Source organism: Aquila chrysaetos, chromosome 8, assembly GCF_900496995.4.
Source record: "Aquila chrysaetos chrysaetos chromosome 8, bAquChr1.4, whole genome shotgun sequence".
Taxonomy (NCBI): Eukaryota; Metazoa; Chordata; class Aves; order Accipitriformes; family Accipitridae; genus Aquila; species Aquila chrysaetos.
The window spans coordinates 31699611-31959739 of NC_044011.1; the positions used below are offsets into that span (position 1 = coordinate 31699611).

Genomic DNA, 260129 nt, shown 5'->3' on the forward strand with positions numbered 1-260129 from the left:
GAGAATTAATTGCTCTGTTGATGTGAGCATTTCAATAAGAAATAATCACCACAAATAAAGAGATAAATGTGAAAAGCAAACTACAGCAAAATTCCTGCAGTAAAAGCAGCATGGCAGTATGTGTAAACTGAAAATGTAGGAATGAAGTCACAGCACAAGTCTTATCTGTACCACTATAAAAATGATTTTCACCAAAAAGCTGGTCTTTTGAGAACAGCAGAGTTCTGTTCACATAAAATGTTGTCCCTCTGAAAAAAATAGGTTGTAAGTAGACATATTTCCTCCAGAAATATGAATTTCAATTCTTTTTGTACTTATTTCTTCAAAAATAGAAGAATCACTGAAAAATAGAAGTGTCAAGTCCGCAGTTCAACAATTACACTAATTAAGTTTTCATTTTATTTAGATCAAATGTCAGACTGCTTGAATTTTTGCTTTACTAACATTTCCAGTTTTTGTTCTGACTTACAGGCAAGTTAGCCTTTAAGATAATGAACCTCTTACACAAGGAAAGATTGTCACCTACACTCTTAAAGGAGAAACAGAGATTAAGTATTACGACTTTATAGAGGTGTCAGCTGGTTCAAAACCTGTCAATAAGCACAAGATCCCCCCTCACATACACCTTTCCCCTATGTAATTGACCCAAAATCTGGAAAAAAAAAAAAAAAAATCAAATAAATATTCAGCTTAATAATTACACCTCATCATTTTCCCAGCCAGCAGTTTGTCAATATTAGCCCCTTATTAATAGTTAGTCCCACAAAAATCAAGATTATGAGAAAATTTGACTTTCTACTGATGTCATACTAATGAAGAAGGTAAGTACAATTTAAGGAAAAATAAAAATAAGAAAATCTCAACATCAAATTCCATCCACACACTTTTGCCCAGAAGATAGGGTTTGGCATCCTGTTGCCCAGTCATCCCTGATTTCATCGAATACTGTAAACACAGTCATCATGAAAATCTCCATTTCAAAACTCACCAGGTAGAGTACATATACACGTTAGGACACGATAGCACTCTTGAGGCTTTCAGTCCAAGATGTTTACAGGCTATAATGAAAACCAAAAGTTTCTTCCATTGCCCAAATCAATACACATTCCTTTAACCCACTGGCAAATAGGAGACTGAGGAGAGATTCACAGTGATTAATCAAATTTTTCCTGACAGTTTAATGGGATTCTAGGAGTGCCATATTAGCCAACAGAATACCAATACAGCTTTTCTTTCTGCCTTTTCACCAGTGAGAAGTTTGCATAAGTTTGGAGTTAAAACAGATACACAAACAATTCTAACACTACTGAATGGAAGTATACCTCTGCATTTTTAGACTGAATGGGAGTTTCAGCCCAGAAAAGAAACAGCAAACATTAGAACACCACCAACTCGATCTGAGTTAGTATGACTGCTGTGACATTATACTGCTTTCTCAGGAAGGGGAAAGAGCCATTTCTCTCAGGTTCCATTAATCTTCTTGGAAAGCCCAGTCTAGAGGTGACGAGGAGCAAAACAAATAACACTCAGCTATATGAAGCAGAACATCCAGCCCAAATCTGCTTGCTTAGAGACAGATGGCAAATACAGTCAGTGCTCTGAAACTACAGCTGTGTGTCTGAGATCTCTCAGATCTATGTGTGTGATCATTAAATATTTTCAGACTATCTAATAGAGCAGAGTCTCCTGGAGATTTGGGGTTCCAGATTTTTGTTTTCTTTACAGAGGACCACATTAAACTTAACCAGAACAAAGTCAAAAGAAAACAGTTCTCAAGCTTTTCTATTTAAAAGTGTTATGCACACACACGCACTCTGAGTGGGCTTAATTTTCTCCTGCAAGTGCAATTTGCTCACACTCTGTATGAGCAGGAACAGTTAGGAACAAATTACGGCAGGAAGGCAGAAGAGCTCTCACTGCACCTTTCCAGTCTGGACACCTGCCAAGTCTGCATCACCCTCTCCCTTCTCCATTTGCTCCAGAGGATAGCTTCGGCTTTTCTTGGTACCCAGGGACTCAGCACAAGAACACCTACATGCCTGCATGTTTAGAGAGCTCCATACAGAGTCTATGACTGTGTACCCAGTCTGTTGCATATACAGATATTGCTAGTCAGTTATCTATTTAGCCCAGTGCAGATACCAACATACTGTGTACAAGTGCAGAAAGTATACACTGGCAGGGCTCACACATCACAGTAACTGCACTGAGACTGAGAAAGCATTTATCTTGTGTTTGTTCAGTCGTAGAGGGGATCTCTCTCATGATCCTCCCTAAATATAATTTATTCTTCTCTCTTGACAACTTTTTTTTTAGATATTTGGCCCTTTCCCAACATAGGTGGCTTATTCAAAGTCCGATCAGCAATGCTGCACACTGTTCAGACTGGAGTGAAGGAAGAAGTTACCCAGTGACACACTGTGTACCTTCCATCGCTACCTCTTCCCAATACACATGAGCTCCTCGGTCCTAAAAGCCTGGCTAGCATTCAGTTCCCAAGGCTGGAGAACATCATCATAGTTCATTATTACAACTGGTATTACAACCAAGTCGGCAAGAACCTGACAATAAACCAGGCTCTGACTAAACATTCACTATTAATACTCATTAAATATCTCAGGAAGAAATTGCTCTCCAGGAAAAAGCTTTACTCTTTTGGGGTGGGAGGTATCTGTTTTGACAATGTTTAATACCAAAAAGTCCAAATGTCTTATTTCAGTATCCTCCTGACTTCTTATTTCAAGATATTTTTCAGTAAGTCAAAGCAAACTTTGGCTTTGCCTTTTAGTTGCACTACACAAAGCAAAATAACTTCATCTGAATAAATATTTGAGCACTTCTGAATCAATATTTTTACTGAAACATGTTTGGCAAGAGTTAAAAAAAAGTATTGATTTGGAAGAAGAGGGGGTTTGGGGTTTTTTTGTTTGTTTGTTTGGGTTTGGGAGGGGGTGGTTGGGTTTTTTGGGTTTTGTGTTTGGTTTGGTTTTTGGTTGTTTTTTTTAAAGAGTCCATATTGATCATTGAAATCCCATTTCCTGTATAGCTAAGTGTGCTTCCATTTCTTATTACTGGTTACACGTGTGAGGGTTTTTGTTTGTTTGTTTGTTTGCCTTTAAGTGCATAAAATCCTTCACGAAGGCTATTAAAGGTACGTTTTTAAAATGGCTTGAGACCCTAACTCACCTAAAAGACCACCACCAAAAACTTGCCTTAAAACATGGTCCGTATAAAACACTACAAACAAATGCAAATATGGAGGGAGGTTCTCCTGTTACCTGATTTGTGACCATGATTTATTCTCTGGAGTCAGAGTCATTCAGACTGTAAGCCAAGTTTTCCAGGTAGAAGCAGATCTGAAAACGAACAGTACAAAAAAAGTAGTTCAGTTTGATATCTGGACAACTGATTTGTCAGCCTGAAGAATCAAAGAAGAATTCACTTTCAAAGGACAATGACATTTAGCTGTGTGAAGTCCATTATAATCCTGCCATCTTCTAGACTGACAACCAAATAAACTGATATGTATATATACATGACCACAAACTGAAGAGGTCCTGAATCAGTGGGTACCACACAATTAAAGTCTTAGGCAACGAGTCCCTAGGAAGAGGTGTGTTTACTTCACAGAAACAGAACAAGTAGACTAGATTGCAAAGCGATTTTTCTTTCTGGCTACGATTGATAAAACTCATATGCATGCAAATGGAGGGAAAAGAACAACAACAACAACAAAAAGTTTGTGAAGCTGCATTAACCTGTTTATTTAGAAAGCTCATCTCCAGGTTCAGAGCAACACTTCATTAGATAGCTTTGTTCTACAGAATTTCTTGGCCATGTAAACTACAGACACCCTATCATAGTGGCTTGCAAAGTAAATCACTTGTATGTAAAGTTTATGCAAACAAGAAAACCAAAACAATCCCTCTCATTATTTTCTTCAACCAATTACATCAAATACAAAACAAACAAAGATATCACTTATGTGCAGAGAACACAGACCAATGCTGGTTTCACAGAGGAGTGACCAACTCCAGTAAATTAAATGCCCAGGGCTTCAGAGGCTTCATCTGGTCCTAATTTTCAAATTGGTAGTAAAATGATATTATTTTTTCACTTTCATTGTAGCTTGTTTTCATCTAGTTTATGTTCCAAGATGTCCTGTTTTTCAAGCTCTGATCTGTCACATTAAAAAAAAAATGGACTTGAAAAATGTACAATAGCCAATGTAGTGGCACTGCTAAGGCAGCTGAGCTCCTGCACTCTCAGCTGGCTGTAGGATCTCTCTTCCTTAAGCCAATAAAAGTTGGGAGTAGAAAGGTATGTAAGTTACACACAGTGGACTTGGCATAGGTGGAAAGCATACAACTGCTTTACCTTCCAGAAAGAGGGTAAAAGCACCACTTCCTCCTCCAATTCTCTGCAGGACCACACTCTCCTGCACTGCATTTTGGCCTCTCTGAGGTGTGCCTAACACTTATGAACTGCAGAGTGTCTTTATATCTATTCCAATACACTGCAGTCTACCAACAGAGCAGGAGAGGAAAGGAAAAGAGAAGAATGAAGTTGTCATCACCACCAAGTGTACCCTCTCAAACACAGCACATCATCCCTCACCTTCCCTAGCACCAGCAACCTACAGGAATCAATTCACTAAAAGCTTGTGGAGATGAGTCCATAATAGCAATTAACATACAGTTGCAGTACCTCTAATGTCATGTACAACATAAATCACGGTAATTTGCATGAGGACAGTTAGTCCTCTCATATAACCAAGAATGACAAGCCTTAGCCAACTTCCCAGACAAAACATTAATAGACAATATGGCTATATGTGCTTAGAATACAACTGTGGCACATGCTGAACTACAGCTGTAAAATGGAGTTTGATGTCAACTGCAAAACCTCCCCAAGAAGGATAAATATATGGTGATTAGGCTGTGCTGAGCTCCATGCTGCTTCAGGAACATTGTCATCAGTGCCAGAGGGAGATAGAGTTACACACTCACAGCACCATGCTTGACTGCAGCAGAGAAGTATTCCAAGGATCAATTTGTTACCCATAAAGTGAAACCACAGTTTTTACTGGTCCCATCCAGATTAAATTAGAACATTTCTAAAAGTTAATTTTGCAGATGTTTCCAAAACACCCTATCTCTGTGCAACAGGCCAGGCATGAGGACACTCATTTGGAAGACAGTATACCAACATTTCCCAAGACATCTAAACAATCTCTCCCAAACACCTGATTAATTGAATGATCTTTATTGAAACAGATGTACACAAACCATGTGCACATATATTTCATATGAAAGATTCCACTAAATCAAATAAACACTATTCTTCTCCAGCTTTCCCACCTCCCCCTTGAAATGAGAGAGTCTAATTTCACATCCTCTAGTCTGAAAAAATAAATAATTAAGAAAGCAGCTTGCAGCCCCTCAGTCAGACAGATTTCCCAGGGTAGGATTGTTCAGCCTCAGCACTCCCATCACAGCTTTGCCTCCCACCCTGTTTCTGACTTTAAATCCTGCTGCCAAAATATCTCTCACTGTCCCTCCATATATTCCTAGTTTTCTTTCTTCACTTGCAGGATCACATATCTGCAGCTCTCTCAAGACCCTGCAGGACCTTTCTTGGCTGGTGTAAATCAGAAGGAACCTTTCTTATCCAAGTAACAGCAATTCCAGCCTACAACAGCAGAGAATTTGGCCTTTCCCTCAGCCTTTCTATCCCCAAGTTCATTTAATGAGCCCATGCCTCTTTCCTTCTAGGAATTCAGTATCAGGACTCAGGTTTTCCTCATTCACCATAGATTTGACCCTGAACACACTGAAATTAACTGTGAAGTTTGCATCTGACTCAGTTTCCAAGAATTTTATTTTGGTTCGTTTACTCTGGCTACCTTTACACTCCTCATCAACAGACTATGATGGACACGATAAGCTCCACAGGAAGATGCTGGCACAACTGCCCTTCCTTGTAACTATCTATAACAGGTGCAATGAGACCAAAAAGAAAATAAAAGCCATGATACCTGGCACTAAAGGAGTCTTTCTACTGACTCTAAAAGGATCTCCATGTTTTAAGAAAGTTCTCTTTTTCACCTAAAGATACATCCTTCCCTTCACCTATCTCTATAGGGATTTTCAAGGGGACAACTTAAATTGAGGGAGTTGGGTGTTTACCAAGGACCCTTTAAAATACCAGTGGTTGCTACAGGTTGACTTAATCCTGTTTTGTCTCAGCTCCCACTGGTAAGACTTTGCTGTTCATTTTAATAGTAGCTAAAGAGGCAAATCAAAAAGGCTTTTACATCCCTGGTTTTGAATGCTGCACTTAGAAGGGAGGAGGAAAAATAGTCAGGGTAATGTTACTTGAATTTTCTCAAGAACTCACAACATAAAACTGTAAGAAAGAGTTGCCTCATCTTTAACAGTGCTATGGTTTAGTCATTTAGAAATACTTGCCTTAATTTTTTTTTTTTTTTTTTTTTTTTGCAAGGACTGTCCTGTACATTGACAGGTACATCTACTTAAAAATGTAAAGTTTTGTCTTTTAAAACAGAATGCAAGAACACCAGCTTTATTTGTACCTTATTCTTCCTCTTTTGCATACAATCAGATGGGTGAAAGAGGCGGGGGTGGGGAAGAATTCCACAACATAATCATTTGGCAACTTACATTATTTTCTTTCAAAGGGCATTACAATACACTTCTCTCACTTGGGGAACTTCAAGAGAAGATAATTATTCTTGTCTGCCTTGTAATATATATTAAAAATGTTCAAATGTGGCTTTCCAGGGAATTCTGCCAAATATTTTTAGGCACCAGACCCAGCTTTACTTAATTTTATATTGCCTTCTTAGTCTATTATAAAATACCCTTCCATGCAGTTTGAATTTGGTAAAAAGGCTGAAGCATACTCATTTATATTAGAAACATAAAAATGCTTCTTTCCGTGAAATAGAGATCTTTAACTCCTAACGTGACAGCCATTCAGATGTACAGTAATTAAAGTGTTTCTACACAGCTTAACGCACATCAGTGAGCTTTTACTGCCACAGAACCCAAACAGAAACAGAGAGTGAGGTTTTTTAGGAGACAACATACCAAGAACAGAAAATAGCTTTAAACATTTTTGTTTTACAAGCAGTTTATTAGTAGTATAACAGTAGCACCTTGAGACTCCAAAGAAGACCAGAGCCCTGCTGCACTAGGCATTATAAAAGCTTCAAAGATGCAAATCCTAAACCTTTAACTGCTGTCATCAACTACAGTAAGGTGTGGGATTACACTACTTTTTTTTTTTTTTTTTAAAAGCTATTTGAGGTAACAATCATCTCTTATTATTAGCAATAATATTTATTACAAGGGATAAAACAATGGCAGTGGGCAAACCAATCTGCTCCAAGGAGTTTACAGTCCAAGCAAACAAGAATGCCAAGCCTGCACACACAGACAGAGCTCATTATACAAGAGTAGAATATGTAGAGTTGGAAAAAGATAAGCTAAGTAACAGAGAGGGCGGGCTAAAACAGATGTGGAGTGAATTTGAAGAGGCTACGCCCACAGTACCACAAGGCAAATAAATAGTACAGAGCTGGCAGTCTCAGGACAAAGAGCAAGTGGGAAACAGAGAGGCACAGAGACTTGCTCTAAATAACACAGCAGAGCAACTAGAAGTGAAAAGCCTGACAACCAGATCATCACTTTAGCATCCACCCAGTGATTTCTGGTGTTTCACTTTTTAAAAATTCAAGTCTACCCTAATATAGCCTAGGGAGAAAGGCCAGGCAGCCCTCATCCTGAACTTCTAAGGAGTCAGGCATGATTTACACAGCAAGATCAGGATCAGGATAAAGCCCACAGTATTCCCATCAGTATGTTTTCTGGTTATTTCACCATCTTTCCCCCTCCCCCTTTTAAAAGACAGCATCAGAAACTGTAGATAATTAGCACAAAAGTCCATGTGAAATGTTGTATTTGTTTAAGTGTTTATTTTGGCTTCCTAAAATGGGCTGGAATCCAGCTCTTGTGCTCAGCCCCACCTTAGTTATATTTGTCCTGTTATACACAACAAACTTGGAGCCACATTTAAATATTAAACACTTTGAAATTATATTAATGCTATCTCTTTATCATTAATACACACATTAACTCCCTTCACAACTGACCCATAGGTTGATTGGTTGACCTAGTTTCTTTTAAAGGATATGTTTCACAAAGTAGCACAAGTTTTACTTTTCTTAGCTTTCCCTGATAATCAAAAGGAAGCCAGCCCAGGCTGCACATTGAAAACTGAAACAGCTAAGTGGACTCCTCCTACCTCCTCTCTTGTGTTTTCATCTTTTATGGTGGCAGGCTGGACTGTGCCAGACAAACTAAGATTTCTTATATTCCTCAGTTGCTTGGCTGTCCTTTCCCATAGATATTCCAACAGCAGATTAACGTCAAGGCATGCTGAGCCAAAACCATGAATCTCTGTGAAGATTTCAGTCAAGCAGGAATGCTGCTGTATAGTCTTCTTTTGCTGTCAAACCAAGAGAGTGCAACTGAACCTGGTCTCACATGCGTGAGTAAAGAGTAACTCTCACCAGCGTCAACTAACATGGGTGTACGGGAGGTCAAAATCAGGTCCCTTAAACAGTGTCTAAAGAAACACAGTTGCATAGGGAAGTGAAGTGTTCTGACTTTAGCATGCAGCTGCATGTGCCGTCCACACAATTTCAAAGCGCTGGACTTCACAGATACAAGGAAACAAACAACTGCTCCATTCCCAGCAAAGGCAAGGGCAGGAGATGCTGCCTCTCCAGTGCTCAAGTACCACACCTTTTCCCCACTACAAGCACACCCAGCAACTCAGTATGCAGCGTATGTAGTCAGAGGATGGACATAGTGCACAAACAAAACACCCAAACTCACAAGCCAGTGAAAAGCCTGCAGCACCATTTAGGGCCTTGCATTGCCAAGGTACCACACCTAGTGAATTGATTGGGTCAGGCCTGCAAGACACATGAAGCCTTGCATCCCTTAGAGCAGGATCAGCAGCCTGTGACACAAGGGTCCAAGCAGCCATCACTATTTTGGATAGCAGACCCAGGCACATCAGAGAGGAATTAGTGGTTCAGGTGAATGCTCCCACTCCCAACCAGGTGCAAACTCAGCGCGATCTGCTGCCTCTTGCAGAAATAAGACATTGTCATGTTCTTACCTCTCGGAGGGGCAGCAGCTCCCACTGGGTTTTTACCCTCATGCTTAGTCTCTAATATGGGAAGGAAAACACATTTCTCAGTCTCCTCAAAGCAATGATAATCCCTTGTTCAAACACCTCTGTAAGTCCTTCACAGACAGATGAGGGAACAGAGGGGAATCTTCCCTCCTTGTGACAGCCACAGATGAATAACACAAAGGGACAATAACTAAAAAGTGAAGACGGGCGAGTTAGACAAACACAGCAGGGCAGCATGCTCTTCTTAACACAGTTTCTTTCCTAGAGCACATGGGAATTAAGCACTCATTAAGCACCTGTTACACCCTTTTGCAACATAACCCCAAAATCTCCTTTAAAGTGAGCAAAAACTCTGTTAACATTTAAGCATTCTCATTAAGGCTATTTACCTGGAGTCATCTTGTACACCACACTAGCACAACCATGTAACAATACTTTGACCTCACCAGCCTGTACGTAGAGTCTTTACATATCTGCTCATGATGCTTACAACATCACTCTCGGGAGAAGGCAGATCCCATTAAGAAGTCAGGGACATGAGGAATCCTTGATTCCAGAAGGTCAGCCCAAGCCCAGCACCTGTACTGCAAGCAACCCAAGCTTCAGAGAAGGTACAGAAGACCAGCTCCTTGCAGTTAGAGACCAAGCTGATCTCAGCCTGCTGATAGCCACCACTTCAGGTCTACCCTAGTCTGCCTTTTTGCAACTGAGCCCTCCAGCCAGCACATAACCCATAACGCTACAACTTCTAGGTATCAACTTAAGTACAAACCACACAAGGGGCAGGAGGAAAAAAAAAAAAAAACACAACACAAGCCAAACAACACACAAAACCACAAAATAATTAATCCTCAGCAACTTCAGACACAATACATACACGCTCCCCATAGATCAGTGAAACTACAAGACATTTTCTATGTACACCAGCCACAGAAACTATAACCTCCCATAGATGCATCTTAACACAATTTAGTTCTTCAATAAAATATCAGGCTGAAGACTACTAACCTAGAACAGGTCTCTTTCCTGTGCCAAACTCATTCCTAAAACACAATCCAAACCTCCTCTTAGAGGAAAAACTCCAAGGACACTTTTCCAGTAGGGAAAAGCCAACTCCTTTGCAGGTGTGCCTCTTTAAACTGTTAGCCACTCCAGGTGTTGCCATTCTCCTCTGGCGGAGCACTTCTGCCACTCCCCAGTGGCTCCTGACAACTCTTTCTTTGCCAGTTTAGGGTTTAATTCAGCTCAGTGCATCCCTTGAAGACAGTGAACCAAAACTCCACATGTGGAGAAGTTCATGTGTATCCAAGTTAGGTCCATGTGCAAATCTATATTGCTCCTTGGAGTCTTCTACACAACTAGCAGTCCTTGTCACCTGTGCCGCTGTGGTGACAAAAACTGGTAGATTTTTGTGCTGCCTGCAGAAAACAGGTGCCAGCAGCTCCAAAACCATCACTGTGAGATGATGGACTCAACATTTTGATCATTACTTGAACTGACCAACTTCAGTCTTCAGCAATATATTTCTGTCTCCCATACTATTCCAGGAAAATAGAATCACCATCTGAGGGGAAATCACATGTACAACCATGACTATACAGATCTATAAGCCTAAATGAGAACAAATTCTAATTTTCTTCAGGAAAAAAGGCAAGCCCACCATTGAAGTAAAGGATGTAGCCCTGTCAGCTGATAAGAAACTGAGGGAAGAGATACAATGGTTTTTTCCAGTAGGAGACACTAGAATCCACTAGTAGCTAAACATGGCTGTCTGCATGATTGACAGAAAGATATGAATTATTTGTGTGATCAGGAAGGGGGAAAAGAACCTCCAAGCTGATATAGCTTGAACTATGGAATACTAGTGCTTGAGTAGGTCTGTAATCAGCTCACAAAAATGCATGAAAGAGTAAAATCTATAAATTCATTTCTATACAGTTGTGCAGGGGGTCTGCAAGATGGATCAAAGGTTGACAGTGGTTTGCTCTCCAAAACATTTGGAATACAGAGCTCCAAACAGTACAGCTTATGCTCTTCATCTATCAGCAGCTTATGTTTCAAAAAAAATAAATCCAAAAATTTAAATGCCAAACTACAAACTTCTCAGAAGACATTCTTAAAGAGCTAGAGGAGAATTGGATACCAATGTTTTGCAGTTAAAAGTGCTGGCACTTTATAAAGAGAAGCCTTTTGTTAGAGACAGGAAGTTTAGTTTATTGCCTGGTGTATACAGTTTGCCCACCACATTATTTTGGACTATTTTCATTCCTCACACAGTAAAGAGGAAATTCTAAGAACGTTTCATTGCTTTTCTTTGTTTGATGAACAGCAAAGGTTTGCAGTTTACTGACCACTGTATTGCTTTGCTACTTTTGACAAACAATTTCACTTCACATAGATCCTCTGGAGGATAAAACATTTGTTCTTTATGAAAATCAATTGTTTCTGCCCCATTCATTTTAAGTCCATCTCCCACCCTCATCTTTCTTTACTTCACAGAAAAAATTCCTAAATACAAAACTAGAAAAAAAAACATAAATTGACACTTTTTTTTTTCGTGAGCAAAACTTCAGGCTCAGAAACTACCAACAGGGACACTATGAAAACTTTTCTCCCCCTTGCAGTTTCCCCAGATCTTTTTCAGTAGGACATAATCTGAAGTGGAGTAATAACACCACAGCTACGGTACAGCACTATTACTTAATAGTAAGATTGCTCTTCTGAGGGGCATTCATCTTCATCAAAACAGATACTGCATCTTATCTACTGACTGTTATGATTCTGTTGTCTGCACAACATGATTCTATGCAGCTGAAATGATAAAGCAAAGAGCTAGAATATACGCCTGTCCATTTACTCTTTTACTTTTCATCGATTCACAATGTTATCCCAAATGTTTTTATACCATTCTTGCCTAACAGAAAAAAAAAGGATTCCTCATAAAAGGCTTGGTTTCTAAAAAATGCTGAGCATTTAAACATTTATTAGAAACAGTTTTAGTTCCTCATTAATCTGAAGATGAAATATTATTGATTTACAATGAGCAATACATCCGATATCCATCAGCAGTGTATAAAAAGTCTGAGAATTAAAAAATGGGTGATGCCTGTTTGGCTGCAGCTTGCTATGTCCTGCCAATGGCATAACCTGTCCAACTGGATGGGAAACAGTCCTGCTCTTTCTGTGTGTTCTGCATGCTTGACTGTGTATGTCCCACAGATCATATGCTAACCTACATTTATTTTTACATTACAGGATCAGCAAGTATATATTAGATCAAGGCTTTGGGGACTTTACATATTGCTTAACCTCAATCACCCAGGATCTTAGTCACTCCAGCGATGAGCATGGTAAAAATAGATAAATTACACAGATAGATTGACACAGAGACACATACACATCTGCTCACATAGACATATATATCCCTAGGGCCTGATGGAACAACTCCAGTTGAGCACAGTGAGCTTTGGATCAGGCCCAACGTTAGTATACGATACAGACTAACTGCCTCTGATCTTTGAAACCAGTTTTAAAAGGCTAATATAGGGGGTGAGCCTCCATTCTGTGACCCTGGTTTTCCACCAGTGTAACTCTATTGGCTTTAGTGGCATGTAAAACCAATGTAAATGAAGTGGAGAATTATGCTCACATTATGTTTTTTAAGTAGCTTATTAGCCTGCATATTACACCCTTTTTAGTGAGTTGGCAGCTGTGCAAAGGACTCCGAGGACCTAATTCACTGAAGCTGATACGACTCTTCCCACTGGCTTTGGGTCAGGGCCCTAAATTATTCCGAAAATTCTGGGGAGAGGATATTATAAAGTGGTACAGTAAAGGTAAAAGGGTGTTAATGAAAGTCCCTTGAGGAGGTCATGGTTTTTACTAGTTCGGAGGAGCTTTCCAGAAGTAAAAACGTTTAAAAAAAAAAAAAACATTTTAAAGTGTGCCAAATGTTCTCGAACATGACTTTTTCTTCCTTGTTACCATTAAAAAAAGAACCGAACCCAACCAAATTTCAGGATGGAAAAAAAAAAGCAGACATATTTTCCAGCTTAGATAGATTTGTTTACACCTTGTAACATGCAGTAAGTGTATGGGGTGGGGGCGGAAGGTAAAGGGCAGAGAGATAAGAGAAAGAAACCTGTCTGTGCCACCCCCATCTCCTTTGCTGCCTGCTTGGCCCTCGGGGTGAATTGCCTGCCAATGTTGCTTGATCTTAACTCTTCTCTCTCACTCCTTTTAAGGTTGCCTACCTCTTAGGTGTGCCAGAGTCACATCTCTCAGCCTTTAGGGCTGCACCTGCTTTTCCCCTCTCTGCTGCCATTGGCCATGCATGTCTCTTCTGGCGGACTCCTGTCACACCCGGCCCTACTGCCCGCCCCAACTTCCCACGCACACGCACTTAATGAGCAGGTAGAGTAATTGCTTTCATAACATTTTTCCCACAATGACATTTCTTAGTTTGCTCAGGCAGGATTTAGCATTATTGTGCCAGTTCCTCGAGTCCTGTCTCAGCCCAAGTTCCCTCAACACTGTTAATAACAAAAATGGATGCTTTGCCCAAGGAAGGACTACTGGACCCACAGCTATAAAGGCCTGGAAGCTACAGAGCTATCGAAGAATGGGTGCAAAACCCAGGTCCTCCACAACTTCCTGCCACCTCTTTGTCCCTCAGCTTTTGCAGAATAGAAATTAACAACAGAGATTTACCCTGCAAAAGAATTATGAAAGCAAATACATCAAAGACGTGGCGATGACCAATTCTCAGGTCTGCACAAGCACCTGAAACACAGCTAAAATACAGAAGAGCATTAACTAACAACTTTCTGAAATTATGCCTGTCCTTGGCCAGGACTTAAAACCAAATCCCTCAAAAGAAGATAGGCCAAGTTCCATTCATCTGATATGTCAGTATAAATGTGGAGGCCAAGGGGAAACTTCGGATTTCAAACAGGATATTCCCAGAGCCTGTAACCCATAAAATACTATCGTTATTGTCCAGATTTCTTTGCAATGGACCCTAAAGGTTCAATGATGTTGATTTGACTGTTCCCTTTCGGTATCGCGTCAGGGCCCTAAGTTACCATGAGAAACCTATGAAGGGCTTCTGAAGCATGAAGGGCTAAAGTATGACAAAAGAGTAATAATGAAGGTTTTATTATTGAAATGACAGTAGCTCCTGAAAACTCCAACAGAAGTCATGGTCCAAAAGAGGAGGCATCCACAGAGTAGGCAGATCCAAGTAGTTCTTGATCAAACTTGGAGAAGAAGAATGTAGGTGGGTTGAAGTTCATACAACAGATGAGAGAAAGTTAAAAATAAACCCCAAGTCTCACATATTACCGTGCTACATCCATTGTAATGCATGGTTTATCAGTCTGTTCACTGATATTTCTTGTGAGTATGTTTCTCTGATTTTTGTTCAGCAATACCCAAACAACAACTTTTCTTTTGACCATGGGTATGCTGCACAAAGAGGTGACAAGCAACATTCAGAGGCATACCTTGCCTGGACATTTTATGAGCTAATAGCAGCTAGTCAGCAGCGCAAGCAGCTCTCGGTAATACTTGGAATAAGGTAACCTAGAGCAGTAGACAAGCAAAAGTCCAGCTTGGGCTTGTGACCCTCACTGCTTTTCATATCTGAAATTAAAGCAAGCTCAAATGACTATATTTGCTAAAATTTTCCTCCTGAAAGCTGGACAAGTTTTCACTGAAAATATCCTCTTTTCGCAAACACTTTTAATTTTCCATTATTTTTTTCCATTAAATTTTTCCTATTACTTATTTTTTTATGACCTTAACTCCTGCATTAAAAAATGATATTCCAATAGACGCACATTATCTTTCTTTCAAAGGATTATGAGTATTAATCTACTACTCAGTTGTCATATCTCAGTGACTCACAATAACTTGCAAATGTTTAAAATTTTAACTGCATGATTTTGAACAGAGATGAAAAGAAGGAATAACTATGCAGAATTTTTTTTCCCCCAGAATATTTATTGCATTCACCAGAGGAAAATATTTTCAAAATTACAAGATCTAGTTCAGAAATGCCAAAATATTTCGTTTAGCCGTACTAATGAAAAAAATTAAGTAAGGAAATTTCAATGTACTTTCTTTTCAAAACACTACCTTTTGTTTCAAAATATCCTTAGAACAAAAAGAAAGTGCAGGGTAAATTCATACTGTAATCCAAAATATATATTCCATTTCATGCCAAAATATGGATGTAATTTGGGAGGTTCACATTTTCTTGAAAGACACAGAAAGTGTCTGCTTCAGTTCCTGCTCAATTAGATTATTTCCTCATAGTTTGGTTCGGTTAGCAAAGTACAAAGAAGAAAAGCATCTCCACCTCTACAAAAAATACCTCTTGTAACACATCATGACTATAAAATGACGTATCCCCAGAAAGTGATGATACCAAAGCAGGTACCTTATGATTTCAAGAGCTAAAGAGGGGCTTTGATTCCACCATGTATGATGTAGCAAAGGGAAGCAAATCTACCCTAATTTTACAGAAATGGGGTAGGCAGCTTTGGTGAGGATAAGCTATGCAGGATTCTACCTCTTTGCATAATCTTTAACATCTTTTCTTTGCAAGAGTACATGGTCACCATATGCATGGATCTTTTTCTATGGAAATCTCTTCAGAAAGGAAATCAAATCACAGAAGTATCATGCACAGAATCATGCATGACACAGTCTTCTCAGCCACTTCAGAAAAGTAGTAAGGAACACAGTTTACTGATAGCTGTGGACATTCTTGTGAGTGCAGTGAGAGAACTGCACACAAGAGACATGTTCTGACAGCACACACTTAAAGGGTATTCTTTCTTACATGGAGGTGATAAAAGTAAATTAATAGTTGCTTCTATCAATAACAGTCAATCCTTGTTTTATATCACCAATGCCATCTAAATCATTGATCATATGCCCATTTGTTAAATGAAGACACACTTATGGGTGGAGAATCTTCTCTCTTTGTTATTTTATTTCACTGAAAAAAACCCAATCCATTTAATATCAAAATACTTAACAAAACCCTCCACACTTCTCAAAATGATATGCTAAAAATAAGAAAAAAATTTGCTCTCAGAATGCAGAAACCTCAATTGTTATATTTTAAAGTTTTCTTGATGAATCTTCAGGAGTGCAAAACTCATGAGAGTTTTCATTAGGAAAAGAAAGTAGAATGTCTAAGAAATATTTCTTTATAACCATATACATTTGCAATTTCAGTATTCTCTGCAATAATTTTAGGTGAAATTTATCTTAATGAAGAAGTTCCTACACAAGCTTTTATACATCAACATTTGAGTCCTTCTTCTTCCAGATATATGTCACTCTTTGCATGAAAAAAAGCAAGGAATAACCATGCTTAGCTGTACTGGTAATGTACAAAGCAATTGGTGAATGAAAACCTTGTACTTCTGATTTGTTATTATTTTGAATCAACTGCTGCTATTACTCACTCATCCAATAATAACATTGCATCACAGGCTTAGTGAAGACAAGAGGAAGGAATTTATCATTGAAAAGGTGAGTCTGAAACACTGCCAGTTCTCACAGAATTTTCTTGACTTAATAATATACATACCATAACACCTCAACCATGCCACAGACAACTTTCCAAGTAACACAAACATCTAATCAGCATCACCAGATTCTGTGAGTTACATCAATGTGACTACTTGTATGAATGCAGATTACTCATATGAATAAGGGATTAAGACTTCAGTCAGCACAGTGTCTGGAGACCCTGTTGATGCAAGACACAATGTGGAAGTGAAGCCATTAAAAGTCAGCAGTGGGCTACGATTAGCACACAGGCATTTGAAGTATTATTGGGATGAGGGGGCAGTTAGGGTGGGAAGGAAACACATTGTCTCTAACACAGCTGTGTTTCAACTATGAAAACACTGGGGTTTCTTGAAAATGACCCCTGGACTATGCTGCTGCAGCAGGATGAGGTTTAATGCAGTGCAAAATTTTAACTGGCTATGATAATTACAAAGCAGGCCCAGAGGTCAGTAGTTAGGCTATTTTCACAAAAAAGAATTATGCATTTTTCTAGTGGATCCAAGGTTTGGCATCAGATTATTACTATTAAAATTATTATTAAGCTTGAACATACAGGCCAAACCCAAGACCCACTGTATTTCTGCCTGTGGGAATCCCTAGCATTTCTACAAGGGTTTTCAAACCAAATCAAAATGAAAAATTGGCTGAAAGAAATCTGTTGCAGAGCTATATACTGCATCTTTCAGTTCAGGACTGATGGAATGTTTCATTTTCATTTATTGAATCAGCCCAGATTTTTGTTTCAACATGCATTTCCCAGTGGTACTGCATTGTTTCACAGGTATGTGATTTAAGGGGTCTAATGCCCTCTTTGCTTCTAAATGATGCACTATCCTATCCTTAGCCCTGCTAAGAACTCCTTTCCCTTTAGGCAGTAAGTTCTGCAGGTAAAAGCATAGAATCATAGAATGATTTGGGTTGGAAGGGACCTTAAAGGTCATCTAGTTCCAAGCCCCCTGCCAAGGTCAGGGACACCTTCCACTAAACCAGGTTGCTCCAACCTGGCCTTGAACACTTCCAGGGACGGGGCATCCACAACCACACTGAGCAACCTGTTCCAGTGCCTCACCACCTTCACAGTGAAGAACTTAATTTTGTGCTCACTGTTGCTGTCCTACTAACTCCATCTTCCATCATAATAAGTGAAAAAGGATTCTGTAACAAACTCATCCTAAGACAAACAGAAGAAAGACTCTAGTTATCATAAAATTAAATCCTTAAATCCTGCTTAATCCTTGACCACAGACATATAATCAGAAAAGAATGTGGAATTTACATATTGACCAGCGTTGAAGCGAAATAACATCCTCTACTATTTTGTTTTTATTTTGAATGGAGTAACCTGGAGACATGCTAGTTCTTTTGTGACTGTATCAGAAGTGTATTGGGCACTGTGTAACATTCCCCACTGCTAGTCTTATCTAGCATCCACTTTGTTTCTGTTAGCTCATTCATTTCTCGCAGGGAACACCAAAGAAGTGGTACTTGAGCAGGATTCAGCAGCTGTGGAGTCTAAACTTGGGCCCATGTTCACGTTCACGGCCAATTACATTTTAAACTGAGACCCCGAGTGACCCAGTTTGCTTTCAGTGTTCTCAGTGGGTCTGCCAGGATATTTCCACTCTCCTACATTCATCTGAAATTCTGAAAAGGCTCTCAAAGTTTGAGGCACTGGCAGCAGTTGACCCCTGACTGTCCACTATGAGGGACAGGGCAGGTAGTAGCAGTGCAAGCCCTTTTTCCTATACAATGTTTTCTCCTCTGCTCATTGAGAGACACCAGCTCTCCCAGCCTATGTTACGTGCATGCCAGTGGGCCAGAACATGAGCAGTGAAGTGCTCTAGGTTATTCTCCATGAGGAGCAAGAGTCTGCTTCCCCCAGCACATTTCTAATTTTTTTGTTGTTATTAAAAATGAACAGTTCCAGGCCTGAAAGCCAAGCGGTTTACTCACTATACCATGTAATTCTCTTATTTCCTGACTAATATAATCCATAAGGGCAACAATTTGTTAGTTTTGCACTCAGTCGACCTTTTTTCCTTGTTTAGACTTATATTGCAGACATCATAAATTTTACATAACAAACAGTGACAGGACCTTTGCTTAACTTCAGATATTCTGGATAAAAGTGTGTCTCAGTGAGGAAATTTTCTCTTCATATTAAGAACTTGAGAAACATTTTTTTTCCTTCTGCAACATTAACCAATTTAAAAACAGAACAGACTAACCAACTTCCTGTTTGGTGATGACTATCCTTTTTATGATCTATAGTATTTTACACCATCTATTCTTCCTGCCTGCTGAAAACACCCTTTGCTTGGCAGACTGTGCATACACAGGCAAGAATTGTAAGTTTTGCCTGTATGGTGCTTGTTCTATCTTTAGCTGCTTGCCCATTAGGCAATTAGGGTAAACAGTAAACATTTGCAGCTTTGAACAAGCATCTGGGGGGTAGTCATTATAACCATCTGAACTACATCAAATTGATTGGCAATCAATTAACTTGAGGGAAAATTATCTAGCATAAAGTAGCTGAAGAGGAAGAGCTGAACTCCCCAATGGCCCGAAGTGGTATAGTAGTCAACAATCACAACCCTTCAGGAAAACAATGGGAATTAGACCTGCTCGGTCTGTTGAAGCCTATTCAGGACTGAACCTCTTATAGAACTGGGCCTTTAACATCTTTAAAAACCCTGTGACAATTTCAGATATTCTGATACAAACATTTTTTTAAAAGATGAGTCAGTTCTTCTGTTGAGAGAGTTGCTAATAACATAAAGACCACAGGTTTCTGAGTCATGCATATGCATATGCAATAATGTTCTTTACCGGAAACATAGCATTGATGTATGCAGATAAAGCTAGATATAGCTGCAGACAAATGATGGCATGTGATGGTATAAAGGCTTCATTGGCAAAGGTTTGAGAAAGCTGAGTTGCTTACAATTAGCAAATTATGCAAAATGTCCTCAAGGAGTGATGATGCTATATATTTCAGAAAAATTGCTATACACTTAATTCAGACCCCTACTTTTTTCTTAACCTCTGCCTTTTAAGCCAAGTGCATACTTAACAGATAAGCAAGGAAGTTCAAACTCTTCCTACCATAATCTCAGAGCTTGTTCCTAATCAATCACAATTCCTGAAAACTCCTCAAGTGACATCAGCAGATTGCTTTTTTTTTTTTCCTAATTAAAAGTAAATTTTGGAAATACTGGTACAATTTGGTGGCAAAAATAAGAAGAGATAATTCTATGAACAGCAAGTGCTCTTTGGATGAAAAGGAATTGAAGAGTGTGGAATTCTCCCTGAAGTCAGTTGCTGGAAAACCTAGTGTGCTCAGTGCTACTGAAAATCTCACAAATTTTCAATACTGAAAAATCAAACACTTGCCCAAAAGCTTTTTATAGACTTGCAGAGGATTAAGAATAATCACAGCTGTATTGTTAAGAGGGCTCTACTTAAATGCAATCAAATTGATTAGTTTATGTCTTAACCTCACCATCATTTTACCATCAGTTTTTATGTCGTGCAGATTCTAGATGCTGATAGGTCGTCTCAGTTCCCCATTTTTTCCATTACCAAGGTTTCATTATGCACGTTAAGCATGTTTCCATTTGCCTGAGGTACACCAGGGGCAGGGAAGCATTTTTCAAAGATAACTCATTTAATATTAAATGTCAAAATATTACTCACTTCTTTAGCAAGATCATGCAGCTGCAACCTGGAGAATTAATTTGGGATGGTGTCTCTGTGGAGTTCAGGGCGTTGGTCTAAGCATACCTTTTGCTAAACAAAAAGTCATTGACTTACCCAGATTTTAAAACATTGTATGGAACTAACTAAAGGGCAATAATGAACAGCTAAACATACAAAGGAAGTGTTTTTTAAGCTAGAAAAACTGTGATTAATTATGGATAAAACAACCAGGGGAACTTGTCATTACATAAAGTAATGAAATAAGTCTATTAGCATAATAACAAAAAAAGTGGAAATGACTGTAGGCTTTGTTTTGAAGATTATCACCATAGCATTTCCTTCTACACAAGCAATCAAGAACCCATTGAAGAAAAGAATCATGAATACCCCCTACTTTACAGACAGAAAATTGATGTAGGGGAAAAAAAGCAGGCTGACTGTTTATCAACACTTGCTTCCTGTGTTTCATTGGAGGCAATTCTTGATTTACATCCATGTAAATCAGGTTATAGACAGCCCTTAAATGACATGAGCAAGGATCTGTGTCAACAGAGTGAACTGTCACCTGATTCTCTCCATCTCAGCTCTGAGAATTTGTAACAGCACCTTTCTCTTCATGGGAAGACCAAAATTATACTCTGGACTCTAAGAAGAGGGGTTTCCCACTGCCTGCAAAGATAATTGTTTCAGGAGCAACAGACATTGTCCATCAGTGAACTGTGCATTTGTCAAAAGAATAAAAAACAGGATGATAGCTGATCAGTCCTTATGTGGACTTCATTGTTTATGTTGCTATTTGGGGTATAAGGCTTGAGTGTTGTGGGCTTTATTTCTAAGTTTTTCATTACGTATTTAGCCAATTCCTTTCTTCTATATAGTATCAAACTAGGAAACAAATCTTTGCGGGGGGGAGGGAGTCTGGACTCACACCCTTTTAGAGACCTTCTACACATAAAAGCTATTTCAGAGAGAAGGCAGAGAGTGAATTTAAAATAGAATAGCCACACTGGTGAACAAAACCATATGCAGATACTTTGATTGTGTATTAAGAATGTCCAAACTGGTTGTCAGTCAGAAGCAGTAATTCTGCTTCCAACATACATCCTTTCTTCTCTTGAAAACTTCCAAGAGTCTTTAAACACAAACTATCGAAGCTCTTCACAATGCAGTGTGTTAACACACATTTTGCAGTAAGCAAAACAGAGTCACCTTTACTGATTCACTCCAGCTCATTCATTACAGAAGCCATTTGAAACCCATTTTGTTAAAAAAACAAACAAAGAGGACAGAAATTAAGTTATCCCATGTTTCTTAAAAATAGCATTTGAATGTGATAATGGCCACCCTTTTGCTTATAAAACAAGACAAGGCTAAAGTAGTCTTTAAAATGATATGCCAATCCATAAGCCTAAGAACCATCATAGTCCCTCTGTTTGGTTCTGTTATGCAGAAAAACAATTAAAGTTAGCTAGTCTTATTTACAGGACCTAAAGTTTCTTCTTGAGATCCAAGACTTGCAGTATGGCCTTTTTAAATGCTCTTCTGTCAAGTCTTCCCTCTGTTCCCTGCAAGTGTCTTCTACCAGATCATCTTTCTTCTTGGCTTAGAGTGCCCTTTCTTTAACCAAACCCATGATTTCCTCCCAGGACCTCTATTTTGAAAATTGCTGCCTTTGAGCCATCAGGTAATTTTTGGTGCCCCAAACCAGCCTTCAACATGTTCTTTTGGGTTCCCGTGTATTTTTTTCTTTGACCCTCTGCCTGCAAAGGAAAATAAACACCTCAGGAACGCTCTTGAGGTTTGCTCTACAGCTCCCCTCTAGTGTTGGCTACAAGCCAGACTCTAGGTGGGGCCTTATAACCCCAGGATGAACTAAGATAAATCTGTAGCACTAGCAAGAAGAAGTTGGGAATGCAATACTTGCTTCTGTTTCAGAAAATGACAAGTAAAAATAAAAATGGCTTTCTTATGGCTATATGCATATCAAAACCTGAAGCTATACCTAGCAACTGCCTAGTACCAGTTGCTATAACTGGCACAGTCCTACACGTTAAGGTACTTAGCACAGTGATGCATACAATATAAATACATTGCTTTTCCTATAAAAATTATAACCTTTGGGGTGCACTTCATGGACATCATACATGTTGGCACAGCCACTAGCATACAAGAAATTAGTTTCCTGCTTCTGACAGGTCTTTGTTTTGTCCTTCACTGTGATTCGGCTTTCACAAATATTGCCATTAGATGCTCCAAGCCATAAAAGCTTTTTAACAAAACTGTTCAATTTCCAGAGAATCCTTTTCCCTAGTACGCAATAATGATAAAATACAGAGACTCCTCTAGTTCCTACATAAAGACTAGGAAAGGAAATTGAGCAGGGAAGAACTGCTCTTAACCAAGTAGAAGTATTTCCACACTCTCCTTTCCTCTGTCCAACTGGCAATGTTTTCATCTATGTCCTATCCACACAGATGCTTCTATAGGACCTGATGGCAAAGTCCCTTAAACTGAGACATATCTGTTTAAGTTCAGTAATAAAATTAACATAGTTTGGGGGCTCTCAAAGACAGACAGGTAGACACAATATTTGGTTTGAAGGGCTGGCTACAGAGCTGTGGGTATATAATCAGCCCAGCTTTCCAGGAAAAAGCTACATTTCCCAAAAGTCAACACAATCAAAACAGATTCTCACTTTGAACTGATTCAATACTTCTCTATACTGATCTTTCACATAGTGTTGCAGGTCATACAAGGAGTTGGGAAAACACAACTCCTTCCTAGTTCCAACACTGTTAGGCGGCTGCTCATGCTGGCACTGCTCTTCTAGCTGACAAGGAATATCACCACACCCTATAAAATGCATTACACAGTACAATGATTATGCATGTTAAAGAAAGAATCATTGCTGCAGGAAAAAATAAGCCTTAATTATAGGTGAGCAAGTAAATTCATAATGGGGTGTCTGCATTTAAACTTTCATATTTTATTTATTTCAAATTTTTAATGCATTTTCTCCTTAGGATTTAGAAATTTCTAAGTTTCTCTGACAAACACTTCTTTACAGTACTTCACCTTCAACATTCACTAGCTGTTAATGACCAAAATTACCTGGGATGATGTTTGTTTCCAGACTGAATAATTTAAGAACAGTTCAGCTGCCCCATAGGATTGACCCAATCTGCTTGGCATCATATGCTGTCTCTTAGAGTGGTCAGCGTCCTATCTTCCTGAGGAATTGATAAGGTCTCAGTTGCTGCAACAAGCAGTAATTTAATTCCCACAGAGGACTCATCCTTTTCTTTACAGTCAAGTATTGCCTTAAGCCTGGAAGGTCAGTATTCCCTCTCTAATGTTGTCATGATCAATTCTAATTCTAGAGATGCTTTTTGTCCATATAAATAAGCAATCTGCATTTAAGTTGAAAACTGTAAGTGTGGAATATTAAAATCAAATGGCCATATTGGTTGTATTTCTGTTCAATTTTTTTAGTTTAACATTTGCTCTTGATAATTATTTTTCCGGTAGACCCTGGGCACTAAAAATTGTCATAAACCAAATATAAATGAATTGTGGATACCCGTCAGCTGAAACTTAGTTTTGCACATGTAAACTAGTTTTTAAAGAATTTCTTTCCATCTTTCTTTTTTTTACAGATTGTCTAATAACACCATGTTTTTATTGTATTTATTTGGCTTTGTGATTGATACATTTCACTGTTTGGCACTTCATGGCAAATCAGTCTATTGTATTTTGACAAGGTGACTCCACTGAGAATTTAGACTTTAAACAATAGGATTTTATTCCAGCCACCATTTTATTAAATCAAGAATTAACATGACTCTTCAGCTTTCACCAATTCATTGCTGTACACACCTTCTTAAAGACTTTTGTTTGATTAACGAATACATGGTTTGGCCTGAAGTACTGTGATACTCTTATTGTGGTTTTTGACATGCCTTTTTTTTTTTCTGTTGTGTGTTACACAAGCCTCTTCTAATATAATGGTTATTGCAGTCACAAAGATTGATAACTTCAGATGATAAAACAGTTACTGGGGTAAAAGTACCAGCTTTACATTTTGTGTATCTTAATAAAAGATTCAGCATTCGAAGTACAAAATTACACTGCAAAAGCTAAACTCTCCTTGAAATTCCATTATATGTATCGCAGTTGTTTATTGCCCCACAAAAGTGTAGTGGAGGGATAAGTCTTTTTTGTAAAAGATTTAAGAAAATTCTGACACTTCCAATCCTTTTAATTAAAGCTCTGCTCTCATGACTCATTTATGTCACTTTGAAATGTAGACATATATCAAGCTAGGTTGTGGGTGTGCACTGATACTGTGATTTACTCTTAATTGCTGGCCAGACTTATCAGTTAAAAAAATTTAAAACACATGGGATTTTTATTTCTCCACCACAGACTAACAGGCAAAACTGAAATGGATTTAAGCCCTCTAGTTTGAGAGTTGTGTGGGATTTAGCCACACAGCTCTCATTGAAGTCAACAGAAGTTCAAATCCATGGGTGTAGTATGGCACCCTACCACATAACTCTCATAAAGCTGGAGGCTTCACATGTCTGTGGGGGTAAGATGGTGGGCAAAAATACCTTACCTAGTGGGAGTCACTGCCATTATGCTGACTTCAGTGGAGAATCTGAGCTGATCCTTGGCTAGCTACAACCCAGCAGGTAGAAAGGTTGGTGGGCCAATATCCAAATAGGGATTTCCCCCTGAAAGTATGGAGCAAGTAGAGCATATGCCACTTTGGAGTAATCCACTTCTTGTAGCTGTTCTCAAAACCAGGCCACCAATGACACACTGTGCCAGCTGTTATTTGTGAGTGGTCTTAAAGGGCAGTCTCACCTTGAGCTCATTGCTGTAATCAGTCTGCTGGTCACAAAGGTACAGACTGTAAGCCAAGCAGTCAATGCCACCCCTTGACGGCAGCAGCAATCAAAGATTCAGATGAATGTCTTCTAAGGTCATTAACATAATGCAAGCAAAACTCATGAATTGCTGAGACCATTTAGTGTGTCAGGTTGGCCATAACACCTATTATGGTTATGTCCTATAAAAGATGTCCTCCTTCTTTACATTTGAATACAACTCAAGGTGTTGCTCTTTAAAAGTCATGGATGGAAACGTGGGCCCATGGAAAAATATGGGAACATTGCCATGAAAGACTTCACCCCACATGTGGTTCTGGAGATACATACCTTCCTAAAACAAACGTTCCTAGAGGGCAAAGACATTTTGGACTTTCTAAAAGGCTTGCAGCAATGTTTCAACTTGTCCCAAGCACTATTGCCTTTTGCATATTTTCTCAGTTTTGAAGAGAGCTTGGGAAAGATTTCCAGGAACTGGTATGTAAAAACAGGCTCTGCCTCCTGCATTTCAGCATCTCCAGCAGCTCCTGCTGAGTTATCTGAGCACAGTTCTGGGCTCTGCCTCAAATCTGCTCTGTGACCTGGGGTAAAGTTGCTTACTCTCTCTCTTCCTCAGTTTTCCAATCTTAAAACACAGCTGATAAGGCTTCCTTTCTTCTGTGTCATGTCGTGTCTACAAAGACCATCAGCTTCAAGAGAGGGTCTCTGCTACAAGGGGGTGTTTGTTCTGTGCTTACAACACAGGGCTGAGATCCCACTAAAGGCTCTAGGGGTACTGGGCTGTAGGCCAAGATTCGGATAAGCTTGGCTTTTGGTTCAAACAAAGGTTCTCTCTCCTCACAGGCCATCACATTCATATATTTTGCCCTGTGGTGAAGTTAATGCTACATCTGTGATGTCACAGTTGTTTCCATGACAACACATTTATGACTTCAATGTAAAGTCAAATGGAAGGAGAAGCTCAGAGACATGAAGGAAAGCTCTTATTCAAATCAGAAACATCTGACACAATAACAGAGAAGAGAAACGGCCAAGAAGGTACATTTCTTTTATTGTTATACATGTTTGTGGTTTCTTCTTAAGTTTTCAACAATGTGTACTTCTTCTATCACATGTTTTAATAGCTACTCTTCCACTTACATTCCTTTAGTCAAAGCTGTTTTCTTTCTTATTTTAAATAAAAAAATAAATTTAATACCATTTGTTTAACTAGTTAATGAATGCCTTTGCCTTTTTTCAATTAGGTTTAATTTAATAGGAGTAAATTTGGACTTCAGTATAGTCTTCCTTCTGATGCCAAATATGAATGATACTATTTCTGAACAACAGGGGAACTGTTAAAACTGTGGCTTTCCATACTTAGCAGAATAGGCTTTCAAAGAAGAAAATAAAAAAAAACCACATCAAAGTTCTTTGAAACACAGATTTAAAAAAGAAGATGCAAGAAGGCAAAGATATTATGGAATAGAAATAAGTATTGGGCAGGGTAATGTAGAGACTCAAAAGCTTTTCATTCCATGTTTTTTCCTTTGTTAGCTGTTTGTTTTTTCCTTGAACAGCAACCTCCTCAAACACAGACATCTCTCCACGGAGGTGCCACCAAAGTACAGACTGCAAAGTGGCACTGATACGGCTCAGTGCTTGTCCAACGTGGGAACCTCCACAGCAGCTATCCCTTCTATAGTCTCAGTAACGAATTCCCAGGAGCATTTAAAGGTGGAGATGATGCCTAAAGGAAGCCTGTGAAGTTTACCGTCCATCCTTGCTAGCAAGTCTAAACACATAAATTAGTCAACTCAGAGACCCTGAGAGCCACACTAAAAATTAGGATGGATAGCAATGCTTATGTTACATGTTGCAGTTTGATTCACTGAAAGTACTTCATAATGGTTGCAAATAATAAAGCCATTAAAGCTTCAGTCAAAAATTTTTCAGGTAGCTACTGTGCAACCAAAACTGACTAAGTTTAGTATGTTATGTCTCTACTACACTGCTGGGTTCACAGATAGTTGATTGAATTAGTTAATTAAGATAAATAGTTAATTAAGGCTGGAATTTTCAAAGAAGCCACAGGAATTAGGTAACCAAATTCAATGAGATTTGGGTACTTAACTCCCTTAGACTCCTTTGAAAAGGCCAGCTATAAATGCTCACCTCTTTAGTTGCAATTATTTCTACTCACAGGATTATGAGTGCAGCTGTTTATAAATGCAGAAGCATAGCTGCAAAAGCAGACATGGCATGAGAACAGAGATCTGTCCATGCATAGCATAGTACATAAATGTATACAAGCAGTGGCCATGCATTTAAACTATACTTAAAGTAAAAATACCAGTAGAGTTAGTAATATCTCTGAAGCCAGTAAGAGCTTCTTAAGCTTACCTAATTAAAATCAATTAGATATATGTACTCAAATATACATGTGCACAAACTTGTAATATATATATAAACATATATACATATGCATATATAAAAGTATATGCATGTATATAAAAAGCCAGATGTGAACATGAGTGTAGACAGTTGTTTGGTGTTGTATGCGTTTTTTCTTTGCAAAACAGTAAATTGTAATAGTATTCGCTACTGGGAAAAGGGGTGGCTAAGCTGCTGTGGTAATGTCCATGATCTTATCAAAGTATATGAGGAAATGCCTTTCTTAACAGGTATATAATACAGGCAGTCTGGAGGTAACTTTTATTTAAGCAATACAGAAGGAAGCACTGTAGCAGAAGTATCATCTAGAACAGGAACCATGTGATGGATTAAGAAGTAAAAATAACAACCTACAAATACTATTAAAAAAACCCCTCCATTCAACAAAACCTGACACCGTGTCTTTGTACCTGACTGCAAGGCAAAAGGACAAAAACAACAGGTCTGTTTGATAAAGGCTCTGGGTGTTAATAACAAAAATATGGCACAGCCATCCAATTCATCCTTGGTGCTGGTTCCCACCAAAACCATTGGAGTTACCCAGGGGCACTCTGACATGAGCAGTTAAGCCTTGACCCTACTGAAGTGAATGACAAAATGTGGGACCCATGATTGCCTTCCCTGAACATAGTGCAGAGCTTTCACTGGCATGATTGCAGCCTCCCTCAAAGTGCACTGTCTTTACGGTTACTGCAAACAGTAAAGTCCATTCTGCCTAAATAAAACAAGTATTAGCTTCTTATACAGCAAAATGCTTTCAGACATGAGTAACCTTAGGCCTACAAATGCTATTGGGACTACTCACGTGCTCAGACATACACATGGGCTTAGGCACTTTGTTATGAAGGGAATCTCAAAAAGGAGGATGTATCCCAAGGCCAAAGAAGTGGGAATGAAGAGCATCCAGCCAAATCCTGTTCATTAGTGGGCAACATTTTTTTCTATTAAAAACTGCCAGGACTTCAATTCCATGTGTTCACAGCAAGAGTGCTGGCCCATAAACAAATCCAAAATATACAGAAGATCAATTTCTTCCAATAAGGAGGGTCAGTGACTTTCCGTTAGAGTGAGTCACTGAGTTCTCCAAACCCTTAAGGTGTAGTAGAGCAAATGAAAATTAGGTTAGCTGAGGAATGCAAACAGATACACAGAACACATAGACCTTTAGCTTCACTCCAACATCCATATGTGGCCATAAAATATAGCTTCTTAGATGTAAAATATAAGGATTTCCCTCTGCAACAAAGGCATAAAATATCTCACTCCCAAACAAGTATTTGAGCATATGAACATGATCTTTCACTTCATCTAGGACTACCCACCCAGTAAACCAAGCTGTATTCTTTCTGGGTGGCTCAGAGAATAGCATATTACAGTGGAAACACCCATTTATTTCATTTACTGCCATTTATAATATTTTCCACTATTTGCAGATAATGAATTCATCCACTTTTTGCCAAGATTATGCAGCCTGTTTTATAGCCAAAATTATCCAGAATCCTTCTAAAAATGTGTTACCCTTCATTTTCCATGATTGCTTAGTGGTTCTCTTGGAGCAGGACCAAGATCAACCGTATTAACAATGCACAGCAATAACTGAACTGTCATGCTCCTACTCTCCTAGCAGCAGGAAGAGTGCCATCAAGCTGGTCCCTAAAGTATGCACAATTCAAGAGCATAACTGTTCAGGTTAATTAAAGCCATTAGATGAGAAATGAGGAATTACTTTTGGAGTTCTTTCCTCTACACATTCTACAATGGTCTTCTCATAAAGGTAGATACATTTCAGATTATCTGATGTTTTCTTGGCGCCACTGACTCTTCAGTTCTCCAGGATAAATTGTATTTGTAGAATATAACACAACGGAGACCTACAATGTGCAACATGCCTGAACCCTGTGAAGGCTGACCCTGTAAAGACTGACACACATCTTTAACATTACACACCATGAGTAGCCCTTCTGGATTCAACGGGGCCACAGACAGCAGGTAATACAGGCACTCTGCGACCAAGCCCACGCATAGGGCACTGCGTAGCTGCACCAGACCACAAGCAAGGCAAGTGGAAAAGGGTGGAAAGGGGCAAGTTCTCTGTGAGATGATGTGTATTGGGTTAGTGCTGATTTCTTAGTAGACAACTTCCCGCTCCCTTCACTGGCTCGGCTGTGCTGGCATGCTATGGAGGGTGGAGCTGCAGCACCATTCACTCCCTGCTCTGCAAGAGGGAAGAGGAGAAACAGGCCAGTCACATCTGCTCTTCCCTTGTGCAGGGTCTGGCAGTCTGAAAATCCCATGCAGGGGAGAAAGAGGGCTCCTTGCCATCACCAGGCTCAACAGCTGGGCCCAGCATGTAAAATGAAGCACATGCAAATCTTTGCAGGGATTCCTTAGTGCTCAGCCTGAGGGTTTGATCTTGGAGTCAAGGAAATCTAGCTCAGGACCCTAAATGCAAGAAGTAATCCCTGCCCAGAGGTGCCAGTGGTCAATGTTAGCAGTGATAACAGAAGTAATCACACAAAAAATGACAAACAAAGGCTAAACGAAACAAATTCACTTTCATTTTTTATAATTTTATACAAAGAGAAAATGAGTGCAATAAATATCCTAGCAGCCAAACAGTCTTTGTTTCTTAACATTATCGTTATTTTCTTTGGCACCACTGGGAATCTCTTAGCAGGAGCTAAGAGGAAGGAGGAACTCTGGCTCAGCTAGAGGCTCTGTAGCCGCCAAAATCTGCTCTTCACCCAAATCACCATTGATCTGCAAGACTGAAGCTGAGCAGCTGGTACTGAACAAGTTAATCAGCCACCATGTGTGACTTGAGAATCAGGGGAGGCAGGGGAGCCACACAGCAGGTTGAGTTACGGCCACTGGAACAAAAACAGGTTGTCATGATATAACTGAAGATTTCTTAGCACTGACAACTGACAGCACTGCAATAAATATTAATACTTCAAACTCCTACTTGGATTCCCATAAATACTCCAGACTTTGCCAGGAACTCCTTTCCCTTTGGCCACTCCATTATTCAGTTTTAGCCTATGTAGCTGGTTGGGGCCTTTATAATTTCTCCCTTCCTCTACATGCAGCACCCCAGCACTACCACTTTACCTCTTCCTATACAGCAAGCTCCACTGATATCATCCAATCTGGCCTGGCTTAGATTTCTCCAGCTAACCCAAAACATAGATTTCTCTTTTTTGGCTCCCTCCCAGTAACATCTTGAGGCCCTAATACTCATCCAATTGATCTCAATGGAGCAGGATCTCAGCTGATTAGCTTTATTCAGACGGGTTTGTTTAATCTTAATCTCTCTCTTTCTCTTGCCCCCCCCCCTTTTTTTTTTTTTTTTGCCAAGCTCTTTGATTCTCTTTCTGGTTCTTCTCAGGGTCTCCAAGTTTCAGGCACTTCTCTAAACACCTTCTAATGTTTTGACTTTTGATGGTTAAACTTAAACAAAACTTAAAAGCTTTTCCAACTATTTTTACTCATTCTCAGAGTAATTTATCAATCCTATAGAGAGCCTGGATTCCCCCTATATAAATGGATCGCGCTGTTCATGTGTAGCTAATGTGTAACCTCCTTTATCTCACAAAGATGAGAGTCTGGCCCCTTCCTTCTGGGTAAAGCAACTAGAAGCCACTGAACCTTTCCTGCTCAAAACATAACCACTTCTAGGATATGTCCTGCCAGCCCCACGACTAAGGTCACAAACAGTACAACTCTGGGCCTTCAAGGCAATTACGGTGCCCTCAAGGATGCTGGACCATATTCTGGCTGCAAAGGTAATCGTCTTACTTGCCCTGGCCCAAAAGGCCCCGTGTGGTTGACACTCTAGTCCGGACAGCTGCATACCAACTCTTCCTAGGTCAAAGGTGTATTTCCTTTCAAAGCCCAGCTGCAGGCTATGTGAGCTATATGTATGCTGCTCCTCTTGTCTGTCCAGTTTCCCTGGCAAAAATTCTGATTTGCACTTCTTCCACTTACTGGAATTGCAGAGAGGCATATGAGAAGGAAACGTGTGGCCTCTCAAATCCTCTAAACATTGTCCAGCTGCCACTAAAAAGGTGCCCTGACTTGAATTCATTTTTTAATTTTATTTTTTGACAACTACTCTGTGCTTTTGTACAAAGCCATAGGAATTTTATTCTTGGACCAGTAGATAACCACAGCACATCTCTCCCAAGTTTCCAACCCCACAACCATTTTTCTTAATTTTGAAACTTTAAAGGAAGAATGCTGCTTTGGCTTCACAATTTTACACAACTTGTTAGAACCACGGGAGAATGTTACAATACCAAGCCACATGAAATGGAAACATTTGAACAGACCTTTGGGCTGGATCCCCTGCTTCCACCAAGCTGCACTCAGTCCATGACTGAAGAGTGTCTGGCTTGGGTAAAAGACATCTTTTTGTGACCTCAAGTCCTGGTGGCCAGCAAGAGTGGTTTGACCTCCCAGTGCAGTTAAGAACTGCCTCAAATCTACTCAGAATTGTATCCCTGACACAGGACCTCCTGGGGACCTTCTGACAGCTAGTGATAACTGAAGCCCTACATGCTGTGCTGTACTCGGGGACCTGGGAGTTACCCCAGCTCGCTGACACGAACAGCTCTTTCCTAACACCTTTGGCAGGAGGCTCCTGAAGCTGGCTCTGCGGGTTTCACTGCCAACATAGCAGTGTGAGGAGACCAGAACAGTTCCAAGGAACTGTTTCCCCTAAGAGGAAATGAAAAGACAGACTGAAGCCACTGGCAAGCCATACATTAGACATTTTGGTTAAAAGCAGCTAGGCTGCACTTCAGAATGACTACTTACTGCAGAAGGCTTTGTTTCTTCTTGTGTATGCATTGTACCCCCACAATTCACTGCCCCAGTTATAGACAATGCTTTTAGTTTAGTCCTCCAAAATTGTACTTTTCTATCACAAATTTCCACATCACAACAGGGCTTAAAATACAATAGAGGTATTTAAGTGATGTTCTCTCCTGTAGAATTGCTGGCTCAGTCACTGCATTTCAGAAGGACACAGCCCATTTATAAGAACAATATAGGAAAGTGCATGGAAGCAGGAATCAAAGACAGAGATTCAAGAGAGATGGACTTCCATGTGACAGGCCTGTTTTGGGGTCTACATAGCTCAGATACTTTTACAGTGGAGTTGCTTTTGCGAGCACAGTATTCAGCCCTCAGCCACCTCAGGTATCCCATCTCAGACTGATCATTCCTTAGGCTGGGCTGGTCTGCTTCCCAGAGAAGGGCTAGTTGTTTCCTGGTCCCTCTTTCCTACTTGCCTACACTTGAGTAGGCAGCCACAACCCAGTGTTAGTTGGGTCAAGAGCCCATGCCATTGTGCTAGGCACTAGTAAAACACATCTATCACAGTATCTGCCCCAAAACCTGCAAAAACTACGCATTTAATGTAGGTAAACTTTTAGTAGGTAATACTACTGTATTACCTCTCTTGTATACGGACAAGTGAAGCACACAGCAACTCTGTGGCCTGCCCAGGGTTAAGGACCATCTTGAAGGGGGGTATTACACCCAGACCTATTAACAGCTAGCCCACCACCTTCCGCAGAAGGTCATTCTGCCTCCTGTTCAGAACACAGTTCAAGCAAGTTGAGCTCATCCTACAATAACACTTAAAATAAAATAAAATCCTCCAATCCTGGATTTGAAAATACTTTACAACACAAATGCTATAAATACAGAGAGAAGCCAAGAGCCAGAGCAGAATGAACTTACGAAACAGAGGCAGGGAAAGAGAGATATGATTTCAACTGAGATGGAGAACCAATGAAGAGATAAAGGAAAGTCTTTCCAGATGGCTGGAGCTGTAAGAAGACACTTGCTCTGAAGCTGGCTATACTGGATAAAGAGAGAAAAGTTTTGGGGTGATATTTGGGCTTCACTAAGGTCACAGAAAAAAGTTCTTTGCAGCAGGTCAGAGATTCCTCTCACAGAGAGGCAGAGTGCTGGTGAGCCCTCAGATGATGTTGAAAAAGACCCTGCCTGTAAACTCAGGTTGCACAAAGAGTTTGTGCAGGTTGCACAAAGGCAATGCAGTCTGGCAGAATCTCTGCAACTCCTCTGGGAGCAGCCCAATAAGGTACTGACAGCTGCGTAAAGGCAGTAGCAACACAAACCTCACCACAGGATAAATGCTTGAGCATTTAGCCATCCCAGGTGGGTTTTGCAGCCTTGGCTGAATCTGCATGGCCTCTGCTTTGTTGTGATCAGTACTCCACCCTGACCAGTCTACAGTGACCTCAGAAGTGTCCCTATGGTTGCAGTCACATCTATAAATCACAGCACAGATGTACCCAGTGATTTTGGAAATCCCCCCCAACAGTTACTTTGTCTTCCTTAGATTTGCATGCTTGGAAACGGCTGAGAAAAACCTACAGGCTAATATCTTTTGAAATGGTTTTTAAGGGTTCTTTTTTGTCAGATTCCTCACCTGCTCTGTCAGGATGTTCTTTTAATGCCTTTCATATTTCCCATGAAAGACCATAAGCTCCCAAAGCCCCAGCATATCTGCCATCTCAGCGCTATCAGGAAAGAGCTGATGAGAATATGATTGTCAGTGATGATTACAAGTACTTTACAAACACAGGAAAGCATGTTCTGCATTAATTGCTAATCTATTTCAGCCAATTTGGCACCATGACAAATGCAACTGGTTGTATCTAACAAGCTGGGGGATCGGGAATAATTCTTTTTTAGTACAGTATGTCCAGGGAGAAGAATCAACCATTAATCCCAGGTGACTGGTTTCTTTATAAATATATTAGCAACATAATGGAGGGCTTTTTAATGGGATTATAACCACACAAGCAGACCCCAAGCAGCTGCTCTGCTAGTCAAAGGGAACATGGCTGACAATAAGATTTAAGAAACTGAATGAGGGGAAAATGGCAAACCTTTAGCATGGCACACTTAAATGACCTTGCTGCTTAAAAGGAGTTGGATCATGTTGCATACATGAAAAGAAAATCAAATATACTTAAAGCAATCTCTTTGGGCATGCTTATCACTACTGTCTGCCACTGATCCTCTGTCAAAAGCAGAGAAAATGGCCAAAACAAGGAGAACTCATCTTTTCATATACTAGGGATAGACTTTAAAGCCAAAAAGATTTCACTCATACACTGAGTAACTGAGGGGTCATTGTCAAGGATGACAGGGCCCATATATTGTCACACAATCTCTGTGTTACTCTCTGCAGAGCTGAAATAATTCGTCATTCTGAGTACAATTTAACGGCTCAATAGTGTAAATATGTAAGACATAAAATAAATAAGACATGTGCAAGCATGTCTTTGTGTATGTATATGTGTGTATGGGTTAGACTAGATGATCTTAGGGATTGGACTAGATGATCTTTAAAGGCCCATTCCAAGCCAGCTCATTCTATGATTCTATACGTGAATATATATAAATGTACATACAGAAAAGGACAGCCATGAGGCAGCCACTGGGAACGACCCTGCAATGGCACAAGCAAGAGAAGAAACAAATCTCATTCAGAAATCCCTCAATACATTTTACAGGACTCAAAATCACAGGCCTAGATTCTGTCCATGGTAATACCTGGGCTCCCTTTCTTACCATTACTTTAACTGAGAGGTATAAAGATGGTATTGTAACTTACTAAAGGAATTTTTTTTTTAAGCTGATGGAAGTAATGAAAGACAACTGTGTCTGTATAAATGGCACATACACCTCATATTACTTTTTTTTTTGAGTCATCACTTTTTTGTAGTTCAGTGGCTTGAAGCTGACGCTAGGATTTGGCTCTGTGGTTTTGAAAGGAATACAGTATGGTATAATGCACATAAATGTTATGGAATACAAGTGCTGCAGTATGTAGCTGCTCTAGCAAGGACTATTTAGGCAGCTTAACCTTAGCATAATGAAAATAATTTCTGAAGTCCAGATCTAATTTGCACAGCTCTGGAATTTTGTTACCAGAGGCCCTTGGTTCAGGGTGGCATAATGACTCCGAAGAGTGTTTAAGCACTCATTTAACACTAAACTACACCTTACATCACTCTGAAGTGCTTTTGTCAGAATCAGCTGAAACAAGGGACACTGACTCACCTAGCCTGACCAACCCACACTGCCTGTCTGCAATCCACTGATACTAACAAAATATCCCCAGCGATTTCAATGGCTTGGGATCAGACCCACAGGTTATTTTTGAACACCTCTTAAACTTCAGGGCTTGACCTCAGGTTGCCCTGGCACCAGTCCAGGTGACACTGTGCTTCCTTTGAAACAGCTGCGTGGAGCACTGAGCTCGATCTCCTGTTCACCAAACACTGCTGAGCCCATCGTGGTGGCACAGGAAGTGTGTAAGATAGATACATATATATATACATGTGCATGCATTAGCAGGGATACCAAGCCATGTAAAAGTTTAACTGGCCTCAGTTTTCATGGTTGTGGTGGCCAGCTAACAAGGTTCAATAAACTCTTTCTATCACACTGTGATGGATTCTGCATGCATCACCAAATGTTGGCAAGTACTTAACAGTGTCCTCCAAAACAATTTCCTACTGTATAAGTGCATCACCCTCCAGCCAAGTAACCTGAGTGTCTTCCTGCCTTATCTGTATGACATTAACCACTGTTATGAAAGCTCCCCATCTTAAGTCTAGTCGGTGACAATACTTCTGTAGTTCACACAACAGTGTATACAATATGATCCTCTGACACATTTACATTTTACTAATGATAAGCACTGGCTGTGATGCACTAAAAATACTGTGACTGTGGAGAGAATTAGGTGTATCTCTAGTGCCTGATTCAGGAGAGCAGTTAATGCTGTGATTAAGTCCATGGCTAGTCAGGACAAGACAGCTTATGTTTAAAGAGAGCTAAGTATGTCCGGTAGTACCATCCTGAATAACACCAACCTCCAGAATTGGGTCTGTACCAAGACTGTGGAAGGATATCCTTAAGGAGCTAAAAGCCACTACAACCCTAGCTGTCTGGTACTCAAAGGAGAAGATAAGCTTTTTTGAACTGGCTTTATCATAAAATGTAGCAACCTGTGTAATTTTAAACCTATATAATTTTTAAAAATCTAAACCAGAAGACTACACTGCACACATTACTCCTCCTACAGAAAGAATGAAAAAGTTTGCATGGGACAGCTATTAGGCACACTGAATAACACAGCGCTGGCAGGGCACTCAGAGAGTAGCTACAGGTGCCTATCAGAGTCCATACAAAACTGACTAACAAATGCTGGAATTAAAAATGAAGACTTGCAGGGAGACAGGGGCTTTGAGCAGCACAGTATTTCAGATCAGCTTACTAAGAGCTTCAAAATATCACTAGCTTTGAGTCTGAAATGCGTCAGCAATCGTTTCATTTTTATCAAAACACAATTAGACTGTGGTGAATGACAGCATAAATCTTAAATAGGAAAGATACAGGATGAAAGACCACCAGGGTGGAACATAACTGTAAACCTCTCCATAAAACTACATTTGAGTTCTGATCATATACACAGGAACTCCTTTAAATGATCCAGCAAGAATCTTAACTCACTGACTTCCAAAGAAAGTGTTACCAATTAAGTGGGAGAAACGTTAACAGTCAATTTTAATTACACTAAAAGATTCACCAATCAACTCCAAGCTCAAGCTGAAGTTTTTACTAGAGACAACTGGAACCAATTTACATACTTTTATGTTGCGTCTAGACTTTAATAAATGGCCTAAGCACAGAGCAATTCTATGCCAATATCGAACTAGACTTCATGTACACTGAGAAACGCACCAGGTCCTCTCAAATTCTCCAGTCTTTGTGTCTTGAAACACTCCCCCGAGAAATGATTGCAAAGGTTACGGACACCACTGTGGGGATTGCTTAAAATATGTACCAAGACAGTGATGCCACAGATTGTCCTCCACCTCATTGCTTTAATCTAACAGATGCAAAGCATGCAGAGCCGGGTCTTCCCTTTAGTGTGAAATGGAGTAGATCTTCTGATTAGAAGACATCATTCCTATCGAGTATTGACCCAAGCCTATTAGACCAAAAAATATCTAAACAATATGGAACCACCTAGGACAGCTACAAATATTTAACTGATGGCCCCAAAAGGTAAATCTAGGCAATCTTTCAAACATCTAAAAATCTTATCTTTCTATTCTGTCACACCTTCTTTGTACCTCTCATGGTCCTGATTAAGCTGTGGGCTACTGTGCTAAAGGACCTGAGCATCCAGTCACTCCAGCAGCACTAATACAGAGGAAAACGAAGCACCTGGTTGCTAGACTGGTCAAACATTGCAGAGCCTGCCGCAGCACACACAGTAGTACTTTAGCTATATGAGACTCACCACTACAGCATCACTTTGATCACTGCTGTAGGTCATGGACTCACTCTGAAACCAAAACAGTCTTGTTAAAAAATTAAGTTAAATTACCATTTAGGGACCTCTGTTGCATTTTTTTTCTTCCCTCCCTTCCTTCTTTTTAAACAAGCCTGTCGGAAGTGTGAAATTGTATGCATTTATCACCACCCTGCTGAGCAAAGCTTGTTAAATTAAGAAAGACATATTTAATTAAATGGACTGATAAACATTCATATACTTGTATTCAGAGGGCACTGTATATAATTTTAATTTTTAAAAACTGAAAGGTTGCTTTGGTGATTCAGAGCCTCTGAAGATGTTTCCCACAGGATGATGTCAGACTAATAAACCTCCAGGGAGTTCTGTATGCCAGAGTTCTGACAAAGTTGGGCCTCCTGTCTTCTGAAAGCAACACAAGGATTTACCTGCTACTGTATTTTAGGAAAAGGCAGCAAATGACTTTGGAAGGGCTGCACTAGAGATAACAGCCATGAAATCCAGAAAGAGTTGTTTTCCATTTTGCAGTAGCACGTAGCCCTTTGGTGCAGCAACGAGCAGAGGGTGCCCCATTTCACACCTCCCTCCTCCCACCAGCCTGCTGTGCGAAGAGCTACAGGCTGCGGGGCCACACGCTAACCTACACAGCGTGCACCTGCATACAGGGTCATCCATTCTCTGTAGGCTGTTGGTTTGGGCAGCACATCTTGAGGATTGTCTTTGGAGCTATTCTAAACCTATTTATGCTGCACAGAGAAGGACTCTTCTGTTAAGTACAGTACATGTATACAGAAAAGAAGTCTGCTTCAGAGACAGGACAGTGTGGGCAAACAGGACAAAAGGAAGGAAGTAAAACGAAGCAACTAATAACTGAGGTTATGTGTCTGAGATCAGCCGGCAGGCCAGTAACAGAGCTTGGACCAGCACCTGCCAACCCAGTTCCATGTTCTGTTCACAAGAGTGGTTTGTCCAAGGCATTACTCACAATAGCTGCCTGAATGAGCAAAGCAGACTCATACTCAGGCAGCTGGAGTCTTGACTTGACAAAGTATCCCTTGCTCTCAAGGATTAATTTTGCTGAATGGCAATAATAGCTTGTAAAAATCAAATAAAAACCAAATGCACCACATGTTGCAGGATGCTGGGATTGTATAGGGTACTGTAAGCAATGCTTTTTGCAAAGACAGGGAATGTTATTCATCATAGTTGTCTGTGGTGGGCAATTTGGTCACCTTTCAGGGGACTCATTCAAACATAGGATCGCTGCCAACAAAAAGAAGAACTGGTCAAAGCATTGTGCTTTTCAAAGTTGAAAGATTTTTTTCCTTCTGTCTCCTTCAGAAAATGTAGCAAATTTTGGGATGTCACAATGACCTCTGTTGCTGAAAATAAATTACTAGCAGTTAAAAATCTTCTGTTTCTTGCACACTTTCATTACACAGAATAATATACAATGTAAAGATTCACAGACATTTGAGGAAGCATTATGATCTTCAGACGTGACCTTCCGAATAACATAGGCCAAAGCACTTCACTTAGTGGTCACAGCCTTAAGCCCAGATCTCGTGGCTGAACTGTAGCAAGTCATTCAGAAAGACATTCATCTTGATTTATGGGTACCAGTCTTGATGTGAGAATGCCACACAAAGCAGTTCCTGTCTTGAGCTTCATGCAATGAATTACAAAGTTAAGCTGGTTCATGGATTTGAAATGCCTATAATCCAGTAAGATTCTCTCCAATTCCAGGCGGAAATAGTGTGTAGGTGGCTTATAAAACTTCCTTTCTACAGTGACTCCAAATCTAAGCAAAAGGTCAGAATCATTTGTGTTGCTTCAAAGGCTCAATTGTTACTCTGGCCAACAAGTTAGCCATGAAAAAAACTACATTCAATTCTTCAATCTATGACATAGCTAAGATAAACATGGTGAAAGATTGTTATTGTTTACTCAAATTCTTTCTCTACTGAGAGAAACTGTAACAGCATTTTTCAGTGCATTAATTGCTTATGGTTCTCATGCCATGATTTTTAAGTCCTAGGTGCTAATAACTACATTTTTTCCCAGATACATATATGGCCAATAGCCTTTCTTTATAGAAATTCCAAAACAGGTGGATGAAATCCTGGTCCCAGTAAAGTTAAAAGGAGTTTTGCCGGAGTCTGTAACCAGCAGGGCAGTCAAGCACCTGTGGGAACAGTACCAATTCTAGTACCCATTAACGTACCAGTTCCAGCACGGACTGAAGTGAGGAAATGACCCCTTCTACTTACGTAAGGAAGTTTTCTGTTATGTGACCATAACTCCCTGGCAGAAACAATCTTTGAAATGTGTCTAGTTTTTTGTAGGGGAGGCTACATAAGTCCATATCAAAATACAGCCCAAGGACCTGGTTGTTGCTGTGTATGTGCATGTGCCTGTGCCCAGTAACACAACTACTCACACTGCTATTTGTTGTTGTTACAATGTAAAACAAGATGTAAAATATTAAAATATTTTTACAAATATGTTAACAATAAAAAGAAAGCCACAGAGAATATCTATCCTTTAATGGGTACAGAAGGGAAGGTTGCCACCAGAGATGAGGAAAAGGCTGAGATACTTAATGCCGCCTTTGTCTCAGTCTTTAATAGAGACACCAGTTATCCTCAGGGTACTCTGCCCCCTGAGTTGGAAGGCAAGGAAAAAGAGCAGAATATACCCCACTTAATCCAGGAGGAAATAGTTAGTGACCTACTATGCCGTCTGGACACTCACAAATCTATGGGACCAGACAGGATCCAAGAGTACTGAGGGAACTGGTGGAGGTGCTTGCCAAGCCACTCTCCATCATCTATCAGCAATCCTGGTCAACGGGGGAGGTCCCAGATGACTGGAGGCTTGCCAATGTGACGCCCATTTACAAGAAGGGTCGGAGGGAGGATCCAGGGAACTACAGGCCTGTCAGCTTGACCTGGGTACCGGGGAAGATTATGGAACAGTTCGTCTTGAGAGCGCTCACATGGCATGTGCAGGACAAACAGGGGATCAGGCCTAGTCAGCATGGGTTTATGAAAGTCAGGTCCTGCTTGACCAACCTGATCTCCTTCTATGACCAGGTGACCCGCCTAGTGGATGAGGGAAGGGCTGTGGATGTTATCTACCTTGACTTCAGCAAGGCCTTTGACACTCTCTCATGGCATACTCCTTGAGAAACTGGCGTCTCATGGCTTGGACAAGTGTACTCTTTGCTGGGTGAAAAACTGCCTGGATGGACGAGCCCAAAGGGTTGTGGTGAATGGAGTTAAATCCACTTGGCAGCGGGTCACAAGTGGTGTTCCCCAGGGCTCGGTGTTGGGGCAGGTTCTGTTTAATATCTTTATCAATGATCTGGATGAGGGAATCGAGTGCACCCTCAGCAAGATTGCAGACAACACCAAGTTGGGAGGCAGGGTTGATCTGCTTGAGGGTAGGAAGGCTCTACAGAGGGATCTGGACAGGCTGGATCGATGGGCCGAGGCCAATTGTATGAGGTTCAACAAGGCCAAGTGCCGGGTCCTGCACTTGGGTCACAGCAACCCCATGCAGCGCTACAGGCTTGGGGAAGGGTGGCTGGAAAGCTGCCCAGCAGAGAAAGACCTGGGGGTGCTGGTTGACAGCCGGCTGAATATGAGCCAGGAGTGTGCCCAGGTGGCCAAGGAGGCCAACGGCATCCTGGCCTGCATCAGAAATAGTGTGGCCAGCAGGAGCAGGGAGGTGATTGTTCCCCTGTACTCGGCACTGGTGAGGCCGCACCTCGAGTGCTGTGTTCAGTTTTGGGCCCCTCCCTACAGGAAAGACATTGAGGTGCTGGAGCGTGTCCAGAGAAGGACAACCAAGTTGGTGAGGGGCCTGGAGCACAAGTCTTATGAGGAGTGGCTGGGGGAACTGGGGTTGTTTAGTCTGGAGAAAAGGAGGCTGAGGGGAGACCTTATCCCTCTCTACAACTCCCTTAAAGGGGGTCGTAGTGAGGTGGGTGTTGGTCTCTTCTGTCAGGTGGCTGGAGATAGGACAAGAGGAAATGGCCTCAAGTTGCGGCAAGGGAGGTTTAGGTTGGATATTAGGAAAAATTTCTTTACTGAGGGTTGTCAGACATTGGAACAGGCTGCCCAGGGAAGTGGTTGAGTCACCATCCCTGGAGGTATTCAAAAAGCGCATAGACAAGGCAATTCAGGCCATGGTTTAGTGGGCATGGGTGATGGTTGGACTCTATGATCTTGAAGGTCTTTTCCAACCTAAATGATTCTCTGATACATACTTCACACTGTATAAAACAGACTACTACTATAATGACATTAACTGGTCATATTTTAGTGCCAGCAACTGAAATGGGGATCTCACAATACAATTATTTGACTAACAAGTGCTTAATTGAGAGTACCCCAGAAGACTTAAAACCAAACTAGACAAGGCAGGGAAACAAACAGTAGGAGACTGAGAAAGAGGAATTGGTTTACTGATGGCCACACAGCAGATAGCTGCAAAAATCAGGAACTGGACAAGACAGATCAGAGAATTAACTTTACCATCTACTATTTCCCAACAAATATTAATCATTCAAATGCCAGAAAGTAATTTTTTAAGTTACAAGGCCCCTCAACATCGGTCAATAGTCATTCCATTTCAACCTGGGGTGTACCTACCAAACAAACACACATAAGCCCCATGGAAGTGTTCTTTAAAATGCAAAGCATTGGCCGAAGCTTCATGTTTACCCTTTCAAGTCATGTAAACCTGAGAATAAATCTACCTGTTGCCCTTTCTTCAATGAGGTCACTAAAAAAACCTCCCTTTTATTTGCAAACAGCTTAGTGGCTACCAAAGAGCAGTTGCCAATAAACTTATTCCAAACAAAGATTAATTCCTGATTAATCATGGAGAAGGGTTAAATCAGCATTAAGGAAAATGCCAGCTACTGAAAAGTGAGATTTTTCTGTAGTAATTTATTGCAACTTTCTGTGCTGAGGCTAACTAGAGTTGAACAAAAGAAGATTTAAAAAATTGTGAAAAGTAAACCGAAAGGCCATAAAAACTGAGAAAGTAAATAATACAGAACAAGATAGACAGGGAATCAGGAAAGGTAACAATAACGACATGACCAAAGAAAGTATACATTTAGGTAATAACCTGGTAATGGGAAGAAAGGAATAAAATTCAGCTCTATGAAAAGTCAGCTTTGAATAAGTCATTTGAAAAGAGCTGAATGCTATCCTGCTTTTTTAATTAACAGTATATCAAATTTAAAGTAAAATAGATTTATTATCAATGATAAGACCATAATATCTTTAACAACCCGTTTATTTTTCATCAAAATATCCTACACAATTTTCCTATGATTTGCAAATCTATACTCTAAAATAAACAGTTGTTATGTGTTCCTTGCTGTAAGTTCTGCCTGTAAACAGTCTCAGAATGGAGACGGCAACAATCTTCTAGCTACGTAGCACACTCGCTTCGCTGAAGGTACTTCTGACATGTCTCTGAGAGAAAGTCAAGACAAGCACCGTAGAATGAACCCTCTGCCAGCTACATTGTAATAAATAACGAACAAGTTAGAATGAGACTGGTAGAAGTTCAAATCCTCCTTCTTGTGCCTAAGGAGGCAGGGGCGCAGGAAGATAAGCTCTGCACCGCAGCTTCTCTCTGGAGACAAGGGGGCAGCACAGGCTGACCCACAGTGCCACAGAGGCAAGTGAGCAAGAAGGATCCTCAGCAGATGGATGAGTTGCTGCATTATGGAGAACAGAGGATGGAGTCCAGCTGGAGATGGGAGGGCACACAGCTTTCTCCGGGCTAAAATCTTCTGATCTGAGGCAGTGAAAATGTATCCAAGGAAGTGGACATTGAAAGAAGAAAGGCCTTCTTCCCAAATTTGCATGGGGAAGCCCAAGTTCTTGTTAGGCAACAGCCTGGAGGGAAACTTTTTGACCTGGCCTAGCCCTAAACAGAGCTGGGTATGAAGTTCTTTTCTCTCCCCACCCAAATTTCAGAAATGCCACCTTTAATAAACTATAAGGAATATAAACTAGCACAGATTTTAATGAAAAACAAAAACAACTATTGCCCTAGTCCAACAGCCTTGAGCTAAACATTTTACTTAAGTAACTCAGTAGAATTATGCTTCTTGATCTCATTATTTAAGCAGAATCAAACTTTTCTAAAGTTAAAAAAAAAAAAAAAGGAGCAAGTGCCAACTAAATAAAAAGGAAAAAATGACCCAACACAAGATTGTGTTCTCCATGTTGATCAAGCACTATGAGCTGAGCTCTGGGCCCTTTTGGTAAAAGCAGTTCCATGAGCAACTGTTACAGCTTCCCCTGTGTGCTGCACCACTGTAAATTGAATTGCTGTCTAACCTACATAATATAATGTGGTGTTTGCAAAGCCACTGAGACTTGGCTTTACTCCATGGCTGTTTACATCAGTAGTACTCTGACAATGCAATTCAATGGAATAAAAGGTAAACTACAGAGTCCAGGTTTTTTTCCAGTATGCTCTCCTAAATAAGACTTGTTAACACTGTATAGACATTTATGGGATGTTGTTTGCTGGAGCAGCTACAGTGACACGCTTGTATTCTTTGTTATGAATTGACCATAATGATAAACATATCTGTCTTAGGCAAGGAATGTTATTTAAGGATTGGAGAATGATGCCTTTTACTTGAAGCATTTGCTCAAATGATGTGTTTTCCTCTGACTTCTTTCTAGTTTTAATAAGGCAAGGCAAGACCAGGAAGGGGAAAGAGGGAGAGAGAAAGAAAGAGAGAAGAAGAAGAAGAGGAAGAAAGAAAGAGGGGACGAAGGAGAAAGCAAGAAAGTGCTAAGAGAAAAAGAAAGACAAAAGAAAGAAAAAGAAAGAAAAAAGAAAGAAAAAGGAAGAAGGCAAGCAAAGCAAGCAGGTGGTGCTGAAAGTGAGCAAGACTCTTTCTCTCTCATTTTCTTCTGTCTTTTAATAAATCATTGTAGCAGCTTTGTGACAGGTCTCTGTTATCCATAATGCCCAAGCAAACAGCTTTTCTTTCAGCCTCTATTCAGTTGGCTGCCAGGGAAGCAGGACTGCAGGCAGGAAACTTCAGTGGCTCAGCCTGCTCCCCTGTAATTCAATTAGAAAAGCAAGCATGAAGTCAATATTCATTGCGCCAGGCCAGAACTGCACAGCACAATGAAATGATAATGAGAAAGTTCACAAAGGAGACGGGCTTAATGATAAGTTTTTAAAGAGGTGCTGCAGCGGGTGACACTCTGTACAACTGGCAAACACACACGGGCATATGGGTCTTTACCCTCAGGGATTTACTCTCAACTCTCACCATCTGTATCCAGGGCAGACGGCTGATTGTGAATCCAAGGGAATCTCATGATATACTGTCTTAGGTCACCCTATTCAGCTATTTTGCATCTCTGAAGGGAAAGAAGACATGTTTCTTAAACACCCAGGCCCCAAGGGAACACATACAACTTGCTGGATCACAGGCAATTGCAGTTTCAAGTGGCATGGAGCTATGACTCCTAAGCCCAGCGGGGAGGTTGGGCCTGTGGGGCACAGACCAAGGAAAGCATGAGAGAGAACTTCCAACACTTTGTGGAAGTGCAGAAGAACTGCACCCTTGTGCTTTCAGAGCAAGGCGGCACTCAGTCCCTACAACTGTGAGAACTTAAAGCATTTGTGCTCTAAACTGATCAGTATTGGGTAAATGCTGGACCCAGTTCTGCTGCTCCCTCTGAAAGAGATCTCCCACTGGAGAAGGTCTCTACATAATTTCCTTTCTTCTCCTTTTAGCACTTTGCTGGTGACAATAAAATATGCAGTTATTTATTTTGTAAACATCATTGTATTTAGTTTTAAAAATAATGAGTGATTGAAGTAGTAATTAAAAAAACAGCATTGTGTGTACAAGCCCAGAGTTGCCTTGTTCTAATTTTGCTTTGGGATTCAACATTCCAGATATGACAGAATTTGTTCTTTTTAAAATGACTTCTATGGTAAAGCCCTTGGCCCCTCACAAAGAGACTTGGGTCTCGTTCTTTTTGGTGCAGTACAGAAAGAACGAGTGGCCCCAACTCTAAGCAGGCAAACATGAGAAACAGAAAGTTTTTCTTTTCTTCTCCTTTAACAAAAGGGAAACAGGGTACACAGAGCTTATATAAGTTCCCTGAGGTCACACAGGGTGTTAGTGACAGAGTCACAAATTGAATTCAGAATCTCAGGCTCTCGGCCCCAGTTTGTGTCATATTGTAGTACAGGGAACTGCAAAGCTTTAATGTAATTTTCAGAAATATGTTGTAATTTCCCTAAATTAATGTCTCAGCCTAATGTATATTAACATTCCACATATCCCCATCATTGGTAACGCCCGCTTAATGAGCTGGTAAATATTAATACAGGTATATTTTCTCAAAATCAAGAGGTATTTTTCAATATTGCTCACAACAACAGCCCATTTTTTACTTCAGAGCCCAACAAAAAGGAAGTTAATTTTGCCATTCTTCCTGATTCAAAAAGCCTTCAACTGCTAATAATAGAAGTGGGTGGTGAATTGCTTCATCTGCAGTAGGAAGCTCTTCATGTCCTATTGGGCCAGTTCTTCAGCTGCTATAAACCCACAGAGCTTCACTGAAGGCAATTCAGCTTTGTCAAGTCATGCAAGCCAAGGGCAGATGTATTTGTGTTTCACTGCCCACTCAATCTCTTAAGACTGACACAATCTCTGCATCTCAAAGGGAGAATGAAGCACTGCCCACAACTGGAGCTATACCCAGGGACGTAACAGGTAGAACAGGCTGGCTGGATGCCTCTTATGGCCATCACTTCTCCAGAAATCCTCCGTGGGGAAAAGCAGAGGTAAACACCAGAAACAGCAAGCCTGTTCCAGCAAGCCATGCCAACATCCTGGACTAAACACCCCCCCCTCTGGAACATAGCACAGGATAACAGCAAAGCATCTCAGAATGAGCTGCTTTCTTCCAACATTGACCAAGAGATGTTATGTGAAAAAAGGGAAGAGTTTCATCTCTAAAGCTGCACACACTTGTGGCTGCTTGTACAGTTCACAGTTTTCAACAATTTTCTTGCCCTCACTGCAATTTTTGCTGGTATTTTGAAGGGTTACAGACCCTTGGTGGACATAAAAGCTTTCTCCTGGCAGAAGAGATCAGGTGCTGAACTGATGTACATTCATATCTATATTGAATTATGCCAGCAAAGGGCCAGATCCCAGGATTTTTCCTTTTGGTTAATTAATCTCCAGTGCAACTCTAAGAGACTAAAGAAAAAGGGGTAAGATAGCCACATCTTCCGTATGTATTTGTGCTCATTCTTACTGTTATATAAAAGGCCAGATAAGAGGTACTAGTCACTTTAGATGTCAATACAGAACATAATTATACTCTATCTTTTCACAGGTATATAAACTCCAATTTTCACAACTAAATGCAAATTTGGGGTACTCTCCAAAGGCCCAATACATAAAACAGAGTCCTCGCTGCTCAAAACAACTAGAGGTCAAATGTCCCTGTGTAACTCCTGCATGTAGCTCTTAGAAGTGATCACAATAACTTCCCCTTTCTTATTTTAGAGGCAGCACTCTCACTCTTATGTAACGAAGGCAAAATCTGTTGAGGTCAGGGATTCAGAAACACCAGCTTCATCCACTAAACAGCCTTTGCCTCTCAGTGACAGGCCCTAGGAAGTTCACAAGACACTGCAGGTATCTATCTCCCTTTAGTTATCACTCATTCATGTCAGACCCTGCTATCCTGTTTTATGCTCTGTGCTTTGATGGGAGATGTTGTCTGCACAATATCCTCAGCTGAGAATTGTTTCTTTCCTGGAGACATTAATGCTTGTAATTGGCACATGCTTTTCTGGAGTATTTCTATCACCTTTCAAAGATAGAGACAATCAAATCTCTTCTCTACTCATCAAGGAAATGCTTAAAGCATCAAGTGGGGAATTCCAGGCCAGCTTATAGCTGGTACTTACTTTACATTTTTTCAAGCAGCAAGGTAATATGGGATGAGGGCTGTCACAGTGTTTATTTTGAGTTCCCTGGTGAGAAAAACATTTTACACCTAACCTGTTGGTTGAAACCTTCCTCCCGTCCTGGGGAAGTTGGGCTCTCTCTGCCATTCATATACAGCTGCTGTTACTTGATGTGACCTATCCCCACTGAACACACATTGCAGAGAGGCATTGAAGTCAGTTATCCTAGGTCAGGCTTTAACCTTCACAGAGGTAAGGTAAAATAGAGCTCTTGTCTCTAGCTAGGTCATAGTGCTCATTAGAGATGAGCTTAAAACTCAGAAGCTCACCTCGAAGAAAAGTACTAGGAAAAGACCAAAATCCTTCTCAAAGTTCTGCATCTCTCTAGTTCCTGCCATGCTGTTTTCAGTCCTGGACTAGGCCATTTAAAAATGGAAGAATCAAGAAAAATACACTCAAGAGGGAAAAGGTGGTCCAGTAATTAAGTGATTAGCCTGACCAGGGTTTAATTTCAAACACTGACATAAGGCTGCTTTGTATCAATGGGCGGATGGAGCTATGGGCTCTCTCCACTGTGCCATTTTAAGAATAAATGAGAGATGATTACACTTTTCTCCCATTCTTTGTTTTGATTGTCAGTGTTTAGAGGCAGATATTTTTACTTGATCAGAAAGTAGCTTGCACAACAGCCCTCTCATCTTCTGAGAGATCACTCTGTTGTGATACACCTTTTATTTGTGCACTACAGAACACACCCAGATGACAAGGAATGCAATGCACCTCTATGCTCCATGTATCCTTTCAGCAAAAAGAAGTGAATTTGGAGGTGGAGACACAGATTATCTAGGTACAGGTTATAGCTAAAGATCTACAAAATTGCATGCCAAATTCAATCCAGCAGGGAAATTACAGAAACACAGAATGGGGAGTCTATTCATGTTATTAATAATAAAGGTACTACAACCAGTGAGTCCAGAGCTATGCAATTGCAAGGAGACATGCAGTGTACACAATCAGGAATCCTTATCAGATTGTTTGGTCTATCTTTTCCATTTAAAAGTGATGTTTAAACTATGTTTATAGACAAAAGAATTGATCAATGAACCTGTCATTTGGTCATGAGTAACATGGAAAAAATTAATCAGGTAATGAAAATATTGCTGTTTCTCCATTTGGGGAATAAATTTAAGATATCTCAAAAAGATTTTGTCAAAACTCTGGAGACACGTGCATCAGCAAAGTCAAACGCTACATCTTTGAAGATTTCCCACAAGCAAACATCTCAAAAGATATTCGGAAATGAGATTTTCCAATGGTAAAATAGCTGGAAAAACCAAAAACAGGGTTTTACTATTATTTAAGCTTTTCAGCTGCTCCCTAGGAAAATAAACTTGGAGTTAAACAAAAACTTCACTGTTTTCCTACAAAATAAATAACAGTAACATTATACCCACTAAACAGGAATCAGCTGTATAAACAGTTTACCTGCCTCTGACAGCATCAACTATAGAGAGAATTGCTGGGCAACAATATTCAATGAAGGAATAACCCACGTTATGGCAACCATTGTGACCCAATGCATAATAAATATGAAGTAGCAAGTAGGAGAGAAAAACACCTAAAAACTTCATCATCCTGACTAAGCATCTTCAAATTTTATACTTAAAAAAGGTGACAGTCACAACACGCTTCTCCTGCTTGTCACTTTAATCTTGTCCAATAGTTGCCATCATAAGCCCTCGGTTCAAAATTTAATTGTCTTTAACCAGCTAATCTCAGTTCAGTCATTTCTGAAACTTGGGTGTCTGATTTTCCACATTCATTCTCTTCATCCACAAATAGACAGACAGACATTGTATGCAATTTGAAAGTATTTTGCAGCATGGAAACAAACCCCTAATTTTCTGTCTTGTAGTCCCCCTGGATACTTTGATTAATTTCAATGAACTAAATCTGAAGAGCTCAGAGGCCTCACATGGCCCAAGCAAGGGAAGAAGAGAAAAAAAATCAATCATTTTCACAGTGTCATTTTCTGCAAACTTGAACTATAACAACTCAGTGATCAAACAATTTGCAGTTGTGAACATTAAGAAATGGGAGCCTTTGAAATATGTCAGCATGGCAGCAACGTATCTCCCCTCTATTCTCATCTTTCCCACCAGCTCAGCATATGTAAACTTTTAGGTAGTAGTGCATGTTCAAGTTGTTCCCACACTATATAACAGAAAAATGTATGCTGCTGCGAAACAGAGGCATGTGTAATAAACATTTCGTGTGCTCAAGGGCCTAGAAATAGGTTGTAGGCTGCATGTGTATTAGAGGCTTGTGTCAACATAGCTAGATCCATCAGGTGCATGAAGAGAAATGATCCTGACAGACACAGCTGGGTTTCAGAAGCTGCCTCAACAGCCTTATTTATAGCAGCAAAACCGCCCATGTTCTAGTTCAGCTCTTGACAAAAGGATATATAACAGCTTTGCTAATGGGGCTGCAGCTACAGTAGGAGCACATCAGCTGTAGAACATATGATATTTGCAACTGATACAAATCACCCAGTACAAATCTGGTATGAGAACTAGGGACAGAAGTTGGATGTGGAGGGATTATGTCTAGCACTTTCTAAGACAGTGGTCTCTGAAGAATGAAAAGGGCTTGACTTTACCTTGCCCCAGATTTTGTGCTGTCATCCTCATCAAAGCATCCAAGATGAAAAACCTTCTCTCTTCAGTCTTGGGTAGTGGTACATTTCACACTACTTTATGAACAGCTTTGTTTAGAAATGAAGTGCCTTGAAATAACAAACCTGAATCCTCTCATAAAATTTCAGCTTTATCATGCCTGTAGTCACTTTTCTTTTAGAGGATTTGCAATAGGAACTGAAAGCTGAATTCCTCTTTGTCCTTCTTTGGACCAGATAGTCAGCTACTACAAACTAACCTAACACCCACAGATGTCACAAAATCTTCCCATATTTATACCAGCTGAAGATCCAGCATTTGTTTGCCAATGAGGATGTTGCTCTACAGTAACACCGTTTCTGGCCCAAGTAATTCCTAACGTTATTGTAATTTACAACACTACCAGGCACAAAATGGAAAGAGTAACCACCAGGAACAAATCTTCTTTTCTGATTCTCTAGAATATGTGCATGTAGCTAATATATGGTCAACAGAAAAAATACACAGATATGGCCATAAAAATATCCTATAATTATCTTAACCTGCTGCTTTGGGACAGACTTCATTGTTCACTTCCCTCAGATGCTGTCCTGCCTCCTTCCTCACACCCTGAGCGCTGTCAATTTGCTGTCAGCTTTACAGTATCAAGTGTGTGATCTCTCCATTGGTACCCTGTTCAGTGTCATTTAAGCTGGCCAGTCTGCAAGGCCACCAAGGTCAAGGAACTATCAGGAGTAAGGTTTCTTAAGTGCAACGTGTGAGACACCATCTGACACTGTTTATAGATAGAGTTAGCCTCTTATTGACCACAGGATAGAAGTTAAAAGCATTGCTTTGTGAGTTCAAATGTGTTAACCTCTGAAGTGATTGTTTGAATTAGGGTTATAAAGGTCCTAAAGTTTTGATCAGAGGCTTGGAGAATAAAAAGGACTTGGAAAAATTTTAGAGCAGGATCAGAGTAGCTACACTGAGTAAGTATGCCAACTACTATATTATTGTTGATTTAATTGAGTCCATCTATCAGGTCTGTGCATAATGTGATCCAGTTCCAAAGATGTTTCCCTGCTGCAGCTGACAAAATACAGACTATATGCTTCAAATGCAGTTGTCGGTCTTTAAAACAGGCAGTTACAAAACATGTTGGCTGCTCTAGCAATCAATAATGGGAAGGGCAGTGTACGTTGGACTAAATCCCAAACAATTAAATACTTGCCAGTTTAAAGTAAAAAACGACGCGAGACTACGCCAAAAGCTTGTTCACTGTTTGGCAACCCACAGTATTACAAACACTGATGGTTTAATAATCAGGCAAAATTAACAAAGCTGGAACAGTAGAAACATTTTCTGAGAAGTTTTCTGATGAATACACTGAAGAGGTAACAAATACACCTTCCCTTGAATTGTATCCACATGCCACCTGGAATTCCTGATGCACTGTTTTCCTGGAAGCTGACTCACAGAGGAGGAGGTTAGATACCTGTCATGAATTGCGTACACAAACTACAAAGACATCACACCACCTTCAGCAAAAGAAGCAATGCTTCTTACCCAGAAAGGAGGCACCTAACAGCTTAAATGTTTTGGAACACTGGACCTGCACTCTGAAGACTGAGAATAAACAATTTTTCCCAACCCTGAGAACAAGTGAAGGAAAGTGCCATGTCAGGGTGCAGCAAGGGCCAGTTACTCCCTAAGGGACCAGGAGCTGAGCATGATGACACAGCCAGGGGACAGGCCAGTGAGGTGAGCAGGGCAGGTCTAGGGTGACAGCTCAGGGGCAGCCCAGAGCCCGGACCACCAGCCAGCTTCATGGACTGCTGAGGCCAGGCCAGGCCATTAGACTGCAGGTTGGGTCTGGTGCAGCAGGGCCCGTGGCCAGGCAGGGCAGGGCTGTGACAGAGCTGGAGAGCGGCATCCTATGGCATCACTGGGGCAGCAAGTGATGGCCCCAGCTGAGCTGAGCTGGAGCCCTGAGCCGTGCGCAGGAATGGGAGTGGAAGCCCCAGGGGAGGCAGGCAGGACCAATAAAATCCATTAGTGACGTTTTTTCATTAAGAATTTCACTGGTTTTCAGTATTAAATTATCTCCGTTCCCATGCCTTGGTGTCACCACAACAAAGTGTTAAATAGACTTTGAGCACTGTTATTAATTTTTCCACGTTTGTGATCTGTCTTACCAATACCGAAAAGAATCAGAAAGAGCACCACAACTGCAGATAAAGAATGGTAAAAAGGTCCATGCTATATGCTATTCCAATGGCTATGCTTGAAAAGTATGGACTTCCTTTTACTACTCCACAGTCTTGCAGTAAGAATGTTACTCCACCATAATAATAAGGCTCAGGCACCCATGTTTTGATTTACAGGTGGAAGGAGAGAGTCACTTAGAGGCTTATAGCCAACCTCCCCCTTGCTATTAATGCCAGCTAATGTGGCATGTTTATTTGTCACCATGTAACACAAAGGTACATGGCTGTTTCCCTCAACCTCTCCATTCAGACAAGGGCTGGGCATAGCCCTGCTCTGTTCCAGGAAGGAGTGAGAGGGGTCTGCAGCCAAATTGGATAGGTGATGCTTGAGAGATGTTGTAGTGTCAGTCAATGGTTATTGCTCATGTGGCCAGAAACAGGGACCCTAACTGGCATTACAGAATAATCCTGAGTAGAAACAGGCCCTGCAGGCCATTCTTTTTCTGGACTTGTGCTAACAGCTACAGCCTTGTTGCAAATCTCGTCAGTCTTTCAAAGTGTGGAAAATATGGTAGATTTTGCTATTATTTGTCTGAAACATAACAGGAAATGCTATGTACTCAGCTATTCTTGCTGCTTGCTACTGCAGTATACCCTTTCTATAGTGATGTTATAGGATATAAGATCCATACTCACCTTTTCTGTCTCCATCAATTATCTGGGAAAATAATCTCTTCATACTTTTTAATCGCCCACTGCATAGCTGAGGAAATCATAAAGGGTAGGTAGATATTAACCTCGTGTTAAAGGTCATTTAGAACGCTCCCATTATGCACATACATACCTCTGAGCTAGACTTAACTTCAAAGATATTTGTCTTTCAAAAGATAGTGCATTTACCTGGGACAATGAACATTACTAGAAATCAAATATTCTGGTGCCCAAAATAACACAAAACAGGTTGATTTCTCTAACTCTCCTCCTCTCCCCGCCTCCCCCCACCACCCTTTCTCACTTTCTCCCTTTTTCCCTTTCTCTCTTTCTGTCTTCCTTTCTTGATTTCTTAACTGTAGCACATGTAACTAACGTGGGAGTAACTGGATATAGAAATAAATACCTACTAGCTTTTATGCTTCTGGTAAAACATGGTATTGTGTGATTTCCAGGCATGTACAGAGAAAGATGAAACAAAGCAAAGTTACCTAGCAAGTGTCAGTCTTAATACTCCAAACTAGCATTTCAGAGTGCTGCAGAATATAGTTCCCTTTCTTTAACCCTGCAATAAAATGTGTGTCAAATCTCTGTAGACCAGGCCCCAAATAGTCCAAGTCCAAGGCTGTGCAACCCTTCCATCTGCCACCCAGATATCAGTAAAAGACCTGTCCCAGATGATGTGTAAACAAGTTGTCAAAATACAGTAATCTGTAGCACCAAAGTCTCAGTGTAGACAAGAATCTCTGATTAATGAAAGAAAAAACTGATGTCAGCCACATCAAGAAGTCCTAGACCTGGAGATGACACCAAAGGTGTATCACAAAAAAATTCCCAGTTAACAATAAAGAAGGAAGGTAGTGATAGAGTGGTAAGTGGCATTTACTTCAGAAGTATCAAGAGGTGGATTCTTAAGCATAGTCCTATACCTGTTCAGTTGAGGCTTGCTAGGAGCATGGGCTTCCTAAGAAACTTTGACAATCTCACTAGATTATGAACCCAGTGTTACTTAGGCATCTTCCTTTTTTCACCCTTAATTTTTACTCTGAGGAAAAGGAAATGCTGTTAGAAAATGAATTCTGTTAGGACATAGTAGTTTGTAGCAGAAGATACAAAATTTTACTCAATGCTTTATAAGGAAATGCACTGATTTGCAATGCAGTCTAACTTAAATTGCCTGCTGGCAAACAGTTCAACTGAAACCCTGGGAAAACCAGACCAACACTATGTGCCCTGTAATAGAAAACCAAAATATAGTTCTAGAAGCTACTTCTGACCCCAAAATCTTTTTTGAGCTCTCTGGTAATGCTAATAACTTTTTTCTAAGTCAGGAACATTTTAGATTGAGGTACAATCTAATCTGCAATTTGCAGTTATTCAGAGGACTTGCAATATCTCACTGACATTAAAATTGATACTTTGGCTGAGTATTCCATCCTAGCAGGAATCACCAAATATTAAGAAGAGAATCCTCAGATCCCGATCACTACCCATTTGCAGAAATTATGTAAAAAAAAAATCAGAAAGAAAAGTTTGGTCTTGAAAATTCATAAAAATGCAAGCTTGACCTTCCATATTTTAAGAGTGGACTAAAACATAAGTTGGTTGACTTAAGGTAATATTTTAACCAGAAAGCACAAGAAAAGAAACATCCTAATTGACTGAAAATCCAGCTGTGGACTTAAAATAGAATTTTAAAAAGTCACATTTTTCATGTTACTAAGTTCAGCACTGTCTAGTCTTTGAAGAAATGGATTGGCTCGACAGAGCTAGCTGGAGCACTCAGCATTCACACGGGAACTCTTCTGCTGTCAACTGGCCCAAAAGTATGGCTGTGAGACTTACCATATCCTGGCTGCTAGCTATTAAACATATCTGCTAGGGCCACCTTCGTGGTTGAAGGAGAGATTTAGAGATGGAACTTTTTAAGCTTTTTGTGGATGCTTTGTTCTGTTTAAAAACATCTTTGCCTTTACTGGAGAGATTTTCAAAGCTGAGGAAAGAATCTGTGGGCTGGATCCATTCCATTGTAGTAGTAATTAAACCCTCTATTCCTAAAGGCCCAGTCTAACTCTTAATGAAATAAACAGCATAGCTCCCATTGCGTTCTAGAGAGGCAGGATCCAGTTCCATCTACTTAGGGTTCTTCACATGAATGCTTCCTAACTGTGATCAAGACAGCAGCAGATAGAAATCAAAGTAGAGCAAAGTGTTTGTAATTATTATTTCTAGCACAATGATTAATCCCTGCCACATTTTCCACTATCAGTCCCTTAATGGAAACTCCAAATACCATATCCACTGTCTGTTATATTAGCATTCTGTACTTAAACCAACCACTTCATTCGTTGATTTCCATGTAACACCCACCTCGTAACTATATACATTAAAATCCTGCAGTGCCAAGTGTTTCAGGGATCCTGAAATGAGTCCCTGCTAGCACTAACTTTTCCATCTTCAGGGCCTTTACCCTACCCACTGAACTCTCCCCCTATTTCCTTGCTGCCTCATGACTCACCACTGAGCCATGCTGTCTGTGCAATGCAACCAAGCAATCTCTAGCCGCCAAGCCCCAAAACCCTCCACACTCAAAAGCAGTACAGGAGCAGTGTTCTAAAATTCAGCTGAACTCGCAGGGCTTCTGACTTCTCTTAGAACCAATACTGATTGGAAAAAGTGCTGATTTGGTGAAATCATGACATTCCACAGAATCATTTTTACTTCTTTTTTTTTTTTTTTTTTTTTTTTTTATGAAGGAAAAAAAGCAAGAAACCTTTCAACCTGAAACCTCTTTAGTTTCCTGACAGCTCATCTATCCAGCACATTGACAGCTCATCAGGTCGAGAGACATCCAGCATCTGCAGTTTATTACACACATGGAGCCAGGGGACCTCAGGCTTCCAATTGATCATTGGAAAGCTCTGTAGTAAGACATAGTATTTATCTCAATTTATAAGCTTTAGGGATGAGGTTCTTCAGAAAGTGAAAAATCAATGCAGCTGAACAGAAATTAGCAAATGCCAGGGCATTTGCAGAAGCTGGGGATTCGGCCCGTTTGTAAAATTTGGTTAAAACAGACTTCCACATCCCAAATGCTACACTGACAAAGTTGGACATCAACTGCATGAGCAGCTATGTGGCAGGATGTGGAAAACTACTCTGTGTGAATGATTCTGTGCTCTGACCAATATTCTACAGTCTCCTCATGAACAAGTTAGTGTTTCACAGAAGATAACACAGTGGAAGCAACAAGTGTCAAATCACTAGGGTACTGCTAGATTTCATACTGCTACAATCCCATACTGCAAGCATTTGAAAGGCTGCCTGAAGTAAATAATAATAGTAATTGCACAAAACATATGCAAAAGAATCTCACTGTTCTATGAAATGTAGCATTTAATCACATGGGTTCTTGCTGTTTGGAGGATGAGAGGCAAAGAACTCCAATGAATATTCTTCAATAGGAAGTCAATCAGTCTATGGTTGTTTGTATCACATAAGGACTTGATCATATGTCTGACTCCCATTTGGTACTTTTAAAAGAATTAATAGTGTATAAATCACATGATTAAAGCCATTGCAGTGTGTTTTATAACTGTAGTGTCTCTTTATAAACCATAAGCTTACTATGTGACCTAAACCTGGCTATGTTTTATAATTTTTTTTATTCAGTTGCCAAGAAATCAACTGGCAATGCTTCCCTAATTGTCTGCATAAACAACCAGAAGGTTTTCAAGAATTCCTCTTACTCAAATCTTTCTACCTACCTTCACTGAAATCCTGTGAAGCTCTGCTGATTAGCCAGAAAGACCTCCACCTCGAACAGCCTGTCCCATCTGTGATTACAAACCTGTGTTGCTCTTTCCACTGGGACTTCACTGAGGCACCCACTCACAAGCTGAAAGTGACAAACCTGAGCCTATAGTGGCCACAGATCTATACAGACACTCTCTGCTTGCCCGCCAATCACACATGATTTTTCCCATTCATGACTTTTTCCAAATCCCAGAAGCCTGTTCTAAGTATCTGATTAGTTAGTCTTTGCCTTCTTATTTTAAGAGGTCTGGAAGAGAATGAAGAATGTTGTAACATGAAACATAGCTCACTAACATGAGAGTGGAAAAGATCTTTGACACTGTCAAAACCACCTGTTAAAGCAAATATATTTAACAAAACCTTATCTCTCTTGATGGCATGAAAAGCTAAGCACTTTACCCCAAAGTTTTTCTCTGCTCTCTTTTTTTTTTTTTTCCCAGACCAATTTCCAATTCTGGTATTTAAAGATGGCTTCAAAACCTCTTCTGCTTGTGTGCTGTTGGAAATTGGAAAGGGTTAAATATCTGGGCAGTGGGGACTGTCCAACGTAAGCCCAACAAGTCAGCAAAGCCCAGTCTTTTTTTTTTTTTTTTTTTACACAGGCAATACAGGAAGAGACTGATGATTAGAATAATAACAATGAAGTTACTCTCACAGCCTAGGAATAGAGAAGCCTGTGAAGGCAATCATAAATTAAACGTTCAGAGCCCAAGTTCTTCATTCTGAAACTAGAAGACAGTTGAGGGAGAAGGGACATCTGTTCCCAGAACAAAAGGCCAAGAGGGACAGCATGGGGGGATCTCAGCTTGTTGCAGCCCCCCCTGAGCTGCTACATAATTTCGTTTTAGCCTGATACAATTTTTAGCTCTCTTTAGAAGATGCATGCATTTGACACTGTGTTTGTTCTACTTACTGTCACCACTAAACCCTTTTTATTCCTCTGCAGGGAAAGCTCAGTCACTGGATCTGTCTACTCCTTCCCCCATCTTCTCCCATCTCCTCCCCTCCCCTCCCCTCCCCTCTGACCCTTAAAGCCAAGACATGAAGTTACATTTCTCTATTTCTTCCATCAGCTATTGTGGTATGAAAGTTCCACTAAGACATGGGCACGTTCCAAAAATAACATGTGAATAAGGACTTCTGTGTTTTTAAGACCTGACCCAAAATATTTATTTATCCAGAAGTTGAAATTCTCACGAGCGATGGGTGAAATTCTGAGGAGAGGAGATCTGCAGCAGGCCTGGACATAACACTGAATCTCAGGGCAACAAGTGCTATAATATAGGCAATGAAGGATAAGCCAGAAACCAAGCGTCAGCAGAAATCTATATATTAACATCATTTCATAACTTGCATCAGTCACTTTTATATTAGAAAGGAGTGAGAATGAAAGCATAGGTACACTTAAATAATAATAGGGATTCCTACAAATCCTGGACTGATTTAGTACTGACAGTGCAGTAATGGATTGCTTATGGCAAACAGGAGATTCACAGTTTCCCAGGAGGCTTATTCCCCCACTGCAGGATACAAATAATTCCCATTGACTTCAGTGCCTTTCCTGCCGTGAAGGACCAGGAATTTATTGGCTTCAGTGGGAGTTACGAATAACTTGCATGAGGAAAATGAAACCCTAAAGAAACAAATTAAGAATGACTCTGTCTACTTCTTAAATCTATTTCAAATACTTCTCTCTATGTCAGCTGGAAAAAAACCACACTCAACTCAAACTTACCCATCTATAGAACCTAAAAATTCTAGCAACATCTATAAACGAATGCATATGGTCAGTGTAGAGCAGAAGTAGCAATAAAAAACATAAGAAGCTGAAAGATTTCTCATGGAAGAAGTTCTCTGTGAAGTATTTGTCTCCTGGGCAGATTTTACCAGCTAACAGCCAAGACGCCTTCGCCCTGCAGATGCACACAGCATTCTCTTACTAACACTCTGTTGTCATCTTGCTGTAATTGTGCGCTTTCTTTCATTTACCAGTGAAGAGCAATTACATTAAAAAATCAACCCAAATAGTAGGTTCTACTTTTTGACAGTTTTATGCTTAAATTCCCATCCTGCCTGTCTATACCACTTGTCTGAAAGTATATCTGGTGCAGAAGAAGAAATGTTCTTCTTTGAGAACCATATTTGGAGAAAATTCATTGCTTTAAAGGAGACATAAGGGCTAATATTTAATCTGGTAGACCAGCAGATGGACAATCACACAGCTGTTGGCCTACCTAGTCAGGTGTATTACATTTCCACAACAGGAGTGTTTTCAAGAAACCAGTGAAATGTGCATGTTTGGCACCTAAGTAGGTGAGCAAAAGACTGCTGCGGATTTCTTACCATCTCCTCACAGACATCTAGCTGGGGCAACTCCTCATGACAGGAAACACAGCCAGAGGATATGCTCTGCTATAGCAACTTGTATGGAAGGAGACCTTACCACAATCTCCACTGGAATGACAGCACTGAAGGAATCACTCCTGGAAAAAGGAATTAATAAATTACTCTCAGACATCCTAGGAAGTCTCTCACTGATGACAGTGAGACTATGGGCATAGGTGAGGGAACAAACCTGAAAAGGCAGGGCTTTTCAACAAGAGGAAAATACATATAGTACTCTTTGTGCCTAAATCAGTAATTTTGTGTATGATATAGCATTTGGTTTCAGCTGAGCTTTTCTAAGCTAATGGAGACTTGCAGAACTGAGTAAACTGTGGAAGTATGTCCTTGTAAATGTCACCTTTATGTAGCAGATATGGATTACGCAATGTGTTTGTTATTTTCAACTTCCCATCTAAAAATAAAAATTCTTTTACTTTGACAAACTCTACTGCCCTTGTGACATCCCCAAAAGATATCACTGTCGGGTGTCTCACATTGTACTGGAAATGTCAGATGATTTCTAGTCACATAGCCCTCAGTAAATTGAGGCAAGGATTGTGTTATGGTAAAGTGGTTCAATACTACCATAGAAAATCTACATCCAGCTGGAAAGGAAGTAGCATCTCCAGAGTATTCAGTATCATATATGCTGGTAGGACAGTTTGGGGACATAGGAATTGCTCCATATACTTTTTTTCCTTGTAAGCAGAAACTAGGCCCTGCAAAAGCTAACAGTGTGTACACAAGATTATAAGCAATGTATTTTTTAGAATTGGCTTGCCTTTGCTGTTGAAAAAAGTGTGGACAGCCTGTATGACTAAGTAATACAGGTTCTGCTGAAAGTGGATGAAGTGAAGATGCAGTTTTGTAAAGGATTTAGAAGGAAGCAGGGAAAAAAGGGACGCTCCATTCGCTATTTACTATTTTTTAAAACACCTGCCATTCAATCAGTTCCTAAAGCTCAAAAAGAAAGTAACCTTCCAGAGTATTTTCATGGGCCCTGAGGCCAGGCAGTTGCTAATCTGGATGAGTCAAGAGTATTCACTACAGAGGAAACAACAGCAGGAAGCATGGAAATCGTCTCAGGCTTCCCCTGGCTTTGCTGACTTAATAGGGAGACCCCACCTACACATTTAATAGGGTCAGACCCATAACCCAGGGCTATAGGGTATACAGATTCTTGATCATTCCATTACAGTAAGGATGTACATTTCTAGTTAAACTCACAAACAATGCTGAATAGCTACACAGAAGTTTAACAGGACCTCCCACTTCATGGAAACAGTGACTGTTTACATAATACGTAATGACAGTAAATCATAAGAAATCCTAGGAGAAAACTCCAGTGAGAGACAAAATAACATGACCTTCTGATTTTTCTTCTTTTCTCAGTCTTACAGTCCATATCTTTATTTCCCCATCCTGTAAGGATTTCTGCATATGCTTAACTTTCAGCACATCAGTAGTCCCACAGGTTTCAATTAGTCTAATTAGCTGCAAAAAAAATAAGTGCATGCATAAGAGAATGTCCTGTTTTCCCTTTGCTTATGCAGTGCCTAACGTGGTAGGATCCCTCTCCATAGCTTGAGATCCCTACCACTGTGATATAAATAATACAACATGTTCCACTTCACAAGGTTAAACAATTAGCATTCTAAATACAGGGCTTGTATAAAGTAGCATCACTATTGATCTCCATTTCTGTGCTGAGCTAGACCAGCTGAGGATCAGACCCTGCCTAAGATGGTGAGTAGTTTGCAACATCCAATGGAACTACACATACATACTTCTGTGGGGAAAAAATTTGCAACTGGACAACTGGTTTCTGAAACTCATCTGTCAGTTGAAATTAATTACTGAAGAATGTCCTGCATGAGAAATTCTTGTTCTATCATTTGGTATATTATAATACAACATAGCTTTCGCAAGACAAACAGACTTCATTACTTTTCCCCTGGGAACTCCTCCACTCTCTTTATGTGCATGTGAACAGATCCATAATTACACAACCAGAACTCATATTTGCTTAAAACGAACCATTCTAGTGCTTATTCCCCAACAGGACACTCCTGTGGAAAAAAATACCTGTTCCCTGCTAAGACAACAGAGTCAAGGCAGGGAAAAAAAAAATACTGAAAAGAAAATTTTTTTCTTTTCACATCTAGCATTTACTTGTGCTGCACTTGCATCAAGAAGCTAGCATGTCAGGCATGAAACCCAGTATGCTAGGTGCTGTACCAACATGTGAAAAAAAAGACAGAGTCTACTCCTGAAGCTTTCCGTTAGAAGTGTGTCTGCATTACATTAGAATGTGTGACTTTTAAGGGAAGGGATTGCCTGTAGCAGATGTGCAAGGCTTGGTGCAAAAGGTCTGCATGCCTGCCAGGGGCTGCAGGAATACAAATCCTTCACATCAGTGCTAGAAGGGGGTGATGCACATCCTGAGAGCACTGTCTGCAGCCTTCTGCCAGCCCTCGTGACATGGCCAGGGTGTCTGACACAGGCAAGTTGGAGAGTCCTCCTGCAGTCTCCCCACATGGTCAGCAGTCGGGAGAGGGTTCTGGCTGCTCCTTTAATATTATTAATGATTTAATCATCCAACAAAGAAACAAAATTCAAAACAAGGACTCTCACGTGTGAATTGACTACACTTCAGCATTTGCCCAGCTCCCATTCATATGGCAGCTAAAAGATCCAGTGGAAAAGAATAGACTTGAATGACCACGCATCCTTGTGCTCTGGAGTGTGGGCTACGGCAACTAATAATAGATGAAGGTTTACATGTTTTTCTTGTGTTTCTGCTGGGGCTGCTGTGTCATTAATTCAGCTTGTGCCTGACTACTTATGTTAAACATTCCCTTTGTGGCTTTCTCTAAATCTTAAATTTTGCATGTGACCACATGTAAATGTAAATGTGTATTTTTATGGTCCTGTAATCTCAGTGCTTTTAAATCCCAATTGCCTGAAGGCATACAGGGAGCTGAAGCAGAAAAGTTTGGTCAGTTTGTGATCATTTAGAGCTAGTTTATTTGCTCTTTCTGAGTGGATTCAGTTCCTGTAGAGCTTTTTGCCTTTTGTGTAATAGAGTAAAGATAAGATCTAGGAACCTAATTAACCCTGCAGGGCCTGTGAACGAGGCTCATTAGAAAACAGTCAAACACATTTATATTTAAACACCTTATTTACAGGAATTTATATCATATTTCTGAACAGCAGATATACATGCCACACACTCATACCTTTAACCACTGTAAATCATCACCTCAAATAAAGCTGAAAAATGCACCAAGTTTGAGCTCAAAGTCATCTGGATTGTACATGTAAATAGCCTATAGTTTGAAAGAGTACCCAGTAATAAATGAAAGTCCTGTCTGCAGGACACTGCAAGCTATAGTGTCCTTTCACCTGCACCCAAAAAAAAAAAGTGTACATGTTCCACAAAACCAGCGTTATTGAAGCCCACATCCTGACCAGTAAACACCACTCTGCAGCAGTTTCACTGGGGACTTTCCAATCTGTCCAAGGCAGTGACAATAAGATGTATGTGATCATAGACAACTCTGAGGACTTCTGGAGAGACTTCATAGTCAGAATAAGGTTATTAAAAACCTCATTCTAAGGTTACTTCGTAGCTCTGTAAATATCCTGGGTCAGACAGTAGCAAAGCATGGGTTCTGATACTCAGTGCCTATGAATATGTATGTACTTGTCATACAGGTTCCAGTTATTTGAGAACAAAAGTATCCTCAGCAGTTCTGAACGCTCCTTCTTTCCTAACCCTTCATTCCTTCCACCCCCACCCCTCATCAGAGAGAGACCAGAAAAGCCAAGCAAAGAGAGATCTTTGAAAATGTCTGACCCAATTTTCTACTCTGAAGAAAGGTATGGGAAAAGAAATGTTTATTCGTGGACACAATTGGTAGTTAAAATCCACATCCTCAAAGTACCAGCACTTGACATACACTGTTGGTTGAGGACTTCAGGACCCAACAGCCTGATGCTTGTGATTAGCCCCTGCCTCATATGTTGGTGCATTACTGGGTACAGCTCTACATATGTACCGTGTGCTTAGCAATTTAAAAGCCAGAAGAATTAGTCTTGCTTCTTGTGACATCTTACAGGGCAGCCTGGATTCAGAATTAGGTCTGGTCAGTACTTAACTTTGTTGTGACTGCCTGACCAGTGAGTAGGATAAATGATGCCACTGGGACTGAAATGTATCTTAAAATTAATTGTTTGCTTAATGGTTTTCCTGGAGAAGGATGGGTTTAAATACAAATTTAAGAGTATTTTCTACTGCAAAGCTTGTGCGAGTGAAGATCCCATTGCAGAGAGATTCTAAGCAAGACAGAACTGTATTGTGTCGCGGATATTTTAAAATCAAAGACATTATAATTTTAATTTTTTTAAAATTCTATATCCAAACACAATTGGTAAAAGCAACCAAATATTTACACTATAATTTCTTCAGGAAAGGAATGAGTTTTGCTTGGGATTTATATGGCATTTAATACAACAGGAACCAGTCTAGGACTGGGACAACTGCACTGTAATGCTATACAAATGAATATAATTGTGTTTTTTTTAAAAACGCTTAGCTTAAAATTCTGCTTCAAAGGCCTGAAATTAATATTTCATTAGGCAGTTTAAAAGCGTACTGTTTAAAAAAGACAAAACCTCGACTGCTTCTATAAGTAGATTCATGATTTATATTGTGAATCGCTTTGGCAAGAGCAGGGAAATCCCAAATCAAGTTACTCTTCAACCTGCACTAATAAATCCTGTGTTGACATGAATTCTTTTTTCAGTACTTCATTTTCAAGGAGTCATGTGGTTTTTTAATAATCAGTCTTGTTGTTTCCTCTTCATCCTATTCACCAAAGCAGCAATAACTGCAAAAGCATCTTAGGCAACACACAGCAACTCAAATGCAGCACTGAGAAATATCTCTGTGAAATCAAGTTTAATGAGATATCAAAATATTACATCTGCAGGTCTTGGCTGCTGGACAGTACTTTGGAAAGCAAAGCCAGTTTCACTAGTCCAGATTAGTCAACATCAGGTTCATTGGTCTAACATTTCACAAAATATTTTCCCACATTTGTCCGACTGCAGTTTGAAGGGTGTAGCTGACAACATAAATGTGCCCTTAGGTGAAAATCCCTAAACATTTCCCTTGGCGATCTTTGCGTCTGGACATTACCAATGCAGATGTCTGTAATCAAGAGATCTCTACGGGCCTGCTAATTATTCCCTAGGCTTTTCCACTGGCAATAAAAATCCCATTTGTCGCAGCTTGTTTGCAGAACTGCTTCCATTTCCACAGTGGTGGCATTAATTAGCAAAAACCTGTGAAAATTGTTGGAGTTTATAGGTTCAAAAAAACTCACTAAGTATTGCCCCTAAATATTCCTATAAATTCAGCCATGGCAACAAGTCCTGAAAGTTCAACTTTCTCAGTTGGAACAATTTTTCATGCTTGTAGCAATAAGTGGGAAATAATGGGGGTCTCAGATTCACATTAGGAAAGTTGCTTCTGTGACCTCTTCATGCAGATGGATGGTGAATTTCTCAGATAATAAATCAAAGTTTCCTGATGGTACAGTGGCATCTCTTGCTGAGGACCGCAGAGCTGCTGGCTGCCCTCTATTCAAAGGCAGCAGGCCTCTACCCTGCAGGATGCTTTCTCTACAAATCCTTCAGTCACGATCAGGAGATATTAGGGCCTCTATAAACTTCCCAGGCATTTTGAGGAACAGCCAGCATCCTGCTGGGAAATGGACACTTTTCAACTTCATTGACATCTGTCACATATACAAAGAATAGAAAGTGATCAGGAAAAAAGCCACATTATGACTTTCCCATCAGCAGGGCCAGTTAAGTCTTTGTTCTTATAAGATATTTAAAAGGTTCATCAGAGCTACCTTGCTTAATAGTATCTTGACTAAGAGAATTTTACCTTTGGGGTTTTAATGACCAAAGAAAGTTTCTCTATTTCTTGGTACTTTTTGCATTCTGCTAACTTTCCTGTAGGAATTTCAAACAAAACAAAAAAATAGCTGTGATGCTAGTTTTTCCATTAAGTTTTTATTAACTTTCTTCTGAATAAGTCCCTGCAAGGAAAATTACACCAATTTTTATTATCAGAAATATATTTATTAAGTGACAATCTAACTCCCAGAATAGCAATGCATTCATTTTTTTGGAGTTAAAGCTTTTTCCCAAATGACCCTAAAATAAGCATGGGAAAGCAGTATTGTAAATACAGTAATGAACTTCAAGCGAATACACTTTTTTCCCTCAATGTATTGCCTATATTAAACACTGTTTGGGGGATAGGGTTGTCAATTATTGTGCTTATATAACATAAGGATAAAACTTAAGGTGATGCTCTCTTGCTGGTTATAATGATTTTTAAGTGTCTTAAATGCAGACGACAAAATTTCAATAGGAATTTCCACGCCTCTGAGTGTGATGTATATACACAACTATTTTTTCAGTTCCTTCTTTATGCAAGTATTTCCCTCAAAAATCAATAGAATTCAGTAGGTAAAGGCACCTGGTAAGGAAACAAGAATTTTCAGCTGTAGCTCTGACACACTATGGGACTATGGGCATACTTCTGGGACTCAGTTTCTTCAAAAGCTGATGATGCATAATGTAAGTGCTTTTATATGGCATTGTGATACCTAATGATAAAAAGAATTTTTAATTACTTTTGCACTTATCACAGAAGTCAATATAATCTATTCATTCTGGGTTTTCTCTATTGGCTTCAGCAGAATCAGTGTAGTTTATGTAATGGTAACTGAAAACAGGATTCGGCCAACTGGCTTCAGTCTTTTTACTAGTTCCACCCAAGTCAACTAAATTCAACAGTGAGGTGAATGAAGCAAGCAGAACTGGGCCATATTTTATACAAAGACAATGCTGAGCTTGATCTGGCAGAAGTATGGGAGATAATGTACTTACCCCCCAAAAAACTGGGGGAAAAATCTCAACATGCCTGCTCAGCTACAATGACAAAGCCCTGTTACTGCATAGGCGCCTGGGGAAAGGGATTTAGCTGCTGGTGGCTGGACAAAGAAGAGCAGTGACAGGCTGGGATCATCAGTCACTGAATGCTGACCATAGTATAATACTTGCAATTTAAGATTAGATGCAAGATTAGATGAGTAAATGATAAGGTGGGCTTAGAAATGGGTCCTGGTGAGGCTTACAGCAGACCACTAAGCCCAAAACCAGCTGGTGCACTGGTTTCCCAAAGCAGCATGAGAGCCAGAGTCATACAAATGAGTCACACCTGCTTAAATCCATCCCAATAGAGAGCGATGAAGGGCAACCTGGTAACGGAAAGCAGTGTGGATCCCTCCATTGGGTGATAGATTTTTAATAACTTTTTCCCCCCTTTAGTTAGAAGACTTCTTTCTAAAGGCTGAGCCTGACTGAGCAAACTTAGCAGCAATGTCAAATTTGGCAGTCTTCAAAGTTTTAAGGGAAAACACTATCAAATTCTGTTGGGCAAAAAATGTGTTTTTCATGAAGAAAACCTCTTTGTTAAAAATTAACATACTGAAAGCATTAACATAGTGTTTAAAAGACTAGGCTCATTCTGAACACCTTAAAACAAAAGTAACTACAACATTCCAGAAACAGGTTTTCATTCAGTCAGGAGTTTAACAGTTAAATACCTTTAAAGGTCCAAAGTTTAATGATTCAGGCCCTGGAATGACTTTTTAAAACTGCCTAATTCTACTAAAGCATGTAATTTTTTATAGCAAATGGACTTTTCTGAAATAAAGCTGCAACTTCCATCTTTCTTATTATGATTTCATGGACTGCCCACAGAATGTAGTTCACTGCACACTTCAGTCCTGGGTGTATGTGAACATGGCATAAGGATGGAGCACAGTTTATCACCATTAGTGCTACCTGTGCTCAGAGCTCAGGTTTGGAGCACAAGGACAACCCAATGAAGTATTTAAGCTTACACTTCATGTTCTAGGGTACAAACGGTGAAACCAAAGTCAAAGAGTCTGTTCAAATGCTTAAAACTAGTCATGACCTCAAGCATTTTGCTAGATGAGCCTAAAGTGCTCCCCATCTTGCTGGATCAAACTCTGATGCAAGGGCAAAGAGGCGTAAAATTGCAACACAGTCAAATCAAGCCAAAGGCAGCACTGAAGTCAGTCAGTGGTCTTCCCAGTTCATGCTAAAGCTACTCCATACAAAACAGTTAAAATGTCAATGCTTTAATTATGTATTGACTCTACTTTCAAAAAGGGAAATGAGTCAAAATAATTCAAAAAGGATCTTTCTATTTTTTGAACACAGTTTAAATATTGCAAAACTGAGATTTTCAAAGCGTTGTTTTGTTTTCTGTTTATTTTCTGGAAACTGTCGAATAAACTGTTGTTCTTCTACTCCTTCTATCAGGCTGTACCTTTTTCTGAACAGCTGCATCTTCTATAACTCTATATAGAGGGCATTTTATCACCAAGATTTGAAATAATCTAGATATTCTGGAATACAGATATTGAAGTAATAGAAGTGTCCTTAACAATCTGCAAGTATCAGCATATACTAAAGAAGTGCATTTAATACTGATAATGAGTGCACAGCTAAAATCTTAAGGCAAACAGCACAAATTCTGAAACACAGGCATTTATGGGTTTTAATTTTATATCATCAGGTTCTCCTTCTAGCATTATAATACAGCTTCAAAAATAATCTGATACTGTTGTTCCTATGTGCGCTGTATATAAGAAACTGCTATCCTTCTTTTACCTATTGTCCTATTCCATGGAGGGACTTCTGGGTTCTTGTTTTGTTTAGGAAAAACCTACAGAATGCTGAACATGCCTTACTGTCATTCAAGCACATTTAAAAGCTAAGGGACATCTCTCCTCTCCCTGGATCAAATAATTTCCTCCGTGTAAACATGTTTAAAATTTTAAAACTCTTTTTACACATGAAAAAAACTGGCAATCTTTCCCCCAGGATCTTCTGAACAAAATGTGAATACTTCATACTCTTGTGCTGTAAAGGGGAAAATTCATTCATCCTCTGACATTCATCCTTTGCAGTTACTGCAGAAGATAAGCTAATAACCCAAGATTTGCAAGGGGACTGCCCCATGCTGCGACTTCCAGCTTTGTAAAGGCCACACAGAAGGTTTCATTTGTCTCATTAACTTCCCCACTGTACCAACCAGAAGTTTATTATACAGTACTTTTCTCTTTCAACTTTTACAGTTCATATACCTCAGCAGGAGCCTGGACACAATGACCCAGGACGCCCCTTCCAGTCCTAGGTTCCTATGAGATGCATGAAAACAAATCACAAAGGTCCAAAGCAATATTTTTAGAAACTCCAGATTAGATGAAGCACAATGGAACATATAATTACAACAACAACCTTCAAGGTAATATGACAGACACAAACCATACTGCGTTGTATATAAACTATACAAACATTTCCACTTGATTTCTTAAGCAAATGAGGCTTATGCAGTCATGCCATCTGTCTGTTCATGTCCCCCCCTAATAACTTTCAAACCCACTGGCACATTTCAATGCAAGTAGTCAGGGGAGAAGCAAAAGACTTGGAGATAATTATGTTCCTACCGGTCTTGTCACTGCACAGAGGAAAGAGACCTAAATTAGTGCCCCCCGCTGAGGAAAACCTCCTTCAAGATGTGGGATCAATGGTTACTCCAATCAGTACTAATCAGCTTATTTCTAGCCTTCGAATCAGTACATGCATAGCTCCATAGCAGATGAAGCAGAAGTTGCCTTGTGCCTTCCTGGTCATTAGTGATTCTTGGAAGTATCTGGGGGTCTCATGAAGGTCCTTAGAAGGTGTATGGGAGACAGAGGATATGGTTTCATAGGAAACTGGGCTTCTGCTGCTCCTAGAACAGCTCCTAATATTTTTTCACAAAATGAACAGGATAGTTTCTGATTTTAATCCCTTGGCTGACTATTTCTGCTCTGTCAGTTCTTCCATTGGCCTCAAAGGGCTGGAATCCAGTACACAGTCGTTCAAGAATGCTTGGTCATACTACTGGCTGCCTTTTTCATTTGACATTGAGAAATTTATTACTGGGCTTAGGATTCCCTCAGACCTTTCAGAGACTCTTCTAGAGAGGGCATGTTCCATTCTCCTAGCCTTCCAGTAATTTATTAAACCATGTGAGCTCCTGTTGACATGCAAGGTTTGTTCTTTCTCACACTAAAGTTAAATCTACATAATGTTATTCTTTTGCCACCCTTTGCTTGAGGGTGTCCTTTGGAACCAGTTTATCTTCCATAGTTACCTTCCTTTCCCCTCTCTGCTGCCTTCTCTTTTTATTCCCAGATCACATACACTAATACTGCCATATTCAGGGTCATTCTGAGACACCTGTTAAACTCATGCTAAGTGGAAAGCAAAATGAGAAGACACTCCTTGAAGCTGTGCTGCTGACATGCATCATATGGAAAAGTTTTGTGAAAGTGGCTGGCTTCAGCATCCCATGGAGCATTCTAAATCCTGTCACTGCACTTGGAAAAAAAAAAAATTAAATTAATATGTCTGGATGCAAGAAAAATCACCCTGAAAAAAGAACTAACTCTCTGAAAAACATCTGACACCATTTCCAAGCCGCTAAGTCAAATAGAGCAGGTAGTGCAGCAACTTGAGAACGGAGCAGAAGAAAAAGAAAGCTTTAATCCAAATGTACCTTGAAGTACAATACTTTTGGATTCAGCAAGGCCTGTCCTTTTAACAGCTATTAAGTATTTACACACAGGGAAGAAGGACAGATTCATTGCATTGAGATAAACAGAATACTGACGCCAAGTTGGAGAGTCTTTTAAAAAAGTCAGATCAAGTCAATCATTAAATTAAAGGCTGCAATGCTTCGCACACTTGGGATGGGAAGCTCCCTCCCTTTCCAAGTTATCTGACCCTTCTTTTGAGGAATGAAAGTACACATACAGGATTTCTAGAAATTGTGATTTTGGAAAAGGTTTACACTTGCATTCTTTGCTGAAAATTAGTTACTTGCTGGGGATGTAGTCATATTTTTAAAGGGTTCACCATCAGACCTTATTTTTAGTAACTGTTTAACCATTCTGCCAACAAAGCATTACTCTTTAAGAATTAATGAATGGATAATGGTGTTAAAACAGTGTTTTTCAAGAAGGACCAAGCAAAAATGAAACTGCAATCAGAGCATCTGGACAAACAACACACCGTCCTCCAAACCCAGTGTTATAACTCAGCTGGGCACTGTTGCTGAAGTCAGTCTGTTATTTGCATGGATATGAATTGTGAGAATTGGGCTTTTTTCTTTTTAATGAGTTATTGATTTTAGAAAATCACTCAAGGTGGAAAATCCATACATTAACAGGCTGGCTTCATTCACCCAGAGGTGTTATTTTATAGCACTACTGAGAAAATTCAATCCATAAAGTCCTTTCAGCTACTCTAGACAAGACAGATCAATGTGTTTCTTAGAGAGCAACACTTTACAGTACTGATCAATAGGGAAATACCTGAGAGACTCCTCCCTCAGAGGGATTAAGATGTTTACACTTTTTCAGTGTGACAAAGACCTGAGATGATACAGAACTAGGGGGTGAAGTAGATTTATTTATTGTACACAGAGCTTTTATAGATTTCCAGTGGATTTCCTTGTATAAGAAATTCCAGGTCTCGAAAACTAAGGGTTTGTGAAAATGTAAAGGAATATACTTTTAAACTCAACAGGATGTTAAAGCAGATGTGTTTTTGAAGGGAAAAAAGAAGAAAAGTAGCAAGATGCCAGAAAATAGAACTCCCTTAAAGTAGTTGAAGCACACAAGCTATATCTCCAGTTCAGGAAAGCATCCCTATTCAGAAAAGGTGGTTTTACACACAATTACATGTTGTCCATAAAATGGACGGATTTCGGTATGTGTTTAAGTGTTTTCAGAGTCTGGATTGGCAGCCTTCTATAAAATAAATGCATTAAAATACATTTAGAGAATATTCCTGAACTTAGGAAATGCAATGGTAACAAAGCTCAAATGGACTTTTGAGGAGGATTTTTTGTCTGAGCTCACTTGTTTTTTAAATACCACCCCCCAAAAAAAGTATAAATTAAATTCCTGCTTCAACTAACTTAGGTGCTAAAGGTACTCACTTCCTTGTGACTTGTTAACTGACAAATATTTCCAAGTTAAACATTGATTTTCCTTTGCCTCTTTTCATTCCTGTCTTGAGCAATCTCTCGGATTGTGGGATTACAAAAAGAGTACATACATATATCACTCATTTCAGGTTTCATGGACTTCGGAATCATTAGGTCTTTATAAAGTAAACCTACAACAGCCAAGTCAGACTACATCTTTTGAGAGTGCTACTGCTTTGAAACCAAAGCAGTTAAAGTTAGCAGAGGTGTGATCTGGCCCACTGTCTGGCCGGAAATAGTTTTGCAGAGATAACAGAGTGGAATTCTATGCCATGCAAAATACATATAGTCATATTAGATAGTCTTGAGTTTCCTTCTAATCTAAAATCCATTAATTTAGTTATGTTTCCTCGGTAAATGGAAGAGTAACTTTTGACAAGGTGCAGATATATTTGTATCTTCACTAAATTTCTGCTGTACTTCTTGAACTCAATATTGTCCCAACTTTGGACTAACTTCACTGTGATTTTACTGCTTTCTGTTTATGAAAGTAATCACAAAAATGAATAAAATAAGCACAACATCCTATGAAAAACATTTAAAAAGTAAAATGTCAGTGGAGTAGACAAAGCCCAGAACAAAAATCTTCTGAATTTTGGGTCTGCTTTGCTACTTGCTCCCAAGAGCCAAGTTACTTGCTTCATTTTTCTGCCTCATTTTTTTCTTAAAAGTAAGAGCAAAGCTGCCTGCTTGCTTTTCTCTCAAGCATATTGTAAAAATTAATTGATTTTTGTGCTTGCTTGTTTTATTTAGTTTACTCAAATTTAATAAGGCCCTCATCCGGCAAAGCTCCTAAGTGTATACTCCACAAACAATTGTACAGCCTTCTGTAAGAACAGAACACCTTGAACCTGACCTTCGCAACTGTGATTTTTCGTCTTGCTTTCTGTGCACTCACTGAAGCTCACCAGTACATTTAGGGGTTCTTGTTAAAATGGATTTCCCTTTCTACACTTGCAATGATACTACCTCTAAGAGCAAACCTGCCCTCCAGCTTGGCTTCTCTGGACACAGTGGAGACTGCACTGATGAATGCAGGGAAGAGAAAAGCTTGTTGGAGACAGATGTAAGGGAGATGAATGGGGCTTTATGTTTCTTCTGCAATGAGAAGGGTAATGATAAAGAAGGGCAGAAGAAAAGATTTGAGATACTACTCTGGGTTCTTCAGGTTTAGGCAAGGGTCACCTCTCCTGGTTTCTAAGTAAAAAAGCAAAAAGGAGCCCAGTGGCAATAACAAGTATGCATACCCCAGAGTTTAGTGCTTAAAGGGCACATTTAAGGCTTGTGGAAACTGCACTTTCATTAGGCTCTGATATCTGTCAGTCAGACTCCCATTAGCAAATCAGGCTCCAGCATTAAGTGATGTTGCTATTAGGAGTAAAGGACACCGTTGGGTAGGCAGAGTACTGTCTCCCTTTATTTGGAGCAACTTCTGAGAACTGTAAAATAATAGGAATAAAGTGAACAAAGACAATATTCTATGTGGAAGAAAAAATTTAAAAATCCCATCAAAGCCCTTCAGAAAGACAGAGTAGAGATAAGGGAAGTTTAAGCTGTAACTTTCCTTCCTAGCCAGCAGGAACATGGTTTCCTTTCAGGTAATGGTTGATTCTGAAGCTATAGAGGTTTTATATAATTTAGTTAACTCAGGCAGGGGAGGCAGACTCTTAAATGTACAGGAGTACTATACTGAAACAGTACAGAAAAAAAAAATGGAAATATTCTGTTACTAATTGATAGCTGAAAACACAAGCTGGTATGAGGGTTAAGCTGATATTATAGTGTAGGGGCGGGAAGAGAGAGAGAAATATTGTTAAAAGATTTAGGAATAACCCAACTAGAACTTGCCAAGAAAATGAAGCCACTCTACCCAAACTGAAAGTTAGGGGCCAGGGACAGTTCTGACAGATATGAGAGATAACATATAGAAATAGAGACCTGTGGCAAAAATATTGGAGTCCGCAAAAACAAGACACAGTTTGTGAATAAGAGAAGCCAAGACAATATCTGGTATTTGGAAAAAGATACCAGAACTGCAATGGCTCACATCATTTTGGCATTTGCAAACTCTTGAAGGGAGGTACTGGACAAAGTCCAGTACAAAGTCAACGGCCACTGCAGGACTAGCTCAGAAAAGGTTGTAGGACATTAGATAATGCTGCAGAGGATCAACTGACTGCTGAGAAAATCAATTGTTTCATTTAAGTTGGACACAAACATGCAAGACAGTTTGATCCCAGAAAAAGAGTATTCGTGCTTGTCAATATTAGCAATGATCATAGAAAACAGTCAACAAAATGGCAAAACTCTTCTCTTTACTAAGGAAATGGAAACTAAGCATTGAGGTAGATACAGTAGAAAGATATATTGTGTAGCAGTACCAAGAGAAAGTATCTGCTGTGGAAAAAAAATGTTCCTGGGTCTTCTTAAGAGTGTGCATTCACTGCAGCGTTATGGGTCAGAAACAAATGAAGACTTTGATGTAAACTTTCAGGGGCAAGCAACTTCTCAGAGTACACAAAACTCAGAGAGCCCAAACACATGACATTTCACACTCCTGGGAAAGTGTCCCTGGAAGCTACTAGAATATTTGAATAAGATTATTGTTTGAGAATAAGCAGAAGAGCCAAGAGTCAGTTCAATCATCAGTTCAGATTAAGGGAAAAAAATGAGTTCTTCAGCTGTGTATTGGCACCTCCATTCTGCCCCAACAAAAAAAAACCCTGAACCTTCAAAAGTGTCACTCAAGCAGTCGAAAATATCAGATACAGAGATCCATTGGAAGAGTGGTGTGCAATATGACAATAATGCTCAGTCTAACCATCCAATACTGATCTGAGAGAACAATGGCAGGGAACAGACCCAAGGGCAAATCACAGTAAAAAACAGGAAAAACTGAAGGAACAAGTTAGACGTGCCAGACCCAAGGTGTGACTGGAAACTTAAATCTGAATTCCCTTGGAAATTGCTAAAGTGGGTACCAGCACAGACTTGACAGCTGGGATGCTGAGGTTTCTGAAGACTCACAGCTTGCTGTAGTGGCACAGAGCATCCTGAACACTGAATGAATATTACTAATTAGTTAATAGATATTTAGAACACATAAAATGCTGTATTAGGTTAATGTTTTGTGGGAAACTATCTTTAAAATAATTTATTATGAGCGAGTTGGAATTTCATAAGTCACACAGTCTCATATTAAGTAAAGCTGGGTCTGTCAGACACCTTGACTCCAAGCAATTTCTGCATGGCAGAGGACTGGATGCTACTCTTGCTTTTTACATGTTTCTCAGTGATGATAGTCCTCTGCCAAAACTTGCAAGGTTGTACCTATATCAAGTTCATGGTGAATGAGGTAAGGCTCTGCTCACTCTGATGTAATCTGAAATAAATGGGATAGACAAGTGATCAGATTAAACAAGTGGGTCAGATCTGCCACTGGCGCCGCTCCACTGACGTCAATGGAACTAAGCTGATTTACACCAGCTGAGTATCTGGCCTGGAGGTTTCAATGTATTTAGACAAAATAAATGAAAATGCACATAAAAAGCTTCCCTTGGAAGATCCCAAGTCCAAATGCCTCATTTCTAAATAGAGTAAATAAATTACAAGAAAGCAGTTACTGTAGACATCACTCATTACAAGTCAACAATGAACAGAATAAAGGTCAGGCCACCCTAAATCTTTAACTGCCCCTTACACTCCTGAGTGAGAAAGAAACTGATAATTCAGCACAAAATCACCTTAACTCTGACCCAGAACAAGTATCTTAACAGTAACCATTCCTGGAATGAACAGGTGCTATCCTTTGCCTCATGAAACATTAACTTCAATCCACATCAGGCAACTGAGGCTACAAAATAAAGTTTAGCTTCTGCCCAGAACTGGGTCATACCTTTACTGCTGAAGAAAACCAGTTTGTGGTCTATATACAGGAACACAAACACTTTCTGAAAAAAAATCTACAAGCATATATAAACTTTCAGGTGTTCCTCAGACTTACGTTCACATCCCCACCTCCTTATGCTAACTCTAATACAATTTCCTTTGGAAAATGTCTTTGTAATTGCTGTTCTTCTAAATAATCCTTTGAAAATATTAGTCAGACAATATGTGTGCATTGTAATACTTCGTAACTTCGTCCCTGAGGAAGTATTTAGCTGTTGATAGTGTAAAACAACCATAAGAAATAGAAAATCAGGCTTATTATAATGAAATTATAAATCATACACAGTTCTTTGCATCTAGGAAAAATAGGCCATATCCTCAAATTGTTGGAAATCAGTGTTGCCCTGCAGAAATTACATAGCTTTGCCACTTGCACCAAGTGAGTGTTTGCTTTGACGCATTTATCATACCAAAAAATAAAACATACTCTCAGTTATTTAGGATAGTGATCTAGAAAAGTGGAATTTCAGATGTTTAGATATAGTTATTTTCACAAATGACACCAAGCTGTATGTATTCCATACAAAAGCACTCTATTCTGTGTTTCCAATTTACTTCAACCTTAGCAATTCAATCCCTAGGTGCTTCTGTTCACACTGTGTTGACTTAAAGCACAGATGTTTCTGCTGAGGCCTAGAAGAGAGCTGGAGAGTTTTATCACGTTTTAAAAATCCATCAGAAATCATACATTCAAGAAGCAGTCAAATTGTCCTGCTGGACGTACAAACTTACTCTGGCATCTCCCAAGTCTGTACTGCTTGTGTTTGCCACAATAAACTTTGGTGTGTTTTACATAAACAAACTTCCCCCAAAATATTTGCAAAGTAAATAGATTTATTTATATTTATATGGTTGATTTTTTTTCCTCACAGAAAAACAACTGTTTTCCACTTCTACACTTCAGCCTCAGTTTTGAGGTCTTACTGATTCCAGCTTCATGCTGTCTTGGGACTCAATCCACACCTGCTTTGTAGTACGGAGAGCATGAGCAAAGATGCAAACCTGGGAAGGCTGACTTGATAGTCTAATCCTTCCTCCTCTACATGCAATTATCGAAGCCTTCTTCCCTGCTGTGTGTTTGCGCACTAGAAACCCTCCTCTCCAAACATCTACCCTGGGTAGTTGTATGCAGAATAAGTCTTGTGTTGAACTTATGCTGCCAGCATTCCTAAAATGCTACAGCTAAGCACAGAATTTGACCTATAGCACAGTGGAGGAAAAGTTCAAATACAAAACGAGATATCCATTCCACAATCTGAAATCCAATAAGCAATTTCCTTTCCCAGTGTACCACAGATTCGCATCAAATGACAAGCAGTAACAGACAGAAACCTTGCCAATTTTTATTTTATTTTTTTATAACCCATAACATTTCTTCAAGCAATCGTACAGATTTCAGGCTTCCCTTTGATCGGTCTTTGCAACAATGACTCCGAGCCTTTGCCTAGGTATGATTCCTCAATCCCAATACATACAATGGAAGCACCCTAGCCCACAGAAAGGCTTCTCATTAAAGCTCTAATCTGTTCCACTACATTCTTGCAAGCCAGAATTATCCAGCTTTAAAGCACGCCTCAATAGTGAGCCGTAATAAGACTGATAGAAACAGCTTAAGTAATTGGATTGCTATATGGTATTGAATGTCTGACAACAAAAGATATCAATCTCTATTCTACTACCGAATCTTTGTTCCAGCAATGAATTCATTTAGTAATGCAGTTGGAGGCTTGCAGTCCCTGCAGGAGAAATAACAGACTGTGGACACAAAAGCAGGGCCATCTGATGAGCACAGAGAAAGCAACTGTGCCATTCCAAGAAGTTAATTACAGTGAACAAAAGCACAAGACTATGACTTGTTGACCATTACCATAATCACATTACTATAGTCTTTTAATCCCAGCAGCAGAGGGTCTATTCTTTCTTTCCATTTGGCGCTGTGCATCATATTTGTATTTTGTCACCTGAAATGTATTGTGGAACAGACCTCCCTCTAAAGATAGCTGGAAATGTCACACTTCTGCTTTGGTGCTCTTTCTTTTACAGTTTATTCTTTCAAGGCTGATTTATAAATACTGTAAATAGATTACTTTTTTAAAACTTTAAACAAAGACAACGGCTCCCAAGATTTTCTGCAAATGAAAATTTCTAAGAATGATTGCCTATGAAAGCTTGCGTTTATGACATATGATACTTCTATGATGTATGTATATTGTTGTAACTTAGACACAATAGACACGGTTCATGGTTCATGACATACTGTTTACACCCACACCACTTTTGGAGCTAAACATATCCCTCACATAAACTAAATATATATATATAAGGAAGAATTTTTTTACAATGAGGGTGGTGAGACACTGGAACAGGTTGCCCAGAGAGGTGGTACATGCCCCACCCCTGGAAACATTCAAGCTCAGGTTGGACAGGGCTCTGAGCAACCTGATCTAGTTGAAGATGTCCCTGCTCATTGCAGGAGGGATTGGACTAGATGACCTTTAAAGGTCCCGTCCAACCCAAACTATTCTATGATTCTATGATATTTAACAATGTTTTAAATCCTTCTGGTTATTTCTGATTTACTCCACAATAAGGTCCCTTCTAATAACATGTGACAAATATTTTGCTTCAGATGAAAGGAAGTTCTGAGACCTTTAAAATGGATGACTTGATGGAAACAGCACTAGAACCCTGTGTTTTCATATCTATAGCAATGTACCAGGAGGCTAGGATACCTAGAATCGAAGGAGCTGGGTGGCATCTGTGTCTGAGAAAACCCTCAGCTTTCAATGCCATATGCCAGGGGACAATTTTTTAACTGGTATACATTAGCCTAGCACAAAGTTAATATATCTGGTTCCAATAACTCCACACATTTCATAGAAAATACAACCAAAAAAAACATAGCTAGATCTCTTCTTCTTCAAAGTAGCTTAAATGTCACAGTGAATTAATTCCCAACCACTTAGAATTATTCAAATGGTGCTGTGCCAAAAGCTGTATGAATTTATTTTTTAACACTATGATCAGCTTCAGTAGAGCAGTAAGTACTTCCCAGTTTGGAGGACAAGAAGAAATGGGATTGTCTGCAGTAAGTACTTCCCAGTTTGGAGGACAAGAAGAAATGGGATTGTCTGCAGAGGAAAAGACCACAGCAGTGTCCATTCCTCCCAGAAAGCTCCAGAAACAAGATCCCCAAATGCTCTCCAACAAAAGGGAGAAATGAACAAAAACCTGGGAGAATATCAAGATTACCAGCTTTCTCTGGTGTTCAACCAGCGGCCAGGAAGAAAACGCATAAGTAGCAGGAACCTGCCTGCAATCCATCATGGATCCATAATTTCTGTATAAAGGACCCAATGTCTCTGCTATTTAACTTAACATAAGGATCATAAATTAGCAGAACACCTTTTAACTACCCAGCCAGGGTATCAAGAGTGCTGTCACAGGAGCAACTGAATTGCCAAGTGCTAATTGAACAACCAAGTCTCAAAAGAAGCTCTAGTCTATCCAAACCCTACCTCACCCATGGTTGGTCACAGAACACCTTAGCTAGTCATTACAGCCCACATCCTGCCTCTGTAGTGAACCATCTTTGTCACAGTGCAGCTCCCAAATGAAGGACAGGGAGGTTTAGTGAAGCATGGCTCTCCAGACCTCAGCTGACCAGTGTAATTTCTACTTTGCTAGAATGCGTCTCACCCAAACCAATCCTTTTCACACCCCCAAAAAAATCCCTTGTGGACTAGCCAAAGCCTGAAAAATTTCAACCAAAGCAGGACATGCTATTGAACAAGAAACTCCCCAGCAGACCCCTGGGGAGCCCACTGGATTACCACAGGGCAGTCTGATAAAAATCACCCACCACTGACTGGAATTGCTCTCTGTGGTCCAGTCTGACACACCACAGCACATTTCCTGTCATACGCAACCCATATTCCAGCAACAGCCCATCAACACCAAAAAACAAAAATACCCAACTCTCTTGAAGCAGTCCTCCCCTCCAGAATGGCAACATGCTACAGAGCGCTGGCCACAGAACCCAGTGTTCAGACGTGGAAACTGAGGCACCAAATGGCAGTGTGGCTTACTGGTTAGTTAAACCTGGAGAGGCCTGTGGCGTCTCTGCTCACCAGGCCTCTCAGTTTTCAGCTGTGAATTCAGGAATCCCCCCAAAATTTTTGTTTGAATTGTGACAGCTTCTAAATCCAGGCCTGACTTTTTAATAGCAGCACTGCTGGTTTGGAAAGACTAAGCAGTATAGACACTTCCCTATGTAGAGTAATGATTAAAATCAGCAGTGCTATAGGCTCTCTTGAAACTTGCTGAAGATTTATTCTTTAAACAAGAGAATGATTTATTTCAACAATTATCTTCAGGAGGATTAAATTATGTGCTTTCAGGGCTCTTATTCACCACAAAATTAAGAACACTGGGTGCCAGCCATGGAAGCCCCATGATCCTTTGAGACTCGGCACTGATGGAGACTCATCCCGACCCAGGAGAAAGAGCTGTCTCTTTCCCATGGCCACAAAATGCCATCCCTGACCTTCTGCTTGGCTCCACCATTTGCACAAATCCTTTGGCTTCCCCCTACTTGACCTCCTGAAAGTTGCAATGGACATATAAGGCACATGGCTCCCCAGGAACACACTAGGCATGCTCTGGGTCAGTGTCATGACAGAAGAGTTAGGCTCTGAAAGGATTGACTGATTACAAGCCAGATGCCCCAAAGCAGTAGCATTTCCTAAGAGTATCTGTTTTAAAATGCTCTAAAAACCCAAAGATTTTTCAAGGAAGAAGCAGCTTTCAATGAGTGGGAAGTCACCACCAGGAACACTGAAAGCATTTTTTTTTTTAAGAATAAATTTTAAGAAAGCTTTTCGTGCATCTTATGAGGGAGGACCCTAGCTTCAGCTAGCAGTCTAAGTATATTTATCATCACATAAAGCTACTTTTTGGCTTTGATGAATCAGGCTTATAGTTGAGAGGGAGGGAAGGTGTTGGTGAATTCTTGCTGATAAATAATCTCTTCACCTCCAAGAACCCCAAATCCAAACTTTAATAACAGGTTTCTTGCATCAAGCAAACTGTTGGAAGAATGACTCATGCCTTTCCCCCCATTGCCGGAACCCAGATCTCTCTTTCATATAGAATAACCCTCAAATGTTGATTCTCCTTTTCCCTTCCCACTCCATTATTTCTATTTCCCTTGCTTTCAGCTTTTGCTCCCTTTATGGTTTTACAGCTTTGACTCAGTAAACAAAAGCCAGTTCTTCTGCGTGTACTGGACTTGCTCCTGTTCTTTTCACCACAGACCAAGATCACTTGAAATAAGCTTTTCACACTGCCTAATGCTCAGTGTCAGCAGCAAGACACTCTAAAATATGGAGAGTGCAAGCCTTGCTAAAACACATACTCCAGAATTAAAGATACCCAAATGTACAGGAAACATTAAAATTGTAATGTGATCATCCTGTAGAAGACCACAGGCCTTGAACCAACACATTTGCAGTACCACCATGCTATGAGTCACTATCAATTTACCTCCAGCTGCAATATGAAAGATCATGCTCAGGCTGAAAAGTCATGCTCAGTGCTGTAGTACTCCTGTAATTTAAATACCTTTATTTTCACTCAGCTGTAATTATTAAGTAGTAGCAGCACAGCATGCCTGCCTGGCTCAGCCAAGCCATCATTTTCTTAGCAACGGAATTCATTATATTTCTACTTTGATAGTCTAAAACCTAAAAAATAAGAGCCTTTGATGATATAAGTGTTGCAAAATCTCATCTAGACAGTTGTTTATAATATATGGGCATTTAGTATAAATTTTATTACTTTCCTATTACAATAGTGTTGCTACGTAAGTTCCTTGTCTGAAATACTGAATCCACAGGAAGGAGAAAAGAAAGCAGAAATGAGAGGGGTCCAGAGATTGGCAAGTGAATTGCCTAGAAGCTTAAAGAAATATCTGGAAAAAATAGGCTGAAAACACTAGGATTATCATTGTTAAATGAAAATGAGATGAAAGTTACATAACAGATCAAACATACAGAAAGTGAGCCTTGTCCTCTTCAGCCTCTCTTATAACAAAAGACAAAGGTTCTGCCAATGAAGTAGAAAGATAATATTTAAAAGTGATTTAAGAAAGGTCTCAATATGAATAATTAATCTGTGGAACTCTCTGCCAGAACAACAACTGGGAAACCAAAAATGCTGCATTTCAAAATGAATTAGTGTTATTTATGACACGGTACAAATAAATTGTTATAAAACCTCGTGATTCTGATCCAATCTACTAACTAAAGGCTCAGGATATTTTTTTCCTTTAGGCAAATACTTAATTGGTTTCTAATTTCTTTGCCCCTTGTACTGACCAATACCAACACATGTTACTGCATTGGACATCTTACCTGGTATGACAGTATTCACGCTTCATGCTTTCCTTCTTATGTAACTGACTTTTCTATAATACAGTGATATTACTAGCAATTTCCTTTTTTCAAAACAGTCCCTTTCAAGCTCAGAGTTGTTGGAAGTCTCTTGAATGCAGGACTTTCTTTGTGAAAGTGCTGCTTATATGGAAATTATTCTGATTATAGCTTTTTGTTGACAAAAAGCCAATGACCATTTTGAGTGAGAATACAATTCTTGTGCTAACATACGTAAGCATAACAGATACGGTGAAAGAACCACACCATAATAAAAGCAAGAGCTATATTAACGGTTATGTAAAAGCAGCTGTTTCTAATGTTTAAGGATCTTCTCTACAGGCTTTTGAGCTTCTGGAAGTTTGGGGGTAATTGTTTATTTTTTAAAAAAAAACTTGAATTATAGACTAATCAGTTTAAATTGTGGTCAAAGTTATGAAATATTTAATCACGTTTTAGAAAGCTGTGTCCTGATGAAAAATGTATAAAATAAAAACCTCACAGGTCCTTTTAGGTCAGTTTTCAAGTTATGTTTATCAACACTGGTTGAGGCATCAGAATGAAAGACTAGCCTTGTAGTCAACCCATGGGGCACACAGCAAGGTATTTCAGCAAAAGAACCTCAGACAACTGATGTCTTCAGTTTCATGTTAAAGTATGTATTTCATTTCCTGCCTGGGTTGGTTTTTTGTAAGGTCTGGGCCAAGTGTTTATTCCTAAGCAGGCTTTCGTATGCACTTTAATTCACTTTATGTCTCTATGCCATTCTTCTGTCCCAACTACTTAAACTAGGACTAGGAATTGTCTCATGATTAATATAATTGATCTCTGATACCAGTCATCAGTGCTGAGCACAACCGTCACAATCATACTGGAAGCTGTCTCACAGGAATCAGCCTTTCACTCTTCACCTTTGTACAAGGCCTTCACCAAGTGATTTGTTGTCCTTAAAAAAATTCCAATTCCAATATGACTTTCCATATATCTGAGGCCAGCTAAACACACTGGGACAGTATAAAAATTCCTGGACCCAATGAGAGATTTTCTAACAGCTTTGAAATACTCTGTATAAAATTACTCAGAAGTTGTCCAGCCTGCTTTAGGGCTGGTCTACTCCATGTCTTTCATCAAGGTCTCTTCAACCTTTCTCCCATCAATGAACTTCCTCCCAAAACCCGCAAGTCCAGCATCTTCTCCTCTGGTGACCAGGATCACCCACTTAGCCACTGGATGCAGAGTGCTGACCAAATTTCAGATCTGCTGGCCATATATCTACCAAAAACAAAGGAGGTCACAAATGTAAATTTCTTTTGTACTTGGAAGGCATCACCTTGAGTATAAATTTTGCAAAAATCCTCCTCTAATATTAAGTTTCCCTTAGCAAAAATAGCTTGGTCTTGGGGATAAATCCTCCTTCAACAAAACTCCCCACATTTTTTGTAACCTGAAGTCACATAAATAAAGAACACATTGGAGTAGAGAAACAGAAGTCACTGTACGGACATACTCTTTTTAGAATGCCAGCTTTATTTTGCCAGTTCAGGTCTGACAGCTTTGCATTTTGTCAATTGATGTGGATAGCTTGAAATAACCTAAAACCAAGCCATGCACAAACTTCTGTACAGCAACAAATCTTCCCAATCACTTGTCATCAATGACTGCAGTGCACCCACCCTGCCAACAGAGCACCATAAGCACTCTTTCTAAGGGAAACATCATGCTTAGAATCACAGCATAGTGAACTGTCAAGTCTTATTTCCCTTCTTAATGGCTTAGCAAATGGGCTGACATTTTTTTTACAAGCATCTAACTTGTGAATTGATAGTGTTTACCCTTGGCTATTATTTTTAAGGAAGCCTACTCTGGCCACAGTACAAACATCCCTTTTGCTGCAGGCTGCCCCTTTGTCTAACAATCTGATACATGGAGCCTATTGACTGGTCCACTGGTCACACAGAGATGAGCTTCCCCGGATATCCAGCTCAAACTTTCACTAATCTCCATTCAGGCTAAAAGTGGCCATGTTAAAAAAAGCTCAAAGAACTGGCAAACAATTCCAGAGTCCTAGAGAAATAAAAAATTGCTAGAAGAAATCTTTGGCACAAACAAGCCTCTATTGGTACAGTGGAAAAGCACTGTTTTCCACCAACCCCATAGCTATCCCAGTGACAGTCTTCAGAAGAGTAGTATTTCTACAGTAACCTGCCCTTCACACATTAAGCAGGCATCTTTTTGTGCACAGCCAAGGGGAAGATGGGAAGGTGCAACATATATCCTATGACCTGTACAGGATGGGTGCAGTGGGGCCTGCCCTTCCTGATGGCAGGCTGCTCTGGAAAGCAGAGAGAAAAGGGGCTGCTTGACATTACAAAAAAAAAAAAAAAAAAAAAAAAAAAAAAAAAAAAAAGAAAGAAAGAAATAGCACCTTTCCAACTACCAGGACAGCATCAATCCAGCTTGTATCCTGTCCTCACATCCACAGAGCCCTGGGGAACCCACTCTGCTCCAGCCTTAGGCAATATGGACCAGGGTGCTTTCAAAAGGTATGTGGCTGCAGAAGTAAGAGATGGGGGTGAGAGGTAAGAGACACATTCAGTTCTATGTAAAGAAATGTGGTTCATAAAGAAGTGTTGCCTTCTCACTTGTTGGACTAGATGAAATAAATTACCTTCTGCACAAGAAAAGAGTTGTTTCCTACCAAAGGTGAGGTAGGTGTCACACATAGCAGCTTCTTCAGCTGGAGAAGCACATGGACGGAGCTAGCAGGACAAAAGAAACAGGGAGAGGTCTGCAGGACTCACAGGAGGGAACACAGCTATCCCAGAAATCCCAGTCTCTTCATGGCTGTTGGACCCTTCTCCCTTCTGCAAGGTCTTTCCTCTTGTATCGAGAATTCTGTGAATCAAAACTCTGAGGAGTTCAGGAATTATATGCCCATCACGTCATGAAGATGCATTCAAGAAAGGACTGCACCAGTTGTAAAGCTGAAGAATGACTTCACTGCAACAATTGCCAAATCCCCATCAATTCAATTTTTACAAGCATTGATTATTGCAGCAACATATTTACTTAAACATAAGTAAAACAATGAGATGAAAAATATTTAGCAATAATGTTCACTTTATATTTTCTATTAAAACCAGTTGTGAGGTAAGTTTGTACTCTCATATATAACACATTAAACAAACACATTCCAAATTAACCAGGTAATACCTATAAACATTCAGAATACCTAAATATTGAAAGTTTAGTTATGGAACGTGACTTGATGATGTGCTTTAACAGCATTATGGGCAAGCAGTAAAACAAACATGTTTTGCCACAGACTTAGGCAGAGGGAGGATCAGTGAAGCTAGTGAGAGAAGGAAAGTAAGAGATAAGATAGAGTGGTGAAAGGCAAAAGTTGGTATCAGTGAGATCTGGTGCTGAATATGTCCCTTATATATTATTTTGCAAATACAATGGACGTGCAAAAACAGGCTGGAAAAAATCCTCTGAGGACAAAATCTATAGCCTTATATGTCCCTCTCAAGTATCTTCTTTAGCAATCTTGCATTTGGTTTCAGTGTAATATGAACAGACCTATCTACTTACAAAAGCTCCCCTCTTCCCACCAGCCTTGTTTGTTATTTTATGTGTTTCTGCATCATTTGCAGAGTTTGCTTTGATCTACATTCCTCCTGGATGTGCGGTTTCCTTTTCGGCTACCAAAAGGAAAACTGTTTGGCTTGAGAATTTGCTTATTTTGAAGCTCCGCTGGCCCAAAATACCTATTTTTAATCCAAATGAGCACAGCTCAGTGCTTTCAGCTCTTCAGTGCTGGTTGCCTTCCTTTCAGGAAAAACCTCTTTGAAACAATAAGTGACCTCTTCATACTCTAATAAAATTGCCAAACTGTAATCCTAGCTGGCATAAATGAGAGCATTCTGCTTGATATGGCTGAGTTTGAATATTTACACTCATGCATAATTTGATCCTTGAATTGCTTTTATTTTAGCACCATCCTGAAATGGTCAATATTTTGTTCCACATCTGATACCCAACAACATATACCATGCTGCTCTAAAACATCATCAGAACAAGTAATTATGAATTTCTCAGTATTTCTCTATTACAGACTCAATCTGTCTTCCACTGATGGCAGAATTCCTGCTGCCTCCAAGGATTGGCTGGGCTTTGGTGCATTTGTAATATGACTGTAAATCCTTCTGCATACAATGTGATGTTGTATGCAAAGTCTGAGCCATTTTAATCCTTCCTCCTTCTCTAATAAGCATCACAATGCCCCCACACTAGGAATAGTCCATAGACAAAACAGTTCATAAATAACAGGTAAATAATCTTCAAATGAGAAGAGAAGACAGGGCACATCCCTGGAATGACTCTTTGACTGGGAAACAGGATATATTCTGCAAGGACCTTGCAAGAATAGTCCCAGAGGACAATTAGAGATTAGATCTTCTCTTCTGTGGGGTTAGACCAGGAGTTAACTTGGGAAACAATTCAGATAAACAAAGCACTAGCAAGAGGAAGGACACTGTTAGATTTTGCTTCTGTGTCTTTACCCGACACGGGCCTTTATGTCGAGCTCCACATTAGGAACCTAGTTTCAAATGGTAACGGAGCATTAACTGACACCACCAGTATTGGAAAGAAACAACTCCCTATGATTCTGGAGACTAATTAACTATTGTGAGAAAATTCTTAATGAGATAACCTAGAATTAGGGTATCCTGATCCACTGACTGAAAGTAAGGGCAAATGTGGTTAGTGTCCCTCAGCCAATACACGACTCCTTCTACAAGAGCAAGTGCAGAAGCTTGGAGATTTATGCTCTCTTCAACTGCAGCCTGGTGTACTATATGCAGTCAAAGGCAGGCATGCTTTCTATGAATAATTTTTGTTTTAAGAAAAAATTCATGAGGGAAATTTGTATTCAAGTGCATGTGCACACACAGACACCGCCACATGTAGAGCTACATAAGTAGTGGGGGAAACAGTGTTCCTACTTTGCAAGAAGAAAAACATTCCTCATAAAAACACGGCTATGCCCACTTTACCATAGTAAATATTAAGAAAACAGTTATCAAGGATGAGTAACTGAAATGTTTAAGAATAGCTCCCCTTTTTCATATAGATATATATGAGGGGAAAAAAAAAAACAAATACATGGAGCAATGTATATGCCCACTCCATGAATTATGAAGAAGCTTTGCTGGAAAAGGAGGGACATATAGAGAAGATCCAAACTTCTAAGCTGCTCTGTATGCAATCTAAAAATAAGAAAATGGAAGCTGTTTCCTGCTAAGTGTACGCGGATGAGGCTATTGCAGATTCTAATATAAAACATAGTGGTTTTCTGTACGCACTCTTTTGAAACACATTTTTCTGTACCTTTAAAATGTAAGACTTTAATAATAAGGATACATTAAAACATAGTGATGGTGCTCTGTGTGGTTCATTCTGTGAAGCTAGGTTCCCCATCTCAGAAAGGGAGAAGATTAAAATATCACAGAAGAGAATTAGTACTTGAGGCACCCAAATAGTAATGCCAGTGGATGATCCAGGGAAAACCTCGTTTCTTTTTTCTAGATCTGAAGTATCTAGAAACATCTATAAATTGTAAATTGCAGATAAATAAGCTAAAAGCAGGAAACAGCACATGTCCCAGCTGGCAATGCATTACAAAAGCAGCACATCAGGGTTACGCCAAAGCAGACACCTAAGAGCAGTGTCTGTCCCGCTGCCTGCAACGTAGTGCCTCAGCTGCGCTGCCTGCCATCTTCTGTCAGTACCACAGCTTGCATCGTTAGGACTTGAAACTGATCCACTTCAGTGATTAGGCTGATCCAAGGACACGGACAGAAGAGCAGGATTTAATGGGCAGGCAGGCAGGAAAAGTCTTTTAACACTTTAGAAAATATTGACTTGGTGGAAGGAATTGGCTAGCTCAAGGGATTAGTAATGAGATACTGAGCCCCTTAGCTCTAGGTCACCACACTGAATCTGGTCCAGGTCAGTAGAAATCAAAAGCTGTTGCTGTTCGGTGGCCTTCAGGAAGTCAGCTGGTGGTCCTACCCCAGCTACTACTGGCAAAATATCTGTACCGTCATTACTGATCACAGTTGGCAACACTTACTTACAGGAAGGGTTTAGGACTGGCATGGTACAAGAAAAGACTGACCAGAGAAAGATGTCCCACCAAACACACGAGGCTGGGGCTCAAGAAAAATGAGAAAACAAGCTCCCTGATCATCTACAGATTTCCAGTGTGACTTGGGGCACGAGATTAATGACCCTGTTCAAGAAAACTTTGTTTCCTCGCTGCTATGGTCACAAGGCATTTGTGGCCTAAATGTCTCTGAAGGGCACAGCAATTGCTGAAGTTCAGATCTCCACCTTTAAAACAGGGGTAACTAGCTCACAGGGTTGCTGCAGAGAGATCCACAGTAAAGGGGTGATTAGATACAAAAGCTAAACAAGAAACTAAGACGGGTGAGCAAACCTTTTCTACCTAAAACCAGCTCCCCTAACTCCAAAGCAAGGCATTTGCTGAGTATGCACAAGGCTCCCACTTGCAAAGCTCTGTGTTTAATATGCTTAAAAAGAACAAATTCCCCTTACAGCAAAAAGTACCCCGCAAAACCCCCCACATTTCCACTGTTGCCCAGCAGACCAGCATCAAAGAATCCAGCTGCTCCCAGCTTTTATCCCACCTAGGATGAAATTCTAATGTCTGAGTTGTGCAGGAGGTCAAACAGATTATCATAATAGTCCCTTCTGGCCTTAAAAACTATGAAATTGGAGAGTGAATCACAAGATATCAGTTGCTATTGAAGGCAGGATGGTAGGTGGCATAGCTCAGCAATAGAGTGTGATATGGCAGAGTAAATCTGATGTTCTTAGGCCGTGTGAAGCTGGGAAACTGACATTTTGCCTTCTTTGTTGCCCCTTTGGGACACTGAGAGAGATGCAGGTTATTACAATAATAAGCCCAGTCCACTCTCAATGCAGCCTAAGAATATTGCCTCTTACAGGAGTGAGTGCATGAAGGATTGAGAAACACTAGTTATTTTCAAACTGGATTAAGTCTTTCAAAAGCTAATAGGTTTCCAATGAGCTGTGGTGTTGCTGCTGCAGCTGCTCTAATTTGAGAATAAAAGAATGCAGGCTTTGTGCCTAGGGACCTGTTATTGATCTGAGCAAGGAGGATGGGAAGGAAGGGGCTAGAGGAAGGTTATCCTCCTTTCAGCTGGGGTGGGGGCATTCTTTTCAAAGTCACATTATCTGCTAGTAACAACAAAGCCTAACCCCATGACATGCTGCTCTATACAGGATTGCACTTGTTGAGAACTAAAAGCATTAGAGAAAAAAACCTCCTCTGGCAACCTTGCCCAGCTAACTTCATTGAGGGCTCACGAGACTCAACAGATGGGTCTCGGGACTCCCTCATTAGGAAACACGCCTGCCCCTTTGCATCTGGTGCCCCACTCTGCTCTGTGCCACACACTCATTAGCATTGCAGGCTCACAGATTCCTTAGCACGTGCTTCCAATAAATATGGGAAAGAAAGGAGGGGAGGGAAGCCACTGCTTGGAGCAGCAAGATGAGGGGTCACCCACTAGGCTGGGAAATCCTTCTACATACACACATGCACGAACACACACGCACACACACACACACACACACACTCCTCTGCAGCCCCAGAGGAGGGAGGACAATAAAAGGCAGCCAACCACAAATGTGCATTTAAAGGGACAGGTGTGGAATTGCTTCTATTCAAGTTGTGGCAGATCCTCATTCGTTCCCCTCTGCCACAGTAAATAAAAATCATCATTATATATATATAAAAAAACCCAACAATTCAGGGCAACACACAGATTGTGGATCTGAGAGAGTCTGTGGCCCTTTTCAGACATAAAGTGGATGCACACTGGGTAATGCCATTACCTTCAAAGAAATTAATTGGTTTTAAAGGTCCAATTCTACAGCCAGGGTCTTTTTCTTTCAGGTCTTCACCAAGCACGTCTTGCTGCCACAGTGCCACAAATCGGCGATGTCCTTCATCACACTTGGAGTGGTCTGTGACTCAGGGCTGAGATCAGGAGCAATTGAAGAGAAAATCATCTCCCGTGAGTTTGAAAACATTGTGAGACGGAATGGCTGACAGGGAGGCAGGAATGTAAAACTTTCCAGGTACTGTGGAAAGAGCAAAGAAAAACCTTTAATCAGACAGGCAGCGTGACAGGGCACTGTATCTTGCTCATACTCCTAAGAATAAGGCCTTTTATTTGCCATCTGTCCATGATGCTCCTAGCCTACTCTTATCCCATTTCTTCTCATTCACTCATTTCCACTATCCTGCTAGTAGCTGCAGGCACTTTGATCACAGCTAACTCCAGAGTGGGACTGGGAGAGGCTCAAGTGATTAACTGCTGAAGTTGATACAGACCTTGTTCAAAATGCAGTGTTTCAACACCAAAACTCCCAAATCAGAGCAGTTTCAGACTCTTCCGAATGCTGCTGGCTCTAACATACAGTCCTGTCACATCTCTCACTGCATGATCACTGGCAGAAAAGCCCTCAGTGCACATACAGGTAACATCTGCATGCCAGTGGCACTGTTGTAACATGCAGAACGGTCAAGGGGTTTTTTTTATTCCTGTGTAAAGGATGGACACAGAGAAAGCCATTTTTAGCCCCTTTGCCTAGGACCTTGTCTTTATCTGTACCACCAAGGATGCTAGCCACCCTCTGGGGCCTGTGCTTTATCTAAAAATATTTAGCTGATACAAAAAGGTTCCTTCTGCCAGAGACGAGGCAGTGCCAAGGGACAAGATAAACACAGGCCATTGTGCCACTGTATATAGCCCTAACTGCCTGGAGAAACCTCTCCCCTGTGGATCAGCAGGGTCACTTCTATGCACCCAACTTTGAGGCTCAACTCACTGGCCATTCCAGCAAGTTACTGAAGCACTTCCCTAACTTAAAGGTTTTTGTTCCTTGATTTAGGCACATTTATATTTTGGGCTGAATCTGGATTTTAGTAATCTTAACGCCTCTAAATGTTTCTTCATGCCAAATGAGGCAACTGGCTTTGTATCCCCCATGCAGGATTAAGTAAACTCAAGGCCCAGAATATTAGATCAGCCATGGAATAATGGTGGGCAAGAAAGCATATACTGTATACCCATACTTAAATTTGCTAATCACAGCTCTCTTCTTTTTAGTCATTTCCTTAGCTAAATGACACCCCTGTATACTTCAGTCTTGCACCCTTAGGACAGTTTGTGATTGAGACCATATTGAACACACACTATCATATGCATTTAACAATGAAAACAATCTACATGAACAGAAAAATTCAGATATTTTGATGCTTTCATAACAAGAAAATGAAACTTGATCTGAGCACTTACTCAATAAAATGGGCTAAAAGAAGCACCCTTGCAGAAAGCTGTGAGGAAAACCCTACTAGAAACTTGGAGCTCTCTTAAAAGCATCTGTTGTTTATTGGAGACAGGGCTCAGCCTAGGTTTCAGTGCAGCCTTTTCTACGACTGACAAGAATAGCTGAGGTTACTGCTTATCAAATGAAAGCGTCATCTTGTCCATGACAGATGTGCCAGCACTGCTCAGTGTCATAGTCTTTGCACCTACTGGAAGCTACTCTAGCTTGATAAGCTGTACCCCTACTCAGACCTAAAACTGTAGTCTCAGCTCTCCCCTGTTTTTAGAAAGCAGGGATTTGAGATCAAATCACTGGTGTATAGGAATCCCACCACTGAAGGACAAAGCAATTGGGTTCACAGGTTAATGTGGAGGCATCCGATCCTTGAAAGGGCTAACAGAGAAACAACCAGAAAGCAGGTTTTATATGCATATAAATAAAGGAAACTGAAGGAGAAACAGTACTATTAGGTGGAATGGAGTAAGGTCTCAATTTTAAGCTGTGAACAGAAAGCAATAATATTATGGATTCAGTTAATTACAGCTGGATAAAACTTAAAAGGTCTACAATAGACATATTTTTTGGCTCTACAGCTTTTAATTCTTTCAGGGACTTTACTAGTTCTCACTGCAGTAATTTCTGAACGCCTCATTTTAATTCCAGGGAGCTAAGGTACAGAAAAACTAAGGTGGGAATTTCAAAGTCACAAAACACACATGCACAGTATACACAACGTTGCTTTGAAACTTTAATTCTCTTAAGCAACATGCTCCAGGGAAAGGGGAAAGTAAGTGCTTGTAGCAGCAAACTGGATTTGGGTCTCTGGTCACCAGAGCATCTTCTCCAAAATCTTTTGTCACAATTGGAAAGCTTGCCTAGAGATACAGCTTTAAGAAATTGCCTGACTTTGAAGAACTGAAGATTGTATGGAAGTAGGCATGCAGTGTTCAGTGTTTGGTAAACTGTAGTCTTTCTCCTCACCTCTGCCACTTGCTCAACTTTATCATCAGAGGCAGTTGTCTCTCCTGATCCATTTGTGAACTAGTCTAACATGGGGTGTGGCCTCCCCACAAAATGCTTTCTAATTAGTTTCTGAACATTAAATGATTGTGGAAGTGCAATTCCCATTCCACTCAGGTGATGAAAAGCTTTACAGGAGTTCAGTCTCACTTTGTAATTAGAGAAATTAGCTTTCTAAGTTTAGATCACTCAACTGTGCAAATGGGTTCATCTGCTGGAATGTGTTGCTCTGAAACGTATGTCAGCCAAGCAGCACAGCACAGTCCCTATCTCTGCCTCCGTGACACTCGCCCAAGTGGGGAGGTCAGCTCCAGTACAGCAAGAGGAAAATAAAGTGTTATGGGTATATTATAGGAAAGGCCTTATCTAAAAGCTCACTCATCCTTGATTGACTGTAGTGATACGTTCTTCTCCTTGCAATAGAGAAGCTTAACTCCTAGATAAAGATTTATCCCAGTGGATGAAATTTTCACTCTTGCACTCAGTTTGTCCAAAATCATACCTAGAACTGCAGCAAATGAGTTTTAGAGGGTGGCTAATTTCAAGAAGCCAAACTACTTTTATAAAAATCTAGAGAAACAAAGGGCTCCTCTAGCCCCTTCATTTGCTGTGAAATGAGGTTGTCGAGCTTTATGAATTCTTTATGACTACAGATTCCATATTTCAACAGATTCTTTTCTGGTAGCCCTTTCTACTGGTTTATTGAAGGCTGATGCAGGATCAGGGCCCCACGATGATGCAACTGTCTTGATCTGCATTACAGTAGTAAACAAAAGTTTAGTCATTGACTTGAAAATGAGATGGATCAGGTCCCTGAATGAAGAATTTTTCCAGGGGCGCTGTTCCAAGCTTACCTTCAGGTATCACAAATCTGAGGAAATCCTGTGGGATTGTTCACAGCCATGATTCAATGAGTCACTGAGCTTTAAAAGGAAATTACAACTTTCCTAACACAAAGAATTGACTTCACGACACCTGACCCTTGTAAGCCAGGCGCTCCCTCTAAAGGCTGTGATCCTCGTCCCACCAAAGTCCTGGGCATTCTCCCAGTGGCTTCAGTGAAGCAGGATCTAACTCTGTATTAGAGAAGTGATTCAGGTCCGAAGCGAAGTACGGTCTGTAACACTGGACCTTGGCACAGTAGATGTTTATAACGGCTTCTAATGTGGATGTAATCTAATTATGTCAGAATAGGAAGATTAGCAGGAAGTAACTTTATGCAATGTAAAAAGCTGCGTGCCAGACATTGAAAACTTCTTCACCGGCCTCAAAGGAAGACAGGTTGGCTCCGCACCTCATCAGACATGGACATATGTAAGCAGAGCATTGCAGCAGGAATTTTACATGCACCAGTCTCGGGCTACTGAAAGCAACTAGAATTCAGGTCCCCTGTGCACATGCAGCAATTCCTACATTGCTGTATATATAGTGAAATGGGCATCTTAAAAAGATCCTCAGGTTGCATAATGCGTCATGCTCAACTGGTTTTCGGTGCTGCTGTGCAGTGGCTAAAGATCTGGCCTTGAGAGCTCAGTGAAGAAAAGCAGGAGACAGGACTTCAAGGGTGAAATTCTGGCCTCAGTAAGTCAAGGGGATTTTACTCCTGACTTCCATGAGGTCAAAACTTCTTTCAGGGCTGCAAGGGAGAGGGTTTGCAATGTGTTTCTGCACATGACTCACACTCTGCCTCGGTTTACCTATCAGTAATACTTCGCGTCTCAAGACATTGGGAGGCTTAATTCATTAGTGCTTGCAAAGCATTTTAAGTTGTTGGACGAGTAATTCTGTTTAAGGGCAGCTACACTGCTGAGTCACAAGCACTGTGGGAACGAGAACTCTGGATTTCCTAAGCACTGGAGTCAAACAGGTGGAGTAACCTTTTGCAGAAAGGCCAACTCCAGACCTGCCCTAAAGGTATGGAGCATACCAGCAAGCGGCAGGGTATTTAAAGGCCCAGAGGATCACATATGTGGCACTTGTGAATGAGTAACATTTAAACAGGCTGTGGAAGCTAACCAACACCCACTGAAAAAAAGAAGAGAGGCATTGGTTCTTGTATCACCAAACTGCAGCCACTTTGTGGATAAAACACAATGAAGGCTTACCAGCCTAAGAAAAGTTAATGACTCCAAGTAAGGAACAACTGATACTATTAGAACTTCTGGGCTGAAGGAGGCTGGAAGGAGTATTCGGCAACCGCGCACTTCACAGGCGTGCCAAAATTGCTGATATGTAATCTAAGTTTTGAACTCACAAATGGGAAGTGATCTGCAGGAGTCTGATGAAAGTATGAGCATGGTTCTAGGGTTAGGGGCACAAGTACCACCAGCTTCACAGCCTTAGACGCTCCGTAACAGGACAGACCTCGCTACAGCCAAGAACAGGCATGCATTTTGCTTTTGCCATAGGAAATGAAAACAAAGGATATATAATTGGGTCAGAAATCTTGTTTTCCTCTATACCACTGACTCTGGTGTATAAAATAGACATTCACATATCTACTGTGTTAGATCAGGGTGGAATAGGAGATGGGGACATAAGAATGGCTTTTCTGGGTCAGACCAAAAGTCATGTAGGCCAGGTTCCTGTCTCCAGCACCTCAGGAAGAAAGGGACAGTGATGCAGTGACAGTTCCGAGCACACTCACACAAATTCTAGTTCAGTGGCTCAGGGACTTCCCAAACCAGAGACAAAATTAGGGGTGGGGTTTTAGAGGGGTTTTTTTCTTCAATGCCCTTTGATGCGTGGCTCTTCCTCTGGGAGCTAGTCTGAACACTTTTTGCTACTGTGCAAACTGTTGGGCTTCTTAGTGTCCTGTGGCAAGGAGTCCCACAGGTAACCACCTGGCTATGTGCCATAGGACCCTGCTCCTGAAAGGATGTGGCTGACAAACCCCAGCACTCGCTTGGAAGCTGGGCAGCTGGGACGTGAGTCTCCAGCACCGGGAGCAGGCGAGCCTGAGGGAGCCTCTGCACTCAGCCAACGCTGTCTTCCCCGGACTAATCAGCCCAGAGCTGTAGCTGAGGGATGCGCCCCGCTTCCAGCTCTTTCCCTCCTGAACCACGGGAGATGCTTGGCGGTGCGGCCTCGTGTTAAGGAGGGGACAACGAGTCCGACGAGGACGACTGCCACCTCCGCTTCCCTCAGGAAAGCCGCTGGCCAGGCCAGCAGCCACTACCTCAGCGACCGGGCCGTCCGTCCCTCCTTTCCCCTCGGGGAGCGAAAACCCGCTGCCGGGGAGCGCCGTCACCTCAGCGGCCCCGCCGCCCCCTCAACGGTCCCTCAACGGTCGCGCCGCGCGCGCCCGCCGCGCGCGCGCCCCCCCCCCCCCCCCCCCCCGTAAGAGCTGCGCTGCCTCAGGTAACGCGGGCGGCTGCCGCCGGCCGAGGGCAAGGGAAGTTTTCGCTTCAAAAGCGACCCCAAAGGCTTCATTTTTCCTTCAGCCAGCCCCGAGGGGGCCAGGAGGAAGGGGCTACGGCTCCCGCTCCGCTCCCGGGCAGGGAGGACCCGCACGTCCCCTCAGCGAGGGGCGGGCGGGAAAAGCCCTCTCCTCCGCGCGGCGCTGCCTCAGCCGCGGGCACCGCGGAGGGAACGCGCCCGCCCGCCGCTCCTGAGCCGCCTCAGCGAGGCCGCGGCGGGCTCCCGCTCCAGGTAGCCCGGGAGGCACCTGCGGAGCACGGCTTCCCGAGGGAGGTGGGGCGGGGCGGCGCGGCGGGCTGCGGCTCGGGGCCGGGGCTCGCCACCTCCCCCGGGAGGAGCAGCCGCCGCCCGCGGCCGGCTTGCTCTCCTCTCTGCACCCTCTTCTCCGCCTCCTCCTCTCCTGCCGGTACCTGCCTTCCCCTACTCCTGCCATTCCCCTCCCTCCCTCCTCCTTCCTTCCTTCCTTCCTTCCCTCCTTCCCTCCTCCTGCCCCCCTCATGCATATGGATGGACGCATGCGCGGGCGGGCGGCCTCCCCGCCTGCCGCCGTGGGCTAGATGAAGCCGAGCGGCGGCGGGGCTCCCAGACGGGCGGCCGGCTCCCGGGCGGTGTGTGTGCTGCATGTGCGTGCGTGTGTGTGTGTGCGCGCGTGTGTGTGTGTGTGTGCGTGCGTGTGTGTGTGTCTCGGGGGGGCGGGGGGCTCGCCGCGCCTCCAGCGCGCGGTGGCCGGCGACCTGAAAGAAATAAAAGGATCGGGATAATAATCGCAATAATAAAAAAAAAAAGAGAGAGAGAGAGAGAAAAGAAAAGAGGGAGGCGAGAGAATAAGGAGAATAAAAGGAGGCTGGGCTGCTTTGCATTGAAGATCGGGGCGCTATTGAAAGCGCTTGAAAAGCGGCGTTGTTCGGCGCGGGTGCGCGCCGCGGCCGGCGCGGTATATTAGAGCGGGGCGGCGGCGGCGGCGGGCAGCAGCGGCGGCGCCTCCTCCTCCTCCCCTCCTGGCCCTCCCCGTCCCGGAGCGAGCGGCGGCGGCGGCGGCCTGCAGGCGGGCGGGCAGGCAGCGCGGCGGCGGCGGCATGCGTGCGCCCCGGCGGGCAGCCGCGGCGGCGTGCTCCCTCGTCCTCCTCCTGGCCCTGCTGGGGCTGCGGGCAAAGGTACGTACCTGGGCACCGCGCGTCCTCCAGGGCTGCAGCCCCTCAGCGGGAGGGGAGGGAGGGAGAGGGGAAACTTCAGTGAGCCTGAGTTGGGCTCTCGAGGCCGCCGCGCAGAGCGGGTTGCGGTAATTTTGCCGCTTTTCCGCGAAACGCGGCTCCCGCAGTCATTGCTGTAGATGGCTTTTAAAAAACCCAAACCTTCAGTGGTGCACAAGGCGCTGTTGCCAAGCTCCTCCAGCGAGAGTGGAGTTAACTGCCGCTGCTAACTTTTCTGCGGAGATAGCAAACGCAGAAGTCCTCCTTGCAGCAAGACTTAATTCCCTGGGAATAAAAAATGCAATTACAGCAAACCGCTTTTTTTCGAAATTACTTTTTTTGTTTGTTTTGTTTTGTTTTTTTTAACCAGGGCTAATTGCAGTACTCTTGGGGTGACTAATGAGCAAGGTCTGAATCCCAGCTGGGCAGCCTTGAGCGGGGAGGCTGTTTCCCCGTCTCAGCTGCACCTCGGATAAGGCAGAGGGGTTGCATTTCCAGGGTGCTCTAGCTACATCGTTTTGTTGGGTTTGCCCTCACGTATGCACTCCTGGTTTGGTTTAGTTTTATTTTCTAAAGATTTAGAAGCTTCCCTCACACACACGGTGGTTTTTGGAGTTGGCACTTAAGGTTCTTTTTTATCATTAATGGCATTATTTGGTTGGGATGATTTATGAGCCTTTCTCGTGGAGGTCTGATAGGGAAAAGCTTGGAGTGGTTGGGTTTGTTTTTTTTTTTTTAAATATTTTGCATGGGCTTCTTGAAAGCGCACTTAATACTTTCTCCTGTCTGCAGAGTTGTTGTAGATTGTGTTTGGGGAAAAAAGTGAGGTAACTGTCTGTTTCTTGTTTTTTGGGGTTTTTTTTGTTTGTTTTGTTTTCTCCTCTGGTTCTTTCTTGGGATTAACAGGTGACTTTAGCATCGGGACAGTTCGAGTTGGAGATCTTATCCATGCAAAATGTGAATGGTGAACTGCAAAATGGAAATTGCTGTGATGGCACCCGAAACCCAGGAGATAAAAAATGCACCAGAGACGAGTGTGATACCTATTTTAAAGTTTGCCTGAAGGAGTATCAATCACGGGTCACTGCTGGTGGTCCTTGCAGCTTTGGATCCAAATCCACTCCCGTCATTGGAGGAAATACCTTCAATTTAAAGTACAACCGGAATAATGAAAAGAACCGGATTGTTATCCCTTTCAGCTTTGCCTGGCCGGTGAGTTGCATGGCCTGCTCTGGCTCTGTGTCTGTTGGACGGTGCTGTTTGAGATGGCCATAGTAAGCTGAGCTCTAACTTCTTGCGCAGGGGGAGAGGGACCAGGATTGGGGAGGGAGCAGGCGTCTTGGCAAGAGCGTCAGGAATCCGCGGCACAGAAATGAGTAAAATGTGGTGGTGTTTTTGTTTTTGTTCCCTGGGGCTCACAATGCACAGCCTGTTAAATTTGAAAGTCAGATGTGCAGTGAGGGGGATCTAAATGGGTCAGGGAAGCAAACCCAGTATCTCTGCACTTTACAGCATGAATAAGTCTCTTGAGACTTAGAAGGTCAGAAGTTCATTTTTTTCTTTTTTTTTTTTTTTTTTTTTCCCCTAACCAGTGAAGTCTTGGACTTAAGCCAAAAGAGCAGTGGGTTAGGGGCTGTAGAGGGATCCCGTGTGAAAAGTGTGTGTCATAGCTGGCCGCCTTCCCTGGAGCGTGTTTGGGAAGGCTTCCTGCTTCTCCCAAGGGGAAATCTCACTGCACTGCTTGGTGTTGATGGGAGCTGCTGTTACTGCTCTTGTTGAACTAGTTGCCAGCTTCCCTGGGAAGCTTGCTATATTTGAGGTACTTGCAGCCTCTAGAAGCTAAAGACTGAGAAAAGCCTAGCCTTAGCTTATGGTCCATTTCACCTACTCCTCCCCACAGCACACCTTTTTCTGGCTACTTGCCTCTGCAGTCCATAGATTCTGTCTTCCCTCTAGTTCTGTGCAAAACTTGATGGCTCAAGGAGGTAGGGCTCTTTGCCAGGCACTTTCCCGGCGTTGTCCACTCTAACAAATACCGTTCAGCCTTGTAGAGCGGTGAGATGGAGGATGGGTGACCCCTTCATTAGCTGAAGCCTGCTTTGCTGTTGGTCATGTAAAGAAACACTCGCGTAGACTACAGTGCTGCTTGTTTCTTGTGCTCAAGAGGGTTGAAGCTTTGAATATGGTCAGCTCTGCAGTGGAGTCCTGTACTTGCTGCACAGAAACTGAGGACCATCTTTACAAAATGGCCATCACCCAGGACAGACCCACAGATGCAGGCTCCAGGGCTGTAGGGTTTTTGGACATAGAAGACTGCTGTGGCCTTGGATGGCAGGAGGTGCATTGTTTTGTGCCCAGCAGTACTGCATGCAGGCAAGCAAAAACTGAGGATGACTGGTCTGGGGGCCTCTTATGCACACACATCAGTTTGTCTTTTTGAGGTGGCTCTCTGGGATGCTATGGTGTAAAAGCTGAAAAATCCCAAATTTATGCTCCTAAAACTTATATTTAGAGATCACCTAGGAAACAAAACTGTTTTTCCCCCCTCCCCTTCTCCAAAGGTGCTGAGCAGACAATTTCCCACTGACTGCCTTGGGATATGTTGATGCTCAGCAGTTTTGAAAATCCAGTCATCCTAACCTAGATGCCTAAGGTCATTTTTGCGAGGGGAGGAGGGCTCTTATGTGCACGCAGGGGAGGGGTGAATCTTGTTTCCTATCCTCTGTCACTATCACAGCTGGCGAGGTGGAAGCATGCGTAGACTTTCCGCTCCTTCCAAAGCTTGGCCCTTCCTAGTTAGATAAGGACTGGTTGCTGGGGGAGCCTGGACTTTTGGGGGAGAAAGCCCGCCCCAAAAGCGTTCCTTCTCCAGTTGTAGTGTAGACACCCACTTTGTAGTCCTACGGCCAAGTGCTGCAGGCAGCCATGTGTTCTTGAAATGTCCTGTGCTGCCTCCTACCTGCCTCCTCTGTCAGTTGTGACTTCTGGAGTATTGAGGGCTGGAGAGGCACAAGGGTGAAATCTAGTCTGCATTTTTAAGGAGATGGTATTACAAAGTACAATAGCAGAGTTAACAAAAGTATTCTCTGTTAGAAGTACAAGTCCTTCCTTTCTTTCTCTTTTCTTTCTCTTTTTTTCTAATATGACATGAGATAAAACTGTTATCAAATATGCCATCAAAGGGATAAAGGGCTTTGTAAAAATCTGAGGTATTTGAAGCTCTGCCAATGGCTGCAGCGCTTGTGTTGCAGATTTTGACTTTTTTCAGAAAAGTCAGGTTCATCAAGGACTTTTGTGGTGTTTTTTTTTTTTTTTTTTAACTAGCCCCCTACCCTCCTCACAGTAATTCCAGTGCCTTGAATCTGAAGATACATGTATGTATGCAAAAATGATGTGAAAACTGAATGTGTTCCTTCTAACAACCCCTTTCTTCATAGGGTTGGGAAGGGAAATCTGTGTGTAGAGGGTGGGTTTTTGGGGGTGGGGACCCTGGGACAAGTTTCTTAAGCTTGCCTGCATCTTAGTAAAAGAAATGCTTCTATTGTCCTGCTGAATCTAACTGAGCACTGGAATCCTAGAGCAGCAGCAGCAGCAAAACTCCAGTGCAGCCTTTGAAATGTGTAAAACTCGACAACTTCAGACACTCTGGTTCCTAAGACTGGAATTTTTGGAATAAACTCTTGCGTATTCCCATGCAGAAATGCACTTTTTGAGATTGTGATGATAGTCTGTTTGCAATTATCAAGCCTGCCTCCCAGCTTTAACTTCCATAGGACACAGCTTTTATGCTAGCCATTGTGACTTTCAAATGGCATTTGAACAAAAGAATATTTAATGTGGCAAAGCTCTTATTTGTACTAAAATTGTGTACACAAATCATTTTAGGCATTTTGAAAGCTCTACAGATAAAGTAGTAAACTTAATTAGTCAAATCTGATGCTGAAATTTCAGAACTTAAAAAAACTTCTTCAGTTGGGTGAATACTGTTGGCTTTACTAAAAGCTTGTGACTAGCATTGCATTTACCAATGTGGCTAATCATGAAAGTTGTCTTTGAATACATCCAACTGAAAATTATAGTAAAGGTAATAGGAGCTAGACCAAAACATTAATCATATTGCACTTGAAAATTCATGCTCATCTCTGAATATGTATTGTTTGTGTTCTACTGTCTGAGGGAGGCTTTTCTTGGATGTTCCAGCTTGAGTTGGTAACATTAAGAAGTCTTGTTGCCTTGAGTACTTTAAAAAAAAAAAAAATTATAAAAAAATCTCTTCCCATGTCAAGCTGCACCCTTATGCTGCTTGTGAAAAATAGTTATATTGCATTAGAGGCCTTTATTCATCATGCAGGAGAGAAAGAAAAGAGAATGGCATGCTTTAAATGTATTGTTAGATTTGGCTTGTAGTTGTAATGTAGATTTGAAATGTTGGAGTCTTATGAATAACTTACACGGTTTGCTCTTGTCAGTTTTGATATGTACCCCTGTGAGTAATGGGTGTGGAGATGGTGGGCCATAAATTAATTTAAGTGATGGGAGGTTTGAGTAAGTTGCTAGGAAACAGGGCAGCAGACCAGCATAAAGAACTGGAGTGCATCAGAAAGCTGCCCCTGCAGTAGCTAGCAATTCTTCAGTAAATTGAAACAATAGTGATGATGATTTTAAAAAAAAAAAAAAAAAAAAATACATGTAGGCTTGCTTCTTGCATTCATTTTGAGACTTCAGTGACTTTCTTGACAGGCAAACTTGGCTTATGAAGCCATATAGAAAAGTATGGAACAAAAGAATTTCCATGTTCCACTGGTCAAAGTCTGTCTTAACAAGTTTTGTTTCATGGTAGACACATGCTATTCTCTGACGTAAATCAAATCTCTTGCCTTTCTTAAAGAATCCAAAGTGTGATGTGTGCTACACCTTAAGGGAGCTGTGCTTGAATTAACTAAGCAAAGCTTAGCACTAAACTTTGCTTTTGTGTAAAAGATCTTTTGGGGGTTTGGCGAGACTGAGTAAGGAGGAGGTCAAATTTGGCAATTCCTTTGGTATGCATAGCTCTAATTTCAAACGGCTCATTTATCCTGAAATTATGATCTTTGTAATTATTGGGGCCGATTGTACCAACACACCAGGAAACTACTGAGGTGGGAAAAACCCTCCAGCATCTAAATGACTTTAGCTTAAAATACAATTTAAAAAGTTTTAAACATCTTATTTCAATCTTACTAAAAAAAATAAAATAGTCGGCCTTTCCCCTTTTTAATGACAAATCTTACTGCTACTGGTTCCTGAAGATGTAAAATACGTTTTTCTGGGTATGGTTTTGTTTTTTCTGGCTAGAAAGAGATAATGAAAGAGCTTTAGTGTGTTTTAAGCTTTGTGAACTTTTTCCCCCGGTCTTGACACAAGACATGTTAAAGTAACAGCCTTTTGAATCTGAGAGAAAAATACCACTTCATTCAACTGTTGTTTTGTTGTGTCGTTTTTTTTTTTTTTTTTAAAAACAGTAGGTCGCAGTCATAAAATTAAAGCTTGTTTTTTGATTTTGATTTTCCCTCCCTCCAGTTAACTTCTTGAAAACTTGTGGAAGCAAATGCTAGATATTGTTCAAGCTTTCTTAAAGAATGCCTGATAAGTCATCTTGGAGCATGAGTAGATTAGAAGAAATTTTTATAATAACAAAATACATATTAATCAAATCTACACTGTGTCATTTATTGTTGACTAATAATTCAAAAATAAATCTTCAGCACTGAAAGTGCAATGTATTGCTTAGGATTACTATCTAAAACAGAGCTGCGAGTATTAAGTGATATCTGAAGCATAATTAGCATCCACAAGGCTGTTTTTTCCCAGGACTGCAGAGAAGCGATGCATCCATTTGCAGGTTTTGGACTTCTTACATGTTCTTAAGAGTTACTTATGTTCCATTCAGTTCGGAACTTCATCTTCCTGGTAAATCTATTTGACTATATTACCATAATATGTCTAAAAATAAATCCTCATCCTGCCTGCTCCTAGAATTTTTGTTCTTGTTATAATAAAGGCCTGCTCTAGTTTAACTTCAGTGGCAGCTGGACTGGGCCTAACATTGAAGCTTATTCCTAAACTTTCTCAGACTACATGCATCCAGCACTGTCAGCTTGTTTATGCAGCTGGAAGTCTGCATGTCTGAAAATGAATTGCATAAAATTGATGCTTTATGCTTAAAATACTAGTTAAGTCAAGGAAACTTACGAGTTCATTGCGGACTGAAGGTTGGAATAGAAGTAAACTAGTTCTGAAGCTAGTAGAATTGGGCCTTAGCTAATTAAGTGAGATGATGTGCCATACAAGAGGCTTGCACTCTTACATGGCACTTATTCCCACCTCAGTTCTGAAGCCTGATACCCTGCAGTATGTGCAAAAACCTTATGCTACAGTTCTTAAAAGTATTTCTGTGTAGATAATACTAACAACAGGATTGGTTTTGAAAATTCAAACTAAACTTGACTTTGCATTTCTGCTGATGGATAGAAGTTTTAAATGTTGACACAGTTCTAATAATTTTAGCTGGTAACCCATATATGCCGTAACATGGGAAAAGATGTCAAAACTAGAAGCTGTTGTGTTCATTTCTTGTTAGTCTGTGGAGCTCGTAGTTCTGTGGTCACTGTTGTGCAGCATAAGTTACACTTGTTATTCTTGTAGTATTCAGAAGAAACTGTAAAATGTGGATAGAAGTGGTTAAAGCGGTTTGTAAATAGTCAAACATGCAGAGTCCCTTACCAGCTCAACCCAGTTCTTATACACTTAGGTAAATAAGTAGAAAGACTTCTTGTTCAGGCTTGCTCTATGTGAACCTGACTGTTTTGCTTGGCTGGCTACTAGGTATTCTCTCTATTAACCTTGCCACCCTTTTGTAACTGGTGCATTTAATTATCAGTGGGATGCTTTAAACAGGTAGGGGGACTGATAAGAGCAGGTAATCTACTTGTTGGGGAAGGTTGAAAGCAACCATTGACATTTTGGCCTACCTGCTAGTCTTTGACAAGCAGGGCTCCGTGAGAAAATAACTCTGTAACTAGATAAGGTGCTGATTAAAATGCTGTTGTTGTATGAAGCGCCCTGGTAGCTGAGATCACTTAAAATCATTAGTTTAAAAAGAAAGTAAAAAAAAAAAAAAAAGATGCTATACATTTTTTTTTTTTTTTTTTTTAAAGGAGGGGAAGAGTGAGGACCCCAAGTCTCCCCCCTCTCTCTATCCCAGTACATTGTTCGGTTAATGCATGCTAGTTTTATGATCGGAATACATTGTAGTCCGGCCACCCAGACAGAGGTATTGACTGCTAATATTAACCAAGAACAATAGTGTGGCCATACTGACTGCAGTGAGGATTATAGAACATAATGGGGCCTATCCAAAAATAATGCTAATACAGGACAAGCAACAGGAAGCAGCAGTAGACTCAGCATTGCTCGGCTCCCAGACAAACCATGGACTTACTTCACACAATGGCAACTTCAGCACATTATGTATTCACAGGATACTCATTATTCCAGCAGGCTTGCCAGATCAGAGATCAGCCTGGTTTACTGGATGCTTAAGCGTATGCATAGTTTGGATAGCGGTACTTTTGTGTCCATCATTTGGCAGGAGGGTGGCAGTTGTATCGCAGAGAAGGTCTTGACTTCGGTTACTGGCTTGGCTTGTGCCAAGGCAGAATGGGGGGGAAAGTCTCTCCTGGAAGCTGCTAATATAGTTAAATTTGTTTTCGTGTCTCCTTTATGTGGCAATGAAGTGTTTAGTGGCACTAACAGCAATGAAGGAACTACTCAAAATGAAGACGAAAGGAACAGTGTGCTTTGGTTTTGTGTGGGCATATTCTGATGGGGCTCTTGGCTGGACTACCTGCTTGAGGTTCAGCCTAGCTCTTGGCCATGGACTCTGAGGTGTGAGATTGTTACAGCTTAGCCTTTGTTTATATATGCAGGGTTGAGAGAGTAACAGCTTTATAGGGTGTTGCCTTATCCTTATGTAGGCTGGCCCAAAGAAGAGCTTCCTGATGATGTTGCATTCAACAAAGGGTTAAGAGGGTTAGGCTGTCTGTTGTCAGAGTTGACTGGCTGTCCATGGGATGACGTTGTGGCTCATCTATATAGCGTCATTGTGACTTGTCACATGGCAACAGGGGTACCCAAGTGAGAGTCTTGCTGACATTCAGAGGAAGTGGTTTTGTGACTAGCCTTAACTCTGCTCAGAGACGCCCTCCTCCCTGGCCCTTGGGCACTTTGAAATATGCCTCAGTTTCCCTCTTCCCTATCTCACCTCCTTCTAGCTGAAGGGAGGAGGGATTGCAGGTGCTCTTGGCAATTTGCTGTGGCCTGCTGTGACAGCTTGCCAGTCTCCTTGCTGTCTTCCCTAGGATGCAGGCAGGGTGCGGGCAGCGTTCTCAAACTGGTCTTCACAGCTGTGCATGGCTGGCAGAGCATGAGGAGAACATTGCTGGGCTTAACCTGCTCTCCTTGTTTGGCAGAGGAGGAGCAGGCGCAGCACTCAGAATGCAAACTTCCCACTGCATTTGTCTAGTCATGGTTTCACATGCTCAGCAAAGCTCTTGCGTGGTTTAACCACAAGGATAGGAGGGAAAGAAGTTTGACTAGTTGCAACCCCTTTCAAAAAGGAGGCAGTCCTTTCACTAATGAGGCTGATGTTTTAATCTTGCTCTGTCCCACTGACTTGCAGAATGCCTTTAGAAGCCAAAGTACAAAACCACCTCTTTTGTGTGGATGTCTGGCTGAAGGGAGGGGAGAAGGTAATCAAGACGAGAGCTTTAAACACCTTCTGCTTACCTGGAGCTGCTAGTATTTCATTTAAATAACCAGAAAAGAAGTTTCATTGCCCTTTCAGACCCTTAAAAGGGACGGTTTAAGATGGATTTCAGGGTCTTAATAGTCTTTCTTGAGTTGTATTATCAATGGATCAAGACTAAATTGTGGTGTCTTGTCATTGAGGAGAATAGCTCTTGTACATTGGTGCTTTCTTTGTTTTCTGGAGTGTGAACTTAACCATTGCCATCCTCTCATAGCTTAACTCATAGGAGTTTTGCTTAAATTTGACCATGCTGCCTTTCAGTCCTCTGGGCTGATCAGACTGTGGATGTTCTGCAAGTGTGCCGGCTTGCTATTTCTTTCAAGCTGCCTTTCCTCTCGAGCCAGAATCCCTGCCTTCTGGTCAAGCTCAGGTTTACAGTGGCTAATTGGGTGTGACTCCAGAAAGTTCACTGCTGCCTTGTTGCCTAGGTCATTTCTTTGACGGAGTAAGGTGCATGATGTGGAATTCTTGTGTCCGGATATATATATATTTATTCAAAGATGGGCAGAGGTCATCTATGGGCATGGGAAAACTTAAACCTCCATGCTGTAAGTAGTCATTCCTGAGATATCTGAATTGTTGATCTATAGAGTGGGGATGATATGCACTTTTAAAAAATCTCAACAGTGCAGTCTTTGCACAAAATTGGGGGTTTTTGGGGGGGTCGGGGGGGGAATTGGCTAGAGGTATGCAATAGTTGGATTGTTGAGGGGGGTGTGCTACTGTTGTGTGGGACTGTGGGTGTCTGTGTGCCTTTTGTTCAGAAGTGTCCCATCTTGAATACAAAGTCTTGTCCTCTCTGCCTCGTGCTGAGAGGGACAGAGCCAGGAGATTAAGCTGCCATTCTTTGTGTCATCCCTTTTCAGGACAGGGATTCTTCGTTTAAAATATTCAGATGAGGTAAGAGGAGGCACATAGAAACAAGGGAATTGCTAGGGTAGGTCTATTTCCCCCTGCATTTTGTTTCCATCCAGTTAAGCAGAAGCGTCTCCTCTCTTTAAACAAACTCCTGTGTGGTGTTGGAAAGTGGTCACACAAGTATCTAGCAACAGTAGCACTTAAAGCTAGGATTCAGCCTTTCCTTTCCTTAAGGGCTAGGTGTGTTGGTAAACAGTCCTGAGAACCAACTGGGAACTGTTGCTATGAGTTTAGACAAAATAATCTTCCAAAACAATTATGCAAGGCTGAAAGGAAAACATCCTTAACTTTATTGGAAGTAGTGCTAGTTGTCATAATTCATTCTCTATATCACAATATTTTTTTCAAGCTTGCAGTAACATGTTGTGCTTGTGCTTCTCAATGTTGGTAATTAAACCAGTGAGGAAGCACCCAAGATAATGCAATCTGTATCTGTAATATGGCTCAGGAGTTCTATTCTGGTTTTGTTTGTTTGTTTGTTTTACCTCTGACTTGTGTAAGGACTTCTTAAATCTGCTTTAAATAGTGTTAAATGATCATGTTGTGGTTTATTTTATTTTCAGAGTGTCTTTTGTGTTGACAGACTTGGTCTAGAATAGTAACAAATAAGATGTAACTTTCACGAAATGTTAACCAAAAATGGTTTGGGCCAGTGGAGCCTCTGCATAGAAGTTTGGGCCCATGTCTTGGCTTGCCCAGCTTTGCTTACTCTTGGAAGCATTTTCCCACAGTTATCAGTGAATGAAATGGAATCTTAGTCTGCTTTGAATATGAAACATACTTAGGCTATATTGCAGGCTGGTGTCCATCACAAACTAGGTTTTCATTCAGAGGCTGCATGCTGTGTCCAGTCGTGAGAAAGCAGTCTGCTTCAACTCTTTTTTTTTTTTCTTCTTTTTTTTTTTTTTTAATCTCTCCTCCTAAGGAATTTGAGGTCTGCCTTACTCTTGCACCTTGTAGCAGCTTACTCTCAGAACTGTATTTTGGTTTCTGTTACAGAAAAGGTGTTAAACGCTGCAGACCACAAATGAGCAGACTGTGACTGAGCGCAGATACAATTAAGAAATAAACCTTATGATACACCGCTTCTATGGCAAAGCATGAAAACCCTTCATGGAGAGTTTTTATTTGTTCTGTTATTGGTCTGTTCACCAGAATGATGTTATATTTATTACCTCATTTATAGTTGTTGTTATTATTATACTTTTTATTTTTCAAGTCATATTTTTTTTTTCTTATTTTTCCTCAGCTTTTTTGTGGCATGGGGGGGTGGTGTTTTGGTTTTGAATCGTTCTCTAAGTTCGGATATGGCTGGCTGAATGGCAATTTTGAAAGATACAGCCTGGATAATAATATCTCAGAGTAGAGCTGGGGGAGGGAAAGATGTTTTAATGGCTCTTGTTCTCAAGTTAGAATTGAAGATAAAGGTGGCTTAGATGTAATAGCTGGCATCTTTCCAACCCATGGAGTCACTTCAGTTAGTTTATGCTTATGATTATTATTACTGGAGTGCTAAAAAGCTCATTGGCAGATCAGTGCATCTGTAAATGTGACACGGGGTGGATAGTGCATCTTCCCTTTCCCTGCTCTTCCAAATAGTCTGATCTTAGCCTTTGTTTTACAGTGCTTCTCTCTCACCCCACCCCCTTCCCATGTCCATCAGTTCTTCCTTCAGTTACCTGATACTTGTGGGAGCTGCAATGGCCCTCATGCAGACAAAGCTTTCAAAGGGGGTGCTGAAAAGCAAAGTCCCTAGAGATTGCACTGTCAAGGCAGAGCACAGTAATCTTAGCAACACTTCTTGCTTTCAGGATGGTTGGGGGAAGGGACATCAAGACTACTCTTCTGTAACTAAAATTCTTTTGAAGCAGTTGTAGAGGGTGGGGGTTTGGTTTGGTTTTCTTGGGGTTTTTTGATGCTGCTAAGCTAGCCCAGTGTTTTCTGTCTTCCATATGCAATTCTTCCACCCATGCTTTATTGTGGCTACAGCATAGTGTCAAAGGCTGTACTTCCTTGGTTAAGTACATAAGATGCATTAATGATGACAAAGATGAGCTATCCAAGGTGAAAGGTCTTCTAAGTCAGACTGGATAAGGTAGCTTATGGGGTTTCAAGAAGATCATGTTTGTCTCAAGTATAATCTATTACCTATTTACGTTTTCAAGTACTCCGTTTTAGGGCAGAGATCAGAATTTTTCTTTTTAATTAAGATTGGGGGGTTGGTTTGGTTTTGTTTTTTTTTTTTCTTAGTCATGTGTGGCTTTGAAACTAACTCTTATTTCTTTTTTGCAGAGATCCTACACATTGCTTGTTGAGGCATGGGATTACAATGATAACTCTACTAGTAAGTATTCATTCCGCTGGTTTGTTTACTTTGGACACCTTGATTTCCTGTCCATTTAAAAGTTTTTGGTAGTCTAACGAACTTTCTGTGAAGTAGAGCATGAGGAGAGGGAGAAACTCTCCCCCAGACAATTTGGAGTAACTACTCCAGGCTCTGCAGCAGCCTGTCTCCCTCACATTGCCTGTAGAGGGTGAGTAGCTCACTTACCAAGGCACCAATGGTGTGATGCCTAAAAATAGATGTTATTAATTCCCTCTTTCTCCTTAGGGAGAATAAAAGCCAAGGAGTTTTTTCAGGTTTTTTTTGTTTGGATTTTATTTTTTTTTAATTAGGACTGATATTCAGAAGCCTAAGTCTTGTTGACTTGGGAACTCTCTATAGTACTTCTCAAAACTGAATATGCCGCTTGAAAAAAGAAAAAAATTTTTTTAAAAAAAAATCTCCATAAGACTTGGTATAGATATCTATCTAATGACTGTAGATGAGAAACAGGAGTGACTACCAGCTCTTCCTTGGGAGCTGGATGTCTAGGGATTTATATTCAGGGGTTAAAAAATATTTACCAGACACATCTGGTAGAGCTGGCTGGAAATCAAGGGTGGGAATCTTTTGCCTGGAGTGTCTTTGGTTGATTTCAGAAACTTTCTGCTAAGCTTTTCCTGTTGGCTAGAGGAAGCTGTATAGAGTCTCTTGGCATATGAGCTGTTCTACTTATTGCCTACTGTTACTGAAGTAGGTGGGCAAAATTAGCTCTATTTTCAATCTAAGGCTTTAATAGTGTGTGGTAAAAGCTGCAGGAGAAAGTATGAATCTGAACTCATAAACTTTTTGTTGACACAACAAGCCTTTTCCTTCAACAAGGAAGCAGCAGCACTGTGACCCATCTTACACAAATCTTGCAACAGCTGCTTGTAGTCTACTTTGGAATGCCAGGTGACAGCCGCACAGTAATGGAATGGACTTCATGCTTCACGAAAGAAGGGCCTTGTAGAAATGCGCACAGCGCTGTGGTTTTATGTTTAAAATGGTGAAGAGTACACTGCTTGGGAATGGCCTTTGAATCTGGGAACCTTTCTGCACAGATCTGCTCTTTAGTTCTTTTTTTTAATATACATGGGATGTCCTATTAGTTCTTAGTTCCAGAAAAGAAGTTGTCCATTGCAGATGATTCCTGTTGCCTGTTAGTGATAGCCACGGTTTGGTTTACAACAAGCCATGTTTCAACACTGTTGCAGTACCTGTGATTTCAGGCCCTACCCCAGCACAGTCATGGAGTGGTGGCTGGGAGACTTCTTGGCTCTTGATTATGGAGTGTTTTATGGAGGAGTAAAAAATAGATTGGTGCAGCAGCAGAGTTGTATTAAAAATGGAAGATGTCTGAATTCAAAATGAAGGTCTTGTTTACAGTAGAATCTGAGAGTTTTTTCAGACTGGGTCTCTGCCACTTTTACTATTATTAGAGCTCATCTTTTTTCATGAAACAACTGCATTTCCAAAGCTACACAATGAACCTTTTCTTTGCTTTCATGTTCTGGAAGTACAATTGTCTTCAGACAAAATTGCCTCATTTCTCAGCAGTGCATTTGACCAAGTGCAGACATGTTCTTACATATGTTCCTGATTTGCATTCCTGCTCTAGCTTTGCTGTCACATATCCATCTGTAGGTCACTTCAGTCACTGTACTGTACAAAGCTTTTCCTTTGTACTGCATCGCTTTACTTAGTCAGCTTTCCCATAGCTGAAGAATAAGTCTTGAAGAACTAGTTAAGGAAATCATCAGAACTAAATAATTGTCATCATATAATGTGATGAGTATTTTTTTTTTTGATGTCCAGGATTTTCTTTTACCCTAATTACTACTGAATTGTAAGGATTCTGTGAGAGCTCTCAAAAAAAAAAAAAAAAAAAAAAAGGAAAAGTGGGTTTAGTAGGCTTTGTGTAACTTTTCAATAGCTCTAGCATCCTCTGATGAATGCAGTTGTTGGGAGATCCTAGAGTGGATGCTTCCTTCCCCCCTCTACATTCCACTCCTCCTACCTTCCCTTTACCACATACTCTCTCTCTTCTCACTTCCAAGAGTGGCTTGCAGTTAAATTCTGGCCCTGTTGAAGTTGATGAGACTCATGCTTTGTTGGAGCCAAGATTCAACTTTAATGGTTTTCTTACTCTGGTTCTTGTCTAGATGCCATCTTGCTACTGTCGCTTCATATATAAAGCTAATGGGGTTGACATTGCATCTCAAACTATGTCAAAGAGCTATTGTAAATTACTGGTATCAGTTGCATGCGAATTCCAGTCGGGCATAAGGTAAACCAAACCATAGCTGGAAGTTGTCTGAAACAAAGACTTTCAAAAATAACTGTGGTGTCCTTGGCCACCCAAACTGCTTAGAGGAGTCTGGGCTTTTTTTGTTGTTGTTTGCTTCCTGATGCTGCATAGTTAAAATTTCCAGAAACTGGAGCGCACTGAGAAGCAAAGGTGGGTAGTCACAATAGCTAGTTTCTCTGTGCCTAAAACCTTTGATACAGTTGCCCGCTGAATAAAAAGATTAATAGCTTTGAAGTGTAGCCACAAAAAGTGAATGAAAGTAACAAACTCTCTGACAGCCAAGTGCAGAGTGGAAGCTAAAGATGTACAGAAAACCTCTCTCTTCCACTTCATCAATTGCTAATTGGTTAATGTTTCCTCTAACCTTTCTATCAAAGCATGGGATTCGAGTCAGATGATGTCAGGGGAATTAGGAAGACCGCTTTCTCTCAAGCCTAGCTGACTGCTTCTTTTTATTTACTTAACCAGTCTGCTGCTTTGGGATTGCTTACTATGAAACTTAAAACATTGTTTGTGCGGGCTAAGAATGGAAGAATTGTTGCAATGCCTTCCTGAAGTCTGGGTCAGCACACTTGTGTAAGTGCATACTGACAGGTGGGAAGAGGGAAGGGTGGAGAAATTTTTGTACAAGAAAGAACATGCTAATACTTCATTGTGAAAACTGTGGGTGATGGCTAATGGAAAGGGATCTTAAGTCTGTGAGACCTTACTTGAATTTAAATGTATGGTGGTAGCTTTATAACGTGTATCAAATGAAAGGCATTTTAGCCATGATCCAAAGTGAAATCACAGCTGGTTTTCATCTGGGCCCTTAAAAAAAAATAAAGTCCAGTGGACTAATAAGGATGTTTCCATTTGAGTTCAGCCTGTGGTTAAGGGCTCAAAAGAGCCAGTGGCTGGAGTGCGATGTCGTAGACATACAGCAAGGACATGCTTCCTAATGAGCTGGAAGATAGGGGAAGAATGATAGAGCAGAGGCAAGAGGAAGGATCTCTTTTCCAAGGCAACTGTTTTTCTGGTGCCAAGGACTGAAATAGCTGTCAGTGGTATGTGCCCAATGGGGAATGGGAAAAGACTGGAAAAGCAAGAGTTTGGGGCAGGGGAAGTTGGTGGTGGTGATAGTGGGTGGTTTGCAAAACTAAATTGAGTGTCATTTCCCTTTTCTTCTGCCACTTACAGGAGAAAAGGATAGAGTTGTTTTACTTGCAAGAAACAGGATGTCTTTATGCACAGACTCGGTATTTGGGGAAATGCATTTGCTTTCCAACTGTGCTGTAGATCCGGGTGTAATCTTGGCAAGTGCAGAAAGCCATCTCCAGCATGCATGAGTGGAGCTATAATCGCTTGACTAGCCCCATTCAAGGCAAATAGATATGCATCTGCTTAAGTACCTCTTAGAATTAGTCAGTAATCTTGTTGATGAGATCTAAGAGCCTTACACCTGCACAGTACAGGGCATGATATTGCTCTGGATATACCAGTATGGAAAAGTCCTTAGGCATCTACATTACCTGTGAATGGGATTTAAATTAATAAAGGCCTGCATGCATTTGAAAGTCTTAGACATAGATGTGGGTTTGGGGTCTTAGTGCCAATGAATAATAAAAACTGATTTAAATGGAAAGTATTATAGAACCAGAAATACCAGAAGGTTAATAAGAAGTTGTTGCCCTTAATTTCACACTGTAAACGTTTAATGAATGCTGTAGTCTCAAGTCAAGAATACCCCCAAAAATGGGTAAATGCTTACAATGTGTGTGTATTGACACTTTTCTGTGGTTGTGCAGCAAGTGCTTTGTCTTAACTTTATTCATAACTGTAGACAAGCAGGCAGGATCTAGTGGTGAATTGATAATGGGTATCTGAAGCTTGAGAAGCCTGTTTGAAAGTTCTTTTTGAAAGCTACAGATCAAAGGTCCTTAGCAATACCTTTAAAAGTATTTGAGATGAAAAACTGCCCATGTGTCATCTTAAGCTTGATGTAGCTACTTCATTAGTCTTCAATTCTACCTTATGTAAAATCCCCAAACTTTCTTTTGTAATTGTTGGAAGAACAAGCTGAACATAAGTACGTTTTAATTCTTAACACTTGAATGTGCCAGTACTTCACGTGCTGCTTTCTAACGCATCATTGGCAAACTGCCCTTCTACCTAAAATTCTTCTGTTGCTAGATTATGCTCCCATATCCAGAACAGTGTAGCCTGGTACTTATTTTTGGTTTTGTTCTATGTCTGCAAAGATATTTTGGCTGTTTTATGATAAACTTTCACTCGGCAGTCAAGTGCTTGCTAGCAGCAGGTTGTAAGGCAGTGTCAGATCATTTAAGTCACAAGACCTGGACTACAAAGTGAAATACCACAGATATATACAATGTTCTGAGCTAATGTGAAATATTATTATTTCAAGCCATAATTTAGACAGTTGTAGGGCTCTCAAAGCCAGAAGACTTTTGCTAGAACTAAAAGTCTTAAAAGTTTAGACTTTGTACTAATGTTCTATAGAGAGAAGGGAGAACTATAGCACGTATGCAGTAATTTGAGTTCTCTGCTTGGAACTCTGGTAGTCTTGAATTTTTAGTGTTAGCTAACATCTGAAGAGAGAACTTCCACGGTATTTCTCAGCCAAAACCTGATGAGATCACTGATGTCGTCTGAATGCCAGCGTTGCTAGTTTTCAATTTGGTGTTTACACCAGAGTCCCAGAAGGCTGCAAACCTTTTGTGGTGCTTATGTTCAGTTTGTAGACATTGCTTTATTAGGCTATTGTAGTATCATGTTTTTGTAAATATTCCAGTTAAAAACAAAATTAGTACCATTAATGGAGAAGCAGGGAAAACCACATTATGTCCCAATGTATTGGAGCTAGAAGTAAAAGCAGCTGAATTTTCTTTAATCATGAACTGTATGATTCTTATTGGATGTCCTTACACTGCAAAATGGATAAGTGATTGGGAGTAACTTAACAGTCCCTTTTGATTTCAAGCTTTGTTCAGTTTGATAATGCTGCATGTGTGTTTCAGTTAATGGTTTGTAGCTCCAGGGCAGCCTTGTCTTGCTCTCTAAACCAGAAAATTAGTAAAACCAAGTGGCTGCCTCAGAGTCTTGCCTGGAAAGCTAGCGCGCTGTGATGTGGGAGGTAATGATACCTAAACGAAGTGTTAACTCTGACATCTCTTCTGATTTCTAGATCCTGATCGCATTATTGAGAAGGCATCCCACTCTGGCATGATTAATCCAAGCCGTCAGTGGCAGACTTTGAAACATAATGCAGGAGTTGCCCACTTTGAGTATCAAATCCGTGTGACTTGTGCAGAACATTACTATGGCTTTGGCTGCAACAAGTTTTGTCGACCAAGAGATGACTTCTTCACTCACCATACCTGTGACCAGAATGGCAACAAAACCTGCTTGGAAGGCTGGATGGGACCAGAATGCAACAAAGGTTTGTGACAAATGCTTGACCCCCAAATGATCAGCGGGCTTGGATAGGATTTGAGTGCATTGTATCCAGGTTGCAATTCAGTGGTCAGTTTGTGTAGGCAACAGGGCTAAGGACTGATGGGACAGCAACTAACTCTTTACACAGAGAACTAGGGGCAGGAGACTAGTTTCTGCCTTGTTTTAAAATCTTGGAGAGGTCTAAGTGCTGGGCACTTAGCAGATGTGTTCTTTTTCTGATTATCCACATCTTTGCCCTTGGGAAGAAAACCCAGCCCATTGACTTCAGTGGGAGTTCTGCTGCTGACTTCAAAAAGGATTTCCCCTTTGGTGCAGAACTTCAAGACAAGCAGGAAGGAGAGACTTGTTTTAGAGCTGACCTGGCAAGTGTAAAGCTTTGGTGTTTGAGAAGTCGCAGGCTGTTTGTTCTACCTGAGATGATGTTTAACATGTTGATTAGGGAATGACAACTTCCTAGGTAATTTCAGAAGGAGAAGGCAGGACTCTGAGTAGGAACAGACTATCAGGATGTCTTGCTGACTGAGTTTACCTGCAGTTTGAATTGATGCTCATCTTAATATCCTGTCTGTTCAGAGAGATGGCTCACAAGTAAATCCAGAGTAGTTAAAAGTTGCTTTGAATGAGATGTAAAGCCAGGGAGAGTAGGCCAGTTCACCTGCAAAAGACAGAGAAGGGAAACCTTTATACTCTAAGTGACCTGAGCTCTCTGAGGCGAGGTGGCTTCTCTTGTGTAAAAACAACTCTTTGAACAGCATTAGGTATGATTCCTTTGCAAAGCTAGCTGATAGATTTCCTATTACAGGGAGCCACTACCTTGGTTTTCCTTCCAGTAGACTTGATATGAGAGACTTGTTAAAACCTTGGATTTAGTAGGATTACAATGCTGGTTAGAGATTAAAACATTCCCACGAGTGTGAAGATGCAGGAAGCAGGCAGCATGCTGATACTCTCCTTTTTTGTTTTAACAGCTATTTGTCGTCAGGGATGTAGCCCCAAGCATGGTTCTTGCACAGTTCCAGGAGAGTGCAGGTAAATGCTCCCTCTCCCTCCTTGTTTCCCCCCACCCCACCAAATTAAACAAGTGATGCTAAACACAATAGGATTGGGGAGGGAGGGTGTTTTTGGAGTCATGTTTTTGACCAAGGCACATTATTCATGCTGACTTGCCCAGAATAAGGGGGAGCAGGCTTTTAATGCACTGATAATTTTAAGAAGCTTTTGGTTTGTGAAATGGTGGTGCTGGGGGGAGGGGGGTATGGGATAAATCATGTGAATGCTGCCTAATGAGCACTAACTAATTGTTTCTGCATAAATAGTGCAAATGTTTTGTGGGTATGTTTTTTTCCAACAGCCTGATTAATAGGCTTTTTCAACTACAAGCTTGAAGTGCAGGGTGGCTTTTCTCTCTTCTTCTCCCTTTCACTGCTTCCCCCTTCCTCCCACCCCCTGGTTTCTTCCATCAGTAGGCAAAAGTCAAGCATTCTTTAGAATGGGATTAGTTAAATCTCTCGGTTCCTTTACCATTGTGAGCTGGGCTCCGAGTGCTGAGAGGTTAATAGCTGGGATGAAATCTTGTCAGTAGGCTCTGATGAATGCAGAATTCTGCTCCTGTACTTTGAAGTCCGTTCTGTCCTGGCAAGGAGACAATGAAAAGCAGAGTTTATCCATAACCCAACAATTAAATATTTGGAATGCCTCAAAATATACGGCATATATTTACAGCACAGGGAGGTTTTCTCCCTCACTAATAGAGGGTTAAAGGATATTAAATGTGGACATTCTTTATCAACAAACTGGTTGTAAGTTGCTTCATGTAACCCTTTATCATATCTGTTTACATGTGATAGGGAACTGAGGTCTTCTGAGGTTACAAAATGTTGATATTGATCCTGTGTAGGAAGGGTTAAAAGTGAAGCTTGGGTATTCATGAATAAAACTCAGAAGTCTGAAGGAACAGGAAGTAGTTTTTCTGCCTAACAAACATATTGGTGGATTCTCTGTTGCTGGAAACTTTTGCATGAAGTGGACTGCTTTTCTTTCTAGATAAGCTGTAGTTGAAACAAGAACGAAATCTGGGGTGTCTGACTATATAATATAAGAGGTCAGCCTAAATAGTCACAGGAGTTCATTCTTTCTCTCTGCTCTGTAATCTGTGCTTCAAAAACAAAAAAAAATCAACAAGGAATGTTCTGAAAGTAAGGTAGGAAGTAACTTTTCATCTTCTACAAGAGACACAGCAAAACGAAAGTCAAGCCGCAGGATGGACTGCTGTAGGTTGTTCAGTGATTTTAATGTTTAGCAGCACTGATACAAGCTGGTTAACCCCCAGAATACCAAATCTAAACCTTTTTTTAATTAAAAAAACTAAAAAACCTGGTAAGTAGTAGGAAGTTTTGGGGGGCCAGATGGCAAGAGGAGTCTATCAGTCAAGGCTACCAGTGATTTGTGCTTCTGTCATCAGAATAAACATGCTTTGTAGGGGTTGCTGTCTCCTAGTCAGAACAACAGGCTTTGTTTCCAGATTTTTTTCTTTCCTTTCTCTTTCTAAGTCTCTTACCTCCCACTCACTGCCCAGACATGCACTAGTGCTCTTATTTACTTAAGGTGCAACTTTCCCACACTTGATTTGCATAGTCTTGAAACAATGCTGTCCTTCTGGTGCTTTCAGATAACTTCTGCTTGCCAAGTTAGACCAATATCTTTAAAGTGAACACAGAAACAAGATTTTATTTTCTTTTAAGTTTTGATGAGTCATATAGCCTGTATGTTACAAATGCAACAGAGTTTTAAAAATAACATACCAGCAGAAACTGCTCTGGGTTCTGGTACAATAGACAACTTGCAAACATTCTTAAAATATCCTTTTCCCTTTTGGTACGAGTCACTTTCTTTAAAGCAGGCCAGCCAACAAAACCATATTTACTCATGAATCACTATACAAGGAAAGTTAACTTTAAATTTCTCATGAGAAACTGCTGCATACATATTATTAAACAAGAATTATTACTGTGAATCTTTTTCTGGAATTGATATCTACTTTTTTTTTAAATGCTTATAGCCTTATTCAATTTTGTTTGTTACACTTTGAAGCTGATGTTTGAAGAAAGTCGTGTCTTTGGCTCTAAAGCTCATGGCTTTTTTCTGCATGTTGTTTTTTTTAATTACTTGTTTCTCTTTACATGTGCTTTAAAGAAAACAAAAAACTCCACCCCTTTGATTTGGCAGAAAGGGTTAAAATTCTTGATTTGGATACCTATTTTTGCAGGTGATGTCCCTTAGTTTTGCTTGTGTGCAAACTCACAGGCAAGTTGCTTTGAATGCAATACAAATTAAAAGGGTATGTTCCTAAATTTTGATCTTTGTGCATTCTTATTATATTTCCTATGCAGAAGGATTTTCCAAGAGCTATGTGAAGGAGGTTCTTTTGCCTGATCTGGTTTTCTTTCATGTTCTTTGCACACAAAGACACAAGTTGGACTAGCTTTTTTTTTTTTAATAGCTATTTCAACAGCAGTCTATTTAAAGTCAATGAGAAATTCTTATTAGTTTGTGTGTTTAAAAAAAAAAGTTGATTAGGATGCAGTTTGTCACCTGAGATTTTTAGAAAGGAAGTTGCACTTACCACTAGCTGTGTGTGATTACCCAATGGATAGATCCTTCCAGCTTTTTCCCATGAGAAGAAATTGCCAGTAGAAGAATGGGGGGGGGGGGGTTATAAATAGAAAGCTTAGCTGACTTCAGTACAGATGAAGTTTGTTTTCATAATTTAGTGACAGCTTAGTGTGTAATTGCTGCTGATCAATTACTCTCAGGACCTATTAATGAAATGCAGTAACTCAACAAACCCTTGCTTTTCATTTTCAACTTGTTTTCCTTGTTTCTCTCTATAAATCCACTTTAATTTGAAGAATCCTTGGTCTGCCTTGCTAGTGAGAACTAAATGAAAGCCAAAATGAGCTTTCCCTTAAGGGGGCTTTACTTTAAAAGAATATCATCCTTTTAAGTACAGAATTCAGGTAGCTCATTGATAGTGGCAGTAAATACTTTAAATAATAAATTCTTCTCCAGACATGAAATTAAAGTTTCTTAGAATTGGATATGTTTTAGTTATTCCCTGAGAAGAGGTTAGCATAAATCAAACTCTGAAATACACTGACAACTGATCTTCTTTGAACACATGTAAAATCCTGATGTGTGCTGTTTTCTTTCATCTCTTACTGTGGCCCAGTCTATACTTGCTGTGTGTCTTCTAGTTCAGAATAAGGTTAACTTCCGATAGAGCAGAGAACTCCTAATGCTTTGCTACTGCCTTGCCGAGGGCTCAGAGTTGGTGTTTATGGTTTTGTTTGTCTCCCTGCAAACCCAGCATGGCTGAAATGCCTGGAACCTTGTATTCATGAGCATCTCTGGATAACTATTGTTTCCACTGACTTTTTCTCCCCCCTCAATTTATAAAGCACCCTGTCAAAGTCCAGAGATTGATTTGTAGTGCACACCCACCCTCTCTGCCACATTTGTATGAGGCTCCAAAAGAGTATTATTGTGCTCAATGGCCTCATGCTGGTTCTCTCAGAACAGTTATTCTTTTGTCAGGAGGCTAGCTACAGAGACCTTGGCAAAACTACTAAAATGTTTGTTTACAAGAAACCATCAAACAAATCTTGAATAGCTTCTCCCCTCCCCTTGTTCTGCCCTTCTGCCCCACCTCCCCAGTCTTTCTCCAAGCTTTGGAGTTTTACACTCGCATCTACACAGAGCAATTCTAAGGGATTTTTGGTTTGTTTCCCTGTTCTGATTTTTTTTTTTTCTTTTTTTCTTTTCTGAACAAAGGTGTCAGTATGGATGGCAAGGCCAGTACTGTGATAAGTGCATTCCACACCCAGGATGTGTCCATGGCACTTGCATTGAACCATGGCAATGCCTCTGTGAAACCAACTGGGGTGGTCAGCTCTGTGACAAAGGTATGCTAATCTTACGGATAGCCAAGTGTAACACTTGAATTTTAACACTGGCAGATTTAGCAAGGAGAGAGTGCACACGAGACTGAGTGAGCCAGCCTCCTGAAACATGGTGGGAGTTTTTTGTCCTTCAGCTACTTAGCGTTGTGTCCTCTGCTGTTCTGGTGTTGTTAGCATATGTGCTCAACTTTTCCCTGTCCTGTCCTACTCCTGTGTGCAGATGTATTCTGTAAAGGCTCTAGAATAATGGAACAAAGCATGCATGTGGTGATGCTTCTGTTCTTTTTCAACAATGTCTTTAATGCTCCTCACCTCTTGCAGATCTGAACTACTGTGGAACCCACCCACCCTGTTTGAATGGAGGTACCTGCAGCAACACTGGTCCTGATAAATACCAATGTTCCTGCCCTGAGGGCTACTCAGGACAGAACTGTGAAATTGGTAAGTGTTTGATGCGGCTGCTGAGCTGCCACTTGGCAGTTAATTCTTGCCAGCTTTTAGTGGCTGGTTTTGGATATATTTTATGAGGTTGGGGAAAAGTCAATTTCTAATATTAATTATGTCAGGGCTAACCACGAAGATCCAGACTTGCTTGTTCATGCTTCATCATGAACAGTTGGTATCTCTGAACATCAGCCTGCTGCTCACCAGAGACATCACTACAAGTTCCCTTGTCTGGCTCTGACTCAAACAGGTGCAAGTCAGGGTGTTGATGAGTTTAGCCCAGAAGATGACTTCCTGCTGGCTAGTAGCCTTTTGATTCACAGTTCTTACAGGAGTGCAGTAATACATCAAGAGTAATGATGGTGTGTCCAGAGTAGAAGCATGTGGAGGGACCAGGGGGTGGCTTCTGGTGATATTGCTATAGTCCCTACCGTGATGTACTTCTGTCCTGGTGCAGCGGAGCACGCCTGCCTCTCTGATCCTTGTCACAATGGAGGAAGCTGCTTAGAGACGTCTACAGGATTTGAATGTGTGTGTGCACCTGGCTGGGCTGGACCAACTTGCACTGATAGTAAGTCCTTTCAAAAGTGAATTAAAAATGTTAGTTTGCTGGTTTAGATCAGTCTTTCTAGTCCCTGATAAACTTACAGGGCAGCCTACTTAACCTTTCCCAGCTTTAGCATTGGTTCTTGGCAGCTATTTATAACACTGTGCACTCTCTTCTCCAGGGGAAAGAATGGCCAATGTTTTCCTGAAAAAAGCAGAACGCTGAATTTTTGTAGCATTCTAGCAAGTTGTTTAACATACTGTTTAGAGAGACTTGCTGGATCAAAATCTGACTTCCACTTGCAAAAAGGCCACAGGTGTAGACTTCTTCCCCTGTGCTTTGAACTCCCTTTCACACTACTATTATTTTTCAAGGGGGCTTTTGCTGAAATCAGAGTAGACCTAGAAATTCCAAGCAGAAGTCCTGTTGTCTGTCTTTTCCTCAGGGCAAATCCTAGTAGCAGCAACCATTTATCAAATTTGTGAGTTACTGACATTGCCTGTTCAGTAACAGAGGTAAGCCTCTCCTTACTCTGTATTACAGATATTGATGATTGTTCTCCAAATCCCTGTGGTCATGGAGGAACTTGCCAAGACCTAGTTGATGGATTTAAGTGTATTTGCCCACCTCAGTGGACTGGCAAAACATGCCAGCTAGGTGAGAACTGCTTTTCTCTTTGCCCAGTGTTGCTTGGGGTGGGGGCAGGTAAATGCACGAGGAATCATAGTCCAGCAGGTAAGGGCAGTGGTGCCCTTTGCTTTACGCACATTTATGGTTCCAAAGCTTATGGATGTATTTTGGCACCTTGAGAATATTAAGTGTCAATGTTTGCAGGACTAGGGTCTAGGACAGTCTCAAAGCATACAGTGGCTTTCTTCTGTTGTTGTTATGCTGATGCATGCTAGCAGTTGAAGGAAATGGTTAACTAAGCCAAACAGACATACTTTAAACCATAAGTGAACTGAAGTGGGGAGGGTGCATGTGTATGCCTTCCAGTCCTGCCCCCACATGTATTTCTTCCTTTAGCCTGTGAGAAAGTTGCTCTATCTCTTCAGCCATGTCAACTCCTCCAGACCAAAGAGTTCACAGCTGGGTTCCAAAATGTGGATGACCTCATGAAGAATGAGCTGGCTGCATTCTTTACACAACACACTAATCCCAATAACCAGGCTGCAGCACTCCTCCTTCAAAATGCTCGGTTGAGATGTGTGTGGGGGAGGGAAGTTGCTCTTAATGAGTGGCTGGGTAATTATCAAATAATTAGTGTAGTCTGTATGTTCTAATTGCAGAGAATTTGAAAGAGACTTCAGGACTTCAGACTGATGTATGATTGACTTTTGTTCGTTCAAGTCACGCTAATCCATGCTGTATCTTACAAGTTCCTCTTAGATCTGAATGAACTGCTGATTATTGCTGTGAAAACCAGCTGTAGGCTTTTTTTTCCTTCTCCCCCCTGCTCTACAAGCCCTGCATTTGGCCATTCACATTGTTTTTTCAGATGCGAATGAATGTGAGGGCAAACCCTGTGTCAATGCCAACTCCTGCAGGAACCTGATTGGCAGCTACTATTGTGACTGCATTACTGGCTGGTCTGGCCACAACTGTGATATAAGTAAGTGTCTATATCCTTGGGTTTATTAAAAGCCAGTTGTGTGTGTGTATGCATGTACGCCACTGAGTTCTGAGCTCAGATTTACACACCAGGCAGAGTCCCAGTGGTTGATGTTTTTAGAAACGGAGTGGTTGGTGCGGAATGAAAATACACAATTTTATCAAACTCATTAGTCCATAACATAGCTATATTCTGATAAAGTGACTAAAACAATGATGTGAAATTTCACTGCCTCTAGCAGAAGAGTCGCAAAAGGTTCCCACCCATTATAATAACCTTATCTCAAGGAAGGCACACAGGAAACTTGACAAAAGGTTTATCTAGGTGCAGTTTTAGAGATATTTGAACTCTGTATCTAGTGTAAATATATTTTTGCCTTCTAACCACAGTAATTTTATTACAGATATTAATGACTGTCGTGGACAATGTCAGAATGGAGGATCCTGTCGGGTAAGCCATTCTTGTTTTATTTTGGTTTCCCTGAGACTTCCAACAGTAACTTAAAACATTTGAGTTGAAACACAAATAGTGTGGAAAATAGCAATTAGCTGGTATAAATTGTCATTTCTTTGGAGTTGGGGGGAGGGCCTATGTCATGCTACAGCATGTCAGGGTACCTCTGTAGAACAGCAAGGGCAAAAAAAAACCCAAACCTGCAATAAATGACTCATTTTCACTGCCAGTGTCACCAATGAATGGGCTGGTTGTTGTGCAAACTACCTACTGTAAATGGAGGTACTTCACTTCCGAATGTGGATTAATGTATTCTGCCTGGAAATTAAGAATGTAAGCCAGTACTGGGGTGTGTGTTTATTTTTCCCCCCTAAATATTCTTGCCTTGTTTGGACACAGGAAGAGGACTTTTTTTTTTTTTTTGGACTTACTTTTTTTTTTTTTTTTCCCTTCCTCCTTGTTTTTTTTTTCTTTAATAAGAATATATCAAGAGGGAAGAAAAAACCTTGACTCTAAACTTTCTCATTCCTTTCCAGGACTTGGTTAATGGTTATCGGTGTATCTGTTCACCTGGCTATGCAGGAGATCACTGTGAGAAAGACATCAATGAATGTGCAAGTAACCCTTGCATGAATGGGGGTCATTGCCAGGATGAAATCAATGGATTCCAATGTCTGTGTCCCGCTGGTTTCTCAGGAAACCTCTGTCAGGTAAGAAGCATGGGAGAAAGGCAGGCCCTGAGCCAGTGGTGTTTCTACCAGCACTCTGGATCTGTACACTGAATGCCTTGCATCCAGTGAACCATAGTATAAAGTTGTACTTGATATCACTGTCAGTCTGCCAAGAAAGTGCTTGATTAATATATATTGTGGGGGGGGGGAAGAAACCAACAAAAAGCCCTGACAGGCTGCTGAGGATTCTTTTTGTTAAACAGACTGCAAGTGTTGGCATGTCAGGTTTTGTTGCACGCTGACTATTAACTTTCAGTGGCTGTTTAATATCTAGAGTGCTGTCTGCTGAAATAGTTGCAAGTCTAACTAAACTGTGCATTATGAACAATTCATTGAGACAGCAGATAAAAAGGTCAGATTCCACAATGTCTGCCTGTCATAGTGAGGGAAAGCTATGATAAAACTTCTGTTTCACTCAGCCTCTCCCCCCCCCCCCCCCCGCCTTTTTATTTCCCTTTCCTTTTCTCTCTCTGCACTACTTACAGCTGGACATAGATTATTGTGAGCCAAATCCTTGCCAGAATGGTGCCCAGTGCTTCAATCTTGCTATGGACTATTTCTGTAATTGCCCTGAAGATTACGAAGGGAAGAACTGCTCCCACCTGAAAGATCACTGCCGCACAACTCCTTGTGAAGGTTTGTGTCGCCTTGCAGGTGAATGGGAATGACAGGCAGTAGTTTCTGCCCCTCCCCTGGCTGGAGCCATAATGCAGCTCCAATAATGTAGTCACTGGAGTAGCTCTGACATAAAGAGGCTGAATTTTGCCCTGTGCCTTATGCCTCTATTTGTATGAGAAGATGAGTAATATTTCTAAGTATCAGTGATTTGAAAGACAGTGTTAGGTCAATGTGGACGGAAAACACATGTAGCAAATGGCTTGCTTTGCTGAATTTATTCCAGGCCACAGATGTGGTCCAGCAATCTTCAGATAAGATGCTGTGATTATTTTATCCACAAACAGTTGGTATAGTCCTTTTATTTTAAAGCAGCAAGCATATTTGGCAGTGTTAGGTTAATGGTTTGACTTGATGATATTAAAGGTCTTTTCCAACCTAAACAATTCTATGATATGTTTGTCTTTTTACTTTCCAGTGATGGACATTTAAATGTTGCTCTTAGCTTAAGACATCAGATAGAATGGGCAATCTTCACACAGGTCTCTGCTTTTTCTACAGTAATTGACAGCTGTACTGTGGCAGTAGCTTCTAACAGCACACCGGAAGGGGTTCGTTATATTTCTTCAAATGTCTGTGGTCCTCACGGAAAATGCAAGAGCCAGGCAGGTGGAAAATTCACCTGTGAATGCAACAAAGGATTCACTGGCACCTACTGTCATGAGAGTAAGAGCTGAAAAGAGAATATATTTTACTGTCCCCTACTCTTTTTGGAAAAAGATTCCATCCTTTCCTCCCAGACTGGTATAAGGTTTCTTTCTTGTAACACAGTGAACCTTGGAACTGCTTTAAGTTTTCATATCCTGCTTGGGTGAGGCAGACTGGAATTTGCTAGGCCTTGGGGAAAGTTCACAGTAATGAACCTTCTGGCCTTGAATTGTATGTTTTTAAAAACTGTACGTATACAAGGTCTGAGGTAGTTAATAGTTGAGTTTAACATGGATCTTAAGAACCCCTGATTTTTTTTGTTTGTTTGTTTTTTGTTTTTAATAGTAATCGTTGAGTGACAGGCTCATCACTTTGTGCAGTGTTTTTCAGCTATTTCTCCTCTTGCTCATAACCCTTCCTCTCAAAAGAAATGGAAGTAGCACCAAATAGTCTGCAATAAGATGACTTCTAGTAGCTGTACTTCTAGTTTGATTTTTTTTTTTCTTTCCTCCGCTCCCCTCTCCTCCAAACTGTTGCAGATATTAATGACTGCGAGAGCAACCCCTGTAAAAATGGTGGCACTTGTATTGATGGCATCAACTCCTACAAATGCATTTGTAGTGATGGATGGGAAGGAACTTATTGTGAAACAAGTAAGTTAACCATTCTTCAGCACGCAGAAATATCTCTTGGAAAAACAGCAGGAGGGAATGGCTGGTGCTGTCTTTAAGACAATAGTGACCAATGCCAATTCAACATAAACTCTGCTTCAAAGGCCACAGAGGACAAGGTGTCCTCTTTTTTTCTGTTGAGTCCCAGGCTTTTGTATCAGAACTAAACCCAAGTTACAAAGCTGGACTGGGAGTAGAACCTGGCTCTCCTACTGTTCAATTTTGTGCTCTAGCCTTTGGATAACTTTCTGTAAGAAACCCTTGGCATTAGTACACACCATTTTATGAATGGCATATCTGCATAACACACTTGTATTTTGGCAGTCTTGGGAACAGAAGGAGGAGTAAGCACTCAACCCCTGTCCTCTGACTGATAGGATAGTTTATGTAACAGGCCTTTTCATTTCTTGTTTACTGAAACAAGATGACAAACAAAATGAAAACAAACTGGAGGAATGTGGTGGAATACTCTTCTTCTCTGTGACAGCGCTTAAAGCTTTAAAATACTGCCTTAAGTGTTTAATCCATAATGGAAATGCAGGCCAAAATTGGGGATGGGCCACACACCTTTCAAGCATTAAGTGTCTGTCAATTCTGTAAACACTGCTTAGCTTGTTTTCTGTCCTTAACATATCTAGATATTAATGACTGCAGTAAAAACCCTTGCCACAATGGAGGAACTTGCCGAGACTTGGTCAACGACTTCTTCTGTGAATGTAAAAATGGGTGGAAAGGAAAAACTTGCCACTCCCGTAAGTTCAGCATTTCCAAAACACAACAGCCGTGCTCCGTTAGGCTGCTTAAACTTGTTGCATTGCATTAAGAAAGCACTGGTATTAAGGGTAGTTTGGGTTCTTCACAGGTGACAGCCAGTGCGATGAGGCAACATGCAACAATGGAGGAACATGTTATGATGAGGGGGACACTTTCAAGTGTATGTGTCCTGCAGGATGGGAAGGAGCCACTTGTAATATAGGTAAATACCCTGCACAATCACCAGGAAGCAGATGCAGTACTGGATCTGTGACCTCGGTTTTTCCTCTTGGCTCAGTTTTGACGGCTTTCTAACAACTTAGTGGCAAATCTTGTTCCTGTTACAGCAAGGAACAGCAGCTGCCTGCCAAACCCCTGTCATAACGGTGGTACCTGTGTAGTCAGCGGGGATTCTTTTACTTGTGTCTGCAAGGAGGGCTGGGAAGGACCCACATGTACTCAGAGTAAGTCGTCTCTGCTTGAACTTTTCCAGAGTGTTGCATGATGAGAACATGAGCTCATCCTGTTGCCCTTGGAGTCAAGATTGAAACCAGAAGGGAAAGCTTGTTTGATGTAGGCTTTAGCATCACCTGAATCTTTGTTTTTAATGACTTTATGTGATAGAGCCTTGACCTGGGCATGAGAAAGTTGCAAATGAGTTAAGTGGAGACAGATGTTGTCTTGTTTTCTCCTGCATTCTTTTTCTACGAGCAGCTCTGTCTGCTTCCACTTTTTTTTCCCTGTTAGATTCTTTACAAGGATCTCTTCCTGTGTACATGTGTTCCACACTGTAGTTAACAAATTTTGTGGTAGAAGCCTGGAATCAATTTAGTAGAGAATTTCAGCATATTTTTGTTAAAGTTGAGCTAAGTGTAACTTGGGCATTAGGGGAAGTTTGATCCTTCTTTACCGACAGTAGAGCTGTATTAGCCAAAGTCTGCATGTTTGACGTTGTCTGTCTCTGCTTTGCAGACACAAACGACTGCAGTCCTCATCCTTGGTAAGTTTAATATGTTTACCCTTCATCCTTTGCTTTTTTGTTGTTGTTTTTTTGTTGGTGGTGTTGGGGGTTTTTTTGTTTGGTTTTTTTTTTTTTTTAGAATTCTCAATTCTTTTTATCTGTAGCAGGTTTTTTACTGTATATAATGACTTTTCTTTATAGTTATAATAGTGGCACTTGCGTGGATGGAGACAACTGGTACCGCTGTGAATGTGCTCCAGGCTTTGCAGGTCCTGACTGCAGGATCAGTAAGTGTTTCAATGGCACTCTACCTTGCTTTTTGTCTCACTTGAATCTTGTTGTGAGCCAATCATCTTAATTAAGTGGTAGATCAGATTAATGATGGATGTCCTGTGTCTTCTGTATCTGTACCCAGAACTGTAGCAGATGTGGGGAGGGCAGGAATTGCACTGAAAATGAAAGAAATCTTAAAGTCAGTTCAGCGAGGGCTGAAACCTCTTGGTTCAGCTGAGTGGGCAAAATACCCTTCAGGATAGTCTTCCCAGTTAGAATGTGTTTGTGTGGCATAGGTTTCTGCTCGAGATGAAAACGTGTCAACCAAAAACCTTGTCAATTAATAATCTACCTACAAGCCCTGAGGTGATGTATGCACTTCCCTGTAATTTAATAATAATTACAGGTAGGAGGACACTAACACTTTTTTAAATAACAGCCATGGAAATAGAAGTTTCCTAGTAGCAATACAAGTGGAAAGGGGTTTAACATTGTCATCAGTTGAAGGGAGATGAAACTGGAGTATGTCAAAGAGAGGAAGTATGTTTGTGTGAGAAGGAATGTGTCCTTGCCCTTGAAAAACTAAGTAGCCATAGGGGTCAGGTTTTGATCTTTGTTAGTGCCACACAGCAGAAACTTCAAAGAACTTGCGCTGAGATTATACTGGTGGTGCTATAATACGAATCTATTGCAGAGTAGACACTAGAAGATGAACATAAAGCTCTAGTAGGCAACTCTCTCCTATGTTATTTTTCTGATAAAATAAAAGGATACTACAGAGTAACTTTTTTATTTCCTCTCCTTCCCTTCATAGATATCAATGAATGCCAGTCTTCACCCTGTGCCTTTGGAGCTACATGTGTAGATGAAATTAATGGGTACCGGTGCCTTTGCCCACCGGGTCGTAGTGGTCCAGGATGCCAAGAAGGTATTCCAAATGTCATAGCTGGTCATAATACTCATAGCGAGATCTGTATAATAATTGTGTGTTAACAGGCTTGTGGTTGTGTGGGGGTTTTTTGGGGTGACAAATAACTGAGTTATTTGTTGTAAAGCAAGTATCTTTCTTTACTGAAGAAGCAAACTTATCCCTAAGTTTAGATGAGCTTAGGAAAGGAGGGGGCTGTCACTTCCCCCCCCCCCCCCATTGTAAGTTTATAATTTTGTTCAATCTCTCTTCAGTTACAGGAAGGCCTTGCATTACCACTGTTCGCGTAATGCCAGATGGGGCTAAGTGGGATGATGACTGCAATACCTGTCAGTGTTTGAATGGAAAAGTCACCTGTTCCAAGGTACAGCTGTGCTGTGTTTTGGGTTATACTGTCTTCTGTCTTGTTACCAGTGGTTACTTACCAGTATTTATTCCCTTCTAGGTTTGGTGTGGTCCTCGACCTTGTGTCATACATGCCAAAGGTCATAACGAATGTCCAGCTGGACATGCTTGTGTTCCTGTTAAAGACGACCACTGTTTCACTCACCCTTGCACTGCAGTGGGTGAATGTTGGCCTTCAAATCAACAGCCTGTGAAGACCAAATGCAATTCTGAGTCTTACTACCAAGACAACTGTGCCAACATCACCTTTACCTTCAATAAAGAAATGATGGCACCAGTAAGTAGCAGAACATAGCTCACTGTGCTGTGGCACATGCATGATTGCTTCCAGAGCATGAAACAACTTTTTTGACTAGTAAAAGTACAGTAAAAGCTGACACTCCTTTATTATCAAAGAAAACGGACGGTATAGAAGAATTATAATACAGACTTCTACCCTAAATGCTTTTGTGTCCAGAGAACAAAAGCTGGTTTGGAGGGAATTCCACCTCCTCTTCCCTTGAGAACTCTTTACTTCAGGGCAAAAAAAAAAAAAAAAAAAAAAAAAAAAAAAAATTCTTATATCTGTGTGTTCATGTGCATATATATTTAAAAAAAACCACCACCTTTTTTGTATCCTCTAGGGACTTACCACAGAGCACATTTGCAGTGAATTGAGGAATCTGAATATTCTGAAGAATGTTTCTGTTGAATATTCCATCTATATTACCTGTGAGCCTTCACACTTGGCAAATAATGAAATACATGTTGCTATTGTAAGTATTCCTGGAATATTTTTAAATGCCTTAGTAGTTAATTGCTTGGATATGTGTGCAACATGTGGATTTAATAAAAATTGTAATTCCTGGCTTTGTCAGCACTTCCCATGGTTTAGTTTCCATCCCAATTCCCTTTAAGAGCAAGGGAAGAAATCCTGGTTCCATGTGCATACCTGAAAGCTACCATCTGGTGGCAACTGTAACAGGGGTAGTAAAACACTTTTCTGTTATACTCTCCTGAGCTGAGCACTGCTTTTTGGGGGGGTTTTGGTTGTCTTTTTAAGGCTGGGGCCAAAAAATTAAGCGTTATTAGTTTCTGCCCATAGCTGGGCTTTTTATCTGTTTCTGTTTTGTTTTTTAAGTGTTAAAAGTACTGAGAGAGTCTTAACTGATTGTGAAAGTTTATACAATAGCAGATTACCCACACATCTGATCTGGCACTTGGTATTAATTGTATGACTTTTTCTGTAGTCTGCAGAAGATATAGGGGAAGATGAAAACCCAATCAAAGACATCACAGATAAGATTATTGACCTTGTCAGTAAGCGTGATGGTAACAACACACTAATTGCCGCAGTTGCAGAAGTCAGAGTACAACGGCGACCAGTTAAAAACAAAACAGGTGAGCTTTTCCTTGTCTCCAAAAGCCTCGTACACTTGCCATGACTAGAATAGCCTTTCAAAGCGGGTGAAGCTTTTCTCGCTTTTGAGATTTGTAGCAAGTCTGAGAATCTCTGCCTCTTGGCCCTGTTAACAGGGAACAATGAGGAGGCTTTGTACTGGGATCTGATTACTTTAAAAACCCAGATGTTCTGAAAATGCTCTAAAACAGTGGCCTAACTTGTTAAAAAGGCTGCTACTGTTCTGCACTCTTCATGAAGAAATAAGGAGGAAGAAAGCAACTGGCTGGCTCTGAAAGCTCCCATGTATTTATTTACCTGGCAATGCCACTGTCCAGCTGTGATGAATTAAACATTGTCAGAAGTGTCCATTATTAGCTTTCCATGTAGCACCAGGCAGGCACTGGCACCTTCCTGACAGCCAGCAGTCCAGAGAGAAATGACAGTAGGGGGTATGGAGCCAACTTGCCCTTGGGGCAGGAGACGTTCCCTCTGAGCTGGGAGCCGCGGCAGGGCAGTCTAAGGAAGCCGGTGTTACTCTTGCCAGCGGTGAGTGGCTCTGTGCGTGTGAGGAAGACGTTTTCCAGGAGGGCTATCAGTCCGTACTCCCGAGTCCTAAACTCACTTTAAACACCCTGTGTTCTAAACGAGCCAAGATTATCCTTCTGTTACCATCTGGACCCCAGTGAAAAAATAAGGCTTAAGAGCTGAGATTTGTGTTCTTTGTAGAAAGCCTGGACTGGAACACTTGGTTTGCAGCAGGGTTAATGGGTCTCGTATCTCTTCCAGATTTCTTGGTGCCGTTACTGAGCTCAGTCTTAACAGTAGCCTGGATCTGTTGCCTGGTAACTGTTTTTTATTGGTGCATTCGAAAGCGCAGAAAGCAGAGCAGCCATAGTCACACGGCGTCTGATGACAACACTACCAACAATGTAAGGGAGCAGCTGAATCAGATAAAAAACCCCATTGAGAAACATGGAGCAAATACTGTCCCAATTAAAGACTACGAAAACAAAAACTCTAAAATTGCCAAAATAAGGACACACAATTCAGAGGTGGAAGAAGACGACATGGACAAACACCAGCAGAAGGCCCGATTTGCCAAGCAGCCAGCGTACACTTTGGTAGACAGAGATGAAAAGCCCCCCAACAGCACACCTACAAAACACCCGAACTGGACAAACAAACAAGACAACAGAGACTTGGAAAGTGCACAAAGCCTAAATAGAATGGAGTACATTGTATAGCAGACAGTGGGGTGCTGCCATGCAGGGCCTTTAAATATCATTATAAAGGCACTCAAGAGCTTGTAGTTCTTAAACTGTTGTGTAATATTTGAGTCTAAGGCTATTATTTACTTAGAATCCCTGTGTTAATTTAAGTTTTGACAAGCTGGCTTACACTGGCAATGATAGTTGCTGTGGTTGGCTGGAATACCAAGTGCTGCATTTCACATCTATGCAAAACTAGTCAAAAGTGCCCTCACACAAATTCAGCTGTAGCTGATACACATCCTGGAAATGTTTCATAAGGTATTACATAGCCTTATTACTCTTCCTTAGTGTTAATTTTTTTTTTCTGCCAGATGTCCCGATTTATACAGTTTCTTTAGCCTAATACATTTTATTTATATTTATTGAATTTGAGTTTTTTGTATATTGGTTTTATGGTGACGTACAACTAGTTCTGTATTTGAAAGTGCCTTTGCAGCTTGGAACCACAGCAACTATCAAAAATAAGTTTATTATTTATTTTTTTATTGTATTTTTGTTGGGGGTGGGTGGGGGGAACTTGTCAGCAGTTGCTGGTAAATGAAGAATTTAAAGAGGAAAATGTGTCAAAAATAGAAGTTTGTATAGAAATGTAAATAATTCTTTTTTTATTAATCACTGTGTATATTTGATTTATTAACTTAATAATCAAGAGCCTTAAAATATCATTCCTTTTTATTTATATGTATGTGTTTAGAGTTGAAGGTTTTTGATAGCATTGTAAGCTTGTGGCTTCTCTATTTTGAATTTATTTTCTTGTTACATGTTGCCTATATGCCAAAACTAAGGTGTTCTAAAATAGTTTATTTTTAATAGGATGGGCTTTCATGCCTTGATGCTGGTTTTTGTACAATGTCAAACGTTTGAAACACCTTCCATAGTATCACTTTAAGACTATTTGTAAGTACTGACTGAGGCAGTTTAGATAATTAGACTAGAAAATTTTTTTTGCTGCTTTAGACTTGAAAAATGAGTGACAGGCAGATAATCTGCTAAGAAGCAGTTTAAGGGAACAAAAACTGAGCTATTACTTTATGTAGATGAAATGTGAGTGGTTGCATGTAATTAAAATATCAAATTAGCGTGTGAAGTTGGAAACACAGCAATCTTATTTTGTAAATTCTAATTATTTTTTTTCTCACCATGAATATGTAATAACTGAACCACTTGTAGATTTGACTTTTTTTGTAATCTACTGCATTTAGGGAGTATTCTAATAAGCTAGTTGTTGAATACTTGAACAGTAGAATGTCCAGTAAGATCACTGTGTAGGTTTGCCATAGATTACACTGCCCGCCTTAACAAGTGAGGAAATCAAAGTGCTATTACAATGTTTAAGATCAAAAGGCTTATAAACATAGTAATCTCGGTGGTTAACCATTGAGATCATGAAGATACCTTGTATTGTGATATTAGTGTTATATGAAAATGCATCTTTGATGTGTTGTTCCTGGCAATAAATCTTGAAAAGTAATATTTATTAAATTTTTTGTATGAAAACAGAAAAGAGCGTGGAGATTATTGAGCTTGGAGGCACTGCTGACTAGTTAGTTGTGCAAAACCAGTGGCAGGTCCCGGTTCACGTTTCCAAGACCTGCTACTGATTTCGGTGGAGTCAGTTTTTTGTTAGATGATTCATGTTCCCCTCTGGCTCTGAACCAGATTGAAGGGGTTTGAAAGCAGCATGACCCTGGTTCTCGGTGTACCTCCGTGTACGTCGAAGGGGAGGATGATGATGTGATTGGAATTGTGCAAGGAGTTTACTTTGCGTGGGCCAATGAGCTACCACCAGACAGATAGTAACCAAATCGAAGTAGCTAGGCAAGATACAAACTGCTGACCTGGATGGGAAAGGATCCATAGATTATACTGATTTCTAATGGCAAAAAGTGCTTTGTAAAGCATAAAATAAACTCTTAAAATATTCAACACCCAATGCCGTTTAATCCTTTACTAATGCAGCCCCTCCCACCCAAGAGGGGCTGTGTGTGTGTATAAGTAGGGGTTAGCTGTCTGACAGTCTGCTCTTATTTTACCACATTTTCCTGATGAAGCTGCAAGCTTGTTCTGGTAAGGTGCTAGTACAAAGCTGAAAGACCAATTAACAGTGTGAAACCAACTCAGTTGAAAAATAATAATTGAAAAATAGGGTCAGGCTGCTGCTTGTACTTCAGCTTAAAGGAACCCACTGCAAGGTTAGGCCTTTTCATCCATATTTTGTTTATAGTAAATAGTGATACTTTATATAATGCTTGCTGTGATATGAATACAACAAACACTTAAAAGATCTGATAGCAAGACATTCTCTGTTCTGTACCTTCTTTACAGCTGTCTTAAAAAAAAAAAAATGGATAAAATCTATTTAGTGTTACTTTTTATTTCAACCTCACTTTAAAAGGAGATTTCTAACTTGTTGCTACACCACCTTGAAAGGGAGACGCTCTTACTCTTTGCAATCACATGCTGCATAACTTAAGCACCGGAGAATCATCAGTTTACTGCCTGCTGAATGGGAAGTCAATAAGATTAGCTTCATCTGACCACTTCAATAATTCCTCATCCAACAAATCCCATGAGTATTTATTTCCCTTTGTTCCCTGACTTCTACAGTCTGCAATAAAGCAAACACTTTGTGTCTAAAAAAGCCACTTAAAGATAATAGAATCTTCCACCTGCCTCAGAAGTACAAAGTTGAGGCCATTAAATGAATGCTTTTCCATACTTTCAATATTGAATTAACCATCTTCCTGATATCTACTGTTCACACAGGTTTCAAATTCAATGCTGCAGAAACCAACTACCTTTTCTAAATGACTGAAACATTTATACCTGAATTTGTAGGAATAAATCTGAGACTGCCTTCTATTAAGCAAAAGAAAAAAAAAAAATCAGGCTTTTGCTAGTCCTAGGGACATGGATTTGACAGGCTACTTCAAAACCTACTGAAGCAAATTCTAATTACAGACTTAATCATTTAATACATTGACAAAGCTGTTTAGATCTCTGAAGACTCTGTGTAGAGCAAAACCTGGGTTCCTCAAGCTTCAAAACTTGTCAAAGCCTTGAGCGCTGTATTCATTTAGTTAGTTATTTCCAGCCTTTCCTGTGCTACAAAATACTGTACTGACCACACGGAGGTTTTGTTACTGCTGAGTTTCTCCATACATAAACTATTTTTCCCATATAACTCATTTCATTGCTACCTCATAGCATATAAAATTAGAGCTGCACAAGTTGTACAGGGGGAGAGAAGCGAATTCTGTGAAAATGCTATAATGATATTTTAAAATTATATCCTCTTATCTCAGTGGTAGCTTCAAAATTTACACTGGTGAATGTAACAAACCCAGTCTTCCAAAGCCCAGAACCACCACCAAGCTGGGGGCTGGTATATGAAGTGTTTTCCGCTGCCGTCAAAATAAATAGAAACACGAAGTTTAAGACTTTCCCATTAGAAATCCAAAGCACATTTATTTTTGTGGAAATTATACTTTGCCAGTTCACGGTTTACTACTCTGGGAAGATACATTCTGTTTAGTCAGGAGAAGTTTCCTGCTGCTCATGTGTGTTTGTTCTTTGGATCCTTGTTCATCTAAGAACTGAAAAATGTGTGCTTCCTGATCTGCCATTTAAACATAGGAGCTTTAAAACAAAATAAATAGCAAAATTACTCCCCTTAGCACCCTCAGCTTTGCTCTACCTACAGCTAATTGAACCTGTCGAACCTGGGTTTGGTTCAACTCGAGCTGAGCATCACCACATCAAAGCCCCTGCACCTCCGCATGGAAAGGGCCCATCTCACATAGAGGCAACTCGCGAAAAGGCGCTGATCATGCACGTTACATCAGCCGTAATGCCAATATATTCATGTCACTGGGGGAAAGACAGCCTTGGGAACAGCTATTTCTGCATTGCTAATAGGAGCAAATGACAGCCAGCTAGCGCTCGTACATCTGAAGCCTAGCAAGTGACTAACATAAACCAGTTTACGGCCTAAACAAGCTATTTCGCTGATGAAGCTGTTTGCCTTTCCACAGAAACAACACTCTTCTTACACCAGCTGACAGACCTACCCAGCAAGAGTTAATATTATTAATCAGCTCTCTGCCAAGCTAGAAAATGTACAAGGTTACGCTCTCGGTTTCTCCTTGCGGACTGCACGATTCGGCTCCTCACCCGCCAGCCCCCAGGGCAGCTGCCCCAGCCCTCCAGCTGAAGCTAGCCTTGCCTCCTCAGCTAGCTGGGGGCCCACATCGCTACCCTTGCCCTTTGCAGAGCCCCCCCAGAACAAGCCACAAGGCAGAGGCTTAATGTTTTTATTGGTGTATGCAAAGACGAGAAGTTCTGACAAGGGAAGTACCAAATTCAGCCTTTTCCTCCCCAGAAGACGGAAGTGATTGTGTAAGTTCCCCCTCCCCTTCTAAACGGAGCAAGAATATTTAAGTGTATTTAAGTATTTTTGAATTTCCTCTTTTTCAGTATTGACACCAGCGGCCATCATGGTTACTGTTCACCAGTGCACACGGAGTTTGCTTTTAAAGGTTAGCTGTTATTCCCCAAAGCGGGAAAAACCAGCAAAATAGCTGTGCAATTATTAATTCCAATTTCTGGGGGTGCGGAGGCGGAAAGCGGTGAAGGTTCTGTACAGTCTGCTGGCCACCGGATGGAGGTTCAGCAGATGGCTTACCTAGCACTGGGGCAGTACTGCAGCAATGTGGTATCAGACAGAGTGTCAGACCAGAGTTCCAGCCCAGATCTTCCAGTGAGCACCTTCTCTGTGATGTGCAAACTGTTTCAACCAGTTTCTCTACAGGGTGGAGAAATAAGAATCTATTCTTTTCATTCTAGTACTATGAGATCATGTTAATATTAAAAAGGGGCATGCCCATCTCTAGAATTATAGCTCAAGACACTTTTCTTTAAAGATCTGATGCATAAATCAAAAAGACAGTTTTTCTGGCAGCAAGTAAAGCAGTCATGGAGCTAGATTACCAATTCCTGCTACCGAGGTACTATGTCTCAGTTATACTAAAGGATCGAACTTTGACAGAATGGGAGCAAATCAGCGAAATGCTCATTCAAAAAAGGCGCGTTGTCAGCTGCCACAGGAACCAATTCCCAGCTCTGGAATAATTGAAATGGATAGTAAAGGACGTAGGATGGTGGAGGTTAATTCCCTGGGCGATTTCCAGGTTACAGCTGAAATGCCCTGTGACATGACATCATTTGCACAACCCTTATGCTTTCTCAGCATAGGCCGACACCACCAAACAAACAAACAAAAAGTCCCCATCTAAAAATGTCACCTTTTGCCACTGTGGAAAGGACAAAGTCACGCGCTACCAGGTTCCATTTTAATTATCTTGTAAAAAAAGAAGGTGCACAAGATGGGAGAACCGTGTTCAAAAATACTTGAACGAGTTGATGGAAGAGTTTGCAGTACGAGTTCCTTAACCAGCTTGCTTTACTTCGAAGAAATTGCTTACCCTCAGTGCTGCTCCAAATGTCAAAATAAGTATATTCATATCCCTCCCAGGTTCAGCTCCAGAATGCTTTGATATCCCTTTGATGAAAGGCTCCGTGTGCTGCTATTCCCCCATCCCACATCTTCTTGTTCACATAGGTTTTTGGATCCTAGCTAATGCTTATTAGAGAAGAAAAAAGCAGCAAGCAAAGAAGTGAGGAGTGCCTTTTATTAAAGCTAATTTCTGAGGCCAACCCACACTTCCCACTGCTGGCTAAAAGACTCTTGATACTATTAACTCTGTTTGCTCAAGCCTGCACTAGAGTGTTTTAATACAGTATGAAACTTTTTATTAGATACTGATATGGGCAAAGAGATAACTACCCATAACATGCAATCTGGGACAGTCTAACTACATTTTACATCTTTCTGATTCCAATTACAAACAAAAAATTCTTTTCTCCAACTTTTCCCTTAAAAAAGGATCCATTTTCCACTCAAAAGCCAATGAAATGAAGATATAAAAACATCAATTAAAACTCAGCCAATGAGACCCACATGCAGAGCAGCGAGAGGGAAGGAAGTTCACACTGACAAAATAAACGCCTTCCGAAGGCTACTTAACACCTCGCTTGGTCAAAACTTTCTGCAGCAAGGAAAGTTTTGGTTCTTAAAATTCTCCTTTTTTGTTAGAAACAGGTGCTCTTGAATTATTCAAGTCAAGCGTAACACAGAAACGTGGCTACGCAATTGTAATAACACACTAACATACGCTCTAGACCCTTGTATGCAGAACGACAACCTGACAGATAATATCAGAACTAGCAGAAAGCTTATTACTCAAAATAACTCTTGCAATAGTTAAAACCTTCCTACCGATCAACACTGGGCAAGGGAGATTTTACATCAGCCTGCTTCCTCTTTATAAATAAATACGTAAAAGGCTGGTCTAGCTTTTGATGTGTGTTTAAACACAAAAGTTCACTAAACAAATATTTTTCGCTACTTTGATGTAAAGAATAATGGAAACGATAGTCCGCACACATTAGAAAGTGTTTGGCTAGGAAAGGACTGTTTGACTATCAGCAAACAGCACAGACCAAATTAACCAGGTATTCATTAAAAAAAACAAAAACAAACCACAAAGCTGGCTGGTTTGGAATAGACAGTTATTTCTCGTGAAGACAAACATGTATTTTTCAATGTGAGCTCTGCATTGTGGGCTTTAGCCAGTCTCAGATCTACACATATTTCAGAAGGGTTCAAAGAAGCTCTGAAAATGAAAAAACCCAACATAACAAACACACACAAAAGAAACTGTTTCTGTGCTTCAATGGCAGTTTCAGAACAGAGCCTTAAATATTTATTACTTTTAACAGAAAGGTATGCTAATGCTGCTCAGAAGCAAACTGGTAATAGAAAGCCACAGCCAAGACTTGCAAACTGCTAATTTTACTCTAGCTCAGTTTCCAGCTTGCTTTCCCCCCCCCCCCCCCCCCTAAACCTGATTTAGGAAATCAGGTTTGTGGTTCAAGAGCATGTCAGACCACACCTCTGCCAGTCATCTGGGTGCAGGTGGATTGTTGATAAACACAAAGCCTGAGAAGACGACCTTGGGCTTAAAGTACAGAGGTAACAGAGACATGGTAACAATACAGCCTGGATGTCACAGCACCACGTAAAGTACCCACAAGGTTTGCAAAAGGGAAACTTCCAGAACAGTCCCACTGCACAGGCAAAAGAAAGAACAGTTTTGAGCAGCGACACCATCTAAAATCCAGGAATGACCATGAATTCAAAGCTTTTTTCCCTGAATAACTGCATTTCTGAGAGGATCCAAGAGACAACTTTTTAAAGTAACTAAGCTCTAAATACACAGCTACAAAGAGCAAAGGAGTCTAACAAGTCAGTAATTACAGTAAGAATGATGCAACTATGCACTTTTGAGAAAGTCCGCTTGTATTTGTTCCGTCTGTCTAGGCTCTAACACCTTCATTTGATCTAGCCCTACATTTCTTGTTGTTGCACGATGACTGTTTTAAAAGGAGGATGTTCCCATGCTATCAGTGAGGTGATGGAAAACAGAATTTTAACTAACATAACAAAATAGACTAAAGGAAAAATCAAGTGTTCTTAGCTACATAGACAATGGTTTAATCTACCCAAGCCCCCTATAAATGTATGACATTCATTTGTAAGGTGTATGCAGGTATGTTATTCAGTTAAGATTAAAACTAAATTGTAATTATAAGGTTGAACTATATATAACAACAGTATATATGATGATACAAACTATATGTGGTTGCCCTCTGGTTTCTAATACTTGAGTGAAATGGATTAGGAGAGGAGAGAGGCAATAGCAAAGGAAGCTTCAGAATCCCAAACTGTTAGCAGTAATAGCTTGGGGGGTCCTTGCCCAAGACCATCCACAATTTTCACAGATACCATCAGTGTGTTCACCAGTTTGCAAAAGCATGCATAAGGTCTTTTCCTAACCAGAATGAAATGAAAAGAAGTAACTGAAGTGACTCTATAAACTCAGCATGCGGCTGTTACTGCATCATCATCTAAACCTCTCCCGCAGGTACCTGCTACAACAAAGAACATCATCACAAAGATCCAAGGAAAAGCAAAGTAAAAATAATGGAAATTTAAAACTGCAGTCTAGAATATATGGTTGTACCATTTTTTATCAGTTTATTTATATTATTATTTTATGTATATTATTTATTATCAGTTTTTATTCACTGTGAGAACTTAAAGAAGCCACCCAGAAAATCTACACTAAGACTTTAATATAAACTATAAAATTATTCTATTTTAATTACTCTTATTTTTCTGATAAATACTTAATTAAACATATTTATACCTCTTTTAAGTTGATCCAAAAGGTGCTTTTTACTCCCTTCCTGGCTCAGTATCTTGAGTCCATACAAAAGACAACAGCAAACATACCTCAGGCTATTCCTCCAAACCCAGGTTCATTTGCAGCCTGGGTTTTGCTGTTACTAGGAAAGGCCTTTGTGCAGAGCCTGAAGACTGGTAAGCATTAGCAACCTTACTGCAAAGCACTGTGAGAAACATCACACAAACAGGCTGAAAGAAAAAAGAGAAAATGTCTTCTAGCAGGCACACAGGATCTTTTTCATTTATAACAAAAGCAGAAATTATTTATAGCAGAAAGATGCTGTTCAACTGACAGTATCTTGCTGTCAACTGCCAAGTTGCTAACTCTCATAAGGACCTGAATTGTAGTACCAACTCTAAGGCTGATGGATGTGAATCTTCTTCTTAACCTAAATGAGGATATCCACAGTTGTTAAGTATTTGTCAGTAAGATTTTTCAAAATGCTTCACATAAAATGTCTGTGGTCACACTGATTTTAAGAGAATGATCAAAGAAAATTGCTTATAATTTTATTTTAAACATTTAAAAAGATAAGCATGAAATAAAAAGTTACATTTCTTTAGCTCATTAGCATACAAGTTACAAAAGCAGCATGAAAAAGCACTGTGCAATTAAAAATTACCTCTATCTTAAAATAACAAATAACTCAGGTATTACTAACACATGATAAACAGTGTGTTGCCCTTGCACACAAATAACACCTGATTTTGAAACATGAATGCGTGAAGATGTGTATGCATGTTTATGTATGAACTTTTCCCAATAGCAATGTTTGCACAAATCCAGGTGACCACATATATAAAACCAATCTTCATTTTTTCCAAAGATGGAATGCATGATCACTTGTATCCACAACTCTAGTTAGAAATAAACGTTCATATCAAAACTGCACAAGCAGAAACTATAGTTATTTTGAAACCTCACTGAAAAGGCAGGCCTTAAATTATCAGCAACATTAAATCCTGGTTAAAGATTTATTTGAAATAATCTCAATTCGCCTTACTGTTGTAAAGATCATGTGAATAAATCATGAACTTCCTAACACAGAGAAAGGATTAATTTTTACTAAAATAAACAAGCAAAACACTAAATAACTGCAGCTGCTAACAGATCACAAGTGTTTTTAACATTTGCTGTCATCAGCTGATATGACTTTTTAATACTAAAACATCCATAGATCTAAAATTTTGCTTAGTAAATATTATAAGAGATTTTTCTTTCTACAAATATTACAGTGCTTCATACAATATTAATGTCTAATTCCTAAAGACTTAACAGAATTACCTTCATTACAGTTCCCAATGACTAAGATGCTTAGTTAACTAAATTTTCTTAAAAAGTTATATCTAATTTTGACTTTGTATTTTTATTATTTTTCATTATTTTGAATTGCTTCCTACTTTTTGCACACGCTTTCCAAATGCAAATTTGGCTGTCCACCCATGCCATCAAGGTAATATTTCAGACTTTATGACTTCTTAAGCCTTCTCAGTTTTAACTTCCTGAGACCAGTTTCAACTTCTTTTTTTCTTTTTTGGATAAGCTTCTCTGAAGATACAGGCTGCAGCTCTAAACAAGATGATGGCATCACAGGCAATTCTTCAGTGGTTGCACTTGGCTCATTTTGGCTTGTCTGCACTATACTGTTTCTCACAGAAGGAGGCCGGGAGAGGTTTTTTCTCAAAGTTAGGGACTCCTCATCAGACACAGTCTTTGTCATGTTTTTGTTAGAAAACAAACTGGAACTAAGTGGGGTCTTCTCCTCCAGGAACAGACCTGAACAATCATCATTGTGCTCGCTCATTTCTGTATTGCTAGGAATTAAAGGAGTCCCTTCAGAGGATACTTTTTTGAAATGCTTTAACTTTTCTTCTGCACCACAGCTCTTTTGGTGAGCCTCTGTTTTGGTCACTTCTTGACTTTGTTTTGGACCTAGCGCTGCTGACTCAGAGCTACAAGGAGGGTTTTCACTTAGAAGACTCGACTTCAACCACTCCACGGAGTGAGGTTTTTGCTGGCTGCTAACATCATCTGGCTGTCTCTGATTAACATAATTTTCCAGCTCTAAAACAGGAAGCTCCAAGTTGCTCTCAGCTGTATTTATGCAGTCCTTTAGCAGTCCTGTACTCCTACATTTCACTTCAGACTGAGGACTGAGAGAAGTTTGACAGTCATTCTTTCTGTTCCCTGTCTGCGAGTCCACTGAGCCAAGATACACTTTCTTGGAGTCCTTGCTGATTTGAGGTTTGCTTGTGCTACTTTTCCTTGGTTTTGTCCTTTTCACACTGCAATAAAAAGGATTTTTTTTTTTTTTTTTTAATTTAAAAAGAATCTTCCCTGCCTCAATCTGCCCTTCTTACAAACTCTGAAACACCACTAGGGCAACCCTCTTTCTGAATGTGGAAAAAACCCCTGTATATCATCTTGACAAGCAGTAATGTTTGTCTAGTGTGGATAATATCAAGTGTTATCCATCTGATTTCCACTGCACTAGGGGAACCCTATTTATTAATGACTAAGCCATGAAGGAGTTCACGTTCTATTCCAAGAGGCAGAACTGGATTCATTACAGATGTTAAAGGTCAACACAGCATAAGTATATTGAATTCCTTCCCAAACTGGCTAGATAAAATAGTATTTCATAAGTGCCTAAATGATTTCAAACCATTCCCATATATTCACATGCATAATGTATATCTAAAGGATAGAGGGGGGCAGGCAGGGAGAGGCAGCATACGCGTCTCTGTGTGAGAGTTTCTAATCTCTATTTTAGAATGTTCCTCTGGAATTTTTCCCAGGACATTTCAAAGCATTACTTTAAAGTTAACCACTACTCATCTAGTATCAAGCCCGTTCATCTGGGAAGGACTTAGGTAATGCAAGTAGAGGATATTCTAAAAGGAATTCTACAGGAAAATGGGATCACAAGGGACCTGATAGAGTGTCAGTACATAAACACTCCTTAGCAGCATGTTACCTACAAATCTAGATTTCACATAGGCTGCAAGATGAACTTTATGCACAGGTACTGAAGCTGCCTATGTAAGATTTTGAGTCTAAATATATTACTATAGATCATCCCATGCTGAGACCACTTTCTGCTGCTCTGCTGATGCCGAGCAGTTCCCAGGTCGGCATATCTAACTCTTCAGAAAGAGGGCTCTTCCAAAATAGGTAGAGCTGGCATACTTCCAAATCTAATCTCATTTCTAAAGACAACACAGATGAGACAACATGGGTAAAAAGAAAAGTTGCCAGGGTTCACATCAAATCCCTGATTCCACAGTTGATTTGGGGCTACTGGCAACTTGTGCAAGTAAGAGTGGCATCCCGGCACAGCAGAGGACCAGTAAAATGTTCAGCTGACCAACTAACCCTCCCCATCCACTACACCAAGGACACTCTTTATTTGTGACCAAAGATCCAGCCTAATATCGTGGTACACTGCAGACTTTCAAAATGAACAAAAAGTATATTTGCAAAGTGTTTTTCACCAAATATCACATATTTATTTTGGCTCAGAGCGTCATTCAAGGAAAAAACACCCTATTTTGATTCTGCCTAGTGCTATGGGAGATATCTATGTGGGTTGTAATAGCTTTTTTCATGCCGTACAAAACAACAATGAACATTTTATGTGCTTATTCATACTAGAGTAGTAGTTTCTTAGTAATTTAAAATAATCTTTTGTAAAGGAGTTTATATGATTTGAAATGTTATTACATAGGCTATTTACCCAAATTTACCAGATTATAAATTTAACACCTTAGAAAGAATAGTGACATACATTTCTTTCAAGATGTCTTGCTTTATTTGTTCATTCAGACTAATCTTAAGCTTCTTGTTCTCCACAGATTCAGTAAAATATTCAGACGTCCCATTGGAAAGTTCTTTCTGCTCCAAAAGAAAAAACAGGTTTAAAACACGACACATCAAGCTATGATTATTCAACATAAAACTCCATTTCTAATACTAAGACTTACAGATGTTCTTTATTATTTTGATCTGAGCAGTCTAAGAGAAACAGCATTATTTTTAATCTTTTAATATTTGCAAGTCTAGTCAGTTCCCTCTCCTTTCAGACTCCCAATGAATATATTTCATATGCTAAAATATACCGCAAACAAACAAGACTGTAACATAAAGGACGCAGCTTTCCAAACCATCTGAGGAAACTGTTGGCAAATATTTGACATCTTTGTGGCTCAAACTGTGACAAATGCCAGGAATCTCTCTTGCAGACAGGAGCATATTTGTCAGTTTTTTTTCTGAAGAGACTGACTGGCGCAGTGGTCTATACACTTATTCTCAGAAGAATTCCCATAATTTTCCATACTTACAAAAAATATACAGTATTATTTGCTCACTTAAGAAGGCAAGGGTTAAAACTTTTAATACTAACATTCAAACGCTCACAGCTTGTAGTGGTTGGCTACTACAGGACAACAGGGGAATTCTTTCTGTTCTCAGCTAACAGCAGCACCATGGTTTTATATAATACGAGATTGGGGCGAGAGGGAGGGAAGGAAAATGCTCTTTTTCTTCATGCTGTGAGCATTTCCTTTCACAATGAAACATCTCAATGAGAGAAGGGCAATTTGCTGACTTCACTATTAACGACCACATACTTCAAAAAGTATTATCTCTGAGGCTATGGAGAAGAGAAAAAAATGCTGCAAAGTCAAGAGAAGAGGCTTTGTGCATCTCCTTTTCTTTGATAGCATTTTTCGTCATCAGCCTGCATGATGCAACTGCTGACTGGGGCTCATCAAATGGAGGGAGTGCTTATTTATACTGTTTCTTGCTCCGCACTATGAAGCTAGCACACTGGAGCCAGGTGGTACAAAAGAACTGGAGAAAGTCGAGAAAGACTGCGGAGGTACAAGGCCAGAGCATGTACATTACCGCTGCCTAGAACACCCCTCAGGAACTTGTCACTTCTAGGGGATTAAGCCCTGCCCATTTTTATTTTTATTTATATTTTAAAGGAGCAGGGCTAAACCTCACTGCTCTTTCCAGAAAAGTAAGCCAATGAAAACAACTTCCTGTTTTGCAAGCAGAAAGTGTAGTCAGGCAAAGAAATAAAGCCATTTCAACAGTTTAAAAAACTACAGCTGTTTTGCGCCCTCTTTTCAGAGGCAAGTTACACAAACATTTTTGTGTGTGTACTGATAGATGCATGAAGTTCTGTCCACTAATGCTGCAACACATGTGTTTACAGTAGGCAGAAAACACATGGGACATACATGCAATGTGATTTCAACCTCAGAAATCAAGCCTAACTAGTTTAATCTGAGGGATTAATTGCTGCCTCTACTTTTGTTAGAGGTATGGACTACCCCTAATGTGACTAACTACATTTTCACGTTTTGTAAACTATTAAAGAAAGGAATATTATTAAGATACTCAAGAGCTTTGTTAATTTTAAGAGAAGGCACAGACTCTTAACTGTAAAGTCTGTAAAAACTGTTCTGATTTCCAGTAACGTTCATACAAGTCAGACTGAATGATCTTGCACAATCATTCTGCATGAAAGCAGCTGGAGAGCACTCTTACTTGGCCAGAGAACAGGAGCGCAAGCAGAAGCAGTTGAACTGTCCTTGTTCTGCTTTATGGTAACTGGTAAGGCTAATTCTACTAAATCGTCTTCAGTCCTCAGCTGAAGCCATCAACGCAGCAGACTGACAGGATCGCCAGTATGCAAAGGCAATTCTTGTAGATGTGGTAAGCAATGGGTGGAACGTAGCACTTTATACAAAATCCAGAGGACGACTGGGGACAGTTCCTGTCCACACGTACTCACTACTGCAGGTAAGCAATAAACCTCAGTTCAAACTTACATCTGATTATGAACAGTGCATGATCATTGCCTGGAGTGTACACTCATGCTAAGGTGTGAAGAGCAGACCCTGGGGAGAGGCAAAGATGACGAAGCCATGTCACTTGTGAGTTGAGTCAGACTGGAGTTAATGGTCCAGAGTTGAAGGGCTAACACATTCCCTCACTATGCTACCGTCAATCTTTTATTTTGTCTTCAAATAACTTACCACATAAAGCAGTGACAGAAAAGGGTTAAGGCATTAAAAAAATTAAAAATCAAAATGATTTATATGTGAAACACTTCTGAACATGCCCTCTAAGTACAGTAGATTTTCCCCTTGGAACCACACCCTGTAAGTGCTGTATTTTGAGAGCTGAACAATTAACATAAGGCATATGAGTCAGTCTTTGAAAGACTCTGTGGGAACCAGAGAGCCTTTTGCTATTAGCAGTGATGTAAACTCCCTAAGGCTGGAATAAGTCCACAATAGAAAGCAAAGAGAGTCATAAATAACAACAATGGGCACTCCATATACTACTAAGACACTCAACCATTATTGGTGATACTTCCTTTATTTTCTTTATTAGACTTAATAATTTTAGTTAATTAAAAAAAATAAAAAAACACTGTCTGTTTTGGGAATACTATTTATTTCCTATGGGAACTTCAGGACTTGTTAAAGAAAAAAAAAAAGCTAATCTGCTCTCATCCTGTCTAGTAATCCCAAATTCCTTTTAGGCAGTGAAATAATTAAAGAAAAATATTCCAGGCATAAAAAGGAGGACAGCAGAAGCAGACATCATATAAACAATGACACCATGACAGAGAAAAACGTCAAAGCACCGCCAGACTTGTGACTTGACTCTGAAACTGCTGCAGGGAGTGGGATTGCTGCTAACAAATTAAAACCACATTTCTTGGCAAATTGTTAAAGACAGACATATTTACATTTGTATAGAGACTGGGTGGGCATGAAAGATTAAAATGCTTCTTTAGCCCTTGAACTGCCAAGTTCTATTAGAAATATGTGCTCTTAAAATCCTAGGGTAAGCTCACCCCTTTTTGTCACTAAAACTCAGCAAAGGAGGGCCTGCAGAAATTAAGCTTACAAAGACTTACTACCCTACCTGCTCATAATATTGGCCTCTCCAAACCTGATTTTAAGAACCTTAGTACTTATCCAAAGAAATGTCTGGGAAAAACACTCTATTAAGACCTACAGAGAAACATGACTGTTAGGCACACAATATACTTGCTCTAAGGCTTATCAAATTGAAAATTCAGTCTTTTATATCTTAATCAACTTACTATCTCACTCAAAATGAAAAAGAAGCCCTCAGAAATGTAAAAGTGGTGACTGTCATCTGCAGCTCTCTCCAGGACAGCTGAGTTCAGCCATACAGCATTAAATACCTGTAAAAGAACTACTCATGGATGTGCACTTGTGAAGAATCCTTACAACTCATTATCCTGAAGAAGAGTGAAAGGTTTGGCCTTTTCAGCCTGACAGTAATATTCATACAAATATTGATTTTTTTTTTTTTTCTTTTTTTTCTTTCCGTCTAGGGTTTGGGATGCTGGGCTGAAAGAAAAATTTCCAAAGTGAACAATGCTGCCCCCCTTCCTGCCTCTCGTTTTGTTTCATACTTTCTAGTTGTCTCTTAGTATGCTCAGATAACAGTTGCACATGCTTATGCACCAATAAAGTAACACTAAGGGATAATTAAATTTTGTGTCTGGTTAACAAAACCCCCCCCACCACACACAATAAAAAAACCACACATTGTTTCTGAATTGCATTTATCAATGTGGCTCAACTTGCTCATCAAAAAATACTTAATAGAAAACATCAATGGGTCCAATAAATCAAATTTAGTATCAGAGCGCCATACGGGAGGGGACTCTGAATATAATAATGTAGACAAAGCAATGAAATAAAGTATTATCCCAGGCATACACAAATGAATAAAATTAAAATTAGTAAAAGGAATCAGACAGAAATCAGACAGAAACAGTTATTTAGGGGAGCTTTATGTGAGCGTGCAATTGCATGATTTCTCTTAATGTCACTCTAAGCATTATCATGAGCTCAACCATCTAAGATAACCTTTAGGTCTCAAAACTGTTCTAGTAGATGACTGGCAGATCAGAGAGGTCATACACGACTCTTTCCAATCTGATAAACAGAAAAGGGCTCCTAAAGCAAGTGACAAGGCTTGTCAGTGAAGGATGAATCGGATACTATCATCTAACTGACAGAAAATCAACAGAGACAGGACTTTGGGTCTAGTCTTCTGCCCTCTCCCATCCCACATGAAGGAAAAGCTTCCCACAATTTCACAATGCAAATTTTTCAGTGTTTCCAATGTAGTGATGTATCTGTCCTAGCAATTCTACTTAGGAACTCCCACCACATCATAAAACATTCATAGAAGTTGTCCAAGTACAGAAATGGATATTATTCTCAAACTGAAATACAGTTCCTTGATTGGACTTGCAGACTATTGCTCTACATTTTAAAATGGACTGTCCTGCTCTATATGTCAGTAAGTTCCAGTAAAAAACATTAAGGATCATTCTATGTTAGACATGGGAGTACTGAATTTTAATTTGAAACAGGTATTTTTAAGGAATGCTGATGGTTTTGAAAAATACATTCTTTTCAAGATTGAAATCGGAAAAACAACCAGAGAAAACTCCATCTCTCCGGTGAGAAGCAGAACTGTATAACCTACCTGTGTCCTAGCACAGAAAGCAAAATCTAACTTATGGATCAGTACAGTCTTCATTAGCTACTACCAAAATTCATTTTGATTTGACACCATGGATCTTAACTATTAAGATTTTTCTTGTCAAGACTCTCTATGGTCTGTACTATTTAGGCCAAAAGTTGGCCCAATCTGTTACAAGCCCCTGTCACACACATTCCACTTTCTCAAAATGCAAGGTGTGAACCCAGGTTTCTCACTCGATAACGTAAGTCCTGGCAACTCCAAAGGTCCCCAAAGCATCATCAGATTAGCTTAAAGCAAATGACTTCTATGGGGAAAATGCCTTCTTGCTTTTGAAGTCTTTTGTTTGGATTTTAATCATATTTTACAAATAGCAGGAATCTCAGACTATTCTGAACATAGGAAATTCAGAGTTCTCTAGATTTGCATTTGAACACTTGCTAGATAATAGAAAATAGAAAAATTCCTAATAAGCTGCAAATGGCATAAAACAAATAAAATGGGATACTTCATAAAAAAACTAAAGTTGCAGGGGGGCCTTTTTAAAAATTGACACACATTTGTAACACAGATTGCGAGAATGTAGATAACACTTTCTAAAGCCACAGAAGGTGCTCCTGAAAAAAACAATTTATTTACCTACTGAGAAGCACATGATACATGCTGTGTATTTGCTCGAAGGCAAAAAGAGTTAAAATTAATGTTAAGTAATTGAGCTATTAATCATTCTGATTTCTTATACTGATGCTACAAGACTCAGATTCTATCTTCAGAGAAAGTGTCCACTGATAAGAAATGGACAAAAAGACAATAGCTTTTCAATGAAAATAACTTCTCTCAATGACACTGAAGAAAAATGTAAAGCATATTAATGCTGAATTTTTATTTTTTTAAAAAAACCCAATGTCTTAAAAGCATGCATCTTTAGCTAGCCTTTCCCATCAATTTTAAGGTTCCTGCCTCCAGTAGTTATGAAAGAGGACATGCATGCAAGATACACATTTTATACTTAAGACTTTTTTATAAAATAAGAAGATAGCAATTTTATGTGGAGCTCAACCCCTTTCCCCAACTTAAAACCATGAGGGAAGGAATCTACTACTCAATTGTCACATGAATATCTGAAAAAGCAAGGCACTCCTGTAATCCTGTACTACAGCTTTTAACAGTCTGACAGAATCCTCTATCTGCCTATCAAACCTAAATGGATATCAGAGTTAACCAGTACAGATGTCTAAACAGCTATCAGTAATACTGAAGTAAGCTTTGTATTTATCTTTCCAGATATAGCATGGGTTATGTGACATAACAGAACACTACTTATAGTACATGATGTATACAACAATATGATTCATATACTTAAAACTTCAATTCTTACAGAAAAAAAATCTGGAAAAGAATACATCAATTTTAAAAAACAACTGTTCTCTTTATACAATTACAATAGTGTTTAACAACTGTAGGAGATCTTGGAAAGAACACTAATACTCTTGATCTGCTGGTTATACAGAAGCAAAATATGTAAAACAGGCAGAACTGCACTGCCCAGGAGATAATTGCTGTTCAACAATTTAGTCAATGTTTTAGCTTGGTTTCCAAAACAAACACCACCACCCCCAAAGCCCCCAAGATTTCTGAGCTCACACTGGGGATCTGTCCCTCCAAATAATTTCAAATGATTACAAATTGTTCAAAAATCCTTCCATGAACTTTACCATCATATATTTCAGCTTACTGTTCAGTCAAGTTATGAAATTCCTATTAGTCGTAACAGATTCCTGCTGAAGGCTAAGGAAAGGATTGCTCTTTAAAACAATTTAAAAAAATAAATCCATCAAATATTCTTTGCCCAACAGGAATACAGAGACTTATTATCAAAACCTGAAGTAATTTAAACCTTTTCAATTTCTAGAGCCATTAAAATCTCACAGATACACAGCAGCTAAATAAAACCTTTAGCTCACTGTAGCTTTAAACATTATCACTGCCAGTCTTCCACCCTGCACCTTTGCTGGAGGTGCCCATCCTCTCAAAGTCTGCGGAGAGGAAAGAACATCATCCAGTGCAAAGTCCAAAATCTTAGCTCAAATCTGCATTAACCACCAGCATAAGCTGTGACAGCAAGAGAGTGAGAGCGGAGAGGAAAATGAGGGAGGTGAAAGGATGATGACAGATTATAATATCTTAAATAACCACAAGGCTTTGACAAATGAGATCTTGTGAATGCTGCTAAGTAGTTACATTTAAATCAACGGGAGCACTCATATAAGAAGCAACTACCAAAATCAGTAAAAGATTACTCAATTTGTCCCTAGTTTTTGAAGATTGCTTCACATGGAAATCATTTTATGTGCTTAATCATTTATACTGCAGTAACAGGACCTTTTGTATTTCTGCTATCCTTCATCTGGATTTTGTGGAATGAGAGGTACATAATCTTTTATTGAAGATGTATTAAACTTACTGGCTTTAAGACAATTTAAGTAATCCTTTTTATTTCATTCCATATATATTCTAATATTCTGTCTGCTTTTCAGATAAATAATGCTACAGAACAAAGATTTTCACATCAGTTCCTTGTAGCAATATCTTGGCCTTTTTCCAGAGATTGTACAGTTAATTCACTCACCAGTATGCATGAACACTGTAATTGCTCTTTTCAGTAAAAATACTGTCCATTTATCAACAGATGATTTTCATTTACAGTCCTAATGCCCCCCTCTACCCAGCTCTGCGAGGTTTCTCTGAAATTCTCCACAGCCTTTTCCAGTCTTAGCTAATTGAAATAATTGTGTCACATTTCATTTCATCATTTGTCCACTTCTCTGGATCATTAATATAACAAACAGCAGACAGCTATTAGACTTTTGCCATGCAGAAAATAAATCAGTCAGTTTGTAAGCTATAAGAAGAAAGTAAGACAAGTTCAGACAAATCTCATTGAGGCAATTCACATTACTGCTCTCAGGTATCCTCCCTCCCCTTTTGCAGGAGGTTCCTACCCCCACTGCAGAGTTGGCAGAAGGGAGCACACACACACCCACCCCAGCTGCTCCCACCAGCAATTCAATGCACCAGCTTAAAAACCAGGGAAGTTTGGTTTGCATGAACTCACAAGACTGTGATATGCAGCAAGATGAGATGCAGGCACACAGCCCTTTTGGCAAACTCTGCTATAGGAGTGGTAATCTCCAAGGAGAAGAGCCAGACAGCTGGGACAAAAGGGAATATTGTAAAACTGCTGTAGCTTTCTTCTTTATGACCAAGTCAAAGACATTAGTATCATTACTTTGTGATGTAGTTTCTCAGAGAGAGCAGTCTTATGATTCAAGCTAACTTAAAGCTATCCTAACACTGAAAGGGAAAACTCACCCTTACCCAACACACGGTCCTGCCAAGTCTCGTATCAACACTAGCGTTTATGCAGCCATGCAGTAAGTCTGACTGAAGTGATCCAGCTGAAAGCTAACCATGCAAACAACAAAAAACCCTCAAAACCAAAAAAGCCCCTTGCTCTCAGAGGGATCAATGAATTAACCCAGCTCCCCAAACATGCCAGTACTGACAGACACCAAGGACAAAAATGCATGGCTAAGAGAAGGGAAAAGAGGGCAGGAGGGACTGCATGTTTCAGTATCATCAGTCTTGCATCAGCTTGAGCAGAATACAAAGGATGAGCAGAAAAGAAGTGATAGAAGCTTGAAATGTCAGAAGTGAAACTCACCAAGGAGAAAAGCAATTCTTTACCTGTTCCACTATGTGGTATTTGGATAGGGTTCATTAGTCTGAAGTTTCCGCCTCTACCTTTTTGAAAAAAGTAGTGAACCCTGTTCATACAGGGTTAGTAGTTACCAAACTACAGCTTAATATTGTTTTCCTCTAGCTATGTTTCCTATAATGACTGAAAAAAATTAAGGATATTATCTGAAAACACATGAAAACTAGATTTTATTATATTTAAAAAAGGATAATGAAATAAAAAAAACCATTAACAAGTATTACAAAAAATGTAACATTAATGTGTGTTTTGGATGTTACTTCCAAACCAGGGTAACTCAGATGCTACCTAAAGGGATGGCCCTGCTCTCTTCATCCAAATCCTAGATGCGTGCTCCTGCAACATTTTTTGTGTCACAATTGGCAACTGTGCGGGTACAGGATGAGTTAGTTCAGTGAACTGACATGACAGCAAGCTAATCCTCCAATAAAAAACAGAGAAACTTCACAAATAAATCATTTTCTGCTGGATCAAGTCAATGAACTAATTCATTCTCAACTGAAGAATCACTTGCTCCATTGTAACCAGAAAGGAAAGGAATATGTAGCTGGAACTAGAGGGGGATGTGGACTGACCTTTTCAGTAGTAGCCCACCATTACAGCAGTTTAACTCTGATTTTTTTTTTTCATATATATATATATACACACACACACAGAGTGCCATGCCAAGATTAGCACTTACACAGTGTGAATTGTGCAATTGTATTTCACAGCATTTCCTTCTTCCCCTACCCAATCTGATATCACTTAATAAAATACTCTTTAAAGTATCTAAGGTAACTAAATTCCACATAGTCTTCTACTGATCTTTACAAATTGCTGCTTTCTGAAAACAGTTTTCATTCTACTTTCCAATAGACACACTATTCCAGCAGCATATACTCTAATGCTAAGTCTCCTGTTAATTACAGCAAAGTGTACATGTTTTCATGAAAGAACCAGAAGCCTCTTCCCAGCATGATCAAAATCCAAGCAAATCATGTCATTTATGCTCTTATGAGTTTTAAGAAAGAGAATTCTCTAATGTACCTGAAGTTTGTTACAATGACACAACTTATAAAGTCAGACATGTATGAAGAAGATGAAATAGTCTGCTTTTTAATGTCTCTGTTGGGGATTTAAAAAGTTTGCTTTTATTTCTCTGTTGGGGATTTTAAAAATCACTGGGCATATCTTTAACACTTTTCTTCTCCTTGTGTACCTATGCAGGGTTTTTTGTTTGGTTGGCTTTCTTAAGAGTAATATTCTCTTTGGGAAAGAATCTTTATTTTTGTATAATATTCTCTGTAACTTAAGAAGGCTCGGTGGAAACCCTGAGATCTTTTTAATCAAGACAGGATCTCCTACTCCCCACTTTCTTTTCTAATTTCACATGAATGGTAATTTCAACTTTCCACTTTAATATCATCATTAGCTTAACCTCCTTCATGCTTTCCCTACAACTGCTTCCTCTCATAGATTCTAGTATAAAGCCAATGTGGTTATCAATGAATACTCCATTGTTAGCACATTTTCAAATGCTCACAAGCCTCCAGTAAGCTTTCCACCCATTTCCATTTCCACTTTTTCTTCAGATAACCCATTTCCAACTTTCCATTTTAGCTCTCTACATAATAATCATCAAGAAAATGTCGTCATTGACAAAGATGACTAATCTCTCCAGAGCTCTTATATATTTCCCTGGGTTTCCTCTTTTGCCATGTTCCCAAAACTGTCGTCTTTTCAAGATAAAACTATTCAAGATTACAAATGTAGTTTGACAAAACAGGAAACAATGGTTTTATGTTTAAACTTAGCATTAACCAGCCAGGCTATTCTTCCATCTTTTCCTTGAGACTTCCAATTTGCTTATGTATTTTCAATAACTTGCTGTATTGTTTCTTTAATAGAGATTTCCCTTCTTCCATAATTATTATTACTGCCTGCAGCCTGATCTTTAGATATGACCACAGAAACACCTCTTCTAAACAGATTCTAGAAAATACAAGATTACATATCAGTAGGTTTTCTTCTATTTTATTTCAGCTCTACTCCTTAGAAGTGCTCTCAAATCTTCTATTAGTTTATGCTTAAAGCTAATTTGACAGAGACTGCCTAATCCACCTTTTCCTTGGTCTTACAAGATGCATCACAGAAGGCTTGAAATTGCTTCTCTCAGCAATTGATGCTAAGGTTTGTACTCGTGAATATCTCAAAAGCAATCTAATTATGATCTTTCCTAAGATGTAGGACAGAAGAATTTCATTTCGGATCTGGCTACATCCCTTGAAACTCTTCGTTTAAGCACAGTCTATTTCAGAGATACAGACACTAGCCTAAAAGGCAGTGAAAAAGCAAAGAATAAAGTCCTGAAGGTAGGTGAAAAGAGAGAGAGTTGCAGTGAGTAAAAGAGATGTGTATCAGGCTGACATAAACCTGGTTCCAAGTAATGGGAAAGCAGGGCATTCAGCCTGACTTGTCTTGACAGAACTCAGGAATGAAAGCTTGACCCAAACCATAAACCAGCATAAAAGCAGTTTAAAAAAAAAAAAGATTGTTAAGTCTTGACTAAGTTAATCGCAGTGACATTCAGCAACACTGAAAAGTGACAAAGTCTCCATTAACATATAGTCAACTCCTTTTATAAAACACAGATAGGCCCTCAAAACCAATGGCATGAGCTGATTAAACGTTTAGAAGAACTTGCATGCAACATTATGAAATTATTCAAACCCAAACAACATACAGAGGAAAACAAAACATATGCCTCCTTTTTAGCCCATGACAGAATACACTGGAGTATATCAACGGAAAGGTCTTCTGGGTGGTCTTCTGTAGCCTAGTTTAGAGTTCAAGCATACTCGCTGCTAAATTGCATAGAGAAAAGTACACACACAAAGTGCAGATCCTTAGCCTTTACTTACGGAGTGCCAAAAACTTGAAATTACCTCTCAGTGGCAATCAAACACTCCCCCAGTTTGGCAAAGTATCGGAGTATATAAATTCAGTACTAATGTGCTGTAGAAACTCTTGATCAACAGTCTGGACTGGACCCTTTAAGTTAGAGTGGTAAGAATTAAAAAGATACTCCAAAACACTTGCTTAGGGTCTGTTCACATCTTGTTAGTTTTTCAAATCAGGGAAGATGGCTTAGGGATAACTTTATCTTACTCTCTCCTACCAACAAACTACACTGACTGTTCCAGCCAGTTCTATGCACAAGTATTGCATCTGTAAGTAAAGCAAACTCCCAAGACTTTATTATTGATTAGGTTATGATCCCACTAAGAGATTTTTTTTTTTAAACAACAAGGAGTTTCCATAGATCAAGATCAAATTTTGAAACAGTCGAGCTAAAGTGCATAACATTATATTTTTCATTTGCCTTCTCCTTACTAGACAGAATCATGTGAAAGAACTAAAGAAAATTCTCATCTTTTATTTTATGGAAAGATTAAAAATACCAAATGGGGGAACTGGATATCTTATAAGAGATACTTAAGCAAGAAAAAAAAGAAAATATCATTATTTCTCAGTCAAAATGCAGAGATAGGATTTTCTACCTAAAGCATCTAAGTAGTTTTCAAGACAATACCAAGAAAGTAATAATTTTCAAAATATCAAAGTACTTCTAAAGCAGTTAGATTTTTTTCTGAGAGAGAGAAAAACATTTGCTTGATCCTTTGACATTTAAGGATACTCACAAACCTAGGAATCAAGATAATAAAATCTGCATTTAGTATAATAAATAAAAACACCCTGCTTGATATTAAAGAAATACTAAGTTGAATGAGTAGAAGAAAACTTTTTTTTTCAAGGGTCAAATATGCTTTAATACATCAAGATAAACTACTAAAATATACATAGACCTCAGTGTGTAATTCTGACTCTTACTGTGAGCACAGAAGACACTGCCTGCCATATAACAGGCCACCTGGGTCAATGTGAGCACCCCTGAGACAATCAGCAGTTAACTGCAGCATAAAATTCATAAGCCTTTGACCCTGATAAAGCCTTCAGGATGGAATATTTAAGTAGAATTGTTTATGGTATTTAACTACACACCAGCGCCTTTTTCTCCATAAATGTTTAGGCATTTTTTTTTCCCAGCAGGGCTAGCACTGATCCATTTGAGTTGTTTTGCAGAACAAGTGCGAAGAAAACATACAAAAAACTCATGGACATTAAAAACTGCCCCATTATAATTCTGGAAAGTAAAATGTTACAAGGACAAAATATACAGGAAAAAAAGATCCTTAAATCAAGGTGCTAAAATCATACCTAGCTTTCTAAACACATGGTGTTTTTCTCTGAGCCTTATGTGGCTCAGAAAATGCTGAGCTTCCAAAAATGCCCATTTTAGTCTGCTTCAGACTCCTTCAGGATGTCCTTTTGAATACTTTGACCCAACTGCTAATGTGACTTTCTGGTTCCAAGATGACAGTCACATATATGTGAATAACTACATCTATACATAAACATTCATCTTACCACTATAAAATAAACCAGAAAAATTTATAGAACAGTTTTGTACATACCAATACATCATTTTCACATGTCCAAGCACTTGGATTAGATTCAAGTTTACTGACACAAACTATAAATCTGTCTGGAAACACACGGAGCTCTATAAAAAAATAATTTAACAGAAGATTACAAAAATTATAACCATATTCAAAACCAGACATAATGACAACATATATACATGCTATTTTAGTAAACAAAATATTTTTTTTTTTAAATTGCACACTAACTCACTTCATGCGCTCCACTAGTTTCTTACCTACTGTCTTACCATCCCTCCTTTTGTTTTGATTTTTTAAACCATTCAAAAAATCACTAAGAGTAAGCCTAGTTCCCAAGAGATAGTCATGGCTGCAAATTAGTCCACCTACACCCCTGGAAAAATATACCAGACAGAACCAACAGACAAACCACTTAATGATGATTTCTTTTGTGCTATTCTGGTGATGAGTCTTTTCATCACAAAAGCTGTAAATTATGTTTGAAATACAGCACAACATATTCAATCAGTACTTGGCATAAAAATGCAGCATAAGGCTGCTTCAAACTGAGTACAGTGATTTTTGAAGTCATTAAACAAATTGGTTAACTGCTACTGAATTACATATTTTAGTCAAGATCACATGGTTTGCTGTGAACACAACAAAGTTTCTATTTACAAATGATTAAAAATTGAAGGGTTCTCAGATTAGAATAGACCAGACAAAGCTTTATTCAGTACCTAGCAATGCTATGAAAAGAGCATAGCTGGATATTTTGTTATTTTACATATCAGATTATTTCCAGATTTCTCTCTTCATATTTTCAGCTCAGATTTTTTTGTTCTTGGTTTTTGATTTGGTTTGGTTTTATAAAAAGAGAGTTACTAAATTTTAAAGTTTGTTATACTTCAAAAACAAGCCGTAACACCCTGTTCTCTGGGACAAGAAAGAGACAAGGCATGCAGAAAAAACACAAGGTTGACCTCATAGATTTTTTTGGTACAATATCTCCTCACAACGAACTGAGTATAGGCATGATGTGCGCATGTGACGCTCAGGTCATCCATATGGCTGACTGCCTCTCTACAAGGTACTGCTTCTTCACCAACAGCATTATCTCCATTAGTATCTGACAAATCCCTCTGAGTGAGTACCAGCAGTGACTTTTCTAGAGTCATTACAGTGAAAGATGGTGATGTTGAAACAGATTACCTTGCATTTGCCATTGGTAGAAAAAGCATACACAGAGACCTCAGATGCATCTGTATTGGTGCAATAGCTTGTTAAGCGACTATAAGTTGATAATGAATATAAGCCTTTCATAATCCTTTCAGAAATGATCACTTTGTTAGCAAAACTGTCTCCAAGGAAGTATTCATGCTGTGCCTTATGTCCAGACTATCCTTTCTCTGCTTGTATCCTCAAGACCTGAAAAGCCACCCGCAAAGGTCTAGTACAGTGGCTTTCAAACTGCAAGCAGTCTACGGACATCTTCCAAATGGGCTACAAAAGAAAAGTTGGACAACTTTGCAAGGACTGAATTTGTTATGTGGGGTTCCAATAATAACCCCTTAAGTAAGTTTACTTAGATATTGAGTGAGCATCACCGACTGAAGTATGCAAGATTCTTCTTCTATTAGGCTAAACGTCTGCTTTTTGTCTATGAAGTACTAGGTATATCTTACAGAAAGGAAATATTGCTGCCAATTTTTTATTTTTTTTTTTTTTTAGGATATGTGGTTATTTTGCTATTTATTGGGAGCAAAACCCAGCAAAATGAAGTTCCTTTCTTGTTAGGAACTTCATGTGAAAGCAAAGTTTTGACTGCAGCATCACAGCCTCTCTTTTTGGCAGTACTAGCAGGGCAAGTTACAGTTAGACATTTTTATTGTTGCATTTTATAACAATCTCACTTGCTGGCTAACAAAATGAAAGTATCTTTAGGTATTCATTGATGCTTAAGAAAAGTTCAAATTTAATACACAGAAACCAGTGTTGAGCAGACACTCTGCTATTCTATTCTAACTATTCTTCCAGGAGGCTGGGAGAACAAGTTTGATGAAATGTTTATAATCAAAACTGCAATCTTTTCAACCAATGGACTTAGAAAAAAACTAGTTAGCATTTGAAGAGAGATTTAAACATTTTTTAATATAATGAATTCCTATAAAAATAAGAAATTCTTTAAAAATATGCATTCAAGTATTCAGTATTTTTAAGCGCACCTAACTGATTTATTTTGCTTTTTTTGAATACAAAAAGGTCAACACAAAGGGCAGTGATCGTTATAGCTCCTTTTTATTGCTGTTGGCGGGACAGGATTGATATCACTTCCTTTCAGAGCATGCTGGCTTGAGAAAACATGAAAAAAAATCCGATCCAATGACATCACCTATGTAAAGGTTTTATAGAATTGAGGTGAATGAAAGCCTTTTCTTGCATACACTTGTACTGTACAGTTGATGTCACAAGACACTCGAGCAATAATGAAGTGATTCATACTGCAACCTCTGGTTGATTCACCCTGCAGAGACTCAGTAAAATGCTGAGTCTCATTATACTTACAGAATTTGGTGTGGCTTAGCTGATTACCCTGGGGCAAGGCATACACAAATTCAAAATTAAGTTTAAAAAAAATCCATCATATGTTAAGAAACACTTCTCTTTTTTTAGGAAACATCCTCTGGGAAAAAAAAAAAAAAAAAACAGAACCAAGCTCTGAAAGAAATTTTGATTAAGTAGACCAAAATCTGACAAAGTATTAGTTTATGTTCCCTTTTTTTCTCCCAGAAATGCAAAGTTCTAAGTAACGCTATAAGAAACTAATTTCTTACCACGATACTGTTTCCCTACAGCACAACGGAGATTAACCCATCTCTTCATAAAGTAGGCAATAATGTGAAAACTGTTGGCTGCAACATAAAACAAAGGGATAATAGTAAGTATAAGGGTATCTTGGGCATTCTAGTCTCAAAAGTGTTGCACATCTGTGAAGATAGGATTGAGAGAAAGCAGCAGCAGCAGCTCAAGAATACAAAAGAAAACGTAACTTTAAAGAAATATTTTTAAAAAGAAACTGCTCATACTGAGGTCTCAAGAAATCAGTATCTGAAACAGGGGAAAAATCTAAACAAATTACTAACCACCAAGTTCTGGTCTCCAAGCGCAGAAATAAATTTAAATCAGTTCATTGATCAGAGATGTCATCTGCTTAGTAGCCTAGTGTCATGGTCACTAGTCCAAAAGGCTAGAGTCCTGTTCACTACAGTGTTTTCATACATACTCTACAAGAACACTGCAGATGACCATTTACTTAACTGCCTTCTAGAGAAAGGTGACATACTCAAAGCTGATAGAAAAAATGCTGGCTATAAAACAAACAAACAAACAAACATTAAAGGTCTTAATTATCTACAATTCCACTGAACTAAGTGAGAAATGCATACATCTGAACTTCTCAGTATCTACAATTAGACAGAGCTAGCCTGGCTGACCCAGCAGATACCTGTAACGTACACAGAGGCTCTTCTGTTTCTGTTCCTGAGAATGACAGAAATCCTTGTGCACCAGGAGCGTAAGAAAAGGACAGAAAGGATTCTATTACAGCAAAGAGACTATTAGACTACGGCTAAGGAAATCAGCTTTTACTTTTGTTCTACTTAAATTCCCAAATGACCCTGAATAAATCGGTTAGGACTTGATTCATAAAGGTATTTAGCAACCTAACTCCCACTGAAATTGAAAGAAGTCAGCATCTGTGACATCTCCTCCATAGTCTCTCTGTACACCTCACTAAAATGAATGTGCAAAAGAGGGTTAGTTGTATTTCCCCTAACTCTGATGGGTTTTGCAAGAGATACAATTATTGTTGCTTCCAAGATAGTCATATACCCTAGGTGCAATTACCACAGAAAAGTTAGAAAATAAACTGCTACTGTTGTTCTTCTAATCTAGTCATTTAAAAAGAAGTAAGGAAAGCTTGTTTGTTCCAGTCTCAATCTCTACTGAGCAAGTGCCAAGGCATGCCTTATTTCTAAGTATAAGCCTCTAAATGCATGTCCTCTCCTGCACAGTCTACAGCTCTCCTACTTGTACAAGATCTCCTGGAGCTCACCATCAAGTGCTGTTCAGCATCACCTCTCATTAAGAACTATAGTTATCGATCACAATCAATCCCTTTGAAATTTATCAGCCATCTTTTTTCCTTCCCCTCAGGAAGATACCCAAAATTTGACTTCCCTTTAGAGATCAAGTCAAGATGTGACAAGTTGAACCATCCCTTAAAAATGATGAGCGCTAGAGAAAAATTTGGATGTAATCCACCAGCTTTATTAACTGTATATTTATGAGCACAATTAAAGAAAATTACTTTAGCTATTTCCAGTTTGGCATCCACAATTCTTTAACATTGTACTAGGGTTAGACAAATCAAAGAATCTGCCCTGTATATAAATAAGTTATTAGTATGATAATACCGTCTTCCGCTGTGACCTCCGTAACACTGGAAAAGTAACATTCCTAAAAGTACAACTTTGCAAACAAAACTGCAAACAGAGAGTAAATAATAAAAGAGTTTTTCCACCTCCATTTGTCTGGTATATTCCAAATGTATTTTTCTTGAGAAGAACTTAACATGAAAAAGTGTGAATTTTTTTGCTTTTCACAGGGAAGAGCACAATACTTCATTCCTGAAATTCTTTTATGAATCAGTGACATGTATATCTGTTTATTTTTCTTGCTATCCTGGTATTCTCCGAGAGGTTATGCGTTTAATCATATTTGACTGACTAATGGCCTGAACAAAGTTTAAAATTCCTCTTAAAGGCCCTTGATTCGGCTAGCTACTGTTCTCTGGAAGGGAACACCTACCTCAAGTCTAACAAAATAAATAATTACGTAAGAGATCAAGACACCTCTACACTATTTTTGCAGTGTCAGCTCAAGTCTGAAAGTCTTATAAAGCCTTCACAGGGAGTTGCACCTGAGCTAATGAGCTCAGCCCGAAGGGACTAGCACTAGACAATAATTTTAGTTTCCATGACTATTTACTACTTGACTTTGCTGAAAAAGTCTGAACAGATGATTTTCTGTTACTTACTGCTAACCATGAGAAAATTTTAAGATGCATTCAAGATACCTGTATTTCAAAAGTATCATGCAGCTATGCTCATCAAATATTTTGAAACTCTCTTGTATGTGACATCTGATCTAATCCATAGTCAGCTGGAGCATGCACAACTTCCCTAGTTTTGAAGTCGTCAGAGTTACTGCAGAACTATTAAAACTTTGATATCGTCTTTCTGCTTCCTTCAAGGGAAATATATTATCCAACCAACTATTCTGCTACATGTAATAAGAAACTAAAAAATAAGCCCCACAAGAAAACCTTCTTATTTGACAACCTCATGTAACTTGCAGCTTTTTAAACTTTCTACACAGTTACTCAGCATGAGTCTAAGTCTGTTCTCAATTCCAGACTTGTCCACCATCAATGCTGTTTATATACTAGCATATACTAATGTTGGCTTTGGGCAAGCTGTGGATTATGCTCTAGGGAAGATGGCCAGCATATACTCAGCAAGGACCAAAAGCTGCTGTTCATGGTATCTGGAAGGAGGGACCAACTGATACATACCAAATGATCCATTACTAACTCCTTTTAAGCACACCATAGAAGTTTTAACCTCAAGCTACATACAGTGTTCTGAGCCAGTAATGTAGAAAGAAAGTTCACAGATCTTAGGCTCAGACAACCCATTTGGCCCAATCTTCAGTCTCCTCTTCATCATGCAACACAGACAAAGCTCCACGTGTAGATTACCACCGCAGAAGGAGAAATAAACTTGTTGTTAGTGATTTGGAGTTTTGTTTTTCTTACTTCAAAACTGTCCACCTAAATCATCAGAACCAGGTTCCAAAAACAAACAAGAAAAAAAAAAAAAAACCAACACCAAAACAAAACAAGAAACCCCAACCCAACAAAATAAATAGACCCTGAAGCCCAAAATGTGACTGAATAAAAGTGGTTCTAGAAAAGCCACAGTTCAGTTTCAGCTGAAATACGCACCAGTGAGAGCTGCCTTTTAAGGGAATGGTAATTTGCCCTGCTTGTTATATTTCATAGTCCCACAACACCGGGAGGAAGTATCAGACACTGACTCTTTACTGTAAGACTATCCAGCAACACTTGTTTTCCAAAGGAGTCACAGCCAAGCTGACTTGCGCTTCCAGAAGGCTGCCAAGAAGAGGCTGTGGTACAGCGTGGAGCAGTGGGAAGCCCTCTCCCACGGCTATTATGGACCATTCATCTGGGAGCCTGGGAAAATGCCTCTGAGCTGCTGAGTTATCTGGAGCAGCCTGGCAGGTGTTCACTTCCCAGCACAATCTGGCACCTGCATGGCTCTGTAACTAAATTCAGGCAGGTCTTCTCCAAAGTTACAGTACAAGCCTAAGGAGGCTGATTGCCCCCCAAACATTTCCATATCTGACAGGCACCTATTTCTCATTGCACAGTATTTTTATACCATCTTTAAAAAACACCTATTTTTTCCTCTCACCCTAGACGTTTCACATTTCTGACAGGTTGTTCTGGATTAGGACTGCCTCTATGTTTGGAAAGTAACAACAAAGTAAATCATTGCAACACATAGGTATTAAAAAAATAAGAGGATGAATTTCTTATGTTACACTGTGAAAGTAAATACATAGGTGCATTAGACTGTCTGAAACACTATATTGTACATTTAAAAAAAAAAAATCTACATTTTGCTTACGCTAATTATTCCATACAGATTAAGCTATACTAGTAATAATGTTTACAGTATATAGAGCTTTTCATCTTCAAAGTGCTCTACAGACATATTATTACACTGCTTTTTAGCAGTCATATTTCTCCACTTAAAATTCTTCACCACCAAATCCAAATTCCTGATTGTTTGTAAACAAAACCAAAAGGAACATTTTATTCTAAACCTACTGTTAATCATGCAGCTTTCCTTCCCCAAAACAAATGTTCATATTCATAGCATGTACTCCAGAGTAAGTTGCCATTTCTAATTTAGAAGAGATTCAAAACCAAACATTGGCATGTAAGTTTAAGCCCAAATCTAGGATAGGCCAGGGACAGCAGATGCAAGACAGCAGATACAAAAAGCCATCAAGACTTCCTGAGCCTTTTCTGGTGTTTGGAATGGGTACAGAATTTCTGTATCATCTCAGACACACACAACACGCACACACTCAAAAAAAAAAAAAAAAAAAAAAAATCAACTTCATAGTTAATGACAACAAGCATCTTCACCTACTGCAAATTTTTATACACCAAATAGTGGGTTTCAGAACAACTCAAACAGCTCAGGATGGCATCCATTCTTTCCATCTATTATGCCTTCAGTTCAAAGAATTTTTAGATGATTTTTAAAAATTTTCATTATTTCAAGTGATAATCACAAGCAAGTACACAGGAAAATGTGTACTGATCAATGTAAAATAAAGCCCATAAACTTTTAAAAAATGTTTAATACTGAAGAAAAAACATTCAGGCCATTAAATTTAGATACATAAAATTGGGACTGAGAAAAAAAAACAAAAACAAACCATGACTTGGGTGCAGTATTGAGTATCACTGCAGGGTCTGATTTTGCAAACTCTAATACTTGTAAATAAATTCAGTGATGTAATCTGCCTCTGCCTTTTTCCAGGGTGCCTCACAGTCAGCTTAAACCAAGCATAGGCAAAAACAGATTACTGATTTTCTTCTCCTTACTGTTTCACAATTTTATTAGTATTAGTGCTATTCTTCTATCTGCTAAAACTTCTGAACACAGGCCAGTTGCCAACACAAATAGGTGAGAGATCTGTCCCATCAAAGATGTGGGGACAAGATTTAGTTCCTATCAGGGAACAGGGTCCCTGACTGGAATAAAGACATTAAACTTTAAATGAATTTGATCGCGATAGGATGAGACACACCTAGCAGAATCCTCTCTGCTATCAGAACATTGATAGCTGGACATGGCACACTGTCTAAAACCTTTAGAATATAAATCATTAACAGTGAAACTAGACTGAGCCATTTTATGAAATCCAAGAGTAGGGTTGTAGGGCTCTCCTCTAGCAGGAAAGGTGTGGAATTCACTCCAAAATCAGAACTATACTGGTCAAACTGGATCCAGGATAAGGCATTTCTTAGCCTGCTTGTCATGGGTATTCTGGAGGAAAGAACAGAGAAGAAAAGCATGTATGAGACCATCTGGCCGCAAGATGATAAATGCGCCAGATGGTGGTCCTGAGAACACACCAGCTCTGAAGGAAAAAGACCATCTTCCCCTCAGTAATACTTGAGATGGAGATGCAGGCTGATCCAGTCCTGGAAAACAGCTCTTAAGATACAGTCTCTCAATATCCATTCATAATGTATAAGCAATAATAGCTAGCACCACCTGCTAATGCATTCAAACAGATAAACATAGAGCAATATATTTGATGGTCCATGTACCATTATCACAGACAACTGTTTTCTAATAGGAGATGAGATTTGATTTCACCCTTTTCTTGATCTCAGACTCAATGACTGTTTTATTAATTGTATGTGATAGGCGTTAACACATGAACTGAAAGCTATTTATGAATCCTCACTGTTTTGAGCATACAAACTGTATTCCAGAGGAAACCACATGCCTGGACTTCTTTAACCGCTGGAACGAGCCCGACAACTGAGAGAAAGGCTGAGAAAGGCATCTGTCACTACCAGCCAAAGGCAGAAAGAACTGGAAAACAAACCCTGTGGTAAATGCTGTCTGACAAGTCAGCAACAGAGGAGAATCTAAAGTCTCTTCGAAGTGGCTGTATCTCCATGAAGCAGCAACTTTGTTAAAAACTGTCTGATGCCAGGTTGGCACATCAAGCTGAGCACCTCCCCCAAAGTGGCCAGACACAGCTGTATCCAAATGGAGCAATGTCACTTACATTACCAAATTCCTCGCAGTGATAAAAGTAAGGTAGAATCTAGCTAAAATGAAACACAGACACTGTGATGGTGGCAAGTTTGACTTCCAGGGCACTAGGGAATGCATACAGTGGCCTTTAAAACACATGCCTCTTTCAAAAAATACATCCTTTCAGCCTAACTGTCTCTGTGGTTTTTTCCTGGAGAATATCCATGAGCTTCATGAAATTTTTTGATGCCATGAAATACTTGAAAGTGAGGATTTTGTATTTTAAATGTCAGGAATCTCTACAAAGCAAAGTCTCTTCTAGCACAAAAACTCAATGAAAATGTGGAAATGAGCCTTTCAGAATTTAAGAGACATGACTGGTTCCCCTTATTGTTCATTAGAACAACATTATCGTGGGTGCCAATACTATGATGCTGAAAGATTTTCAAATAAAGTCAACCAAATCCTTCACAGGTCTCCAGGCTCTATTTTTTTCCCTGGCAATAGGATATAACTTCTGCTAAACTTTTTCCCCAAGAGGAAAGGGTTTTAGCCCTATAGCTCCCACAGCTGACAAGACTTTCATCTTCTACTAATAACAAGGTGTCTAGGCAAGGGTCACTAAAAATGTCAGGAATATATTGCATCACATGGCTACAAAACCTATGGGTTTGGTGAAAAAAGTCCAACAGTCTGCCACTGGAGACATGATGGGACAGAATGAGAGGGAAAGAAAAGCTAGTGGCAGGTATCTTCAGCAGAACTTTAAAAAGATGGCATGAACGTGAAAAGGTAGTTTCTTCAAAGCTGATCTTGATGTATAGCAGCAATAAATGTTCTTGACTTTCTTTTTTGAGGACTCCTGTTAGGATAGCCCAGTGGAGCTAAGAGGTAGATATTGATGGTCATGACTCTTTTCTTCTACCCTATCACCTAGAGAACACTTCAAAAAGAAAGTGAGTTCTAAGAGACAAGTGTGGACTTGAACCAGCACACATTTCACACTGTTGTCTGAATAAAGCAAGTTGTGCCAGAGGTTCACGGGTTTTTGTCTTTTCACACAACAGGCTCTTGCCAGGTTTATAACAAGTCAGAATATAAGAAAATTCTGGAGCATAGCAAATAGGTGGAAAGTCACCACAATGGAGCCTTCTGTATTTTCTCTTTTTAAACGCTGGGAAATAGACCATAATTAAGTCAGCTGCTGAAAGGCTCTATTTCCAAATAACTCTCAATTTCTTTCTGCTCTCACAAGCTCTGATGCAAAGAGGATACCACCAAAAAGACCAAGAATGACCCATGATTGTGATCATCTGATCAGCGCCACTGGGCTCCACCAGTGAAGCAGGTGCTTGTGGTACAAAGAGCTGGAGACCGACTGCAAAATGGTTTGTAACAAACTGCTCGTTTTAGCTTACTCAAGAGTGCAGTGTTGTAAGGGCCCACCTGAATTATGCAGCTCAGTATCCTGCAGTTTCTAGCATCAGTGTAACAGATGCTAAGTGCAAAAAAAAGTAAACAGAACATCCTCTTTCTCAATATTAAATACCAAATTTAAGGTCTTTTATATAAAAGACCAAAACCCATGAACCTGTCTTGTGCCATGGGAAGACAACAGAAAACAACAGACAGGCATTGCCCACATCCTATGACACACACACAGGCACACACAAAAAAGAAAACTATCTTAATTAAAAGAATAAGAGAAAGATACTCTGTAAACAAATACAAGACAGTCACGTTCTATCCTCTCTAAAGCAAGCTTCGTAATTTAAACAACCTTGTTTTCCATAGATTTGTATAGTGAATATTTCACAGGTAGAATGTATCTCTCTGAATAAACGTAATTTGCTTTGCATTAGAATATCTCTTATCTGTTTGAAGTTGATGGAATACCTCAAGTTCTGTTACTATGCCCACAATGTATATTCAAGATTGCACTGGACTTTTTTTCCTCCTCAAGTATTTATTTGCTGCACTACTAAATGTTTATTTACTTCTACACATTTTTAATAAATTAAAGGCCGGGCCCTGCAAAGCTTTGCTGGTGTAGTTTTGTTTATGGTCTGTCACTTGTCCCTTTGTAGTAAATAGAAATACTCAAGTGTGTAATAAATACAACATACCTAGTACCTTCAATGGTGAATCAAATGCACATAACTGCTCTCACTGAACTACTTATGCAAAGAAAGTATGCATAACTTTTTTCAGGAATTAGCCCTCCATCTCTATCTGCACAGATTTCTGTAAAGCCTCATAAAAATTTTCCAAATATAAATAAACCCACAAAAATGTTTGCAATTTAAAAATCTGTATTTTCTCTCTACCTTTGTCATGATAATGACATTTAAGAACAAAAGAACAAAGGAGAGTATTATTGTGTAATATGGTAACATGGAAAGTTTAAAAGAAATTCCCATTCATATTTAACCATGAAACTACACCCACAATTACTTCCAGTTATAATGAAAACAGAAAGGACTTCAATGTTCAACACATAGCTATAATGATTTTCTTAAAATGTAATGACAATTTTTGTTTTTCTTGGACTGCTGGTGATAGTTTGGGGACTTTTATATTGAGACTTTTAGGGAATGCAAGAGTTAAAGATGTGTAAAACAGATTTTCTCACAGTTTAAAGAGAGCAAAACAACACATTTAGGAAACCAGACAGCTAAAAGGTCAAAACATTACACTTCCAGGTCAAACTTCTGGTTGCAATTAAGTAAATTCCTCCAAACATTTCTAGGGAAATCATATTTCTTTTAGGTTTTATTTCAAATCCCTATTCTTTCTTGCTTACATTGTAACCAAAACAATATTGCTCTCTTTAGAAACATTTAATAAAGCATACTTAACTTTTTTTTTTTTAATAAAAGGAACCTGACATTTCATCTCAAGATAAAAATCAAATCCTTATTTTTTTATCTCATTTAATATACAGTTGAATTAATTAAAAAAAAAAAAAAGGCAAAAGAAGCTATCAAACCTAGCTAATTTTTAAAAAAAACAGATGCAGTTTTTCTTTTCCCCTTAGAAATCACATAACCTTTTTCATCCACTTTCATTATCTGTATTTTCATAGTAGGGTTTGGTTTGGGGTTTCTGGGGTTTTTACTAAATCAAGCTATTTTCCCCCTACCGTGCAGTAATAAAAAAACGCCCTCAAACCCAAGATGCTGACAATGGTCCTGATGTAAATGCTTACATGCCTGCTAAAACATGCCAGCAATCTCATGACTCCTATCACTGCCCAACAAGACTGCTTAGGTCTAAAACCAGAGAATCTCTGCCCCAGTAACACAGAGATTTTCAGAGTTTTTTTCAGAAGTCCCAAATGCACAGCCACCACAGCTGCACACAGACAGAGCATTATCTGCACAGGGACAACAAGCACAACAGGAATGCAGCATATGTGGTTTTTGTAACACACAAGAGGTAGACCTGGTATGCATCTAAACAACACAACACACTATGTATGTTAGTAAGTGATATACGCAATCATACGTACCCAAGCTGAAAAAATGAAATCCTAAAGGTGTACTCAATACTACATTAAAAATTTAGCCAAACACAGAAGATACAACCAGATTCAGACATTATTTGCAAACACTTTACTTCAGCAGAATGCACGTATTATGCTAAACTGCCCTCACTATCTGCAGCATATTCCAGGCAGCACAGTCTTCGAGCTATCCCACACACATATTTGTAAAGGTCAGACAGCTAAGGAAAGTCAGGTCTACCATACTGACTAAATAATTTCTTCTCTGGTATTTTAGACATTCCAACACAAGGAATTTGAGCATTAAATGCAGACCACAGAACCTATAAAACGCTTCTAGAAGAAATCCTATTTGCCATGTTCACAAAGGATGATAATTTAAAGTCAAATTTATTATTCAGAAGATTTCAACTGAAACAGTAAGCACTCAAAAAAACCCAAACCTATCTGCTACCTATTCCAGCTGTGCATAATGCTTAAATAGGTCCATAGAAGCTGTACACTGATATCCTGTCCTCTGCATTCCTGCTTCCAAGTGACTACAGAAGCTTTAAAAAACTATACAGAGCACACAAGAAAGAGTACCTTCAAGAGGAACAGATGTTACAAAGAAGAATCAGGCAGTCAAATAAGAAATGGTAAGCGCTTAAGGACAGATTTCAAAATCACTCCGTGAGGATTCCAAAAATGCTGAATTCCCAGTTGGGACAAACAGATGCTAAGGGCTGTTTCAAAAGGTAGCTGTATGTTCCCTGGCCTAGATGAGAGTCACTTTGATATTCTCAAGTGAATATCAAATCAGAAATTAAAGGTAGGGTTCATCTTGCCTAACTTGCAACATCTGCATCAAACTAGTATCCTAAACTTCATTTTTAGCTGACAGATATTAATTGCCTATTAACTTCTAGCCAGCTTTGATAAACTGAAAGAGGAGACATAATTCCACTTTGTAAATACACATGATGAATGAATACTTTTTGCCTAACTACATAATGAAAACTCCAAAGATAAACTTTAAATTCGCATAAATATATGTGCCTTTGCATAAACTGAAGAGCTAACAGCAAAATTACTATGCAGAAGTACTTGGATGCTACAGAAGGACCTTTATAGCTTATATAGGAGTGTAAGATAGTAGCCATCAACATTTGTGCATGCAAGCACACATTTTTTTGCACACACACACATACTTAAGAGTAATTTTCATAATTTTTTTCTTTTCATAAAATGAAAAGAATCATATGGAAACAAGAGACAAACAAAAGATGGAAGCAAGAGATGGAAGCAAGAGGAAGAAACAGAATGAACCAAGGCAGACAGTAATTAAAGATTAGAGGTCAAGGCTGTTTTCAAAACCAACACCAAATAATTTCTTTTCACAAAAATATACCAAATTAAACAATTCTCCTGTTGTTTTCAATAAATATTGCTTTTCAATACAATACTAACTACATAAACCACTTTATTAAGGGTATCTTTAAAATAAATACACTATTTCATTTCCTATCCAAGACCATAAATAACTTCACATGAGAGCTGCAACTAGGGAAGATGTAAAATAAGGAGAAGGCATTCAACCCACCTGGTGCTGCAGCTGCAAATGTCCCATGTAAGACAGGGATAGCAATTGCTGAAGTCTCTGCAAGTATCAGTGTAATAACAGGAAGACGAAGGTAGGTCCTTCAATCTAGAAAGTGCAGAACTTTCTCTGACAGTCTTTGAAACACAGTGACGCTCTCCGACATACTAATGAGTTTTCAGTTTATAGTGCAGGCTCTTTCCAGAAAAGTACCATGATAAAGGCCACACTGGGTAAGATCAAAGGTCCATATAGCTAAATGCCTTGCATGTAGAAGTTGCTCAAACTGGCTACAAGGGGAGCCTAAATACAAGAGCAAAGTGCATGTGATTATTTTCCCAATACTCTCCCAGAACCCAAGCACTCTCAGCTCAGGCCTTTATTGAACCACAGGAGATTTGTGAATTCTGTACCCTCCCTGGATTACTCTCCCATGTTCTTGTGGACTCAGTGTAAGCTTTTATCATACCCATTATCCTTTGACAAAGAGTTCCACAGTTTTGCTAACTACCATGGCACTTCCAATACCTTCATTTGATGCCCTCTTGTTCTCAAATTGGAAGAGAATGAGACAAGAAACGATTTTGTAGATCTCTGTTGTGTTCCTCCTAATTCATGTATTTTCCAGGCTGAAGAGTCCTAGCACACTTAACTGTTCCCCGTATTTGGCATGTTCCCCTTATTTGGCATGTTCCCCTTATTTTATTTCCTCATCTTGGATCATCTTTGCTGCCCTTCTTGGGGTTTTTCCCAATTCTATTCTATTATAATCTAAGGTAAGAAAAAAAAATCCCTAAAAAGAAGATACCCAAACAGTGCGTAAGTACGGGGTTTTTGTTCTTGTCAAATATCCTCTACCCTGAGAAAAGAACAACAAAAAAATCAGATATATAAACTTGATCTTCTAGAAGAAAAATGTTTTCGTGAAAAAAGATGCCTTTATTCCCCATTATCTGGCTGTAAAAAATGGGAAAAAGTAATCTAAGGCAAATACAGGAAATATTAAGTACAAGATACTAATCAAAACATTTTTCATAAGTTCTCGCATAAGTTACTGCATACTTCAGGGAGCTATGAGGCTCTGTTTTCACAGACAGATGAATGTAAGTTTAAAGTTCACAAAGGTCTGCAGGCCTTGGCCACAAATCATAAATGAGTCCACTGTAAAGAAGCTGCAATATAATTCTTTTGAGAGACAGAAATTATGATGTGCAACTGCGAACATCAAAGTTCATTTAAAAGACTTCTGTCCTTCTCAGTCCCCTATGGTAGCTTATCTGCCATAGCTTACTTTCCCTCCAGTTGCACCCATCAAATTTTTGTGGAGTTGCTCTTTAAGCAAGACAGGTAAAATTATTCTAGCTAAAACTAAGCAAAACACTGTTTCATAGCAAAGGAGTAAGAGTTAACAGCTGGGAGGGTGGGAATAAATCAGTTTTGCTGCTACAGGATTGTAACGTGGAACATACCCTATGAACGTCTTACACAATTCATGTTCTACAGTAATAGTGAACACTCCTAAAGCAAACTAGGGCAGTCTGAAAAGGGTGTTTTCCTTAAAAATATCATAATGCTCAAATTAAAATGCAAGGCCAGAACAGTTTGGAGTATTTACCATCATGATTTATTGTATATTTTTGTGAGCTTACAGGAGCCAAACAAATAGTTTCATTAGGAACAGAAATGTATTTTCTTATTAAATTGCATCTCATGCACTTTTTATACTAAATAAGATGTGAACTTTGGCTCCAGATCTTTGTATGGCTGAACTATTCTTAATAGCGCTTGTACTTCTTCCAGTTTCCCATTTTAGTAAGCTTATCAGAAGTTAATGTCTAAAAACTTAATGTCTGAGACTTCTACCTGTTAATAAAGTTCAATCACATTTGCAAAAAGCAACAGGGGTAAAAGGTGGACAAACAGACACACACAGAGAAAACATGGTCACAATAAGCCCCATTTCCTTAGAAAACTAGGTTAAAAATATAAAAAAAAAAGACACACAATCCCAGAAAAAGCAGATAAAATCAAGCTGGGAGCTCATTGTGCCATGTGACAGCATGCTAATTATTTTCACTGTAGAAGAGACTGTACAATAAAAAGATCTGAAATCCGAGCAAAAATGTTTCACCCTTAAGCCAAGAAAAACAACAAGGATGCTAGGAAAGGAATGAGAAAAGATCTGAAAATTACTTTTAGGATAAACATAGTTAACTTTTTCCTCCCTCAAGAGGGGGAAGAAGGTCAGTTTATGAGATACCTTCTTCCTTCCTTCCATTTCAAACATGGACATTTCTACCAGCCATATTTTCTTGCCTCATCCTCCTTTTTGTTTTGTCTGTGCCCACATAAACTTTGCCTTCTTCCTTAATTTGCCACAGTCCTCCCTTTGTCATTCTCCTGTATTTAATATCTGCACTCTGTCCTCTTTATACTTTCTTGTTACTTAATTCTCATTGGTCTTAATCAAAACCAGCCACCTTCTGCAGAACACAAAAAAACAGGCTCTGCTTTTAGCTTGTTTAAGTCTACAGTAGGTGAGCATTATGACGCACTAACATGCTTGACATCACTAAAACCCAGTACGTGTTATTGAATAGCACAAGTGGTGCAAAGTGAAAACGCGTGGTGCATATATATAAAGACATAAGTTCTAACTTTAAAGATTATACATTTGTAAAGTGAAGTAGTGGGGTTTTTTTACCGAGACAAATTCACTAATACATGGACTTTGTTATTGGATGGCTTCAAATAATGCAAGCAAACCATACCTGATCGATGCCTTTCTTGCATGATTTTGGCCATGCAGATTGGATCCAGGCAAAATTAAATCTTTGAAAATCTACCCCATATTAATTTTCTCTTAAAAAAATAAAACAAACCAAAATCAAACACGTTTGGACATTAATTAAACACAGGAAACAGAGAGTTTATACCAAAGCCTATGTCCAAAGACTAAATTAAAGCTTACTTTGGCAAATCGTTCATACTGGCCATTTGGGAGGGGTGGGGAAATTGTTCAGACAGAAGGAAGAATAGGAAGAACTTGCTTGTCTTGGCTACTTTTTCTCATTTTTCCATTCATTCTTTCTTTCTTCTCCTGTGTGTAACACCCACAGATTTCCTAATGAGATGGTATGCGACCCACCACACACTGCCGTGTGGGTGTAACTTCAATGAAAAAGAAAGGTAAATTAACAAGTAACATGCATGGATATTTATATTATGTGCCACAAAACTGTAAGGTGGTATTAAATAATACTAATATTAAACATAATATAACATTAATATTACAAAGAATTTGTGATAGGTGAAAATTTTCTCTTCAAAATAGTTGCAGTAACCAGCTTAACAACAGCTTTCTCTGCTCAACAGATCTAGACAGCAGGACAAGATCTGCTCATCAAAGTAAGGTAGCTTGGCTTCTATTTCTGAAGAAAATCCTAATATAACATGCTTTGATATTAGAGGTAGCCTGAAATCGTACTAATGCTGGTCTGATAATTCTGATTCTAATAAATTTTGAATACATCCTGCAATGTGGACAGCAAACCAATTAAAACTGACCTGAAAAGATGCAAGTTCAAACAGGGGTGGAACACTGACCTGGGATACTTGAAGCAGTAAATAACCAGCTAATAAGCATCTTAATGTTCCTTCTATAGATACACTCTTCCTTACAATAGCGGAGGTTTTACAGCAGTGAAATGCTAGACACAGAGTTGCATAACTTTGACCAAAAGAAACCACATTCAGTTTGAAGAGCTCAAAAACTTTTAATAACCTCCAAATGCAACAATAGCTGAAAGCTTAAACATTTCACCAGCAGCACCTACAGTATGTGTATGTAGTTAGCCACATACCAAGTTTGTGCATTTCTTTCCATGCTACAAAACACTGTCGGCCAAACACTGGCCAGATATCTTGCACTTAGCCTGTTCATGAAAAAACACAAAAACATATCACTGTACTCTACAAACAGAACCTGTGATCCTAGAGAGGAAGGAAAAACACAAGAGGTTTTGGAGCCATGTTCTTGTGGCTCACCTAAAAGGGTCAGTCCCTTAGAGGTAGGTCCCAGTTTCTCCAGTGAACACCCATCTATTCTGTTATTTCCTTCTCAGGTAAGAACAGACTTGAATGTAACTTGAATAAACTTGATTCTTAGACTTGAACAAAGCACTCCTTTCTTACAAATCACAGCCCTGAGCAAAGCAGGCTGAGAGAAGAGGAAAGAGATGGATTTGGAAATTAAGTTCAACATGAATGTTCGTTATCACAGACTGTTTTCTTCCTTTATTTCTTTTGTGTTAATTAATGACAGTGAGAATAACTGCAGAAAACTGATGGAACAGTAATTCTGCCTCATCCAAAGTAAATATTCTTTAATCTAAAACTGTCGCAGATCTTACTGATGACCTCCTCAAATGCACATCCTTAAGTTTTTCATTTTCAGGAAGCAGAAGATCAGTTCACAACCCTGGGACAGCATACCAGTATTTTTACTGAAAAGTTCATGATATAAAAGAAAACATAAGACCCTAAAATCTCACAAACACCCTCAAATTAGTGTTGCATTTGCAGTGCAAATCTGTCTGCATATATAACAACAATTATTATGTCAGGCAGTTTTATCTTACAACATCATTGTTTTTGAAAACCTACTTTTTACTGAGGCAGCAAACTTTAAAAAATAAATAATAAAAAATATCACGCTGTAAAAGAGAACACAGAAAAACCTGAACAAATCTCAGAAATTCTGATCCCACCCTCTGTAATGTCCCTCTGCTTTCACTGTAAGAAAATTGTTTGTTCACTCAAAACCAGAAAAGTACAGGGGTCTGAAAGTTCATGTGTTTTATAAACATTGATAATATTTTAAAGGGATAAAATGTAGTTACAACTTGCAAGGAAAAAAAGGGTTTGAAAATCCTTCAGTGTCCTGAAGCACTTTTGCTTATGCGGTATTGTGTTCTTGTGGGTGGAAAAAAACCCTCTTGTCATGCCATGACAATCCGGCTCCCACGTATGCCTAAAATTTTGCAATAATAAGCCAACCATACAGTATTTAACCTGCATTTTCTTTATTAAAAACACTCATTACTATTGATAATAGTGTTTAAAGCTGCAACCATCAACTAGAATTCTACAGGAATATACCGTTTCAATAACTGAAAACATTTTGAGAGGCAAAGTATTTGTTCAGAATTAAATTTGTTAACATAATAGACACTGAATTCAAAAATTTGTATCAGTATACTGATTGTACATTGCAAGTATGTAATTACATTCACTGTGGAATTCATATTTCAGTAGAGATCTATATCAGTATATTTAAGGAAATGTGAAAAACCATAGCCAACCCAGGGCTTTAGTATTGCAGCCGATTGGCTTTACTATTGCAGCCCTTCTTTTCTGTGACAAGTTTATAACATGCTCCAGGCTGGTAATAAAAAAAGTCATTATTTCCTAAGAACTACTTAAAAATAAATTGCTTGTGTGATATAACGCCAACAGATAAGCCTATCAACTTTAAAACCCACCACGATGACCACAACAGCTAGTGAAATAACATTAAACAAATACTGGCAAGCCATTTAGCCCCAAAGCTGATTTAACATTAGAGCACAAGCTATAGTGATCATTATCTTTAGTTTCAAACATGCATGTACTGAAATTGCACCTATTAGTCTCACCACCCTCACACACACCAAAAAAAGTTCCAATTGGGTAAATGCTCTTAATACTACTGTTCTCTTCTGCACAGTCACTACCCCCAAGGTCACTGACGCTACTGCCAAACCTGCAGTAACACTGGAGAAATGACATATGCTGTTTATCACATCATAGCAACTTTTTGAGACAGAAGAGATGGTCAGAAGAGGGACATTATTTCTAAATAAGAAACTTCTAAACTAAATGTTCAAGTGGAAAGGAAACTTAACAAACCAGCAAGATTTCCATCAATTTTGGAGGACCCAGGATTATACCATTTATTCTTTTTAATTCCAATGATAGGCTCTCATACTAATAGTACAAGCGTTATGCTCATTTTTCAGGAACAGAGAAAATTAAAACCCACTTTCTTTTTTCAGTAACATAGCTGAAGTAATTTCAGACCCAAACACCAGCTGTTTCAGGCTTACTGGCTTTCCCAATGGCAAATTTCTCATTGAAAAAATAAAGAACAGCAGTTTCCACCACACTTTATCTTACTTTATCTCACAATAACTTGAAGAATTTATTTTACCAGTAAGAAACAAAGGACCAGATGGTGCGTGTTCCATTGATTTCCATTGACCACGTTGTTTAGGCGCTTCCAAGTAGTGTTTGACCCTTGAAGCAACAACTTCTTCTAGCAGCATGCAGACCTCCTGCAAAAGTAACCATTGGCCTATTTAGATCTACAGTTACATACATGCCCACAGACACACAGAAGAAATCAATACAAATAAAATCACATAAAAAGGAAAAACATTATCTGCAATTAAGTATTGAGGTATTACACAGAGGTGAAGCATGCATAATTTAGGAAATTAATGGGGGGGAGGTCAAACAATTTTGTTACAGAAGAAGAAAGGAAGGACATTATGAAATTCTCACCTGGCAGATGAAATACATTATATTACGATACTAATAATTTTTGAACAGCAAATTAGTTTCATTTGTATGCAAAGTAGGAAAAATACATGTTAAAAATGTATCATAACATTAGGTATTTAAGCAAAATATGAGTAAAAATCATCCCAGGAATTGTCAACATGCTATCTCTCTGCAAGAATCCTTATACACCACAAGTATTTTTTAGTTCAATTCAGTGTAATTTTGGGGGGAAGACTCAGAGCTAATTAGGTCACAGCAACCTAATTTCTCTAGTTCATTTTTATTTTTCTGCTTCTACACATAACCATCCGTATCTTTCATATTTCCTTCAGCAAAGCACAATAAAAACCACATACAACACAAGAAGAACAAACCCTTCAGCCAGAAGAACGATAGAAAAAAAAATTTGAGTAGAAGCAAAAAATTAATCTCTTGAATACCAGAATAAATTTTCAGATTAATACTTACACACGTATTTGAGACTTTTCCCCTCAGTATTCTCATTTTCCATTGTGCATAACTATGTGCTCACAGAAATGATACTTTGTGGCACACAAAAACATCATTTTACCTTTTTACAGTGTTTGGACAACAGACAAAATTATATTAGTACTATCTAAACTAAAATATCTTGGCTTGAAATTTACTTTTGATTAATCTAGAAAGTATGCAGAGCAACAAATTTTTAACATATTACTCTAAATGAAAGCAATGCACATATATTGGTCAACCACAAACAGTATTTTCTCCTTACAGTAAGAAATACATTTCCCTTTCTGCTTGAAGAGTACAATTATAAAATACTATATTTACTTATTCTTCTGTTTAACTCATTAAAGTGATTTCATTACGCATTCTTTCACAGGACTATGCATTCAGGTTAGAATGAAAAGGTCTACAAAGCAGCGGAAACATTGTGTGCATTTTGTTCCTTCTGCAACAATAAAGATTACCACGCACTTCCTTAATTTACATGGAAAATATTTTAGTTGTTGTGCTTATGGAAATATTATTTAAATGGTTCTCCACAAAGAACTATACAGACCTATATTTAAGAAAGCATAAACAAGAACAGGCTTCAAGAGAATCATCTCTACATACCTTCCACTGCTAAAAAGCACTTGTAACTGAGACCTTCTATATGGAGAGATCGTAGCAATGACATGAATAGAAATCAGTTTAATACATGTTTCTCAAAGCACAAAGATGAAACTTCGACTTTATTATTCCAGGGGAAAAAGAGATAGGACAGAAAGGGCAGGGAAATTTGAAGGGCAGAGAGAGAGAAAAGTTCCCAAATGCCTCAATTTACATCTTGCAGCAATCCCAAGATGACCCTCTATATAACACATGGTACAGCATTGTACAAACTGGCCTCTACAATGCCCAGCTAGACAACATGCACTGTACTTTCTTACACCAGCCTCATGCTTATGGGCACTCATTTAGTTCCCAGCCTGCTCTACACAACCCATGCTCCAAGCAGGAGCTGGCAGCTGACAGGCCAGCACTGCTCTCTCCTTCTGCCTGGGACCATGTCACCAGGGTCCGTTTGTTACAAACAGCAGCCGCTGACTTTCACCCAGCATAAGCAGGGGATCAACAGAAATAGTGTTTGTGTTACAAGGGGTATAAGAGGCATCTGCTTTTGCTACAGACAAGCAGAGGGCTGTACCACCATTAGTATTTTCCAGAATTTGGAAACAACAAAAATGTAGAAAACTGCTTGTGATGAATATGTAAAAGCTCTCATAAAAAATATGTAGGCATAATTTGCCTATAATACCTTACTGACCTTTTTCTTCCCACTTTAACAAAGATTCTGCATAGGACTTTCAGTTAGTGAATTGTAAAGCTATTGGAATCACACTTCTCAGTTGTCGAAAATATGCAACCTTTGTACTTCACTCAAAATGTGCGGTCACAGAAATGTAATGAATGCTGCCCTGTCATGCCTCTTGATTAAATCAATCATGATCTAATTTCCTGAAATTCATATCTTTTGTTTTGGCAATCTTAAAAAATACATTTTGAAAACACTTACAAGTCAGATAACCAGGACAGTAAAACTGGTTATAAATAGAAGGGGTAATGAGTATTCATTTAGTCAGAAAAAAGTAGTCTGAAAGATTTCCCCCTATTTTCTTCTTTCTCTCCTTAATAAAGCACAAATCGGATAAACCACATGCTGTTAAATATTCTGCTTTCACTCCCTCAGGATATTAATTTATTGCTTCTTTTAATTTTATTTAAACGTATTACTTTGAGACATACGGGGATGCTCTGCAGTGACAAGTTAATTATGCCATTATTAGGAAAGCTATCTGCTGAAAATTACCGTAACGGAGACTTGCGGGAAAGTCCAGAGGCATTTGAAACATGTCCTGCATTCATTTTCAATAAGGAACTTCTCAAGTTCCCACACAGACTGAAACAGGGGAAAACTCCCACCCGCAACTCATCACAAGATTGTAGCAGAAATCACACAGAATCTGATGAAAGTTACATTCATAATTTTGCTGGTCACTGATGCACTGATTTTCCAAAATTTCTTCTGTTGTCAGGAAATACAAATGATACACTTTAAAAAAAAAAAAAAGATTGGGAGTTTCTTTTCATAAGATATAATGGTTCTACTATAGTTTATCATGCACATTCATTATGTTTTCGTGCACTCTCTAAACGCAACATAATTCACACTTCTCGGAATGAGAAAAAACAATAGAAAGATATTTCACCAACAAGCTCTGCAAAAATGATACATGTCACAATTTGTTTTATATCACTCTGGATAATTTACAAGCATTCATGAGAAATATGTTTTTAAAATTAAGTTAGAAGAATCAAAACAGCCTCCACACATGCATGTATGCACACACACGGAGTTTAAAAATGAAAAGGCAAATTGAAAGTGGTCATTAGTGACCCAAAAAGCACACATGGTTGAGTTAGGGGTCCCACAGCAACCGTTGATGGTTAGGTGTAACTAGCAATATTCTCGTAACACTGAAAAATTCTGAACAGTTCAAGGCAATCCAAAATTTTTCCTGCAGCTACATGCTTTTGAAGTAGAATTGATATTTGTTGTACCTCTTTCTCATGATCTGAAAACCAGCTGGTGTCTTTACTGGAGCCTTGAGGCAAAATACGAACATCCACCAAAACAGCAAAGTTCCCACACTGAAAAAAAAAACAAAGAAAAAAAAAAAGTTCAACTGTAGCTGCTAGGAAGCACATGTCAAGCAGACAAGGAGGTAAACAATCAGGTAAGCATATGCATCTGATTCAGAGATACAGCAGGCAGAACACAAAACTGTGGAAGATTATGAAGTATGGAATTAAAAATTTACCATTGTTTGTGGGCTTAATGAGAAACAAGAGCACCAGACATATCTTGGGTAGCTCACTTTGAAATCTGAGTTCAAGCAAATTCTAAGGTGTGAAAAATTAGCTATTCCTTCACCGAACTCCCATCACTCTATTTTCTGAGAATTTAGTACCATATTGGTTATCTAATTTGCATTTTAAATTTATTAAGTCCTTAAAAACTCAGCCTCTCTAGAAGTATTTTCCTCTCTCCAAACTACCTAATGTAAAGAACAGCAAGTTTGAAGAACTTGTGGTAACTACCTAATAGTCATTGATATCCATCATTTAGCCAATACTATACTTTGAATAGTTAAATGATAATAAAGCTAGCCTATTAATAAACACTATATGTAGTTGTTAGGATGATACAGGCTACATCCCAAGACACATCAACCATTTCTAAAATTCCTTGATAGGCTTTAACTGAGGACAGTGTAACATACGAGGTTTAATTATTTTCTTTAATCAGTACATCAGTCATTACACGGACCTTCTAATGTAAGGAAGAGTGAACAGCACAAACACATCTCCTTAGTTCCGCCATGCACTAACTCACCCCTAGCAAGAGAATACTGACTCTTTTCATGCACAGAGATACGGTGCGTTAAAAACTAATGCTTTCCCTTTCTTCTACTATTACACAGCACTGAATCTCACTCAGACATCCTTTAACTAAACAACTTGCAAGGTAAAAGCCGATTTCATCATTCTGTTTTGGCTGCTTGTGCTGCACTTGTGATGCAATAAACTCACTCTTTGAGAAGACTGGACCTGTGTGGTCACAGCAACCGCACATCCGGAATGTCTGATGGAATAGAAACAACATCCTGATTGCAGACAAATCTCAAATGCCTATGTACAATCCAGCATTAGACTGGTCTCATTTCAAGTGGATGGCTGCAGCACACACTTCCTGTCCTAACTCTCTCTCTCTCTCTCCGTATTTGCTCTTCACTGCCAAACATCTGCAAATGCCACAGCAGAATTCCAATTGCTAACAGAATTAGTTCTAGAAACAGTATGATATATATTTTTACACCATAGTTGTACATCTCCTACAGTCTAAGAGGTACATCTATATCTTAGGCTTATGGTACAGCAGAACTACAGTCTTTGAGAGTACCCTTACCTGTACAGTTAGTACAGACAAGATTTAGCATCGGTTTTATTAATCATGACAGCATATTTGGTAAATTAGAAATTTCTGGGTTTACAAAACACTTAGATCTGTAAATTATCCATGAACAGAAGTATTTAAATAATTACTTAAATATAATTAAAATATAGCTCATGACCAATATTGTATTGTAACTAGAACGCAAAAGTTTAGCAAATGAAACCACCATTGTGAAATCATTTTGAGAAACTTCTAAGTTACTTATAGGTATCAGTCACTGAAAGAGCAGAATGCTTTGATCTGTTTTATCAAAAGGCTTCTCTTTCCTCCAGAGAACCAAGAATTACCAGATGGCTGCAACAGCAAACCTCTCCAAGCTTTAAATTGATGACAAAATATCTCTCAAAAATCTCTGGTGAATCATTAGTCAGCTCCAGCAAACTTATGAGTTGACTACTGAACTTCAAAGTTAGGAGACACTGCATATTATAAAGTCAGTAAATTATTCATGGTTCAGCACTTTAACAATGAACAAGTATTTGATACATCAAGAAAAGTCAAATTATCAAATGCTACATGTTAACTTGCATAATTTCTATTGACTACAGAAACTTTATACGTAGATAGAGATGCAAACTATAGACCTGTGTTTCAAGGAGAGATAATGTTAGTAATTATTTTCTTTTGAATGGCAATGTTTGTCTCATTTGCCAATCTTGAAACAGCTGGAAAAAAGAAAATAACGAACCATATTGGAAACTATATAACAGAACAGTTCAATATTATCTTAAAAATATTACAAACAGACCAAACATTTGTAGTACTTCAAAGAAAAACAAATAGATATGAATAATGCATAAATCCTTGTAACAGACAAGCTTTCGCAATGGAAGATTTATATCCCTCTGAGTTTTGGAGCACTCTTCTTGTAGACAGCATACCTGGAACTATTTCAACATCCAAAAGCCAACAGTTTTGCCACTCAATTAGAATAGCTTTGGGACAGGACACAGGGAAGCATAACTGTCACAGAAAAAGAGGAATATGGGGAATAAGAGAATATAAGCACAGATCTTTCTGGCTCTTTTTACCTCCTATTTTTCCTAAGTCCTGAACATGATATAAGCAACAGCTCCTATGCAGGCTTCTTTGCACTCTCAAATTATACAATACATTGTATACCTTACACCTGCATTTATACTTTATATGCCTTCACACAGTACAGCTTTATGTCTGATATTTACACCAAGCAGCTCAGTACAGCTTTGGCTGCTCCAGCAGCAAAGGAAGAGTTCTCTGTACAGACTAAATTCCAATACAAGTAATTGTGGGGAACAGAGGGAAGTGGAAGAAAAATTTATACTGTTTATACTGGCAGTTTGATGATCTTACAAAAGTTTCTCAATATTTTTTTTTTTATTCTGAAGACATGCAATTCCATGAAAATACTAGCTTTTATTTTAGAGGAAATCAAGCGTTTGCAGTCATTGTGGCTACAAGAAGCAATTTGTAACTCCTAGGTACTGAAAGGCAAACAAAAAGAACAGAAATTTTTAATTTTATGTTTTCAATCTCAAAATTTGCACTGGAAATGATTTTTAGAGGTGCAATTGTCAAAACTGAAACCCGAATGCCTGATTTGAAAGGAAATACTTTTGTCAAGAATCAGTAGAAAAACATTTCACTGAAAAATTAAAGACAGAAATAGATACACCAATTTGATATCCTCCATAATTCTAGAATGCGAAAAGCCTTCATTTTTACAAGCTGTTTTTTAATGTTAACATAATTACTGTAACAGTCTAATAATATTCACTGTATTATTAAACAAAGGGCTTTAAATGATCTCAGAATGTTGTTACTCTATTGTTGTACAGTAATGGCATCTGATTCAGAACATATTTTCAGGAATCAAACTGTTTATACAAATACATCAAACACTTCATAGATTCTGCAAATGGAAAAGATAAGCAGACATAACAAACAGAATGAATACCAACGCAAAGTAGTAAGTCAGTCAAAGAAAGTTATTTGCTCGTAACCTGTTAAAATCTTGACCCTGGATAAGCACATATTAGATGGTGGATTATTATCTCAAATCCCCCAATAAGCAGATAACCCACAATTTTTATTGATATACTCATCTTTACAATCAGGGTGCTCCTACATGGGTACTTCTATTTCTTTAAACTGCATTACTTTAAATAGTGTAACAGTCATTATAAACAAAAATACTTGGGATGCTGGGAATAAGCATGATGACTTTATATTCAGTTACATAATTCCAAATGTGCTGTATCATTAAACCAGACAGGACTGGAGAGCCAGTCTCCCAAGACACATATTAGCGTTTCCTATTTCTGTGATTATTCTACAGATGCGGGCTGTAGGGTCAGAATTAATTGCTGCTTAGTTGAAAAGGAAACATATGATAGTTTGGCTAGCTCTTGGGGGTGGGTGGGAAGGAGGCAAGCTGCAACTGTCACACACGCTTTCACTTTCCAGAAGGACAGCTGCAAACATAGGTGACACCATCAGTATAATAGTAGCAGTTAGCTTGAAGTTGGCTGCCTCTGCTTCAGATCAGAATGGTCTTTGTAGTACCAAAGCTTGGGGAGTTTGTTATATTAATTGGTCTACAGAAAGACAGTACCTTTCCCTATAAGCCTTGCTTTGTTTATAATAAATTTTAATTAAAGATGATTTTGAAACACATTTCCCAGTTCCACTGGGAGAGAAGCATGCCCGACACTGTAAAACTTTAGCTCTCCAGGCTAAGCATATAGGGAGTTTCTTTCTAAAATGTGATCTCTTCCCTGAAAGGTGCAATATTTAGTTACAGTGATAATTCTGTTCCATACTCAGATGATGTCAATGGTTCAAAAAAATAGACTAGATCCCAACGACCACTCAAAAATGTCACAATGCTGAAAAGGGCTTCCAAAGACATAATTCACAGATTCATAGAATGGTTTGGGTTGGAAGGGACCTTAAAGATCAGCTAGTTCCAAGCCCCCGGCCATGGGCAGGGACACCTTCCACTAGACCAGGTTGCTCAAAGCCCCATCCAACCTGGCCTTGAACACTTCCAGGGATGGGGCATCCACAGCCTCTCTGGGCAACCTGTTCCAGTGCCTCAACGACCCCCACAGTGAAGAACTTCTTCCGTGCATCTAATCTAAATCTACCCTCTTTCAGTTTAAAGCCACTACCCTCGTCCTAGCACTACATGCCCTTGTAAAAAGTCCCTCTCCGGCTTTCCTGTAGGCCCCCGTTAGGTGCTGGAAGGCTTCTGTAAGGTCTCGCTGGAGCCTTCTCTTCTCCAGGCTGAACAACCCCAACTCTCTCAGCCTGTCTTCATAGGAGAGGTGCTCCGGACCCCTCATCATCTTTGTGGCCCTCCTCTGGACTTGCTTCCACAGGTCTATGTCCTTCTGATGTTGGAGAAAGTGATATGTCTTCCTTTTATTTATACATTTAGCACCAATGATTTTCAGTATTTTGACTTTTTCTCTTCTACAGCAATAGCAACAGGCAACAATCATTTAAGCAAGTGAGCATACAGCACAGGAAATATATTTGTCGTTATACAAAATTAATTTGCCTTTCATTTACAAGCATGTCTAGGAGCACTATGATTCAAGGTAATACACAGAGTTTTCAAAAATGTAGGACACACTTTTCCATTAGTCAAATGCCTCAACCTCCATAAACACGAGTCAGGATAGCTATTTCTGCCACCACCACTGCTGATGGCTACAGGGGAGCAAAGGAGGTTTTGTGACACCTGACATTGTACCTTTCTCATTCTTTTTAAGTAGATAAAGTTATAATTTGGTATGTGCATAGCTTTTTCACGTATTTTTCCAGAATCTCCAGGGTTTGTTTTGGGGGGGGTGGTTCCTCCTAGGAAAAAGAAGGCGGGGAGGGGCGGGGAGAGACAGAAATTTTTTTTCCACCATACAGTCAAGTTGCACAGAAATAGTGCTTCTCTAGCTACTGTTCAAAGCAAGGTAGTTTTTCAATTTGGAATTTCAGGAGAGTGTTTAGAAACCAACAGGTCACCAGTGATTGGTTTTACCGTCATGAGATTAATCAGAAGGTCACCTAACCAGAGGAACTGGTGATTATACAAGGATTTCTCACCAGCTGATTCAGAAAAAGAACAGAACAGAGAGAAGACTCCAGAAGGAGCCACAAGCAGGAACCCTCAAGGAATTTATGATACAAGTCCATTCTTCAGAATGCTCAATAAGAAGCAAATGTCCAAAAAAAAAAGTCTAGTCCACTTTTGACCTTTTCTCTTTTCTGGATAGGAACTGGTTCTGGAAATTTTGCAAAGCTTGTAGTTTGTTATAAATATTGCATGGCTCTGAGGAGATGAGCTGTAACCCAAAACCACCCTCAACACTGAGCCATTCACTATATTATTGGGGAATCCACAGCTGCTTGTACTGGATACAAAATGGGACTACAGGATCTCAAATCACAAAAAGGGGAAAAGATGGAAGATGTGCACAACTGGAAGAGTAACCAGAAACTCACGCCAACAAACTGAGCTCTGCTGTGTTTCAGAAAACTTTACAGTATCTGGGCTATATGTTGCAGTTCCATGATCATCCGCCAAACAACAAGGCTGCCCTTCAGAAATCTCAAATGGGATTCTATTTTATTTACTAGAGTTGTAGAACAGTTTTGACAAATAGCTGGTCTTGTTAAAGAAGGATTATAGCCATCAGCTAACATCGCCTAGATCTTTTTAGTCCCCTGCTTTCAAAAATCGATAGGATCACTCTGCAACAGTAAAAAGGGAGCAACAGATCAACAGCAATTGCACGAGGGGGTCTAACTTGAAGATCTATCCTCAAAGATAGCTGTACTTCATTACACACAGATTCAGCAGGAACTGGACAACCTAAAATGGATTCAGACTTTCCAAAAGCAGGGAGGAAATTCCCCCTTTTACAACCTGAATACAAGCTGTATCTAAGTAATCTTTCGCAAGTGGCTGGCTTGCTTTTTTAGGAGTATAGTTTATGTATGAGAAATTCCTAAAGAGAGGAGTATTTAATTTTCTGGTGTTTTAGTGGAAGAACAGAAGCAGTTATCTAAAAAGTCAATCAATGAGCTATAGGAGCATTACAATCGCATTCAGGGGTTCCCATGCCAAGCAAAGATGTGCAAGCAGAGAACAAGCCTTTAGAACAAGCTTTTGAGAAATGTGGTCTGAGAACACAACAAGAAACTAGGATGCAACATCAAGGTGATATTTAAGACTCTTAAAAGATGCAGATGGACAGGATATGACATGGACACATGAGAAATGATGGGGAAAAAGAAAACAAAAAATACTTGTGAATGATTCAACCCTTAGGAAAATGTAAAGAAATCCAAGTAGTTTCAAATCCAATAGAGCTACATATGACACTGGAAGACTTTCAAATTAAGGACTAATACGCTGTTGTTAAAGCACCTAATTGTGAGAGATCCACCCAAATCAACCAATTAAATTAATGAAGACAACTCCTTAAAGAACACCCTAAGTATCTGCCGAGGTAAAGGACCTGCATGTTTTTAGCAACATCAGAATGCTTCAGTGCCAACAGAGCCCTTCAGTTCATCACCCACAGTCACGCTAAGCAGTAATTACTTAATCTAAACATCTCAACTGGTCTCAGAGAACTGCTCAACCAGGTACAATGTTGAAAAAGAGGCCTAAATTGCATGAGAGAATTAAGCTTAATTTAGGTTGTCAATCTGTGCTGGTCTGATCCCAGTTCTGTAGGAGGTTTTGTAGCCCACATATTGAAAGGAGCCATGAAGCTGGAGCTCAAACAATTGCAAAAAGCAAGTTTTTCTTCAGGGCAAAGTCTCTAAGTAACAGTGCAATCTCAACATTGTTTTGAAAGGATATATACCGTGTCCCTGCCTGTGTCAGAACTGATCCAGAAAAACAGAAATAGCAGCACAGTATTTATCTCAAATTATGTTGTTATTATCTTGAATTCCAACAAGCTGCTTTCACCCTTATGTCGTAAAATATGATTATAAAAACTATGGTATTTTTTAAATCATAGCTAGCAAGAGATGAAGAAATACTAATCTCAGCAGCAACCTGCACTTATGACACTTTGGGTTGGGGAGGGTGAGAGGCCATATTAACTGGATAGCTGAACATACTCACAATCTATCTAAATGCAATTAATTCTTATCGTAAATTTTAAGGACATTTCCTAGGGCTTGGACACACCAGTAGAGTGCCACAGGATAACACATTGTTATGTATCACCTGGTCTTTGGTAAGTGGGTGCAGATAAAGATTAGAGCTACCTTACCTAGCTCTCACCCTAAGCTATCACCAATAAAAGTTTGGTATTATGAAAGTGATTCATGACAAGAATGGCCTCGTCACTGCTGTACTGAACTGGAATTTGGGACGTCCTTTGTGGTTCTAGAAAGTCAGTGCTGGGATTTAGTTTCTTACCCAGGTGGAAAGACAAAGGAACCAGTATGCACCCTGTACAAAAAGCTCTGCATGTCTGAATCATTCATTTTGTAATGATCAGATACTACAGTAATAGGTATCATCACATTAAGTATTGAGAACTGGTAACCCTAACAATGATAGTTACTCCCTTTTATTTCTGCACTGTAGATCAGAGAAGTACCTAGTTCACTACCAGCTTCTTCAATAGCTCCTCGTAGAAATAGCTAAATTTGAAATTCAATTTAGTTACTAACTATCACAGGTCTAGCGATTGCTTAAAACAACTAGAATAATTAGAAGTTCAAAAAGGGCTTGCTTAAAGTCCTGCTAAGAAACAGCAGGGATGACTAAAGCTTCCAACAAACCTAAAAATCACGAACAGTAAAGTGACAATATAATTTTCTGAAGAAATTACAGCCAGTATTAAAAAGGCTTGAGGGCCTTTTTCAGACCTTTAACCTGTTAAATAATTTTCACAGGTTTTCACATACATGCTCTACATGCTATATTTTAATATTAATAAGCCAAACTTTATAAACAAAAGATCACCGGGTATGCATTGGCAAGCTACTGATGTATTTGTTAAGCATACGAAAAGAAGAACCATACCGGACAGCTAAGGAGCTTAGTAATGTACCACCTGATTTCATGTGTTTCTGCATATGCTAGTCATGACTAGAAAATTAAGTGCAATAAAAATTAGGGTAAAAAGACACCACCCTCAGTATCTTTTGCTGTAAACTCTGTCAGAAGAAATAAATTCAGCAGCCATTGGATAGCATGGAAAGCACAATTTACAAAATTCTTGTAAGTTGAAGAAGAGATAAACCACAATGTCTGTTTGGTAAGGTAACATGCACATTACTAAGATGAAGGGTGCAGCAGTTCTCAAGCATATGATGCATCCAGTAACATATTTCTTGAGTTTATTGTACAACAGCTGCAGGGATGGGCCGACTTCCCTCTCACAAAAACAGAACGGGGAAGTGAGGGCAGGTCCCACACAGGAAATTGTTCCACGTTCCCCAACTTTGCAATTATTTCACAAAGCCTCTGACTCCTTTTTATACTAAGAGACAAGGTCTCACCTGCCCTAAAATTTACTTACTTCCCTCCCTCTCATGAAGATGTTACCTACCGCAGCATGCAGCTACTGAAGAGGGAAGCAGGAGGCAACAGAAAACCAAACCAAACATCTGCAGTCCATGTTTCAATATAAAATATTTGCAGATGTTAAATCTTTATGCCAAAATAATTTAACAGATTAAAGATACATTGATTACACATGCTCAGACTTTAAGACAAATATATAAAGCAAAACTATTTTTTATTTGCAAAAAAGGACTAGAAAGCCAAATTTCTCAATATTGTTAAATTTGCTTAAATGGTTGAAACGTTACATTTTCCAAGTGCAAAAAAAGTACTTTTTAACCCTGTGTTTTAACTAATTTGTCTTTGAAACAAAGCTAAGCCAGGAAAGTTTCAGAACTGCATGAAAGTTTTTTTCAGAAATAACGTAAGACAAAAGTGATTCACTTCTGAAAAAGGCGTATTACAAAAGTGACACCCTTTGGACAAAACCCTTCTCTTTAGTGGGAGCATATTTAGTCAACATAAAGCAGAGGAAAGCTCAACAAAATAATCAATGCTTTATCTACAAAGGTACAAGGGAAGAAACAGATGAGCCTTTCAAATGAACAAGTGATGCTCTAAATCTTACTGCTGAAAAAGCAGAATCAAATGGATGGATAATACATGGTATTTCAAAATGGAAACAGATCAGCAAAAACCTTAAGGAATTACCAGCTGGAAAGCAAAATATTTTATTTTTTTTTTAGTGTCCAAGGGAAAAAATTGTTTTCATCTGGCATTCAACAGAGTATATAATAGACAGACTTTGTGCATAAATAAAAAGAAAAATGGACACAAAAGGAATAGGAGCAACAACTGATTTATAAAAATATGTAAAATATTAACACAGTTCAACACTGAAGAGTTAGCAACAAGCAAGAATGAGTTGTGAAACGTACCACTGATTCCTGGTGGAGGTGTTTGTCACCAGAAAGGCTGCTTGACTAAAACTTAACCTGCTAAGGAAGCTATTTCTCCATTTGTCTGTCCTTGCCCATTCTGCCTCCATCTTACTTCTTCCAGAACTGAACAGGTATAACTGTCCCCTAACTAAACCAGTTTTGATATAACATCTATTTTAAAATGCATACTAAAAACTACTGAGCTTGATAGAAATAAATAGGGAGTGACTATTCATGTATCTCTCCTAACGACCTTAAGAAGTGGTAACCTCTGGTAGGAGAAGAGGGCAATGAAAAGCAGGTGGTGGATGACTAGTTCTTAACTTAAATCAGATGCAGCTGAAAAAGTACACCTGACTGTTCTAACATCAGGCCTTCAGGAGGCACCCAGTAACACATCACATACCTATAACGAAGGCAGGTGTGTACAGCATTCAACCATACACATTAATCAGTATTTACATGCACCTAGCAGGCACATTAAAAAACTGTAACAAAAAAAAAAAAGTGAATCCTTCTGCAAATATTCCTCTTTCTACAACTCAGTTTCTCAGGTTGGGGGGGGGGCACATGCCTACCATTTTTCTTCTAAAGGTTTGTAAAAATGAGTTAATCAACTCAAGTCTCTTCCACTAGGGGAAAAGAAGATCCAAACTAAGTGGGATTGCTTTTAACATGAAAACAGATATTTAATGGACATGGAAAGAAACAAACTGTGTATACTTTACAGAAGTATAGTTTAATCTATAACTGGTTTTGTCAGTTTCTATAATTCTTTTTCACACTAAGTGCATTGATAGGTATTATATTCACATGTGGTCAATTAAGTAATGAAAACCCAAGGGAAAACACTTGTTTTTAATACAACGTACAGACAGTATGGTTAACACATTGCTCATTTTCACCTATCATGAAGTATAATAGAAACAACATGCTCCCCAGATTTCAGAGAAGTCCTATTTTAAAGCTGGGAGGTGGCGAATGGCAAAGACTGAATTATTCTCAAAAAATAATTACCTATTTCACTGAGATCAAAAAAACTGTTGTCTCAAAGAAAAAATGGACATAATTTTAGTAATGTTAAACAGGACTATGAGTACCTAGGATTTCAACTGATATTTGGGAATGCATTTAAAAAAAGTTGCAGCTTTAAATTTCAAAGCCATTTTTTTCAAATTTCCCATGGATTATGTTACTAATTGGGAATATGTGGGAAATATTTCCCACAATTATGTTTATAAAAGTTAAGTTCCAGTGATAATTAGCAGCAATCCTAACACGTGGAAAACATTAAAATCATTTAAAGTGATAAATAGTGTTGATTTTATGTAACAAAATGTACACTTTAAATACATAAAAAGTTATATTGTGTCAATCCAAAAGTCCAAAATGACCCATATGCTCTGACAGTGCCTAGTAGTATATGTCTACAGGAAAAGGTTGAAAAAGATAAGCAAATAATGATACTTTCCTCAGTAGACGTATTAGACATTCAGCAACGTGAGATTCCGGGCGTTTCTATCCCATAGGCTGTATCTGTATTTAGAAGTAATCAGTGATTGTTTTCTCCCAAAATTTGTTAAACTGGTTTATAAAACCGAGTGAATTTTTGCTTCCACAATATCCTGTGGCAAGCAGTCCCACAAACCAATCATACGCGCGTGAGGAAGCGTATCTTCTAGTTCATTTCAAATTACCACGTTGGTTTAATTACATGCCCTTGGTTGTTAAATTAGAACAAACAGTCATTTCTTATTAATCTCTTCCTGCCATCCATGATTTAATAGACCACTATTATTCCCCACCCACCCACCTCCAGCTTTCTCTCTTCCAGGCTGAAGAGTGTTAAATTGTTCTTTATACTGAAGAAGTTCCGCATCTCTCTCATTCTCTTAGTTCCACTAAGCAGAACTATAAGCATACACAGTGCTTAAAAAGTAGATGTGCCCTCAGTTTGTACCATGGCATAGTGATGGTATTACTTACATTTTCTTCATTCCGTTCCTACTAATTTCCCAGGTTGACTTTCCTTTTTAAAATGCTACTGTGAATTGAGTTGATGCTTTCAGAAAATATTATAAACTTTAAGAAGTCATTCCTGTGTGGTGGTCCTGTGTGCAGGACCCATCACCTGTATCTGTAAGTTTGGAACTGTTCTCCCTTACCCCCACATACATGGCATTTACCTGTTCATCTGTCATTTTATTGACCAGTCAGTCAATGGTCTGAGATTTTTTGCAGTACTTCATTGTCAAGCCTTTGTTATTCAGCTCCCTTCTTAGGTCATTTACAAATCCAAATGGCGTCCATCCCAGAGTACCCTGTTTGACTCCAGTACTGCCTCCATCTCCCTTTATCCTTTAGTCAGGTAATCTATGTAAGGACCTTCTTTTTCAGTTCACTTAAAGCAACTTTGGTGAAGCACCTTGTCAATCACTTTTAGAGAATCTAAATGGGTTATAACAACCACATTTCCCTGTTCCTTACACTCACAGTTCCTGTAAAGAAGCCAGGAGGCTGTGATGCATGACTTCTCTTTACAATGGGTGTTCTGACTTTCCCAATGTACTACACAAATCTGTATATCCATTCATTCTGCCTTAATGAAGTTTGTCCTAATTTGCCTCCTACAGATGTTAGACATTGATCTGACAACCTTCTAGTCCTATCATATGAGGTACTCTCAAATACATGGAACTAGGGCAGTTTAAAAAGAACACAATTTGCCAAAGTTTATTATTCACACATATGCTAAAATCTGGCTTTCTGTGTACTTATACCAGTGCAGAGTACCAGTTAACTAAAATAGGCAACTATATTAAAACCCATTGTTTCTTTTGCAGCTAAGAACACTATGAAACTGGAAAATTAGTTTCCAAAGTTAATGTGTCTGTTTCAAAAATGTCAGCTTTTTAATGACATCTTAGAAAACAGCAAAACTCTACAAATGCATCTGAGTACCCTCTCCTGTTGTGTACAAATAGAGAGACAGAATCATGCTCAAGCTAGTGCTTTCCCCCTCTGGAAACTAATTCTGCTTCACTCGTCTCCCAGACTCCCCCCATACTGAACCAAACTGCTCAAAAAAAGACCCGCCTTCTGTACATAAGATGAAAATCTTGTGTAAAACAGCCCCTTAACATTTTTTTATTTTTATCCCTTTCTAGCGAAAGATACATATATTTCTACATTTATTAGATTCTTTTCCTCCTTACTGTATCAGTAAGCCTATCGCAAAAAATTGCCATAGGTCTCCTAATGCTTCATGACTTTTTTCATGAGTTTAAGTTCATCATTCAAGACTTCCTCCGTGCCTGCCAAGGTCACAATTCCTGCTTAATGCATCTTCTAAACGGGTGAGTGCTATAGTAAAACTGACAGAAGAAAGCAGCTCAGTAAAGTAAGGTATACCATCTAATAATGAGCACCTAAGATGTTACCCAGCTGAATTAAATCTTGCTTAATTGCAATGTTTATGTCTATCCAGCAATATGTTAAAATGGAAAACTACAAGTGATTTACTTAACATGTCTGCAGTACAATTTTCCACAACCTCCATATACATGCTTAGCTTTGTAAGGGAGAAAGAAATACAGTTTACACGCAAATGTCCCTACCTGCTGCATTGCAATAATCAATAAACAAGACAATCATCACTGTCAACTGCTTCGTATCCCATAAGGGTAAATCATTTTCATCAGTTTTGTTTTTACTCCTCTGAAAAATGAAATTCTGAGAGCGATACAGCATTTTGCATTAACAAAAATAGTGCATTTTCTTTAAAAAAAGTCAACGATCAGTTGCCAGAGCTGTAAAAAACTAGGCCCAGTTTACACTACATGCCAACAAAAACAAATGTTTCTTAACTTGCTAGTCCTTTTAATTTATTACCATATCAAAGAGATATAACTCAAACTTGTAATCAACAAAATAATTATTGGTACATCAACATAAGAGAAGACTTTTTCCCCTGCTTGCTGAAGTACAGTTCTGGTCTATATCACTCTCAGTTCCCAAGCCTCCTTCCACCTCTCCTTATCTCGGTCTTCATTTTCCCACTGTCAAAGCCTGTTTTTCCAGGAAGGAAAGTTATGGTAAAGATGAGGAATATTGTTCAGCACCTCTTTGCCCTTTGGCACTGCTATCAAACACTGGGATTTTATCTGCCACATTAGCAGAGATCTTACAAAAAACACATTCCTTTTTGTATAATGTACGTGGTGGTCACTCAAACAATAACCAGTAACAGATGTCTGAAGTGAGGAGAATGGACTATTTAAATAGAACTTTATAAATTCTGATGATACTTTCCCAGATTTGAAACCTTGACACTTAATTTATAACTATCAGTATGGTCATATACTTTCCTTTATGTGTTTATTTCTAGTTCCAACCTCGGTAAGTATACTTTGTCCATCATGCTTTAAGTTTCACTATGACCTTGCAGATAATCTTACCCTCAACTTGCATTCATTTAATAGTGTAAAGATAGTGGTAAAAAATGAAAAACCCTTTGCAAAGGATCCAATACCCAAATAAGGAATTTTGACAGGGGCTATGAACCTAAATGCTTACATAAAATTACTGGTCACATTCAGTACTCTCCAATGACCATCTGGGAAAGTTTTTCTTTCAAAGGAAAGAAATGTAACATTAAAATTTAAATGGAAAAGACTCTGGCAGGTTACAAGATTTGTATTTAGGTCTGCTTTCCAGGGATTTTTCAAAAGCACTCTCACTCAATATGCATGGGAAATTAAATAATAACTGCTTTAAATATCCTTACAGTTTAGTATTACAAGAAAGTGTTGGAGGCTTTAGAAGAAAATTCTCCATGAATCTACATAGGTAAACCATATCTGTCAATATCACTTTCACTCATATAGAAACTGTAGAACTAAAGATCAATTTGGCATAACACAAAAGCAGTAAACACTACAGTCTTTATAACACTGCATAATGTTTAATTACCTTGTTTTCACAATCCCTTTTAACAAATAAAGACTCCTATTATGTATTTCTGGTTACAGCTGCTGAAGAAAAAAAAGTGATTTTTTTTTTTAAATGTCATTAAAAAACCCATCTCAGCTACAGAAACAAAGGATACCAACAATAGTAGCAGCAACGGAAAAGAATAGATTTTAAAAGACAAGGCCAAATTCTGCCATTGTAACATCTCTGCATAGATGCAGAAAAAGTTTACAGACACACACTTAGAGACAATTTGTTGTACTTGAGGACAAAACGTATCCTTCAGGATCTTTGAACTTGCCAATACATAAAAACAAGCAGATCCAGTAGAAGTGTCACTTTGCTGATTAAATTTTTAAATCAGTTGAATAAGATGAATAATAATCCCAGAAATCATGCAACTCTAACATTTTAAAGCTTTGTAATCAGCTTCAATAGAATAAATCCACTTGCATTTTGCTCAAGACATTCAGCCATGAATTTCAGGGTAATTTTCAGGGAATACACATCCCCTTTCTTCTAAATGCAGTGCAACAGTAGCATCCTGTGTAAAGGTTTTACCCTCTGTGGGCAGTAGATAAACACATCTATGAAGCATTCTTCCAACAGACAGATCATATTACAGGTCAGAAAGTTTCTTTTCTTCCTGTTACAATATTCACCTGTACCCATGTTATTGGAAACCCACAAAGGTCAAAAAGACAGGCTGACAAGATGGAAAGGCTTCTTTGTACACAGCAGTAACATTTCTGATACAACTTAAGCAATGCCTACCAGTACTCATAAATTTTATATTAAAATACATGATGATAGATGCTACTAATATAACATGATTTCATTGATTTTAAAAAAAGCTACAGCTATCATACAATTGTAAGCGTGAAAATCATACGAGAAAAACCACAGGATGAACTCTCACATGCTGGAAAAATCACCTACCAAAGACAATGGCTGATACAACTATGCCAACTAAGGTCTTCAACACTATCTGTGAAGCTAGACTGCTATGGCTGAGTTTTCACTTCCTACACGTCTGCATCCTTTTTAAAGAGCCAAGCAGGAAAGAGTATACTTTATGAATTAAGTGAAATAATCCTAATTTTTTTCCATGGATTTCAACAGAAAAAAACCCTACATTACAGATTGAGAGGGAATTACCCCTTAGAAAGCAACAACTCATTTTTTAATTAAAAAACAATTGATAGTATGCTAGCCTCACAACTGTCTCTGTTAAAAGGAATGAAGAAACAGAGATGACAGCACATGACAGATTACAGTTCCTGGATGTCAGGAACGCAGAGTACCACAGAGACAGGAAAAAGTGAACATACTGTCCCTTCTACCCAATTCACATTAGTAAGAGCAAGACAAAAAAAAAAAGAACTTTACTTTAACATGTTCAAGAATGTTGTTAAGCTTCATTATACTTACATATAGCCATGTATTTACATCTTTATTATTTTTTGCTTGAACTTAGTAACAAAGGTCCACTCAGAGCTTTTTAAAAAGACAGAAAGACAAACATTTGTATATAGCAAACACAGCAAAAATACATGTTATTAATCAACTAATAAGACCTACTATGTTGCTAAGGGACACAGTTAAATGAAAAGGAAATATTTCCTTACTTGTCTGACACCAAGAATGAATTTATGTGATCTACTGTAAAGTAATTAACATCAAAAAGAACACTAGAGACCAGGGTGTGTAAACATTTTAGGTCATTAATATTAATGATTGTCACACGATAAAAGCGCTAGATGCTCCAAATCTTGCTGGCTTTCAAGTTTTTCAATACGGCTTTCAACCCTCCTTCATTAGGCTGAAGATTACTCTGAAACAGTTATAGTAAAAGTTAATAGGTAAAAAGTCATCCTGAGCTTAACAAGAGTTACATCTTCTTGAAATTATACAGTAATTCATGAATAGCTGAATAAGCATGACTAGCAAAAAAAAAGTTAACTGATAGTATTCAGTGAAAAGTCTTTCACAGACCAAAACTTTACATTTGATGCTTCAGAAAAAACAATGAAAAATAACAACCTACCAAAAATCTCCAATTTTATCAACAAAGCATTTTTGAACCATTCACGCAAATATACAAGTGTTTAAAAGTCATTAAGAGAAATACACACTTTTTGGATAAAACCTTAGATCTTTTATAGATGACAAAAACATAATAAAATCAAAATTAAAAAAATCTATTCATACAGATTTCCTGTTTTAAAGGGGGGTTGATTTGTTTTTTTTTAAAGAAGTAGTGTCTTTCTATACTACTGCAGATGCGGAGATTATCCAAATTCATTTTATTTGCCACTAGCTGATTAAAAGTAGAAATAGCTAGGAGATAAGTGTTCAAGAACAGGTCTGACATTTCTAACAATGTCTTGAAAAATGGACCCCTGGAATAGCTTACCTATGTTCCAGTTAAGTACACCTCTAAAGACTTGCTCCTGTAAGAATACCACACTGAAGTGAACTTTTTCCCAGCTTTACACAGATACTGTTCATCTCTTCATAAGAAAAATGCAGACAGTGAAGCAGTAATACTAAAACCACAATCACAAATATACTACAGAAAGACTTCAAAAAAGACCAAGGACATCACACATGCTCCTAGATGACTGCAGGTAGATTTGTTAAGTTACACAGTTTCTGAATATGACCTTGGTAAGGGCAGGTGGAAAACTGATTAAGGAAAATCTACCATATGGTGACAGGTTGACTCCCACAGAGAAATTAGCAGGATTGGAAGCACCGCAGAAGTCTCCACCAATTGAACCAACACAATTAACCTACAGTAAACCATCATCCTTTCTTTGGATTAGTACTGAAGAAGGCTAAAACATTTTGCAACTTTGTTTCACTTCAGGGGCCTTAGGTTCTCCTTCCAGGGTGCAAAGGAGAGCATAGACTTTAAAGCAGACAATTGTGCTCATCACCCACCAAAACCTACACTTTCCAGCATCTGGATATTCCTGATTTCTTCCCTATTTCAAGCTGCCAAAACCAGTCTTTCGACCAATTAAATTTTCCATCAGTTTGAAATCATTTACTACTCTTAATCCTCATCTCATTATTGAGCCATTACCAATTTCTGTTTTACTCCCCCTGCTCCATACTTTGGAAAAAGAAAGGGCAAGCAGGAGACTATTGCCCTGTTCCTAACCTCCTCTCCAATGAACCTTTTAGTTCAGCTTTCAGTTTGACATTACCTGCACATCCCTGCTCCAGTGTTGACGTCCACTGGTAATTTTTTCCTCACTCCTGATCCACTGCTCTCAGAACAGTCAGTCTCTGTTCCTCACCCAAACTACTGAATCCCTGTAGCCCATTCTCATGCCAGCCAGCCACCCCCAGTCTCTGCCCTATAAGTAATAAGGATCTTCAGCAGGTTTTGGGTTTTTTTTGCTTTTTGCTGTTGTTGGGGTTTTTTTGTTTTAAGTAAGTCATCCCACCCTTTCTCTTCTTTACTTTCAAATTACATAGACTCCATCCTCACCGTTCTCCTCTCCAGTCCAGTGGTGGCCAGTAATATCACAGGAGATTCACTCTCAGTAGAGGGTTTTCTGAACCAAAAATTGAATCTACTGAATAAATATAAACTGATTTTCCCAGATGTGCACAACTTGGTGGGGAGATTTCCAAACCAATGCCAAAGGGCTCATCACAAAACTCAACTTACAATTACTGTCCCTTCTTAAAGTCTGTGATTCGTTACCATTCAAAAGACTACAATACATAGCTGGTTATGTCCAAAATCTACCATTTACAGGGAAACAGCAAGTAAAAAATTAACTTCTTTTTAAATACATGTATTAAGATATACACTAATATAGAAACATTATATAAACACTATACAGTATGTATATATGTTGAAGAGGCCAAACATGTTGTCAGTTGACTTTTTGGAGGCAGGGGTGGGAACCAAAATGGTTAGGAACAGTTTTAAAGGAGCTCCTTTACTGTGCTATAACATGCAGCTAGAATAAGAACTACTGGTTCTGTAAAAAATACTCTGTTCCAATTACTGTACTAAACAAATTCTTTGCACAAAATTCACAATTTAAGTTAAATGTTTAAAATCTTGGAAAACAGAACTGGTATCAAGAATTTAGTTTTAACTAACAGATAAAAATCATTTGCTGCCTCACTTTGTAATTTATATTTGCCATTTTTCCATCAAAGGAAATGAAGCTAGGCGAGACAGCTGAACAGGAATGATGAAACACATTGATTCTCTTTGTTCATATGCTGTTTGGGAGAATGGTATGTTTGGTTTTTACTGGGCAAAAGATTCATTCAAATTCTAGCACTTACAAAACATCTGGTCTGAGTAGTATTCAGTAATGGTAACGGAATTTAAGCAGCAGAGCATTTAAGTCTTAAAAATGAGAAGATAGTGATCTACAAACTGAAAGCTTTCCTAACCTATAGTAATAGTGACACATTTATTAAATACTTTATAACAGCAACTTTAAAAATACAGGTTTGCCTTTTGAGAGTTTCATATAATAGCTTATTCTATCAGCTGACTACTTCTAAAACTGAATTTCCCCCCAATAATTCAGCTCATCCATCTTGCAATTCTGTCTGTATTTTGAGATTTTTAAAGTATGGATCGGTGTGCATTCTATACTATGCTGTTATTGACTAATTGTTGTTGTCTTATTGTCTAATAAGTTCTGGGGTTTGTTTGGGGTTTTTTGTTACCTGTAAAACCTTAAAGATACACTGAAATTAAATTCATAAATACATTAATAAAGACTTTGAGAACAGAGATAAAAGACACTATATAAAACCAAATATTTATTATTTGACTAGATATGATGTCCATAAAAGTGCTTCTATGCCATCTTACTCTTACTAGCTCCATACTATAAACAAATGAAGAACAGTCTATCAGAACTGGTAGTCTTCACAATTCTTTGTGATGAAGATGATATGGCACTTCGATAATATTGCATGACCACTGCACTTGCAGTTCCTAATGGCCATAAGAATGCTGAAAACATACATTAATCACAAAAAATTAAACAAAACAAAAAATCCTAGCCATGTCAGGTCTCACGATAACCAAGGCCTGAGGTGTACGTTCCTGCCTCTACAGCTAAATTCATGTAAAATAGTAGGTGCAGAATCTTATTTAATATATCGTACCTGTGCCTACTAACATCAAACATGTATAAGAACAGTATTTATGAAATTTATTGCTCCAATGTCCCTTTAAAGAGTCCAAAGCCAGCTGAAAAAAAAAAAATTAATCCTTTGTTTTACTAAAACCAGAGTGATGATGCAAAATAATTCTTTGATCTACTATCTATTTGAAAGTACTAAGCTAAATGCAGACAGTAATTGCTGACAAATCCCAGTAGTAAACAAACCAGTTTCACATTTTACATATTATCAAGAGGCTACAGAATTAATGGTTACAGCCAAAGAAATGTTGACACAGTTGCAGATTGAGCCTTAACATGCTGATCATGTTAAAATACTGCACAAGAAATATTTTTCCACTTTGTAAAAAGCCAGACTGTTTACATGCGTAAGTGGCTAGAGACCTTGTTGTCTGTGTGTGGTCTTAACGTTTCAGTATCATAAACATGAATATAAAGAGAAACAGCATGAAATAACCTATTATACTTACAATGAATGCCAGGCTGTCAATATTAGAAGCGTTGAGATTTAAGTTTCTTAAAATGAGCATTACAACATACGTATACCTACATCTTTACCCCATTTTATAAAATTAATTAATAAATAAATTGAAACAAAGCTTTTCTAGAAGTAAACAGAGGACTCATACTTCACAAGAGTTTTCTTCCCTTTACATTGATTAGAAAGGGAAAGAATTTGGAAAAAACAATCAAGAAATTCAAAATAACAAACATCATCATTGTTAAAAACCAAGACATCCTGAAATTATGCTACCTTCACTCATATTCTCTTTGCACGCAAGATGTATTAAATTATACTAATTTTCATTACAACTGTAACTATTATATCACAGCTGTAGTACATGTATGTTTTAAGTCTCTTATTTGCTTATTTTTAGCAGATTTTTGCTGAAAAAAATTTTACAGCATATTGTTGCTGTGAATTGCTGTTGCTCATTTACTTATAAATCACTAGAAAGTCTTCTCCAACTAGTGGTAATTTTTTTTTTTTTAATAAAAAATAAAGCCCTACTGCTCTCATCATTTACTGAGGAGAGCACTGTGAAACCATTAAGGAAAAGAAGATGCAAGCTATCTGCAACACAGGGACATCAATTAGTAGCGTTACCATACACACACAGATCTAAAGATTGCCATAGCTAAAACGTATCAAGCTGTCCCATCTTCCCATTCTATGTCTAGCAATAAAACATACAATTTTAAAAGGCAAGTATGCAGTATAAATCAAAAATATTTTCTTCAATCACTTAATACAAGAATTCTCAAAATTTTTCACACTAATTGAGATTTCCTCCCACAGCCAGCCATAAAAAGCAGAGGCCATCATCTTGCCAGCACATATCTGCGAACCCCACGTACCTATGGCTGAAATTTCTAAGATGTCATTGAAAAAAAGACAGATTGAAAGTACAAGGTTGTTATCAAGAATGTGGGTGTAAAAAGGTCAAAGACAGATTTCTGGTTCTATTTGCCTTTTTTTTCCCCTAACATTCATTTGCATATACGGGAAGGTGAAGGACAAATCGCCTATTAAGCTTTCCATATCCTTATACCCTGTTGGTATTTTTAATGTGTGCATGGAAACCAAGGTTCTTCAAAATACTTTCGTCTCTAAAATTACAGGATTAAAGTTAGAAGATAAAAACTCAAGAGATATAATGAATGAACAGAATTAACACTGTGGGACCATTCTAATTCCATTTGGGACACACATGCCTCAGGAGGTTGCGTCTCTGTTCCGTAAGCATTTAAGAAAAATAAACACATCACCAGAAGTCTTTAGAAGTCTACTTCCCAAATCAGAGAAATGATCAAGAAGTAATTAGAAAAGAAACATGTATGAAGGGTAATTCACTATAAAAACAAACAGTAAATGACCCTTGAAAGGGGTTCTTCTGAGTTTCCTCATGGGAAGCAGCATGGCTCTGTAACTAGGCAGAACTGAAATGAACTAACACCGCTTTCCATCCCTCTGTCTTTGAAGAGCACGCCTAGTGAACTGAACTGAACTGTACCAGGGAGGAAGAAACCAAGCAGCATCACTCGATTCCCGCGTCCACACCGGCCAGCCAGGTGGGAAGTGGGACCAAGCCCAGGCGGCGGGCCGGCCCTCCCACCGCCGGGGAAGGCGCCCGCGGCCGCGCAGGGCGGAGAGCCGCTGTCCGAGCCGGGCCGGGTGCTGAAGCCTCCCCCCGCTCCGCCCCGGCAGCGGCCCGCGCCCACCAGCGGGGGGTCGCCGTCCATCGCACTCACGGCCCGAGAGCTGCTTCCTCCATCCCTAACATGATCGCCACTGTATTTTTAGTGCCTGCTGCTTTTATGCCGTTGGCCAGCTAGACCTGACCAATCAGGTCAAACTTCATCTTGCATCAAAGGAGGAATGCAAGAACTGTATCCCAGCACGACTGGACTCTTTTAACAATTCATTTTAATTTATTTATTTATTTATTTTTAGCTAAACAAAGCTTTACACTATGCATTTCTTCAGTGTGGAATTATTTGTAAACATTCAGCTTTTGGTCTAGTCCAGAAACATTAATGGATTGGTTGAAGACAGCTGCAAACAACAAAGGCAGGCCTCGGGATTTATTTTGTGTAATGCCAGATTGCAGAAGCTTCCTATGGAAGTCACAGGAAGAAACTCTAGAATACACAAGTATTCAGTGACAGATTTTCTTTCCGTTTAGGTAGCAGCATAATCATTCCAATCCCCTCACCTGTTCACATGCAATCTGTTCCTTAGAGTATTAGTGGAGTGTTACTGTGTTTTCATACTTATAATCTGCAGTTTATGTGCAATTTAAAAAGTTAAACGTACACCCCTGCTATTCAACAGCACTTACACAAGTGAAAGCTTCTCCAAAGTTGCTTCCCCCATCCGACCCTGACCTTCCACAGCCTGTTCCACAACCCTGCCACTTTTCATTTTACTCTTTCTTCCCCTAGTTCTGTCCGATTTGCAAGTCCCTATAAGGTGCTGTTATAAACATGAAAATAAAAGCAAAGGAGATGTTTGCTGCTGAGAATGAGCTCTCACAGAACAGAATTTTCATAGTCTTTTCACTTTGTGGAAAAGTCTGGAATCTTCACCTTAAATACATGGGAACCTCCATCATGCAGCCCACAACATAACTACCATTTGAAAAAAAACCTTGCTGTTTTTCACCACACTAATAATAGATAACATCACATTTAAACTACATTACATTTTTAATAGATTTGACTAATGTCTTACTATAACATTTAAACATGTAGCATACTGACTTTTTGAAGAGGTCCAAACTGTTACTGGAAAGACAAGGGAACTAATCTAAACATCTTGAGGATCACTGAACTGATTCACAGATGGTCAAATTAGAGAAACAAGCATGCCACTTGCTGATCAAGGTTTAACCACTAAATCTGTGTGGAAATCCAAAGAGAAAGAAGTAATATTTCAAAATCAAGTACCAATACGTTGACAGCCATCAGCAGCAGAGAGGATTTTGATTTGGGCATAACTATAAAGTAGATGTTCACGGTGAATGAGCTCACCCTCTTAAATACCATTATGTTGCCTATTCTGAAACTACCATTTGCATCAATTTAAAATCACTACTATCTATGTAGATAAAGTCTGGTGTTAAAGACATAACCACTTCTTACATGGAACAGAAATACTTAGAAGGAAGATACAAGCTGAAGTTACTTCAGGAACACCTGTACTCTCTGAAGAGTAGGCACAGCTCTGTATTACTATTCAGGCATCATCTCAAAAAGGTCCATGTAAGAGCCCACAGCTAATGACAGTTAATCGTGATACTGAGGTTCTCCACTTTTTGCTTCTTAATAAAAAAAAGCTGAAGTGTTTGACAATCTACTCTTCCTGGTATCTCATGCAAAGGAGGAATACCAAATTGGCAGAGCAACAGAATATGAAGCAAGGCTCTGCTTATACGTGGGTCTCCAAGGAACATGACAAGTAATGCTGCTGGTAATTCCAGAAGTATTTTCTCCTTCTAAAGTAGTTTTGAATTTGTAGTCCATGGTGAAGATCAAACTATTATGTTTTAACAGTCTGTGATCATCAGTGGTACCCATAACACTTTGTCACAGATCAAATGGCCTACCCAGCTTACAAATCAGGGAAGTATTTTGCCACCTTCATTTTCTCTGCTTGCAGTAGGAATGCTGTCTCATAATGGTACGTGAACAACAGTTGCCTCACTCTGTCACAATGCTGGCTACCAACAACAGAGCTTTAAGTGATTTTCTACAGCTTGATATACTGTGAGATTTCTTGCTGCTTGCAAAAGATAATCTAACAAAGAAGTAGGTTCTAATGATAGCTGAATATCATTACACTTCTGAACTTACAGTATTTTTTATTGTGTTCTTCATCACTGGATTTTTCCCTCCCAAAATTTGTATCAGTTTTATTTGTATCAATTCAAATAGGAATTTACAAAACCAGACTAAATCCCAACAGTTCCTACATGCTTAATAATGTAGACCTCTATAAAACAACAACAATTACAAAGATGACATATGAACCATCTCCAATAGCCCTACAGAAAATGGCTTTAAATTAGCCAAGAGTTTTCTGAACTATATAGAATATGCTGGGCATCTGTAATTAAATCTCTTTTCAATTCATAATCAGCAAGTACCTAGTTGTACCCTCCAAACATTCTGCAAATCAAATCACAATTCCTGCCAATTATCAGGGTGAAGAAGGGATATAGGCAAAGAAACATTTTCCTTAACTTTAAAGTCTTTTAAGATCATCTCTAAACAGCACCCTCTGTTTTCACCAAACAATAAAAGCAAATAAAATAATCATTTCAATTTTGTGAAAGACATGTCAATTGACGTATAAAGATTTAAAACTAATGACAAATTCTAACAATTTTCTGAAGAAATCTATAAACCAGTGTTGTTCTTTTATTCCAAATCCTCCTGTAAGATTTCTCTCCACTGGGACACCCATAGCACCCAATGATGTAATTACCAGTCACTAATATTCAGTCTATTTCATAGTATACTACAAACACTCAGTACTCAGCGCTTGTTCGAAGTGAGAATATGTTCTGGTTGATTGCTTTTTAAAATTGTGGGCTTCATTTTCAACTTTTGACATGTCAGACTTACTCCTATCGTCTAAATTGTTTGTAAATTCACCAAGACATGGACTGCGACTATGTGACAGTTTAACACCCAGCAAAATAAGAACCAGAGACTTGCAGACAATACCACAAATGGAATAACTCTTTATAAGTTTGTTTTCTATTACTGAAGATTACCTTATTATGGCAAGAGAATGCACTATGGTAGTGCTACTTGTATTACTCTCCTTCCTATTTTTGGACTGTAGGAATGTCAAAATAAAGAAGGAAAAGTTATATATTGCATGACTCCACTGACTGTCAAATCCTAGGATCTTGACATTGAACAGATCCTCTTTAATGGCCGAAGACTTAGCTCTTTCCCAACTCTTTAGTTCAGCAAATACTTTATGTTCAAAGCTATATACTTCTCTTCTATCAGCCTTTATCTGTATGATACAAAGCAGGATAAACCACAACCATGTATATTTGGTTAATTATGAGTGCTATTAAATCACTGGTATATTCAATGAACAAAGACGACCCGCTGAGTTTAAAATAGGAGAACATTGGCTTGAACTTGAAAGGCTGTATTTAACTGTATCTTATATAAACTATTGTTTCACCAGCTGAGTGGTGTCAGATATGCCAGGCACCTTACTACTTCCTGGAAACTAAGCAGGGCTGTGCAAAGTGAACCTTGCACGTGGGCTAGAGCTTAGTTTAGTTATTGCACAGGTTTTTAGAGCAAAATGAGGATAGAGTCACCAACAATGTGAAAACGCTGAGAAAAAATTCTTGTGCCTGTGTCACATTTTGTTACATGGAAATCAGTGATATGCCATTCTTCCTTACCTCTGTTCTTTTCCTTGCTCTCCCTCAAGACTAACAACTAACTATTCTTCAATGTGCATTTGATGCAACATCTTTATAGAGATTCTCCACTTGAATGCTATTTAATATGTACATGGCAAGTGACATAGAAAAAGGAATAAAATCTTTGTTTTGCTGAAGCTTGTAGATTCAGCATTTCATGCAAGAGGATCTGTCTGTAAAACACACGGATAGCAGAGAAAGTATGAAACCAAGACAGATGACACTTGCTCTTAAGGCTTCATAAATGGACCATACTTCCCTAGCAAAGTATACACAGCCAACAGGAAAAGATCATCACTCAAATCACTGAAGTTGAGATTCTGGTTCAAACCTGTCTGCACATGATCTAGACCACAAACTATTCTTTCCTGACTTTCCCAAATCAAAATCTCTCCACTACAAATACTCTTTTGTAGTAAGAAGGCAGAGCTGTCTTTTGTGTAGGCCTCATTAAAAATACTGCATTCTATGAAGCAGGGAAATAAAAAACAGGTTAGCTTGATATACAAAGGTATAGACACCATGGCTTGGCAAGACCTATCTTCATTTACCATTTCTTTGTATGACTAAATGAACCTACACAGCTAATCTGATTTTTAGTCATTATCTATTCTTTCTCTTCATTGGCCAAGCAATATCACACAAAGGCAAAAGTAGACAGATTCTGTTAAAAAACAGAAGGATAGAACAATGCACAACTGCAGAAGGGCTAGAATATGGACAAACTCTACAGAACTTGCCTTCTGTAGTAGGAGTTCTTTTTGTCAATTAAGGTACCACTTCACTCCATATTGTAGCTTGTTTTTCAAATGTGTTTCTGACATTATTACTAAATTTCTTTATTAAATCTGCAACTTTTTACCTCTTCATTACCAGACTGCTTGTGGTGATGAAAAGAGCAGAGAAGGATTCAGGGAAAAAAAAACCCCAGCACCACAAAAACAAGCCATGACTTTCCCATACATAATTTGTTGACATAGTTTGTATGACTGATATTATAGCATCTAAGAAATTTATCTTGTTTCTAGCTTTTTTTTTCCTCAATATCTGAAATCAATATTCAATTCTGATCAGACCCATTCTTTTTCCAATTAGATGAGTCCCGGTTTTTAGCACAGAATAAATACATGCTGTCCATCATATAAGTTTTAAATGAGTCAGCTGGAAAATAAATGGAAAAAAACAAACAGAAATGGAGACAGAACTAAAGAAATTGTAGGAGTCTGCATGTTTAATTTTGAAGCATGAATTTTACTTAGTCAACATCTGTTTAAAAAGAAAGAGAAAATAATATTTTTATATTGGTCCCGTACACACACCGACATTATCCATTCTAGCAAAACTTTCCATCATACACATTTGAAATCACTTAATATTTTGATTCTCTTAAGCATGGTGTCTCACAGCATTTCAAATTAGAAATATTTCCAATCAAAAGAGGGAAACTAGTGTAAGACAAAAATCAAGAGTCGATTTAAGATCATTTAAGAGTGAACCATCCCACACTACCCTACATTCAATAACTTGTCAAGAACCTTTTTCTCCTTTATAACATAGAATCATACACACCTAAAGTCCAATTTAATGTTTTTTCATAGTTCTATTTTCACTTTATCCATCTTTTCACAGCCCCTGGGTAATCACAAGCCAACAACACAGGGGTTTTCATTTTACTCTTTTCATATTGGAAAACTGATTTATATTTTATTATTTGGCTGTATCACTTTTCAGTATTTTTCCAACCTAACTTCTTTAGATATTGACATTATAGACAAACAGACTGCGTTTAAAAAAGACAGATAAACTGAACCGAGGAAGGCTGTTTTTGAAATAAATTAGTACATCCTTAGTTAAGCTACAGTGTGCTACCAATATACTCCTACAGGCTCTGATCCAAAGCCCATTGACTTCAGTGAGATTTGGGTCAGATCCACTTCAAAAAGAACTTAATTCAGTAGTGGTAAATGAAATCTAAAATGTGTAATTCGATTAGAAAACACTCCAAGTAACACTGCAAATAATGTTGGTGACTTCTTCACAGCTCATACAGATTTTTAGTTCCTTAAACTATTATTAAAAAAGTCTGGAATTTATAGTTTTTGCCAACCACATTGTCACAGCTGTCAACTGTTAGAAAAAAACTGCATCATCATCCCTTTTAGAAGAACTAGTGTGGGAAGTGAAACACTTACATGGGATCTAAAGTTTCTGGAGTCATGGTAATGAATCTGTTTTCATAAGGTGACCATGAGTCATCATTTTATCAGCAGTTTAAAGGGTTTTCACAACAGTTGAGCGTCATTAGCGCTCATGCTTAGCCATGACTGCAGCAGAATACTGAAACAGGGTGCCATGTCCTGTGGTACCATTATTTAAGGAAAAGTTTGGCTGTTGAGTCAAGAAAAATACTGCAAAGTCACAGTTGAGTAAGTGCTGCAGTGAACACAAAATGTCCAGAAACTAAGCTTTTATTTGAGAATTGAAACCAAGAAATAATTTTGCTTTTAAAAATAGACTCCTTTTAAGGAAGTTGTGAACCACATGGATGAAACACAGGGAAAGAATAAAAATGTGTTGTCAGTCTCTCTTCTCCATTTTACTCCATAGTCCAGTCAGAACACACTTGTGTATCTTCTACATATCAGAATCCATCTACGTTGTCCAGGGTGGGGAGAGGCCACACGAAACAATATGAAAATTTTTATATTAAATTTTCATGATACTAACATCAAGAGCAAAAACTGCATCACTGCATCATTAAACTGTTTGTACACGACATTAACAGGTACTATATGAAACATGGATCCCTTTACGTCCCAGCCTATTAACCTCCATATGAACTCACTGGAAAAAATTGAAGAATTTCACCTACAGCACAAGCTGAAGCCTCTCCCAGGACCTAAAGACATTCAGTGACCCCATGCAGCATGTCTGCTAAGCCCTGATGTTTTGCTGGACTCAGAGAGATTGAAGTCTGCTTCTAAGTTTCCCATCCCTTCCTCCTTCACTACTAGACTCAGGGGTCAAGCAGGCAGCATCACGAAGATCTCCAAGAAGCAGAACAGTGGAGGTGTAAAATATGGTAGTGCTGGTCAGAAATAAGGCATATGGCAAATATCATGGAGATTACATCTTTGAATTAGTTAGTAATTAGTATTACTTGGTATGGTGTGTATTTGGAATCCCATATCACTGCTACAGTAGTATAGTGTTCAGTTAGCAAAAACCTGATTTTCTGGCACAACTGGTACTTTTAAAACTAATCAAATTTATCTGATTTACCAAAAAAAGTAATGCAAGTTGAACCATCCTTTTATTCCTTATTTGAAGTGATCCCCATGAAAGCAGTGTTTCCACTATCGATGTTTATCCTTCTGGCTTCCTATTCCTTTCTCCTTCTGCTAACACTTTAATCTCTCAACTCCTTCATCCACTCATCATTTCCCTAGGCTTGAAAATTAATCCTCTGAGGTCAGTGAGGAAACTTCCATTGGCTCCAGGAGGTTTAGAATTAGATCGTACACTTAATTTTCCTCCCCCCTCTACCTCCCAACTTCCTCTTTTCTTTCTTCTGGAACTTATTTACTCATCACTTTAGTCATTCCATATCTGGTCCCATGAAACTGGGAATTAAATGCAGAGTTAAGAAAGAGAACTAAATGGATGTCCCTCTGTCCACTATTATTGTTTTCTACTTCCTATTTTAAACCGTACTTCCCCCACCCCCCCAGTCCCTTTTTATCATCTTCTTTAAGACTTTTAAGCCCTTTTAGACAAGTTATCATATTTTATGCATTCATATAGAAATGAACATCACAGCTGAGTGAAGTGTATGATGTGATTTGATAATAAGAGTTCCAACCACCTGTATTTATAGTTGTTCTGAGCAATGCCACTTTAGGAGAACTCCATCTCTAGAAAACCACTATTTAATGGTTAATATAGCTATTTCTTAATTTTTAAAGACCCCAAAAGCAAATATAAGAGCATACAGTATATTTAAAATTCAACAAACTTTAATCAGTTTGGAGAACACTAGTACCTTCCTTTTAAGATTTAAAATACTTTTACAAATTCTATCTAATCACAGAACACCTAATCTTAGCACATTTCTATTGAAACATTTGTGAGTACTCCAACTACAGGAGTTTCATGTACAAATGTCTTAGTTTTGCAACGGGGATAAGAAATGGACATCAGAAAATATTGTATTTATTAGTTATTTCAACCAAGCACTCTCTAAAAAAACCTAGCTCTCAAACTAAAAATCAGTACGCTAACAAGACCAAAACTATGTATGTAAAAAAAGCATCTGTAGTATCAGTCTAGTAACTCTGAGCCATCACAACATATGAAAAAATTATTTTAAACACAAACACTATTCCTTATTCTCACTCTCCACTTGAGAGCACTGCATTCATGCATCTATGGACTTAATATAGCAGTAAAATGCATTTACTATCCTCCATTACTCATTATATGGGATGAGAGAAAATTAAAAAATTAGATAAGAAACCTGCTCATCTCCCTAGTTTTATTCTCTCCAAACAACTCGCAAGAAGCAGCAAACAGACCACTTTCTCACACGGCAAAATATTTACAAAAATATTGATCAGCTAATTCAATGGACACACTTCACAGAAATGTGAACTTTAATCTGTCTAGCCCTCTTAGATGTCACCTCAGAATCATCCAAACAGACGTATCTGATACAGAAATCTTTGTTGACGTACTATCACTGTATTACAGTTCAACTGGTAGCTAAAAAAAGAAAGCACTGCAACGGCCAGAGACATGGTAAAGCTTTACCACTGGAAATCTATTAACATATTTAAACACACATGGAAATATCAAAAAAGACCCCTTCAAAATAAACTGCTCATTTTCTTCCTCCAGACCAAAGACAATAATACCTTCTACAGGCCTGTGAGCAGACCTGAAAATGACCCATATGTACATGTGCTGTAAGTACATACTAGCATATTGTCCGACAGGAAGATACCTTTCCATTTCCTTCTACCTACTGTTAGGGCCTATAATCAACATTCTTTCTATGCACACTTTCTTTCACAGAGCACTTCTAAGATATGCAAAGACAGATGTTAAAATGCCTTTGGTTATAAATCAGTATCTTAATAATTACATTAAGATACATCAACATTAAAAAAGTAAAGGATACATACACAAGCAAAATGAAGGGAAAAATTGACCACACTACAGTCGTACTGTCATTTTTCTGTCCAATCATTTCCAGTACTTCCATCTTTGCTTCCAATACAAAACAGAAAAATATGCTCGCTGCTTCAAAGGAACTTGCAATTTAAAGCAAGCAAAAAGTTTGAAGGAGGAAGGACCAAAATGTTTCATATACACTTCCTGCATGCAATAATTTAAATTGATAACAAGAAACACTGCTGAAAAATCAATTGCAGTATGCTGGATGACCTGAGGGAACACTGAAACTATAATTATCTTAATCTAAGATATGTGCTAGCAAAGGCCTACAAATCTGAGACGGAACAGAGCTCTTCATTTCTCAAAGTAGGAAACAGCAAAGTAAAAAAAAGCTTCCCTTTGAGCTGAGCTATTGAAATTTAGTAACAACTTAAAGTCTTCAGTGTCTGGCAAATGAACGAATTGCAGAAAACAGTAAATGGAATTTTTCTGTTACAGCCATAAAAATTACTATATTTAGTTCTGCAGCTTGGCATGAATAAAGTCAATTTACACAATTCTGCAAGAGCAATTCTTTCTAGTTTGTCCAAAGTTTTAAACAAGGCCCTAGTGATATTATTTTTCAAATCCATATAGAGTTCATGATTTTGCTTTAAGCCTCACCAATTAAAGTTAAGATTTATTTCTCAGAACAGCAATAAAATATTTTAGAAACATACAGAGAAAGCTTAATTAAATTCATGTGTCTTGTTTTCCAGATTTGGGGGTATTTTACCATGCACCACTTTATGAAGTATCAATATTTCCTAAACTTGAAAATTGCTGATCAAATTAACTTGCATAAAATATTATCTATTGCACATCACAACACTAAGGCATCTAGCCACTTGGCAAGTGAAGAAAGTGTGTTTAGGACCTAACTGTAGTTTTTGTATTAAGGTTTAAAGCTATTTTACTGCATCAATTATTTTATTTCAATCGCTTTTAATTGCCCATAAAACCAAGCTTAGGCTCGCCTTTCAAAAATAGGCCAACTACTCCCTCTACTGAAAATAATTGACCATTACATTGGAGGTACAGAGATTCTCATATAAAATATGTTGTTAAGAAGCGAAGCCATTAAACACATTGTGTTTTCCTCTTAATTACGTTCCAGTCAGCTAAGACTTGAAAGACTGATAAGCTGTACTTTTCACTCTCTTACCAAAAAGATTAACATACACATGCTTACAAAATCTAAAAAGTAGAGAATGTAGAAGATGAGGCATGCGTGAAACATTTTCAGACTCAGTAAAATACCCCTATCAATTTCAAACATGAGGAACCTAGAAGAAAGAATATAGTATTTTCTATACTCCCCCTGCAGAGAGGAGTGAGAATATTTTCTGCCTTTCAATGGAGAATCTTCTGCACAGGGATCTTCCTTGAAAAATTTATGTGAAAGTTGAGCAGTCTTTAAAAAGGGAATATTCACATTAAATACAAATCCAGTGAATGTAAAGCAGCAAAAATTCACACACAAAATCCCTGATCTAACAAGTAAAACATTACGCATCTGTGCACAAAGTGAATTTCAATCAGCTTTTCACATATTCACATTATATATTTGATACATTTTAGTCAAGGCAAAGTTAATTTTCAGCATTTGGTAAATGCAAAAACTTATCCTCATTTCTAAAATACTATCAGAAAGAAAATAAAGTTGTATGTCATTGACACTCCCAAAAGTTTTATCTGTGATATTGCTCACCTAGAAACGCATGCTCAATGAGAACCTATCCATTTGCTCAGGTAGTCAGTGATGTTAAATTACTTAGTGATTGCCAGGGTACATGCTGAAGACCAGTAAAGTGTCTATGCTGAATCAGCAAGCTGTAATAATGCAGTTCAGTAATCAAATATCTTAAGGCTTTTTATCTAGTGAAGATATTTCAACTCGCACCACTTGTTTTCTTGGGCACTTACATTAATATCGACGATATCAAGAGTTCTCAGCTGAGAAAAACCATGCCTTCAGCCTCAGCTCCTGTTGTTACCCACATCAGTGGCATATAGCTCAGTATCAGTTAAAATGTGCTCAAAATCAAGGATATTTCTCCTAACTCCTATATGAGTTCAGAAGCAGTGAATAGTATAGACATGATACTGTCAATTTAAGGTTTACAATCATGTTAAACAGCAAAAAAATTAAAGCAAATGTCCCACTAAATGACAGCAGTTTTCCTTGGAAAAGAACACAGCACACAAAAATTGTTTGGTCTGCTTGTTGAACAGGTTGGTTACCCACAAAACCAAGCTTCAACAGCTTCCACAGCCTGATCAGTCAGGAAAGTTTTTGTAGCTGCGCTCCAAAAAACATAAGCTACTACACAGACAAAAAAGTCTCTCCTGTTAAGAAAACTCCTTGAAAAAACATTTCCAAGACAATAATATACTGTGCTAATCACTTTGAAATGTATGCATTACCAAAACTACCCCAGACATACAGGAACAGAGAAACAAGAGAGAAGGTCAAAACAGAAGGTTTCACAATTTTTACTGAACAATTGCTTTTATTTATTGATAAGCTGATATAGTCATGGTAGAAGATTATGAAGCACTATATTTATTACAGAATGTTTTGAAAAGCATTACTCTTCAGATACATAACCAAAAGTCAGAGACTGTTTACAGAGTAAACTGCAATGGCATTTTACTGGATGTAAGACAACTACTCCCTGAAAATGGGAAAAGAGGCAAAAAAAGATGCAAATAAAAAGTCAAGTGTGATAAATACTTTAAGAACATTGCTATACCTTAAACCAGGAACTCTTAGATTATCTGGGAAGTACATGAATAATATTGCAAGGTTACAGTAAGAGAAGAATCAACCCTAAATTTTATTTCAGGTGGCAAATACTGTTTTACTGAGAATTAATGCAGTTTCAAATACTAACTATACAACTAACAACTTGTAGCTATACAATTTTAATCTTCAGCTGACCTCAGACACATTCTGCCATGATACAGCAGCAATTCAAGAAGTTTGCTTCCAAAGAGAGAGAAAAGCTGATACAAAATACACCGCTATGACCAGAAGCCTGAAGGATGCACTTCTTCATCATTAACTTTCAAAATCAACGTACACATATTCTAAGCAGTATTACAGACTATTTTTTTTTTTAAATGAAAGCTATGACATCTACTTACCTTAATGACAAATTTGTTGGATGCCATGATAGGTCAGTGTTAGCTGGTCCTATAAAAATATAAATTAAAAGTGATCAGCACTAGAGAAAAACTCAGATCTCTACACCAACTGAGAAGGATTTTTAAAATCTATTACTCATTTTTTTCATTACTGCTCTTCTTCAAACCCTACACTCTGCTTTAAAAAAACAGGGAAAACTCTTATTTAAATGAGAATTACTTAGCTACCTGTGTTGGTTTATTTTAGTGAACGTCATAACTGTTCAGGCACTTGGCACGCAACACATGAAATACAAAATTAGAACTATTTTTCAGACCAGTACCAAGACAAAGATAAACCCACCTAACATCCTCAAGAAGCCTTTCAGAGAGCAGCAAACTAAACCTGGAATATTCCTTTACTACTGTCTCAATCACTGGTCCCCTTGTATACAGCCTCTAGCCTAGTTTCTCTTTCAAAATAATAGCTTCACATAAAACCTCTTTGCATAGCTTAAAGAAAGAAAGAATGAAGAAAAGTCTTATGAGGAGTGGCTGAGGGAGCTGGGGCTGTTTAGCCTGGAGAAGAGGAGGCTGAGGGGAGACCTTATCGCTCTCTACAACTACCTGAAGGGAGGTGGTAGTGAGGTGGGTGATGGTCTCTTCTGTCAGGTGGCTGGAGATAGAACAAGAGGAAACGGCCTCAAGCTGCGGCAAGGGAGATTTAGGTTAGATATTAGGAAAAATTTCTTTACTGAAAGGGTTGTCAGACATTGGAACAGGCTGCCCAGGGAAGTGGTTGAGTCACCATCCCTGGAGATATTCAAAAAGCATGTAGACGGGGTACTCCATAACATGGTTTAGTGGGCATGGATGATGGTTGGACTCGATCTTGAAGGTCTTTTCCAACCTAAATGATTCTATGATTCTAAAAGGAAAGAAAACAGACAAAATTTAAAAAGGTACTGTTTTCAAGAAAAAACAACCTTAATACATGAAATAATACCTGCTCTAATCAAGAGAGTCCTCAAACCTCTCTACGTAAAGTTCATCCCTTCCTATCTTGTGGATACTCCATTTCTACTTAGCTAGGGAGCCCACAACAGCCTGCATACATCAGTGGCCCTATAGAAATAATATCCTCCATCATGCTCTCTTAACAGGGGCTCAGCAACACTAAGCAAATTTCAAAATTTCCTTTCAGACCAACCAGCAGTAAGCAAAATTCAGAACTGAGACACCCATTCACTACCTGCAGTTCCGGTAATCAGTAGTATCAGAGTTTAAAACAGTTCAAGAACAAAGCACAGTCACTTTTTTTTTTTTTAAATAAGAAGCTATGGCTTCTGCTGCACCTAGTATGCGCATATATATATATACACACACACACATTATGTATATTTAAAATTTTAGACTACTACATGCATAAAGCAACGTGACCTGGGCATTACTGTGGTTGCACAAAAGTAAAGTGAACTTTGGACACGCTCTTCTCTTGCTTATCCCAAACAGAAATTAAGATTGCTTAATTTGGGATATTAAGTGAAGTACGTTTAGCTGCACAGACCCTGACCCTGCCTCAGACTATTGCAAGTAACTCAGGAAGCATTAATTTGTGCTGAAAGTTAAACACGCCCTCCCTGGGGTGCAAGAAGAAACCTTTGATCAATTGCTAAGATTCTCCCTGCCCCTCCTTAGAACAACACTGTATCTCACTCAAATGACTAAAAGCTTCAAGTTGGTTTGCAAGGCAAACCACAAGTCTAGTCCCCTTCCACATTGATTTCAGTCTTTTAACTGCTTTTTTTTTTTTTTTCTCCCAAACTGACAACAATTACGGTCACAGCACTGAAACTACTGGGGAAGTTCATCATTCTCCACATAAACGGGAGCTAAACATTCACTTCTCAAAAGGCAGAAAATTAGGTTAAATTCATTAAGTCCTTCCAGCTAACCCCACAATGTTGGGATTCAGAAGAGACATGGAATGGCCCCTATCGTACCAAATCAGTATCTACAAAAACCCAGGAATAAAAAAAGTTAAGATACATTCTATTTTCACCCAGGATAGGAACAGAGGCAACTGACAAGGACTGGACAGAAAACCAGGTGAACAAGGGTCTCAGTATACTGGCAGAAGATACCCAAACAATACACTTCAAGCTTCAAAATCAAGAAGAAAACAAGTGCCAGTAGCTGCTGCCTGCAATAGGCGAACTGCAACAGAAACTACATTGAGAACAGAGCTGCCTTTTACACTCTAAAGTTTCCTAAAGGATTAGTCTCTTAATAAGATGGACAAATCTGGTCAGTTTTGTAAAAGATGATATAGGAAAACAAGAACAATGCAGGAAGTCATACCCATTTCTCACTGCATACTTCAAGTAATTGTAAAGTACTGTGATAGAGCTGTCATAATTTCAGGGTACAAGTCAGGTTGGTGATATGTGTCTCTGTCAGGCACTACACTTACACATTTCAAAATGCAGTTGTTATCCTTATTTAACTTCAAAAAAGTGCAAAACAAGATAAAGACTTACTTTACAACTACATAGCATAGCACAGATAATTTTGATCTTAAGATTCAACAGTACTCGTTTTGAATTAAACAAACACTTCTATGGAGTGCTGTCATTCCAAATATCCAAATGCTGAGATCCAAGGTTTCAAAACAACTATGAGAAAATGTGAAAGTAACAAGGGCACAATTCTGTGTATTGGCTCAAGGAAAACTCCCAATTGCTTCAATGATTTTTTTCCATGTATCATATCAATATCCAAGCAGGAAGAAACAGAAACAGTAGAAGGATCGTAAACAGTGAGAAGTAAAACCTGGTTGTTACTGTAATCAGGTTAAAATGAGTTTGAACTGAGAACCCTTCTGCAAGTAACTACTGAAAATAAACTTTAATGTAGTTAATAAAATGTTTCGACTATGTTCTGAAAAAGCTCAAAGTTAGAGCTTTTATCAGCTGCACAGTAATAGTAAGCAGAAAGTTATATAGAGCAAATTGAATTTTCAGATAACAGTCAGGCAGACAGAAGCTGCAATACCATGACTCATGCCACACAACTATCATTCTCCCTTGCACAAAACAGCCCTAGAAACTTTTCTATCTTATCGGAGTAAATTCTATCAACTTTACTGATAGTAATTTCGAGAAACACAATGTAAGGAACAGTGCTCTGGACTACTTGTGACTTTATGTTTCAATTCCGTCACATAGTAAGGTGCTACTCTATAGAAATAAACACAGTAGAACAACTAGAAAAAGAATCTTAGTAGGAGATAAAACGCAGAAATTCTGGAAACAGCAGCTCCTAGAACCAGGTCAGAAGAGATGCTAAAGGGAAATGGCAGCCACCAAGTGAAAACCAACTGCACTTCTCAATTCCTTGTAAAGGTGTACAAGACTGTATTCTCGGTGTTCAAGAACTCCAAGGAAGAACTACCCACCCCATCATGCAAAAAACAAAAAGCAAATAGTAAATTACATCACATTCCTTTCAAAACATCTCAAAACCTGGGCATGTACGACTCATCAGATTCTCTTTAAAAAAATGTCTCAGTAGCATTTCAGGATTTGGTTTTTAAGTTTAATGAAAGGCTAGTATTTAGAGCTTTACTAACGATCCCTACCTCCTCCCCCCAACCAAAAAAAAAAAAAAAAAAAAAAAGAAAAGGAAAAACAGTAGGCAAGAAACAGCAAAAAGTAGAAGAACGTTAAATGCCAGTCTCTTCTCCAAGCAGCTAGAATCATAGCCTGAAGTTAGGAAATCTGTAATTACAAACACAATTTGCTGTGGAATGCACCATCAACTAAGAGCTCCTACAAAAGCAATGACAATATTGAACAAACCTAACATTTACACAGAATTACCTGTACCTTGGGATATGGTAGAACACAAGGTACTTTGCCTCATGCTTCCGGGAACATAGTTTACCTAGATTATACATAATTTTTGACCTGCATATGGCATACAATTCATGATGGTGATGCCAGCCTGTGATCTGGAGAACAATATTTGGACTGCTGATGTTTTCTCATTAATCCTTACAGTAGCAATAATATGAAGAAGAGTTGCAACAACACATGCCAGAGCATCATCTCTTCTCCAAATGTTCATGTCCTGCTTGAGAACAAAGCACATAGATGAATCAGCTGAACTTATCCTGGCATCGGGGATCTCTTCTTTGTAACAATTTGCCATCCAGAATACTACTGTTGCAACAAGTCTGCTACTACTGATATGAGAAGAACTGCTGTCAGGCAGAAATCCTCTCCAAATCCAATTTACAAAATAATAGAAGGAAAAAAAAAAAAGATGCATACGAAAAGTTACCTTTGGTTCAATTTGCTCTTCATGGGAATAAGCTGACTTTGGGAGTTTGCCAACTACCCCATTCTTTGCATTGACCATAAAGATAAGACAAAGGGAATACAGCAGACAGAATAAATGTAAGCAAATCCTTAGAAAACCAAAAAGAATACACCTAATGTGTGAACCATCAGGAAAGTCACTGAACTGTCACAGATGAAAAAATACCCAATACTAAGACGTCAGAAAATGAGGAAAAAAAACCATGAATTGTACAAGGAAAACAGCAAGCCCCAAAACACTTTGCCATTTTCTGTGTTGAAAAAAACCCACAAGAAACACAGATCTATTACAATTGCTGCTATCTGATAAGAAGACTCTGTTTGATTGAAGACCGTATCTATTGCAAACTCATGTGAACCTCTAAGGAAACTGCACATAAGGAAATGCAAAGATAAACCAATAAGGCAGAAAAATGCCTCTCAGAAACTATATATATTTGTACATTTTAAAAAAATTTATATGGTATTTGTAGTATTTCAACATCTGGATTTTTGATAGACAGTCTGTATAAGGAAACATGATCTAGAATTAAACACATAGGTTCCCTGTAGCTAGAGTGAGACACGCTTCAAAAATAATGTGGCAGAATATCATTCTTTCTTAAATTTGATGTTCAGTGGAATGGCAGACACTCGGGAGAAGCCAGGAAACATGGCCTCCCTGACAGCAGGCTGAAGTGTCTTCTGCCAGCTGATGAACAGCATCTTACCTTAGCAAAGAAATAGCTTCCTGTGGTGAGGGAAGTTAGAACTCAGCAGGAATGAGAAACTGAAAATTCCTGTTGCACATGCCCACTTGAAGATACAGTAGCTTCTAACACAATGGCTGCAAACCATTCACACACTGCCCATCTTTGGGTGCCTTTACCATGTGTGGGGGAGAGGTGGGCACCTGAAAAAGGCAGAAACAAAAACACAAATGCTAATTAAGGAACTCTAGAATAAGTTAATATTAACTATTTTTGTAGTTCAAAATTAACTGTCACAACATAAAAGAGAATTTTTCTGAACTTTCCAGTCCTTGGGTATTGGAGTCAAACCCTGTCCAGCCCAGACCCAGCACTAGTCAGTTTCTGAGAGCTGACAGTAAGCATGGGATGAGCAGTGTAATACTCAGCTACTTGCATATTTAGTAAAGTGTTTCTAGTTCTGAAAAGACATACCAAAATCTTTGCATTTTGCAATTTCAGGATTTTTATGCCCACTGTTGCAAATTTGTCCACTTAACCTTTAGAAACTACTCTTCCAACAAGTTAGCATATTTTTAGCTCGTTGACATCTACATTCCTTCATTCATGAACTGCCAATTCACCTTTAAAGTTTAACAATTCACTTTCAAAAATGTTACCCATTCACCACACAACCATATAGAACTAGAGGAATAAGAGATTCAGAGGAACATCAGAGTGCTTATTACAGACAGGTGCTGGCTATTATCTTTTTGCATTGCTGAATCGCTTTTTTTTAAGTTTTGTGGAACAGCTGAATACAATGAACATTATACTCCTTTCTGTATGGAGACTAGGCATTTAAAACTTGTCTTTTGGTTACAGTTGTAAACTCTGTGACTATGCACAAAATTAAAAATAAACCCATCCATTAACGCATTAATACGATACAAGATATTCTCGACAGCGATTGCAGGAGTGGGGGGAGCGAGAAGAGCGAACACAGAAAACGCGTAGAATAGAAGAGCTAAGGAAAAAATTGAGAAGAGGTCAGGCAACAAAGTTTTCTTGAACTTCTTTTGGTCAGGGCAACACCGCCCACCTGCAGGAAAGCTCAGCCAGGCGCGCGCAGAAGTAACGCAGAGTGACTGCAACAGGAATTAAGAAAGGAAGAAAAATCAGATAGACGTATTTTTAAGCCTGGCCGGTGCTTTAGCGGCTCACACCTCGCCGGGCCGGGAGGGGGTGCTGATGCGAGGGGCGGCGCAGGAGGGAAGCAACCGAGGCGGCGCCTGAGGGAGGCGCGGCGGGAGCCGGCTAGCAGCGCCGCCGCTCCACTAGGACATCACCTCGCACATTTACCTAGAGAGGAAAGCGAGACTGAAGACCGAGGCGCGGCCGCTCCCCCCGAGAGCCGCCCGGCTGAGGGTCCCAGCCGGGCGGTGGGAAGGCTGCCGCTGTAGTCGCGCCGTACCTCCTCCCTGCGCCGCGCCTGCCTCCAGCGGTTCTAACGGTTCCTCTGCCCCCAAGCAAGATGGCTGCCCGAGCACGAGCTTCTTCTCCCCTATCCAAAATGGCCACCGGCTGTAGCCGCCGCCCGCCCGCCCTGCCCTGACGCTGCCCGAACGCAAAATGGCCGCCGGGGCAGCCGCATGCAGGTGGCTGAAGCCAACCGGGGCCCCGCGAGAGAGCGAGCGCACCTCATGGCCACGTGACGGGGGCGGGGGCTTAGCCAACGGCGGGCGAGAGGAGGAACGCCCCCGCGCTAGCCTCAGCCTCGGGGAGGCGCGGCGCGCGCCTCACTTCCGGGCCGCGCGACGCCGCGTCTTGCCGTTGGGGGTTAAAACGCGCAGGGGAGGGCGCGCGGCCCGGCCCGGGGCCTGTCCCGCTGAGGCGCCGGTGGTTGAGTCCTGTCCTCGCCTCCCGGGGCAAGAGCCCAGGTGAGCGCCGGGAGGGCTGCTGGGGGCGGCCGGGTAGCGCCTTCATCACCTTCGTCGCCTTGTCATCACGCTTCTTGTCTGCGTGAGGAGAGGGCAGAGGAGCCCCAGGTGCGCCGTCCCCCTTCCTTCCTCGCTCCGGTCCCTCCCGCCGCGCTGATCCTCCTCAGGCGTCTCTGGCCTGAGGAGAGCCACTGCCCCCCTCAGGCGTCCGCGCTGCAAGGTCGCTGGGACACGGGATAGAGGGGAAGGTCGGCTGGGGACATGTCGCGGCGTGACCGAGGGCGGTGGGGTCCCTGCCGTCGGCCCGCCCGTCAGAGGACGGGTGGCTCGGGCCGGGCCGCAGCCACTCGCTTCAGCGTCTCCTCAGCCGCTCGCAGCCGGAGTGCGGCTGCTTCACGCGTACCGGTGGGCTCTGCGACTTTAGAGTGCGCTTTGTCTTGCGTGCCAAGTGGTGTGAAGCTGTGAACTCTCCACAGCATGATGGAGAGGGGCTTAGTAGGACACGTTACGCCTGTCAGGTGGACGAAGTTGGGCAGGTGCAGGAACGCTTACTCTCCGAGTTGTACCTTTGTAGCTGTTTAAACCAAGATGTTACTTTCATATAAAGCCTGAGTATATGCACCTTTGCTTCCTATAGTAGGTACTTATTATTGAAACCCTGTGGAAAGTAGACTTTTACACATTCTTTTTAAATAAGGGTGAATTTATTGTGTTTGTACTGATACTGTTGTAGCCCCTGAAGATCAAGGGCTAAGATAGTCAGGCGTACCTGCTTCTCTGGGCAACATCAAGTGATGTAAGAAACACTGCAGCTTGTTTGGCCTGCGAGGTAAAAGTTCCGTATTCTGTTACGAGCTCGGTTAGTCATTGAATTTTATTAACTATGGGGAAAAAAGAAAATGGTGTATTTTGAAACTGCTTTGTTTTAGACTTCAAATATTTACCATCTGAAGCAGTAACATTTGTAATTAGATAAACATAACAAACTAACAAAGCTTTAAGGTTTAGCATGCCAAAGCTCAATGCAAATGTAGCAATTAACATTTCAAGATGTCTGAATTGAGGTTATTTTTATAGCCTTTTTTCTTTTTAAGTTCATAAAGTAAGACTTTCTTTTGTCATTTTGTGTTTTAATTATCTGCTGCACTGTAATTAAAGATATTAACGTTCAGGTTTATCTGCTCTGTGCTATTATTGTAGAGTAAAACAAGGATTTCTAGAATATATTTAAAATAATACATTCTCTTTACCTACGTAGATGCCAGTTTGCAATGGGTCTTAAAACCATCTGGAAGGACTACAAAGTTCTGATTGTTATGGGAACTAGCCTTGGGCTGGTGCACTGGGGGTGGTTTTACATCAAGTCCAGTCCTATTTTCCAAGTGAAGACAGAGGACTTTGTTCCAGAACCTGGGATTGTGGCATACGTGATGCAAAGCGATCACAAAAATAAAGAAAAATAGCATTAGTGCTATGTATTGTGGGTAAGTTGCCTAATTAGTTGTATCTGTATCTTTGAGGCAGGAGATGAGTCAGTTAAATGAGAATTTTCTAACAGATGCAGTCTTGCTGCTCTAACTTTAGTCTTCCAGAGTTTTATTCTTTTTTTGCAACTGGGTTAATCTGGTAGTTACATGGAGCCAAAAAATGCATCATACATCTCAAACTACTGCTAAATCCTATGTGATAGGATCAGTTAAGTGATGGTATTATAGGTCTTAAAGATATTTTAAAAACAAACTCCAATAACTTGAAGGCAATAGTCAAACTCTCTTGTCTGGGTCTGCAGAAGCGTCCTTTCAGGTTCAGAACTGCTCAGAAATAATTGTGACTTCATATAGTAACATATTCTGTGTTGTTAGTAGGGATGGTGATTACAATAGAAAAGAAACTGAAGTATGAGAGAAGTCTAAATACTGTACATTTACATAGAAATGTAATTAAATATACCTTTAAGTTTTGAAGTGTTTAAGAACTGAAAAAAATTCTGTATCTGGGGCATCTTGAAGTAAGAAACCTTTCTTTCAGAGGCAGAGATTTCTTACAGTTGTTTGAATATTAAAAGCTTTTGTTTCTGAAGTGGTTGCCTGGGAAGCAATGCTGTAGTTCAGTTCTTTTGTTCTTGAGTAAAAACAGCTTAACATTGCTACAGTTTTGACACATTCATACAATTAAGTACAGTTTATAGTGGCCTGTTACTTACAGACCTACAGGTAAAACAGGATATAAACTGGTGGTCAGAATCAAAGTTATTGACAAACATGTATAATTTGACCTATATGCTTGTGTTATATATAATATTAATAGGTTTTCTCAATTAAATAGCATTATAGTTTGGTATTTGTCTTTACGTGAGTTTTTTGGTGAAAAATAAAATAACAGTTCAAACTATGCAATATTGTTAGAAGATTATCCTAATACCTTTCTGGTTGTTATTGTAGGTATAACTAGCTTTGAAGCTTTCCGTCTGTGAGTGTTGCCAGAAGAAGAGATGAAGAAAGCTAGCTGGAGTAGAAAGAACTTTCTGCTTGTGGCAGGACTGTCACTTATAGGTGTCCATTTTGGAAGCATGCTTGTAAACTTTGTTGCAAAAAAATCTGTTCGATCACATTCAGAAGCTAAAAAAGGAGATCGTCATGAATGAAATAGCTTGCTGCTGTCATTATGTATCAATTTCACGATAGGATTTAAGCCTCATTGTAAGAGGTAGATCATGAGCAGTCATAGCAATGTTGTTACTGTTCTGTATATACTGTTTCACATTTAAAATCATAATCCTTAGCTGCAAAGAATTAAAATGTACTACTTTAAATTTTAAAAGTGCTATGAATTATAGATCCAAGTAAAAATAAAATCTGTTTTGTTAGCAAGAATTAAAATCTTACTTTGAAAATGTCTCGTCTTGAAGCTAAAAAGCCTCCATTATTTATTAGTGAACCTTTAACGAGAGATACAGTGAGTCAGTCACTGTCTCTGCTAAGTGGAATATTAAAATCTTGCTATGGTCCTGCTGGTAGGCTCAAACATCTCCACAATGGTATGGGAGGCTATGTTTGTACAACTTCACAATCTTCAGCTATACTCAGTCATCTTTCTGTCAGCCATCCTGTATTAAGGGTTTTGATGGCCTCTGTACAGAACCATATATCCCGCTTCAGTGACTGCGGCTTATTTACTGCCATTCTTTGCTGTAGTTTGATTGAAAATTTTAAAAGCCTAAATGTTGCATCTTGCACTGTTATTAAAATAAGCAAGCATCTTTTGAGTTTATGTATGGACTACCTCAAATCTGAGGCCTGTGGTTGCCGAGTATCCGTGGATTTTAGCAGTGTTGAGACACTTCTTTGTTTGGTGCGTAGCATATTAACAAGCAAACCTGCTTGCATGCTTAATAAACCAGAAGTTGATCATCTCACCATGCTGATTTTAAAGGCTTTTATGTTTACTGTTCCATATTGTGTTGAGACTAATGCTGTTTTAGGGAAGTGTGTAATAGTACCTGTGAAAGGTAGAAGAGTTGTAGATTCTAGAGTTCTTCCTGGACTACTGATAGAAACACCAGAAATTCAATTGGCAGAACCACTTACTGTCAAAAGAACTTGTTCAAACATGATCAAGATAGCACTTTTCTCTGTGTCCATGTCAGGAGACCTCTTCAACCCTGAAGAAGGAACTATAGCAGTCCATCATGGAATTTCTCTTGAAATGTCAGAGCTGAATCAGTTGCTTAATGTAGGAAAGCAGCTGATCAATGATGAGGTTGGCCTTGTAGTGTGCCAGAAAGTTATGCATCCATCCTTAAAACAGTATCTGAAAGAGAACCATGTCATCACTGTGGACAGAGCCGGGCTATCTCTGGTGGAACCCATGAGTCGGATGACAGGTAACAAGCAAGTTTTCTGTACTAAACAGTTGTCCTTAATGTTCATATCGTAATGAAAACCTATCTAGGTTGGTGTCATTGCAGAGTAAGGATTCTCTTATTTCTGTCTGTATCCTACCTTAGTAGCTGAGCAAGAGTTGTTCTTTTCTAGTCTGAAAACCATTTTTTAAGGTGAAACTGGACTTTTGCAGGCTCTAATGATGGCATATTGCACGTGATTACTAACTGCTGCATGAGGAATATCTAATTATAACAACTGTCTGCAAATGTAGATTATTTTTAAATTCTTGTCTAATGACAATAAAACAATTACTTTTTTTAATCTTAAACTGTCACTAAGTCTTGTACTTTGAAAACATGTTGGTTTCTGTTTGTGATTTCCTGTGTAGATTGAAATGTTAGGTATTGAATAAATATAATTTAAAAAGCCAAGAGGAAAAAAGTGCATGCATTATGAAACACAACAGATAGCTGTTCTGATGGCAGCAATATGTATGTTCTCTGCTTTTCTTAATTGGACAGGTTCAAAGCCTATAGCTTCCATACATTCATTGTCTCCCGGTTGTTATGGCAGTTTGAAAGATGTGTGCATTGAGAGTTTTGCTTCAAAACATTTTGTGCATCTAATTCCTAATGACACAGTTGTCTGCAGCATGATACTCTGTAACAGAAATGAAACAGCATGGGATGAATTGAAGGTAGGCAAGTTTCCTTGAAATCTTTTTTGAAAAATTATGTTTCTAATGGAAGAATAAAGTTGTGAGAAATATAGATATGATGAGTTTAGAAAAGTGATTTTTCAGTACATAAATGAGGTTTAGTTAGAGTGTAGATGTACAATTTCAAGAAAACAATTCAGAAATGCCTTTATTTCCAGAATTTCAAATTCCTTGAAGTGGTCATGTTGATATAATGCCTCTATTTTAATACTTGCTTAGAGACAGAAACATTTTTCACCTGTTCTTGGGGCCAGTGCTGGATAAACATATTTATTCTCATTACTTGGTCTATGAGAGCATAAAATAAAAATTTCCCAGCAAAAGGCCAGCAGCAATACTTGCAATGGTAGTCAAGCATAGTTTTGCATTGAATAATTGCTCTAGAAATGTCATTGATACTGATTGACTTTTTATATATAACCCTGTTTTGCAAAAAGAAGGAATAAAATACAGCTGCTTTTTATTTCTGCTTTTCCATACTGAGTGTGGACAAATAAAGACAATTTTTCATTAAGTGAACATGGTTTTGGAAGTCACTCAGCAGCTTTATATCCACACGTAATTCAAGTTTATGAAGTCTGTACCAGAAACTACTGAAAATTTTATTCCAGTAGTTTTTTCAATGGAGCAAGTCCTATTAATCATGGTATGTCTAAATGACAAATTCATATGGTTTTCAGCGCATCTGTGAAACTGCAGAACATGTGTTGCAGTTAACAATCAAAGAACCTTTGGCATTATTAGGAGGTGGCTGTACAGAAACTCACCTGGCTTCGTACATAAGACACAAGGTATGTAAGACAAGGTTTTTTAAAGCTGCTTAATATACTTGGGAAACAAGAATTTATGTAGAATCACTCCTACAGTTAAAACACTTATCTTTTCTAGATTAAGGTTGCATTTTTGTTGTCTAACTACTAATATAAAACAAAGGGTTTTGTTTGAAGCAGTCAGTGCTAATTACATCTTTCAGACTTGTTACTGTATTTGTACTTGTTAATCTTTCTTTAGGTATGTGTTATAGTAAGTGCTTGTTTTTTAAGTGTTAAAATAAAAATGTGTAGAATTTTTATATTGAAAGATAGTCATGCAGAACTCAGCTTTGACTTGCCTAGAAATCTTTCCTGTTGTGGAATAATCACATGAACAATTTTTTTTAGTTAGGACTGAACCATCTGTTTGGAAAAAAACAAACAAACAAACAAAAAACCCAAAAAACCAAAAAAACCAAAAAACAGTACAATATATGTTTGATTAGAATTATTTCTGTAATACTGTTCTAATTTTCTGTTTTCCTGGTTTTATTTTAGAGTTATAGTCTGTCCACCAGCAGTTTTAAAGAAATAGATTGTTCCCAGACACAATACCAATTGGTTGCTGATGGTTTTTGCCGTTCCCTGGAGTCTGTAGCTTGCTCTCTGAATCACGATGATGGAGAAGTTCTTACAGACATGTTTTATGGACACTGTTGGTTTGTTCCATCAGGGTTTTCTTCTGTGTCTAATTGGTCAGATGTAGTTTCAAAATGTGGCTGTGGGATTAATGGTAACACTGAGAACCTCAAATGGAGGCTTTTGCAAGGCCAATTTGGCTGTCCTATTGCACAGGGCTGCCCTAAAGAGCCGTCAGTGAAGGTTGCTGACTTTCTCACATTGGACTGTTTTGCTGCAAAGTGTAATGGCCTACAAGTAGCTCTGGAGACAGCCAATCTTATTTTGGATCTCTCATACGTAATTGAAGATCAAAATTAGTTCTGATCTTATGTGAATTGTGTTGCACAGCAAGATACTTAATTGAAAGCAGAGTAATATATAACATGTTAAGATACTTTAAATGGTTAGAATATGGACAACAGACAGAAATTTAAAATCAAACAGTTGGCCATTAAGTACTCCTCTGATTGTTAATCTACTGTGCCCTCAAGCATTTTCAAATGTTTAATGTTTTGCTAGGAACTGTTAAATGATTAGCCAAATATATGATGAATCATAATAACATATGACTTAAGAGTATTCAAATTAGTGTATTCAAAGAATGAATGACACTTTGATATTCCCTTTGGATTAAGCAAAGTTTTGGATGTTCGTTAGCTCTGTGGCATCTTCAAAGGAATGGGAAAAATGGGTTCATTTGCTGAGAAAACATATGTTGTGGATTAGAATTTATGTAGTCTCAGCAAAAGCTTTACACATTCAAACAGGCTTTCATATTGCAGCAGAACTTTATCACTGGTATTTTTAATTTTGTAGGTAAAAAAGAAGGCTTTCCTTAGCAAATATCATGAGCCACTTGTTTTCAAATTTTGTTCTGAAGATCTTGTCACCATATACTATAAGCAGTTTCTGTTTCTAAATGGCTGGAAGATTTTAATTCATAAATGTAATTTATTTAGCAAGTTATTAATACTCAGTCTGGAGATCTTAAGGTAGCAGGTAGGTAAAAGAAAATTTGAAAAGAATGTGTGTGGGAAAAAAACTTTTGTAAAGTGGACCTTCATTGTCTTCTGTGGAATACAGGAGAGTTTATAAATAATGATGTTTCTATCATTTAAGCAAAGCTGCAAGAAAGAATGTCCCACTTACCATTCAATTAACTCTTTGACTGTGCATAGCTTCTTTTCTTTTAATGAAGTAAGGCTTTAAGCTGCTCAGGCTTGTTTTGATCTTTAAATAAAACTGTGGACTGAATGATCGAAACTTTTTCTCATTTTCAGCTTGCATGCAAGATCAAAAGGGGTGTTACAGTTTCTTGCTTAAACTCATTTTCTTTGCCCCTTTTCTTTTCCCTCTCTGTTTTCAGTCACAAGGGACAAATTGCTCATGACATGCTTTTCCAGAAAACATCTGAGTTAGTTATAGACTAGTCTGCTTATTTGTTTCCTGGTCTCTTAAGTTTTTAATATACTTACTGACTATAAGCAGTAGAATTGTTTTGTATAACTCAGTTTTGAAATATGTAATTAAAACCAGATCTTTCCAGACCTTTTGTACAAAGTCCTTTTTATTTTAAAAGCATAAATAATCATTTTTTCACTGGAAAAAAATGAAAAGTTAAAGTTCTTTATCTTTTTATGACCTGAAATGATTGCTTCAGTGCTTTAAGGCATCCTTTGGGAATTTGCGGAAGAATGTTACAAGGGTTGAGATGGAGGCTGTTCAAAGTTGGTTACTAAAAAGGCTGCTTTCATATCTTGATCCTCCCATGTACCATAAACCATATGAAAACGTCAGCAATAATGAAGCCAAATGATGGTGTATATCTTAAGGCACAGAAGAATCTTGGTAATACTTCATCTAATTATGAGTCTCTAAGAGTGTTGAATTAGAGTATTTTACTTCCTATAATAGTAGCTTGTTATGCAGTGCAAAAATGTTTAGTGACTACAGCTGTGAAGTGAAAATTAAAACAATATAAGTAGAAGTAGTTGCTAGTGTTCTTTTGTCTTGGTATCTGAAGGTTGGTTCACAGCTGCTATAAAATGGTTGTTAGTTCTGATCATATTCCCCCCCCTCCCCGTTTTAAGAAAATTGCACATTAGAAAATTGTGGAAAAAATTAAATTTGATTTTTGGTGAGTAGGTAAAAATTCATTTATACCTGAATCAAAGATTGTTTCATATATAGATAGTTTTAATAACAATGAATTTTTGTCTCCCAGTGTGACTGAAAAGGATAAATAAGCAGCTGGTACTGCTGCTTATGGGGCAGTTCAGGTTCAGTTCTCAGTTGTGCTACAGTCTGCCTGAATCTTTAGTGGTTAGTGTTACCCTGTTGTTAATGGGTAACATAGGAGGAATATAACTTTGGATACCATTTAAAATGCATGTAAATAGAATTTTGACTCTCAATCCAAGAGCAGCATAAAAATAACTTTGCTGAACTCCCATGTTTCCTCATAAAACTTAGGTGCAAAAATGGTGGGTTTTCCCCCTTTGTCTTGAAATTGGCAAAATGAAATATCCCCATTTAAGTCCTCTGAGAAGCCACTATGTTTTTATTCCTGCTCCCCTTGGAATTTAAAGTTTGTTCAGTGAGAAAAATTAGTATTACCTAAGTATTACTAAGAGACAGGTGTTTTCTGATCATGACCTCAGTCATGTCTGTTGACTTCCACAGATTGCTCAGAGGCTATTAATTTAAATTTTAATAATTCTACTGGTAATGCACAAGAGTTAAGACCATTCATATCCAGCCTTTTCAGCTGTGTTAGTGCTCCAGGCCTAGCAGGAGTGAAAAGAAGTGCTGATATTATAATCACTCAGGTCAGCATATTTAAGTAAGATGGCATTTTAATATAGTTGCTCCTCAGTTCAGTATTTCAGTTTTCGTTTGGTATTTCAGTTCCCATTTGGTATTTAAAACTTCAAAGTGAAGAAGACCTGAAAACGCTGATTAATTTAGGGATCTTTAGTATCTCTACTACTGCGTCCTATTTCAAGTAGACATACCATTAAACATTACTGTTTTGGCATTGGCAAAGACTGCAGAATGCTTGCTTTTCACTGATTCTGCTACTGATCTGTGAATTTGTAGAGTTACTCTGAGCTATATCTGAAGTATTTTTCTGTCTATTTTCCTATCTATAAAATGGGAACAAAGATAAGTTGTCTTAAGGCATGGAAATTTGTAGGTGAAGAGTTCTAAGCAAGATCCAGATGTAAAGTGAAGAACTACTTGCTGCAGAGGAGCAAAGAAATAGCTAATTCAAAACAAACTCAAATCCTTGCTAAAATATTGTAGTCACTTCATTGAGGGAACTTTGGCTAGGATTTATGTAGACTCCTTAAACTAGCCTGCAAGGTAAAACTTCCCTGTTCTCCCTGTATATTGAACCTGGATGCATTTTCTTTTTCTCTGAAATTTCGGCAAAAGGATATTACTGTTGCTAACAGGAACCTAATTTTATTGCCTTACATCTTCGGTACATGCACCCAGAGAAATGTGACTTTAAAGCCCTGTGGAGGAATGGTTGAACTTCAAGACGATCGTTGTCAGACACCTCAGCAACCCTTACCGTGTCATGTATGTCTTCAGAGTCTGTGCTCTGCAAGTATTTCAGACCAGGTGTTCATATGATGCTAATCCTTGAAGACAGGGTAGAAACAGATTGAGGATTTTGGGAAACCTAACCTTACTGTATTGGTAGTGTAACACTGGTGGGTTTTTTGGGGTTGGTTTGGGGTTGTTTTTTTTTTTTTTTCCAGAAGTGTTTGGGCCATTTTTAGGCTAATCAGCTGTTATAGTGTTAGATCTGTCCCAGTAAGGGAAGAGAGTATTTATTGTTGTCAAAGCTTCTAAGAAAAACACTGCCTGGAATATTGTAAGCACAGTAGAGCATGTACAAAACAATTCACCTTACCCAAAACCTGAACTTTTGAATTTTACTTGTGCCCTTATTTCGCTGTACTGAGTAGCAAAATGTAGAATTTGTCACATTTTCAGCAGTGCCACGTGAACTGAGTCATGTAAGCACTACACTCTTCAATCTCAGAAAAATCAATATCCATGAGTCAGTCAGTGTCATAGGAAGAACTTAACAGGATTTGCATTTACTACTGCTCTGAAGATGCAGAAACCGTCTGTTTTTATTGCAAAGAGACTGCCTCCAGCATGCTCATAATCTTTGCAGACAGGCTCTTTGAGAAGTCAGTTGCTAGTCACATTACAATGCTTATTTCAAGAATTTTAGTAGCTTTCATCCAGTAATGTAAATACAAGTTATTTCTACCTGCTTCTCAGCAGAGACAAGTTGCACAGTACTAGTAAATAACTTTTTGGCCAGTAACACTGTGATCTTAAATTCTCAGTTAAGAAATACCTTTACTATTTGTCTATATACACCGCACTGTATAAATTAGTCATGCACATTATAAGCTCAAAACTATATACAGATTTATTCTTTATGCTGGAAGCAGAAATGTAGTCACAGCATATGTAGATAGAGCCACCATGTCATTAGTCCAGACACCAATAAAATTAATTGCAGAATAGGTTCCAGGATTGGGCTGGGCACTTTGTATCTTTAACTGTGCTGACTTCCTTTATTCTTGACCTAGATTTACATTAAGCATATATAAATGTCTGTAGACATATCTCCTGCAAAATTTTATTTTCATACCTTACTACAAACATCTTTGTAAACCTGAACTTTCAAATCTGCTTGCACATGAAAACCTTTTAATTCAAGCTTTCATCATATGCCTTGAAGGCCCTAGCTATATACTGTCTGGCTTCTGCAAACTGATTATTGGTGTCTTTTGTTATTTTCTGTCCTGACAACGTCAGCTCTCTTCAGGTACACATTAAATGCTACCTGCTTATTATTGTAACACTACTACATGTTGTCTGCTAAGCATTTGTGTGGCAGCATACCACAACATCAACAGCTATTCCTTATCAATAACTGTATAAATTGTTAAATCTTTTTACAAGTAGAGAAGCTGAATCACCTTTCTTTATAATCTTTAAAAGCCATCCTTTGTATCTTTTCCTGTAAAGCTTATGATATTGTTAGTCTGATCTGTTACACCTGCTGAGTATTGGGTAAAAAAAAAAAGAGGGAGGCTGAGGAAAAAATGAGTTCCCTAGTCTGTAGTGGTGACTTGGAAAGACTCACTTGGGGGGGTGGGGCATGCAGGATCCTCTGCTGATGGATGGTGATGACTGAGTGATTTTCAGGGAATTGTAGGGACTGTGGTAGTTCCAGTTCATGAAAGACTTTGTGACTTTAAGAGGCAGATGGAAAGCTATTACACCCTCATTTATTACTCCTTGTTCTTGTGCTAGCAGACCCTAAGCTCTAGCAGGGTTTGTCTTAGGGTTTCTAGTCTGTTTGATTGGATTACGAGTGCGTTTTTGCAGGTGAATCTCTGTGGGTTGTCCATGGCCAGCTGCCAGGCACCTACCCAGCTGCTTGCTCTCTCCCCACCTCAACAGGACAGAGGGAGAAAACAGGATGAAAAACCTGCCGGGTTGAGATAAACCTTCTCCCCCTGAGTTTCTCACTGCCAAGTGGTGGCTTGCCCTTTCTTAAATCTGTTTATGCAGATTTATATTTATGCTGCTGGCATGGCTGACGGGCTGGGCTGTGCCCTGTGGTGCAGCTGCCGGAACCGGCCTCTCCCCACAGAGGCTGCACAGCCCCTCCTGCTGACACCTCTGAAATACCTCACAGGAGGTCATTTTGTGAGCACTCTCTGTTGAAGGATGTGGAAAAATTGCTGATTTTAAAGAAACTTGGAGAGGGGGAAGAGCCAAGGAAGAGCACTAGAGATGTTAGCAAAGCCTAATCCTGGAGAAGGTGCTGGGAAAAAGAGATTTTGCTTGTGCAGTGTGTGCTTTGGGAGGGACATGTGCCACCCCTGGAGATCAACCAGCCAAAAGGGTTGACCTCAAAAAACAGGCAGGAGTAAAGAAAAACCCAATTTCTGTTGGATGTGGATGGTGTAAAGGTGTGATTGCTGATGGCTGTTATTTAGGGCAGGTGTGACAGGGTGCCATCCTCCCCGAAGAGGCAGGTCACTAGGACCTACCTGTGGAAAAGCAAGGGTTTAGAGGTGTGCTTAAGGACTGAGAAGCTTCCTGAAATGAGTGCTTTCTGGGAACGCTGAGATGACTTCCCAGCATCTTTGAGAAGGGGAATGGGCCAAGAGCCACTTTGTGCGGGGCTCCCTGGCTGGAGTTCAGATGGGAAGACCACCTACCCGCACCCATAAAAGCCTCCTTAAGTGTGGTCTGAGGATACGAGCATGTGATACAGACAGGATCAACCTGTGGCCTGTTCCAATCCATGAGGTGACTCCAAAAAGTGAGTTTTTCTATATTTACTTTGCACCAGCACAGTCCCCACTAAAGAGGAGTGTGTGTTGCATGGCTGTGTGTTTATGCCAGCCTTTTTTCTTGTTTTTGCTTTCTATTGCTTCATTTTTAAGGAAGCAAGTAAATATTTCTGCTGTAACTAACAAAGGTAGGACAAATTCTTCACTTGGTTTTACATGCCTTAACAATGGCCTCCTGTTTTTCTTTGTTGGGGTTAGCCAATAGAGTTGAGAAAAAGAAAATTAGATTTTTTTTTTTTTTTTTTAATTTGTACCCGAGTTCTTTTTGGGTATTTAAAATCACGATCCTAGAAAGCATCTCCTGAAATTGTGCCTGTATTGCTGAAGTGTCATGTAATTCTGTGATCAGTGTTGCAATGACTTCCGTGCTTTGTGTTTGGCCCAGATACCTTCACTGAATCAGGCCTTGAACTGTCCTGTCATGATGCTTTACTTATAAGCATTAATTTGTCTATAAATCATGCTTTTTCAGTATTATTCACAGGCACTAAAGTGTTTAGTCTGGCCACTCAAATGTGTTAATGTTCCCCAGCCGGGAACATTTCTAATTGAAAGTTGCTCTCAGCTGAAACATGATTAATCAGGCAGTAGCTAAGACAGTTGAAGATGTCCCTGCTGTCTCTTACCTTTGAAATAAACTGGTTTATATGTGTTGGTAATTAGAAGAATTAGAAGAATGTAATACCAAGTGCTAAGAAGATGGAATACTTGAGCCCTGCATTGAATAATCCAGTTGTCTTTTTTTTTTTTTTTTTTTATTGGTATGGTGCAGGCCTTTCCAAATAAAGTATTCATCACCAAAGCAAAGCAGCAAAGAAATAAGTTTAGATTTTTAATAATGAAAATTGCTCTGTAAAATCCTCCTTTGACTACTGAAATATTATAGTGTCAACTAGGAAAAGCTGTATGCACTTGATGTCTTTATGAATGTAAAATCTCTTCAAGGACTTCTTCATATCAGTGTTCAACAGAATAGCAGCATTCTGAGACGAGTGTCAGTGCACATGCATCCTGGTTTTAGGTGTTAAGAAGATCCATTGCATCTGCTTAATCAAAATGGTTGCTAAATGAAAAATATTGTTCCTAAAACTGCATGTGAAACAGCAGATGTCACTCCAGTCTTTCTCTATGTGGGCCAGAGAAGAATTTGCTCCTGTACAAGAATATCTTGTGCGTGACATTATTGCTTATGTTTAATATAGTGTGTGTTAAGGAATAGATGCAATACACTACAGTTTCTGAGGTTAACCATGGATTGCTGTTTTACGTACTAGAGAAACACTGTTTCTTGACTGTCTCCATTTGGATCTGTTAATGTTGACATGGGGTGGAACCAATTTATGAAGAGATACGGGCAATGAGTAGCAACACATACCTTTCTCTAATGCATGGCTTATGTTTAAGACAGTGGGATTATTTATTAACTGAGAAAAATATACAGTTGCATGGCTGAATTGTTCTAAGCAATTGCTTTAAGATTGCATTACAATTCTTAAGTTCAGGATGAAGTTAATACTTTAAGCAAACTGCAGCAAATAGTTTGAGCAGTTCACTTCAGTGTTCATAGCTTGGTCATAATTGCTAAATTTATTATAAATTTGTATGTATAGGAGTCCAGAATGAAAGTCTTAAGGTTCTTATAGTAGTGCTGATTTAAGTATGCACATCTTGTATGACTTTATATGCAGTGCATGCTGCAAAATATAGGCCAAAAATCTCATGGCAAGGTGGCAAAATTAGTTTCCTGCATCACAAAGAGAATCATAAGCATCCACAAACTCCATAGTACATGCTGTGAGTACTCAGTGTAATCTTGAGAATGTGGTTTTCAGTGTGTGGGTAGTTTTGGTTGGTTTTGGTTGGTTTTGCACACTGGTAGGGATCTAAAACCTACCTTGCTATTGGCTCTAAAGACACAAGAGGAGAAAGCAAGCTATTTGTTTCTTATAGGTTACTTTTAGTTGCTTAACACTCTTATGGGCATAAAGTCACCCAGGACTACATCTGTCTGAATCTAGTGCCTGTAGGGGAAGGAAGATGGAGTTGTTCTTGCATTAGGGGAAGAAAAGAAAAAAAGTTTTACTATATCAAAATGCATTTTACAGGAAAAGAACTGTGGTGGGTTTGATTTTTTTTTTTTTTTTTTAATTAAAATAACAGTATAGCCCACATCATTCTGTTTTAAGAAAATTAGACTCAATGAGCCTGTGTTGTTACAGAAGACAGAAGCTTAGGAATTGTAGATGTCTTTGGCACTGCACAAAAGTGCAAATTTTTTGTTTACCTGTGAGTTCAATCCTCAATTATTAGTTTCTCTCCTGAGACAGGGATTTTAGTAATATTAAAAGTTCTGCTGTTTTAAAAGCTTTGCAAGCACATACAGCCTCTGTTGCAGTATGTGAACAATCTGAATTTTGTTACTAGGTCTTGGTATTTTAAATAACTGATTTTTCCCTTCCACCTTTAAACCCTGATTTTTTGAATCTTGTGATATTTTGAGAGGGATGGGAACAGAAGAACTTGGTTGTCTTTTCCCTTTTTTGTTTCCTCTTTTAAATCCACAACTCCATTAAGTGATTGAAAAGTCCTGAGCTTAATTGTAAGAATTACTTTTGGGCATTAGACAAGATTGGGGAGGGGGGGAATTCCTTGAGTGGTTCTTGACAGTTCCTTAAAGTGCCTATGAGCAGTGTCTGAAAATTTTGGGGACATAATTGTTGACTATGAAATGCCTGGTCTTCAAGAGAGGTGTCCGTGTGAACTGAACAAAAAAACAAGGCTTAACATTTCATCTAGATTTGCTAGTAATAGTTCTACCTCTGAGATAAAACAGAGGTGATTTTGCATTTTGTTGACAGACATTTTGCCTGAAGCATTGCATAATGAAAGGTGTTGCAGATAGTTACCTTTTTAACAGGTTAATATTAACCTCTCTTGAATATGCCTACCAGCCTTAGAAGGACTACCTGTATTATTGGGAAATAGGAGTTTATTTGCCACGACGCTTTGGTCATACATAGCAGTTGTTGCAAGGTGCCAGGCAGGTGATATTAAAGGATTCAAAATAAATGTGCAAATCTGCTTTGGAAATCATATATTTCTTTTTTCTGCTGTGAGGCCTTGTGGCAAGGCTGCCTGGCTTACTATGAGTTTTGCCTTCAGTCCATTGCTGGCTTGCTGTTGCTAGAATTGCAAGTCTTTCTTACTTATCTGTATTTATATTTATAGCTCCAGATAGAGAATATTTGCCAGCCTAAATGATGACTAGGCATAGTGAGTGGCAAACCCAGCAGTAATTGTAAGGCATAAAATCAATTCCATAGCTGTAATAAATACAATTTTAAAAACAGCCAAGAAATGCAGAGGAGCGAGTAGATTTGGAGCCACGGGCCAAAAGACTATTTTCATACGGAGGGGAAAGAAAATACTCAATTTTATCATAATTGTGTAGAAAGGCTCCCTGAATAGAGAATTAGATTGATATTTCCAGGTAATAAAAACATAGAATAGTTTGTGTGGTGAGTACACTATGGTCTTTACTGTGCTTTTAGTGAAAAGAATACCTGAACAAAAATATTAGTGCGTTGTGTATATAAGCTTGAATTTTATTTGGTAAAGATGGGTAAACTATGTCCAATATGCTTGTCACTTGCGTTCAGTAATGTTTAATCAAGAATTGGTCTAAATTCCTACACAGACGTACTCTCTACAGCTGTCACAGGAAGAAAGGATTGGTCCTACCTGGGGATCTGGCTATCAGTAGAAGTCCAGCTGAACATAATGCTTATCTTTGTTGTGGGCAAGTCACTTAAATATTAACTTTTTGCCATAAGGAGACATCCAGAAGCAGAAGTGCTGTGCTTCAGCCTCTTCCTGGCAGAATCCTCAGGGACAGGATGATAATAAATTGAGTTGAAGAAAATTACCTGAACAGAAGGTTCTTATTGTGATGAATTTGAAGACAGTCGTAGGTCTGTGTGGTTCTGGTAACCATCAGAGTATGGCAGGCTGTGCTTTGTGTGCAGACCTTGGAGAACCTGGAGATTTTGTGTGAAAAGTGTCTTCCAAAGAGATTCTCACCTTCAGCCAGACAGTAGGTGCAGAACTGCTGCGTTCCCAGAGCTCGTACAAACACTGGTTTCTTTTGGCCTTAAACAGTGCACCAGGGGGATGTTGTTGTAGTGCTGTGCACTCAGCTTAGCTTGTAAGAGCTGCAGTTGAGATTCTTGCCTTTTCAAAAACTAGCGCTTTTATTTTTATTTTGATTGTCTGATGTGTTAAGCTTTTTTTTTTTTCCCCACTCCTTTTTTAATGGGGGGATTACAGTGACTTGTATGGTAAGGAAAACTAAATCTTATTTTACTCCAGTAAAAACTAGCGCTTTTATTTTTATTTTGATTGTCTGATGTGTTAAGCTTTTTTTTTTTTTCCCCACTCCTTTTTTAATGGGGGGATTACAGTGACTTGTATGGTAAGGAAAACTAAATCTTATTTTACTCCAGTTTTTTGAAAGGGAAATATTCAAAATGTGGGCCAGAACTCAAGTATGTCAAGGAGACTTTTGTCTCCTCGTTGCCCTAGGAGCGTGGAAAAGTGTCATTTCCCTACCACCATGTTGAGAATTTGGTCTGTTCCTTGACACTGTTTGAGTACAGAAGGCACAAAACAAGGTACAGGCCAAAAAGATGGTCCCTGTCCTCAAAAAAGATGACTGATGATGAGACAATGTAAGCACAGTCTCAGATGAGATACAATTATCTTTATTCTCTACAGTGGCATTTAAGTGCTGAGGGAAGAACAGCAAGAACTCTCCTGGACTGTTCTTTTAGCTTCTAGCAATCCGCAACTTAAGGACTTTCTGGGTCAGGCTGCATCTAGATTGTCCTTTTTAAGAGGCACTGTTAGGACTATTTCTCAGTTATGCCTAAATGCGTGTTTCTTTAGGTATGTCTGTATTTGGAGCAACTGTTTAAAAATCTGGCTCAAAAGAAAATAAGGGGACAAAGCAAGCAGATGCTCAATTGCTATTTCAGATCTGCAAAGGAGTATGTCTAGGGTGAGCCCTGCTTGGGCTAGTTCTGACTAACACCAGTACCTAAAAGTCATGGTGAAAACACCAAAATGGCAGGGTGAGATACAAAAGTGTTTATATGGATTGTCTCTGAGGCCCTGGGTCATGCTTTAGTGAGAGATTTTCAGGCTTTGCTTTGCTCATAAGAATCATGAGATCATGGAGGTCACTTTTATCTGCTTTGGGGACAGAGCAGGAGGGCTGAGCTTAAGATCCAAACAGATTTATCGTGTGACAGCAGGGAAAGAAATCTGAAAGATGGGCATTCCTATTCTTGAATTCTCTAGGTGTCCCTGTTCTTCTGCCTACCCATACTGAATGCCATCTCTTCTATAGCTCACGGGATCAGATGGTAACAGTCATAATAAAAAGATTTAAGAATACAAAAGATTTATGGGTGAAGTTGCCTAGGGAACTTACTTAATAGTAAATGTACTCCAGACTGGTTAGCTATTCTGTAATAGCAAGTATTTAAAATGGTTTAGGTTCCTCATGTCCAAGTGGTCACACTGCTCTGAGTAAATCAGATTAAAAGCACAGCGTAGGCTGGACAAACCACCCATGATGGAGTACTGTCCTCTGCGGCAGGAGCATCCTTGAATTATTCGTAATGTAAGTGCTAGTAGTAAGAGACCACAAAGTGAATTTAACAGATCTTTTAACATACGTTGGGGACTTAACTTTGGACTTGTTTCCTGTTGTGATAACAAATAGAGTAAAATAAGCCCTATTTGTCTTTTTTTTTTTTTTTTTTTTTTTAATGGGGATGAAGGAAGTTAGGAGACACCCACTTGAGTGTAGTTGATATTCTACTGGTTAGGGCATTCACCTGAGAATCTTGTTAAAATCCTTGTGCTGTGTGGCAGCATCCCACGGTCCATGGGAGTGCCCTAACTACCAGGCTGAGTCTTCTGAGAGGAAAAAAGCCATGTGTGTTTCCTGGTTTTATTTAAAAAAGCAAACAAAAAACCCCGTTCTTCAGTCAGAACTGTCTGCATATAAAATAAAGAGCAGAGTCAGGCTCACTTTGTTAGATAATCCTTAAAACAGAGCAGGTGTAGAGAGATGTGGCTTCCAGATAGATGAGAAGAGGAGGCCTAATTTAAGATGCTATAGGTCACACCTTAGGTGAGAAGAGGTGGTATTTGATCTTTTGTCTTATGAGTCCTAAACTGATGTCTTGTCTACAGAGGGCCTGAGATTTTCTGCTTTACATCCTCATCCTTATAAATTAAAGAGTAAGCGTTCATTTGATCTGGACATTGGGGATTTTGCAGTTCTATACGTATCAGTTCTCCTATACCTATGTGTGAAGTTAATACTGAAGTTCATGTTGCAGTAAAGGTTGAAACCTTTGAGATATCCTTGATATCAAGGATGAGAAGCTCCATTCTTCTAGAAGTAGCTTTTTGGCAAATCGTTGGACTAGGGAAACAAGCATAACAGAGAGGAAATCTGTGCCTTTTGGTGAATTTTTGTCTGGAGTAACTATGCAAATTAAAGATCTGCTTCTTTGCTTTTGCTGCTTTTCTTCCCTCTGCTATTTGTATACTTTTAACACTTTTGTCGGCTGCAGATGGGCAATAAGTGAAGGACAGAAAGTGGCAGGTGTCCAATTCTTCCAAACTCAATCCCATTTTAGCAAAGTAAAAAAAAAAAAAAAAAAATTGGTTGCTATGATAAGACTAAGTCATCAATTACTCTGTCTTGCTGCAATGCTGTCATGGGACTGCAGTTAGGCTGCTGTGGTAAGGCAGACGCCTTACTCCCAATCCTGTGGTTTAATTTGCACAAAACACGTATGAAATTTGGAATGGTAATAAAGTTAGGTTGCAAATGTACATTTTACGTTTCTCTTGGTATTGGACATATCTATTTCCAGAGCAGCTCGGGCCCTAGCAGCGTTTGTCCCCCACCCTCAATACACCAGTGAAACACTGCAGTGTTGCTTATGTTGGTTCACAAAACTGGCAAGTGAAATATGCAAGACTCATGGCAAATCTTTTAAAGAACAAGCTGTTGAGCTTGGATTCTCTATATTTGGTTCTGGCTGATGGGTGGGAATAGCAAGATCAAAGAGAGGGCAAACCCTGCAGCGATCTCGCCAGCCCCTGTGCTTTTGTTGCTGAACTACAACAGTTTAATGCACTGCCTTTTAATGCAAATAAGTGATGACTGACACTAAAACAATGCTGTGCTATAAATTGAGGATTTCAACAGCTAATTCCTAGATGCTTCAGTCCATTGTATAGTAGGTGTAGGTCAACTAGTTGGGGTTGTTAACCTTGACCACTGTGCCATGTCTGCTCGTTGAAGAGAGCTCTTCAGGCCATTGCCCATGTCAGCAGTCAGTCTATCCTTTCTCTTTCTCGTTATCCCCTTTGAAATAAACAGTGGTTTGGATTCCTGGGTTCTTTGGTGATTGGGGGGGGGGGGGGGGGGGGGTGTTGGGGGTTTTTTTTGTTTTTTTGGGTTTTTTTGGTTTTTTTTTCTCGAGTGAAATGGATTAAGTTAGAGAAGAATAGCCAGCACGCTAAAAGTGACATTGGGGGCATGACATGATGGGCAAGAATTGTTCTTGAAAAAGGGAGCCAAAGCAGATAACCTTAGGGGAAAGTGTGAAGTCAGTTTTAAGCTAACAATAATGGTGCTCTGTAATGATCTGTATTTGGCTGTTAGCTATCTGTGTGGTATACAGTGTTCTAAGGAAGAGCTAGTCTGGATAAACAAAGGAGCTAAAGCTGGAGTCTTACTCACACTGAAAGTGTTTATTTGGATCTATATTTATAACCACTTTCTTTAATAAATACCTCTGTTTAGGAGGTACTGTTATGCCATATGTTTCAACAAATCTAGTATTCTAGATGTCCTGATGGTTTAAAAGCATTTTATGAAATGTCTAGTCTTTTTTTTTTTTTTTGCCTTTTCAGTGGGTAAAATCAATATATGAAGTCATGCACAATGTGTCCAGATGCTACTGTTTTTCCGAGATCTATGTAAAAAACCATTCTTCTTCTGTGGTTTTAAAAGCAGAAAAGCTAGAGGTCCAGGTTCGTTTGAATTTTCCACTTTACCGGTGTGTCTAGGATGAATGGAAATAGTTCTTTCCATAATGGCTGAGTGGGGTATGAATACTATCTTTTTTTTTTTTTTTTTTAATAAGGTCGAGCTAGTGTATTGTTTTGGGGTGCCAGGCACTATATCGGTCTGTATGTTAAGTTTTATATTTAAAATTAGTAGTTAATGGGTTCAACATTTTTTTTAAAAATGCAGTATATAAAGCAACTTCCACCAAACACATCACTTTCCCCTCCATATCTGGCCATGACTGTGTCTCAGGATTTCTGTTTTTAAGACAAAATTTTAAACTTGCTTTCCTTATACAAACAAATGTGTCCTGGACTATGTCTGAAAATATTCTGATCCCATTATTTTATTTTCTAATATATTTGCTAGATTCACCTATTGGTCTGTCCTAAACTTGACAGGGCACGGAGAGTGTGGGGAATGACTTTCTTTTCCATGAGATCAGCAGGAGTGATCTCCAGCAGCAAAAAGCAAGGGATGTGGTTTGTGTACTTAGAGAAATTGAGAAACTTCTTTCTTTAATGCTTGTCTGTTGGTACTTATTTGAATTGCACAGCCAGAAGTGTCATGACATTCAGAAGACTGAGTTACATGAGTGTTCAATGCTTCTGTCATGTTAAGGATAATCATATAGTCTTGGAGCAGTGCCATATAACGCGCAGCATCTCACGACATAGCGTTGTCATGGCTCACGCAAATCCCTTCCATGTAACCCATCGTTTGTTTTCTGTTTTAAAATGGATCTTTGCATACTGTAATAAGTTTGGGGTCACTTCAATAGGTACTTGTTACTGTGGTTCAGCACTTAAATTTGCATATTTATTACAAAGGAAATAGCTGGTCATGAGCTGTAAGTCCTGTTAAGACATCTCACATTGAGTCATCTTGAGCACCTGTATTTCACAGGTAAAGTGACATTGACTTTATAGTCACCTGCCATAGCCAAAGGGACCTTATCTCCCAAAGGTGCCAAGCATTATCTTTTTTAAAAAAATGGCAGCATTCAGGTTTTTGCACTAGTCACAAACTGGTTTATAGCAAAAAATTATGAGTCATCTCTGACGATCATCATCCTGTGGTAGGTTTGTGGTTTTCTAGCTGCTTCACACCTACTCACAGCTCCCTGTTGCTGTGACTCAACAGCAGGAGTGCTTCTGCACCTCTGTGGCTGGCCTGGAGCTATGCTAGTCATTGTATTTTTGTCAATTCACATCTAGGCAGTCCTCTTGGTTCTGATATATTTTGATTACTTGATGTGAGCTCTGGGTGGGGTGAGCTAGTGAAGCTCTCTGCACAGGCTAGTGGTTGTCCTAAGCTTACTGTGAATAGGAAGGTGTTGGCTGTTAAGTGGTTAGTGGGCTTCCTATGTACTCCCATCCTCTTTGCTTGCTGACAGGGTGTCCCTGCTGATCTTTCTCACTTCTCTTGGAGCTAGCCGGGCTAGACAACAGATAGTTTCCTCTGAAAAAATAAGCACTCTTACTCTCCAATTTCTTGCATGTTTTCTCTGTGGGTGCTTCTCCTTTGCCAGTGGTCCTAGGGTGTCTTATGACTGTAGCTGATCCCGTGCTGGGATGTCTTCTGTATTGGTGTATTGTGTCAGCAGTGTCTTTACACTTTACCTGGGCATCTCATTCCACCAGCTTGGTTAATTAATATGGGAATCTTAAGGGCAGAATTGACAGAGATAAACTATTCAACCAGCTTTCAGAATTGAACACTATAGTTTATAATCTGCTTGCTAAAAGAAAGCATTCTGGGGAATAAAATGTATTTTAGTTACTGAAGTGTTCTTGTAATGAAAATATGGGAGTTTTGGACAAAGAAGAAAAGCAAAACAAAATACCAAAGTCCTTTTGTTGTTGTTTTAGTAGCACAGAGCAAATGAGTGCTTAATGTGAAAGAATTATAGATAAGATTGAAGTAATCATTACCTAAACTAGTTTCACTGCAGGAACTTGATTGAATCAATTTGAGGCTATTGCTTTGTGATATCTTCCTTTTCAGAGTGTGTTTTAGGTTAAAATACAATGAAACATTACTTGATCACCCAAGGATATGATGAAAATAGGATTACTGCAGGGTTTTTGAGGAAAAGAACTGGTGCTATGTAATTTGAGTGTTTAGACACTTCAGATGGGCTCATTAAGTTAAAGGTTACTCAATAAGAGTGAGTATTAACTGGCTGCCTTAAGTTATTATATAGCAATTACAAGGATTTTTTTAAAAAAATATATTTCATAGGTATATTTGAAGTTAATGGAAAGTCTTGGTGTAATTCTGTTTAAAAGTCAAGCAAGAAATTTGTGGAGAACAGAATTGTACAGGAATAGAAGGAATAGTCAGAGATTGCAGGACAGAGAATTGTCTTAGTTTTGCTGTTCACAGAACTCCTTAGTGTGCTTAGGTCCAGTAGTTGATCAAGAGATTTCAAGGTTTAGCCAGCCAAAGCAAAGATAGTTTTGTTCGCTGGAGACAATTTAACAAAATAATTTGAGCCACAGCCTATGCTATTAACTTCCATTCTGTTCTTCCATCTCAAAACAGCAAAGAAGAGCAAGCACACTTACAAACACAGAGGGAATTCTTTGTTCAGGCTGCTATGCACAAAGACCCAAAAATTCCTTGGCTCGCATCCCCAGGAACACAAAAACTCCTGGGCAATCACAGAATAAATTACCAGGATTTCTGGCCCATTGATTTGTTGGAGAAATAGCTGTTGAGTATGCTTCAGTCTTTATTTCTTACAGCTGGTTACCTATGTTGCTTCCGCTTTCTATCCAGATCAATCTAAGCTTTTCAAGTAAAATTTTCCAAAATAATCCTCTCTCAGTGACCTTATGAATTTAGACATATATTTTTAAATCCTACAGTTCCTTCTCTAAAGTGACTAAGGTGTTTTGTCTGTATTTCAGGACTTTGGTGCTTCCTATCTTGAATCCAAAGTCAGTGTCCTCCTTTTCCTCTTTGCGTTATTCTGACTTTGTGAAAGACATTCAGCAGTATAGAAAGCCTGAAAAAATTGTTAGAGCTTCTCTGAAGATCTGATTCTCTTCATCCCAGTAGTAGATTGACTATTATTAGTCCAAGCCCTGTTGTACTGATCTTTATGTCCCTTGATCTTTTTAGGGAACTGCTTCAAGTGATGTTCAGTCTATCTGGATTCTCAGACGCCCATCGTGCATGTATATTGTTGCTCCTAGGAAGGCTGCCTCTTAACCACTGTAGTGGCAAATGCAGTAGAAAGTTGCTGGAAGAGCCTGATAGGGAAATATCATGTGGGCGGTTTTCATTGTGTTCAGAGCAATATTCGAGGCAGTAAGCAACTTTTCACAACTGTGACTGTAGGGTGTGAACCACCAGAAGGCCTCTGAACATAAGACTGCTCTGAGAGTTAGGATAGCGGATGAACACTGAGTCTGAGATCTGTATTAGGAAATTGGGAAATTTGTGAGTTTGGATGAGGTATTTTACTAGTCTTTAAGAAAGAAATTCTCTAAGAAAGTTCCCTTTGGAATCAATCAAACAAACAAAAAAAAAATCATAGTTGCTGAACTCTGAGGTAAAAAAAAATAAAGCCTGGTTGCTTAGGATAGGAACTAATGGTAAAGATCCAAATCAACCTCCAAGAGGTAACAAGTGAATTAATTCAGATTCCTTTCAGTTAGGAGGGTTCCCTCAGTTTCAGTTGGACTGTTTTACTTTAGCCTTGTTTCATCTTGTCCTGTCAGTTTTCACAACATCAGCCAAATGCATTCCTGGGAAGTCATACACTGCAATGGCCTTCCTAATTTTTATGTTTTAATATGCTTTCGTATATGTGAATGTATATGTATGTATGTATATAAATGTTTTTTACTTGGAGCTCTAGTCAAGAGAAGCAGCCTTCATGAAGTGTTAATCTCAAGTTGAGTCCAAATAAACTCTACAGAAGTGTAGTGGAAAATCAAATAAGTACTCTTTTGTTAATCTGCTCAAAAATGTGATATTCTATTTGACATATTTGGATCATAAGGCCTAGCTCTTCCTTTACATGTATGCTTGCGCAGCTAATAGAATTACAGTGAGGATATTATATGTGCAAGAGAGGACAAATACAGGCATCATACAGCAAGAAACCTGTCCCAAATCCCTAGGTTTGGGATAATCTATAACCTTAAATTCTGCAAAGATACTCTTACATTCATGCCCATTTACTGATCTTGAGCGTCCTCTGGGGTTTTAGAGCGTGCATAAACAGCCACAAGCAGTTCTGCCCTTTGGTAGCAGCAGTTTTAATGTGCATCTGGTTAATTCCTTGTAAATCATGGTGCAAGTGTCCACTGTTCTTGTCTAGGAAGACTGGAGTACTCCTCTACTGCAGTGTTAAATAATCAGATATAATGATTTAACTTGGAAGATAGACAAAATTTAACTCTTGAGATTTCTGTCTTGAAGCAGTGGAAATAAGCATACCTGCACTACTGATTGAAGTACAGAGAAACTTGAAAATATGAATCTGACAGTTTCCAAGCAGATGAAAAACTGTAACTACAAAAACAATCTTTTGGTCTACTTTTATTATAAATGGGGCAGGGGGGCATTGGAGGGGGTTTAAAGGTTTGACATGACTAGTATTGGTTTAAAAAATGTAGCTTAGATTAGTGTGTATGCTAGGGGACTCAGCTGGGGAGTCGTGATTAATTTTGTCCCAGAAAAGCATAAGGAGTACATTTGCTTTCCCCACTGATGTGTGTAGCAAGACATACTTTCCCATAGCGCAGTTGGTCATGTCTATTAGCTCTGTAGCTGCTGTGGGGGTTTTAATTTTTTTTTTTTTTTCCCCACCCCCAGCCCTCACACTTTCCGACTTTGCCATGTCCATCCCAGCTTGAGGAATTGGACAAGCCACTTTTCTTCTTTCCCGTGGGCAGTGAGTGCAATTCTTCCTGGAAGTGTGAGCCACAGGAAGCCTAAGGAACAGCCTGTTCTCCATTGTAGTGTTATATAAATAATGGGCCCCTGAGACCTCTGCCATCTCTGCGGTGAGAGAACCAGCTGACTGACATGCAGCCAAAGCAATAACTGGGAGGTACGGGGGTAGAAAAGGACCCTGCTGTTTTGGAGGGGATCGTGAATGCCATTGCTATCCTGATGCTGTCAGATAAGATCTGGTTTTGTTAGGGCCTTGTCAAATAATAGGCACATGCTAATTTATTTGGCAGTTAACAAACTAGATTCTCTCATAGTCTTTTACTTTCTCTTCTGGACATGAGGAGATTAAAAACAGAAGAACGAAGAAGGAAAACAGCCAGATCTCAGTAGCTGTCTGCTATCAATCCTTGCTGCTTTTCCACATCTTCTGTGTGGCAAGGGTAGAAAGCAAAACACAGGACAGGTACTCAAATCTGCATTGGTGGGTTTTTTGTTTTGTTTTGGTTTTTTTTTCTCTTTTAAGGGAGTTGCTAGTTGTCGAAGGCATAAATAGGTCACGTAGCTGCTTGTATCTTAAAAATAAAATCATTGGCAGGCTTCCCTGCCTGCAGCGTAGTGTGCTGAATTTCAGTGAAAATCACCCAAATGTACAGAGCTCATAGGCAGCTTGGAATGCTCCAATATAAAATGCTGCAGCATACATTTCTAGGCGACTTCCGCGCCATTTGACTTGCTTGTTCATAAATCTTTTCTCAATCAAAGTACTATTATTTTTTTTCAGACAAATATCTAGATTCTGAACTGAGCAGCATTAATAATACTCTCTATTTCCTCTTCCATACCCATACAGGGGATGACGGTTACTTTGAAAATATAAAATACATTCTTCTGAAAACAGTTAATTTAAAAGAGAAAAAACAAATCCAAAACCTATGGTTTTGAAGGAGCAGAAAAAATAGTTCATTGTCACAATTTATTTTAACAGACAGATATGAAGACTTTGTCTTGCTCAGATTGTTGAACATTCTCTTTTCTCTTTGATATTTTTTTTTTTTGGTAGTGCTTTGCATGTGCTAAAACTGTCACAGATGTGAGATAGCAATATAGGATTATTGCTGTTTAACCAGCTTCCTGGCTGGTTAACAGCTGCCGTGTTGATGCTGGCATTGTTCCCCATGCTAGTTAGCCATTAGTTCGTTTCTACCACGTTATGCTTTTATCGTAGTACTGTGCCAGGTAATATGTATAAACATACTGCAAAGTATGTGTGATCAAGTCTAAATTGTCAGCTGGGCTGGGATGAAATCTCTAGAGCCTCTCTTGGATTCTCCTCTGATATCTCCCATTAGCATGAAGCGCAGACTGAACAAAGCAAGCACTAAGTCTTTTTATTTCTGTATTCTTCCCACCAGCCTCACATTTTTTCGTTGTTCTTCATCTACAAACTGATCTTATCTAAATGACTAGCATTAGTAGTAAATTGTATAATGCAAGGGAATAGAAGAATGATGTGTGCATATGGCTGGCAGTGGAGTCTCAGTCTGTGTATCTCATCTAGTGGCTGAATGTAAGTGCTGAAAGAGCAGGAAGAGGTTTGATTCTGGTGTGATCAGTAAATGAATTTCCTAGTGGAGGGTGTGCATCCTTTTCACAGGGAGCAATCTCTCTCCAGAAGGGCTAGAACCACAGTGCATTCCCCTAAAGCCCTGCCACTTATATCTGCCAAACACGCAGCAAGTTCTCACTTTTCCTGCTGCTGGGTAGTGCAGCAGCATCACAGAAGGTAAAGATGGGTGTCTATTTTTTCTCCTTTGACAACACATCATGCATGAGTGATATTAATGTATTTTCAGTTCTGTGCCTCAGCTTAAACCCAGACAGTGGTGGACCTAAAGTATAAGCTTTAGAGGGCCTGGTGGCTGTGGTTTGGCAAGGTCATTTATGAGGTTGCTCAGGAATGGAAATCTTGGTAGTGGTCAGCAACTGGGGAGGTCTCTGACTGGTCCGTCCACCAAAACTGTCAGTAGAAGGGAAGGGCTCTTCTCTGAATGCTTGAGTCACATGATTTTACGTTCACTGATTCTACAGAGTATCTAGCTGCCTTTGCCATTTTATCTAGTCAGTGCAGACAAACTATTCATCGTATATTTTTACATCAGTTAGCACTTGCTCTTGTGAACTTTGCCTGTGGTAAGAAACGTCTGATGTCACTGGACTGTGGGGTCATATTCTCCAAATATTAGTGTTTTCATGTGTAATATTTAAAGGGGATGTTGGCTACATTTCAGTCTAAATTAATCTCATTTGTGTTTGTTTTGAAAACATTAGCTGTCCTGTCTTTCCTTCTTCCTGGTGGTTAATTTTCCCATATTTACTCTTGCTGGCTGATGAATGTCTCTGTGCTGTTTTTTTTTAATTGGCAGTTGGGTTTGTTTAAGTTGGTAGAAGACCTAACTCTGAAGGGAAGCATGTTATCAAAATGCATATTATTAGGTGAAAGCATTTTTGTTTAAATGGAAAATGATTAGACTGTATCTTCAGCATCTCTTCAAGAGTGGCTATAGTTGATTGCTGTTCCTGGAGGCTCATTTGGTGTTTCCTGAGTCATGTAACTGTGAACAGAGAGGCAAAGGAAAACGGCTTCCCCTAATTGTAAGTGGTGAACTCTCTCTCACTTTCCATCATGCTGAAATCGTTGTACTGTTGTTTTCAAATATCATTGGAATAAGCAATATGATACAGTGCATGTTGGGAAGGATATGGAATTTTTTTTTTTTTTTTTTTTTTTTTTCAATCCTCCCCCTAACTGAATCCACTCTGTTTTATTCCTGGCTGTGCCTGCAGCTGAAGTCATGTGGTAGTACATCTGCTTTACACCAACAGGACCATTTTACATAATTCATTATGTGCAATCACAATGTCAGATGCTAATCTGGGCTAATCCAGCACTTCCCTGAAGAGCGGCATTAACAAATCTTGCTTCAGCACTTTCAGCTCAGCCCTTAATGGCTAGCAGTCCACTGGATGGCATGTGGTGCACAGAGCTCGGAGGAGGTCAAGCCGGGGTGTGCAGAGCCACCGGTCTCCGTTCATCCCTGATGACTGCAGCCCTCCAGGGCAAGGCTGCAGCAGAAAGCCGTGGGGTGCACTGCCGGACTTGCTCCTCAGCCCTCTGTCTCCAGAGGCTACAACGACACAAGTAGACGTGGTGTCTGGGAGAGCCAGCACTGAAAGCAAAGAGCTGATATGCCAAGATGGGCAGAGCCCTTAGTCTGCATCAGTGACTTCTAAAACAAATCCTGACAAGCACATCTCTGGGGGAGTGCAGATTGTGGTGTGCGGTGTGTCCTTGCATCCCTGCATGGCCAAATCCAATGCCTATCCAGAGATCCTATTTGTTTCCCTGAGAGTGAGTGGGGGGGTCACAGTAATTTCTGCAAATTGGAAGAGTATGGGGGTGAGGGGGGTGAATGTTGGGGGGATTTTTGCTGGCTTTTTTTTTTTTACCTGTGCTGTCAGGAGGTGCCTCCTGGCACTCAGAGAATGGGAGCTCTCCTAAATGGCAGTGAACACCTGAACATATGTTCCTCAGGTGGAGCCAGCAAGAGCTAAGAGCTCAGGCTGTACTCCCACAGAAATTGTTGAATTTCAGTCTGCTGCTTCAGAGCCCCTTCTTTCACTATTACATCTTGCACCTCTTTGTTGAAAATTACAGCCTTGAAGCTGATCTTGCACCTCTTTGTTGAAAATTACAGCCTTGAAGCTGTTTTCTTTCTTGATTTACCCGTAAGTCCTTATTTCTGACTGAATTTTCCTTTTCTACCTATGTATTTATATGGCCCCACTTTCCTGGTATAGGCTCTGTATATCTTGGCTCTGCCTGAAAAGAAAAATGGAGCTTATTACTTTTAATTTTTCTTTCTGGGCAAATATAGATGTTTAGGTCTGATTTTTGTCCTGAGACTGCTCTGATGGAGATGATGGCACAATCTTACGTCTTCAGGGTCAAGAGAGCACAGCCTGGCATACAGCCGTGCCACAGGTATGGATGTGCAGAAGCAATCGCTACCCTATACTATCTGCTGTCAGGAGCAACTCCAGGCCTTTTTGGTGCATTTTTGAATAGTATTTGGCCCAGAGCCATAGGGATCTCCTGAAGGTGTCCGCTGTCCCGGCACCTAAGTCCCTTGGAGCAAAACTAGATGGAATATCCTTAAGTGTTTTCTCAGTGTTGCTGTTAGCTATCCTTACATCCATATGGTTGTGACATGCTGTAACACATGGGGGTCAACATCAGAAACCCATTGGCAGCCAGAGAGTATGTGCTCTGTTTTAACACTTAATACTGCTTGTACAGCCATGCTGATTTTAGTGGGGTTGCTTGAGACTGGGAGAAATGTTCTCTTCTCTTCTGAAGTATTTGTTCAAAAACCAGCAACAACAAACAACCCAAACCACAAGCCGTGGAAGCATGACTTCATCTTCTCTGTTTTCTCCATGCTGTGCTGGGCAGAAGAGCAGCTAAGGCATTTGCAGATGCAAAAATACACTTCTGGGACTTCTCCCTGTGGGAAACTATTGCTTCACAGAGGAATGATTTAAACAGCTGTAGTTTGTCTTGACAGCATATTTTCTTTACTCTGAGCTGCAAAATAACCTCTTTGCCAAAGTTATTCTCAGCTGTGAAAATCAGATGCTGCAGTATATGTCTTTGCAGGTGTTGGGTGTTTCTTGAAAGAGACAGAAATGGTTGAAAAATGGAGGCACACTTTGAAAAAAATACTCTTTTCCTGCCAAAAATGCAAAAATTTGAACTTAAAAGGAGGGTGGGGGGAGTGTAGTTCACCTAGAAACCAAGATAAAATTTAGGGGAGGGGGGGAGGAACCCACAACAGTATTTGATCCAGAAATGCTGCCATTTTGTTCCACAGAGGTTGCTGTCCAGGGTCCAGCAGCACTTTCTGCTTTTGGGGGGGGGGGGGGGGGGGGGGGGTGTTTGGGGTTTTTTTTATTCCTCACACCACCACCTCTTTCCCATGCCCCTCCTGCCCCCTGGGACAATCTTCCTTGTCCCACAATACTTCCTGTTACTTATGATTGCACCAACACTGTGTTATATCCCCTGTCAGCACTGAAATTCAGCTCAGGCAAAAGAACAAGAACCAGTGGTGGTACTTCTAAGTTTTGAAACAACTAGACTTTGTTTTAGGCTTGCCTAAACAAAGTGTTGGGGTTTTATTTTGTGGGGGTTTTTTAATAGAACAATGAAAATTCTTCATGGGGAAACACTTCTTGCAAGAAAAAGAATCGCTCAAAAGACTTCATTTCTTTAGTGTAAAAATAGATTTGATGTGGCTGGTCTTTCAAGTAAGTAGAAAGATGTTATAGAAAAGACCACCCACAGTGGGGAAAAATATCTGCAAGGATATTCTGTAACAGATGAGCCAAACCAAAGACTATACCAGACCCAAGAGGTTTGGGGTTTTTGTGTTGTGTCTCAAGTGTTCAATTCACACTGAAGTTTTGTCAGCCACTCCTCGGTGAAAGGATCGACAGGGCTTGTTTAGAGAGTTGTCCCTTCCTCACCTTGCTTTCTGCCTTTTTTTTTTTTTCCTTTGCCTCTGTTGTTAACATTTTCTATGTTTGTGTGACTCGCTGGCAGCAGGTCAGTGTCCTTGTGTATCATGCAACCATTTACTTGTACATTTTCATCGTATTTAATTCTTGTAACTTCCATGATACATTGATTTTGGGTGCTTTGTGAATCACTAACTTCATAAAGCTGATTGTATCACAGTGTTGTACAATACATAAAGTGATTCTTAATCCTAGAGAGTTTTCACAGGACAGTGACAGTTGTTCAGAGTATTTTTGTTTGAGGAGATGCGTATGTTACTGAGCTGGTATGGACCTGCACCTTCTTTGTTTTTCAGATTGATTTTACTGTTACCTGTGTCACTTCATTGACTGAAGTCACGTGTCCTGGTTAGTCTCCCTTTAAGTAAAATAGGATTGAGGAATCCAATTTCAGACTTAATCTTGAAACTAGCTAGTTTGCTGTGCTGGCTCAGGATTGAATACTTGACTAGCAGTCACTGTCAGAAGACTTGGGAAATAAAGGAGAACAAATGTTTTGCTTAGCACTCTGTTACGATTTCATAAAAACCATAAAATGTCTAGTCCCGTCACCCTCATCTTACACTTTTTCTACATTCAGAAGATTTTCTGTATTTCAAAGGATGTTCAGAAATAATTTTGAAATTATATTAAAATGTTTCCTACCCCTCATGGTATTCACAGCATCAGGAGTTTGTCTTAGGCAAGACCTATCGAACTGAGCATTTCCAGGCAGTACTGTACAGGGACTGGCAAGAGGTAAAGTACACCTTAAAGATTTCTGTGGTGGCTGCAACCCCACTCATCATTTCCCAGTTTTTCCTTAGTATTTTGTTGGAATGGATCTCTAAATGATTAATAATGTGCTTAGGTTTTTTGGACAGTTAAATAAGGAGTTAAAAATCAAAGCTGGTACATAGCAATGACGGGTTTTATGTATGTTCCTCCTTTAATAATGAGCTCATTTCTCAGCAGCCATTTTCACTTTTAAAACTCTGCAGAATCATACTCTCTGTGTTGAACCATGAATAGCAGGTGGATTTTGATTAGCGTAGGATGACTTGCATCATTGCAGAGTCTCTAGATAGCCATGAAAAAAAGAACTGCGTTCACTCCAACTTCTACGCTGTCAACACATTTGCCAGCCAGATTGAACTAAGATGAACCTTTATTGGAAGAGATGACTGAAAGCAGAAAGCCCCATGCCAGTTCAGTTTCTCCCTCCGACGTATGGATATTGACTTGTGAGCAAACTGCCTACATATAGTTTCTTTTCTATAACTACACCTTGCCTGTCTTGTCTGCTTAGGCTGCAAGCTTGTTGGGGCAGCAGTGGGCTGTGTGTGCCTGTACCAAAGGGATGCTGATCTTAGTAGGAGCCTTGAGGTGCTGCTGTGACACAAGTGCTGTTGGTGCAGAGGATTTGATGGGCAGGGAGAACATCTGGCTGACACCTAATGCGTAACAAGTCAGACCCCTTCCTGCAATAAACTGCAACTGACTTAAGATGAACTAAGGTTTTTTTAGTTCTCCTGATTGGCTTTAAACAGAAATATTTTAAAGGGAGTTATAAGCAAATATTTTGAGTAAGTTACCAAGATACTTCAGTAGAGTTTTCTCCCTCCCCCAGATTTCTTTTCTTGGTCTAACTTTTACTATCGAGCATACTCAGAACTATTCTAGAGCAATTTCATAATACAGTAATCTGCAGTCTATAGTTTTCCAACTTGGTATCAACTGAGCCCCTGATCTTACTCAAGTCTTTGCTCGCTCGAGTAACCGTCTGTGTTTACAGGGGTCTCTACTATCAAGTCCTCACTGTCTGTTTTCTGTGTCCTTAAATGAGGTCACTGCAGAGCAGAATGCTATTGCTGGGCTGTGGCTTGAGTTCCCACTGTGTCCTGTCACCCACCGCAGCAGCTCTGCTTTGCAGCATGTGTTTTATTGTGTCTATTTTCAGCTTTGATTTCTTGTTCTCTGCACCCTCCTCTGGCCTCGGCCCTTTCCCCTTCTCCAGCTGTGTGACTTACTAGTGCTTCTGGTATGTGTTTAGGGGTTTAAAACCCAATTATACTTTAGTTTGAGGGCAAATAGGCTTTCTCTTTTTTTCACCTCAAGGCCCAGCAAAAGTCAGTGAATGTGGGTTGACTTCTGAGGGTAAGGCTGTAAGGATCGCCCGAAAAATTTAATGAACTGCTGCTTCTTATGTTTCTGGTTAGTTTCCCTCATACTCTAATTTAATCCAAGAAACAGAAATGTGCAGTGGGCACTGAAAATATGTTTTTAGATAAGGGCTTAAGGCTGAATGTCAGAATTATAGCTGCTGTTTCTTCAAAATTAACTTTTCAGCATGTGTTTTCATGGAGTTTATAAATTGACTCAAAAGCCACCTAGGCTTTTAGGGGTCCTGCAGAGCATCAGAAGTAGTTAATAAAATAGTCATCAGCTGGATTTATTATTGTTGATACAGTAAAGTCTGGGAGTACTGTACAGTAATGTCAAAATAGGTAAGGTTTCTTAAAGATATTTTGCTCAGGTTTGCATACTGTTGGTTTTGATACCCAAGAATACCCTTAGTGCAGTGGGTTTTATGCATATTCATGCTTTGGAGGTCTAATCAACCCCCCACGAATGTGGAAAGGAACCGTTTTGTTCCTTTTAATGAACTTTTGATCAGAATTTAGATGGAGAACCTACTGTGCTGTAAGTGGAACTTACAGCTGCCTGTATTTAAGTTAACACTTAGCAAATAAACTTCAGACTGCCTATAGCAAAGTTTACTAAACCATTTCTAATATAGTATTTCATTTTAACTTTCTTATGCCAAATTGAGCTGTTCTGGATTTTTGATTAAGTAACCCAGTACCAGATAATTATCCTAGCTGGACTGAGGAAAATTTACCTCCCCTACCTGCTTTTTGAAAGCACAGGTTTTAAAAGCTTCAGGAAAAAAAAAAAAAAAAAAAAAAAATCTTGGTAGTTTTAATGAATGAAATTTGGGGCAGAAGGGAAGGAGAGTTGTTTTGCCTGTGTTAGAAAAGATTTTTCCAGCTGTGTCGTGGAGAAGCACTACTATCCACTAGTGCTGTGGACCAGAGCCATAAAATTTAGCAGGCTGGAGGGCCTCTCAGTTATAGCCTTCCTGTGAAATACCTGCGCAGTGCTTGCCTGTCTGTCCTCAGCTGTCCAAACATCTTTGTTTGTGTCAGCCTACGGAGACTTTTTAGATCCTTTTGGATAGACTATCCGGAAAATTCCCCTGGCAACACGCATGCTGCCTTCTGGGACTGTCAGGGCTGAGCAAGGCTTTCTTGCAGGTGTCCCTCCGGGCGACAGTGGCACGGTGCTCAGCTGTGGAGTGGAAAGCAGGAGGCTGTTTGTTTCTTCAGCGCTGCTCCCGCTGCAATTGTGGAGGAGAGAGCCTGCCTGAAAGCCCAGGGGTGAAAAACATGCGGGTGGAGGGATGCGAAGCAAGTGAGATGAGGGACGGGACTGAAGGCAGGCTAATTCAGCCCAAGAAAACCAGGAAGAGAACGAGCAATGGGGTGCATACTGGGGGCTGTAGGAGGGAGAGAGGAGAGCTGAGAGAAGCCAGGGCAGAAGGGGACAGAGGTGCAGGGTGCACTGGAGTAGGAGCTAGTGGTCTGGTAGGCGGGGAGAAAAGACAGTTCAAGGCTGGGACTCTCCAGTGAAAGATCCCCGCAGCACTGAGTTTAACCAAGGCAGTAAGTGAGTCCTGACACCCCAGTTGCTACTTTTCACTTTCAGCAAGCAGCTGTGAAGCCTACCAGGCAAATGAGCCTCCCCTCCATCTGCTACCCACTGCTTGACCAAATTGTTTACCCTATTATATGCAGTTTTTGCATGGGCAATAGTGATCTTGGAATAGATCCCAAATCTGTGGGAATCAGCATGGTCCCACGTAATGATTCCTTTTGATTTCCCTCACCACCATCTTGTGTGGGGTTTTTTTTCTAAAATTACAAAACAACGTTCAAGACTAAATGCATTAAAACTGCTTGGTGTTTTACAACACAAACATAATCTCGCTGAATATGGTTACAGAGAGGATCCAACGCTATTTGGCAAGTGCTTTGCAAAATAAATCAGCTAGAACCTGCCCCCCTGACCCCCATCGAACCAGCCCAATGCCCTAACTTCTCAGGAGGGTTTATCTCCCATGTCTGCATTTCTTGTAGCTATTTGCAGGTTTAAAAATACTCTATTTATGTTCTACCAAATTCCAAACAACCTGTCCTCATCTCTCTAGAAAGGCAACAGAATGGCTCAGAAGACAGCAGTCACATCCTGCGCACCTACGCCCACAGGCACACACAGCAGCAGTGCATATACTTAAGCTGTCTCTAACACACATAATTTTCCTTATTACTAAGTACTTGTCTCCTCCCTTTTCAATGCCTTTAAAATAAAAGATTTATATGTGCATATGTACATACAGAAGGAGAGGGAAAAAAATGTGGGAATTGATTTGTCTGCCTCTAGATAGCTCAATTAAAAGTCTTGAGCGATCTCTCTGGATTCAGGTCCAAATTCAAAGCCTGTGGAGGGTATCAGTTACTACTGTAGCACACAGAATGTTTTGGAGCATAATTGTAATCTATATTTCTAGATTTAAAGTATATCTGTAATAAGCGTGTCACATGGTACAGGCATCTCTCTAAGGCGATACTTTACAGTTTGCCATGCAAACTCTGGCATATTTAGTTTTCTTCAGAAATGAAGGATGCATTGTATTTAACCAATATAAGGTAATAAAATTTACATATCTTAAAAAAAAATACTCATCACTTTTTTAGAGTTATCATTTTCTTTTATATACAGTAATATCACCAAATCTTCAAGGAATATTAATCAATTATTTTTCACTCTGTACCTTTACATCAAGTCTATCTGCTTTTCATAAGATATGTTCTATCAAACCACAAGGTGCTGTGTATGATCCGTCATTTCTTTTCTTGCGTTTGTGTCAATCTGGAAAGCACTTACAGTCTCTCTTGAGTTTAGAAGCTGTGTGTTTATGCTAAGGTTGGGAATCATTAACATCCTAAAAGTTTTAAGGTTTCTTTGAGATAAGCCACCTTGATTTTTTACTTAGCATTTCCAATTTTCTCTCTGTTTCTCACTGTTGAAATCAGGCCAGGTATTTAATGAAGGTGATTTTTTTTGCATGATATTACACTACTTATGAATTTTGTTCTGCTGAGGAATAACATTCAAATATCCTTCCTTGGGATTATTTTGATATTTCCATTTCCAGCCTAGACTGGGAAAGGAGGAGAATGCATGATATGAAAGAAGTCATTAATTGTGGATTTGTAGAGCTCAACAGAAGTTTGTCTTTTAATTGGAATTCGGTTTTTAAGCAAAACTTTAAGTAATCCAGCTGAGTAGTTCATTCAGCTAGGCACTTGAGAATATGAAAAAACTTTTTCCCTATGACTGCCTCAAACCAACATCAATGTGAGGATCTTACTATGTTTCAAACTGTTGATGAAATTGCATTGAAAGTCTAGAAATAAGTGATATTTCATGAAGCTTTATGTCTTTGAGGATCGTCTTTCCCCGCCCCCCCCCCCCCCCCCCCCCCCCCCCGCAAATGTGGATTTCCAGACGGCACTGGTACAGAGACACAAGAAATTACTGATTGGAAAATATAACATGGTAAAAGTGAAATTTCTTACGAGGAAAAGCAGGCTTTGCCTTTAGAAAAAACTAAGTGTTTTTTGTTTCCACGATCAATGTGACCATTTTATCTTATGGGAGTTTTAATTCTAGCTCCTTGCTGTGTCCCTTTCCTTCTAGTGAGCCTTGCCCCTCGAGCAGGTAACTGTGCACTGTGCTTGTTTGGCCACTGGGAAAGCCTGCAGCGTATCATGGGAAATGGGCCCACCAGAGGGGGAAAGTAGGGGGAAAAAAAAAAGGAAATGCCACATTTGAGGCAACGTTATGTTTTAAACAACCTTTTTTTTCTATCGAGTCAGCTGCTACATCAGGGATTTGGTGTGCGCAAAACTTAATGAACAGAAGTGGATTGTTCTAATAACAAACTGCATGACATCAAGTCTTTCTTTGAATTATTTCAAGATTAATTAATCCTAGAAAAGTCAATTTTCAAAAACATCAGAGAAACGCAATATATTAAACTTATTTACTTAAGTAAATTTCAGCCAGCTCCTAAGAGACCCTGCATACAATGGAGAAGGATACAAAGGCAAATGCAATGAAACATTTCAATATTTCTATCCTTTAAATTTTCCATTTGGCAAAAAGTTCCAATAGTTTGGGGTTTGATCTTTGTTCAAGACAAACAGATGTCAAAACAGTGATTTCCTTCACAGCAACGGCGTATATTTTTGATCAGCTATAATGAATTTTGCAAGTATGATCTTTTCCAGATAGGGTGCATTCTTGTCAAACAGATGAGAATAATACCTCCATTAATATGTT

At 39.3% G+C, this 260129-nt stretch overlaps 3 protein-coding genes across 16 annotated transcripts; 2 read left to right on the forward strand and 1 right to left on the reverse strand.

The window, feature by feature from the left end:
• The first annotated feature begins 97517 nt into the window (after positions 1-97517).
• Positions 97518-134209, forward strand: JAG1 (jagged canonical Notch ligand 1). The gene is made up of 26 exons (XM_030023025.1): positions 97518-97635; positions 98578-98883; positions 109730-109781; positions 115298-115552; positions 116538-116598; positions 120400-120530; positions 120849-120968; positions 121429-121542; positions 122062-122175; positions 123017-123130; positions 123534-123580; positions 124120-124293; positions 124800-124950; positions 125491-125655; positions 126177-126290; positions 126947-127060; positions 127171-127284; positions 127409-127525; positions 128034-128061; positions 128224-128309; positions 129110-129223; positions 129478-129587; positions 129669-129905; positions 130252-130383; positions 130858-131008; positions 131796-134209. The coding sequence occupies exons 1-26, from the start codon at positions 97558-97560 to the stop codon at positions 132251-132253; spliced, it is 3657 nt and encodes a 1218-aa protein (XP_029878885.1). The 5' UTR covers positions 97518-97557; the 3' UTR covers positions 132254-134209.
• Positions 134210-139237: 5028 nt separating this feature from the next.
• Positions 139238-222230, reverse strand: LOC115344469 (SLX4 interacting protein). 14 transcript variants are annotated; one of them, XM_030021814.2, is made up of 10 exons: positions 222069-222230; positions 220637-220818; positions 215566-215614; positions 181178-181267; positions 177735-177858; positions 160981-161022; positions 160299-160376; positions 157498-157586; positions 144437-144543; positions 139238-142934 (listed from the first exon to the last, which is right to left on the reverse strand). In XM_030021814.2, exons 3-10 carry the CDS (start codon positions 215590-215592, stop codon positions 142118-142120), a joined length of 1374 nt encoding a protein of 457 aa, XP_029877674.1. In that variant the 5' UTR covers positions 215593-215614; positions 220637-220818; positions 222069-222230; the 3' UTR covers positions 139238-142117. The 14 variants fall into 14 exon arrangements, with proteins under 14 accessions (XP_029877674.1, XP_040981528.1, XP_040981529.1 ...); XM_041125594.1 differs by having other exon boundaries at positions 144437-144546; XM_041125595.1 differs by lacking the exon at positions 222069-222230 and adding an exon at positions 221697-221873 and having other exon boundaries at positions 144437-144546.
• Positions 222231-225368: 3138 nt separating this feature from the next.
• Positions 225369-230116, forward strand: MKKS (MKKS centrosomal shuttling protein). Its single transcript, XM_030021813.2, has 4 exons — positions 225369-226417; positions 226940-227115; positions 227817-227927; positions 228447-230116. Exons 1-4 carry the CDS (start codon positions 225427-225429, stop codon positions 228885-228887), a joined length of 1719 nt encoding a protein of 572 aa, XP_029877673.1. The 5' UTR covers positions 225369-225426; the 3' UTR covers positions 228888-230116.
• Positions 230117-260129: the final 30013 nt, after the last annotated feature.

Coding starts and splice junctions, on each gene's coding strand:
- JAG1 (XM_030023025.1), top strand. CDS start 97,558: ATGCGTGCGCCCCGGCGGGCAGCCGCGGCGGCGTGCTCCCTCGTCCTC. Junction 129,224..129,477: donor TGGTCCAGGATGCCAAGAAG/GTATTCCAAATG, acceptor ATCTCTCTTCAG/TTACAGGAAGGCCTTGCATT. Junction 129,588..129,668: donor GAAAAGTCACCTGTTCCAAG/GTACAGCTGTGC, acceptor ATTCCCTTCTAG/GTTTGGTGTGGTCCTCGACC.
- LOC115344469 (XM_041125594.1), bottom strand. CDS start 215,592: ATGGCATCCAACAAATTTGTCATTAAG. Junction 161,023..177,734: donor TGGTCCTTTGTTTCTTACTG/GTAAAATAAATT, acceptor CTGGTGCACAAG/GATTTCTGTCATTCTCAGGA. Junction 160,377..160,980: donor AGAAACAGAAGAGCCTCTGT/GTACGTTACAGG, acceptor TTTATGTTGCAG/CCAACAGTTTTCACATTATT.
- MKKS (XM_030021813.2), top strand. CDS start 225,427: ATGTCTCGTCTTGAAGCTAAAAAGCCTCCATTATTTATTAGTGAACCT. Junction 226,418..226,939: donor ACCCATGAGTCGGATGACAG/GTAACAAGCAAG, acceptor TTAATTGGACAG/GTTCAAAGCCTATAGCTTCC. Junction 227,928..228,446: donor CTTCGTACATAAGACACAAG/GTATGTAAGACA, acceptor GTTTTATTTTAG/AGTTATAGTCTGTCCACCAG.